Here is a 288,358-nt window from a genome sequence, read left to right as displayed (position 1 = left end):
ACCACACTGTTCCCATGAGGGCTCCACCCCCCCTTAGCCTCTGGAGCGACGTCCCTCAGTGGAGCTGGAGCTGGCTTCTAAAAGTTCCGATTTTGTGCTCTCTGCTCTACTGCTTGCCAGGAGCCGGCCCCTCCCTCCGAGGTCTATCTTCCCAAATGTCACCTCAGATTCAATTCTCCACATGTTCTACCTTCCAGAAAGTTGTCGATTTCTGTTCCTAGAATTTCTGCTCTTCTTCTCTTCAATATTCTGTTGACTTTGTAGGTGTTCAGAATGGTTTGATAACTAGCTAGCTGAACTCCTGGGACCCAACAATATTTAGGTCTCCTACTCATCCACCATCTTGCTCCTCCTCCCTCAGGATACCTTATTTTGATTCCTTCATCTTTGGGATAAAATTTATTAAAGTGGTGTCTGGGTAGCTCAATGAGTTGGGCATCTGACTCTTGATCTTGGCTCAGGTCTTTATCTCAGGATCATGAGTTTAAGCCCTGTGTTGTGCTCCACACTGGACATGGAGCCTATAAAAAAATTTTTTTTTTAATGGGAAAAGGCAAGTGAAGTCTCTGAAACTACCTCCACTCAGCAAAGATAGTAAATCAAAAATGATATCGTATTTCAGGAAGGAATAGAAGAAATTAATCCTACCCTTAAAAACCTAAGTGATACAGGGATTATTGGTCCCCATCATACATGTATTTAATTCTCCAATCTGGCTCCTACTGAAACTAAATCATGAAAGATGTCAATTCAAACTCAACAACATGCTGGCCAAATTGCACCTGAAGTGTCAGATGTGGTATCTTTATTGGAGCACACTAACACTGCCTCTGGTACATGGTATGTGACCATTCAGCTATCAAATGCATTCTTTGTCATCTCTATCAGAAAGTTCACATCGACTTATGCCAGACAACATAATGCATTTACTGTCTTACCAGTGGTCTAAGTTAACTATTTCATTCTCTGTCAAAATATAGCCCAGAGGTAATTGAATTTCTGGACATTCTGCAAAATATTACCTTGGTCCCTTGTAGGGACATCATCATGTTGACTGGATCAGATGAGCAAGAAGTAGCAAGTATGTTAGAGGCCTTGTTAAGACACACATTCCAAACAGTGGGAAATAAGCCCAGCAGAGATTCAAGGCCTCACCACATCAGCAAGAATTTGGGGTCAATGGCCTCAGGCATGAGAGGATATCCCCTCCAAAGTGAAAAGCAAATTAGTATCTTTTACACTTCCCACCAGAAACATGGAACCGTAACACCTAGCTAGAAGGGATTTCCAGGTCCTGGAAGTACCATACTCTACACTTAGAAATATGGTTTGGGCATTTTACCAAATAACAAGGAAGTCTCCCAATTTGAGTAAGCCCCAGAGTAGCAAAGGGCTCTAAAGCAAGTCCAGGCTGGAAGCAGCTCTGTCACTCTGCCATCTGACCCAGGAGACTTTATGGTATTAGAGGTATCTGTGGTAGGAAAAGATGTCATATGGATTTTATGTCAAGTCCCAACATAAAAGTCACAGTACCGGGGTACCTGGGTGGCTCAGTCAGCTAAGTGCCTGCCTTCAGCTCAAGTCATGATCCCAGGGTCCTGCAATCAGCATATCAGGTTCCCTGCTTAGCCTGCTTCCCTGCTTCTGCTTCTCCCTCTGCTCTTCCCTACCCCACTCACTTGTACTCTCTCAAATAAATAAAGTCTTTTAAAAAAAGGAGAGAGAACCACAATGCAGATCTCTTGGATTCTGGAGTATGATCATGCCATTTGCTGCAGGTATTGTAAACCATTTGAGGGACACCTAGCTGGTTCAGTTGGTAGAGCTTGCAACTCTTTATCTTGGGGTCACGAATTCAAGCCCATGTTGGGAGTAGAGCTTACTTTAAAAAAAAAATCAAAATAAATAAATCATTTGAAAAACAGGTTCTGGAATGCTATTAGCTTCCATGGAAAAGACAGAAAGCTTGACTGTTGGACACCAAGTGACTATGTATCCGGAAATCCCTACCATGAACTGCGTTCTGTCAGACCCACACTGTTATGAGGTCAAGTGTGTTTGGCAGCATTCCATTCTGAAATGGACGTGATGCATTTGGGATTGAGCACAAGAAAAGGCAAAGGGCAAAAGTAAGCTGCACAAGCAACTGCTCCAGGTTCCATGTCCCTTACCACCATGGCACCATCGTCTGTCCCACAGCTCACCCAGGACTACACAGGGGGACCTTTGTGAACAGCTCACAAAGAAGGAAAAAGACCGGACTTGGTTCATGAATGATTCAGCTCAGTATGTGAGTACAAGTCAGAAATGGACTGCAGCTATACTAAATACCCACTTGGGGATGGCTCTGAAGATCAGGGGTGAAGGAAAGTCTTCCCCCTGAGCAGAGCTTCCCTTGGATCTCTTCATTCACTTTGTGTGAAGGGAAAGTGGCCCAAGGAAAGACTGTATAGACTCATGGACATGGACGTGTGGTTTGACTGTTTGGTCAAGAGCTTAAAATGAGAAGGATTGGAACGCTGAGGATAGGGAGGTCTGGGGAAGAAGCTTGTGGATGGACATATGGGAGGAGGCAAGAAGTGTGGAGATCTTTGTATTGCTTATTCATATCCACCAGAGAATACTAATCAAGGGAGAGGCCCTAAGAAAATCAAGTCACTAGAATAACCCACACACAAATCTTAGAGTCTCAGAGCCTTTTTCCCAGAGGAACCTACCTATGGCAAATGCACAGTCTTTGGTTCTTTATCTGATTATATTCAGTACCAAACTGGGTCTTTCCTCCCAAAATCATAATCTTGATATCAGAAGAGTGTCCATATTTTTCATATGTATATAATAAGGTACAATTTGTACAAAGACAGGGAAAATATTATGTGCTCATAATTGCTTTCATATACAGAAAATATTCCTGGAAGGACATACCAGGAACAATGAATGATTGGTGCCTTAGGGAAACAGAACAGTGTGATAGATTAAGAAGGAGAACTTCTTACTGTACGCTCTTACTTTTCCTGAAACCATGCACTATGAACTTCTAAATAAATTAGAAAAAGTAAGTTTGACCCAAAAAGAAAATTCCAAAAGAGTGAGTCACTTTTTCAGACAAAATTTCTTTGCCCTCTTTCCTCATCATAATTCCGTATTCACAGAAGTTGCCACAAAAGCCCTAATCCATCCATCTTCAGGAACTTCAAAATTAGTTTCAGGCAAACTCCACTTACACAAGCTCTTCGCTCTCCCTAGCTACTTCCCCTTTCCATATCTATTCTCTGTCATCTTCTAGTAAAGCCTTCTTTTTTCTCATGCAATCTCACTGATCTCCCCATGCTCTTCGGGTTCTTCATTTATTTGTTGTTCCACTCCGAACATTATCCGCATGAACTTAGGCTAGTAATAACATAAGCTTCTTCCTCCCAAGAGGTGAGGGGAGAGATCAGAAACAACTAAAATCTAATATATTTTATTTTCTCGCTATGACATCCCTTCTTAGCATCACTATCAGTTTTAATGTCTTGGTTTAATAGAGTATCTCCAGTGCCTGAGACAGGACGTGGCACATGATTGAGGCTCATAATTTATTGAGTTAAATGAAAGGACAGAATTTGTAAATGAACAATATTCTCTGTTCAGAGGTCAGCTCATTTTTTCTATGCAACCTTAAAATAAATGTTGCCATTCCCAGATTTTTGGAAGTCTGTGGCCCCAGTGTCTGTCCTTGGAAGTCCCCTAAAGGTGATCTGGAGAGACCCGACTCCTGGCTGGAGACACATGTTGTTAGATGCTCCCCACTGTGGGGATATTTTTGTTGGTTCTGTTTTTGTTTTACCAGATCATCAGTTTATGTGAAAAGTATATAACTGAGGAACAGCTACATGGAGGAGATAGATACACAGGGCAAGTATGGGGAGCAGGGCAAGGGCCAAGGGGTAGGGCAGTGGAGACCGTTCACGCCCTCTCCGGGCGCCCCATTCCTGCAGCACCTCCATGCATCCACCAAACCGGAAGCTCTCCGAACCCCATCCTTTGAGGGTCTTATGGAAACTTCCTCACATGGGCGGGATTGATTAAAGCATTGGCCATTAGTGATTGAACTCAATCTCTAGCCTCTCTGGGCAGGGTGGGTTCCCCTGGCAATCGACACCCAGCTAGGGGGGCTTTCCAAAAGTCAGGTCATTAACATAAACTCAGGTGTGGTTAAAAAGGAACTTGTTGTGAATAACCAAAGACACCTTTATTACCCATATTATCACGTTCTTTTCACTCAGGAAATGTCAAGGGTTTCAGGAGCTCTTAGGAGCCAGGAATAAGACAGACAAAGACCAACACCATGGTGATATTTAATGATACTGCCGGGGCGGCTCGCTGTGCCTCGTGATTTCTCCGAATTCTCTAATCTCTCCGTCTCCTGTTATTGTTGCTGTTAAAAGCGTTTTGGCTTGGTGTCCGCGCACTCCACGCCTCTCTCAAATCAGCTTGAAGGCTGGGGCTGCTAAATTGGAAAATGTCCTTGTCTCTCAGGACACTACTTCTATAACTGCTTGATTTGTAGGTCTCCAAGCCGAAGAGTGAAAATTTTTAAATTTCCTCACAGTTCTCAAAGGAGGCCAGAGAGTGAAAGATTGAAAACACCAACACCTACCACACAGATTGGGTATTCTTTCCTCCATGCTAACAAAGTGAAGATGCTAACTAAAATTGGATCATCTGCTTTCTCTGTTCTGTCCTCTCACTCCTGCCCAGGAAGCAAAGGTCTAAATACTGAAAAATCACTAATTACGTTCTGAATCCCTCGTATAGCTGCAGCAATTATGTATTAGTGAAGAGCTTCAAGCTGAAGCCCGCTTTCTGTTTAGCAGAAAACACCCCCTCCTGCTTATTCAGAAACTACTATATCATTTATTTATCACACACCCGCCATATGCTAGACACTATGTTATTTTCTTTCACATAAGTGACTTCCTTTAATGTATCTCTTTGTGTGTGTGTGTGTGTGTGTGTGTGCATTTATTCATTCATCACACAACTGGTAGCAGGAGAAAAAAAATTCTAACAAGGATTTATCCTTCTTGACTTGCTGGGGTCCTCAGCCATGAGGACAAAGCAAATGAAGGGTTAGTGTAATCAGCTTTGATTTTCTACAGATGGAGCATTGTTATTTAAATATAATTTCTTTCTTTATGTTGTAGTTCCTGGTTTTAAAAGACGGTTTCGTGGTTGAGCTAAAACTAGATACACAACATCAGTCATTTAAACTCTCACTTGTTAATTATATGAGAAAACATTGCACCCTGTGTATGGATTTGAAATCGCTGGCCATACTCCAACTTTGTGAAAGATGCGGTATAAACAGAAGTATGTCTCACCACCAAGTTAACTCCAAATGCAACCAAGTGATTTTGCTATGTCAGTACTCGAAGTGATATATAATTCTACATGCAAATTTACTGAGACTTAAATAGAAATAAAAGAGGGTGGCTCACCAACAGCCCTACAATCTAATTTTAGGACATTTTACTCCCTTATAAAAGAAACCCCATACCCATTTGCTGTCAACGCCATCCTTCCCCCATCCCCCACTCTCATCACTTCCCAGCTCTAGGCAACCCTTAACTTTCTGTCTCTATTGATTTTCTTATTCTGGACATTTCATATAATTTTAAAATTTTTAATTTTTTTAAAGATTTTATTTATTTATTTGACAGAGAGAGAGAGAGAACACAAGCAAGGAGAGAAGCAGACACAGGGAGAGGGAGAAGTAGGCTCTCCACTAAGCAAGAAACCCGATGTGGGGCTCGATCACAGGACCCTGGGTTCATGACCTGAGCCAAAGGCAGACACTTAACCAACTGAGCCACCCAGGTGCCCCTGGACATTTCATATAAATGGAATCAAGGCTCATCCGTGTTGTAGCATGAATCAGTACTTCATTTATAAAGAAAGCTTTTTTAATATCTAAAAATCAAATAAATTCTTTGTGAGGTAATGAAAAAGGTATATGGAAGATAAACACATAATTCAGTTATGTACCAAGTATCTTATTTTGATCGTGTCAAGGTCAGGATTTTTAATTTGCACATTTTGATAGACAGCTGTGTAGGTTCAGAAAATGATAATTAAAGAGAAAGACTAAAATAAGACATGTTTTATTGTTAAATTTGGTGATATATTTCTCCATTTCTGAAAATTCATAGATATTATGGAAAGATGCTGGTTTAATGCATTCACGAAGAAAAAAATCTGAAGGGCTGAAGAAAATGGGTGCTTGAAAACTGACACAGAGATTGCTTTTCTTTAATCAAATACCAAACAGAGGTCTGAAAACTCATTTTAGCGTAAGAATATTCAGTTGCCTCATAAATAAAGCAAGGTCATGGGTTTTCCATTGTGTAAAGGGAACATGAAAAATATCATGCCTTTTGCCAGCTGCCCTTAGGGCACCAGGCAGCAATAATACCTTTCAGCAATTCACCCCTAATTCTTCTCAATTTTTCACAGATCCCTTCACGGTTCTTTGCTCTAACCTTCCTTTGACTTTCAGTCACCTTCTTTCCTTGTTCTTGGTCTGCTTTCCTATCATCAGACGCGTCTTACAAGGAGAAAGAGAACACAAGTCACTGGGCACAAAAATGCCCAAGTGACCTTTCCTTCTGCAGAAGCCTAAAGTGACAGCCGCATTGTTGTGGGCTTGCCCGGGCTCTATACGAGGCCAACTAAGCCTTGATTAAGGCTTCAACATATCAGGGATGCCAATCACTAAGAAAAAATTAAGTAAGCCTATGTTTCATATTTTCAAAAACTCCTCCGATAGCTATGGTGGTATAAATTTTAAAATAACTGGACTGACTGACGCTTACTGTATAAGTTAATGTTGCTTGTATTTTATATCACACAATGGTGAGGTGTTGCAAACAGATCTCAGCCACTTTAGTATGCACGACACTTATGTTCTTTTGGAAAGATGACAGTAGCCACCTAAGAAGTTTGCCTGGAATAAAGATTAGCACTCCCCCACAACCTTGGCGTCTGGCTATGAAGAAAGGAGCCTGCAGACGACATTCTGCCAACACACACACATTCACCATCTAACCATTGCCTAAGCAGGCAAGCACAAAAGCCATTCATACCTCCTATTCTGAGCTCAAAAGAAATTCCTGCTTGCTTGCTTTTCTTTTCTTCCCTTCCTTCCTTTCTTCCTTCTTTCCTTCCTCTCTCTCTCGTTTCTTTTGTCCAGATGCTCTAGCCACTCTAGGCAGACTCTCCAGGACAGAACGCAAGAATCCTTTGAGCCTAAGATTACACACTGAAGAGATCCATGCTATAGAAATCTGTCGATTTTATACCTTATACATGCAAGCATGGGGAGTGTCTCTAAAACACCTCACAAATCAATACATCAAAATTACTCATTTCTAACTTTCTTCATGCTATTTTACAAGTCCCTAATTTTACCAATAAAATGGCCATGGTTAATCTTTAGTCTGCTAAGAAGTAGAGTAACTACCAGTTGGTCACAGCACGGGTAATCACAGAAACACCATCTGTGTAGGCTAGCTGTCTCTGGCAATCTCTGGTTAGAATGCTAGCTGTACTTGGTTGTAGCTTAATCTTAGTAACAAACACATAATAACAATCCGTCTATGCTAAATTGTTTTTGTTTTTTTTTTAAGATTTTACTTATTGATCTGAGATAGAGAGCAAAAGACAGCAAGTGAGCACAGGGTGGGGAGAGGCAGAGGGAGAAGGAGAAGCAGACTCCTCACTGAGCAGCACCCTGAGATCATGACCTGAGCCGAAGGTAGACACTTAACCAACTGAGCCACCCAGTGCCCCCTGGTTCTAGAATTTTTTATGGTTTCAGGTCTCACATGTAGGTCTTTAATCCATTTTGAATTTAGTTTTGTGTATGGTGTAAGAAACTGGTCCTGTTTCATTTTTTGCATTTTACAGTCCAGTTTTCCCAACACTATTTAGCGAAGAGACAATCTTTTTCACATTGCATATTCTTTATTGAAGATTAGTTGACCATATAATTATGGGTTCATTTCTGGGTTTTCTATTCTGTTCCATTGATCTATGTGTCTGTTTTTGTGCCAGTACCATACTGTTTTGATTACTACAGCTTTTGTCAGGTAATTTGAAGTCTGGAGTTGTGATGCCTCCAGCTTTGCTTCCCTTTTTCAAGATTGCTTTGGCTATTCAGGGTTTGGTTTTGTTTTAAGGAAGCTCTAGGCCCAATGTGGGGCTTGAACTCATGACCTTAAGATCAAGAGTCACATGCTCTACCAACTGAGCTAGCCAGGTGCCCTGCTCTTTGGGGTCTTCTGTGGTTCCATATAAATTTTAAGATTGTTTGTTCTAGTTCCGTGAAAAATGTTGTTGGTATTTTGATAGGGATTGCATTAAATGTGTAGCTTGCTTTGGGTAGCAAAGACATTTTTATCAATATTTGTTCTTCCAATCCATGAGCATGGGATGTGCTTCCATAAGACTAACTTTAATGGGGACACATACAAAATGAGTTCAATTGTTATTGAGTCCCTACTATATGCTAAAAGTGCTAGGAAGTGTCAATGACTAAAACAGGAAATTCTCTGCTTTCATGGAGCTTACATGGATTTGTGTCAAACTGTTAATGCCTCTTTCTCTTATTCTTGGATCACTTTGCTTATCACCAATTCATTAAAAAAAAAAAACTGTTGGAAACCTAGAACACTTTTCTTAAATCATGTTAAATTTCATAAGTGATATGCAAACAAAACTTGTGTTATGAAAATCTGGTTTCAAGCTAATTTTTTAAAGTGTGGATCCTCTCCTGTCCTATTCACAATCCTGAACTACCATGAGGACTAACTCATGCACTCATTTTTTAAAGACAATTTTTTACTGAGTGTTTATTATGTTCTGGTGATATAGCAGTGAACTGAACAAAAGTCTTGCCTCGGGAACTTACTATTCTAGGGCAGAGAAACAAACAATAAACGAACAAGAATGTGCTGAGTTGTAACAGGTGCTAAGCATGGAGGAAAAATAAAGCAGAATGTGAAGAATAGGGTGGGCCAGGGGTAGAACGAACTAAGTCCTCATCCTTAGGGAAGGTCTCTCTGCTATGTTGAATTTATGCAAAAACCTAAAGGAAGGGAGGCAATGAGTCATACAGATATAAGGGGGAAGAGCATTTTTTAAAATTTTTTTCAATTTAATTTACTTACTTGAGAGAGATAGCAAGAGAGAGCGAGCACAAGCAGCAGGAAGAGGGAGAAGCAAGCTCCCAACTGAGCAGGGAGCCTGACGTGGGGCTCCATCCCAGGACCCTGAGATCGTGACCTGAACTGAAGCCAGATGCTTACCTGACTGAGCCACCCAGGTGCCCCCAGAGGAAAGAACATTACTGGCAGGGGGAACAAGTGCAAAGACCTCCTGGCAGGACCGTTCCTGGCAAGTTGAAAGCACAGCAGGGAAGTCAGGGTAGTGGGAACAGAGTGAACAGAGAATAGATAAGATCAGAGTGTTAAGAGGGGTAGAGGAGACAGTCTGTGGTAGTGTGGAGGCCGTCTTAAGGACTTTTACTCTGAGTGAGATGAGAGGTTACCGGAGTATTTTAAGCATGTGAGTGTTGTGATCTGACATATATATTAATAGAACCAAATAAGCCACAAAGGGCAAGGTGGAAACAGAGAAAACCATTAGGAAGTTTTTGGAGTGACCCAGGCAAGTGATGACAGCGGCTTGAACCAGGGTAGCAGTGGAGACAGTGTGAAGTGGAAGAACTGTAAGTGTGTCTTGAAGACTCAATTTGGATACATTTTGGATAACGTATGTGAGTTATGAGAGAAAAGTGGGACAAGGGGGACCCAATTGTCTAAAAGATGAATCCCTTCCAAAAAAGAGATAATGTATCTTTAAAACTATACTGCAATTTTACATGTCATGTGTGTGAACTATAGCAACACAGCAACTTTGTATTTGACATTCTAAAGGCTTCTCATACTTATCTCCTTTTTCTTCATGTATCTGTCAGGTAACCCAAAAATCTCTGCTACTGCATTATGTAAACATACATATACATATATAAAACACCTCTGCCTATCCATTGGTAAAACACCAAAACAGTGGGTTGGCTTCCTCAGGTTTATATGACACATTATTTTATACTCTGATTCCAAACATTGCTTTTTCTTTTCATTCCCATGCGCAGCCACATCAACATTATCCTCCAAAATTCTGTTATACGTGGTATGAAAGTTCACATGAATGATGGGTATTACATTCAATTTACAAGAACTTTCAGGCAGAAAAAATATCTCCTCCAGTCCCTTTAAAATGAGGTGACTGTGGTGTAAAAGTTTTCAAAAAATGATTATTCAGGGAAAAACATTATTTAAATCTAATGTATTTTTGGTCTATTATTATTGGGCTTTTAATATCAAGTCACGTAATTTTGTAGGCATTTGCAAGTTAAATTTTCACAAGGTTGAGCTCTTCTCTGGCATGTTTTACACATCTTTAAAGCTCACCAACCTTTTTCACGTTCCAGCTCTGTTGTACATTAGTGGCACAATCTTGGACATTTCCTCATTGTATAATGAAGACAATAATAGTGCCTACTTCATTAGATTATTGGGGATTAAATGATGTGCAGAATAATGGATGGCACATTGTAAACACTCAAAAAATAATATCTTCAGCCACCACCGCTGCCATTCTCATCATCAGGCTACCACAGTCTGTTGGTTGGTAAATCTTAAAATCTTAACTTGTTTCCACTCAATGCAAAAACAACCATTCGTTGCAGTCAATCCGTTAAAAATATCATGAAACCTAGTACAGACAAAACACCAGTTGTCCGTTAGATTTTTTCCCCCACTGCCTTTTAGCTGATTGTTTTTGGCATTCCAGAGGAACAGACAATGGAAAGAAACTTTGCTTTCCATCTAGCCAGTGTTTTTTCCCTTTCGGAAAATTGCTGCCAACAGGTATAGTCACTTAAACAGCAAAAGATGGCTCTTCTCTTTCAGGGCAATCCCTTCTTGTTCCGGACATTAGCAGCCTGCTGGTTAGGGAGCAGCAGAAACAGGTCAGTGCAAGTGCTTAGCGTTGGCTTTCTCTCTTGCTCCCATCATTACCCTGTAGAAAGTTGTTGGAACAAAGCAAATTCATTCATTGCAAATAAAATAAAATAAAATCTTCAAGCTTGAGTTTCTGCCCATTTTTACCTTAAAAGAATGATTTCTAACAAAATTCACTTTCTCTACCAAGATAAAGCACATTTGTTTTGCCCTTTGCCCTGTATGATCTATGGATTTCCTACACAAAATCTAAGCGATATCTTCCATCTCTCCTTTAAGTTTTAAGAAAGCCACTCATCTTATAAATAATGTTCCATGGTGGGGAGAGGGAAAGGGGACCAATGTGAATGATGATTATTTTAATCCCAAACATGAGGTTCCTCTTTCTCTGCATCCTCGCAGAAACAACATGTGTTGTTTCCTGTGTTGTCAGTTTTAGCCACTCTGACAGGTTTGAGGTGATATCCAGTTGTAGTTTTAATCTATATTTTCCTGGTGATTGGTGATGTTGAGCATCTTTTCATGTGTCTGTGGGCCATCTGTATGTCTTCTTAGAAAAAAAGATGTCTATGCATGTCTTCTCATTTTTTTAACTGGATTACTTGCCATACCTTAATGTTGAGTTTTGTAAGTTCTTTACATATTTTAGATACTAACCCTTTATCAGACATGTCATTTTCGAGTATCTCCTCCCGTTCCAAAGGTTGACTTTAGTTTTGTTGTTTCCTTCCTTCACTGTGCAGAAGCCTTTTATCTTGATTTCTTATTTTTTAAAGAAAGATATGTTCAATGTAGGTATGTAATCAACAAGAATTCTGAGAAAAATCACTCCACTTGAGGACTTTTAAGTAGAAAATTCAATCTTGCAAATTATTATTCTTCTGCTTGCTCAGGAGAAGTGGTGATTTATTAAAGACAAAAGTAAATGGGGCGCCTGGGTGGCTCAGTGGGTTAAGCCTCTGCCTTTGGCCCAGGTCATGATCTCAGGGTCCTGGGATCGAGCCCCGCGTCGGGGGGTCTCTGCTCAGTGGGGAGCCTGCTTCCTCCTCTCTCTGCCTGCCTCTCTGCCTACTTGTCATCTCTCTCTCTCAAATAAATAAAATTTAAATTAAAAAAAAAGACAAAAGTAAAGCGATCAATTAGCACCCATGTTAAGCATTTGGTAGAATCAGAGATGATACCCTTTTCTGGCCTTGATTCTTTTAAATAAATCATAGGAAAAAGTTTTAAAATGCCAAAAGACTTAGAGACCAATAAAAATAATTTGAAACACCTGTTTATTCTCTAACCAAAACAGAATTAAACAACAACAAAAAAAAACAGGTATTGTCACACCAGTTTTAGCCTTCTGTTTATGGGAGTTCTTCCTTTCTTCATATGTTTAATCAGATGTAGCCCTCCCCACACTCAACAAAAAGGCAAACACAATGGTTCTCACCTACACTGGTTTCCCCCTACTTCAAGGGGAGAAAGCATCTGGACCTCAGGGTGCCTGGCTAGCTCATTTGGTGGAGCATGTGGCTCATCTCAGGGTTGGAAATATGAGAACCATGTTGGATGTAAAGATTGTTTAAAAATAAAATCTTAAAAAAAAAAAAAGCTTCTGATGCAGAAGGGAGGGGCAACAATGACATCTGATTGTATTTCCTTTTTTTTTTTTTTAAAGATTTTATTTATTTATTTGACACAGAGAGAGAGCTCACAAGTAGACAAAGAGGCAGGCAGAGAGAGAGGGGGAAGCAGGCTCCCTGCTGAGCAGAGAGCCCAATGCGGGGCTCGATCCCAGGACCCCGGGATCATGACCTGAGCTGAAGGCAGAGGCTTAACCCACTGAGCCACCCAGGCTCCCCCGATTATATTTCTATTACCTTAGTTAATAAGGATTCAGTGGATGGGTCCCTCTCTATTCTTTCGTACTGATATTAGCATTTTTATTACTTCAAATATTAGTACAATATTAATAAATTTCAGTTTATACTAATATTAGTACAAATATTAGTGATTTCCCATAGGAACTTTGAAAACATCACACGTTCCATTTGTGGTGATAATGCAAATTTTTTTTCCAAGAAGAGTCCACACAGATCTTGATGAGACTTGCTTAAGAAAACTAGTTAACAGTCAGTTTTTTATTTCTATTTTTTTTCCCAAAAGAGGAGGGGAAATGAATGTATAATGAGTATCAATAAGCTCAGGGCTATAAGAAGGAATTTTACCAGAGGTCTTCTAGAATAGAACTCCAATATATAAATAAAATCTTTACACTAAAAGAACACGTAAACTGACTTTATGTAAATAGGTTTACTTTCTAAGTGCTGCTGGGGTCATTCCTATTTAAGAGTGTCTGTGGAACACTTTTTTTGAAATTAAAGAATCTCTTCGTGATATGAATCTTCTTAACTGAACAACTTGGGTGCATATTGAACTTTCTTAGTAGAGAATTCATCAATGGGTAGGTGAATTGTGGTTCACTATAGAATGGTCTGTTATGTTGATTATAACACCATTCAGCAATGGAATGGACCAAACTACTGATTGAGAAATGGCCTGCCGTTGCAGCTATTCCCCCAAAGACCATTATGACAACTTGATCACCAAGAAACCCCACAAACACCCATGGATCCCAATTTTTGTCCCAGGAAATGGCTGGACACAGAACACCCTCCCTCTAACACTGAACACTCCCTCCTCTTTTGAAATGTCACGTTCCCCCTTGCAGGGTACCAAGGACTACCAAATACCTGAAAACCAATTAGAAAGTCTCCCCACTTCCCCAAATCCCACCTTAATAGAATACTTCCCTGTCAGGGACTATCTCAGTATTTCCCCTTTTTCCTCCATAAAACTTAGCTTCCTTTCTAATACATCTGAGTCCTTGCTGAAGCAAAAGTGATGACAGATGGGCTCCCTTGCCAAGATTCAATGAATAAACAGTCTTTGTTAATTTTGTCTCAGATTTAGTTTTATCTTTGACATGATATACACAACATCATGGATGAATCTCAAAAACATGAAGTTGCTTGAAAGAATCCAGACACTGTATGTTTCCATTTATATAAAATTCTGGAGAAGGCAAAACTAAGCTATGATGATAGAAATCAGCTTAGTGGTTGCCACTGGGAATGGAATTGACTGGAAAAGACCCAAAGGATCTTTCTGGAATGATGGAAATGTTCTATATCTTGATTGGGGTGGTATTTACACTGATATATATGTTTTTCAAAGCTCATTGATTTATACACTTAAGCCTTGTTCACTTTGTTGTATGTGAATTATACCTCAATTTTGAAAAGTGAGAATATCTGATTTGGAAGAGTCAGAGATTATAACATTCAGTGTCCACCCATGATTGATTTAGAAAAACCAAAGCTCAGATCACCCATGTGGCTCAGTCAGTTAAGCACCTAACTCTTGATTTCAGTTTAAATCATGATCTCAGGGTCCTGGGACTGAGCCACACACTGGGCCCTGCACTCAGCAGGGAGCCTGCTTCAGGATTCTCTTTCCCTCTACCTCTCCCCCCCATCTCTGTCTCTAAAATAGATGAATAAATCTTTAAAAAAAGAAAAAGCAAAGCTCATTTTGTGCCTTACAAGGAAATCCACCATCTTTCTAATGAATTCCAACCTCTATACCCCAAAGCTGGCAATAGAGAAGGAATCTCCAGAATAAAAATCACAATCACTACTGTTTCTTGAAATCTTACCATGTTCTTCACATACATTACCTCATTTAATTCCCACAATAGCCTTCTGAGGTAGTATTGCTTTTATCCTCAGATAAAAAAAGAGAAAACATGGGCCCAGAGAGATTTACTAAACTTCCTAGTTTATTAGTAAATTGGAACTAGTAAGTGGAGAAGTCCAGTATGAAACCCAGTCAGTTTGATCCCAAAGTCTATGATTTTACTCATTGTGCTATATTGGCAAAGAGGCCTTGGCTTTCACCTCAAAACTCACTTTCTCTTGGGAATTCTTATTAATCTGCTGTTACAAGACACCAAAAAGTAATAAGCCATTTTAAGAAGTTTATTTCTGTCTCTCACAACAGTCCCAGTGATGGTCCACATTGGTAATCAAATCTGTCTAAATGTCCTACAGGGACCCAGGCTGATAGCCGCCCTACAGGCTCAATGTGTGGTTTCCAAGGTCACTCCAATCTTCTTCTTCCCAGGCAACTGGCAAGAGAAAAGAACAGTTACCCAAAGTTAGGAATTTTCTCATAAGCAAGTGAAAAGTCACAAAGATCACTTCTGTGCACCGCTCAGGGATACTTTAGCTACAGGGCATACCTAGCTGCAAGGGAAGCCAGGAAATGAAGTCCCTAACTACGCAACTGTGGTCTAGTGTAAGTTTTTGATTATGGAAGAAGCAGAGAATGGATTTTGTTGGACAGTTAGTAGTGTCTTCCATATTACTCTGGACATATATACATCATTCTTAATTTTCCTAGATGTACCTAAGACAAAGCTGGAAAATGAGAAAATATTACACTTTTGGGAATAGTAAGAGGAAGAATTAATGCACAATATACTGCAAAATAATGTGTCCTAAAAGGTACAATTTGCTTGCTAATGTCTTTTCCCATCTCCTAGTCTATTTCCTGAGGCAAGAACTGCCTCATTCTAGGCTCGTTATAGAAGTTAGAGGAGAAAAGAACTACAGTCAAAATTAGCTCAAGTAAAAAGACATCTTTTGGGGCACCTGGGTGGCTCAGCGGGTTAAAGCCTCTGCCTTCGGCTCAGGTCATGATCCCAGGGTCCTGGGATCGAGCCCGGCATCGGGCTCTCTGCTTGGCAGGGAGACTGCTTCCCCCTCTCTCTCTGCCTGCCTCTCTGCCTACTTGTGATCTCTGTCTGTCAAATAAATAAATAAAATCTTTAAAAAAAAAAAAAAGACATCTTCTGAAAAGGATGCACAGGCAATCTAAAAGATATCCCAACAGGGTACTTGGCTGGCTTAGTCAGTTAGGCATCCAACTCTTGATTTCTGTTCAGTTCCTGATCTCAGGATCCTGGGATCCAGCCCCACATTGGGGGAGGGGGGAGGTCTGTGCTCAGCAGGAAGTCTGCTAGAGATTTTCTCTCTCCCTTTGCCCTTCCACACCCCTGCTCTCTTGCTCCTCTCTAAAAGAAAGAAATAAATCTCAAAAAAGTAAATAAATAAAATAACTTCACAAAAGAAATAAAGTAGAATTGATTAAACTACTTAGGAAAGAACTAGAAAAAGAAAGTTCTGGATATTATTCATTCATTCAACAAATATTTTTGAGTATTTATTATGAGCTACAGAGCACTGTTTTAAGTGATGTAAACACAACAGCAAAAAATCTCCCCGAACAAACCTTCTTAATCATAGAGTCTGCACTGTAGTAGTGGAGACAGATAATAAACAAAATAAGTAAGTGAAATACATAGCATATTACATAGTCTTAAAATGTTATGGAGGAAAAAGAAAGAAAATGGAAGTAGAGGAGCATCTGGCTGGTTTGATCAGTAGAGCATGTGTCCCTTGATCTCAGGGTTATGAGTTGGGGCCCCATATTGGTTGTAGAGATTACTTTAAAAGAAAATCTTTAGGGGTGTCTGGGTGGCTCAGTCATTTAGGCCTCTGACTTGAGCTCAGATCACAATCCAGCGTCCTGGGATTGGGCCCCTGCATCACACTGGGCTTCTGACTTCACACTCAGTGGAGTCTGCTTATCCCTCTCCTCTGCCCCACCCTCTGCTTGTGCCCTCCCTGTCTCTGTCTCTCCTAAATAAACAAATAAAATCTTTAAAATAAAATAAAATAAAATGTTAAGAAAGAAAATGGGAGTAGAAAATACTCGAGTGATACTTTGCAATAAAGATTGGTCAGTTACTACACAAACCAGCCTTTCTCTTCTTCCCGGGCACATGGCTAAATTACATTTCTCAACCTCAGTGTGTAGTTCACTGTGGTCAAGTGACTGAGTCCCACTCCATGGAGCATAAGTAGACATGATACTCACCATCTTTGCATTTCTTATCCAGGACACCTCCCTCCCTGAAAAACCCTCTGTAAAATCCAACAAGAACAAGACCCCAAAGGGGACATATATTCCTTGTTATACATTCTAAGTTCTGGTTTATTGAGTTAAGGTCAATTGGATAAATGTCACCAGGTAAAATTGATTCCTTCAGAGAAAACTCTCACTCTATTCATTGGGGGGGGGGGGGGTGTATTCTACATCTGCAAAACATTAACCAAATCTGGATTCAACATATTAACCACAACATGACAAAAGAATTATATGTAGAGTAACAAGCAAGGCAGCTATTTTGATCATGGTGAACTACTCTCAATTGCCTTTCATCACTAGTTCCTTCTATTGTCCTTAAGAATTGGGGGGAAAGTGGGCCCCTTGGTGGCTCAGTCGGTTAAGCGGCTGCCTTCGGCTCAGGTCATGATCCCAGGGTCCTGGGTTCAAGCCCCGCATCGGGCTCCCTGCTCTGTGGGGGACCTGCTTCTCCCTCTGTTTGCTCTGCCTGCCATTCCCCCTGCTTGTGTGCTCTCTCTCTCTCTCTCTCTCTCCCTGTCAAATAAATAAATAAAATCTATTTTTATAAAAAAGAATTAAGGGGAAAATACATACTCCCACTTGTGGTAAAAATTCTTGATGGGGACCATTATCACTTCTCCTGAATCTTCCATTGAAAGAAACCTGAGGGCTCGAAACAGCAGAACTCCTGAAAACACAATAATCTAAAATCTACAAGGAAATTTCATGCCCGTGTACCAGTGAACGTGGCTCCTGAACTCCATGCAGCTAGCCAGGAGAACAGGGCAAATTCTTTGGGAAATCAAGGAGATTCTCGGCCTAAATGGACTCATTTTGGATTTCTAAAGGGCTCTGGGGACAGGCTGAAGTGTCACCGGCTGCTGCCTCTGGTGGTATTGCAGGCAGGACTTAGGAAAAGGAAAAGAAGAAAGGGAAAAGGGCACATGTGGGAGAGAAAGTGTGTCAGGAGAGAGACGGAGAGGGACAATAGAGAGAGCAAAGGAGATAGGCATTTTTGAAGGATGGGAAGTGAAAGATTGCCTCTGACATTCCCTTCAGATTCTAAGTGAAGGCCACCACTGGTTACCCAGTTGAGACTGGGACGGTATCTTTTTCAGCTTTCTCTATATTCTGCACCGCCCCACCCCCAAACCCCCACCCAACTCCACTGCAGGCAGATACAGACACACACACACAGGCTGTTTTACTATATTCTAATGTGTACTTCCCATCACCAATTCACTTCGGTGTCTTGTGCTCTCTTTTCTCTAATTTTTTTTCCAAGTTTTAAAATGCTTTCAAAATTATTTTTTTAATTTTTTTTAAAGATTTTATTTATTTATTTGACAGATCACAAGTAGGCAGAGAGGCAGGCAGAGAGAGAAGGGAGGAAACAGGCTCCCCACTGAGCAGAGAGTCCGATGCGTGGCTTGATCCCAGGACCCTGGGATCATGACCTGAGCCAAAGGCAGAGGCTTTAACCCACTGAGCCACCGAGGTGCCCCTCAAAATTATTTTTTTAAAGACTCAGAAAAGTGAGAACACTGTAAATCATACTACCAAGGACTTGGAGTGTTTTGATTTGCCAGTGGGAATCCCATAGTATGTACACATCCGTCAGGGTGTCCGATGATGAGTCTTAGTCTGCTTTCATTACTTAATAAGACTTTGCTTGTACTGGCACTTTCTATAATCCTAATATTAGTGCTGTGGACTAACAGGTCTGCCCAAATTCATACATTGATGCTCTAATGTCCAATGTGATGGTATTTGGAGATGAGGTCTTTGGGAGGTAATTAGATCATGAGAGTGGAGCCCTCATGAATGGGACTAGTCCCCTTATAAGAGGAGACGTGAGAGATAATCTCTCTCTCACTCTGCCATGTGAGAATACAGCAAGAAGGCAGCCATCTGCACCGGGAACTGAATCAGTGGGTCCCTTGATCTTGGACTACCCAGCCTCCAGAACTGTGAGAAATTAATGTTTGTTGTTTAAGCCACTTAGTCCATGGCATTTTGTTAGAGCAACCTAAACTAAGATAATTAGAGTAAGAGACACTCAGGGAGCAGCAAGACTGTGTCCACTCAATATGAAATTGGGGGAAATAGCTCCATTGTGACTTGTGGACGGCTTATTTCCTGGCCCCCACGGTATTGCCAGTATAAGTTAATTTCATATAATGGTTTTAACTCAGCATTATTGAAATTGACTTGATCTCTTAGGAAACAAATTATAAAGAAGAAAATTTCCCTGAAATGCTATTTTTTAAAACAGGTTAAGCTAAATGGACAGGTTGATAGTTATACAATATTATGAATGTATTTAATATCATTGGACTTTAAAATGGTGAAAGTGGAAAATTTTATGTATTATATTTTACTACAATAAAAAAAGGCTAAGCTTATACTAATAATAGACAAATCAAAGAAAACAATGGAAAGAAAAAGCCATTGATCAATTAAAGGTTATATGAGCCAGATTTCTTTGGTTCCTAAGCACAAGAAAGGCAACTCAAATTTGTTTATGCAAAAAAAAAAAAAAAGAAAAAAGAAAGAAAGAAAAGAAATGAAAGAAAGAAAAGAAAAGAAAAAAGAAAGAAAGAAAAAATGTATTGGCTCATGTAACTGAAAAGTCATGGGATAATTTTGTTTTATTCTAGTCATTGCTAGATTGAAATATTCATTGTCATCATGACTCCTGTCTATATCTATTGGTGCTTTCCTCTGTGGTAGTTTCATTCTCATGCAGGTTCTCCCCAGATGATGGTAAAAGTGACTACCCACAGCTCCAGGCTTATATCCCAGCACCTTAGCAACCACAGCAGAAAGAGAATGATCTCTCCCAAAAGTTCCAACAAAAATTCTGGGGCTAATTTCATGGTCTGGCTTGGATCGGGGCCATTCCCTGAGCCAATTACCTTGTCTAGGGGGGATGAAATGCTCTAATTACGTAAGCCTGGCATGTGTTCTCACCTTGAGAGCAAGGAGAGAAAATAAGCCCCACCTAAGCCAGCTGAACTGAGCATGGGGGAGAGGTGACTCCCTGAGAAAATTATGTACTATTGCCAAATGGGAGGAGAGACGTTGGGCAGGCAAAGAAGATAGATGTTCAAGAAGGGTACCGAATTGACACTGGGACATGTTCGCCCAAAAAATGAAAATCTGGGCTCCTGGGTGGCTCAGTGGGTTAAGCCTGTGCCTTCAGCTCAGGTCATGGTCCTGGGCTGGAGCTCCCTGCTTCTCCCTCTCCGTTCACCTCCTTCCCCTCACTTGTGCTCTTTCTACCTCTCTCTCAGAGACATGAATAAAATCTTCTTAAAAAAAGAAAGAAAAAAATCAATGGAGTCATTTACAGACTAAAGGCGGAGACAAAATTTTCTGACTGTATTTGATAATATCCCATTGGTATGGGTGTTGCTTCCTTGACGGTTTGCTGGGTTTTGACCCTGCAATTCTCTATAAGCTACTACTCTCTCTCTCTCCCTTCCTTTTTGGCCAAGATTCTTGAAAGACTTGGAGACGCTCCTGTAGAATTGTGGTCTGAAGTGATAAATAAACGACATCGCCACTCCCCTTCTCCTTTCCCCGCCCCGCGAAATTAACATAGTGGACTGCCAAGCGCTACCAAAATGAGAACATTCTGTGAGTTATAGATTGAATCTGCGTCTTTGGCCTCATACTACCTCACCTTCTCAGACTGTTTCCATGGGAGAAGGAGCTGACATTTGCAGGCTAGAATTTCATAAATATACCTCTGTGTCTTTTCTTAATGTTCATTATCACAATAGAGGAGTGCTCCCAAATCAAACAGATCAACATGAAACTCTCAGCTGATAGTGCACAATGACTAGCACCCTCCAAGCTCATGTGACTTTGTCCCTGCATTATCACTGGAGGCACACATATGCTTTGTCATGTCTGACCTTGAGCAGCAAGCACACGGATGGCCAAGAAGATAGCTGCATGATGGTAATCATAGTCACTCACCTCATAACCATGTAGTTAACGGAACTATAACCTGAATCCTCCCCTACCATCTCAAATTCTTTTGTTTCTCTTCTTCACAAAACTTTCTGGAAATATAACCACATGATTAAATACTGAGCAGAAATACCACTTTGTCAAGATAACAAATCACCTGTGCCCCCATGTTCAACTGACGATCTTGTCATCATTATTCCATTAGCCCAAACAATAGTCAGGAAACGGAAGGCTGATTTCTGAAACCACGTTTAAAATCCATAAATGTGGGGCACCTGGATAGCTCAGTTGATTAAGCCTTACGCTTGGGTCCTGGTCCCAGGGATGGAGCCCCGCCTTGGGGTAGGGAGGGGTGCAGGGATAGGGGGTGGTCTGCACTGGGTGTAGGGGGTCTGGTGCTCCCTCTACCTCTGCTCCTCCTCCCTGCTTACATTCTCTCTCTCTCTCTCTCTCTCTCTCTCTCTCTCTTTCAAATGAAGATATAAATAAAAATAAATAAAGTCCATAAATGCTACGTGGGATACATTTGTGAGGCAGAACAGACAGGGATTGTCTTTTCTAGCTCTTTACTAACCCAAGGAAAAATTCACCTAGCCTCACCTTGGAAACCAGAAAAGAGCAGAAAATCTCAACATTACATTAAAATTTCAGTAAATTTGGAGACCAGAAATTTCCACAGAGGGGCAGTCATTATGCAGGCACTGGAATAGGAAGAAAAAGTCCCAGATGAACTCACAGTCCTTGGAAAGAATTTTAAAAGGGAGAATCAGGTTGAAAGCGGGGTGGGGGGTGGGTGTGCGGAACACAAAGAAGTTAACAGGAGAAAAGCAGGCATATTTGTCATTCAATCTAGGAGAGATAAAGAAAACCAAACAAATAGATATTGTGCCTACTGGGGAAGAAGTAATTGAAACATGGTGAAAGGGAGTTCATAAAAACAAGAGGATTCTGCCTGGTCTAGTATGAAACCAAAGCGCTGTCACTTAGATGGGAGGCAGGGAAGCAGACTGGGGAATCACTCCCTCAGTCAAACCAAACTGAATAGAATACATTAAGGCGGTTCAATGTTTTTCTATCTCAAGCTTAGAAATTTCTCTGTATCTCCTGTAATATTGTAGGAGCTTAAAGCAGATCTGAACTACTGAAGAGGAACTCATGATGAGAATTTATGCTTCAGAGAAATCACCCTATCTTCATTATCTTGCAGCCTTACACCTAGAAAAGTGGCAAGCACATAGTAGGTATTCAATAAATGCTGAGTGGTCGAATGTTGTAGCAGATACAGCTAGAGCCTTGATCTTGTCCTCTTGGTGCCCCCACCGAGGTCATCAGCAGTCTTAATTGTGAAATCCCTTCTTGCTCAAGGCCTCTGTTGTGTTGGTCACTGTCTAGGGACAGTGATGCTTTGGGCATTGTCTTTTGGGCATGCCTAAGCTGCTCACTTGGGCCCATACTACTCGTGGCAGCCCCCACAGCCATTTCTGACTAGAACCAATGTTGTGGCTGGACTGGTCCTTTCCTGGTTCTTATTATGAGCACAGAAAGAGAGCACGGGAGCATGGACCTGGGTTCTGCCTTTGTTAGGATCAAGGGTAGGGTACCTAGGGTTTCTCAGGTTCGCTCTTTATTGGCAAATGTAAAACACAAGAGTGGGAATTAGGGTGCAAGAAGGGAGAAGTGGGGATCACTCAAGCAGTCAATGATCCATGTCACCTAGGGCCTTCTAAAAGGGGAACTTGATGGGTGGGGGGTGGCCTGGTTCCTTATCTGGTTGTGTTACTAGTAAGCTGTGTCCTACAGCTGGCAATAGGTTTGATCAGGATGGGTGTCTTGGAAATAGATACCTTGGCAATGAAAGCTTAATGTCAGGCACTTACACTACAGCTTCCTAGCATTTCTTGCCTGCAGGAGCTGTCAGCCTTGGCACAGAGCAGACTACAAGTACCATAGGAATGATCCTCAACTAAAGATAGGCAGGAGTTGGTGAATTTAAAATCTTCCTTGTTCTTGGGTGAGACAAGTCTGAGGTATGGTCTACAGCATCTCCCAGTGGGTCCCTAAAGGACAGACCATTGCCGCTGCTGTAACCAGCTCATTAAGGAACATTGATTGACTTTCCTCTCTTCTGTCTTATTTCTCCAACCCTTTACTATGGTTTCTGGGATATCCTCTGAAGAAACTACTTACACTCAAATCATCGTCTTAAAGTTGCCTTTTGGATGGTTCAAAAACTAAAAACAAATCGCTAATAACCTATTAAGTCAAGTGACTCTCTCTTATTATTCCCTTGAACTTGTGATTCCTTTCACAGAGTCTATGAACTCTGGACTATAAAATTATTAGTCAGGGAGAAACATGGCTTTGAATCCCAGGAGACAAATTTTGTTATTCATCGGAGTGAATAAAGTCTGAATAATAATCAGATTCTGTTGATTATAAAGCCGAGGCAAGATATCCATTTATCAAAATTTTTTTTGAGAAATCTGAACACCAAACTGTGTTGAACCAGTCATTTATAACTCATATCCAAGAGGCTTGTATTAATTCTAGTATTAATTCCCCACGTAGACCCAACTTTTTCTTGTCCAAATTACCCTCTAAGCAGCTCCATTTTTCTTATTTGTGGAATGGAGATAATCACGCTCACCAGCTCCTTCACAAGGACGCTGTGAGGATTCATGAGTTAATGCTGGGAAGCAGAGTTCTGTCTTTAGATGAATGTTGCTATATAAATGCAAATTATTGCATTACAGCTAGGCTTACATGTGCTAATGCAATAACTTTTAGATCCTAGATTCTTTCAGAACATGGAAAAACAATTCTAATCTGAACACAGCTGCCTCAATTTTTTTGTCCATGAGAAAAAGCAATCCATCCACAGGGTAGCCGGGAATGATCGAGGTGCTCCCGGTACTTTTTCCCAGGCCCTCCCCCTGTCTGCTAATTGCTCCGTGGTGGTGTGTCGGGGCTCCTCTCAGCTACTGTGCGAGTGATCATCCCTCCCTCACCTGCTGCGTGATCAGGTGTTCCCATCACTCCTGGAGCCTTTTGAGGCTGATTTAAATGAGCTGTCTGCTTCTATTCTATACCTTACTTCTTTCTCCTAATTCACCTCTTTGAAGCCTAACTCAGTGGATTCTGGGCAGTGGTCAAAGAGGAGTGGAATAAAGTCTTTAATATTCCTTTGATCAAATTATCCCCTGCATCACACTTGGGCAATTTTCCATGATCTGCAGGATGACGTCCACACTCCTCCTCTTGGCTCTCTGCCTTGTCCATTCTTAATTCGACCATAAGGTTCTTTCATCCTCTCTGTCACTATCATCCTACACAGAGGGAAAACCCTTCTCTTATCTACCTTACAGCTTTGAACATGTGGATTTAGTCCTTTTTTTTTTTTGGCCCTTACTACCTGTGTGACCTTGTGTAAATTCTTTTTTAGCTTAGTTTTTTTTTATCAACATAGATGCATGTGGCACAAAATTCGAAAGGTACAAAGAGTGTAAAAGCAAGTCCAATGATCTGCTGTCTGTATGCTGAAGGACCAGGAAGGCTGGTGGTACAGTTCAGTCCAACACTGAAGGCCTGGGAACTGGGAGGGCTGATGGCCCTGGAGTCCAAAGGTACAAGAATCAGGAGCTCCAGTGTCCAAGGACAAGAGAAAATGGACATTCCATATCTAGAAGAGAGATCCTGTCCTTTTGTTCTATTCTGGCCCCCAGCAGGTTGGATCAGGCCCACTCACATTGGTGAGGGGGCATCTTCTTTACTCAGTCTACCAACTCAAATGCCAAGCTCTTTTGGAAGCACCCTCACAGACACCTGAAAAGATAATGTTCTATTAGCTCTCTGGGCATTTCTTAGTCAAGCTGACACATAAAATTAGCCATCCAAACATCTTTTCTTTTTTAAGGTTTTATGTATTTATTTGAGAGAGAGAGAGAGAGAGAAAGCAGAGCGAGAGAGAGAAAGCAGAGCGAGAGAGAGAGAGCATGAGTACGAGCAAGGGGAGAGGCAGAGGGAGAAGCAGAATCCCCACTGATCAGGGAGCCTGACATGGGACTCAATCCCAGGATCCTGGGATCATGACCTGAGCAGAAGGTGGATGCTCAACTGACTGAGCCACCCAGGTGCCCCTATTACAACATCTTGTACAAATGAAAGGTACTATATATTGTGACCTCGCTGTATCTTCTATGGGTGTGTGTTTCATCCCTACTCTGTCATACATGTCTTTCTCTAACTCCCCCTGACTTTCCAGCTGCATTTCAAGTGTACCTTACTTACTCTCTGCTCCAGCCACTTTGGATTTTTAATATTCAATTTTTATCATTACCTAATAAAATAAGGCTTTATAGTAGTGTGTGTGTGTGTGTGTGTGTGTGTGTGTGTGTGTGTGTGTTTAAGTAGAGGGAGTGGACAAATTGGGTGAAGGTGATCAAATGGTACAAAACTCCAGTTAAGACAAGTAAGTCCTAGAGAGATAATGCACAGCATGGTGACTGTAGTTAACAATACATGTGATAGTCACTGAGAGAGTAAATCTTTAAAGTTCTCATCACACATACAGAAATTCTAGCTATGTGTGAAAATGGATGTTAACTAAATATATAATCATTTCACAGTATATACATATATAAAATCATTATGTTGTACCCCTAAAACAAATACAATGCTGTATATCAGCTATATCCAAAAAAATTACATGTTTTCTTTCTTTTCTACAATTTATTTACTTGTTCGAGAGAAAGAGAGCATAAGCAAGGGGGATGGGCAGGGGGAGAGGGGGATGTAGGCTCCCCACTGAGCAGGGAGCCCGATGCAGGACTCCATCCTAGGACCCTAGGATCATGACCTGACCTGAAGGCAGACGCTTAACTGACTGAGCCAGCCAGGCGTCTGCACTACATGCTTTCAAAACATAAAACAGTTCCCAAGTCACCCAAGTCATAGTCTTACCCCATTTTCAGCTCTTTTAAGTGTTTTGTTGGTATTATGCTCTGTTCTTGATTTATTAATTTCAGATATTATCTGTGAACTCATAATGGAAAATAAGGATTTAGCATTCATAAACCATCATTCCTAACACTTCTCTGATAATACCACCAATGTTATTTATTTGAGAGAGAGAGCACAACCAGAGGCAGCAGCAGAGAGAGAGGGAGCTGCAGAGGGAGATGAAGAGGGAGAAGCAGGCTCCTGCTGAGCAGGGAGCCCAATGTGGGACTCGATCCCAGGATCCTGGGATCATGACCTGAGCTGAAGGCAGCTTAACTGACTGAGTCACCCTGGCTCTTTTTTTTTTCTTCTTCCTTTTTTTTAATCCTGGGACTTGGGAGTTCTTTTTTTTTTTTTTTTTAAACGCAAACACTATACCCAACGTGGAGTTTGAATACATGACCCCAAGATCAAGAGTCTCACATCTATGGACTGAGACAACTAGCCAGGGACCCCTCAGGAGTTCTCTTTACCCCTCTTCCATGTTGTATCTACTATTTCCTTGATCCAGTGTCTACCTCTTTCTCAGCATCCTTCATTTCGATGTAATATACCTTTCAGAACCTTCCTGAGAAAGAACACTTGTGAGGTAAATGTTTCTGTCTGAGAATATGTTTATTCTCCCATCACCATTTTTCGATAGTTTATCTACGCAGAGAATCTAAGTTAAAAATATTTTCCCTGGGGCCCCTGGGTGGCTCAGTAGGTTAAGCAGCTGCCTTTGACTCAGGTCATGATTCCAGAGTCCTGGGATCAAGCCCCGCATTGGGCTCCCTGTTCAACAGGAAGCCTGCTTCTCCCTCTCCCACTCCCCCTGCTTGTGTTCCCTCTCTCGCTCTCTCTCTCTCTGTCAAATAAATACATAAATCTTTAAAAAAAAAAGTTTTCCCCTTAAGGTTTTGAAGACGTTTCTTCTCTGCTTTCTTGCTTCCGGTATTACTGTTAATAACTATAACATGTTTCTAATTCTTGACCCTCTGCAAATATGAGGGTTTTTCTTTATTCCAGTGAGGATTCTTGGAAGACAGTATTAGCCGAAGCAGTTTGAATCTCTCCAAATCCTCACATAAAAACAGAGTAATTATAGCGCAAAACAAAAACAAGAAACTAAGTAATGAGATATCTCCCAAGCCCCAAAGTAACAAGCAGGTGAAGACAAAAGACAGCAGTCATAGAATCTGCAGTGTTATCTGCATTTAAACAGGAGAAATGCAAAGGGAAGCAAAACAGAAGAACCCTGAGGCTAACAGGTATTCACTGGAAAGCCCAATGGGTCAAATTTAGACCAGCATCTGAACATGGGAAAGGTTTTGTCCCCTCCAGGAGCAGGTAAGATCCAGAGGTCTCCCCTTGTAAAATAAGCTAGACAAAACAAATATTAAATCTGTAAGTCAAGAAATCTTGTCTTAAAAAAAAAACAAACCTTAAAACTACATGTTGAAAGCATATACCACAGACATATTTATGTCAACCTGAAAATCACCAACCCAGGACACTTCTAATAAAATTACTGACCTTGAAAGAAAAAAATTATTTGGGCATCAAGGCACAAACAGCAAATGACATAAAGGAAAGAAAATTATACTGTCATCCTACTCTTGTCAGCAGCAGTTGAGGCCAAAAGAAAATGGAGTGATAGTTTAAGATACTCAAGAGAAGAAAATGTGAGCCAAGGATTTTATATCCAGCAAAAACAACTTTCAAATATAAAGGGGCAGAGGCAGACGATTATTAACACACACAAACTCAGACTTCTTGCCTGTTATTCCCATGGGCCCTTTCGGGGACCTACTAAAGAAGAACTTTGAACAACCAGGGTGACTAGAAAGACAGAGACAGAAGAAATGACCGAGAACACGCATGTGTACCAACTCTATATCTACTCTTCAGGTAGGTGTTTCTTCATGCATTGTCCTGGGAATTTAAAGGACAGTTTCAATCTTGAAACTTAGTTCAGGGAAATGTTCTTGTATTCTTCATTTGGAAATAACCTCCTCTAAAAACAAAAGGGAGGGGAGGGGGATTGGGCATCTGACGGGATCAGTCTGTAGAGTGTGTGACTCTAGTTATCAGGGTTGTGGGTGTGAGCCCCACATTGCATGTAGGGATTACTTAAAAATAAAATCTTAAAAAAAAAAAAAAGAGAAAGAAAGGAAGGAAAAAGAAAATCCTCTCCCCTACATTTTTAGTTTTCTCTGAAACGCCTATATATCAGATTTACTGTCTGTCTCTTTGCCTTTTTGTTATACATTTTGAGTTCCTGACTTTATCTTCCAGCTGTTATACTAAAAGTTTTCATTTTTAAAAATTTTTAAAAGATTTTGTTTTTAAGTAATCTCTACACCCAGTGTGAGGCTCAAACTCACAACCCCAAGATCAAGAGCCACATACTCTACTGACAAAGCCAGCCAGGAACCCATGAAAATCTCTCATTTTTTAATTTCCAAATGCATTTTCTTCTATTTTTTTTTAACAGAAATTGGGTATTGTTTCATGGATGGAATATCTTCTCTAATTTCTGTGAGGATATTATAGTTACAACGTTTTTCTTCTGCTTTTTATAATATCTGTTTCCCCTGAGTCGCTTTCCTAATCTCTGTATTTCATGATACTGGCTTTCTTCCTATATATGGAGACCCATAATTGTCCGCTCATATTAAATTGACATTTTTTTTTTTAAGATTTTATTTGAGAGAGAGAGATAGAAAGAGACAGATAGTGAGAGAGAAAAGGAGTGGAGAGGAGAGGGAGAAGCAGGGAGTCCGATGCGGGGCTCAATCCCAGGTCCCTGGGATCATGACCCAAGCTGAAGGCCGATGCTCAGGGCTGACTAAGGCTTGAGAGCATAGACTGGTTTGACCAATGTAGGGCATTTAGGCAAGGACCCTGGTGATTTAAGAGACCTAAAAATATCTCTTCTTGTAACTTCTTTCCTCTGGAATCATTCTGTTTACCTGGAAAAGTATCTTGCAGGGGGTTTTTTGTTTGTTTGTTTGTTTTGTTAGTTTTTTGCCTGTTTTTGGTTTTGTTTTTGTTTTTTACCTGGAAGGCATAACCTTGATTGCAACCATCCTGGGAGATGAACAGGGAAGGGTGATTGGTTGGAGGTGGTGGGTGCTCTGACTTTCAATTGTGCACATTATTATTATTATTATTATTATTATTATTATAGATTTTATTTATTTATTTGACAGAGCACAGCAGAGGGAGAAGCAGGCAGAGGGGGAGGGAGAAGCAGGCTCCCACTGATCAGGCGGCTCGATCCTGGGACCTGGAGATGGTGACCTGAGCAGACACTAAGGCAGACACTTAACTGCTTAACTACTGAGCCAGCCAGGCGCCCTCAATGTGCAAATTCTTATACTGCTTTCTGTCAGTCACACACCTGACTCTCCTCCATGCTGCCCAGTGTCCTCAAGCATGGAACTTCTCTAATTCAGTTTCTCCAGATTATAAACCTCTGCTGCCATAGAGAGACTAGAGAAAAGCTTCTTCCTACAGAGAAAGGAGGAATACAGAGACTTAGCTATGAAATATGGGGGGGAGGGGACCTGGACTCTGTCTTATATACAGACTTTCAGTTAATCATTTAGCCCCATCACTTACTCTTACCTTCCACTGTTCCTAGAGCTTCCAGGAACTGACCCTTACTGTAATTTTGGGGAAATGGTCTCTCTCTTTTTTGTCATCCTTTTTTTTTTCTTTTGTTTTAAGATTTTATTTTTTTGACACAGAGAGAGAGACACAGCGAGAAAAGGAACACAAGTGGGGTGGGGGGGCGGCGGGGGGGGAGGGACACGCCTCCCGCTGAGCAGGGAACCCAGACTCAGGACTTGAGTGGGGTCTTGATCCCAGGACCCTGGAATCATGACCTGAGCTGAAGGCAGCCGCTTTATGACTGAGCCACCCAGGCTTCCCCTTTTTTGTCATCCTTATGCAAACATGTAAGATTTCAGCTTTCTCTGTTCTGTCAAAGTTATCAGTCAGTCCTCCCTGTGCTTACTATCCTCCAAAAATTCATTGACGTACTAGTCCATTGTTGTCTCTGTTTCTCTTTACCTTTGTGAAATCTTATATTTCAAATTTATTTTCTGTCATTTTATTGGGGCGTTGGGAGGAAGCAGCTATAAACAAACCTATTCAGTGTATGCTTAAAAGGAAGTCCTCCTTTCTATTCCTTTAATAAAAGTATTGTGCTACTTTCAATGGCGGAGTTTTCACACATGCTGTTCCTCTCTATAAAAGGCTCTTTGTCCTTCCTTCACTCCAGAATATCCATTCACCTGATGTAGGAGGTTGAATTGTGTCCCCAGGCAAAAGATAGATCCAAACCCGTACCTGTGAATGTGACCTTATTTGGCAATAAGACCTTTGTGGGTGTAATTAAGTTAAGGATCTCCAGGTGACATCTTCCTGGATTTAGGATGGGCCCTAAATTCAAGAACTAATGTTTTTATGAGAAAGCAGAGGGAGGTTTGTGACACATACACACAGAGAAACCCAAAGAGGTCCCTGTGAAGACGGGCAGAGATTTGAGTGATGCAGCCACAAGCCGTAGAACTCCAGGAGCCACAAGAAGCTGGAAGAGGCAAGTAAGTCATCTGCCTCTGAGACTTCACAGGGAGCACACTCCTGCCAACACCTTGATTTTGGACTTCTGGGCTCCAGAACCGTAAAAGAATAAATTTCTATTGTTGTAAGTCACCACTTTTGTGGTTATTTGTTGTGGAAATAACCAGCTCTAGGAAATAAGTACTCCTGGATAATTTCAACTCACTCTGCAGGTCTCTGCATAAACATCACACTAGTGTACATCCACCAAATCACGTCCCTCTGCTGTACAACCTCACTGCAGTCCTTTGTAGTATTATGACAATTTCCATTGTATAATCATTTGTGTATTTTGTTTTGTATCCGCCTCTCATAAGGGGCAGGACTACATTAGTCTTGTTCACTCTTGTTTGTTTTTTTTTAAGATTTTATTTATTTGAGAGAGAGAGAGAGAGAGAGCAAGAGAGCACAAGCAGGAGGAGTGGCTGGCAGAGGGAGAAGCAGGCTCCCCGCTGAGCAAGGAGTCCAAAGCAGGACTCGGTTCCAGGACCCTGGGATCATGACCTGAGCCAAAGGCAGACTCTTCTTTTTTTTTTAAGATTTATTTATTTATTTATTTGACAGAGAAAGAGAGATCACAAGTAGGCAGAGAGGCAGGCAGAGAGGTGGGGCAGGGGTGGGGGGGAAGCAGGCTCCCGACTGAGCAGAGAGCCCGATGCGGGGCTCGATCCCAGGACCCTGAGATCATGACCTGAGCTGAAGGCAGAGGCTTAACCCACTGAGCCACCCAGGCACCCCGAAGGCAGCCTCTTAACTCCCGTCCCGACACTCATGTATCTTCCTGACACAGTGCATTGCATATAATAGATGCTTCATTCATTTGTTAATTCACTCACTATTCTGCAATATATTCCTTCATTTTTTTTTCAGTTCTACCCATTTTGATAGGAAATGCAAAGCATTTCCTTATTCCAACTACGTTACTGACGACCTAGACCTGAAATATTATAATCACTTTCTCATGTGTACATAATTTATCTCCCCAACTCCACTATGAGGTCTTGGCATTCCAATCACTCATTCATTTACTTATCCACGTACATTGAGTAAAAACCACCTACACGTAAGCTAACAAGTGACACATAGCCTCTACATCTAAAAATCAAACACTGGGAGCACCTGGGTGGTTCAGTCAGTTAAGTAGCTAACTCTTTAATTTTGGCTCAGGTCATGATCTCAGGGTTTGTGAGACCAAGCCCTGTTTTGGGCTCTGCTTTGGGCTCCATGTTGGGCTTGGAGCCTGCTTAAGATTCTCTCTCTCCCTCCCTCTCTGCCTCTCTCTTCTTTCCCTCTCTAAGGAAAAAACAAACAATGAATTAGAGAAACAGAACAAACTGTAATATGTAGTATGATAAATGCCAAAGAAGAGGTAAAATGTACAGGGAAAATTTTAGCTGGAGAGGCCAGGAAATTATTTGTAATAGAGATGACATTTAGGCTCCCTATCACCCCAGCAACCATAACATCTATCATGGTGGGAGCAAATAGACATTTGCTGGTGGTGGTCATAATAAATCCTTCAAAAGTTAATCATTTATCAGACAATATAGTTAAGTTGTCTTCTCCTCTGTGTAATCATCGAGAATTTAAAAAGTCAGAAGCAGATGCAACATACTTTTCCCACCATATCTCTGGTTGGGAAAAAAGAAAAATCAGTGACTCTGTGGGCTTCCGTTTTATAGTCTTTTAAAAGATTTACTTATTTGAGAGAGTGAGAGCAGGGGGAGGGGCAGAGAGAGAGAGAGAGAATCTCAAGCAGACTCTGAGCTGAGCACAGAGCCCAACCTGGGCTCAATCCCATGACCAGAGCTGAAACCTAGGGTCGGATGCTTGACCAACTGCACCACCCAGGCATCCCTGTGTTTATAACTTTGGATCACAGTTTAACCAAGTATTCCTGAGGCTGGAGCAAGATGTCCTCTAGCAGCTTTATTCTATACCTCTTTTAATCTGTATAGACCCTTAGTTTTACACCCAGCACAACTATATGATGTAAATATGTGTGTGTGTTTATATTACGTAACTATATATTTGTGTGCTTCCCCCACTAATATGAAAGACCAAAGAAAAAGACTATGACTTATTCATCACTACATGCCTCTTCCCTAACAAAATGCCTGGCATACAATAGGAGAGCAGTATATGTTTGCTAAATAAATGAATGTCACTTGATGAACCTTGCTCTGTACCTGAAAGTTCTCATTCTGGATAATTTCTAAGAGTTGAACTTTTAAATACTATAATTGTATGTGCAGACATCTAAGGTGCCTGTAAATCAGGGCTTAAACCAGACGGCTGCTCTTTCGGAATTCCTGGACCTAATTTCAATGTGTGTATGGGGGTGGAGGGCTTTCCATGCACAACACCTAGCAAGTCTTGAACACCAACAAAGTGTCCAAGACTATTCTGACACTGTCCACCTGGAGATAACATCAGATTCCACAGGTTAAGGGCTCACTCATACTAGAAGCCCCCCTGTCCTCCATCATATACCAGTCACCAGCTCCAGGCTGTTACCTGTGCTTCTGACCAACAGCCTACCAATTGGAGGTTCCAACGACCTCTTAAGTTTGATTAATTTGCTAAAGCAGCTTACAGAACTCAGGGCAGCATGCTTACCAGTTTTCTAAAGGATATGAATCAACAGCCAGGTCAAGAGATACACAGGGCAAAATCCTGAACAAAGAAGCTTCTGTCTTTATGGAGCTTGGGTGTGGCTTGGTGGCATGTAGAAGCGTTCTGGTCTTGAAACTCCCTGAAGAGAACCAAAAAGTTGTCCTCTTGGATTTTTTGGAGGCTTCATTACAAAGTCGTATTGACTAAGTTATTGGTCTTTGGTTGATTCAACCTCCAGCCCCTCTCTCCTTCCCAGAGTTTGGGGGTATAGAGAGGACTAAAAGTTCCAGCCCATTAATCACATGGTTGGTCCTCCTGGCCTCCAGCCTCTAGCCTTGGATGGGGTCCAAAAGTCACCTTTATTAATAACAAGACATCCATTTCAGCTTTATGGCTCTGAAACATTTTCAAGAACTGTGGATAAAGACTAAATATATCTGAGAAATCTATTTTGGTCATCTGAATGATTGAAAATGAGTATTTTTTTTTAGAATTTATTTATTTATTTGACAGAGATCACAAGTAGGTGGAGAGGCAGGCAGAGAGGGAGAGTGGAGGAAGTGGGCTCCCTGTTGAGCAGAGAGCCCGATGTGGTACTCGATCCCAGGACCCTGAGATCATGACCTGAGCCGAAGGCAGAGGCTTAACCCGCTGAGCTGCCCAGGTGCCCCGAAAATAAGTATTTTTATAAATCATTATATCATGGGTGCTCATTAATGCTCATTTTGATATCCACTGTTCTATTTGCTTTGTGTCCCTGTAAATAGGCATGCTGTAGAAGTCCATCCTACAGTGAGGCAAAGGACAAGAATAGCTACATCCTTCCTTTATACTATTATCACTAATATTAGAATGTGTACACATTAATCCTGATGACAGCTAAACAATGGGAGACACAAGCATGTGCCCAGACGAAACCTGCTACTATTGAGGTGTCACGAAGCACACTCATACAGACACAAGAGAAAGAATTCTCATCTCTCCAATTTAACAAATAGTGTAAAAGATCTACCTGTTTGGCTATGTTGTTGTCCAACTGCTGTGGTTTGCTCTCCTCTCCAGAAGTCCAACTACCCAGGTAATCAGAAAAATCTCTTGGAAGAACTGACAGATGTACCTCTACAACTCTTCAGTGACATGGACATTATGAGAATTGCACCTACATTCCCCTCAGACTCCTTGAGAACCTTGAACTCTCTGGGTCTGCAGAAGTGGCCTCAGTGTCCCTGGCTAGAGGATAGCAGCCTGCCCCTTGCCTACAAACTACATAAGACCTCAAATGAAGCAGATGCCCTGTGCTCCTCAAGACCAAATAGGCCCTTGACCTCAAGTGTGGCAAACTCTTCCTCTCCTGGCCACTAAACTGGTAACAAGGAACAACTCTCACTGCAACCTGACTGGAGAGGTGCTGGCCTTGCCACAAAGAGTATTTACTCAAGGAGCTTCAAGGCCTGGCTAACATGTCTGGTAATTGTTGTTGAGGATGTTGGACATGAGTGTGGGACAGTATACTAACCTGAATAAAGAAGAGTTTAATATGAGGCACTATTATATCACTCAGGATTTAATACCCAGGTAATGGAACCAATTTTAATGTGCTGTTGAGATGGCTTTTAGAAGTTTATGGGGGGAAAATAGCCCACATTAAAAGAAGTGGAGATGCCAGAAATGCCTTTGGCAGAGTGTTAGGGATGGTATTTAAAGGCTCAGAGATAAGAGCATGTCAGAGTGAATCAATTATTTAAGACTCAAGTACCCACTCTATTCCTTGTAAGGGCCCAAAGAACACTCCTTTCACTTATGCAGTAAGAAAACTTCTAATGAGAGGGACATAGCACTCTTGAGACATTCAGTTGTGAAGTCCTTCATTACCAAGGGCTGATGGTTCCAGATGCTGTTATGGAACCATTTTCCTTAATGACAACGGGGATGGTGAGATTCCGGAATAGTAGAGGCCAGGAGGCAGATCTTAACAACCAGAAACAAAGCGAACTTCGTTACTATAATGTTTGGCAAGGTTGGAATAGTTCATGGATGGTAAGCTCATTGGAGGAAGCTGCACGTGAAAAGGACTGCACAACAGCCCTTCCCGTGCAAAAGTGTTCTTGAAGACAGTGGTGAGGAGAAATCCTCTTAAGGGGCTGAGTTTCAAGTAGTAGTATGTCTGGTCCTCTACTAGTACGGAAAGAAATGATCCAGAGTGAGGGTATTATGGACTGTTGGGCAGATATCGTTGGGAGAATGGGGCAGTAGGGGCATGCCACCCCAGCATGGAGGGATAGTTTAATACGTACATTGTTTAGAATTGTCACTATACAGTGACAATAAAAAGTAAACTGAATTTTAGGCATTTTTATTATTGCTTGAAAATCTCTGCTGATAACACACACCTGTCTTAACTACACAGAAGAGGACCCATTTTGCCTCTGTCTCCCTAGTTCACCACTGCTCATAGTGGTGGTGATTTAGCTGATTGGTTAGAGATCTGGAAGGAGTAAAACATGACAACTTGGGCCCAAAGTATGAGGATTTCTGTACCTTCCGTATGCTCACCAGAGTGGATCCATTGCAGAAGTTGTGTTAAATAAACAACAGAGGACTTGCCCAAAATGTCAGTCTTCTGTCACTAGCCACTTGGTGCCTGCACAAAGATGGCCAAGATGAAAGCTACACAGGGCCTATCCGCATGGACACCCCTTCACCATGGCTGATTTGTTAGCTATTGCAGCTGCTAAATGTGTCTGGTCTATCACTAGCAGGGACTGACACGGAGCCTGCAGTATGGTACTTTCCTTGAAGGAGGCCAATCAGTGTCATGGTGGGAAGTTAATTACATCAGATCCCTTCCACCCAGGAAGGGGAAGTGACTGCTCTTGATTGGGATTGACACATTTTCTGAGTTTGATTTCCTTGTTGCCCACACAACAAAGCCTCACTTTGCATACAAAGGGAACCAATTAAGAGCAAAGGAGTCACAGCAAGAGCCAGTGGCCCTAAGATCCATTGGTCCAACCACAGATGGCATCAGGTAGGCACAGTTTGCCTGATAGAGAGTTAGAATAATCTTAAAAATGCTCTTAAAGATACAGCTCTGGCACAAGCTTAGGGATGACTCCCTACAAGTGCCTTTCAGAATATTATAACTTCAACCACAAGCCTTTCTTTTATTATTATTATTATTTATCTATTTTTAGAGAAGGAGAGAGAGCAGCGAGTGAAGGGGTGGTGGCAGGTGTGGGGGCTGTGCAGAGGGAGAGGGACAGAGAGACTCTTAAGCAGACTCCACACTCAGCACAGAACCCAACATGGGGCTTGATTACATAACCCTGAGACTATGACCTGAGTCAAAATCAAGAGTCAGACGCTTAACTGACTGAGCCAGCCAGGCACCCCAACCGACAGCCTTTATGTGGTGCTGTGCGCCTCCCCTCACAAAATCAGAACACAGGCCCAGACACTGCGGAGTGGAAATGGAAGTCGCATTGCTGGAGACAGACCCACTTGGAGAATTTATTCTTCTTATTTTTACAGGTATAGGTTCTGTGAGTCCACATATCCTGGTTGCCAGAGAAGAAATGTTTCTGCCATGGGACACCATATAAGACTTCTAATAAACTTGCAGCTATAATGCCACGTGGTCTTCCGGTGTTCTTGCCATTAGAGTAAAAGCCAAAGAAGAATTACCACACTGACAGGGGTAGGTGACCCCGTCCATCGTGAGAAGATAGGGCTGATGCTACAGAATGGGGCAGGATGGATGCCCTCTGAGTCCCACTCAGAGGACCCAATGGGGCAAGGTGTGCTGTCCCCATGCCCAGTTTTAACTCAAAATGGGCAACTGCAGCAGAAATGGCATAGGGGCCTAGGAACCAGGGGCTTACCTAGCAAAGATCAGGGTCTGGGCCACATCAGTAGGTAAGCCGTCTGTGGCCAGAAGAAATGTTTTCTAAGGAGGAGCTAAATGAGAATGGGTAGAGGAGGGAGATGATGAATATCAGTTATGACCTCCAGACTTTCAGTATCAGTGGGGTTTTAGCTGACTTCTCCAACGGTCTTTTGTTAAGTTTCACCCAAGAAACGTGGCCAACCATCATCTTGAAGGAGCCAAGACAGGATGGAATGAACTTAAAGTAAGACTCAAGTAGATCTGAGTGTTAGAATGAGGGGATGGTAGGGGACACTGTTGGTATTTTACTGGATCCCCTATAATTCCTTAATTCTTTCTGTGTGCCCTCTCTCATTTTCTGTGCTTTTTTGTTTTTAATGGTTTGGATATGCAACTTTCTTCATACAACTGATTGAGAGTTACTGGAGCCTCTGCCCATACCTGCTAAGAGCCCAAAACACCTGGGAGCTTACACCGCCTGGAGAGGTCTTAACCAGTAACTGACCAGTGGGAGAATATGAAAGTCAAGCTTGCTTGCTTTAAGTTTCCACAGACTCTGAGATATAATTTATACTCTAAAGCTCCCCACAACATCATGTTAAGGCTGGTACTATTCCCTGTGGTAGGCAGAATTCTCAGATGGCTGCCATTGACCCAAACCCTTGTATAATCCCCTCCCCTTGAGGGTAGGCAGGACCTATGGGATATCACTCCCGTGGTCATATTGTATTACATGGCAAAGGGGAAATGATTTTGCAATTGTAATTAATGTCCTAAGTCAGTAGACTTTGAATTAATAAAAAAGGAGATTGAGGTGCCCGGCTGGATCAGTCGGAAGAGCAGGTGACTCTTGGTCTTGGGGTGTAGAGATTACTTAAAAATAAAATATTTTAGGGCACCTGGGTGGCTCAGTGGGTTAAGCCTCTGCCCTCGGCTCAGGTCATGATCTCAGGGTCCTGGGATGGAGCCCCAGGCTTTCTCCTCAGCGGGGAGCCTTCTTCCCCCTCTCTTTCTGCCTGCCTCTCTGCCTACTTGTGATGTCTCTCTCTGTCAAATTAAAAAAAAAAAAATCTTAAAAAAAAATTTTAAAAAATGAAAATAAAAATTGGGCACCTAAGTAGCTCATTGGGTTAAGCATTTGACTTCGGCTCTGGTTATGATCCCAGGGTCTTGGGATGGAGCTCCCCATTCAGCAGGGAGTCTGCTTGTCCTTCTCCCCCAACTCATTTTCTCTCTCAAATAAATGAGTAAAAATCTTTAAAAATAAATGTAAATAAATAAATGAGATTATCTCATTTATGCCAGGATTTAAACAGGTGAGCCTTTCAAAGAAAGTTCAGGCCTTTCCTGAGAAAGGGAGTCTAGTATGGAGGTGACTGCAGTGGTCCAGGCAGGAGTTGATGGCAGGGAGGCTGGGGATGGGGTGAGCGTAAGTGGTCGGATTATAGATAAATTTAGCGGCAGAATGATGGGCTTGCTGATGGCTTTGATAGGAATTCTCTCAAAAGCACCTTCTTAGATCTCCAGACAACTCTAATTCAACTAACAACTGATTGAAAAAAAATTTTTTTGTTCTGCCGTCATTGATAGAACCTTCTTTTATCTGATGCAGTAAGTCAGCTTCGTATGACTCTGCCATTTGGTCCTACTCTCCACAAAGTATAAGCACCTGAGAGTTAGGCTTTTGGATTGCAGTGCAAATGCCTGACATAAGCTTTAGACTGCAGAGGCATCTACTTCCCAGACCGCTTTCTCAAATAACCACATTGCCGGCTACCAGACTGAAGAGCTAGGCAGACCTGCCTCTGAAGTCTTCTTTGTTTGAGAGATCTTGGGCTGACTCAGCTACTCATTTGACTACTTGTTTCCCCTTTTCCACTCCTTAATTCTCATTCTTATGTGTAAAATTCACCAGTTAAGAGCAAAACCAGGCCCTCAACCCCAGTAGAAGCAGAACTGCAGGCCCACGTGCACTCTCTCCCTGAGACCTCTCGGTGTGTTCCCAGGCCTGCCATGGTCCCTGCAGGGCCCGTGGGAAATAAACCTTGTTTTTCTTTCCAAAGTTCCCTGATAGTTGATGCTGAGGTGTTTCTTTTAATCAGAGCAAGAACCACAAAGTCTATTCTGGCCACAACATTGGCCTTCACTGTGGGGTCTCACCTCGGGCCTAGGTGAGGGCCCCCAGGCATTCCTAGCCAATAGCATCACTACCAACAGGCTGAGCTTGGCACAAACACCCTGTCTCTGAAATGGTCCCAGAGAACCCTGCTCCCTCTTCCAATCTGCCAAATATCAGCCACTGCTTACTCACATCCTACGCTTGGCAGGATCAGCCCTCCCTATTTTTCAAACCCATGAAAAGCTAGCTTCTTATGAAAATAAGAAGCTCCCCTCAATAGTTAAGTAGTGGGGGCATGGACATAATGGCTATTCCAAAGGTGAAGAGAGTCCTGGAAGTCTGTGTAAGCACAAAGCCACAGCCTGCCTACAATTTTCACCTCCAGGAAGTAAACAAATACACTCCCATGCTCATGGCTTCCAAAGATAGCCAGTGTGTCTGGTTTGCTACTAAGGTTCTCTACCCCTAAGCAGCTTTCTCACTGGAAGTAAAGCTTGGCCCTGAAACCCAACTTGGTAAACCATAACCCAGATTTCCTTCGCTGAGTTTATTCCACTGTCTTTGTTCCAGAACTCTTGCTCGTCCTTGAGTCTTCCCTGACTTACAATTCTGGAAACCCATCCACACAGCCCTATGCCCATTGCTGTCAGAATCGAACTCTCCCCTTGGAGAGTAATGCTGACTTAGAGTCACCTGGCATTTGCCACATCCCCATGAATTTGCTGGTTTGACTGCATACCTTTCCCTCAGGCTGAGCTACCGCCCTCGGGGTTTCTCCACAGCTCTGCCGCTTTCGGATCCTAGCTCCCTGATCCTGCTTGTTAGAACGTCCCAGCATGCCATGCGGCTGGGACTGTGAATTATGACATATGACAGAAAGAATGTTAGAACTTGAAGGAATCTTACAGATCATCTTGTGCAGTGCCTCTCAAACTTTTCTCTAAACCACACATCTCAGGAAAAAACACAAATAATAGCAGTGAATACCTTCTCTCTACAGACAAAAAAACAAACCTAGAAGCTAAGTGCCTCACCAAAGGTCTTACAACCAGTTATGATTAAGAACTAATTACCTGAAAGGTAGTATTCAGCATTTATATATCATTAAGTGTTGTGCTCCTTTGGATCTTTTTTCTGCTACTTGGGTTTATTACCAACCTACAAGAATTTTCAGGATTAGTGTGTGCACAGTTCAAATTAACTAAATTGATCTAAATCAGGGATCCTGCGGAAATCCTGAAAACATTAATACTTAAGGTGGAATTCTTTTTTAAAAAAATTTCCCAACTTCATGGCGATAGAACTGACATATTGCTTTATGTAAGTTAAGGTGTACAATGTGATGACTTGATACATGTATATAGTAAGAGATATTTACTACAATAAGAACAACACAATTTAGCTCATGTAATTGCCATTTTGTTGTTGCTGCTGTTGTCCTTATGGTGAGATAAGAGAGACTTCTTTACTTCTGACGTCCACAAAAACATAATAGTTTGCCAACTCTGCTTGAACAGAAATGGAAATCCTGATAGCCTGATAGGGAGGGTCACCATTTTTCAAATGGATTCAGATGAATAAAGTTAATGTGTAGGGCACAAAGGAGATAATAAAATGTGTATGGAAATTAAGGTATTTTGGAAATTTAATTCTAAAGCAGAGTTATGAGCTGTATTTTTCTTAACTGATCAGTTCAAAGAACAAAATCACATTGTACTGCATTTTCCTCAGTTTCTTATCTAAAGAAAACAAGCCTCTATTTTAATAAAATCTGAGCAATATGAAAATGATAAGGGATGATTGAGAGAGAAAAAGATTGAGGACAATAAAAAAAGATGAGATTGCAAGTTTGAATCCTTTGAAAAAAGTCAACAGGGGATCTTGGTTAAATGAAAGAGTCTTAAAGAGAGATGCTGGGGCGCTATATTAAGCCTGTCAGAGCTGCCATAACAGAATATCATAGCCTGAGTGGCTTAAACAATAGAATTTTATTTTTTGATAGTTCTGGAGATTGGAAGTCCAAGGTCAAGGTGCTGGCAAGATTGGTTTCTGGTGAGGCCTTTCTTCCTGGCTTGTAGACAAGACACCTTCTCTCTGTGTCCTCACAAGGCCTCTCCTTTGTGCTTTCACACAGAGAGAGAGGGAGATCTCTGGTGTCTCTTCCCCTTCTAAAGAGGATACCAGTCCTATGAAATTAGGGCCCCACCCTTATGACCTCATTTAACCTTTACCACTTCCTTAGAGGCTCTACCTCCAATGAAGCCACATTAGAAGTTAGGGCTTCGTCTGAATCGGGGAAGGACACGATTCAGTCCGTAACTGGTAATTCCTCAAGTTTTTCTCAGTAATATGCACTAACTCGCTCCTTTTCTTGAAAGTTACCTCATGTGTTCACAGAAGAGACCCAAGGAAGAATTAGTGTCTGCCAAGGTAGCGGCTTTGCCACGGTGATACAGTGTTTATTGTGTGAGTAATGGGCTTATCAGTCTCCAGAGAGCATGCCATACCTGAATTCACCTCCTAGCTGATGTAAATGGAATGCAGAGGATTTGGCCACTCTTCATCTTCTGGTGACAACTCATTCTGCACTGATCAAATCAATTATTAACAACTCCTTGCCATCCTCATAATTTTGTTCAGGCCTTTGCTGTCACGGAATAGCTTGGTTTTTTCTTTTCTGGAAATACTGCTGCAAGTTTTCTATATATGGCTACATTGACAGCATATATATTAAAATTGGTTCAACACATTGTTGATATCTGATATGGTAAAAAAGGAAAATATTACAAAGGCCATTGATACATGCTGGACTAAATTTCTCCTGTGAACACTGAAGTTAATGGTGACAATAATATCGATTGATTTTGTTAAGCTCTTTAGGTAAAATGCTTTCCTTTATTTTTTTTTCCTGCTTATTTTAGTTGTAAAAGCAATACATGACGTTGTTTTAAAAAAGAAAACTTAGGAGCATAGAGTAAAAAATTAAAATCTCATCTACCAGGGACACCTGGATGGCTCAGCCAGTTGGGTGTCTGACTCTTGATTTTGGCTCAGGGTTGTGGGATTGAGCCCCCAAATTGAACTGGGCATGGAGCCTGCTTGGGATTCTCTCATTCCCTCTCTCTCTTACCTTTCTCCCTCTCCCCACCCCCTAGCTCATGCTGTCCCTCACAAAAAAAATTTTTAAATAAAATCTACCTACCTTTACTCTTACCCATCTCACTCCCCACACTAGAATAATCACATAAGCCTGATGTGTTTTTTTCTAGATCTTTTACTAAATACACAAACGCACGCAAGTGTGCGCACACAGACACGCATGCATGCAGAAATACACTCTTCCTCTCTGTGTATGTTACTTCTAGAATAAGAATTGGATGATATTTTATGTATTTGTGCATTTCACTCCTTAAATATATCATGAACAAGAGAGATGAAATGAAAATTGCAGAATGCTTATAATTGTTGAATCTGGATAATGAATACATGGAGTTACATTATTCTCTTTATTTCTGGGCTAAAAAAAAATATGACGAGCTTCCATCAATGTGAGTACAAAAAAAAAAAAAAAAACCAGGACCAACCAACAAAAAAAAACTCATAAAAGAAAAATCAGATTTACAGAGGCAAAGGGTAGAGGGTAGAAGAATAGGATGAAGTTATTGAAAAGGTACAAACTTTCAGATAGAAGATAAATTAGTACTGGGGATGTCATGTACAATATGATGACTACAGTTAACACTGTCATATGGTATATTTGAAAGCTAGGAGAGTAAATTTGAAGATTTCTCATCACAAGGGGGGAAAAACCATTTTCTTTCTTTTTTTTTTGTATCTATATGAGATGACAGATATTTACTAAACTTATTTGGTAATCATTTCACAGTAAGTCAAGTCATTATACAGTACACCTTAAACTTACACAGTGTTATATGTCAATTATAGCTAAAACTTGAAAAAAATAAAGTTCCACTGAATAACATTATTTACAGAAGGAGACTTCTAACGGGGTAATTGGTTTTTCCATATGTTATGTCAAATGATGCCTAATCTCTCTCCTTTCTGCCACCAACTCCCTACCGTAAACTAGGAGATACTTTATCAGTAGGGTCAGTTCTAATCTTTGGAAGGCACTGGAGGAGTGCTAATCCCCAAATACTGGACTTGATACCATCACATCTACACTTTCACACTTCTTACACTTTACCTGAATTACCGTGACAACCATTCTTCTATCTTGTTCCACGTTCCTTAATTCTAATCTTGGTCACCTATCTTTTTAGGATTGGAGACCTAAATTCTTCTCAGTTGTTGATTCCAGGAGTTGATCTCTCTGGCTATCTTTTTTTTTTTTTTAAGTAGGCTCTATGCCCAACATGGGGCTCAAACTCACCAAGATGAAGAGTTGCATGCTCTACCAACTGAGCCAGGCAGGCCGCCCTCTCGCTAACTGAATCTTTGATTTCCATTGCCTCAAGAACTCACTTTTATTTATTCCATAAGACTCTTCAAGCACTCCCTACCTTATTTCGGACCACCTTGAGATCAGTCTTGTTGCTTTTCCAGATCTCTCAAAAACTTTGTTCTGCCTGTTGGTCTGGATTTCCTCCTCACCTCGCAGGACATGTTGTATCTCATGTTGCAGGGCCCATTCCACCTTGTAGGGTCTAGTTCAAAGTCTTCATAATCTCCCATCTAGCTGTGGTCTGGACCTATAATAAAAGTCTTCAAACGCAAAAAAGACCATTCTCTATATACCTCAAAAAAGTTCATACATTTCTAGAAATGTAAAGGAAGTGTAAAAGAAGAGGCATTCTAAAAGAGAAGCCAGTAAAGATCAAATTATAATAGTTCAGGTGAAACTGGGAAAGACTCTCTCTATGAATAGAGATGATGGTGGGAATGGTCTCATGAGACTGGTTAAATATAGTTTTTCGGAATAAATGAAATTGCATAGAGATTAAGGGATCATATTGTCAATAAATAATAAATTCTACAAACTAGAAATCTCTGACCAAAATAATACTAAGAATAGAAGCTATCAATAAAATGAAAACTTTTTAAAAAAATCAATTGCCTGGAAATGTTAAATGACACCTCTAAATAACTCTTAGGTAAAGAAGAAATTAAAACAAATTGTATGGGATGCCTGAGTGGCGCAGTGGGTTAAGCCTCCACCTTCGGCTCAGGTCATGATCCCAGGGTCCTGGGATCAAGCCCCACATCGGGCTCTCTGCTCGGCAGGGAGCCTGCTTCCCCCCCTCTCTCTGTCTGTTGCTCTGCCTACTTGTGGTCTCTCTCTGTCAAATGAATAAATAAAATATTTTTTTAAATAAATAAATAAATAAATAAAAATAAAACAAATTGTACAATAAAACTGAAAAAACTCTGAAATTACAGACTAGAATATAGAAACTATGTCACACTATTTATAAAAACTTTTAGAATATAGTTAAAAATCCTGTTCAGGGAGGAGTGCCTGTATAGCTCAGTCGTTAAGAGTCTGCCTTCAGCTCAGGTCATGATCCCAGGGTCCTGGGATGGAGCTGCATGTTGGGATCCCTGCTCTGTGGGAACCCTGCTTCTCCCTCTTCCAGTCCCTCTGCTTGTGTTCCCTCTCTAGCTGTCTCTCTCTCTGTCAAATAAATAAAATCTTTAGGAAAAAAATCCTATTCAGGGAAAATTCCATGCTGTTTAATATTTATATTAATAAGCAAAAAATTGATCAATTATGCATTTACCTCAAGAAAAAAAGGAAGGGGGGAACCTGGCTGCCTCAGTCAGTAGAGCATATGACTCTTGATCTCAAGGTCATGAGTTCAGGTCCCACATTAGGCATAGAGATTACTTAAAAAATAAAAGAAACAAAGGCTTAAAAAAAAAAAAGAAACAACAAAAAAAAGTAAAACAAGGGAATGTTCTAAGTATTACACTAAAATTGGAAACCATGAAGGAAAATATTAACATGTTTAACTGCAAAACTTATTTTTAAACTTCTAGAGCAAAATAGACTATAAATAATAATAAAATACAAATGACAAACTGGGAAAGATACACACAACATATGGCAGAAATGTTATTAATTCATCAAGGATTAGGATACCTTTCAAATCAATAAAAATCACCAAACACTTCAGTAGAACAATGAATGTGGATTTAACAAAATTTGCAGAAGCAGAAGCTAAGATGGTATTACACAGATGAAAAGATAATAAATTCACTGAAAATCAGAGAAATACAAATCAAAGAAAAAGAAGCTATTTTGAATCTATGAAGCTAAGAAAAATCTAAAGGAACAATTTAGCCCAGAGCTGGCATGGGAATTGGAAATTGGCACTCTTGTCTACTATTGATAGAAATGTAAACTGGTACAAATTTTATTTTGAAAGATTGATTTTGACAATATGTTTTTGAAATTTAAAATTTCCATATTAACTTGATGGCCTAAGCAAATGTGTTTATCTCTCTCCCTTGCCAAAATCTCATTGAAGTGATAGAAAAATACATCAAAGAAAGTTCTTGGGGTGCTTGGCTGGTTCAGTCAGTGGAGTGTGTGACTCCTGATCTCAGAGTTGTGAGTTCGAGCCTCACATTGGGTATAGAGATTACTTAAAAATAAAATCTCAAAAAAAAAAAAAAAAAGGACATTCTTTGCCTGATGTGGTCATTGTAAACTAAGAAACCTGAAACCCAAAATAAAGGTCTAATACCCAGTTGTGCATGACTTTCACCAGTGCTTTCTAGAAAGAACTCCCAAGTTCAGAGTGAGGTGGCACATGTCCTGTAGAAGGCAAAATTGTCCTGGATTGAGAACCACAAGTTCAGATGTAGGGATGAGCATGGCCCTATCCATATCATCTTAACAATGATCTTTATGGTATGGAATTACAGAGTTTGACCTCTGATATATTATTTGAATATATGGTATATATTCACATATGGGTGCCCATGTCATAGCAGTCATTATTACTATCACTAAAAATATTCTGAGGAGATAAAAGGATGAGACACACCATTTTGTACCCATTCAATAAAGACAGGGATTAAATGAAATCTGAATTATCTGAATATGTTATTCTGAGTTTAAGGGTAAAAATCCAAATTCCAGATGAGAGAAACTGGACCTGGTCAAACTGAATTACATTTTATTTATTTATTTCTGTATTAATTCATTCATTCATTTTAAGATTTATTTATTTACTAGAGAGAGAGTGAGCATGACCGGGAGGGGCAGAGGGAGAAGCTGATTCTGTGTGTGAGGAGCCAGATGAGGGGCTGGAGCTCACAACAAGATGGGGACAGGAGACAAAACCAAGAGTTGGTCGCTCAACCAAGCACCCCAAACTGAATTGCACTTTAGGAGAGGATCAGAAATAGCTCCTGAGAAAATATGACTGTGGCATTTTGTGAGTGACTTGTTTTCGAAGAATTTCAATGAGAGATCACCTTTGAGTTTTACCTTTAACTTAAAGAGTTTGTACCACAGCTGAGCTAGGTGATGCTTTCCTGAGGAGCCAACCAGAGGATACACCACTAAGTGCATGTGTTACCTTCTCTTAGACTCATATTTATTTCTCTAGTCTCTTCCTTCATAGATATAAGGTCTGATACATTCATTTCTTTTTTAAAAATATTTTATTGATTTATTTGACAGAGAGAGAGAAAGCACAAGCAGGGGGAGCGGCAGGCAGAGGGAGAGGAAAAAGCAGGTTCCCACTGAACAGGGAGCCGGATGTGAACCCAGGACCCAGGACCTTGGGATCATGACCTGAGCTGAAGGCAGGCGCTTAACGACTGAGCCACCCATGTGCCCCAGGTCTAATATATTTCCAGTGACCTACAGGTTAGATGAGGAATTAGAGAATCAGTCAAGAAAACAAAAAGTTTACTGAATGCCAAGTAAATGCTTAGTACTCCGGATAAGAAAACTCACTCAGCTGGCAGCACCCATGCTGCCATGTTTGTTTCCAAAAAAACAACCCTGTGGAAAAAGAAATCCTGTGCTAAAACTTTAATAAATCTCTTGTATTACTTTATCATGGTTTGGTAGGTAAAAGAATAACGTGCTTCAGAGTAAGAAATTTAACTAGAAATTTAACTTCTTCTGTCTATTTTTCAAATTAATCCAGTTCACACATCATAAAATTCACCCTTTTAAACTGTCAGTGGTCTCTAGTATATTCACTGTGTTGTGCAACTAGCCCCAGTAGGTAATTCCAGAATATTTGTCATCGCCCCCAAAAGAAACCCATATCTGGTACCAATCACTCACCATCCCCCATATCCCCTGGCAACCACTAATCTATTTTCTGTCTCTATGCATTTGCCTATTCTGGACATTTCATAGAAATAGGATTATACAATATGTGACCTTTTGTATATGGCTTCTTTCGTTTAGTGTAATGTTTTCCAGGCTCATCTGTGTTGTAGCAGGAATCAGAACTTCACTTCTTTTGATGCCTGAGGAATATTCGATTGTTTGGATATACTGCATTTTGTTTAGTATTTATTAGTTAATGGATATTTGGTTTTCTACTTTGGGGCTATTGTGAATAATGCTGCCATGAACATTTGTGTACACATTTTTGTGTAAATATAGTTTTCCCTTCTTTTGTGTATATACCTAGCAGTGAAATTGCTGGACCAAATGGTAACTCTATATTTAACTTTTTGAGGAATTGCCAGACCATTTTCCATAGCACCTGTACCATGTTACATTCCCACCAGCAGTGGATGAAGATTGAGTCCTCTACATCCTTACCATCACTTGTTATTTCCTTTTTTTTTTTTTTTGACAAATATAAATTTAAACCTGTTGGATATGAATTTAAGATGAAATCTCAAAATGTGTGCATGCAAATATTCTTCAGACATATACCATGTTGTTTATAATGAACCCAAGCTAGTTCAAAGAGATAAAACAAACTGATCTTCAAACTGACCTTGGGATTTCAGGTCTGAGTTTGAACCCCATAAATTCTGTGGCTTCGGGTAAGTTGTTAATCTTCTGAACCTCAATTTTACTTCCCTATTATGATAATTCCTATTTCCAGTATGGGAGCCAGGATTTGGGGTCCTGAATCTTAAACAGTTTTGAGGACCCAAGTTTAAGGACAAGAATAAAAAATTATGAACACAGGGGCGCCTGGGTGGCTCAGTGGGTTAAAGCCTCTGCCCTCGGCTCAGGTCATGATCTCAGGATCCTGGGATCAAGCCCCACATTGGGCTCTCTGCTCAGCAGGGAGCTTGCTTCCTCCTCTCTCTCTGCCTGCCTCTCTGCCTACTTGTGATCTCTCTCTCTCTATCAAATAAATAAATAAATCTTAAAAAAATTATGAACACAAAATTGGGTATGAGTAAGAAAAGATATCATAACAAAGTGCAGATTTAAGTGGTTCACAAACATCAGAACATCACGAAATCCAGAAAAATAATGTATTTTATTAACTGCCTGACACACCTCTAATATACTTTCTTTCCACATTTTGTCTTCATTTTCTCTGAATACCTCTTTCTGTGATATAAGGTTGTAGTACCATTTTCAGAGGTGAGACTAGGGAAAAAATTTAGTCTTCCACCTTGGTTGGATGATTTTTTAATTTTACAACTGATAGTTGGGATATTAAAGACATATGCATTCCTACATATATACTTGCTGTTTGAAACTCTATTACAGGTTTTTGTCCTGCAAACAGGAATTCTTATAAATATCGGCTGAGTACAATAGGATCCATTTAAGTAGTGATGCAACTCCTCAACATAGATGCTAGACACAGAAGTGGCAGTGAAATACAAAATTATATGACATAAACTCAAATGTATCCCTAATTCAAGATCCCCACAGTCACATTCCTAACTTGCCCACAACCCTTTTAACGATAGCCCAAAGGAGAACAGAAGTAGAAAAGAGGAAATGAAGTTGAATCTGCAGTCTTAAAAACTGCTATTAAAAGATCTTCTGGGGGCACCTGGGTGGTGCAGTTGGTTAAGCATCTGACTCTTGATTTCAGCTTAGGTCATGACCGCTCAAGTGTGGAATCTGCTTGAGACTCTCTCCCTCTGCCCCTGACCCCACTTGTGCTCTCTCTCAAATAAATAAATAAATCTTTTTAAAAAAAAAAAAAGAATTTTTGTAAATTTTAACCAAAGCATACAGCCATGAAAACCGCACTTCAGCAGCTCCTTTCCAGATCTTGGGAGGGGTCATGCAAATGAGGACCATGAAACTTACATTTCTTTCTCTTCCTGGTAAACCTGCCCCTGCATGTTTCATAGAACAGCTGAGGGTGAATGAAACAACATACTAGCTATTCACTTTTGTTTTGCACAGAACTTTACACAGTTCCAATCCCACCAGAATAGTCCATTTTTTATTGTCATAAAATCAGTGCATCTCAGTGGGTATATCTTTTCCTTTTGAAAAAACAAGAGGAATCATTCTTCTCCCCCAAGCCCCCGCATACTATATAAAGCTATACTAGAAACAGAATGCCCTTTATGAACATGATTACTTCTCTTTTTCTCTCTAATAGGCAACTTAGTATATGATATGAGCCAAAAAGTCATATGGAAATAATTTCTTTAATGGTCCTATTAATGTAACATATTAAAGGGTAATGACAACACCTAGAATATCTAGAATTCTGTATAAATATATCAAAGCACTATTGGTTTTTGTATTTTTTTTTTAAGATTTTATTTATTTTTTTGACAGAGATCACAAGCAGGCAGAGAGGCAGGCAGAGAGAGAGAGGAGGAAGCAGGCTCCCTGCTGAGCAGAGAGCCCAATGCAGGGCTCGATCCCAGGACCCTGAGATCATGACCTGAGCCGAAGGCAGAGGCTTAACCCACTGAGCCACCCAGGCGCCCCAGCACTGTTGTTTTTAAAAAGAGATCTCCCATGTGGGTTTTTTTTAAATCAAATTTTTTCAGGTAAGAGATTCTGCATTTCTAAAGAAAAGACAGATTAATTGACATTTTTCAACAGAACAAGAAAAATTGTTCAGACTAACTTTGATCTGGATTCTGTGTGTATTGGCACAGCCCGGAGGTGGGGTGGGAGTGGGGGAGTAGCCTGCACTGCTGTAATTAGAGAGTGGGAGGAATAGAATTTTTCAAGTTCAGAAGGCTGGTTTGTTCAGTCCTGATGTAGGGATTCCTCTGTACAGTAATGTGTGCACAGCTGCCCTCTGCTGGATGGAATGACAATTTGCCCAACTTCATTGAAACCGAATTCTTCTTCTCAAGTGTTCACTAAGCATTTAACAAATATGACTTTCTTAAGTACTGTGTTGAGCTTCAGGGATACAGACATGGGGAAAACACAGTGCCTTTCCTCAAAGGACTCAGAAAATTGGAGGAGACTCATAAGAAAATCAGTGATTGCAATATAGTGGTGTTACAATAGTGCAAGGCATAAATACTATTAGATTACAGAGAAAATACTATTTATAGTCTACTTTGGTTTATTAACTGGTATGACACCTGTTTGAGACCTCATCTGACAAAACTATACAGACATTCTGTAATTTTTACCTTAGGGTTGGAGTTGACAGATAAAAGCAGGCACACAGTTAAGAGATGACATACAAAATACTTATAGCATTGTTTCTTTTGCAGGAAAGCATCTCTCAGAACCAAAAGATTTAGAATTAAGTATGAAAATATTTACAAGGATGCTTGGGTGGCTCAGTCGGTTAAATGTCTGTCTTTAGCTCAGCTCATGATCCTAGGGTCCTGAGATGGAGTCCTGCAACCGGCTCCTTGGTCAATCAGCAGCTTTTCCCTTTGCTAGCTGCTTCCAGGCTTGTGTGCTCTCTCTCTGACAAATAAATAAATAAAACCATTAAAATATATATTTAAGAAAATTTTGGGATCTAGTTGAAATTGTATAACTTGATCTATTTACACTATAATTTTAAGCTTAAATCTTAAGCTTACACTGTTGGAACACTTAAAAGATCTCAAGTATCACCATATTCATGCTTAACCTTTTAGTATTATAAATCATTTAATACTTGGGGAAATTCATCAGTTGGACAACTAATGCATACAAATAAAGCATTGACTATATTAAATTTATAAGTGGAATTCAAAAAATAAATTCAATTATCTAAATTTATAAAAAGGACCAAATATTTAGAAAATGCCTTTTTAAAAGTTTTTCAGAGAGGGAGACGTGGGGGGAGGAGCAGAGGGAGAGGGAGAGAGAGAATCTTAAGCAGGCTCCATACCCAGCATGGAGCCCAACTCAGGGCTCAATCTCACGACCATGAGATCATGACCTGAGCTGAAATCAAGAGTCAGACCCTTAACTGACTGAGCCACACAGGTGCCCTGCAAATGCCTTTAAAGCAATTATTATACTTTAATACATTTATAAATCAAATAATAGGATTTGTAAGGTGGATTTAAAAGCTTTAGGAAGGACCAAGCTTTAAAATGTTTAACCTTAAGAAAAAGCACATTAATTTTACAAAAGCTAAGAACACTAGAATAACCTTTTCTGGGCATAAAAGCAATCCTCAAGGACTCCAAATACATATATTGAAACCAGTCGTTCATTTGATAAATATTTATGGAGCATTTACTATGTGTCAAACACAAGCACACAGTATGGGGTCTGAAGATACAGCAGTTAACAAAAGAAACAGGAAAGGGCTCAGTTTTATGGATAAAGCGTGGTGTTTGAGAGGATATGGGAATTTGTATTTAGTCCAAGTAAGCAGACAACAACCAATGGTTAGAAGGAAGAGAAAGTCCTTCTATAAATGAAATAGCTGAGTATTTCTATTTGGAACCCAGATCCTGCAGTATAAAAGGAGGAGGAAAAATTAATGTTTTAGATTCAAAGGAAGTGTATACATCTGAAAGAAAAACTAAGGGGCACCTGGCTGGCTCAGTTGGTAGAGCATTTGACTGTTGATTTCAGGGTTGTAAGTTTGAGTCCCACGCTGGGTGTAGAGATTACTTAAATATAAAATCCTTTAAAAAAGAAAGAAGAACTAATAGAAGAAACACATAATTTTAAAAAACATCTTTGTACTTGGAAAACTCAGAAAATGTAGATAAGCCCAGGGATGAAGGATGAGATTATAAATCAGTAGACTGTGATAAAAAGGAAGCAGGTAGAAACAGAAATTGAATTAGGTGCCAAGCGGAAGGAATGCCAGAGTTAGAAAAATCATCATTTTGTGATCATCACAGTAAAAATTGATTCAGACCGGAAAAAAAAAAATCAATGGATACCAAAATTACCAAGTGAAAGTTTGATGGGGAATAGGAAATGTATACAGTCTTAAGGTATGTACAGTCTCAAATGATACTAATTGTAAGGAAATAAGTAACTTTATAGTGGAGAGATCTGGTGGAAACCACCTTAAATGAATGATCAAAGTTAAAATCACCAGTCATAGGACAATTGGACATAACATTCTTCCTGATGTGATAGACTGAGAAGGACCAACATCAGGTATGTTGCATTCCTGCTAAAACTAAATAACCTGATTCTAATTACAGCAAACCCAAACTAGGACACACTGCAAAACAACTGGCCACTACACTCCTCAAAAATGTCAGTCGTGAAATACAAACCAAAGCTGAGAAAGCATTCTACATTTAAGGAAACTAAAGAGCCATGATAACTAAATGGAATGTGTGGTTTTAGATTGGCTCCTGTATTAGAAAAAAATTTAAGCATTACCGGAATGAATGATGAACTTTGAATATGGACTATATTGTCAGATAATAGTACTATAACAATGTTAAATGGGTTATGTAAGAAAATTTCCTTGCTTTGAGTTGATAGAAGCTAAAGAGTCATGACATATGTAACTACTCTTATGTGTTTAAGCAGTTATACTTGGAAAGGGTTTGCACCTCATTTTAAAAAAGAAATAAAAAAGCAGGGGTGCCTGGCTGGCTTAGTTGGTAGGGCATGGGACTCTGAATCTCGGGGTTGTGAGTTCAAGCCTCACACTGGGTGTATGTAGAGATTACTTAAAAAAATAAAATGAAATAAAATCTAAAAAAGGAATAAAATCTAATTACACATTGTTTATTAAAATGCAGGTAAACTAAGTGGCACAGAATAGTAAAAGGTTGAGCCAAGAAATAGGATGCAAATGCAAACAGAAAGAAGGAGTAGCAGGGGTGCCTGTCTTGCTCAATGGGTTAAAGCCTCTGCCTTTGGCTCAGGTCATGATCTCAGGGTCCTGGGATGGAGCCCCGCATCAGGCTCTCTGCTCAGCAGGGAGCCTGCTTCCCCCTCTCTCTCTCTGCCTGCCTCTCTGCCTACTTGTGATCTCTATTTCTGTCAAATAAATAAATAAAATCTATAAAAAAAAGAAAAGAAAAGAAAGAAGGAGTAGCAATAATAGTACCAGTTAAAGGAGAATTCGAAGGAGGGAAAAAAAAAACATTAAATCTGATAAAGAGGGTCAGGGGTTGGGTGAAATAGGTGAAGAGGATTAAGGAGTGCAGTTGTGATGAGCACCGGGTGCTGTATGGAGTGTTCAATCAATATACTGTATACCCGAAACTAATATAATACTGTATGCTAACTAACGAATTAAAATAAAAACTTTAAAAAATGGGGCACCTGGGTGGCTCAGTAGGTTTAGCATCTGCCTTTGGCTCAGGTCATCATCCCAGGGCTCCCTGCTCAATGGGGAGTCTGCTTCTCCCTCTGCCCCCCTGCTCATGCTCTCTCTCACTCACTCTCTCTCTCTCTCTCAAATAAATAAATAAAATCTGAAAAAAAAACTTTAAAAAATTATAGATTCATCCTACATTGATAAAAGGTCTAATATACACAAAAATATAATCTTCATAAAGCTTTATGTACTAAATAATATAGCTCTACATATATAAAGAAAAAGCCATAAATCTGAGGAGAATTTGATAGAAACACATTTCTCTGAGTGCACGTTTCTCTGATTTCTTGGAAAGATCAGAAGGCAAAACATTAAAAGTAGGGAAAAAATAAAGATTTGAATAGTCTGAATAATGTGAGTAGTAAGACAGATATAATGTGTGTATGTTAAGCTTTATGCATTACAGAAAACAGCAATGGGAATTTTATAAATATCAACACATTTCAGGCTACATAAAAACCCCAATAAAGAAAAATTGCACAGATCACATTTTCTGATCATATTGTAATTAAACTGGGAAATAAGAACAGAAAATACACCATCTAAATTCCTTGGAAATTAAAAAGACTTTTCCAAAATAACTCTTGACAGAAAAAGGAAACTAAAAATGTAAATACAAATTCTTTAGAAAATACCAATAATGAAAACACTAAATATAAAAACTCACCAGATGATGCCAAGGCAGACTCAAAGGCAGACTCATAGTCTTACAAATGATTTCTTAATATAAAAAAGATGAAAATAAAGTAACCAAACCAAAAAGTTAATAAAAAATGAAGTATATCTAAGAAAATAATAAAGAATAAAACAAAAATTAATTTTTTAGATAATGGACAATAAATGGTAGATTTTTTTTTGGAATTTCAAAAGGAAACAAAAATGAGAATAGAGGAAATAGATACTGACGTCATAGGTTTGGTGTAGTTATATAGTGCTGCTCACAAGATAATTCTTTTGCTCAGTTTTTTTTTTTAATATTTCATTTATTTATTTAACAACAGAAGAAAGAGCAAGAGAAAGCACAAGCAGGGGGAACAGTAGAGGGAGAGGAAGAAGCTAGTTCCCCACTGAGCAGGGAACCCTGGGATCATGACCTGAGTGGAAGAAAGACAATCAGCTGAGCCACCCAGGGACCACTCTTTTGCTCAGTTTTATCATGACATTTTACCTTTGACTTTTCTATACAAAGAGAAAACTAGTGGTTGCCAGAGGGGAGGGGAGAGGGTGATAGGTGAAATAGTTGAAGTTGATTAAGAGGTATAAAATTCTGCTTATAAAATAAATCACAATGATGAAAAGTACAGCATAGAAAATATAATCAATAATATTGTAATAGGGGTGCCTGGGTGGCAAAGCCAAAGGCAAAGCCTCTGCCTTTGGCTCAGGTCTTGATCCCAGGGTTCTGGGATCCAGCCCCTCATCGGGCTCTCTGCTCAGCTGGGAGCCTGCTTCTTCCTCTCTCTCTGCCTGCTTCTGTGCCTACTTGTGATCTCCGTCTGTCAAATAGATAAATAAAATCTTTAAAAAAATAATAATAATATTGTAATAACTTTGTATGGTAACAGATGATGACTACTTTTACCATGGCGAGCATTTCACAATACATATAATTGTCAAATCAGTATGTTGTACATCTGAAACTAATATGTGTCAACTATACATCTATTTTTATTTTAAGATTTTATTTATTTATTTGACAGAGATCACAAGTAGGCAGAGAGGCAGGCAGAGAGAGAGGGAGAAGCAGGCTCCCTGCTGAGCAGAGAGCCCGATGTGGGGCTCGATCCCAGGACCCTGGGATCATGACCTGAGCTGAAGGCAGAGGCTTTAACCCACTGAGCCACCCAGGCACCCCCATACATCAATTTTTTAAAAATCTATTTTTTCCTACTGATGACATATGTCCATTGTAAGAAATTTTAAAGTTACAGAAAAACACAAAGAAGACAATAAAAATCACCTATAAGCCTGCAACACACTAACTTTTTTGGAAATCACTTTTTGCTTTTCTGTACACTTTAACCATGCAAGTATGCATCCCTAAATATGCACTTAGTTTTGCCTATTTTTGAACAGTATATAAATGGCAACTCACAATATGTATTCTTTTCTGCCTGATCTCTTTCCCTCACCATTGTGTATTTCTTCCATGTCCTTGCATGTAAGTAGTCTGTTGTTTTCATTGTTGTTAAAAATGGCAGCAGATGAATATGCCACCATTTTTTTTACTTTGAGAAAAAAAAATTTATATACAGAGAAAATAGTCCAGAAGAATATTTGGTATAATTATGGGTTATGTTTATTTTCTTCCTTCTTTTTTTAAAAATTAACATAAAATGGGCGCCTGGGTGGCTCAGTGGGTTGGAGCTTCTGCCTTTGGCTTGGATTGTGATCCCAGGGTCCTGGAATGGAGCCCCGCATTGGGTTCTCTGCTCGGCAGGGAGCCTGCTTCCTCCTTTCTCTCTGTGCCTGCTTCTCTGCCTGCTTGTGATCTCCATCTGTCAAATAGATAAGTAAAATCTTTAAAAAAAATTAACATATAATGTTTTATTTGCCCTAGGAGTACAGGTCAGTGATTCATCAGTCTTACACAATTCACAGCACTCCCCATAGCACATACCTTCCCCAGTGTCCATCACCCAGCTACTCCATCCCTCCTCCCCCCTCCACCAACCCTCAGTTTGTTTTCTGAGATTAAGAGTCTCTTATGGTTTGTCTCCTTCTCTGGTTTCATCTTGTTTCATTTTTCCCTCCCAACTCCTATGATTCTCTGTCTTCTTTCTCAAATTCCTCACATCAGTGAGATCATATGATAATTGTTTTTCTCTGATTGACTTATTTCATTTAACACAGTACCCTCTATTTCCACCCACGTCATTGCAAATGGCAAGATTTTGGAGTTTTTTGATGGCTGCATAGTATTCCACTGTGTGTGCATGTGTGTGTGTGTGTGCTTGTGTGCGTGCGTGTGTGTGCATGTCACACCTTTTTTAACCATTCTTCTGTTGATGGACATCTAGGCTCTTTCCATAGTTTGACTATTGTAAACATTGCTGCTACAAACTTTCGGGTGCACATGCCCCTTCAGATCACATTTGTTTCTTTGGGGTAAATACCCAGTAGTGCAATTCCTGGTTCATAGGGTAGCTCTATTTTCAACTTTTTGAGGAACCTCCATACTGTTTTCCAGAGTGGCTGCCCCAGCTTGCATTCCCACCCACAGTGTAGGAGGGCTCCCCTTCTCTGCATCCTCACCAGCATCTGTCATTTCCTGACATTAATTTTAGCCATTCTGACTGTTGTGAAGTGGTATCTCTTTGTGGCTTTGATTTGTATTTCTCTGATGCCAAGTGACGTTGAACACTTTTTCATGTGTCTGTTGTATACCACCATTTTTGTTGATAGGTATTTGGGTTGTTTCCAGTATTTGGCTATTATGAATGATGTTGGTATGAAATTCTTATACATGTCCCTTGGGCACAAATCCCTAGGAGTATAATTGCTATGTACCCTAACTTTTTTTTCTTTAATTTTTATTTTTAAGTAGGCTCCATGCCCAGCACAGAGCCCAGTGCAGGGCTAGAACTCACAACCCTGAAATTAAGACCTGAGCTGAGCTCAAGAGTCCAACACTTAAACAGCTGAGCCACCCAGGGGCTCCTGGCACCCTAATACTTAAGTGTAAAAGGAAGGATGAAAGGGGCACCTGGTTGGCTCAGTTGGTAGAGCTTGCCACTCTTGATCTCAGGGTCTTGAGTTCAAGTATCTTGCTGTGTGTAGAGATTACTTTAAAAAAATAAAAAGAAAAGAAAAGGAAGGATAAGGGTCAATGGAGGAGAAAATGAGAAATAGATCAATTTTGAACTTTTGTTTAATATCAAAGTAAGTTTTTAAAAAATATATTGTATTTATTTTTCTCATTATTTATTTACTTGATAGAGTTCATAAGTTAGGGGCAAGTAGCAGAGCAGGGCGGGGGGTGGGGGGAAGGAGAGAGAATCTCCAGCAGACTTTGTCGGCCAGGGCAGGGAGGGGGGGACCCTCCATTTCATGACCCTGAGATCATGACCTGAGCCAAAACCAAGAGTCTGTTGCTTGAACTGAGCTACCCAGGTGCCCCTCAAAAGAAATGATTAAGAGTAACAATAATATTTTGTTAAATAATTTTTTAAATTACGTTTTATGGGGCACCTAGATGGCTCAGTCATTAAGTATCTGCCTCAGTGACCTGTCTGGCTCAGATCACGATCCCGGTGTCCTGGGATCAAGCCCTGCATCAGGCTCCCTGCTCAGCAGAGAGACTGCTTCTCCCTCTGCCTTTCCACTGCTTGTGTTCCCTTTCCTGCTGTCTCTCTCTGTCAAATAAATAAATAAAATCTTTTTTAAAAATACATTTTATAGGCACATAATCAAAGAGCAGTTCTCACCACTTTGGGTAGAGTCACATATCTGAGAGTCTGATAAAAATTACAGAACCTTTTCCCATTAAATTGAATTTAATCATTTTCATATTGCTTTAGTGTACTCACAGATTCCTAAAGCTCCCTTTTCATCCAGATTAAAACGAAGGAACAAAAACTTTGCTGTGTACCTATTTTTAAAAAATATCTGTCTCATGATATGCTACAATCAGGTTTTAAAGTACATTTAAAATTTGCCCTATAATAAACGACTATTGAAAAATGAGATGTTGTATCATTCGGGTTCCTTGCCCCAACATCTTTACCCATAAATACTGCAGGATGCTTCAGGTGTTCAACTGCGGAATTAAATCCAAGTTACTGTACTGGAGTACCTGGGTTCTATGGTCTTCAGAATCCTTGAAAAGGGCTGTAAGACCCACGTTACAAAAGAATTTTCTGGATGAAAGGAGTCCTAAAAATCTTGCTATTTTAGATCCCCCAAACTTGTGATAAGTTTAGCTAGCTTTGATAAGTTTAGTAAGCCTTAGCTAAGACAGTTGGCTATGACCTGTGGAACATAAAAAGTCTTTCCAAATTTTTTTAAATTATAAAGTCAACTAAAGATGTACCAGAACGGCCCCTTCATAAGAACTGAAGAGGACAGGAGGCTTCCTTAAGCAAGGCCCATTCTGTTCAATTTAGGGAAGAGAACCCAGGCTTCCATCTGAATCCAAAGAATGCCAGTAACACGCACATTCCACTCACGTAGTCACTCAACAAATGTTTGTTGAGAGCCTACTATGTGCAGATTGAGTACGCACTGAACACACATTTCACGGTAGGACACCGAACTGGTCTATGAAGTCCATCCCTACCCAGCAGCCCTCAGTCCCCAACTCTTCAGAACTGCCCAGAAAAGACCTCGTGCTCCGCCCACTGCGCAGACGCAGAAGCTACCTACTCCCTGCCCAGAAGCCTCTGCGCATGCGCACGTGCACACATGCCTGCGCACTTTGTTCCTGAAGTTTCCTAGGCAGGAGGTGTGAGCAGTTTTGTTTCACGGTGAAGATTTAGATTTTGAGGAACTGACTGGACGAACAAGGATGCCTAAGGTTTGTGGGGAATGTGGTGGCGAGGTGGTTTAGAAGCTGGCAAGGTTCTTGGTGAATTAGGGAAAGAATGTTAATGATCATGAAGCTCAGGGATTTTTCTTCTAAAAGATTTTTTTTTTTTTTAAATAATATCTACACTCAGCGTGGTGGTGGGTAGGAACTCTATAGCTTGGACGTGCCCAGGATTCCAGCCCCCTTGATTCTCGGTCTCCAGAAGACCGAAGGGAGCAGTGCGAACCCTGCGTGCCTCAGCGCGGAGCCAGACGCGTCAAGTGTTTGCTTAGTCTTGGTTCGGGGCCTTCGTTCAGGCGCCCCCGGGGGCGCTTTCGCCGGGGGCGGGGCGGGGCGGGGCCACTCTTGAAGGCGGGCTTCGTCGGGGGCGCCGCCCACTCCGGCCGCAACTTCGGACCCGCGCTCGATCCAGCCACTCACTGGCGTGTCAGCGGGGATAGCCGAACGCCGCCCGGTGACTGCTGCTCTCGCGGCGTCGCGAGGCGCTGAGCCGCCCGGGCCACCCGGGCTCTCCGCGCGCCGCGTCGCGGTGGAGCAGAGCCCGCGCTCGGACGATGCCCGCCGGCGCCGGCCGCCCGCTGTCTCGCTGCAGGAGCCGGTGGACGTCGGGGCGCTCGGGTAGGCGAGGGCGGCTCGGGAGGCGGGCGTGCAGGGTGAGCCCGAGGTGAGCATCCCCCGACGGCCGACCGGGCTGGCGGGCGGGCGGACCTACGCGCCGCGTGTCCGTGGCGCTTTGGCCGTTGTAAGGGCTGAGTGGAAGTTTTGCGAGGCTGCTTCGCCTTGATAGTTCTTGACTTCTTGGTTCACCTCTTTGAACAGATTGAAACTTTTCGGGTCCCACAGTGGTGTGGGTGCAGTAAGTCTCCTGACCGTCAGGTAGTTGAGTATGAGCCGCTACCTAAGCCCATTCCTACTCAGATCTCTTAAGGCAGTTTCCATCATTTCCACTGATGATTGAATTTATTTGGAATGCTCAGCTTAAGGTAGGTACAGGGCCGCTCTGGCGGCTGGGAAAACAACCGCTTAGTAACGTTACAGAAAGCGGAGAGGTCGAAGGTTATATGTAACTCCAGGGCTTTAAAAGAGAGTGCAGTTCCCCTCAAGTCTTAAAAATTGTGGGGTCCAGGTGCAATGTAAAGCACCCCAACACCGTAAGTGCATTGTTTGCCTTTTGGGGTGACAGCTGGATGTGGGACTATTTCGAAATAGAAAGTGGAAGTAACACAAAACTATAATTCGCTTATTTAAGTTTTTGAATTTGCTTTTTGACAATTATGTGTTAAGTGTGTAGAGGGAATAGAAATGGTACAAGCTTTAAGAAAAGGGTGATTGAATTCACATTTTAAAAGTAGTTAATTTAAAAAAAAAAAGGTAGTTAATTTTATTTATTAGATAGCCTAAAAAGGTTTTAGGCTTCATTCAAAATACGTCGCTCATTGGAAAGGAGGTTACATTTTAACATTAGAGGCCAAGGGGACTGAAGGAGTGAAATCATTATTTATAGATATTTTCAATGTTCTGTCATTGCTCATTTTCTTAAAAGCTTCTAATTTAAGCAGACACCAAAACTGTCCTTAATCTTATTGTCCAGATATTTCAAAATCTGAACCCAATAAAAAAGATGTTAAAATTTTGGAGACAATGCCTAAACGTCTTTGATAGCCATGCACATTTTCTTAAAATTTTATTGAAAAATTCGGGGTGGTCCCTGACTGGCTCAGTCAGATAAGCTTCCAACTATTGATCTCAGGATCATGCATTTGAGCCCCACGTTGGATGCAGAGATTACTTAAAACTTTAAAAAATTAAATCATATGACTAGGGAAAAATTGGAATTCTCTGTAGAGGTTAGTTGTTAACCAGCAGGTAAAATAGCATGATAACTTTTATTTACATTTTCTGAAATTTTAATTCTGGTAGCTAGTGATCAATTTAATTTTAGTATATATCTCAGTCATATTTTTATAGTTTAATACATTAAAAATGTTTTGTCATTTTGAAGTATATACATATGAAATCATTATGTTGTACACCTGAAACTAGTAAAATGTTAAATGTCACTTATCTTTGAATTTTGTAAATGTTTTATACAACCAGCAAAATATAATTATAGTATTTTTATTAATAAAATATGTCATTATGGTTCTTTACTCAATTGCAAGTAACTTGAGGATAACTTTTTCTCTCAGTACATCACCTACTAGGGCACTTTTATACAGTTATTTTCTATTATACTGAAGGATGATATACTGTACCTGGATTGCAGAATTTTTAAATTAGAGAAAAAAATCATTTTCACAATACCTGAAGATTAATTTTAGAAAATCAGCAATTATGTTTTTTGATAGATGTGTTACTTTGGTCTGCTTTTACTGTGTTCCTGTTTTTTCTCCCATTTATTTCTAAATATTTTTGCTTTCACGAAGGATTTAGGGGATTTGAAGGGCCTGCATGTTATGCTGTTAGATGTGATGGAATCTGATTAACTGCAAACAGTGAATGTGTTGCACAGTTGGGATTAGTTTTCCTTTAACTCTTACCTTTTTTAAAATTAATATTTGTTACTTGTTTTTATTATCGGAAAGGAACTTTTTTTTGTTTAACAAGTATTTTCAGAATACCAGTGTTTTATTCATTGATTTTTGTTGTTGTTTATAAGTGATATTCTTAGGCTGATTTGTTTTTACTTTGTAATACTTTCAGTTTTATGAAATTAGTCCACGTGTAGACTTAGATTGTCAGAAATTGACTTTTTAGGAATAGCTCTATTTTACAAGGTGAAGTTGCATAGTAAGCTGAGCAAACTTCAGAAAATTTTAAACTCATATGTAGAATAAATTTGATGTTTGCTTTAATGAGAGCTTTTGCCTGTTAAGATGGTCCCTGAAGTCTGGTAGCAACTCTATATCCTTGGAATGTATAATCCACATAATGCAAAAGCCTTTCTAATTACGCTCTTTGAAATTAATGATAGTTGCTTCTGAGAGTCTGTGTCTAATTACAACAGCTGAGACTTTGGCAAAGCTGCAGCTACTGCTATCACTAGTGTGGCGGTGGATATATGTGAACAATTAAATCCTTATCAGAACATAATTTTCATATTGGATGGTTCAGGTAGTGCTTATTAAACCCTAGATATATAAAAATATTAATTTTTCTGACTAGTTTTTTAATCTACTATAACTCAAATTGAGGATTTGGAGGACAATATTGTGACAGAGAAAAATCACTGTTGTATCTAGCTTGTCAGGATACCAATCCATTGCTGCTTTCATTAGTCCACAGTTACTACACCTTGTTGTGGCCTCTTTTTTGATAGGCCAGTGTTCTGTACTGTGTGACTTACAAGTAGAAGCTTTTAGAGAGACATTTCAAGTTCATGCAAGCATTTTAGTAACAGGTGGGTTGTCATTTTAATGACAGGTTGTGAAACCTGCACCCACAACTCAAGGGGGGAAATACTTTTTGCCAGTGAAGGGAAAAGTTTCTTTTTCACTTCTATAAGCATAAGCTTGTTAGCACTGGTATGTTTATAGGTAGATCAGCAAAACTGTGAAGGGTGTGTGTGTGTGAGAGAGAGAGAGAGAGAGAGAAAGGAGGGGAATGAGTAAATGGCATTTTTTATATTAAATCAGCAGGGACCACTGTAATCCTCTTGTCTAGAGGTTCTTAACTGAGGATACGTGGACTTCACTGGTTACTTGAAGCCTCTGAGTGTTTGCAAAAAATTTGTGGATTGTGTTAAGTTTTGCTGAGGTAAACACATCAGATTCAGAAAGATGTGAGCCCCCCATCCCCCAAAACACATATAGTAGTAATAAACTTGAGGTTGTTTTACAGAAACACATTACCAATTTTATAAAGTGAAATAGCTAGATATTAGCAGAACTAGGACTCAAACTTACGTTTTTGACTGCCTATCCTTTGCTGCTTTCATTAGTCCACAGTTACTATACCTTGTTGTAACCTCTTTTTTGATAGGCCAGTGTTATGTACTCTGTGGCTTACAAGTAAAAGCTTTTAGAGACATTTCAAGTTCATGTAAGCATTTTAATGACAGATCTTAACAGGAACTATGAGCAAAAAGTGAATTATCATACATAAAGATAGGAACAAATATTTCATAATATAAATAGATGAAAGCGTTGCCACAGTTCTGTGCCATTAATATAAAAGAACAAATCCAAAAGGGACAGAGGTTTTATAAAATCAGCAAATTCTTTATTAGAATTACATACTGTAATAGTGGTCAGGAAAATCTGTAAGCCCTTTGACCTTGGATTAATACTTTTTTAAAGTTTCTATTCAAATTCCGTGCAACACCAGTTTCAGGTAAATAACAGTATTAACAACTCCACACAACACCCGGTGCCCCCCACAGCAATCCCCATCACCCATTCCCCCCTCCACACCCAATTCCTCTACACACCAAAGAGTCTGTCTCTTGGTCCGCCACTCTCTCCTCTGACCCATTTGCTTGTCTGTTCTGTCTCCTAATTTCCACATGTGTATGGAACCACACAGCACTGTCCCTCTCCAGCTGACCCACCCTGCCCAGCACAACTCCCTCCAGGTTTATATATCTTTTATATTCTGTGGGGTATATTGCATATGATGACATCTTAAGGCAAGGAATAGGAAGCAACTTCAACAAATAGCAAAAGGACAAATTTTAAAGATAAGTTCCACAAATACATCTTCCTCTCTCAAAAACCTAACCTTTTATTTTTGCATGTCTTTCAAGCCCATTTCAATCAACTAAACTTAGTATTGTAGTTTTTCCAGATTTATTATGTGCCTGCTCATCTGAGGCATTTAGTACATACAAATACATGCACTTTATATATTTTTGTTCTCTCTTAAAGCTAAGGAGAGAATAGGGTTTCGCAGGTCAATAAAATAACTATTTGAAAAAAAGAGGATGAATGTTAGATGATTAACATTAAACTATAAGAATTTAACCCACTGAGCCACCCAGTTGCCCCAAACTATAAGAATTTTAAAATTATATCTCTTTATGTAATTAAACATACACGAATAATAGTGGCCAACACTTAGTAGCACTGTGTTCTGTAAGTTAGTGTTGTATGTATTGTACATATTAATTTAGTTCATCATACAGCAGGAGAGTATTGATTAACTGAATTAACTTGAATAGATATTTGTTAATTTTCCAAAGTTTAATATACGAAGAAACGGAAGCATGGAGAGATTAGGTAACTAACTGGTCTGGAGTTGCCCGGTTAAAAAAGGGGCGGAACAGGATTTGGAACTAGATGATTTAGCTTTACCAAACTGCCATTAAAAATATTTATCTCTGGGGCGCCTGGGTGGCTCAGTGGGTTAAGCCTCTGCCTTCGGCTCAGGTCATGATCCCAGGGTTCTGGGATGGAGCCCCGCATCAGGCTCCCTGCTCAGCAGGGAGCCTGCTTCCCCCTTCTCTTTCTGCCTGCCTCTCTGCCTACTTGTGATCTCTCTCTCTCTCCCCCTCTGTCAAATAAATAAAATCTTTAAAAAAAAAATTATCTCTGATCTATGGCATGAACGAGTCAAATAATTTTCTTTTAAAAACAGTTTATCTGAACCACTTATGCTTAATTTTTTTTTGGAAAGTTAATAACTGAAAATTTTCTGAGTCTGAAAAAAAAGCTAATGGCAAATTTTTCTGTTTTGTTCATCTTATATTTATGGACTACTGAAAAGTGGTACTAAAATTTTTAGTCTAACAGAAGACTAGCATAAGAAAAGCCAAGAAAAATGATCTAAGTTCATTTCTCTGCTTAGGGTGCTGTAATCAATGATGTTCTAGTTAGTTTGCTTCTAGAGACTCGATAATACTTGCCTACAAGTTTCTTTGAAGTCTCCAGTCTGTCTACTTGGTATAATCCCCACCCGGTTTATTTCAGTATCTTTTTTTAAGAGAGGGAGGCAGAATGAGAAAGAGGAGGGGCTTGGGGGGAGGTGTGCAGAGGGAGAGAGTATCCTAAGCAGGTTCTGTGCCCAGTGTGGAGCGTGAGGTGGAGCTCTTGAAGCAGGGCTCAATCTCAAGACCCTGAGATCATGACCTGAGCAGATTTCAAGAGTCAGATGCTTAACCCACTGAACCACCCAGGTGCCCATTAGACATTGCATTATTAAACTCCTAATATGGAATTTTTGAGAAGTCTGCTTGTCAGGTAGAATCTTAAAATGAATGTGATGTTAGAAATAGACAAATTATATTAAAGTCCATTCTTGATATTATTGTTGGTTGTTATCTTCTCAAATTTAACTTAAATATGAAAAAAGTAATTTTTAAAGGAAAACCCTGATTCTTTTATTAGAGGGATATACAATTAGATAAATTTATTTAGGATTATAACTGCATATTAGTGCTGGGTATGACTCCATTACATACATACATGATCCAATATTAAATAGTTATCTTAAAAAATTTATTTTACTTTAACTTTCTGGCCTCAGCCATGCCTTTTTTTAGGTTCAGCAGACCCGTAATAGGTGACTAATGATTGGTGGCTACATTTTCTATACAAGTTGTGTAGAAAGGAAATTGCTGTTGAATTCCATGGACCAACAAAGAGAGATAATTTAATATTTTAAAATGAAAAGAACACCTTGAATAGCAAGAATGATTCAGTGCACCATTCATTGAAGTTAAAGGGCAATCTGAGGAATACTGTTGGTTTTTAATTAGAAAACAATCCAGTGCAAGAGGAAAAGTTGATTCAGTGTTGGTTGGTCCTAGTTAGAAATTTATCGATGTTTCCTGTATTACCTGTATACATTAATAAGAATGAATATTGTGGGTTCTAAGATAAGACCAATTTTAGAGATTACTTTGTTGTTGGAGAAAATAACTGATAAATTTCCTACAAGGATTAAATAAGGAGTTCTTTATTATTATTCTTTCTCCTTCAAGAGTTTCATGTGTTTAATTCCCTTGAAAATTGTATGTCATTATCTTTAATCCTCTGATTATTCCTTTGTATTTCCCTAACGTCTTTTTAGAAGTCTCATAGTGGTAATAGATTAGGTACTAATCTTATGCCTTTGCTTTTACAACAATTCCCTAACTCCTTTTATATGTAATTTTCTTCTACACAGAGAATATGCTCAGTTTGGAGTTCAGTTGATTGATTGACCTACTCTTCATCTTTCACAGCCTGGTAGCACAATTAATATCCGTATTTTACACCCTTCTGGCAATACATCTCATTTCCAGGCAATTGTCTCTTTATATTTGCATAGGGAGGAAAGAAGTGGCTTTAGGCTGGCAAGGTGGTGACTTTCTTGATATTTCATTTGCTTTTCAGTGGTTTTCAGTACATTAACTTGGAGGAAGGCATTCTTTATATTTAATAATTGGGCTCAATAAGTAGTAACAACCTTTCATTGTGTTCATCTATAAATTATAGAACAGGTTGATACATAGGAGAAGGATAGGTAATCCAGGTTTTCTTCCATGTTGTATGATAGGATGCAAATGATCCTTTGCTAGTTTACTTTATGGTAGAGTGATTCTGTTTTGCTTAAACCAGTCAGAATTTGGGCACTTGAGAAGGTTGAAAGAAGAGCCAGGACTGGAGGATTGAGTTAGTAAGACTTAATAAGATTTTCTTACCTTTCTGTGTGGCTAGGATGACCTGGGCCTCTTTGTGGAACCTGATCTATTTTTACCAAAGCTCCTAGACTCCAAAGGGAAAGAAACCAGGGGAGTCCTAACCCTTGGGGGCCCCTTAACTTTAATTATTCCCCTGATGGAAAGCAGCTGGACTAGAAGTATTCTTTCCCATAGCCTAGACTCTTGGGATAGTCTTTTAAAGCATATAAATTACTTTTAACTTTACTCTCATTTGACCATGTGTAATTAAATAGATACAGGATCCTCCTTGGCCTGAAGGGAGAGTCTTCCCAAATTTTTAGAGAAATCCATCATATAGTATAGGACATTAAAACAAAACTCAAAAGTTCTTCGTTACAGCAAAATCATGGAAGGGTCTGAGTACTAGCTTTTGCTTCTAGTTTAGGAAACCCCTCCTTGTTAGGGGTTGGCTGAGGCAACAGACAAGTGAACATGGGTTGTGATAAAATAATTTAACCACGTAGTTTAAAAGATAGCTCATCTGTTCCCTATTCTGTTTGCTTTCAAAACAACAGACAAAATGTCAGCAACAAATGTACATGAAAAGGGCTTGAGAAATGAACTGGTAATTCTTAGATCTTTCTTTCCTGGAGTGCCCAGCCCCAAATTTTATGATGCCTGATTATCTGGATTGGTGGTTATCAAAGTATGGTCCCTGGACCATCAGCATCACCTGGGAATTTATTAGAAAAAAAATTCTTTGGCCTCAGTTCAGACACACTGAATTAGAAATTCTGGAGTTGGGACCCAGTAATCTGTGTTTTAATAAGCTCTCCAGGTGATTCTGATACATGTCAAACTTTGAGAACCATTAATCCTAGATCATCAAGAATGGGACCATATTTTTTTGCTTTGCTAGTCCATTGCTTCAGTGTACATACAATTACTACTTCTTGCTTATGTGGTATTATTGTTTATATGCACAACAGGAATAGGCAGTTACATTGTTAATTACATTGGGTTAATTATGTTGAATGGTACCCAAATTAAAATTACTGTAGTTCTTTTTACTTCCTTATCTTTCCTTTTTGGTGAGTACCTGGGACAGCATAGCTGCTTGATGAAAACTTATTAAATGAATCGGTTGCCTGCCTTCTTTCCGACCCTAAAAGAGGAAAACCACGTTCTTTTTTTTTCATTTCTCTTGAATTCTTCCTTTGCAGGAGCATTAAGACTGAAAATGGCTTCCAGTTAAGAATACTTCTTTCTCCTAACAGTGGCACTGTTTGAAAGAGATTGGTAATACTAAAAATGAAAAAGAAGAGAAAAAAAGAAACAGTTCTTATTTAGCTGATTGCATACTTTTCTCTTATCTACCAGTAGATCTCAAACCTAGCTTGCTTCAGAATTTATCAGATCACAGATTACTGGGCCTAATTCCTAGAGTTTCTTTTCCCTTTTTTTAAAGATTTTATTTATTTGAGAGAGAGAGAGAGAGAGCGCGCGAGAGAGAGAGCACGAGCAGGGGAGGGGCATAGGGGGAGGGTCAAGCAGACTCCACCCTGAGCCGGGAGCCCAATCCCAGGCTCCATCCCAGGACCTTGAGATCATGACCTGAGCTGAAGGCAGACACTTACCAAACTAAGCCACGCAGGTACCCCTAGAGTTTCTGATTCAGTAAGTGTAGATTGGGCCAGATTTGCATAGCCAACAAGTTCCCAAGTAATATGGATGCTGCTGTCTAGGGACCACAATTTGAGAAACACTGCCTTTGGTTCACTGAGACCAGAAATATAGGTAATTTCCTGAATGTGAATGTTAGTTCCTGGTGCTTGTGCAGACAGTGATCTATAATTGGAAAGTATAATATATAACTGAGTAACAAACTTACTGAATAATATTTTTTAGAGGTATCTGTTAAAATCTTTTTCAACACAAAACTTTTTTCAGACTTCTTTAAAAACTGATTCAAAACTCAGCCACCTAAATAATAGAATTTGAGAGGAATAGATTCTTTACCCAAAACTTGCTACATTGATCATTTCTCTGCTTCTCTGCTTCTTCTCATCTCAAGCTTTGTTGATTTTAACTAAGATTCTCCATGGTATTGCTGCCTCAGCAATCATTTTGTTTGGCCAGGCAGCTTTTGGTGGCCTTAAACTGACACTAGCCCCCTCATGCAAATGCATGCCATACAAAATAGCCCTCAGAGTCACAAGCATATGGAAGTTTCTGAAATGACTTCCCCAGCAGCCCTTCTGATCAGTAGCATCTCTTCTGTCTCCCATCGCTTTTCCCTTAAGCACACTTAATAAGCCCCCAGCAAACAAAGCTAAACAAAGAGTTTAGCAAAACTCTTTGTTTTTTTTGGTTTGAGTTGATGAATCCAGCTTGGGCCAGAAACCACAAAACACTCCACCCACAGACCCTAATAAAGGCATGTGCCCAAGTCTTGCCTTTCTGTTTGCACTCTGCCTTGATCTTCCTCTGTGGTCCCTTTAGGCATGTCTGGTGCTATCTCCAGGTCCTGTCCTCTTGTGGTCTGTTGAACCTTGGCTCACTATTCCAGCATCCCATGCTGCACTTAGTAAGTGTTAATTTGACAAATTCATAACAAGTTTACTTAATTTCCAGTATAATTTTATACCCAAACACATGTTGCTTGTTTATCCTCTGAAGCTGATCTCTTTCTGTATTTTCTGTACTTAAATACAAGTTCAGAAAGAATGGGAAAAATGACATTTCTTGTGGATTTTTTCTCACAACTCAACAGCTTTGTAGATTTGACTCCTTGTCACTTTGATTCTTACACATATACCCATTCTTAGCATCTCCTGAAACAGATTAAAATGAGGTGAAACTGAGACTTTCCCCCCAACTCTTTTATAAGTCTTTTTTTTTCCTGGCTAAATGCGTAGTTCTAAAGAAGAAAATCTGAAAAATACATCAGTGAATATAGAATTTTCATATTTAATAGAAACTTTACTTGCATATTTTCAACCATACCCATACAAACACGTACATCCCTCTGCAGATTAAATTCAGAATTACTGTACTCAATAGGTTCTTGTAGAGAAAGGTATAAAAGACAGGTTTTTTTCTTTTAATGGAATGTCTCACATGAATTTATGGAAAGGCTTACCAAATCCGTACCTTCTTTGTTAAAACTGTAGAGGAGAAGGGAGTTGAGGGAAATTGGAAGGGGAGGTGAACCATGAGAGACTATGGACTCTGAAAAACAACCTGAGGGTTTTGAAGGGGCGGGGGTGGGAGGTTGGGGGAACCAGGCGGTGGGTATTAGGGAGGGCACAGATTGCGTGGAGCACTGGGTGTGGTGAAAAAACAATGAATACTGTTACGCTGAAAATCAATAAAAATTTTAATATAAAAATACATTTAAAAAAAACTGTAGTTGGTGCTGCTCTATAATTTCAGTGTTCCCATAGCCAGTATTTCCCCCTATATTCAGGGGTTTGCCACTGTTTGTCATTTCAGAAAGTCTGGAACAGCTCTCTGCAAGTGTTTTGTGTTGTTATCCTTTCTTGAGCAACTTTTGTGATCGAATTAAGAGCATTGGTAACTTTTACTTCCTTATACATATTTTTTATACACTCTGGTTGTGTTAATTTGCAAGTTTGCTTCAGATTATTATTAATATACTGACTTTAGAAAAATATCTTTTAACTTACTATAATTACAGTAGACATGGAAATGCCACTAATCATCAATTTCCAAATGTACATATTATCCATGTAATTATTACTGAATATTTCATGCTATTATTGATATGTTTATCTGGATAAACCATCACTATTAATTTCTCAGAATTTTTAGTTTCTAAAGTGCCTGAGTAGCTCAGGGGATTAAGCATCTTCCTTTGGCTTAGGTCGATTCCAGGGTCCTAGGATCAAGCCCCAAGTCAGGCACTCTGCTCTGGACACCTGCTTCTCCCTCTTCCTCTGCCTACTGCTCCCCTTGTTTGTGTTCATGCTTTCTGTCAAATAAATAAATAAAATCTTTTTTTAAAAAAGAATTTTTAGTTTCCAAATTATTTGGCATTTTATTTTCATGTACCAGTCTCTTTTCTTTATTACTTTGATTATACTTACTCCTGATTGTTTCTTTATATTCTCTGCTTTTATTTCTTTGGGTCTCTTAGGTGATGACACTTCATTAAAGCACTTGACTAAAACATAGGCAGAACAGTAAAGGGTAACATGTTCTTTTGTTTTTACAGAGTTTAAAACGGGTAGTAGTAACATTTTCTTTTCAAAAGTAAATCTACTATGTCTATTTTAAATACCTTTTTCAGGGCACCTAGGTGGCTCAGTTGGTTAAGTGTCTGCCTTCGGCTCAGGTCATCATCTCAGAGTGGTGGAATCCAGCCCTGCATCGGGCTCCCTACTCAGTCGGGAGTCTGCTTCTCCCTCTGCCCTCCCACTTGTGCATTTGCGCTCTCTGTCTCTCTCTTTCTTAAGTAAATAAATAAAATATTTAAAAGATAATGTATTTTTTATTTTCTTGAATGCTTAACTTGGAGAAAAGAAAAACTCTAGAATTTGGAGTCAGTCCAAAGTTTTGTTGGATGTTTCGCTAATTAAAAAATACTTTTTCTTAAAGAATGTGTAGCATTTTAAATTATGTTTAAAGATTTTATTTATTTGAGAGAGAATGAGCGGTGGAGAAAAGAAGAGAGAGGAGAAGGAGAAAAAGTGCAACGGTGTGATAGAGAAGGCACTGAGACTTGTGGCAAACAGACTCCTTCCTCCCCTCAAATGAAACAGGAGTAAAAGGAAAGCAGAAATCAGGAGAAAAAAAATGAAGGGACCAATAAAGTGCTTATTCTGGAGGGAGCTTCTGACCATAATTCTCTTCATGTCTTCCTTTTTCTTTTTTTGTAGGTATTCCTTTGTCATTTTTCATGTATAGACTGAATCCTGATCATAACTGTATGATGGTAGATACCATTGAGGAGTGGTAAGTATCAAATAATGATTTTGCTACTGCTGTTACTTACAATACTGTATTGACTTTTTTCCAACCCACTATCGATAATTTACTTTAATTTACTTTGTAATTGACATAATTAATTGGGCAATAAAAAAGATATGTGAAAAATATGTATTTTTTTTCATACATTGGAGGAATACTTTTAAAGTATCTTTTGCAGTAAATATTTATTGGGTACTTATTTTATGAGGCTCTCTGATTGGTGCTGGAGATCAAAAGATGGGTAAATTATAGCCCAGTGGAGAATATTGACCCGTACAAAATTGACCTTAATTTAGCATCAGTATTCAATTTTTGAATAACTAAATTGGAAAGTTCTAAGCAATATGTAGATAATTGCTTAGAACATTTGTGTTATTTGAGGTTTGGAATTACCTTTGAACTAGTACTTAAACAATAAGAAACTTAGTTATTTTATAGCCAGATTTTTTTCATTGCTCTATTTTTAATCAAAAGTGGTATTGTGTGCATGTCATATTTGTGTTAATAAAACCATAAAACTACCAAAAAAATGGAATTGTTACATTTGGTCACCCACCTGTTAATCAGATGGGTTTTAAATTATATTTGCTTGATTCTAAAAAAAAACCATCTCAGAGGATGGAGATTAGATTAACTGTTGACATTTAAAAAATAAAAGTGCCATTATCATAGACAGAAGTACTCTAAGGAAATAAGTTTTCTAGTAAGGCTCTTTGACTTATGAAGCTGTCAAACTTTTATGACATCAACTTGCATACACGGTACTATTTCTTGCATAGGCCTCTATGTGGAACCACAGAAAGAATGTAAACAAATAGAACCTGAAAGTGGTGGAAAGAGGGATAGGTATAGGAGGAAGCAAAACATTTTACAGTTTACAATACAGCTTTAGGTCTCACTGAAACACAGATAAGAAGAGTAACATTAGGAGCACACATTTAGTGAGTGACAGAATCAGGACAAGAAACCCATGTCTGCTGATTCTTATATAGAGTGCTTTCTTTATTATATCATAAATACTTCAAAAACATTCTTTTTCAAGCTGATTTCATAAAGACAATTTGGAAGGAAAGTGAGAAGTTGGATTGTTAAGTCGCAGGAATTTTAACTGTAGCCAGGTGAGCCTCAGCTACTTGTAACTGGGCCTGAGAATTTAAGGTGTTTTTCTGTGAATGTTTTAACTAATTGCTGTGATCAGTTCCCAACTTTTTTGCATTTGGGGAAAAAATTGCTTGTTCAATCTTAGCAAAGTCTTCAAAACAAATCTGAGAGCTTTTCTTAATTTTTTTCTTTTTAAAAAAAATTTTTTTATAAACATATAATGTATTATTAGCCCCAGGGGTACAGGTCTGTGAATTGCCAGATTTACACACTTCACAGCACTCACCATATCACATACCCTCCCCAGTGTCCATAGCCCCACCACCCTCTCCCTACCCCCCTCCCCCGGTCACCCTCAGTTTGTTTTGTGACAGTAAGGGTCTCTTATGGTTTGTCTCCCTCCTGATCCCATCTTGTTTTATTTATTCTTTTGCTACCCCCCAAACCCACCACATTGCATCTCCACTTCCTCACATCAGGGAGATCATATGATAGTTGTCTTTCTCTGATTGACTTATTTCACTGAGCATAATACCCTCTAGTTCCATCCATGTCATCGCAAATGGCAAGATTTCATTTCTTTTGATGGCTGCATAGTATTCCTTTGTGTGTATGTGTGTGTATATATATATATATATATGGATAAAGAAGATGTTTTTATATATATATGTATATATATATAACATCTTCTTTTTTTATATATATATAAAACATCTTCTTTATTCATTCATCTGTTGTTGGACATCTAGGTTCTTCCCATAGTTTGGCTATTGTGGACATTGCTGCTATAAACATTCAGGTGCATGTGCCCCTTCAGATCACTACGTTTGTATCTATAGGGTAAATACCCAGTAGTGCAATTGCTAGGTCGTAAGGTAGCTCTATTTTCAACTTTTTGAGGAACCTCCATGCTGTTTTCCAGAGTGGTTGCCCCAGCTTGCATTCCCACCAACAGTGTAAGAGGATTCCCCTTTCTCTTCACTCTTGCCAGCATCTGTCATTTCCTGACTTGTTAATTTTAGCCATTCTGACTGGTGTGAGGTGGTTATCTCATTGTGGTTTTGATTTGTATTTCCCTGATGCCGAGTGATGTGGAGCACTTTTTCATGTGTCTTGGCTATCTGGATGTCTTCTTTGCAGAAATGTCTGTTCATGTCCTCTGCCCATTTCTTGATTGGATTATTTGTTCTTTGGGTGTTGAGTTTGCTAAGCTCTTTATAGATTTTGGATACTAGCCCTTGATCTGATATGTCATTTGCAAATATCTTCTCCCATTCTGTAAGTTGTCTTTTGGTTTTGTTAACTGTTTCCTTTGCTGTGCAAAAGCTTTTGATCTTGATGAAGTCCCAATAGGTCATTTTTGCCCTTGCTTCCCTTGCCTTTGGCGATGTTCCTAGGAAGATGTTGCTGCGGCTGAGATCTAAGAGATTGCTGCCTGTGTTCTCCTCAAGGATTTTGATGGATTCCTTTCTTACATTGAGGTCCTTCATCCCATTTTGAGTCTATTTTTGTGTGTGGTGTGAGGAAATGGTCTAGAGTTTTTCTTAATTTTTATTTGATAATTCTCGGGGTTTTTTTGTCAACATTTCATAATATATTTATTACATTCGCCCCCAGGTAGTAAGATTTTATTCTTCCCTAGTAGTCCAAATTGGTATAATTTTACTATAAATCTCTGGGAGTTTAGATAAATAGTGCATTCTAATGTATGACATTTTTCTTTTGATACAGCACATCTTTCTAGAGTAGTGTTTGATATGAGCACTGGTTTTCAGAAGCACACGTGTTCTACTTGTCTAAATCTTCTACACCTCAGTAAAACAAGTATCAACAGAGTAGAGATATTCTCTTGGGAATTATGTTGGCTTTTTTCTTTTCTTTCTTTTTTTTAATCTTCCTCATTATTTGCTGTAGTGAGTCCAGGTAGCTACTGGAATTACTGTGTAGTTACTATAAACCTTTGTGTCTGATTCATATTAATGGCCCCAAGGGAAGGTAGGACTCAACAGATGGCTCATCTTTTCCAAAAGGATTTGCTGATATTCACATGGTAGTCTTTCTAAAAGATTCTAAAATTTGGCTGTGGCAGAATAAACAAGATGACCAGAAAAGAAATGAATAAGTGGGGAGATAGCCCATGTTTAAGACAAGAAGACTAGTAAAACAATGTCCTGGATCAGTGGTAGATTCAGTGAATTTTCAATTAAAGCCTAAGCAAGATTTCTTATTAGACAAACATTTTAAAATATGTATGTAAAAGCAAAGATGCTTCAGAAGAACAAGATTTGTTTTTTCTTTTCTTTTGGTTTTGTCCAAACATATATCAGTTACTCTGTGGTATGGTGTTGGTGCAGGAATACAGAAAAACATCAACTAGTAAAACAAATTGGAGCCTAGAATTCATGCATATATTGAAAGTTGATTTATGTTAAAGATATCATAGATAAACAGGGAAAGATTTTTCAAGTAAATGCTAGCATAATTTGATACTGATATGGAAAAATTGAGCCCTTCTTACTTACCTCAGACCAAAATGAATTTCAGGTGATTTAAACACTTAAAAGTAAAAGGCAAAACTATACAACTTTTAGAAGAGAATAGAGGAGATTATCTAAACCTTGGGGAGAATCATTTCTTAAATTTGATCAAAACCAAAAATAAATCTAAAGGAAAAGTTCATAATTTCAACTACATTAAATATTTTTGTTCAAAAAAGTGAAAAAATAAGTTTAAAAAGTGAGGGAAAATTATTTGCAACAAGTTATGATTGGTGAAGAGCTAGTATCTGAAAAAAATTTTTGCAAATCTATAGAATAAATAACCTCACATAAAAGTGGATAAAAAACTTGAACAGGCATATCACAAGTTTGAGAAAACAAATGACCAATAAATATACTCAGTCTCATCAAAAATCAAACAAATGCAAACTAACCATAGTGAGATAGCACTGACAGATACCAGACTGGCAGATAGTAGTCTGCTAATAACAAATGAGGTGAGGATATGGTACAACTAGAACTCTTCACATGCTTCTGGTAATAGGATAAAAATCCAGTATAATAAGAGAATGAGAAATTAAACTACACAAAAACTAAAATTTTGCTATGGGAAACAAATGCCATAAATGAAATTAAGACAAAAATATTGCAACACTTATTATTTCAAAAACTAATTTCTCTATATACAGAGTCCTTACAAATCATTTTAAAACCTGTAAAAAGAAAAAAACAGAGAAAAAGATGGGAACAAGTGATAGGAAAAAAATAAAATGTCTCAACCTCGCTAGTAATGAAAGAAATGCAAATTAAAACTACAAGATTCTGTTTTTGTTGTTGACTAAAATTAGCTTGATAAAATACTAAAAAAATATTTGAAGAGAATATTCTCTTATTTCCCTTATATAAGTAAAAATTAATTAAAACAATAATAAAAGCCAAATAAAGATGAATTATTAAAAGACTGAGAAAGCACCACCTGAAGTCAGGATTATGAAGTCACAAAAGTCAGGGGAAGAGTATTATTTCAGGAACTGATTAGTCAACAGTATTGAAGGTAGAAAGGCCAAGTAAGTTATGAGCCAGAAGCGTACTTAAATGAGTGAGATACTGATGTGAAAAATCACTGGTGACTGAAGATCGCTATTGAGGTGGAGCCGGAAATTGAAGTAGATTGAGGAGGGAGTGGGAGTTGATCTAAATAAGGACAAATATGACCTAACAGATTCTCCTTTGTTTTTATTTTATTTTTATTTTTAAAGATTTTATTTATTTATTTATTTATTTATTTAAATTTTATTTATTTATTTGACAGACAGAGATCACAAGCAGGCAGAGAGGTAGGCAGGCAGAGAGAGAGGGGGAAGCAGGCTCCCCACTGAGCAGGGAGCCCGATGTGGGGCTCGATCCCAGGACACTAAGAACATGACCTGAGCTGAAGGCAGAGGCTTAACCCACTGAGCCATCCAGGCGCCCCTATTTATTTATTTATTTGAGAGAGAGAGAGAGAGAGCGCGTGCGCACAAGTGGGGTGAGGGGCAGAGGGAGAGGAAGAAGCAGACTCCCCACTGAGCAAGGAGCCCAGTGGGGGGCTTTATCCCCGGACCCTGGGATAATGACATAGCTGAAGATGGACACTTAACCGACTCAGCCACCCAGATCCCCCTTCTCCTTTGTTTTAAAAATGATCAGGTTTGAACTTGTTTAAATGCTTTTGGGCAGAGAAGCAAAGTGAGTCGGGATGAAATTCAGAATTCATTGGAGAGATAATAGGAGAAAGAGCCTTGAAACAGAAATCATGAGACCTAGTTTTTATTGTCCCAAATCTTTGATATTTAGTTGTATTACTTCATCTCTAGTGGCTTGGCAGACTTTTCTGTAAAGGGCTAGATAGTAAACATTTTAGTCTTTGTAGGCCATAGGGTCTCTTGTCACATTTACTCAGCTATGCTTTTTAATAGTAAAGCAGCTGTAGATGACAGATTGTGGCTGTGTCCCAGTAAAACTTAGTGTGGGACCCTTACATTTGAATTTCATGTAATTTTTAAGTGACATGAAACACTATTCTTGATTTTTTGTCGTATAGCTTATAGTTCCTATGAAAACTAAGAGTAGACTATAATTTGCCAATCCCTGATCTGTAAAATGAAAAATAGGGCAAAAATGTATTTCATCTCTGCACTGTGTAGTTTTAACTGAGGGATTCTTGGCTTAATTTCACTAAGTGTACATATAGTTTATCATATGTATGATCTGATTTAACCTTTTGTTTATCAGAAATAATTCTTAGTCTGAACCCTTTAGCACTCTACAGAAGAACTCAGAATTTACTTTTGTGACTAAAGTTCTGAGAATATTGCTTATTCATCATTTATTTATTCATCAGGAACTCTGTCCTAAGATTACTAGAAGAGGAATGAATGATCTTTGCTGATCATCATTACGTATCGTCATTACAGTAATTACTGTAATATTCTAAAATAGACTTTTTTCGAGTATATTTTGGGATGGAAAATGAATAGAAAATCAATATTTGGCACAAATAAAAGGTAATTGTAAAAACAAGTTAAAATAGAGCAGTATTATTTGCCAGAAAATTCTGAAACAAAGGCATTTTTTGTTGTTAAAGAGAGATCAACAAACTTTCAGAGATTTTAAAGTTAATAACAAGCTGACTCATATAAAAGTTTGAAGGAGAACTGAAAAAAACTTTCTCATTAATGCTTTGTGTATCTGGAGTTATTCTCAGTTACTTTATGTTAAGAAACCTTTTCATAAGTGATAGCAGTTGAAACTTATTAGAGAAACTCTAGGGCTCGAAGTTTTTCAGTTGAAATACCTAATTCTCTTATTAAGACATTGATAGTAATCAGATAAAAGATTTTGGGGTTTATTCAGTAATCTCTAATCTTACAAGCATTTCAAGTCCTCAGTGTTTGGTGATGGTCTTAGGAAACCCAGTACAAATATTACAGAGAGCACAAGCAGGGGAGCAACAGGCAGAGAGAGAGGAAAAAGCAGGCTCCCCACTGAGCAGGGAACCCGATGCAGGGCTAGATCCCAAGGTCCTGGGATCAAACCCTGAGCTGAAGGCAGACACTTAACTGACTGAGCCACCCAGGCTTCCCCAAATATTCTTTTAAAATAGACCTCTGTGTGAGGTATTGATACTATTATTAGTCTCAAAGAAGTTAGGCATTTTGCCTGTCATAATATTATTAGTTAATGGTAGAACCAAAATTAGAAACATGATTTTTGCCTTTCTTGCCATCTGCCCCTGTGAAATAAAAGGTATAAAGGCAAGCTAAAGAGGAAGGGAAAAAGATTTGGGAATTTCTGGGAGTGAAAGAATGTGAGTCTCAACTTGAAGGAGAAAACTTGGATGAAGTTTTAGACAGATGAAGAGTGAATTTTACTTAGACAATCATAACAGCCTACTGTTGAAAGGAAGCAGAAATAAGGGAAACAAAGCCATTCTTGCTTTATTCTTGATTTAAAAGGTAGTGCTTCTGATATTTAGCAATTTGCTATAAATTTTTGGTAGATACTTATCAAATTATAAATGTTTCTGTCGATTCCTCTTTACTAAACTTTTTTAAAAAATAAATTTTGAATTTGATTAGATGCTTTTCTGCATCTATTGAGATAATCACTTGATTTTTCTTTTTTAGAAGGTTTATGTAGTAAGTGAAATGTACATATTTCTATTGCTAAATCTCCCTTGTGTTTCTAGGATGTACTCTGCTTATTTATGATACATTAATATCATTTTTATTTTTATAATCCATTTGTAACTACTAACTTAATTTCTTCTTAATAGTATTAAGATGATGAATTCTTTTAATTCTTTCTTGAATCACTTTTAGTAAGTTTTTCTTAGAATTATTTTGTATAATACTTTTTTAAAAGATTTTTTATTCATTTAAAGAGAGAGAGTGAGCACAAGCAGGGGCGAGGACAGAGGGAGAGAGAATTTCAGGCAGACTTTGTGCTGAGCAATGGAGCTTAAATGAGGCCTGGATCTCACAACCCTGAGATTATGACCAGAGTTGAAATCAAGAGTCAGATGCTTAACTGACTAAGCCATCCAGGCGCCCCTTGTATAATCCTTAAATGTATTAGCTTAAATATGCTCATAATATACAAGATGTTTTAGTTGTTGGGAAACCTTTCTGCTTTGGGTTTGTTTGATCTTTTTTCATTCATTCATTCAAATATCTGTTAAGGACCTAATATGTGCTGTGCCCTGTGCATTAACTATTCCTGAAGTTTTTAAAATTGATTTTTCTCTTTCTTTTTTTTTATTGTGCTGTATTAGTCACCATACAGTACATCATTAGTTTTTGATGTTGTGTTCCATGATTCATTATTTGTGTATAACACCCTATGCTCATTTCAACACGTGCCCTCCTTAATACTCATCACCAGGCTAACCCATTCCCCCATTCTCCTCCCCTCTGAAATCCTCAGCTTGTTTCCTGGAGTCCATAGTCTCTCATGGTTTGTATCCCCTTCTGATTTCCCCCCACTCAGTTTTCCCTTTCTTCCCCTAATGTCCTCCATGCTATTCCTTGTGTTCCACATATGAGTGAAACCATATGATAATTGCCTTTCTCTGCTTGACTTATTTCACTTAGCATAATCCCCTCTAGTTCCATCCATGTTGATGCAAATAGTGGGTATTCATCCTTTCAGATGGCTGAGTAATATTCCATTTGTACCTATGAACCACATCTTCTTTATCTGTTCATCTGTTGAAGGGCATCTCTGCTCCTTCCACAGTTTAGCTATTGTGGACATTCCTGCTATGAACATTGGGGTGCATGTGTCCCTTCTTTTCACTATATCTGTATCCTTGGGGTATATAACCCAGTAGTGCAATTGCTGGGTCATGGGGGTAACTCTATTTTTAACTTTCTGAGGAACCTCCATACTGTTTCCCAAAGTGCTGTACCAACTTGCATTCCCGCCAACAGTGTAAGAGAGTTCCCCTTTCTCCACATGCTCTCCAACATTTGTTGTTTCCTTGCCTTGTTAATTTTTGCCATTCTAACTGGTGTAAGGTGGTATCTCAGTGTGGTTTTGATTTTGATTTCCCTGATGGCTAATGATTCTTCTCTTTCTACTGCTCACCTAGAATAACCCAGGATCTAATAGGACAGCCTCAGCATGAATACTCAGAATTCAGACTTCCTGATTTTATTTTTACATATATAAAAATAAGTGATATATGTAAATACATGGACAGTGGTTATAGGACTATTGTATATATTCTGCAGTATGTAATGGGAAAAATTTGCATGTGTATATAAAAATAGTATAAATATAATGGTTATGGAATTGTGATATATGAATGTAAAGATCTGTATGGATTTGTTACTACTTTAACATGGCTGATTTGTTTGGCTGAAGTTTAAAAGAGTATTATTCCTACTTGAAAAATTGCTGGGTGCAACTTATTTAATGAAAAACATTGAATACCATTGTGCCCTGAATATTCATCTTTCATCATAGTTTTTAACTTAGCTACTTTGAGGGGCATCTGTCTAGCTCACTCAGTAGAGTATGTGACTGTTGATCTCAGGGTTATGAGTTCAAGTCCCATGGTGGGAATAGAGCTTAATTAAAAAAAAAAAAAAAAAACTTTCTAACTTAGCTACTTTGTGGCTAAGTATTATCCTAAGCACTAAGGAACAAAATCAGTGAATTTCAGAGATCTACTTTATTAATAAATTCTATTAGAGGAATATTTTATAAGAAACCAGAGAGCTGAGATAGTATTTGTCTTTACTGAAAATAGAATTTAACTGTAGCTAAAGGCAATATTGAGTATTGTTGCAGTACTTGGCTCTTATTCAACTGATGATAGTATACCTTTGTGTGCAATAGGTATAGATCATGATTAACTGAAGAGGGTTTTTTTTTTTTTTTTGTAATTTAATTTATTAAATAAGCTATTCTTCCCTTCCAACACAGGGCTCAAACTCACAACCCAAAGATCAAGAGTCATGTGCTCTACCAACTGAGCCAGCCAGGCACCTTGGCTCAAGCTAGTGTATCTGAAGGGTATTCTTGTTAGGAGGCAACACTGCTAGTGTCTATTATTGACACCGGATGAGAAAAAGCCTGATTTCCTTCTCTTTCTAGAGGTCTCTGTCCTCTTTTTCCATTTCCTATTCTGATCCATGTTTGATTGGGAGGTTGTAAGATTGTCTTTCATAAATAGTGAAGTGGCGATTGAGGGCAAGATCTTCTGTGAACTTTCTGTAGAATCTTCTCCTTTGTGATCTGTCTATAGAATTTTGGCAGCTGTTAATGTACATTATGACCTACGTTTGAACCAAGCAGTTGATAGCTATCAGGAGGCCTGTGAACCATATTATGAAATGGTATGAAAGATCCATGTCTGCATATATTTCTCTGTGTGTAGGCTCCATAACTCTCCTTCAATACCTAGTATGAGTTCTACTTGAAAGGTTAAGAATTATTGTGTTGGGTGGGGGGGGGGGAGGGCTGGAGAGAGAAAGAAAGAGGGAAGAAAAGAAGTCTGTTAGTAGTATGATAATATATGAGGTCTTAATCCATTTAGAGTGATGCTGTGGAACAATAGCCAGTGGGGTGACGGGTGACTGCTTAGGCAATGTGGGATAGTCGTGCAGTAGTTAGTTTATAACTTTAGTAAGTTTCTTCCAGAGGCAGAGATTCTGATTTAGAGAATATCATTCTATTCACAGAAATGTGTCAGCAAAATACTTTAAAAAATAGACTGTTTGCCAAGAATTTTACCAAATGTGAACAAAAATTGTTTGGAAGTTATTAAGCTTTTTGGGAACACAGACTTTTGGTTTACCCAATTATAGTTACATAAATTACATAGAAAAGAACTATTAGAAACTATAAAATAAATATTCAAAAAATTACAGAAAAGCTGAAGTTGTTAGTTCATTTTTTATTTTAGGTAACCTGGCAAATTGAGATTGGAATCAGTTGTCAATGTGACCAATAATATATATTTAATTCCATGTAAGAATTTTTAAACCTTTTACTGCCATTGCCTCTTGTGTATTTATTGACCTTTTGTTTAATAATTTGGGTTCGATTTTAGGCCACCAACAAAATGGAAATGAAAGAGATTGCTAAACACAAGACACTATGGAAAATGAACTCAACAAGTGAACCTTTATTAGTCACTGGTGTAGAAGTCAATCCTCTGAAAAAATTCACTATTCCCAAGATCAGAAGGACAGCTGGGAAAGGTAATATATACTGTCTCTATGGGAAATAGGTTTATTTCATAACTATTACTACATTTCTCTGATTCTTAGTTTATGTTTGTCTTGTTTTGACTATATAAAATTTGGTTAAGTCATTCCTTTAATTCCTTAAACACACATGTATACACACAAAGGTTCATGGAACAGACATATCTCATAAGTACACTTAAAAATTCTGGATATCATGCATAAAACAAATATTAGAAGACTTTGAAAAGTTTAGAGAAGAAAATGGACCAGCTAAGAACCCTGGAAATCAAGAATGTCATTGCAGTAAGTTCTCTAGATTTTATTTTTTTGTTTCCTCCATGTCTTAGATTCGATGCCAACAGTCCAGGAATGCCAGCTGGAACAGACATAGAAAGCCCCAAGAAAAGTCTGTTCTCCCTTGCCAAGAACTGAGAAAGGCACATCCTAGAGAAACAGAAACCTGGTTGACAATAAATACCTTACTTCTACAAAAAACTAGGGGGGTGGAATATAACCTGCACACCTTTGTTAGCACAGGCTTAAGTGGAGGACTTAGACTTCCACTTATGCCTTTCCCCTTCATGGCAGTAACAAGTTCCCCTCCCTGCCATCCCCTGCCCTTGCAGTATCCATGGTTTTCTACCCCTCCTCTATGATAATAAGCCACCCCTTCTCACTTAGAGTAGAGCCAATAAAAACCAAGTAGGAGCCTGGACTTCTATCACACCTGCCAATTAGAAAGCACCCATCCCTCTCCCACTCTGTCAGTGGAGGCTGAGTCGGGAGTATTGACTTCTACGTAATAAAGCATCCCCCACAGTGTCATTGGAGACCCTGTGGAGAGCCAGGATGTCAGTCCCACCTGGTACTAAAGAATCGATTACCCAACCCCCTTCCCCTACTGGCAGATTTCCCTGCTGGCTCAGTTTCAGTAGAAGTTTGCTAAAACCCAAGATTAAATATGATCCAGAGTATCTTACTCTTGATATCCAAAATGACCAAGATATAATTTTTTGAAATCATTCATTTACCACCAACCAGGAAAATCTCAACTTAAATGAGACAAGATAATCCACAAATGCCAACAGGCAGATGAAACAGAAGTTGGAATTATCTGACAAGGCTTTTAAAGCAGCCATTATAATGTTTCAGTAAGCAATCATGAACACTCTTGAAACAAAAGAAGACTAGAAAATCTCAGCAAAGAAATGGAAAATGTAACAAAGAACCAAGTGAAATTTTGGAACTGAAAAATACAATAATTGAAATAACTCAGTGGATGGGTTCCAGAGATAAATTGAGAAGACATTGGGAAGAGTCAGTGCATTTGAAGATAATAACAATAGACATTACTCAGTCTGAACAACATAGAAAAAAATTGGCAGAGCTTCAGGGACATGTGGAACAATAATAAAAGATTAAACTTTTTTATCCTCAGTGTCCCCAAAGTAAAAGAGAAAGAGTGTGGAAAAGTATTTGAGGAAATATTGGCTAAAAATCTCCCACATTTGGAAAATGACATAAACCTATGTAGTCAGAGGGCCAAATAAGCTTTAATAAATATGATAAACCCGAAAAAGTCCATGCTACAGCACATCATAATCAAATTTCCAAAAACTAAAGACAGCAAAATCTTGAAAGCAACTAGAGCAACCATATATCTATAGGGGAAAACAACTTTTTTAAGATTTATTTTTTTTAGAGAGCATGCAGAGGAGGGGCAGAGGGAGAGGGAGAAAATCCTGAAGCAGACTTCTCTTTGAGTGCAGAACCTGACACAGGGGTCAATCCCAGGGCCCTGAGATCATGACCTGAGCCGAAAACCAAGAGTCAGCCATCCAACCAACTGAGCCACCCAGGATCCTTGGGGGAAAGAAAAATGTTTTTAAAGTAAGTTTTTCTTCCAGCAGGGGCTTGAGTTCACGACCCCAAGAGCAAGAGTCACACACTCTATTGACTGAACCAGCCAGGTACCCTTATAGGGGAAGAATTTTTTGAATGACAGAAGATTTCTCCTTAGAAATCATGGAGTCCAAAGGAAGTGACATATTTTCAAGTATAGAAAGAAAAGAACTGTCAACCCAGAGTTCTGTCCCTAGCAGAAATACACTTCAGGAACAAAAGTGAAGTAAACATTGTCAGATGAAGTAAACTAAAAATTTTACGTCAGCAGATCTACCCTGAAAGAATGGTTATACAAAGTTCCCTAAAGAGAAATGGTCAAAATAAAAAATCTGGGAACATTAGGAATGAAGAACAAACACTAGGGAGAGTCAAAATATAGGGAAATTTAATGGGGCCATCCTTCTCTTGAGTTTTCTTTGTCTTTTCTCTTCTTTTTCTTTTTTTTCTTTAAGATTATACTTATTTATTTGAGAGATAGCTCTCAAGCAGGAGGAGATGGAAAGAGAGAAGCAGGCTCCCTACCAAGCAGGGAGCCCAATGCAGCAGTCAATCCCAGGACCCCAAAATCATGACCTGAGCCAAAGCCTAACCAACTGAGACACCTAGGCACCCCCTCTTGAGTCTTCTAATTGTATCTGACAGCTGGAGAAAAATTATAACATTCTGTGATGTGATTCTCTAGGAATTTGGAGGAAATATAAAGTGAGATACTACCTTTGGAGGGACCTGGGTGAATGGGTACAGGCTCTCTCTATGTTATGTATTACAACTACATGTGAATCTACAGTTAACCTCAGAATTAAAAGTTTTTATGAATATAGATAAAAATGAATTTTTTAAATGTTCAAGCAACCCATAGGTGGTCAGGAAAATGAAATAGAGAATTGAACAATGAAGGGAAAAATAAACAGATAGATGGCAGGCTTAAGCCCCAATGTATCTGTTATATTAAGTGTCAATGGTCTAAATATACCAATTAAAAAACAGAAGTTGACACAATATATTAAAGACATGACTCAAATATATACTGTGGATAAATTCACTTCAGATATAGTAATACACATTTTTTGAAAATAAAGATAAGCAGAAAGATGGGCCATGCAAACAATCAAAATAAAGTGAGAGTAGCTTTGTTAATATTCAATAAAGTAGACTTCTGAGGAAAGAAAATTACTAGGAACAAAGATAGAGCATAATGATGGAAGGGTCAGTCTACCAAGAAGACATTGCAAACTTCAATGAGTATGCACCAAACAACAGAGCTTCAATATGCATGAAGCAAAATTGTTAAAACTGAAAGAAGAAATGTAGTTGGAGACTTTAGTGCACCTCTCTCAAAAATTGGTAGAACTAAAACCAGACAAAATCCCCAATAAAAAGAATTACCAATATTCCTGATGAACATGGATGAAAAAATTATCCACAAGATACTAGCTAATTGAATCCAACAGTACATTAAAAGGATTAGTCACCACGATTAAGTGGGATTTATTCCTGGGCTGTGGAGGTGGTTCAAAATCCACAAATCAATCAACATGATACACCAAATTAATAAAGAAAGTACAAGAACATGATCCTCTCAATAGATGCCAAAAGAGCATTTGACAAAATACAGTATCCTTTCTCTATATAAACTCTCAAGAAAGTTGGGATAGAAGGAACATACCTCAACATCATAAAGGCCATATATGACAGACCCACAGCTAATACCCTCAGTGGAAAAAAAGTCTGAGAGCTTTTCCTCTAGAGTCAGGAACACAACAGGGATATTGGTTCTCACCACTGTTGTTCAATATAATACTGGAAGTCCTAGCCTCATCAGTCATCAAGATAAAAAGTGTCTGCAGAGTGAAGGAACCAATCAATAAAACTAAAAGATAACCTTTGGAATGGGAGAAGATATTTGCAAACAACATATCTGATAAAGGGTTAGTATCCATAATCTATAGCGAACTTACCAAACTCAACACCCACCAAAAACCAAATAATCCAGTTAAGAAATGGGCAGAAAACATGAATAGACATTTTTCCAAAGAAGACATCCAGATGGCTAACAGACACATGAAAAGATGCTCAACATCACTCATCATATGGGAAATACAAATCAAAATCCCAGTGAGATACCACCTGTCAGAATGGCTAAAATGAACAACTCAGGAAACAACAGATGTTGGCAAGGATGTAGAGAAAGGGGAACATTCTTACACTGTGGGTGGAAATGTAAATTGGTATAGCCACTCTGGAAAAGTATGGAGGTTCCTCAAAAAGTTAAAAATAGAACTTCTCTATGACCCAGCACTTGCACTACTAGGTATTTATCCAAAGGATACAAAAATGCTGATTTGAAGGGGCACATGCATTCCAATGTTTATAGCAGCATTATCAACAATACCCAAATTATGGAAAGAGCCCAAATGTCCATTGACTGATGAATGGGTAAAGAAGATGTGATGTGTGTACACACACACACACACACACACACACACCCCAATGGAATATTACTCAGCAGTCAAAAAGAATGAAATCTTGTCATTTGTAACAATGTGAATGGAACTAGATGGAGTGTATTATGCTAAGCACAATAAATCAGAGAAAGTAAAATATTATATGATTTCATTTATATGTGAAGTTTAAGAAATAAGACAGATGAACATAGGGGAAGGGAAGGAAAAGTAAGATACAAACAGGGAGGTAGGCAAACCATAAGAGACTCTTAACTATAGAGAACAAACTAAGGGTTGAAGATGGGTGGGCTCGTGGGAGAATGGGCTAAATGGGTGATGGGCATTAAGGAGGGCACTTGTTGGGGTGAGCACTGGGTGTATTATAAGTAAGTGATGAATCACCAGATTCTACTCTTGAAACTAATACTACAGTATATGTTAAGTAACTTGAATTTCAATTAAAAAAAATAAAACTATTGAGACAGAAAACCAGCAGTTGGGGCACTTGGGTGGCTCAGTTGATTCAGCATCCAACTCTTGATCTCAGCTCAGGTCTTTATGTGAGGGTTGTGAAGTTCAGGCCCCATGAGTTTAACCCCCAAATCAAGGCAAAAAATCAGCAAAAATATGGAAGAACTTAGTACTGTCAAGCCACAGAATGTAATTGACATTTGTACATAACTTCACCCAACAACAGCAGAGTAGACATTCTTTTCAAGTGCTGATTTGACACCTATCTAGATAGACATATGTTGGGCCACAAAACACATCTCAACATATTTAAAAGAATTGGAGTCCTGCAGAATGTGTTCTTGGACCATATGCAAAGTAGAAATTAACAGAAAGTAATATGTAAGTCTCCAAACAAATGAAAAATAAATAACACATTTCCAAATAACTGATGAAATTTCAAGGGAAATAAAAATATACATCAATTAAAAATGAAAATGTAACATATCAAATTTGAGGGACACAGCTAAAGGATTGCTAACAAATTTATAGCACTAAATACATTAGAAAATAGGAAGATTTCATATTATCAAGTAATATTACTACTGGGTATTTACCCAAATAACACAAAAACACTAATTCAAAAGATCTATGCACCTCTATGTTTACTGCTGTATTATTCACAGTATCCAAATTATGGAAGAAGCCCAAGTGTCTACTGTTAGATGAATGGATAAGAAGATGTGGTATATATGCACATGCACACCCAATGGAATATTAATCAAACATAAAAGAGAATGAAATTTGCCATTTACAACAGCATGGATGGATCTAGAAAGTACAATGCTAAGCAAAATAAGTCAGAGAAGGACAAATACCATATGATTTAAGAAAATCATAATGTTGAATTTAAGAAAACAAAGATACAAACCAAAACCAGACTCTTACTATACAGAACGAGCTTATAATTAGCGGTGGGGGAGGGTGGGCAGGGGGATGGGTAAAATAGGTGAAGGGGATTAAAAGTACACTTATAAACACTAAGTAATGTATAGAATTGTTGGATCACTATATTGTACACCTGAAACTAATATAACACTATATGTAATCTATACTGGAATTAAATTTACAAAATAGGAAGGATTTCGTAACAGTGATCTCAGCTTCACCTTAAGAAAATAGAAGAAAAATAACAAACCCAAAACAAGCAGAAGAAGGAAAGTCAATGAAACAAAAAAGCTGGTTGATTGAAAAGATTAAAAAATTGACAAACCTTAGCAAGACTGACAGAAGACACAAATGCCACAAATTCCACTATCAGGAATAAAATGAAATAGCATTTCTGACCCATGGCATTTAGAGGTTAAAAAGGAAATATTATGAACAGATCTACTTACATAAACTTGACACCTTAGCTGAAATGGACCAGTTTGTCAAAAGTACAAAGTAATAAAACACACACAATACTAAGTAGATTATTCAAACACCCTTATTTATAACTATTGCAGAAATTGAATTCATAATTGAAAACACTGTTGTAAAGAAATCTCTAGGCCCAGATGGTTTTACTGGAGAATTCTAAAAATTTAGAAAGAGTTGATACAAATTCTACAGAACCTCTTCCAGAACATAGAAAATAATTTTATGAAGCCACTATTACCCTGGTATTAAAACCAGACAAATGTAATGCAAAAAAAAAAAACAATACATACCAATATCCATTATGAACATTGGCACAGAAATCTTATATAAAATACAAAAATTCAGCAGTACTGTATATAAAATGATTTTACACTACCTCCAAAGGAGTTTTATTTCATGGATGCAAGCCTGGTTTTATATTTGAAAGTGAATCTGTATTTAAGGGATAAAGAAGAATTACATGATCATATTAATTACTGCAAAAAAAGCACTCAACTAAATTCAGCATTCAACTAGATTCAACACTCAGAATAGAGACCCAGCAAACTAACAACAGGGGAATTTCCTTAACTGGAGGAAAGATACATGTAGCTAACATCATTAAATGATGAACAACTGAAGCTTTCTCTATAAGAGAAGACTGCAAGAACTTTCTCTTTTGCCATTCTTAAAAACATAGTGCTGGAAATTGTAGCCAGTGCAAAAAGGAATAAATTTAACTTAAAAACAGAGATTGGAAAAGGAGAAATAAAATTGTTTCTGTTTGAAGGTCACATAATGGTCTATATAGGTAATCCCAAAGAATCTACAAAAAAAGAAAAAAAATTCTCTAATAAGTTCAGCAAGCTTCCTGGGTGCGAGATCAAAATAGAAGAACTGTAGAACCAACCTGAGTGTCTATGGATGGATGGATGGATGGATGGATGGATGGATGAAGAAGGTGTGGTATGTGTATGTACACACACACACACAAATATTACTCAGCCGTAAAGAAAGAATAAAATATTGAACGTATATAATTGTTGAATCACTATGTTGTATATCTGAAGCTAATGTAATACTGTATTATCAACTGTTTCAATTAAAAAAAGAAAAATTAATTGAATACATATTAGCTAAGAATACATGAAAATCAAAATAAAATTAAACATAATGCCATTTATAAAAGCCCAAAACTTGAAATACATTTTTATAAATCTAACAAAACACATATAGTGTTTTTGTGCTTTAAAGTGCAAATACTAGAGCACCTAGGTAGCTCAGTTGGTTAAACATCAGACTCCCAAGGGACACCTGGGTGGTTCAGTTGGTTAAGTGACTGCCTTCAGCTCAGGTCATGATCCTCGGGTCCTGAGATGGAGCCCCGCATCTGGCTTCCTGCTCAGCAGGGAAATTGCTTCTCCTCCCTCTACCCCCCTCCCCTCCGCCACCCCACCCTGTGCGTAGAGCCTGCTTAAGATTCTCTCTCTCTCCCTCTCCCTCTGCTCCTCCCCCACTTGCTTGTACGGCACTCTGTCAGATACACAAATAAACAAACAAACTGCAAATGCTGATGAAAGAAATCAAGGAGAATTTGTTATTAGGGAGGTGTACTTATAGATTAGAAGACTCAATGTTATGGATTAGAAGACTCAACATAATGAAGATACTGGTTTTCCATGAATTTAGGTTTATTGCAGTTTTTCTCAAAATCCTGGCCAGTCTTTTTCTAAATAAACAAATTTATTTTCAAATTTACATGAGAAGGCAAAGAAACTAGAAATAGCTTAAACAATTTAGAAATAGAAAAAGAAAGTGTTTGTAATTACTCTGCTCAGTACTAAGGCTTACTATGTAGCTACAATAATCAAGATAGTGCAGCATTGGCAGAGGGATAGATCAATGGAACAGAACAGAGATTCCAGAAATAGACCCACATTAATATGCTCATTTGATTTTTCTTTCAATTAATTTTTACGAAGTTATATTCAATCAAGAAAAGTAGTCTTTTCATCAGATGTTGCTGGAGCAACTGGACAACATCCATAGGCAAGAAAAGGAACTTCTCCCTAACTCACACAAAAAATAATTCAGAATCAACCATGGGTGCGCCCTTGGCTGGCTCAGTTGGTAAAGCATGCAACTCTTGATCTTGGGGTTGTGAGTTCAAGCTCCATGTTAGGTATAAAGATCACCAAAAAAAATAAACTTTAAAAAAGAAAAAAAAAAGATAAATTGGCTTCATCACTATTAAAAAACTTACTTACTGAAAGACAGGTAAGTGAAAAGAGAACTTTAGAGTGGAAGAAAATGGGGCTTTTGGGTTTGGAGGGGTATAGTTTATACACAATGTTACATTATTTTCAGGTGTACAACATAGTGATTCAGCAATTGTATACATTATGCTGTGCTCACCACTAGGATAGCTCCCATCTGTTACCATACAACACTAATACAGTACCATTGACTATGTTCCCTACTCTGTACCTTTTCTCCCCCTGACTTATGCATTCCTTAACTAGAAGCCTGTATCTCCCATTTCCCTTTACCCATTTTGCCCATCCTCCCATCCCATTTCCCTCAGGCAACCATCAGTTTTACTATGTATAGGTCTGATTCTACTTTTTGTTTATTCATTTTTTTGTTTTTAATTTTCCACATATAGGTGGGATCATATGGTATTTGTCTTTCTCTCTCTGACTTACTTAGCATAATACCCTCTAGGTCCATCCATGTTGTTGCAAATGGCATGATCTCATCTTTTTAATGGCTGAGTAATATTCCATTTTGTGTGTGGATATGCATGTGCGTGTGTGTGTGTGTGTGTGTGTGTGTGTGTGTGTGTATCACATCTTCTTTACCCATTCATCTATTCTTGGACACCTGGGCTGCTTCCGTATCTTGGCTACTGTAAATAATGCTATAGCAAACATAGGGGTGCTTGTACCTTTTCACATTTGTGTTTTCATTTTCTTTGGGTGAAAACCCAGTAATGAAATTATTGAATCATATGGTATTTCTATTTTTAATTTTTTGAAGAACTTCATTTCCACCAATAGTGCACAAGGGTTCTTTTTTCTCTACATCATTGCCAACACTTGTAAATCACATATATGAAAAGAACTCATATCCAGAACATATAAAGTACTTTCAAAACTCATTACTAAGCTTAAAAAAGGTGGTAAAACAATCCAGTTAGTGAGGAAAAAGGCATAAACAGACATTTCACCAAAGAGGATGTACAGATGGCAAATGAGAACATAAAAAGATGTACAACATCATAGCCATTAAGGAAATGGAAACCACAATGAGATATCACTATCCAGTTGTTAAAACAGCTGAAATTAAAAGAATAACAATGCCAAATGTTAGCAAAGATATGGAGAAACAAAATAAGTCATATAACCAGTAGAAACCAGATACCTTAGCCACTCTTTGAAAAACAGTTCAATAGTTTTCTTTAAAAACTAAACATGGAACTACCGAATGACCTAGCAATTACACTTTGGGGCATTTATCCCAGAGAAATGAAAACATACATCCACACAAAAAAACTATACACAAATGTTCATAGCAGCTTTATTTGTAATAGCCAAAAATAGACAACCACCTAGGTTTATAACCAGTGAATGGTTAAACTATGATACATCCATACCATAGAGTACTTACTCAGCAATTAAAAAAAAACATCTATTGAAGTAACAACTTGGTTGGTTCTCAAAGGGATTATCCTGAATGAAAAAAGCCAATGTCCACAGGTCACAACTAAAACATTCTACTTATAACACATTCTTGAAATGACAAAATTATAGAGATGGAGAATAGTAGTTTTCAAGATTTAGAGGCAGAGAAAGGGAATACAGTTATCAGTATGTTTCTACTTCTAAAACACCTCAAGGAAGATCTTTGTGGGATGGAACACTAGTATATCTTGATTATGGTGGTTGCCATGAATCCACACAAAGGACAAAATTTCACAGAACTGTACACACACAGGTGCCTGTAAAACTGGTAAAATCTTAAGATATATGGATTTTACCAACATCATTTTTCTGGTTTTGATATTATAGTTATGTATGTCATTATGTAGATGTACAAAGATGTAGTTTTAAAGTCAAATAACCACTTCCCTTTTCTTTATCTTTAGTTTACTTGTCATCTTGTTGCACCAATACTAGAGAGTATAGTTTCATACATGATACTCTTAACCAGTGCCAGCTTGATCTATGTTGTGATCTACAATCATCATGGCGGTTTGGGGATACAAAACTGGTTCACAATGAGGAGTTGGAAAAAAACTTTACTTCTAAGAGGTAAGTTACTATGACCTAAAGAAGGTTGAGATTTTGGGTTTTTTATTTTTACTATGAAGTCATAAAGAATTAGTAATTTCTACCATTTGAGTAGAAATTTGGTAAGTATTACTAAGAAAATAGGTACAGAGATTATTTATTAATTTGTTGGTTTCTCGTAGCCTTGTGTAATAGTGAAGAGCTAAGTGTAAGATTTTGATTAGTAAGTTTTACAGGTTAATGTAGACAGATTTCAGACACTTGTAATTTTTTTAATCTTGATAGTTTTTCAGAAACTTACATCAGCACATTTATTAAGCACCTATTTTGTAGATTCCCTGTGCTTCCTGTGTAATATAAAATAGTTAAAGTATTCAGAAAATAACTTTTTTCCCTTGATTCAACTGTTCAGAGACTTAGCTGATGTTTTAATTTGGCAGGATTGTATCTGGCTATTTCCAGCTCTTCCACTAGAGCCACTTTTTCTTCTAAAAAAATTTTTTTATTTGAGTATAGTTAACAGAGTGTTAAATTAGTTTAATTTTAATTTTTTTTAAAGGTACTGCTTATACTTTTGGGGAAGGTATAAGCCATTATTTTGTTTTTATAAGAAAGAAGAAAAGCACATGCAGAGCTCCCATTGTAAACATTTTATATTTATTAATCTAGATCTATGTGAACACAGTTTTGCCTTTTTCATTTTCTGATTTTTTTCTCCTTCACTAATTGGCATTTAACTTAAAACCTAACTGTAGCTTCATCAAGGACCCACACTTAGAACTTGTTTTAGAATGTTTTTGGTTTCTTTTTTTTGTTTTAGAATAAATTCCTCTTGACTTAAACATACTTATCCTCTGATATCACTTTGAATTGGTAGGAATGACAGATGTAGTTGATAGCATTTCTGTCATCTAGAAAACAATAATTTTGAGCAAAAGTGGAATGGACTGGATATATCCTGCCACTTCCAGATTGAATTAAGAGTTTGATCAAAAATTAATTCCTGGTATTCTTTGATTTCAGTTATTTTAGGCATTTTAAAATTTTGTCCTTTTTCATAATGCTCCCCTGCCCAACACTTAATTTACAACCTGTTGATGTTAGAGAAATTAGAAAAATTACCCAGAAATACACGATATGCTAGAACATTGCAGATAAACAACCACCCAGCAAATATTGATTTCTTAGTTATTTGTCCAATTAGACAAACTCATTTTTTCCCATAGTACTTTATACTCGTTTAATAGGTCTTTCTACCATATACTGGTTTTGTCTGATTTACCTGCTTCATGAGTTTCTTCTTCCTTTTTTTTCAAGATTTTATTAATTTTTTAGAGAGTGGTGGGAGGGTCAAAGGGAGAGGAAGAGAATCTCAAGCAGACTTCCCGCCCCCCCCCCCCCCAAGCACAGAGCCTGGCGCCGGGCTCTCTCTCTCACCACCCTGAGATCATGACCTGAGCCGAAACCAAGAGTTGGACGCTCAACTGAGTAAGCCACCCAGGTGCCCCATGGCTTTTCTTTCTGTCATTCTCTTTAGAGGAGTTATTATATCTATGGGCTCAGCAAAACAAGTATCTCCAAAGGATACCAATTTCCACTTCTTATCTGCATTCCATCTACCACTTCTTAAGTCTGAAATCAGCAAAAGCGTTAAAAATCTAAACACCTGTGTATTCCATCAATTGTTAAACATTTGAGTACCTGCTGTGTCAGACACCATATTTGATAACCCTTGAAGAACAATGAATGTTTTTCTCTGTCTTAAAGAGTTCACATTCTAGTTTAAAAGACATACAAGTAAATATAAAATAAAATGTTGTAATAGAGATATAGGTGCACAGATGAGGGACTGATTATTCTTTTTTTTATATATATTTTATTTATTTATTTGAGAGAGAGAGAATGAGAGAGAGAGCATGAGAAGGGGGAGGGACAGAGGGAGAAGGAGACTCCCCGCTGAGCAGGGATCCCGATATTGGACTCTATCCTGGGACTCCAGGATCACGACCTGAGCCGAAGGAAATACTTACTTTTTTTTTTTTTTTAAGATTTTATTTACTTGAGAGAGAGAGAGTGCACATGTACAAGTAAGGGGAACAGCAGGCAGAGGAAGAAGGAGAAGCAGGCTTCCTGCTGAGCAAGGAGCCGGATGCAGGACTCTATTCCAGGATCATGACCTAAGCCAAAGGCAGACGCTTAACAACCGAGCCACCCAGGTTCCCCTGGGACTGATTATTCTTAAGAGTTTTGAGAGGTGCTTTGAAGAGTTAAGAAAATTGAGCTAGTCTTAATGGGTAAAAGAGAAACTGAATTATTCTTAAGTCCATTTCCTTATTTGTATCAGTTTGACCCTTTTTGTTTTAAGATTACTTTAAAAATTTTTCAAATTTACATGAAAGGATATCATTTTAAAGATTGTCAGTACCTGGCTTAATGTTGTGATTGAATTAGTACTTGATATCTCAGTTTGTTTCACTCCAGATGTAGTCTGAGCCATCTGTGGTTAATTTCATTTACTTTATCAATGATTGGTTTCAAGGGTGGGCAGAAATAAATCAGTTTGGGTCAATAACACACTCAAGATGGATTGGCCTGGGGGGGCTTTCTGGGAAAGAAGCCATTGTGAACCAAGGTAGTTTAAGTTACTGATAACACCCTTGTGAGGTAATAAAAAGACTAGTGTTAGGATGACCCTAAGGCTGAGGACAGCAGGACAGAGAGAGAGAAAAAACCTGGATCCTTGCTGATATCTGGAGCCATGAAATCTATCAAGCCTGATAAAGGCTGCCTGATTTCTGAATTTCTTATAATAAGAAGAAGTAGTCAACTTATATTTAGCCAAATTGAGCAAGTTTTAGTGCTTGAAGTCAACAGCATTCCAGCTGATAACGAATTTCATGCTGGGAAAGGGGTACTGGCAAATAAGAGATTCTACACTATGGATTTAACTTGAAGACTGGGCAGTAAGGGTGCCAACTTGAGAAGTTGGTGATAATCCTTTATACCTTGTGCACAAATATCTGCTTCATGAGACTTTGGTTTTGGGGGAAATTATGCAGAAATTCAGGATGTTAAGGTGTGTTGGCCATGTCCTGCTTGGACACAAAAGGCCTTTAAAATTCAGATTTGGTAATAAAGAGCCTTTCTTCTTATGATCTGGTATCATAGATCAGTTTCATAAGGTTAGCTTGAAGTAAAGAATTCATCTTTTCCAAAGTTAGTTTGAATTTGGGTTTAAAAAGATTTAACAGGAAATAAGTGCTGCAAAGCACAATTCTGTTGCCTTCAGCTTTCCCATACTTCCTTTTAAGTATTTTCTACCAGGTAAATGGGAAGTACTCAGGTTTATACAATAAAGATATATTTTAAATGCAATTGGGGGGAAGAAATGGATAGTTTCGAAGTAGTGCAGTAAAGGTCATTTCAAATTCAAAGCCTTGAAGGGTGCAAAGGTTTTAGAGGTTTGTTGCCAGGAGACTGAAAGTTCTAACTGCAACCATTGTCTAAACGTGATCTTGCTATGGTTACTAGTCTTTGGAATTTTGAGGGTAGAGAATCCTAGCTTCTTTTCAAAGAGATTACTGTTGCTAAGGGCCATTTAACACCATTAATGTGTCATTCTTCGCTTTTCTGAATTTAATTGTAGTTGTCCTATTATTTTCCCTTCACCAATGTATTTTTGGGTGTAGATAACTTAATCTTGTAGCTATATATTGCCAGAATGGATGATAACTATATAGATCTATATCCAGACCTGTTAGAAATGAAGGCATATTACTCCCAACATAGATCTGAAGTTAGATGCAGTGACTGGATGACACTTTGGGTGGTTCCATTTCTGCAAGGTGGATTGAAGGTGTTTTGTGTGGCCATGAATACTTTTTAAAGTATATATATTGGAAGAAGGACATGTATAAAAGGTAACCAAGTTAGTAGACTGCAGTATCTCTAACAATTCTAAATCATCTTATATAATTAAACTATTCTTTGTCTTGTTCTTTTTATTGGTTTACTGATGTGCAAACCTAGTCTGTATAGCTCATTAGAACCCAGCATGAGACTTGCCTGGACATCCTGAGATGAAGTCAGTGACTCTATTAAGGACTGCACGCAAGGAAGCTTATAGATCTAGCTACTGCTTGACAGCCTTTTTAAGACTTAAAGGAGCTAGACAAAGATAAAAACTGTGGACAGCAGTGTGGAGAATCAAGGCAGAGAAACTTACATTCTTAAAATTGTTGGGGAACTGAGTAAATTCAGAATCTGCCTTCTGTAGGTAGAATAGTGTACCCCCAAAGATGCCCACATCCTGATTCTTACAATCTGTGAATATGTTACTTTACATAACAAAAAGGATTCCACAGATCTGGTTGACATCACAAACCGGCAGGTGGTGATGATCTTGGGTTACCTCTGTGGGCCCAATATGAATGAGTGGGCTCATGATATGAGCTCTTAGAAATATAAAAGGACAACAGAAGAACGGGTCAGAGAGCAGACAGAAGAAAAATTTCAGAGGGATACAGCCTGCTTTTTCTGGCTTTAATGATGGAGGAGAGGTGTTATGATTCGGGGAATGCAGGTAACTTCCAGAACTTTGGAGCAGCCTACAGTTAACTGCTAGAAAGGAAATGGATGTTAGTCCTCCATCTGCAAATAATTAAATTTTGTGAACAAGACATCCTCCCCCAGACCCTGAGACAGGAATACAATCCAGATGACACCTTTATTTTAACCCAATGAGACTTATTGGACTTATGTCCTACTTAACTGAAAGATAATAAACTTGATTTGTTGGTACATCTGGGTGGCTCAGTTGGTTAAGTGGCCAACTTCTTAGTTTCGGCTCAGGTCATGATCTCAGAGTCATGTGATTAAGCCCCTTGTCAGGCTCCCCCGAGCCACAAGTGTGCTCCATGATTCTCCCTCTTTCTCTTCCCCTCTCCATGTTTGCCCTCTTTAAAATAAATAAATGGATCTTTTAAAAAAAAGAAACTTTTCTTCGATCCATTAAGTCTGTAAGAATTTGTTACAGCAGCAGTAGAAAAGTACTACACTGCCTTATCCAGACTTCTTGTGTGAATTAGAAAAATTTTTCCCTCTGGCTTTATTGAAATATGATACACATATATATTATGAAATGTTTACTATGATAATGTTAGTTAATTCATCTTTTATTTCACATAATTAGCCATTTCATTTTGTTGTTAAGGTGAGAACATTAAAGCTCTATTCTATTTATTTTAAGCTAACTTTTTTTTTTTTTTAAGATTTTATTGAGAGCACAAGCACAAGTAGGGGGAGCAGCAGGCAGAGGGAAAAGCAGGCTCCCCGCCAAGCAAGAAACCAGCTGTGGGACCTGACCCTGAGATCGTGACCTGAGCTGAAGGCAGAGAGAGGCTTAACCAAATGAGCCACCCAGGCGTCCCAAAGCTCTATTCTTAGAACAACTTTCAAGTAGATGATACAGTATTATTAACTGCAGTTAGCATGCTGTCCCATAGATCCTCTGAACTTACTCATCTTGTAATTGATATAAAGTTCGTACCCTTGACCAGCATCTCACCATTTCCCCCCATCTCTAGGCCTGGCAACCATCTTCTGCTGTTTTTATGAATTTGATGTTTTTAGATTCCGCATGTAAGTGAGATTATATGGTATTAGTCTCTCTCTGACTTAACGCAATGTCTTCAAGGTCCACTCATTTTGTCACAGACTGAAGGATTTCCTTCGTTTTTATTGGTGAATAATATTCCATGGTGTTTGTGTGTATGTGTATATTCTCTCTTTTTTTAAAGATTTTATTTATTTACTTGACAGGGAGAGAAAAAGTACAAGCAGAGGGAACAGCAGGCAGAGGGAAAAGCAGGCTCCCCACTGAGCAGGGAACCCGATGTGGGACTGAATCCCAGGACCCTAGGATCATGACCTGAGCCGAAGGCAGCTGCTTAATCGACTGAGCCACTCAGCATCCCTGTACCACATTTTCTTTATCAATTCATGTGTTCATGGATACTTAGGTTGTTTCCATGTCTTAGCTATTGCAAGTAATGCTGGCAATGAACATGGTTGGTGCAGATATCTCTTTGAGATAGCAGTTTCATCTACTTCAAATACATACCCAGAAGTGGAAGTACTTGATCATAGAGTAGTTCTATTTTTAGTATTTTCAGAAATTTCCGTACTGTTTTCCATAGTGGCATACCAATTTCTATTTCTTTTAACAGTACACCAGTGTTCCCTTTTCCCTACATCCTTACCAGCACTCTTTACCTTGTCTTTTTGAGAATAGCCAGTCTGGCGAGTATGAGATGATATCTATCTCATCATGGTTTTTGATCTGCATTTCCCTGATGATTAGTGATGTTGAGCACCTTGTTATGTACTTGGTGGCCATTTGTGCATTTTCTTTGGAAAATGTCAAAGTTCTCTGCCATTTTTAAATGAGATTGTTGGTGTTTTGCTTTTGAATTGTATGTACTTTATGTATTCTGGATATTAACCCCTTATTAGATACACAGTTTGTAAATATTTTTTCCCACTCCATAAGTCAGCTTTTCCTTTTGTTGATTCTCTTTTGCTGTGCAGAAGTATTTCAGTTTGATATAGTCCTACATGCTTATTTTAGCTTTTGTTGCCTGTGCTTTTATGGTCAGATCCAAAAAAATCATTGCCAAGACCAATGTACAGGAGCTTACTGCCTGTTTAGTTCCAGGAGATGATTGTTTCAGGTCTTACATTTAAGTCTTTTATCCATTTTGAGTTAATTTTTATGCCTGGTGTAAGAAAGTGGTATAGTTTCACTTTTTTGCATGTGACTGTCCAGTTTTCCCAGCATCATTTATTGAAGAGACTGTCCTTTTCCCACTGTATATTCTTGGCTTCTTTGTCATAAATTAACTGATTGCATATGCCTGGCTTTATTTCCGGGCTCTTTGTTCTGTTCCATTGATCTGTGTGTCTGTTTTTATGCTAGTACCATGCTGTTTTGATTTTTATAGATTTATTTTTTTTAGGATTTTATTTATTTATTTGTCAGAGAAAAAGAGACAGAGAGCACATAAGCGGGGGGGGGGAGGCAGGCAGAGGGAGAAGCAGGCTCCCCACTTCAGCAAGGAGCCGGATGAGGGACTCAATCTCAGGACCCTAGGATTGTGACCTGAGTTGAAGGCAGATGCTTAACTCACTGAGTCACTCAGGCGTCCTAGTTTTTATAGCTTTAAACTGTAATTTGAAATCAGGGAGCATTGTGCTTCCAGCTTTGTTCTCTCTCAAGATTGCTTTGGCTATTCGTGGTCTTTGTGGTTCCATACAGCTTTAGGATTATTTATTCCATTTCTATGGAAAATGCCAGTGGAACTTCAGTAGGGATTGCATTGAATTGTAGATTGCCTTGGGTTGTGGCCTTTTTAAAAATGTTAATTTTTCCAGCTCATGAGCACAGACATTCTTTATATCTGTGTCTTCTTCAGCAAATGTCAGTTTTCAGTGTACATGTCTTTCCCCTCCTTGGTTAAATTTATTCCTAGGTATTTTATTCTTTTCAGGGTAGTTGTAAATGGGATGGTTTTCTGAATTTCTCTTTCTGATAGTTCTCTTTAGTGTATAGACATGTAAAATTTTTCTGTATGTTGATTTTGTATGCTACAGCTTTTCTAAATTCATTTGTTCTAAGAGTTTTTTGGTGGAGTCTTTAGATTTTTCTGTACATAATATCGGGGTCATCTGCAAACAGAGATTGCATTTAATTCTCCCTTTTATCTCTTTTTCTTACCAATTTGTCTAGCTAGGATTTCAATACTATGTTGAATGTTTAGAGTAAGTTTGAATTCTTAGCAGTATAAATCCTATATCTCCATTTCCTTGTGCAAGTTACTGGAGGTTTACTCTATGCCTTTGGTGGAGTCATACTTCACTGATTCTTCATAATCTTTAAAGCTTTGCATAGGTGTCTGTAAATTTGAAGAAGTGGTCATGTCTTCCAGGATTTATATATTGAACTTCGGTAAGTATAGACCTTCACCTGCAAGTGGGGACATGGTAGAGTGTGCTCTGGTGCAGGGTGCCAAGTGTAGGACATGTAGTTGCTTCAGGTCTAGGGGGTGGATAACAAATCTTGGATCAGGCCTTGGCCTGTACATTATCAGCAGTTGTGTGGTCTTTGGTGAGTGCTCCTAGGCATTCACATATGCTGCAAGGGCTGTTGGGGTTCTCAGCATCTCCTCCTGGTCCATCAGCTACAGAGTAAGCAGTGGCAGTGGCCACAGTCTGTCATGTGAACACACTCATTTGCAGGTGCCTGTGTTGTGGCAGGGTCCAGTTGCTAACACATGTGTAGTGGTGAGTGCCAGGGTAGGCAGCAAGGGCCAGCTGAGAACATGTGCACTGGCAGCTGTGGGGATCCTGGCTGTTGTTCATTACTGTGTCGGCAGTATCTTGCCCTGGACACATAGCAGTGTGGAGGTTAATGATGGGGATTGGGCCAGAGGGTATTCAGGTGCATAGCTGGAGTGGCTAGGTACAGGTGAACCTAGTGATACAGGACAGTGACATATGATAGAGCTTGCTCTGGCCCACATACCGCTATAGAAGTCTTGGGTATGGAATTGGTCTAATGTGGCTGCAGGATCTTGCCATGGTGTGCACACAGCAGTTTAGGCTGGTGACAGATATTTAGCCAACAGCATATAAGTACACAGCTGGAGGAGCTAGCTCTGAGCACCTGCATGCTAGTGAGTGTCAGCTACAAGAATCTAAGTTGGTGTGTTGCACTCTTGGAGCCAGAGTCTTTAGCGGGCTTCTGGTGGAAGGCAGGTGGGAAGACATGAGGTGACTGGTGTCAACAAGTATAAACACCTGTGGGTTTGAGGCTAGTGATATTTGCAGGGGTATGATACAGCCACAGTGACTGTTGGTTTCTTCAGTAGTGAAAGCTACTGATGTTTGCTCAGCAGTCAGTGGGAAGGTGGTTGCTCCTGCTGTATAGCTCCTGTTGGTAGCCTCTGCTTTTTTTCATTGTTCCTAGCCATCTCTTTGTGTCTCAGCTTTGCCATTCCCTGTTTGGGGTAAAACCAAAGCAGATCCTTGATTCTCCATTCAGTGCCCAAAGGGCTGGGGAAACTGGTTACTTACCTCACTCTCACTTTCCTGGTGAGGAGAACCCTCTATCTAGGGAATTCCTCTTGACACTGAGCAGTGCCTGCTCAATATGTAGAATGGTACAGGCAAATTGAAGCTGTTCATCCTTCCCTTTTTGCGCAGTTATTCTCTAGCTTTCTATGCCACCATGTGCTGAAGTTTCTTAAGTAACCTCCAAAGCTCTCCCAAAGCTGTTTTTGTTTATAGATAGCTATCTAATGGTTGATCTTTGTTGCGGGGGCCGGAGGGTGGGGTCTGCTACTCTACCATCTTTGTGACGTCACTACCCTTGAATCAAAAATGTACTTCTTCTGGGGTGCCCTGGTGCCGTACTTGGTTAAACATCCATCTTGATTTCAGCTTGGGGTTGTGGGGTCAAGCCCCATGTTGGCCTCTGTTCTGGGCTTGGGATTCTCTCTCTCCCTCTCCCTCTGGCCCTCCCCATACCCATTTTCTCTCTCCCCGATTCCTAAAAAAAAAAAAGAAATTTACAGGGTGCCTGGGTGGTTCAGTTAGTTAAGCATCTGCCTTCAGCTCAGGGCATTATCCCAGGGTTCTGGGATCAAGATCAAAATCCAGCTCTCTTCTCAGCAAGGAGTCTGCTTCTCTCTCTCCGTCTGCCACTCTACCTGCTTGTGCTCTGTCTCTCTGTCAAATAAATAAAATCTTTTAAAAAGAAAAAAAAAGAAATTTACTTCTTCTGTGAACTTAGTTAAATCCCAATTTTTCTTACCTTGTTTATGCTTCTTTTCACACATTGTACTTCCTGCCAGGTAGAGATTGATAACTTACCAGCCGTCTCATGGATTTGAAAACAATTAAATTCTTTTTCCAGCTCTCCAAAGCCATTACTTCATTTTCTTTAACTATTTCCTAAAAGACACACTTAGCTGAATACTTGTATTCTCTCCTCCACACACCCAAGTACCTAAATAGAGTTCTTTTGTTTCCTGTTAAACTTTGAGATATGATACTGAAAGTGTTTCATTTACTCAACAAAAAATTATTTACAACCTATTATATACAAATCTCAGAAATCTATTCTATGTAATGTAATTATAATCTGGGCATTCCATCTGGGGCACTTTTACCTTATACTTTGTTGTAGTTGGTTTCAGTAGGTAGATAAACTTCATAGTAACACACAGTCAATTCTTTTTTTTTTTTTTTAAAGATTTTATTTATTTATCTGAGAGAGAACATGAGAGGGGAGAAGGTCAGAGGGAGAAGCAGACTCCCTACAGAGCTGGGAGCCCGATGCGGGACTCTATCCCAGGACTCCGGCATCATGACCTGAGCCGAAGGCAGTAGCTTAACCAACTGAGCCACCCAGGCGCCCCATACACACAGTCAATTCTAAGGTCATGGTCTTTCCAAAATATATCCAGAATTCTATCCACTCATTTGTTGTGCTGTGTTAACTTATACATAACTTCTCTGTCCATATGAATTTTCTTATCTAAGTTTTTTACGTTTATTAACATTTAATAAAATAGTGGTTAAAAAAATGACCAACCCACAACCAAGAGTATATCTACAGGTTAACACTTGAGTGCTGAGTTGATTTAGAACTTTCCACTCCAGAGCTTAAAGTATGTATAAGATACAGGGCCTGACAGATTGTGACACTTACTCCTTATTAGTATTAGTGCATAAAAACATGAGTAAATATTTCTGGAAAATTATTCTTAACTATTATTTGTTTTTTATATTTAAGATAATATAAATATCCTGTTAGCACAGAATTTGGTTGGCATTAATGTTTCTTGGTAATAATGCAGGCAGGCTGGGTCCTCGGACCCAGAGAGGGTTCCCATAGGACCATCCAGCATGGTCCTTAACTTCGCCCCGGAGAGAAAATAAATGCAAGCCAGAAAGTGAAAACAGAGTTTATTAAATAACATGAGTGGCAGGCAGAGTAGCAGACAGAATATCTGGGAGTTCAGGGCGCCTGGGTGGCTCAGTGGGTTAAGCCTCTGCCTTCGACTCGGGTCATGGTCTCAGAGTCCTGGGATCGAGTCCCATATTGGGCTCTCTGCTCAGCGGGAGCCTGCTTCCTCCTCTCTCTCTCTCTCTGCCTGCCTCTCGACTATTTGTGATCTCTCTGTCAGATAAATAAATAAACTCTTAAAAAAAAAAAAGAATATCTGGGAGTTCAGAGAAGAAAGGAGAATGAGTCTCATCACATGGGGTTAGGCAATTATATTGGAAAGAGGTTAAGGGTATGTTTTCTCTCAGGAATCCAGGGTAGGGTCCAGTCAGAGACAAGTAACAAGTGAATAATAGGTGTATTTTATAAATCATCGAAGGTAGGGGTTATTGATGCCAGCACTGGCCAAGGTCTTTTTGCAGCTAATAGCCTGGAATGTGTTTGAGGTCCAACTCTCAAATGTTACCTCATGTTTGGGGGCCTAGGACAAAACTCCAAGAATGATAACTTTCTTGTTTCCCACTTAGCATGGGAAAATAGCTTCTTTGGTTTATTCAGATGCAGAATATCAAACAAAAGTAAATGGGGCCTAGCAGAACAACAGCAGAGATGGAACATTCCTAAAAATGGAGTCTCTTTAGCTTCCTCTCTCACTAATAGGTCACTTTGTATGTATTAGGTCTTTATATTCTTATTTGTTTACATGTCACTACAAAAAATTCAAATTCATATTCAAATTCATATTCTATTCAAATTCATATTACCTGTGATATCTGAAATGGAAGTCTTGAGACTCAGAGCTTCAGTCATTTTAATAAGTTAACATAGATCCTAGTGTCATAACTCTGAAGAGCCAACCTTTTAATAAAACTTCTAAAGACACCAAAAAATAATCCAGTTTATGATTAGACATGTTTATGAATAGACATGAATAGACATGAATAGACATTTCTCCAAAGACAACAGGTGCCCAACAGATGAAAGGATATTCAGTATCACTCATCATCAGGGAAATGTAAGTCAAAACTACAATGAGATATCACCTCACACCGGTCAGAAGGGCTAAAATCATCAACAGAAGAAACAACAGGTATTGGTTGAGGATGTGAAAAGAGGGGAACCCTCTTGCACTGTTGGTGGGAATGCAAACTGATGTAGCCACTCTGGAAAGCAGTATGTAGGTTCCTCAGAAAGTTAAAAATAGAACTACCCTATGATCTAGCCATTGCACTATTAGGTATTTACCCAAAGAATACAAAAACACTAATTCAAAGGAATCTAAGTACCCCATTTATTGCAGCATTATTTACAACAGCCAAATAATTGAAGCAGCCCAGGTATCCACTGACAGATAAATAGAAGAGAAGATATGGTATATACACAGTGGAATATTATTCAGCCATAAAAAAGAATGAAATCTTATCATTTGCAATAACATGGATGGATCTAGGCTAAGTGAAATAAGCCAGTCAGAAAAAGATCCATCCTAGATGGATCTAGGCTAAGTAAACTAAGCCAGTCAGAGAAAGACAAATACCGTAGAATTTCACTCATATGTGAAATTTAAGAGACAAAACAAAAGTACAAAGGAGGAAAAAAGACAAAAAACAGACTCTGAACTATAGAGAACAAAGATGGTTACTATAGGGGACGTGGGGAGGGGTGGGTGAAATAGGCAAAGAGGAACAAGAGTACACTTACTTGACAAGCAAGTAATATATGGAATATATGTAATATATATGGTAATATATGGAATTTTGAATCATTATATTATATACCAGAAACTAATATAACACTGTATATTAACTACAGTGGAATTAAAAGTTTTTGAAAACTTCTAAAGAGTAATTTTTTATTGCTCGTTTTTGTCTAAATCATATTTAGTCCTAAATGTTTTTCAGATGTTATTCTGAAAACATAGATTGAAAACAAAATATTCAGTATTATTACTAATTTGAAACTCAAGGAATACTTTCTACTTTAATTTGTAAAGCTTTTTAGAATACTTTTCAAGTATTCCTTGAAACTCAAGAAATACTTTCTACTTTAATTTGTAAAGCTTTTTAGAGCTTTTTATAACTTTTATTAAGTTATATTTTTACATTTTAGTTAGTCCTTTAAGAGAATATAATGTTAAGCCAGTAAGATGTCTAGGTAACACAAAGAATTACTTAGCCCACAATGTCAGTGATATGTGCCACTGTTGAGAAACCCTGCTCTAGGGTTTACACAGTATACCTTCACATAATGTTATATTCATGTGTAGTGTAAGAACCTTACAACAGTGAACATTTCCTTCCTTCCTCCCATCCTTCGTGCTATTGTTGTTAGTACTCCCACATGGGAATTCCTTCTAGGCACACTCAGAAAATTAATGCTTTTCCAGAGTCTAGGAAAAATGAGTTGAGAAATTGGGAAAACAGAAAAAAGTACTCTAATTCTTCTGTGATATTTAAATGTGATATTTAAATGTGATCTTAGTGGTTCATAGAATCTACTATGTCAAGCTGCAAGCAGGAGCAGAAGATGATGATATGTGGAGTTGAAAGTTAAGTTTGACATTTCCAGGAACTGGGACAATGTGGTCATGATCTAATCAGTTATTCTTGCTCATAACTGTTGCCATGTGGTTTGTGGCCTTGTGTACTGTAAACAGGAAGTTATTCATGCGAATGAAAAAAATACTAATATGCTAATATGCTTAGTATACTCAATACAAACTCTGAGTGGTATTCCAGGAAATAAAAAATATTGGTAGCAATGTGGTATTCAAGAACAATTTTCCTTTTGTGGTATACACCTTACTTTACTCTAAGTTATGAGGTTCTCTGCTGCTGATAATGATTTGGAAGCACACCTCTGTCCTAGTGATTGGACCTCTTTACTGTATCACCTAGTGTGGCAATTGTTGCTGCTACTACACCTGAACAAGCCTTCTAGATTGCTTGTCTGTACTGTTAAGTGGTTCTTTAAAAAAAAAAAAAAGATTAATTTATTTGAAAGCAAGAAAGAACATGAGCTGGGGAAGGAGCAGATGGAAAGGGAGAGGCATACTCCTCACTGAGCAAGGAACCTGATCCAGGGGTTTGATCCCAGGACCCTGAGATGATGACCTGAGCCAAAGGCAGGCGCTCAACCAACTGAGCCACTCCAGCGCCCCCAGTTAAATGGTTCTTTTGGCGTATAGTCAAAATTTCAAGAGTGTATGTACTTCAGATTATAATCTTTTTTGAGGATGATTCTTAATTTTCTTACTTATGTGATAGGAGTGCTCTGTAATCAAATTCTAGTTTGTTTCTTCCAGCTGCAGTCTGGGTCCCTGAACAATGGAGAATGTCCCTAATAATTTATCATATTTGTGTCTATTTATTTAAGAAATGCACGTTCTTTCATCAATAGACAAGTAAGTGAGAACTTGAGCTCTGGAACTTAGCAAACAAAACTTCACATATATAATTCCAACTCTTGTCACCTTGCTATTTTGGCAAGTTATACTCTCTGAACTTCATATTCCTCATTTTAAAAATGAGTATAACAGAGATAAGGAGGATGAGGAAAAAAATGATTATAAAAACAACAATAAAATAATGATAGCAAACAATTCTTGGAAAATTCAGAAAAATTTTACAAAAATGCTTGGAAAGGGTAAGTCTTAGCATGCTGGGTATTTTAGTAGCATTTGAGAAATATTAGCCCTTATTATCACTGCCCTATACAGAAAGTAGTCCGTAATTCTGGACGAGTAGTTATCTACGTCTTGAATTCTTTCCTTAGATGATTTTCAGCCTAACTTGTTATAGAATGGTGATGTTTCTGAATGTTACCAGTAATTGTCTTGCTTTCTAACTGTAGCAAACTGAAATATTTATCTTCACCTTGAAAATTCTGTCAGTATTCTCATTTACACACAGTTTGTTTTGCTTTAGGTCAGAGATGCGTGAGAGTGGAAGACATGGCAGAGAACTTGAAGAACATTTCTGCTTTTTAGCACTTCCTCAGAATGATGTGGCTGAAATATATCAAAATGGAATAAGTACCAGAACATCTACATTGAAGATATTAGGAAATCCTCTTCTTGGAATTTATGTATTTAGACATGTTGATGTTGCTTTGAATTACGCTCATAGTAGAAGCATTGCTGTAGAAAGTATTATAATTTTTAAGGTAGGTAGCAGAAAACAATTACTAAATATTATACTCAGTTACTTTAAATTGACCTGAACATATTCTCCTTTCAGTATGAATTATTATATTTTTAAGTTGTATTATACAAAATAGTGTGTGTATATATATATATATATTACTTTCATCATCATCATCATTTGAAATTTCCCCCTATTTCTGACTTTAGTTGGTTATGTGGCATAAAACAAAACTCCAAGTAAGCAAACACAGCCTGTATCATCTTTGTCTTTCCAATTTACATCTTCCTCTGTCTTAAATAACCCTTCTTTCTCTTTTTTGTTCAGACCATAATTAATACCAGAGTGTTTTAAGTGTTTTTCTCCAAAACATTGACTATAGTAATTCTGGCTTACGCAAAAGTTACTAAACTCTTAATCTTTATTGTAGTTAATAGTATTATACAATGTTAATTTCTTTTTGTTTTAATTTTTTATTGAAGTATAATTGACATACATTATATGTCACATCAGTTTCAGGTTAAAACATAACAATGTTTAACAAAGTTAACAAAGATGTTAACTTTAGGGAAAACTGGATACAAGTATCTAGGATCTCTGAACTAGTTTCCCAACTTTTCTGAAAGTTTAAAATTACTCAAAATTGAGAAGAAATAAGTCTTACCAAATCTTAAGCATCAACTTAAGATACACTTTTATGTACACTTTATACACTTTATATACACTTTTATGGTTAATTGTAGCTTTGCCAGGACTACTGAAATTACATTACATAGGCAGGATCCTCAGGTTTGTAACATAGGATGGGTACATATAAAACCAGTGCTTCTGGGGCGCCTGGGTGGCTCAGTGGGTTAAGCCGCTGCCTTCGGCTCGGGTCATGGTCTCGGGGTCCTGGGATCGAGCCCCGCATCGGGCTCCTTGCTCGGCGGGGAGCCTGCTTCTCTCTCTCTCTGCCTCTGCCTGCCTCTCTGCCTGCTTGTGCTCTCTGTCTCTCTCTCTGTCAAATAAATAAATAAAATATTAAAAAAAAAATAAACCAGTGCTTCCTTTGGAATAATTCCTTATGTGTTTAGGCTTCAAATATTATCAAATTGTAAGGCACAATTTTTATATTATAAAGTAATACAGACTGATTTTAGAAAATGTGGTGCATTCCAAGAAGTTCCAAAAAGCCCATTAATAACAACAGTTCATTTTTTTATATATCTATAGTCTTGCTTATGTATGCAGATATGCATGTATAATGATAATTAAAATATATTCTTTGTGTACTATATAACTTTTTCATTGATTATAAGACAGATTTTTCATTGCATTAAATAATTATTCTTCTCTAATATTCTAATTCTAATATTCTAATTCTAATATTCTTCTCTAATAGCTTTGTTTTTAAGGTTTTCTTTTTTTTAGGTATAATCTTTACACCCAACATGGGGCTCAAACTTACAACACCAAGATCAAGAGTCACATGCTTTACCAGCTGAGCCAGCCAGACACCCCTCTAATAGCCTTTTGAATAACTAACTACATAGTACTCTACTATATAGCTCTCATAAATTTGCATAACAAATTTTTTAACTTGGGGATTAAATTATTTGTTTTTTTGTTTTGTACTTTTAATTATTACTTTGATCATCCTTATAGGTGTATTTTTACACACCTATTTGCTAAGAACTAATTGTTTAATTCCTACCAGGAAATCAGATTAGGAGCCAAAGCTATGTATGTATACTTTCACAGCTTTCGATATGTAATGTCCAGCTGTCCTGAGAAAGTTATGTTAATTAACATTTTTTAAAATGTTTTTTTATCTTTTTTAAAAAGATTTTATTTAGTTATTTGAGAGTCAGAGATAGAGAAAGAGATAGCGAGAGAGCACAAGCGGGGTGGAGATGGAGAAGCAGTCTTGCCCCAAGCAGAGAGCCCAATGCAGGTCTTGAAGTGGGGCTCGATGCAGGGTGCTGGGATCATGACTTGAGCAGACGCTTAAGGCATACGCTTAACCAACTGGGGCATCCAGGTGCCCCTTAATTGACATTTCTATCCACAGTGTGTAAGAATGTTATCTCATAACCCTCACTTTATATATTATACTTTTAAATCTTTGCCAGTCTTGTTATGTAATAGTTTGTAATCGTTGGTTCAATTTTTTCTTTCATAGTTACTGCTGAGTTTAAACATTCTGCATATATTTATTAACGATATTTAGTGAGGAGTGTTTGGCTGGCTCAGCAGGTGGAGTGTGCGATTCTTGATCTTAGGCTTTTGAGTTCCAAGCCTACATTGGACATGGAGCTTACTTTAAAATAAAAATTTTTTTTTAAATTAAAAAAAAACAATAGTTACTGATTTATATCCTTTTTACCGAATATACTTTCAATTATATTTTATCACTTAATTTTCCTTTTTTAAAAAATAAACTTTTTGTATTGGAATAAATTCAAGTTTACAGAGAAGTCACAAAAATAGTACAGAAAGTTCCTGTATACATTTCACTTACCGTCCCCCTAATATTAGCATTTCACATTGCTATAACACTTTCATCAAAATAAAGAAAATAGCATTGTATATGTCAGTTCTATTTCAGTAAGAAAATAAAAATAATAAAATGAAAAGGCTAACATTTGTTCAGTACCATTAACTAAACTACAGACTTCATTTGGATTTTGCCTGTTTTTCTACTATTTTTTTCTCTTCCAGGACCCAAATGCAGGATACCACATTACATTTAGTATTGTATTTTAGTATTTTAATTTTGAATGAATGTATTATATTGAAAAATCACAGTAATATATTGACTTTAAATAAAATGTGTACTTGTCCTATTGTACTTTCTTCCACCTTACCTTTATCAGTTAATTATGTTCATGGTTTTCTTTCAAGATTTTATTTACTTATTTATTTGAGAGAGAGGGTGCACAAACTGGGGGTGATAGGAACAGAAGGAGAAGAACAAGCAGACTCTGTGTTGAGCACAGAGCCAACATGAGGCTGGATTCCAAGACCCTGGGATCATGACCTGAGCCAAAGGGAGATGCTTAACCAACTGAGCCACCCAGGCTCCTCTTGTTTTGTTTTCCATACACAGCCACCTAAGTGTTCCTCAGTATATCCTACTCAGTGCAGTATCTTCACCCTGATCCAAATTAGTATGTTAATATTGTATGTATATGATACGTCTTAGTCTTATTTTATTTCATTTTTTAAATTTTTTTATCTTAATTACAGTATAGTTAACATACAGTGTTATTTTAGTTTCAGGTACAATACAGTGATTCATAAGGCCCATATATTACTCAGTGCTCATCAAGATAAGTGTACTCAGGGGTACCTGAATGGCTCAGTTGGTTAAGCATCTGATTCTTAATTTCAGCTTAGGTCTTGATCATGAGTTGGTCATGAGTTCCAGCCCTGCATTTGGGCACCACACCTCTCCCCCTCCGAGAAAAAGATGGGTACTCTTAATCCCCTTCACCTATTTTACCCACTCCCCCACAATCAGTAGGTTGTCTTTTAGTATACTCATTTGTTTTTGATGTACAAATCAATGTTTTGGAATATTTTATAGTTTTATGTTTTTGGTTTATGGGTTCTTGGCATATATGCTTAGAAAAGAATTCTCACTTTGAGGTTAGATAATGACATTTCTTTCAACAGTGTTTGCATTACTTAAATATTTAACTTGTTTGGCATTTATTTTGGTCTATATATTGAGAAGGGAATTTAATTTTTTCTGTTGTCTCATACCATTTATTGCTTTTGCTTCACTTATTTCAAATGGTAGTTTTAACATTACACTATATTTTTATAGATTCTTGTACTTACCTGGGCCTTTTTATTTTGTTCATTTTCTCCCTCTGCCTTTTTTGTGGCAGTACCATCCTTTTAAAAAGCACTTAGGGGGTCTGGAGTGGCTCAGTTGGCTGAGTGTCCATCTCTTGATTCTAGCTCAGTTAATGATCTTGGTATCCTGAGATATGGAGTCCTTCCTCAGGCTCTGTGCTGGACGTAGAGCCTGCTTGGGATTCTCTCGTCTCTCTCTCTGCCCCTTCCCTGATATCACTTTCTCTCTCTCCTTCTCTCTAAAGATTAAAAAACAAAAACATTTAATACCTTGGAAGTTCAGGTCACCTCCCCTCTTCCATCATTCTCTTATATCTGATCCAACATTTTTTTTCTAAAAAAAATTTTTTCGGGTGCCTGGGTTGCTCAGTTGGTTAAGCAACTGCCTTCGGCTCAGATCATGATCCTGGAGTCCTAGGATTGAATCCCACATCAGGCTCCCGGCTCCATGGGGATTCTGCTTCTCCCTCTGACCTCCTCTCTCATGCTCTCTCTCTCTCTCTCAAATAAAATCTTTTAAAAAAATTTTTTTTCAAAATTTTCTGGGCTATTCTTATTTGTTCAGTTGTCCAAATAAGTTTTTAGACTAAAATTCATTTCTACAAATAGATTTTCTAAAATTTTAGTTACAATTACTATAACCTTAGAGTTTAATTTAGAAAGGGAATTGACATGATTAATAATAAGTCATCCTATTCATCTGGGATATGGATTATCTCTCCATTTTGATTTGTGTCTTTAAAAAAGATTTAGACTTACATTATGTTCTAGCATGGGAGTTTAAAATGTTCTGGCGTATTTGTATTTTTATGGACCTTTTTGCTTTTTTTCTTTTTAGGTTCTCTTTGGAAAAGTGAAGAAAATTCAGCCTTCGGTGGATAAAAACAAAGTTTGTTTGGATCCTTCTCCTAACTTTGATTGCCATATGTCCAGAAGCATACCTTCTCTGAAAGATACCATTGAGTTACAAGCCTACAATTCAGCGGTATATTAACTTTTTGGGTGCTCGCTTTGGCAGCACATATACTAAAATATTAACTTTTTGGATCATTTGACTACTTGGAAGTGACATGCTTCACACTGTATGATACATGACTAAAAACAGCTTCTCAAAATATTAAATGAAAATCTCTTAATTTATTCAAATAATGAGACCTTAAATAAAATAAATAGCGCCTGGGTAGCTCAGTTGGTTAAGTGGCTGCCTTAGGCTCAGGTCATCATGACCGGGGTCAGGACCCCGGGGTCCTGGGATCAAGCCCTGCATCAGGCTCCCTGCTCAAGGGAGCCTGCTTCTCCCTCTCCCTTTGCCTGCTGACCCCCTGTTTGTGTTCTCTCTCTGTCAAATAAGTAAATAAAATCTTTTTTTTAAAAAGACCTTAAATAGTGAAAGCTGCTTTAATATTTGTGATCTAGGAATGTTAGTAGTTTCCAAATTTACATTTAACTAGTTAGTATTCAGAATACAGTGGATGGTTTCTTTTATTTAGTTGTTCTGTAGATTGATTCCTAACTTGGAAAACATGCCAACTTTTTTATAACAAGCTATTTTGAAATAATGTTGATATTCTCTACTTTGCAACAGGAGAAAGACTTAACGTGTTCATCATTACAAATGAAACACTAATTTTCTGTCATAAATTGCTAAGACAGTAGACCATTCATCTTCTTTAGAAGATTAAATTATATGTAATAGTCATTGAATACCAGCATATATATAATTAAATGAAGATAAATTTTCTAGAAGTGTATATATGCTCCCAAATATAAAATGTATTGAGCTATTATTTTTTTAAAAGATTTTATTTATTTATTTGACAGAGAGATCATAAGTAGGCAGAGAGGCAGACAGAGAGAGAGGAGGAAGCAGGCTCCCCACCAAGCAGAGAGCCCGATGTGGGGCTTGATCCCAGATCCGGAGATCATGACCTGAGCTGAAGGCAGAGGTTTAACTCACTGAGCCACCCAGGCACCCCGAGCTATTATTATTTTTGCAATTAACTTTTTCTTCCAACTAAAACACTATAGGTGTTCATAGCATATGCAAAACATTGAACTTTTAGTGGAAAAATACTTGGTTGTTTAAAACAGACTGTTTCTGCTGCTCCCCACATTGATATCCTACCAAGTAAAATATATGTGGTTGGGGGAAACATTTATACTTAAAAAAATCTAGAGGGGTACCTGGGTGGTTCAGTTGTTAAGCATCTGCCTTCAGCTCAGGTCATGGTCCCAGGGTCCTGGGATCGAGCCCTGTGTCGAGCTCTCTTCTCGGCGGGAAACCTGCTTCTCCCTCTCCCCCTGCTTCTTTTGTTCCCTCTCTCACTGTCTCTATGTCAAATAAATAAATAAATAAATAATCTTATAAAAAATAAATAAATTTCAAAAACTAAGGTTGAAGATGGGGAGAAAGGTTTGTATATGGAAGCCAGTGAATAAATAACATCATGGAGTTACATAGCTTTTTAAATGTGAGCTTATTTAATTCTGCTAACACTAATTAGCTCAAAAATGTTCTTTTATTTCCTTCTTTATCTTTCAGGTATACTTCTATGAATACAATGTTCTTTCAAAGCCAGTAGATAAACCTAGGCAGTGTCTTCCATATGCAATATTAACAGTAAAATTTATTGGCCAAAAATTAGATAATGGACACCTTATGACATCTTTGAGATTCCTCTCAACTGGATTTCCTAAGAGGACTGGTAAGATCCATATATTACTCTGCTTCAGTAGCATTTGTCCTGGTCTTGGAACTTCCAAGTATTATTTTCTAATACATTATGAATCTGTAAGAATAATAGTTGTGCTTTCACCTATTTTTTATTTTATGTATCTAGAATTATAATGCAAATATTTTTGTGACTCCTTTTGGTCAGTATTAATGTTTGTGTGATTCTTCTGTGCTGATAAGTATACCTGTAGTTTTTTCATTCTTATATATGTATTTACATGTTATTCCATTTGTTAATTACACAGTATTCCTCTGGGGATATTTGGATAGTCTCCAGTTTTCTTCTTATTACAAATATTGCTATTTTAAACCTTTATCTGTCTCAATGCATATGTGCAAGAGTTTTTGTATAGAATATTATATATCCACATCAGAAATGTGCAACTTAATCCAAAGAGGATATCAATTAGTTTTCAAAAGCAGTTGCATCAGGTTACATAATTACTCTATGTCCTTGCCAGCACATAAATTTTTTTTTAAACGTCTGTGCCAGTTTACTGAGTGTTGTCATTATCACCTCAAAAAGAAACTATGTGCCCTTGAAAAGCTATCATATCCCTTTCCTCTCAGGCCCTTGCCCCTAAGCAGTCACTAATCTAGTTCTGTCTCTATGTATAGCTGAGCCTTGAATATGGAAGTAAAGGTGTCAACCCTCTTGCAGTCAAAAAATCCATGTGTAACTTTCGACTCCCTGAAAACCTACCTGCTGATAGCCTTGTGTTGAGTGGAAGCCTTACCCAGAACATAGACCATAGACTAACATCTACTTTGTATCTTATATATTTGATATATTGTCTTCTTAAAATAATGCCTTTTTCTTAATCTTTATTGGCATCTCTAGGTTGCATGGGTCATCTGTGAGTTTTTTAAAATTGTGGCAAATCTCCAAATAATTTTTTAAGACATTAATTTAAAAAGAATCCATGTAGACCCATACATTTCAAACCTCTATTGTTCAAGGATCAACTGTATTTGCTTATTCTGGGCATTTCATATAAGGGAAATCATAAATATGTGCAGTGATGTAGCCTTTCATGACTCATGACTTCAACCTAACAGTATTTTCAAGGTTCTCTAATGTTGTAACATATTAATCATTCTTTTTCATGGAATAATATTACATTGAATAGATATACTATATTTATTCATCAGTTGAAGGATGTTTGTGTTGTTTTCACCTTCTGGCAATTATGAATAATTCTGGTATGATTCTTGAACAAATTTTGGTGTAGACATGTGTTCTCATTTCTCTTGGGTAGATAGCTAGGAGTGGAATTGCTGGGTCATATGACATAGCGTTAACCGTTTGAGGAAATGCCAAACTGTTTTCCAGAATGGCTGTGCCATTTACATTCACACCAGTAGTGTATGATTGTTGGGATTTTCCACTTCCTATATTACTGTCTGACTTTTTGTTTATAGCCAACCCAGTGGATATGAAGTAAAGGTTTTCAGGTTAAGTTTTATGTTTTTTTTAAAAAATTTACTCCCAAGTATTATGTTTTTGGATACTTTTTTAAGTAGAGTTTTCTCAACCGCATTTCTGTGTTCTTCATTTAAGTATATAGAAATATTGTTGATTTTTGTGTATTGGTCTTATATTCTGTTAACCTTACTAATCTCATTATTAGTTCTAGTTGCTTTTTAGTGATTTCCTTAGGATTTCTATATACAAGATCAGGTCACATACAAATAGAGTTAGTTTTACTTATTCCTTCCCAAATTGGATGCTTTTTCTTTCTTTTTCTTGTCTAATTGCCACGGCTAGGACCTCCAGTTGAATGTTTAATAGAATTGGTAAGAGTGGATAGACATCCTGTCTTGTTCCTGAACTTAGGGGCAAGCATTCATCCTTCACTAGTAAGTATGATGTTAGCTATGTGGTTTTTCAGTGTTCTTTGTCATGCTGAAGAAGTTCCCTTCTGTTCCTAGTTTGTTGAGTGTTTTTATCATGACAAGGTATTGGATTTTGTCAGATCCTTTTGCTGCATCTATCGGGATGATCGTGTGATTTTTAGTCCTCACTCTCTTTACTGTGCTGTATTACACTAACTGATTTTCAGATGTTAAGTAAACTGCATTGCTGAGATAAATCCCATTTAGTCATGGTATGTAATTTCTATTACATGTTAGTGGAATTGGTTTATTACTAATTGTTTTGGAAAAATTTTGTGTCTATATTTGTAAGTTACATTGATCTGTAGCTTTCTTGTGATGTCTTTAGTTTTGGTATCAGAACAATACTGGTCTTGTAGAATAAGTTTGAAAAGGTTTCCTCCTTTTCCCTTTTTTTAAGAAAGAGTTTGTGAACAATTAATATTAATATATTTTAAACATTTGGGAGACCTCACTGTTAAAGCCATTCAGAAACACCTGGGTGGCTCAGTCAGTTAAGTGTCTGACTTCAGCTCAGGTGATGATCTTGGGGAACTGGGATTGAGCCCCATGTCAGGCTGCCCACTTAGCAGGGAGCCTGCTTCACTCTCTTCCTCTGTCCATCCCACCGCTCATACTCTAACTCAAATAAAATCTTTTAAAAATTTTTTTAAAAAGTGATTTGGGTTTTTGTGTGTGTGTGTGAGTAGGTTTTTTTGTTTTGTTTTGTTTTTAACTAATTCAATTTCTTCACTTACTATAGCTCTGTTCAGGTTTTCTGTTTCTTCTTGAATCAGCTTTAGTGGTTTGTGTGTTTGTAAGAATTTGTCCATTTCATCTAACTTATCTAATTTAGTGATGTAATGTTGTTCATAGTACTTCTTTGCAGTCCATTTTCCTTTTGTAAAGCCAGTAGTAATATCTTCTCTCTCAGTTGTCATTCTATTTATTTCAGTCTTCCCTCTATTTTCTTGGTCAGACTGGCTGAAGGTTTGTCAGTTTTGTTGATCTTTTCAAGGAGACAACTTTTGATTTCATTATTTTTTTTTATTTTTCTGTTCTCTAGTTTATTAATTTTTTCTCTGATTTTATTTACCTCCTTTTTGTTTGAGGCTTAGTTTGCTCTTCTTTTTCTGGTGTCTTAAGGTGGAAGGCTGGGGTATCGATTTGAGATCTTGCTTCTTTACAGCTATAAATTTCCCTGAAAGTACTGTTTGAGCTGTATCCTGTAAGTTTTAGTATGTTTGTCTTCATTTTCATTCATCTCAAAGTATTTTCCAATTTCCCTTTTGATTTCTTATTTGGCACATTGTTTTTTTAGAAATGTGTTACTTAACTTCTATGTGTATGTGAATTTCCCAGTGGTTTTTTTTTTTTCTGTTACTGATTTCAAATTTTATTCCATTGTAGTTGGAGAATATAATTTGTACTATCTTTTTCCTTTTAAATTTATTGACCCTGTCATGTGGTCTGTCTTGAAGAATGTTCTGTGTGCTCTTGAGAAGAATGGAAATTTTGTTTTTGTTGGGTAGAATGTTTTATAAATGTCTACTAGGTCTAGTTGATGTATAGTTTGCTCAATTTTCTGTTTTCTTGATCTTCTCCCTAGTCATTTTCTCCGCATTATCCCTCACCCAGAAGGCTTAAAATGGAAACCATAAAGTAAGGATTTTCCTTACTTCTACTCCTACATATCCACAAACTTATAGCTAATTACTTTAATCAAAAAATGATGGATAATAAATGGACTTATTGTGGTGATCAATTTGCAGTGTATTCAGTGTCGAATCACTATGTCGCACACCTGGAACTAATATAATATTGTATGTCAGTTATACCTCATTTTTAAAAAAGCAATAAACATTGATGCCTTTTGGAGTAATAAATTTTGAGGAATACCTGTATTATGCCCAAAGTCAAGGCCACATGTGATGGCTATCAGCATATTCATTTCCCTCTAGAGTACTGCAGACCTGTGCTATGCAATACAGTAGCCATTAGTCACATATGGCTATTTAAACTTAAATTAATTAAAATTAAATTAAAATTTTAATTTCTCATTCACATCATCCCTCATCAAATCAGTAACTACATGTGGCTATTGGGTACTGTATTGGATAGCATAGATAAAGAACATTGCCATCATCACAACTGGTAGTTTGCTTTGTTAATTGTAATTTCATTTTCTTACAGTTTCTTACATTATTGAGGATGTTGCGTTTGTTCTCCATTTTTCATTTGTTATTTGGTGAGACTGCCAAAAATGGGAATAAACTTAAAGTTTATTAAGTTTAACCCTTATTAAGGTTAAGCAAATAATTTAACCTATTGATTAAGGTTCTACTGCTTATAAACTGTGATCCTGGGCAAATTACTCTTCACTTCCTCACCAGTAAACTGAGAATGTTGTGAAGATTAAATGTATTAGTGTGCATAAGGCACTCAGAAAAACCATACCCATCATCCATATTAAGTACTTTATTAGTAAACATTATGGATATATTAATATGCATTTACCATACATATATGAAATTCAGATCATTAAACAAGTTAGGTTTCTTTTCCCATGTTGCTTTGTATTAATTTATGTTAATATTTGTAATAGCCGCATAACATTGTTGCTAGGGCATTTGTTATAGCACATAAGTATAGTACTTTTATAATTATTGATATGACAAATTTATTTAACCAGTTTCATTTATTAAATTGTTCTATTTGAGTATAGTTGACATATGATGTTACATTAGCTTCAAGTGTACAACATAGTGATCCAACTTCTCTATAGTATACTATGCCCTTCACAACTGTAGCTACCATCTGTCACTATACAGCACTATTACAGTATCATTGACTGCGCTTCATTTGCTATGCCTTTTATTCCCATGACTTACTCATTTCATAACTGGAATCATTTGTCTCTTTATGCGAGTACCATACTATTTTAATTACTATATCATTGTAGTATATCTTGAAACCTTAACCAGTCTCATATTGATAGTTAGGTTTCTAGCTTTCAGCTGTCCTGGATTATTATTCTAAAAATTCTTGTACATATATTGAGTATTTATGCAAGTAAATTAGAATAATAAATGCATAAAAGTAAACTTACTGGGTATAGATGATTATACATTACATTTTGCTGAAAACTTTAGGTTTACTTTCTAGGAAATTAGTACCAGTTTATACTCCCATGAACAGTATAAGAGTGCTTTACATCTGCAAGAGTTTGATTATCCTTTCAAGTCTTTCCAATCTAAGCAGTTTTTTAATATGACTCTGGTTATTTTTTTTAAAGATTTTATTTATTTGACAGTGAGAGAGGTAGCACAAGCAAGGGGAGTGGGAGAGGGAGAAGCAGGCTCCTCAGTGAGCAAGGACCCTGTTGTGGGCTCGATCCCAGGATCCTGGGATCATGACCTGAGCCAAAGGCAGACACTTAACAACTGAGCCACCCAGGTGCCCCATAACTCTTGTTATTTATTTAGTGGCATTGGACATCTTTTTGTGTTCACAAATTTGTGTGATTTTCTTGTTCATATATTTGCCCACTTTTCTATTGCATTGCCTTTCTATTAATCTTTTGAAGATGTCTGTATACTCTTTATGTACTCTATGTGTAATTATGTACTAAGCTTGCTAATTCAGAAAATACTTTTCACCAGTTTGTCCAAGTTTTATTTATCATGAGTTTTGACCTGTTAAAGTATTTAATTTACATGTAATTGTCATCTTTTTTTAACTTCTGGTTTTCTGATATCCAGATATTTATCTTAAAAGTACTTAGTTTCGGCGTACCTGGGTGGCTCAGTGGGTTAGACCTCTGCCTTTGGCTCGGGTTGTGATCTTGGGGTCATGGGATCAAGCCCTGCATCAGGCTTTCTGCTGGTCACGGCGCTTCCTTTCCCCTCTCTCCCTGCCTGCCTCTCTGCCTACTTGTGATCTCTCTCTCTGTATTAAATAAAATAAAATCTTTTTTTAAAAAAAGTACTTAGTTTCTATCTCAGGATTATAAAATTATCTCTCCATCTTTTCTTCTAATACTTTTATGGGTTTTTTTTCAATGAATTGTATTTTATTTTAGTATAAGTTGTATAGGGATCCACCATTTTTTGTCTGTTCACTGCATCTCCTACTCTCAAGAACTATATCTCTATTACGGCCATATTTCCATTATAGCTTACTATAATTAAAAAATATAATTATACTTGGTTGTAAAATTTAGAAGTCTTCAACAAAGCTATCTTTCAGTATATTGTGATAAAGAATCTCATGGTACATCCCAATAATATAATAGTTTCATATATTCATAAATCTCACCATCAGTTTCTCATCATTAAAATCTGTTTTAATAAAGATATTTTTTGGTATTACCTATGAATGTTTTGTGAACATTTTGTTTGGTAACTATGCATTTTTATAGGTTCCTTTGTTGTTACATTTAGTTTTTTATGAAATTGTAGGAATAAATTCCAATAATTATAAAAGAAAATTTGTTTTCATTTTCCAGATTTTTATTTATATACATTATTTGCAGGAATACTAACTTCACTATAGAGCAAGAGTAGTGCTTTGCTTTTGCTCCTGAGAAGGATTTTATGGAATATTTTTGCTCTTTTCTCCTCTGTTTCTCCCTTCATTCCTTTCTTTCTGTTTCTGTTGTCTCCTGACAGAGAGAGGTGGTTAACAGTAGATAAAAGGGAGACACTTTTGCCTATTAATATGTAAATTCTGTTACTAAGTATCTGAATATAGGAAATTAATGTAAGAAATATCTAGTCTTTGAGCAACATGTTTTTATTCTTTTTTAACTTTTCTCTTTATTTGTATTTGTCAGAATTTCTATGGTAATACTTTTTTTAGTAAGGGTAGTCTAGGTCAGAGTTCTTTGTTGTATCATTTCTATTTTATTGGTTTATCACTCTTCTTCTCTCCTTGCTTTTTCTAATGAGACCAACTTTAATCATAATCATAGTGAACTTTCAGTTAAAACAAGTGACATAGCTTACCTATGTTAAAAGTTCAATATAGAAACCCTTTTCCTTCCTATTTTTTCTTATTTTTTCAAATTATTTCCACAGAAAGAACGTGCTCTCTGAATAACTGTACAGTGGCCAAAAGAATTGGAAAAGGAAAAGATGCTACTGTCATCTTTGAGCATTTCAGGAAACCTGTAGATCCATTTGTTCAGGAAAACTGTTCTTGCAGTGCCGTAAATTCAGAGATAAATCCTTCCAATGCAAATATTTCTAATTCCTATGGAAATGTACAAAATGGAAACATTTCTATACATGAAACATACAGTGGACAGAAGGAGCACAATTTAGCAGAATGTAGAGACACTTCTCAAGTACATATATATGATTCAGGTCTTTCATTTTTTCCCAGTGATACCAGAGAAGGTGTTAATGGGGACTTCATGTTAAATTTGACACAGCTTAAAAATGTTTTAAGTGGTCTTTCTGCTGCTTTTCCCCTTCATAACAATATGGGCTCAAGCACAGTTATTACTTCAAAACTCATTAAAGACCCAAGACTGATGAGAAGAGAAGAAAGCATAGGAAAACATAATAATATTACAGGTTTAAATAAGATTTTGCCACTTGAGAAGAGTTTAGATTTTAATTCAGAAGTACACCTATCATCTATGCAAAATAATTCTGCCTTCTCATCTGAAGTTGTGCCTGGTGATCGTTCTATTCTTACTAATTGTTTGGACGCCCCTTGCTTCAAAGTTTCTTTTGATGATTCACAGTCACAGGCTCACAACTTGGGCTCTAAGAACTATGATTATACAACTCCCAATAAAATTTCCATGGCAAGACAGTGTAAGGGCCAAGACAATTTTTCCTTCCCATTGTGTTTGCCAAATGTAGTTTCAGAAGTTGAGAACCAAAAACACAATAAGGAAAATGTCCAGAGATCCCAGCAGAGAGGCAACATCCCACTTTTAATTGAAGAAGAAGGTGAACCACATAACTCTCAAGAATCAGTGAATACTTGTACAGAAGGGTACAGTAGTCACATCTCTCAGGAATCATGGTCTTCTAATTTAGAAACTGTATATCAGACTGGTCAACAAATGTCTACAGTTTTTCCTCTCCAAAAGAAGGAAAGCGTACATGGGTACCTTCAAAATATTGGAAAAATGAGAGACTTCACTAGTCCAGAGGATAATTCTGAACATGGAGAAAAGCAAATTTTGTGGAAAGAAATTGATTTTACTAATGAAGCAAAAATCATTCCAGTAGATAATTACATTTCTTTGCACCAAGAATACAAAGAGAATGAGAGTCTTTGTTCTTTTGGAAAAAATTGTGATCAAATACCAATTACTCAAGAATTAGAAATACCAAAATCTTCTGCATTTACCACAAAGGATAAATATGACCTAGATCATCTAGCATTGGAATTAGAAAGTAATCTTACTCCAAGAGTGGAGAGCGTTTCACAAAAACATTCTCAACCCTCTTTGGAGTTTGAAGATAACATTCATACAAGTTTTGCAATTGCTCAAAAACTAATGGAACTAAAATTGGAAAAACCAAATCAAAACGGTGTTCACATTAGGCCTAATGCTTTTCAAGAAGCAAAAGACATTCCTCAGGACAAAGAACTGCCAACTGATAGAATTACTTCATCTCACGACATTAAAACAACTCATGACAATTCAGATTGCAGCATAGCTGGTGAACATACATGTGTCCATGAAAATGATCCAGTGTCACTGGAGAACATGCAAAAAGACTGCAGAGAAACTTTTCAAAATGCTGATAAAGGTCAAGGTCATACTCTGGGCTGTAATGCAGAGTTGTACAGTGATATACACCTGAATACTGATTTTAAAGAACAAGGAGACAATGATAAAGAAAATGAAAATGAGGCTAAAGAGGAAGACACTGCTTTGTCTACAGAAAACAACAGACTAGACATATATGAAGATGAGAAGCAGGGTTTTCGTACAGACAAAAATTATGCCAATATAGATGAAAGAAGGGAGAATGAAAATTACAATAATGTAGAAATTCTGAGTTCTGAAGAATTTTGTACATTTAATTTGACTTGGGGGAAAAGACATGTATCAACAGAAACTACATTTTTAGAAAGTGAAGATACTATCACTGCCATAAAACAGAAAGAGTCTCAAAATACAAGCAGAAGTGTAGAGCATTTGGCTTCCACAACACTTCCCAAAATTGCAGCATCTTCAGTGCATGTAGCCTCAAATGCTGCAGTACAGATAACTGGTGATATGGTACCTACATTAGGCACAAATCATGAAGATCACCAAAGATACCAGATTAAAGAAACTTGTTCTTCTGAGAGTCTAGATGTTGGTCTGTTAGTAAAACATAAGGTTTCTGATTGTGAAATGGATATGGATAACAATAAATTTCATGACTCATTTAATCAGTCAGTAAGTGACAGCCCCGTTCTTCAGAGTTGTGAATTGGAAAATAAGATTGAATTGGGATCCGAACTGTGTGATGATGTTTTTCTAATTCAACAAGATACTCCTAGCCATAGAAATGCTCTGTATGAAGAATTTGGGGCCTCATATGAGGCTCTAAAGTCTCGTATTGATTGGGAAGGTCTGTTGGGAAACAATAATGGGGAGAGGGAAGTTTTGAAAAGCTCCAGAGGAAGGGAGAATAATGATCAACATTACTCTGAGGAAAGTAATTCTTCCTATTCCTCTACACAAAAAGACAAAGAGCTCTTCAATCCAATTTTACTTCCAGATTTACAAGTGAAAATCACTAATATATTTATGCCAGGATTCACTCCCACTTTTGAATCCCCTGCGTTGGAAGATAATTTTTGCAAAAACATAACTAAAACCAAAGAACCAGAAATGGATGAGGAGGAGAAATTGCCAGGATTTGAAATCTATTCCCAGTGTTCTGGTGAAAATTCACATCATCCATGTGAAAATGAATCTGGTAATACAAGCCAAGAATCAGGACTAGTGAGTAAATCTGAAATCTCACTTTCTCTTGATGCAAATCATAATATACAAGGGAATCATGCTTCTGAAAAACAAAACAGTGGACCTTTGCTTACAGAACCCTCTAATGTCACAGCATTAAATAATGAAAGAAGTTGTTCCTTGACAAAGTCAAAAACTGTTTGTAATGATACTAGAAATAAAAAGGACACAGAATCAAGAATTAGTAAAAGAAAGCCAAATACACCTTTCAGGGATGAGAACACAGCACATAAGGATTTAAGACATCATGAAATTTATGGAAAGAAGAGGAAGCTAACCAATCAAGACTCATCTGAATGTTTTTCTTCATTATCCCAAGGGCGAATTAAAACATTTTCAAAGTCAGAAAAACACATTAGGAGTGTCCTAGATATTCTAAATAGTGAAGCATCTTTATGCAAAAGCAAACGTCTTTCCAGAAAACTTGACAGAGCCGTTCTACACTTGAAAAAAGCTCATAGGAGAGTTCACACATCTTTGCAACTTATAGCTAAAGTAGGAGAAAAAAGAAAGGGCCCATTACCAAAATCATATGCAGTAATATGCAATAATTTCTGGGAAAGTTGTGACCTTCAAGGTTATAGCTCTGTGTCTGAAAGAAGATATTATTCCACTAAACATTTTTTGTCAAAAAAAAAATATGACAAGCCAGGAGAGAAAAGAGCTTTGGGATTTGAAGTGGGTAAATCATTAACTCATGTATCAAAGCACAAGTCTTTCAAAACAAGTAGAGAGAGAATCACAGAGTGCGTTTCTAAGAAAAATGTAGCTAGCAGTGTCTCCAGAAGTCACACCACAATTCATGTGAGAGAATTTTGTGATCAGGAGTATCCTGAATCACAGTTAGCCCTGTGCTCTACACCCCAAAGTATAAGTTATTCAGCTTATAACAAGAGCAGTATGAAAAGTCTGAGATCATCAGAACTTCAGCCATTTTCTGGAAAAACTGGGTTTTTGTTTTCCCCATCCTGCCCAGATAAACTAACTAAAGAAGAAAATAAAACTGACACAGTATTTTTATCTAACATCAATAAATATGAAAAGCCTGAGAACCATTCAGGAAATAATAAAATTAAGGATCTTATGAAAGAAAGTAATTCTGAGACTAATAAAACAATAAATAAGAGTGATTCAGTATCTTTAAATTGCATAAAAGAAAATAATGTAAGTTTTAGCAGAGACAAAAATTATGATGCAACTTGTATAACGCACACAAAGGTAAAAACTGACATAGTTATTTCAGTTTTAGAATCAAATGTGAAGCACTTTTTAAATGTTGATATCTATAAACCAGATAACCTTATTTTATCTGGTTATAAAAGAAACTTGGAAGTAACCTTTCCTATCGAAGAATGGACAGCTCCCACTCAGAGCTCCAAACCAGGCATTATTACAGGAGACATGCTTATGGACCCATTAAATCCAACTCTGATAGCCCACAAAAAGTATAACAGTCTTCCTCAATTGTTAACAACCACTCCAGTGACAGCTAGTGAAGGAGAATCTTCAGAGTCTTATTTGGATAGGCAGAGAACTTTTTCTGTAGATTCTTTTGCAACATCCACTAATGTACCACACTGTCAGCCAGGATGTGGTGGAAAGGAGTGTCTAAAAACAGAACAGTGGTCTTCAAGTAATTGCTTCCATATAGATGAGAATGAATCAAATGTTCTTGAGAATTCTGAGTTGGGTCTCAAATTAGTAACTGAAGGAAGTAAAAGTTGTAGGAAAAATACAATGAAGAAACTATTTTCCAATGATAGTTCTTTGCTCTTAAAAGGTAATATGAAGTGTTCCTCTTCAAAAAAATGTATGGCAAAGAATGACATTCAGGACAGAAAAATGTGGAAAGTTAAACATGCAGAAAAAGCAAAAGATTCACTTCACATAAAAACCATGACTGAAGGATTCACTGCTACTAAGTACAAAAACCAAAAATATAAGATCTTAGAAGGTTCCTCTTACTTACGTGAGAAAAGAATTAAAAATAATGTGATTGATTCTCATCCAATCTTTGAAGATATTACTGAGGTAGTCTCTTTGAATAACACACTTTCTAATCATCTTAGCAAAAGAGAGAAAGAAGGGGGAGTTAAAGTTAGTAATAACTCTCAGTCAGACTCTGCATTGCATTCAGAAATAGCTTGTAATTCCAAACCACGCATTACAGGAATGAATCATAGGCCTGTTTTACATATGCCCTCTCAAACCTCTGAATCCTCTACTGAGAAGAAGCCTACATCAAACATGAATGGATTAAAAGAAAAACATTGCTCAGCTGATCATTCAGCTCTTATACCCAGGCTAGCTCAAATTTTGAGAAGGGCAGATGAAACATCATCTTTTCAGATTCTACAAGAAGAAACTCAGGCTTGTCAAAGTATTCTCCCATTATTTGTTGAAGCTTTTGAAAGAAAACAAGAATGTTCTCATGAACAAATCTTGATTTCAAGAGAACTGTTGGTAGAACAAAACCTGTGGAATAATTGCAAACACAAATTAAAACCATGTGCTGTTGACTCCTTGGTGGAACTCCAAATGATGCTGGAAACTATTCAATTCATTGAAAACAAAAAAAGGCTCTTAGGAGGTGAACCAACTTTCCGAAGCTTGCTTTGGTATGATGAAACATTGTACGGTGAGCTGCTTGGTAGACCACGTGGATTTCAACAACAATCCAATTTCTATCCTGCTTTTCAAGGAAGGTTAAAATATAATGCATTCTGTGAGTTGCAAAACTATCACGATCAGTTAATTGAATTGTTTGAAGAAACCAAAAGGGAAAACAATTCATACTATGCATTCTTAAAATACAAACGGCAGATTAATGAATGTGAAGCAATAATGAAGCGTTGTTCTGATTGCTTTGACTTTTCTCTTTCTGTTCCTTTTACCTGTGGAGTTAACTTTGGAGATAGTTTAGGAGACCTAGAAACCTTAAGAAAAAGTACTTTAAAGCTGATTGGTATGTATGGGGACTCTCCTAAAGTTGATTCCTATCCGGGAAAACAAGATCATTTGTGGATTATCATAGAAATGATCTCCTCAAAAGTTAATTTTATTAAGAACAATGAGGCAGTAAGTATTAAGATATCTCTTTATGGTCTGGAACATATCTTTTTTGATGCTGCAAAAAGTCTTGTTTGGAAAGAAAGGAGACAGTCTTTCAGCAAAAAATACTCAGGAAAGAAGGATAAAGAAATGCTACTCAAAATGAATCAGTATGCTTTTTCTAAGTTGAAAAATATATATGATACGTTGTCTAAAGACTTAAGCAGTGAACAAATTTCCAATATTGGGCTTGAGAATACTGAGATTGCTTCCAGAAAGTCAGATGACCTAATAAACAAAGCTACAGTTAACATAGAAGACTGTAGGTTTAACAGTACTTTGCTTTCACACCCAGATATCTGTTGTGTTAGTGAAATATTGGATCAGGCTGAATTTGCAGACTCTGAGAAGTTGGAGGAACTCACTTTGAGATGTACTGGACACCTAGAAATTTTAAAAAAATACTTTCAGATGCTGCAAGAAGAGAACATAGATCATATTTTTATCACAGAAGAAAATGTTTTGGACATGGTGAAAAACCACGACCATGGAGCCATAATTTTAAAACCTGCAGCCATTGAAACCTATATTGAAATTGTCATGCTTTCAGAAACTGTTCACTTTCTTAAAAACACAATGGCAAAGAAACTAGACAAACAGAGGTTTCGAGGTATGCTTTGGTTTGATTTGTCACTTCTTCCTGAGTTGATTTGCTGCCAAGAAAAAATGGCTTCTTTTTCATTTCTTAAAGATAACTCAACAGATTGCCTTTGGAATGTCATAGAGACTGCTATTTCTGAACTTAAAAAAGATCTGGATATTATTTACAAATATAGTGAAGGGATTAATTGTTCATATGCTCTTCATTTGCTCTCAAGAGAACTTACAGAACTTTCAGAAATAAAAAAACTTCTAAAGATGTCTAAGTATTCCTTTTCTACATATATTGACTTTGTGCCATATATAGCATCCATAAATTACGGAAGCACTATGACAGAGTTAGAATACAACTACAATCAGTTTTCTACCCTGCTCAAAAATATAATGGCTGGCCCTCAGAAAGATTTAGGGAAAATGGCTCATATTATGGCAGTCATGAAAACTATTGAACATATGAAGATAATATGTGCTAAAAATGCCGAATTAACCATTTCCTTTATTCTGTGCCAAATGCTACATAACAGAAAGAAGACTTTCCAACTGAAGAGAAAAGAAAAAATGAATATGTATGTAAAACCTAGGAAGAGTATCAATAAATCTAGTACTTTTATGAAAGTGCCCTCAATTTCAGAGTGCATAATGAAAAATGTTTCAAATTCTTCTAAGAAACGATCTATCACTGTAGACAAATGTGAAGACTCTCAGGAACAACAGAAAAACAGTACTGTTTCCAGCTGTAAAAAACAAAAGGTAACAAATGTTTTAAAACAAAACATATGTAAGTATTACTTTTGAGAACAAGTCTACTCTTGAAACAGGTAGTTTGCAGATTGGTAAAAATTGAGAATGCTTTGTATATTGCCTTGCAATGTGCATCTACTAAGTAAAGAATTGTATTAGGGATATCTGGCTGGCTAAGTCAGTGAAGCTTGCAACTCTTGATTTTGGGGTCATTAGTTTAAGCCCCACGATGGGTGTAGAGCTTACTTTAAAAAAAAAAAAAAAGAATTGGATGAAATAATTCCTATTAGCTACAAAATGATGATTCTGTATATGAGAAACACCTTGCAAATGTCTACTTTTAAACTAAAAATTATTTAGAAGATATTTCTTGGAGGAATATATATAACTTCTTAAGGGATAGTCCAATGTGAATGTAAGTTATTAATTTATTAAGTAGCTTCTATATAACAAGGCTGTACTTAATGTAGTAAATATTAAAAGCTGGCTAATGGAGCCTGTGTTCTTGACCATTATCCACATGGAAAAAAATAGGACAGATTTTTTAAATAGGTGATTAGGAAGGAGTTACAAGAAGTCCTACATAAACACATTTTATTTAACAAATTATAGAAAACATTTATTTTGTGCCTGGCACTATTCCAGCAATTGCACAAATAGTAACTTCTTTATCTTTCACAAAATCTTTATGATGTAGGTACTATTATTGTCTTATTTAAAGGTATAAGACAGAGTACAGAAAGGTTAAATAACTTTCCCAGGGTCACAGAGTTAGTAAATGGACAAGCCCAGATGTAAAAACAGGCAGTCTAGCTCCAGAGCACATACTAACCTAACAACCTACACTCAGAGGCTACTCTTAAAATTTTTTGAGAATTTCTCAGTTCAGAAGTAAAGAGAATCCTATATGCAAAAGAAAAAGTAGGAGTTTTGTCTTGGGTTACTGAAATTGTATTTGTTAATTAAACTAGTTCTGGAGGCCAGGAAACCAATCATTTATTTCACTGCATTTATAGGAAAATGTTTACTAAACAACAAGTTTGTAAGCATACTTCCAATAAGAGTACAAGTTGTGTATGCCACATCAACAGTAAAATGAGAATAATAATTAAGAAGGTGTTATAAATATTTAGAAGAAAAGTTTTTAAAAAGGTTTTTTTTTTAATTTCAATGAAGAGCACAGACCAAAGCTTTGTCTTAAATTGGGAAAAAGTGTTATCTAATGAAAGTTAAATTAAGAAGGGTATCTAAGTTATGGAAAATACTATGAGCAAAGGCACAATGTTTATTGACATTATTTGAGAAATGAGTTTAAGACAAAGTCTAGAAGAGAATTTAATTTAGTGGACAATACCAGTAAGCTAAGGATATTTCGGAAAGAATATTGTTTCAGATTATAAGATGTCTTAAATATAGGCCCAAGGAGTTTAACTTTATTCTGTATGTATTGAAGGTAATGTCCTGTAAGATACGTTTTTTCAATGATTTAAAGAGTAGAGATTCTGAGTACAGTTAGAAGTAACATGTCATCCTGGGCTTAGTTGAGGGTGCTATTTTACAGAATAAGAAATGAAAGTCCCTATTTGACAATTACTTAAAAATGGGACTTAATGACTGGTTTACTAAAAAGAGCATATACAAAAAGAGCAGTTATAAATGGACTCCAAGATTTGTTATAAGATATGGGGATAGAAATAAGTCTGCAAAATGTGTTTTTAGAAAAGTCTCTCTAAACATTTGTGACATATGGGAAGTCCAGCAGAGTCACTGGTTTTTGAAAGAGGGAAGATTAATGAATGTGGTTTTAGACCGAGCATTTTAGATGATGACACAACAAGCAATTGTATCTGATGTGAAAAATAATATTTATATTGTATTTAATGCCATTACCAATGTAGGTTTTCTTTGTAACTTTTAAACATAGGTTGACATGAAAGATGTAACAAAAATCAACAGAGAAGAGGCAACATTCAAGCATCCAAGGTAACAGCTACCATCAGCCCTATCTGAAGAAAAAACAAAATTAAGCACATATTAAGGAACGGTGCTAACACATTTATTTATATACCTCTATTGGATATACATGTAACTTAGAGGACAAGAGTAAGGTTAGGAGGGAGAATAAGGTTTCAGATTAGGCAGTACTTTAAGGCTTAAGGAATTTAAAGTTCATTCTGTAACTATTGAAGGTATACCCTGTGAAATGTCTTTTTCAGTAATTTAAAGGATAGGGAGATTCTGAGTAGAGGTAGAAGTAGTAGTAAGAGAAGAGTGGTGTTTTATAGAATAAAAAAGTAAAATTCTATTTGACAGACATTGTTTAAAGAATTCACGGGGATTACTAACTGGTTTGCTAAAAAGGAGATAATATGACAAGTGATTAGATTGAGTTTTTTAAACTTGTGGATACTACAGACCAGTCAGATTTCAAAATTGGTTAAAAAAATAGAAATTGCTAATTTATATTACTAAGGGGGAACTTAGTCATCAACATACATGTATTATACTACTGTCTCATTAAAGGATGTTTAACGCCATGATATAGGAGGAACATGATTTCAAAATAAAGGCTAGTTCTTTAAACTGCATTGTTTTTATGAAAAACTCCCTACATGATTTATATTTTTCCAATCTGACATGAAGTGGTGCCGCTGGACATATTGACCACCTCTTATTTCATTCAGCTCTCTCAGAGCTGTCAATTTGTGACAAGCTTCATTTTTTCTATTTTATGAGAGAATGGGTAATACAGAACAAAAAAGATGAGAATTCTAATTTCTGTCTTACTTGGTTTCCCTTCTTTATACATTTTATTTATATTTCTAGAATCCTTTTCCAGACTCTTTAAATAGTTGTATAGTGGCACAAAGTTGAATAGGCTTTTAAAGGGATAACATAAACCAGTTTTACAATCATCTTAGTTCTGGTAACTAAATATAGGTAGTATTTGATACTCAAAGAATCAGACTTTCCTGCTCACATAGGGGAATTAATCCAAATATAAGGTTAATAAGGGGTGATATTTTCATGGAAGAATACTCTCTAAGAGAATGGGTAGAAGAGTGACCATACAAGCAGCTGTCAATGTATAGGGTTGAGATATTACTGAAACATCATTAGAAATGTGACAAAGCAAAAATTGTACTTTCTGCAAAATTGTACAGAATTGGATGAAGATGTTGGTTGTCAATAAAATGCCTTTTAGAGGGGCACCTGGGTAGTTCAGTCAGTTAAGCGTCTGTATTTGGCTCAGGTCATGATCCCAGCATCCTGGGATCGAGTCCTACATCAGGGTCCCTGCTCAGTAGGGAAACTGCTTCTCCCTCTGTGTGCTCTCTCATCGCTCGCTCTCTCATTCTCCCTCTCAAATAAATAAATAAAATCTTTAATTAAAAAAAAAAGCTTAAAATGTCTTCTAGAGAGGCTGGATTAAGTAAAATATGGGGCATTTAGTTTGAAACTAAATATATACAAATTCCAGGCCAAAGATTAATTTCTTTCGCCTGGGGAGGAACGATTACTTTTTTCTTTTCAACATAGTCTTTTCCACTTGTAATTCAGAGAATTTGATGAGTCACCAAAAAATATAGTCATCCTGGAGACCTATACTAACAGTCTGGCTCTAGACATTTCCATAGTGGATGCTTCCTTCAGCCTAGTTGAGACTCTCTAAATTTAGGTAGGAATGTCAAGGATATTAAATTGACATGATATTTTGGAGGTCTGTGTTTCCTCTTCTTAACCTTGAGTGGAAAAACTATCTTAGTAGTTCCCAATAACAGAAGATGATCTTTTGGCAGGGGCAGGGCACAGATGGTAGTTTTGTCAGTTATATAGAGCCATTAAAAGTAAAGAAGATCATCAACAAGTCGGAAGTGTATGAATGCAAAACTACAGTAAAAAATTGGATGTAGTTTCCTACTTCTAAAAGCCTCTGTTAGGAAATATCCAGTGTACAAAATAATTACAATATTGACCACACTGTATATATTTCTAAATGTATTGGAAATGCATTTGAAATGTGGAGTGTGTAATATTTTGCAGGAAAAGTATCTCAATTCAAAGCAAGGAAGTAGGGGTGCCTGGGTGGCTCAGTTGTAAAGCGTCTGCCTTCACCTTGGGTCATGCAGGAAGCCTGCTTCTCCCTCTCCCCCTGCTTGTGTTCTCTCTCTCTCTCTTTCTCTCTGTTTTTCTCTGTCAAATAAATAAAGTCTTTAAAAAAAAAAAAAAAAACAAGGGAGGGGCGCCTGAGGAGCTCAGTGGGTTAAGCCTCTGCCTTTGGCTCAGGTCATGATCTCAGGGTCCTGGGATTGAGCCTCACATTGGGCTCTCTGCTCAGCAGGGAGCCTGCTTCCCCCTCTCTCTCTCTCTCTGCCTCTCTGCCTACTTGTGATCTCTCCCTGTGAAATAAATAAAATCTTAAAAAAAAAAAAAAAGCAAGGAATGAAACTGGGGGAATACGTTACACATAAACTGCTGATAGAGAAAATGTAAATCTTAAGAATTCTCCTGAAAAAAAACTTCAAATACATGTTTATATTAAGTTTGGGGGACTCTGTATATTTAAAGTTGTTTTTGTGTATATGTTATACTTAGGACCACGAGATCTCATCCTGAAAGTCCAAGCGAAATAGGAGAAACTTCATCTGACAATCTGAAAAGAAACCATGTATCTCCAAAAAAGATTGAGGTGGAAAGATCACTACCTGACTCACTCTTACCTTCAAAGAACTTAAAAGACACTTGCACATCAAAGCCAGAGGGCAGAATAGATTTAACTAATAGTTCATCTAATACTTCGAAAGACCTCACTGGACAACAGGGAAACTTAAGTAGCATGAAGAAAAGCAATGCGAATTTTAGTGCTACTGAAACAAAAACTGATAAGAAAGATTGTTCCTCTTTCACAGTTTGTGGACAAAGAAGTATAGATGGCGTATTTCCAAAAGACTACAAGATGCCTTCACAGAGATTTCTTAATCCTGCAGAGAAATCTTGTCCCTCAGACATAAAACCAGGAACTGAGCCTGATGGATCAGTGCTCTCAAAGCCTATTTTCCGTTTTGTTAGGGACATCCCTGCCAATTTAGAAACGAATGACACTGTCTTTGAACTTCAAGATAATGAAATATTAAATTCATCTATTAAAAATTCTGCATGCACCAATTCTTCAGAATCCAAATTTAACCAGGACAAATCTCCTATTCTGCAAGTAAATAAAACACAGCCTGAAAAAACTGAGTTAAAAGAAAAATACATGAAGGATACCTTGAGTCCCAGTTCTATACCTCTAGGAGCATCTGAGGACATAACCCTTAATGTAAATCAAACAGCAGAATACTCTTTTTCTGAACAACAAAATAATGAAAATCCAAAAGTCCTAACTCAAAATGCAGCAGCATATTGGAATGAACTTCCACAGTCTGCATGTGCTCCAATATGTAATTCTTCGGCCCATGCATTTGGAACTTCATATCCTTACTACGCTTGGTGTGTTTACCATTACAGCAGCGGTGGCGGCAGTTCCCTTACCCAGACATATCATGGGATAACATATGAAGTACAGCCACCACCTCCTGGGATGTTGACTGCAATTGCAAGTACAGTTCAAAATTCACATTCTAATCTTTTATACTCTCAATATTTTGGTTACTTTTCTGGAGAGCGACAAGCAAGTGACTTTGTGCCAGTGAATGGGTATTTTCAATCTCAAATGCCTGTTCCTTACAATTTTCAGCAGCCAATTTTTTCACAGTATGCTCCCCATCAACCATTCCCACAACCTGTATACCCTTACCCTCCTGATTCAGGTGTGCTTCCAGAAGTTCCATGGACTTATGGTAAGTTTTATAAGTGTCAGTGCTCACTTTATTGAGTTTTTACTTTTCTCTCTTTGTACATTTATGTAAATGAATTTTACAGCAGGTCATCTATAGTAGTCATTTTTTGTGCAGGCTCATAGAATTGTTCAAATCTGTGAATTATGTTGTCACATGGGAATCTGGTTGTCAGAGACTGAAACAAAAAGAATTTATAATATCACTAATACGTCCTTCAGCAAAAACCAACTTTGGGAACTAGTTAAGTAAATTATAGTTAATTCATACCGCGAAATACAATGCAACAATTACACGGTTTAAATTAGTTTGTGGGTTTTTTTTTTTTAAGATTTTGTTTATTTATTTGACAGAGACCACAAGTAGGCAGAGAGGCAGGCAGAGAGAGAGGAGGAAGCAGGCTCCCTGAGAGCCTGATGTGGGGCTCGATCCCAGGACCCTGGGATCATGACCTGAGCCCAAGGCAGAGGCTTAACCCACTGAGCCACCCAGGCACCCCAGTTTGTGGGTTTTTTAAAAGATTTTTTTAACTTATTTATTTGATAGGGAGAGAGCGGAAGCAGGGGGAACAGCAGGGAGAGGGAGAAGCAGGATCCCCGCTGAGCAGGGAGCCCAATGTAGGACCTGATCCCAGGACCCTGGGATCATGACCTGAGCCAAAGGCAGAGCCACCCAGGTGCCACTTAATGATAATTTTTAAAACTATGTCATATAAATTTACCTGTGTAAGTAAAGGAATGCCTAGAAATACTGAAATGAAATACAGCAACATTTTAACTTGTCTGCCTCCGGGTAATAAAATTGGGGTATTGTAGAGGGAGTTCTTAATATTTTCTAGATTTCCTACTATGAAAATAACATTATTTTGATAAATCGAGAAAAAGAGTAAAAAACCAAGGTGGAAAAAGAAACTTCAATTAGATAAAGCAAACTTTCTCTTGGCATTCTAATATACTATCTGAGCATAAGTGAGTAGAACAGCTTGGTAATTTGCCACTAGAAGTTGAAATTTTTTCTCTTAAATGCAACTTTATTTGTAAAATATGATTAGAACATAGATTTTTAAAATTAAATTGAAATGTATATTTACCAATATAAAGCAAAATTTAAAAACAACTATTAATCCGACAAAAACCACAGTTATCCATTAACACTCCAGTATTCTACCATCATAGGTAATATGTACTGTAAGTAAGTTTAACCATCTTTTAAGGTCTTAGAGAAATGCAAGGGAATTTCTTTCAAATAAAAAGTTGTTTCCTGGAACATGTGGTTGGCTCATTTAGAAGAGCATGTGACTCTTGATCTCAGGGTTGTAAGTTCAAGCCCCACATTGGGTGTTGAGATTAATAAAAGTAAATAAACTTTTAAAAATTATAAAATAAAAAGTTTTTTCCCAACTCTAGATTCTCATAAATTAGTAAATAGAAAAAAATTGAGTACATTTATTCATTCTTTGGTCTGAATTGGATAAGAAGCAGCTTGTTAGCATAGCTCTGTCTCTAATTAAAAAATCTGATCACAGGACCTCTATATTGGAGTTACCACTTGACACTTTATGACCTATAGGATAAGATTCAAATACTTTAGCTTGAAACGCAGGGTCCTTCACAGTTTATGTAGCCTCATCTCCCACCACTTCCACCTTTGTATTCAAGCCACATTGAACTTACTATTCTCTCATACAATTCTTCTCATACTTCCATAGAACTTTTTGTGTTAAAAAAAAGAACTTTTTGTGTGCCTTTCTCACATGATAAGTTATATGAGTATTATATGGTATTGTAATTATCTCTGCATTTTTCCCTTCCCATCCTGACTCACCAAATGAGTTTAAACAGGACTGGAAATTGTTCACCTAAAACAGAAGAAAAACAGCAAAGGAAAGGAGAAAGAAATAGGAGTGGAAGTGGGGAAGTGATTTTCCTTTGTGATTTTCCTTTGTTATTAATTTGGCACACTGCTGTTGCTGTAATAATAAACACACCAGATATAGTAGATGTGGCAAGCTTATGAATTAAACTAGAAATTTTCATTTCTGAAATAGGAAATCTTGAATGTAATTGTTTCATAAAGGTTCTCGGAGTTTGAGCTTTTTCATATTCTTAATAATTAAGCTGTTGGTGATGCTCAACAAGATATCTCTGGAATCAAATCTGGCTTTGATTCTCAAGAATTTCAATTGTTAACCTACTTGGTTATATTAGTCAAGTGAAAATAAAAGGAAAAGAAACAATTACTTACTGTATTATTCAAAAGTAGCTCTAAAAGTATTATGAGGCAATAAGCACTTCATTTAGTTTTTATGAGTACAAATAATCTATAGAAATCACCACTCATGCTTTCAGGAACTACATCCTTCTAAACATATGAAAATCCCTGTGGCCCATTTTTGATGTTTTGCTCTTTTTTTTTTAAAGATTTTATTTATTTATTTGACAGAGATCACAAGTAGGCAGAGCGGCAGGCAGAGAGAGAGAGAGAGAGAGAGAGGAGGAAGCAGGCTCCCTGTTAAGCAGAGAGCCCAATGTGGGGCTCGATCTCAGGACCCTGGGATCATGACCTGAGCCGAAGGCAGAGGCTTTAACCCACTGAGCCACCCAGGCACCCCTGATGTTTTGCTCTTGATGCTTGTGTTCAGTGCCATAAATGGAACTAAGAGAGGGGCTAGGTGAGCCCTGTGTGTGAGGCACATTATTACCTCCTTTACTCCATTTAACTCTCCCAGAATACCTGAGAGGCATGTAGAGATTATTGTTCTCTTACAGATAAGGCATGTACTCCTTGGAGATCCTTAAATAACTTTTAAGATCCCATGGCTATTGAAGAGCAGATGTGCAGTTTGAATTCTAATATTTTTAGTTCTAATTTAACTCAGGTCTTCCATTATACTATTATCTATTATGCTTAGTCAGCATCATTAACTTATCTCAAATCTTTGTGGTTTTTTTCTTTCAGTTCCATGGCAACAAGAACCTTTTCAGCCAGAACATTGAAAAAAGTCTTCTGTCTACTGAAATAAAGGGAATTTAACAAGTTTTTCCAAGTATTTTTTACTTACTTTTTATTTTTACATTTTTTAAATATATGTAAATGTGGTAGGAAATATAAACCATATAGCTCTTTATAAAATGTTTAAATGCAACAGTGTATCATATAATGCAATTGGAAATCAGTTTCTGACATCTGAAATACCAAAATTATTTCCATGCAATATTTTAGTGAATGGTAGTAGGCTATTTTCAATATCCATCAGAAATATTAACAATATTTTGAAATTCATATTTTGAAATGTTTCCATCACAAATGTTACAGTTATATAAAAATTCTTTTCAGATTATCCTAATGGAATAAGGAGAGTAAATGTATCATTTAACATGAGTAAACTTAAGCAATAGTAGTAAAATCTTTAAGATTTTTCTCTCTGATATTTTTTGATATATTGTTTATAGTAGCATTGTGCCATTTGACTTAAAGGATTTTTTTTTTACTTGGATTGGTCAATCAGACCAATAATTTTATAATTCTTGATATTTTACATAATTATTTGTCTAATGTGACAAATTCCTTTAATTTAAGTATTTTCTAATTTTTACTTGCAAAATACGTTTTAATAGGGAATTTGGTTGGTATATTTTCAGTGTTTGTCTTTGAGTAGAGATTTTTAAAATTTTTATGTTTGAAGTAGTTTAATATCATTGTATTGAAATTAAAGTACATTTAGCAGCTTTTCCTAGGACCCTCTTTCACAAGATTATTTCCTTTGTATTGTATTTCATAATTCAAACTTTTCTTAAAATTGATTTTGTAGCAAATAATAAGGAATAATTTCTTTAGCTTATGCCATTAGTTTAGTCATATTTTAGTAATTTAAATAATGCAGCCCAAATAGAAATTTTTTAATGCTGTGGTGATTTTTTTTTCCTTTTCCAACATTCCACAAAAGCAAAAAGTGTCTCAGAAATAATCATCATAGAACAACAGGAGTTACAGTGTGTAACTCTGGTCTTTAGCACCCTCTCTGCCCACCAACACCCAACCCTGTAAAATTACAGCTGGAAAGATCCCATACAACTGGAGGGACCTTTCTCAAGTACTAGCGGGCCAAAAGATGTGACAAGAAATTTGCTTTGGCTCAAACCAAATAGCAGAGCCTTAGTGTTTTCTCAAACTTTCTATGTTAGCAGACTTTTTATGTTACCTAACATAGGCCTCCAAAAAGAGTATAATTCAGCCAAGTTTATGTAGAAACTAATTTTTCAATTTAGAAAAACACTAAGAACCCCCAGGATGAGACTCTTCACTCACAACCAAATACAATGGAATTCAGAGTACTTAAGGTTCTTCTCTAACAGATCTTTAAAAGAGGAAAGTCAAGCAGAGAACTGCAAGAAAGAACTAAGGAATTTGAAGATTATAGAATTTAAGCAATTTTAAAATAACATGGACAAGGGAGGAAGGTGGAGTGGGGGCTTTGTCCTTACAGTTTTATTTGAAACTAGTCTGTAAAATCTGAACTCCTGAACAGATACTAAAACAGTAATACTATTACTCAAAAAAAGACTATCTCAGTCATTTGGTCAATTTATTATTAAAAATGCCTCTATTAGATAAACCAGAAGTTAAATGTTTAAAAAATGCTTTCTTTAAACAACATTCAGTTTCTGTTAATACTATCTTGTGATAATTTTATTTCATGAGTTTTGATTTCTTAAAAAAAAAAAAAAACCTTATCTAAATATTTAGTTACATTTTAAAATCTGCACTACGAAACAGCACATGAAAAACTGGGCATTTTCTTCCTGCCCCCCCAAATATGTGTTTTGGTTCCAAAAGTAAAAATAGAACAAATTAAAATTTGAGCAAACATTATTTTTTTAAAAACCTGGTTATTTGTAAATATTATTGTTTTGGAATTAAAGAGTTACCTGAATAAACTGAATTCCGTCGTTTCAGTGTTTTTTTTTTTTTTCCTTTTGTGTTTCTTGACTAATGAGCAAATATATGATTGATCCTTGGTTTACACATACCCACTACATGAAAAACAAACCACAAAGAACTAACTTAATTAGACAACTAAATAAACTTTTGGAGCCCTCCTTCCACTGCAGCTTGGTTTTGCCTTCACCTTCCTTCCTTCCTTCCTTTTCCCCCACTCTACAAACTTCCCTACTTCCTGGAGTTCCACAGGACAAGCCAGAGTCCCTACATTCATGCAGTTCTCATGTCATTCAAGAGGATAAGTAACATACATGTAAGTAATTCCTTTCACATCATGCAAGTAATATGGAAAACAAAATAAAGTACTAGAACAGAGAATGACAGGATGATACAGAAGCTGAGATGATCAGGGAGGTAATCAAATTAACTTCTATATTCTTATGTTTTAATTATATCACTCTGCCTTCCATTTATATATATATATATTTAAGAAGTACGTGAAACTTAAGTTCTGGATCTAGCCACATACAAGGCTATACCCCGCATTTTCACAATGAGGAGATTCCCAAAACCGTTTTTTAGTGAACTTAAATATATAAACTTTTGGAGATACATCTGTATGTGATATAAAAATATTTAAAATTGTTTTTTATTAACATATAATGTATTATTTGCTTCAGGGGTACAGGTCTGTGAATCATCAGTCTTACACAATTCACAGCACTCACCATAGCACATACCCTCCCCAATGTCCATAACCCAGCCACCCTATCCTTACCCCCCAGCCCCCAGCAACCCTCAGTCTGTTTCCTGAGATTGAATCTCTTACGGTTTGTCTCCCTCCCGGTCCCATCTTGTTTCATTTTTTTCTCTCCCTACTCCCTACAACCCCCCTGCCCTGCCTCTCAAATTCCTCCTATCAGAGAGATCATATGATAATTGTCTTTCTCTGATTGACTTATAAAATTGTTTTTTTAATGGGATGTCTTGGTGGCTCAGTTGGTTAAGCATCAGACTCTTGGTTTTGGCTCAGGTCATGATCTCTGGGTCATGAGACGGAGCCCCACATTGGGCCCTGCTCTCAGCGTAGGGTCTGGTTGGGATTCTCTCTCCCCCTCTCCCTCTGCCCTTCTCCCCACTGCCCACTGCTCGCATGCTCTCTGTAAATAATTTTTTTTTAAGATTTTATTTATTTGAGACAGCACAAGAAAGAGAGCATGAGCAGGGAGAGGGACAGAGGCAGAGGGACAAGCAGACTCCCCACTGAGCAGAGAGCCTGGCATATCCATCTCAGGACCCTGGGATCATGACCTGAGCCAAAGGTAGATGCTTAACCGACTGAACCACCCAGGAGCCTAAAAAAAAACAAAAAAAAAACAAAAAACAACAAAAAAATTTTTTTTAACTCGTTTTGTAGAATGATTGATTGTATCCTGTCATGCATCTTTGATATCAATATCTGTCATCAGTAGAGGTTTTTTGAATTCTATGACAAAATTTTTCAAGGCATATCATCCTTACTTATAAGTTGTTTGAGGTATATGCTTTTTTAAATCTCTGTATATATCCAAAATTTCTTTTCACTGAGGTCATTTCAGGCTAATTTCTTTCCCCAAAACATTTTTTTGTGTAATGATTTGAGGTTTTAATAGAGTAAGTTTCCATACTTTTTTTGATGGATATAATTTTATGAGGAAAAAATGTCCAGGCATATGTGGTATTTTAAAACTATTAAAGAGGGGCACCTGGGTGGCTCAGTGGGTTAAAGCCTCTGCCTTTGGCTCGGATCATGATCCCAGGGTTCTGGGATCGAGCCCCACATCGGGCTCTCTGCTCAGCGGGAAGCCTGCTTCCCCCTCTGTCTCTCTGCCTGCCTCTCTGCCTACTTGTGATCTCTGTCTGTCAAATAAACAAATAAAATCTTTAAAACTATTAAAGGGTTTTTTTACAGGCACAGTTTGATTTCAGTTTGTACAATTTTGATAGTACTTGAGTGCCATGATAAACTTCCAGTTGTCCATACAGTTTGAAAAATAGATTGTGGAGGAAGAAAATTAAATTATTTTTATAAGACATTTTTCAAATTCTGAGGAGTACGGTTGTAAGAGCAGTGACTATAGATTCCTAGTTAATGAAAAGAAACAGAGAAAGTAAGAGGTTGCTTAGTAATGCAATATAAAAGTAGATTAAAAGAACTCAGAGATTAAGACAGGAAAATTTTCTAAGACCAAAATCCTCATTTCTTGAGCAGTAAGCTCTGCTGCCTGCTGTATTAATACCTTCTTATTTCTGAATCTTGTAACCATTTAAGAATCCCTCTGGTGTTTACAGGAAACCTCCTTTGAAATATTCTGCGGAACCCTTAATCATAATACACTGCATTCTAATTTGTCACAGGAAACTGCATATATCCTGAGATTTATAACTACTTTCATTTTTAAAATCTATTTTCCTTTATTAGGTAAGAATAACTTAGATTTATGACTGACTCAATTTTTTTTAAATATGAAAATCTTTAAGAAAGCTAGTCCAGTCAATTGAGCTTATTTGGTTGAAGATTACACTTACATTCAGGCAGCAATTATTGAACATCTGACTTGTGCTAAAAGTATGCTATTCTCTACATGTGCATAAACTAATCTTTGTATCATCCCCATAAAGGGAAGCATTCTTTGCTTATTTTATAATGTATTCATTCAGAAGGCCATATAAGATTTTTATTCCTCAACTCATCTTTGTGAACATTAGTTAATAGTTTCCAGTATTGTTAGTTTGAAAAGAATATAAGATCTGTCTTAAGTTTCTCTTCTTTGACATGCCACTTGCTTTTTAAATTCCAGACATCAATTTATGTACCTAATAAATAATCTTTTAAAATTTGAATTATAGAATATGCAAAAAACACAATAATTTAATATTTTTGCATGTTTGATTAAAAGATAGTTGCTCTGTACATACCAGTAATTCCAGTCCTTTGGCTAGGATTATTTTAGTTATATTGAGAAGTAAATGTATTTTTCATGTTGGGAGTTCTACTAAATCAGGTAGTTAATGACTCCTAATCCACAGATTCCCAACCAAGTGTTTTGAAACCATGTCAATATTAATGAAGTATTAAACTACTGAACTGTAAACTTGAAAAATAGGGTGGTAAATTTTGTTATGTATATTTCACAATCAAAAAAAAAAAAAAAAAGAAGAAGAAGAAGAAGAATCCTACCAGGAATCCTTCAACTAGGGATATGTCCTATGGGATGTGCTGGTACTTCCTTTCACTCCTGTGTTATACCAAGTGTTTGGCCAAGGGATAATGCCAAATTACTATGCTACATTGAGGCCTTGCCTAGGATATAAAGTCTATTGTTTCTCTTCATCAACTTAAATTATTCCATGGGAGGTGGGGTATGATATGTATTCCTTTTACTTCTCCGTAATGCATACACCCACACACATAATGTCAGTGGAATGCTTTAGGTTGTGATCACATGTGTCTCCTCTAGCTGAAGACCTCTCAACTTTTCAACACGTATAACTCAAAGACTGTCCATGACTCAAGTTAGAGTTGCCTTACTCTTACAAGTATTCCTAGATTCCAGTGGGGTGAATTATATAGTCTTCTTATATAGTCTTCTTTTAAATAATGTGGGAGCATTTCTCACATTATTTAATCTCACTTTGTGAGATATCTTGCTTACTCTTAACAAAGATTGTAAGCTGCTTTCAAGCCAGAAATACCTCATTGACACTTCAATTCCAAATGTCCACTGCTGGGCTGAGCAATAGAAGATGCTTAATATACATTTGCTGTTTGTAACTTGAAGTATATTTTTACTGAGTGCAATAGATTTTCATTTTGTCTTTTTGAAAATAAACTATTATCATTCCCACTCTCAAATCTTTTTTGGATTTTTTTTTTTTTTACTCTGACGTCTAAAAGGGGCAGGATAAAATATTCACTAACAAATTGTTCTTACTTTGCCATTTGATGGGTGCTTACAAGACGTTATAGGAGAAACTTTTTTCATTATTGTAGGTTCCTAGATCAAGAACCCAAAAAGCAGGGAGAAAAAATTCATTTTTAGTCTGTCTCAATATTTTGCCCTGAAGAATTAGTGGAAGATAACAAAAGTAACACAGCTGGTTCAGCAGGCTGTATGTGCATTTTCAATAGATGACATATTTGAAACATTACTTTTATTTTATATAGTTTGATCTGTGAGAAAGTTAAGAATGTGGGTATAGGCCCAGGGAATTACCACAGAAGTAAATGGTCTTGAGATAATAAGAGAGGGAAGGAAGTTAAGAGAGCCTGCCTCTTCATAAAGAATATGGAGCAGAATAAGCTTCAGCATAGCATTTGAAGAGAAAAAGTGGGGACAGAATCAATTTTGAAGAAAGTGCCACCCATCTCCAGAACTTCTACATTCTGCAAAGCTGAAACTCCAAACCCATTAAACAACTCCCCTTTCCCTCTCTCCAGTCCGTGGCAACCACCATTCTACTTTGTCTCTGATTTTGACTCCTCTGGATATCTCATAAATAGATTCCTACAATAGTTGTCTTTTTTGATTGACTTATTTCACTTAGCATAATGGCCTCACAGTCCATTCATGTTGTAGCATGTGTCACAATTTCCTATTTAAGGCTGCATAGTATTCCACTGTATGTATATATCTCATTTGTTTATTCATTCATCCCATGAACATTTGTGTTGCTTCCACTTTTTGGCTATTATGAGTAATACTGCTATAGATATTGATCCACAAATAACTCTTCAAGACTGCTTTTCATTATTTTGGATGTATACCCACAAGTGTTACTGCTGAACCACATTGTGAAATTTATTATATATAAATTTATTATATTATAAATTTCTGAAATTTATTTTTTATAAACATATAATGTATTATTAGCCCCAGGGGTACAGATCTGTGAATCGCCAGGTTTACACACTTCACAGCACTCACCATAGCACATACCTTCCCCAAAGTCAACCCCACCACCCTCTCCTGACTCCCCTCCCCCCAGAAACCTTCAGTTTGTTTTGTGAGATTAAGAGTCTCTTATGGTTTGTCTCCCTCCCAATACCATCTTATTTCATTTATTCTTTTCCTACCCTCCAAACCCCCCACGTTGCATCCCCACTTCCTCATATCAGGGAGATCATATGATAGTTGTCTTTCTCTGATTGACTTATTTCGCTAAGCATAATACCCTCTAGTTCCATCCACGTCGTTGCAAATGGCAAGATTTCATTTCTTTTGATGGCTGCATAGTATTCCATTGTGTGTATATATATATATATATATACATCATCTTTATCCATTCATCTGTTGATGGACATCTAGGTTCTTTCCATAGTTTGGCTATTGTGGACATTGCTGCTATAAACATTCGGGTGCACGTGCCCCTTCGGATCACTATGTTTGTATCTTTAGGATAAATACCCAGTAGTGCAATTGCTGGGTCATAGGGTAACTCTATTTTCAACTTTTTGGGGAACCTCCATGCTCACATTGTGATTTTTAATTTTTCAAGGAACTACCATAATGTTTTCCATAGTGGCTCCACTATTTTACATTCCCACCAACAGTGCAAGAGGATTCCAATTTTTCCACATCTTCACCAACACTTGCTATTGCTGTATTTTTTTAAAGATTTTTTTCCTAAGACAGAGGATGAGCGTGGTGGGGGGGGGGCAGAGGGAGAGAACCCAAGCAGACTCCTTACTGATCCCAGAGCCCAATGGCGCACCATGCACGGCCCTGAGATCATGACCTGAGCCCAAATCAAGAGTCTGATGCTTAACCGACTGAGTCACCCAGGTGCCCCACTGTTTTTGTTTTTATTTATTTATTTATTTATTTTGTAGTAGTCATCCTAATGAACATGAGATGATATATCTTTGAATTTTAATTGTCATTTCTGCAACGCTGTTATTTGGCTTTTAACACCCAAGATTCAGGTTTTATAAATACATGTTTTCTCAGCCAGATTAATATTGGAAAAAATATGTCCCCCCACAAACTCGACATAATGTTTAACAACATGATGTATAGAAAAGCCTTGTGACATTCCAAATGCATATACCATTTAGACACATTTTTAGAAGTGATCTAGGTGTCAAAAATAGGATAAGTATCTCAATAGCACAGCCAATTCTCAGTGTGAAACTTTCTCAATGATTGCATGTTTATCTTAAAGGCTTTTTTCCACATTTATCTTTCATGTGTAGCCCTTGGTTTTCCTGGTGCATGTTACCATCCCAGATGAGAGCACACTGAAGAAAATTGCAGATAGACAAGAAGATAACTAATATACAAAGCTACTGTTTATAAAAACCATATTGTTTGGTGGTCAGAAATCTATGTTTTAAGCATTTTACATTCAAACATGATAGCCTGTTATTTGTACATGGATAATTTATCATGTTTTTGTTAATTTTAGGAAACTGGAAATTTGGGGTTAGCATGTGCATTATCATTTTTCCCATTTAAAAAATTGGAAAATGGGCTCCAACTGATGGAGAATGACCTCGTATTCAGATAAGGGATACTGGTTTTACCTCTACTTGATTCTGATGAAAAACAACAAAAGTTTTCTAAACAGTCACAAACTTACAGAAAAGTTGGAAAAACGTTTACTCTTGAACTGTTTAAGGGTCAGTTAGTGAGTTGATACCTCATCACTCCTGGATACTTCAGTGTGTGTTTCCTACAAAGAAGGAAATTCTCCTACATAATAGTATAATCATCAAAATCAGGAAATTAACACCAATACCTACTACCAGCTAATCCTTAGACCCCCCCCCATGTACTCTTCACCATTTGTCCCAGGAGTGGGCTTTATAGCAAAATGATCCAGGTTGGAACCACATGTTGTATTTCATGGCTAGGTCTCTTTAGAATGTCTCATCAGTCTTTCCTTGATTTTTATACCTCAACACATTTGAAACTTATAAATTAATTTGTACAATGTCCCTCAGTTTGAGTTTGGTATTTCCTTATTATTACCTCTTCATCTGGACCCCTGTTTTTCATAGTGAACAAACCTATATGAAGAGTTAATAAACTAAAATGTAGACCAAAAGGGTAGGAAATGATTTAAGACCCAAAATCACAAAAAGGAAAATAACATGGATTTGACAATAAAATGGATTTCTCAACAGACTAAGAAAAGTTACTTGACACAGAACTAGAGATCAACATATAGAACATACTCCTGGAAATAAAACAAAACAAGAATATTGAGCCTCCTGTTATTTGAATAGGCAAATCACAGAAGAGGATGCCCAAATGCCAACAAATGTACAATGAGCTGTTCAAACTAACTAGTAGAGGGGAAATGCAAAATAAGAATGAAATCCTACTTCACTACTCAGAATTTCAAAAGAAAAGTAAAAAAGGTAGGTAATGTCATTAGGCAAATAGATAAACTATTGTGATTTCATACAATGGAATACTACTATACATTAAAGTTAGAAGCTAAGGACACTTGGGTGGCTCAGTCAGTTAAGCATCTGCCTGTGGCTCAGGTCAGGATCCCAGGGTCCTGGGATCAAGTCCTGCATCGGGTTCCTTGCGCAGCAGGAAGCCTTCTTCTCCCTCCGGTTGCTGGTCCCCCTGCGTGTGCTTTCTTTCCCTGACAAATAAATAAAATCTTAAAAAAAAAATTTAGAAGCTAAATACTTAATACCATAATGGCCACCACTTAGTGAAGTTGGAAATAAATGCATAGCACAATACAAATATATTTATATGCACTTGAGACATAATACTGTATATTTTACTGGATAATTTAAGGATATATGTGAAATACATTAAAGGATACTCCTCAAGGGAGAGAAATGAGGTTCTGTATCCAGGATGAAAGAGGAAACCAAGGATTTTGCACAGACTTCTTGACAATACACCATAAAATAAGAGGATTAAGTATACCTGTGCATCTGAGAACCAAAAGAAAGTGAGGAGTTCATTTCCATTACAAACTATCAAAAGATATAAATTATATCCATGAACTTAAAAAATTACGTGACTATAGCAACTTTAACTTTTTTAAAGTGTTAAGATGACAATAAGCTAAATATAGTTGTAACCAAGACTGTAAATGTCATTAAGTTCACCTGTCAAAAGATGTATTAAGTAAAAACTTCATGTGTTGCACTGTTCTGTCATTAATTCCATGACACTAAATGAGTGTGTTGCAATTCACTTCAGTTTTGACACCATATGGTGTTAGCACAGATCCCTCAAGTGAAGTGCAGAGTCCTTCACAAGACTGTCTCCACTTGAGACCTTGTTTGGTTATTTGTACCCAATACAGGTTTTTGATTACTTGAGGCCCCTCCAGCCTCCAATTTCCAATTTTTCATAGCTTTCAGATCTTGACTCAGGGTTTACCTCAACATTTTTATTTTTTCTAAGATTTTATTAATTTATTTGACAGAGTATGAGAGAACACAAGCAAGGGGAGCAGCAGGCAGAGGGAGATGGAAAAGCAAGCTCTCCATGGAGCAGGGATCCCGATGTGGCACTCAGTCCCAGGACCCTGAGATCATGACCTGAGCCAAAGGAAGACACTTAACTGACTGAGCCACCCAAGCCCCCCTCAACACTAATTTTTAAATAATTTTATTATTTTTAAAACAAATAATAACCCATCCAATTCTCTCTCTCTTTTTTAAAGATTTTATTATTTATTTGAGAAAGAGAGACAGATAGCAAGAGAGAGCATGAGCAGAGAGGAGAGGACGTGGGGCTCCATCCCGGGATCCTGGGATCATGATGGGAGCCGAAGGCAGACACTTAACTGACTGAGCCAACCCTGCACCCTTAACCCATCCAATTCTTGACATTTATTTCCTGTTTTCTGTCAGCATCTGCGCTAATAAATGTACTAGCATGTTTCTTAATTACTCACTAGATTTTTGCTTCTTAGTTTCCTTGAAGGCTCTTGTGAGAAAACATGCATAAGTGAACTTTGCATAAGTGAACAGACTGTTCTTTGCCTACTCAACAGTCATCCCTAGTTAGAAATGTATTTCTTTGCAGTTAACCAAACCCCGATTTTGTTCAGATACTGCGTGGAGAGCCCTTGAAACAGCGGAAGATACAACCCTGCTCCAGACCTAGGGAATTATTCATAATTATGCCAGTCATAGTAACCTAGTTTGGGAGAAAAATGAAACAAAGACAAATGCAAATTTAAAATACATCGAGATACCATTTCTCACATATCATACTGGCACAATTTTAAAAGATTGACCATGTATTCTGTTGGAGAAGCTGTGGGGAAACGGGCACTCTCCTACACTCTTTGTGGGAGTGTTAAGTTGCACAGTGTCTACAGAGCAGAAGTTGTCAATATTTATGAAAACTACATATGCCTTACTCTCTGACCCAGTAACCCTACTTTCAAGAACTTATCTAGATGATAAATCCTCAATAGTACAAAATGTAAATATATTATTTGTAATTGCATAATCTTGGCAATTACCTAAATGCCCAAACATTTAGGCATAGTTTGAACAAACTATGTTACATACACCAATAGAGAACTATGCAGTTGTAAACAGAATAAGGACAATCTATATGAACCAACAAGGAATGTTTTCCATGAAATATTACATGGAAAAAAGCAGAGTACAAGAGAGTATAGGTAATATATTGCCTTTTGCATAAGAAAGGGAAATATACATGCATATTTTTGCATAAAAGAACACTGGAAAAAGCAGAAAACAATGCAGCTGGTTATTACATAGAGAACAGGGTAAAAGGGATACGGGAAAGAAGGACATTTTTCTGAATTCACCTTTTTGGATAAATGTTACTTTCAGAAGCTTATATAATGTTCTGCATATCAAAAAGAAAGTTAAATAAATAAGGATGGAAGTAACTTAAACTATACGTAAACAGAAACAAAATTAATTGTTAAATGAATACAATAACCACACTGAAATAAAGAGTAGGGAGAGACCAGACTAAAATAACTTGAACACAGCACTTTGGCTACAAACCCTCATTCTAAAAGGGATGTGACTGAATCTAAGATGTTACTGATATTAAGTTGGGACTCAATTTCAGAGATGTTACACTATGAAAAAAAATGGGGAGGGAGTGCGCCTGGGTATCTCAGTTCATTTGGCATTTGCCTTCAGCTCAGGTCATGATCACGGGGTCCTGGGATTGAGTCCTATGTCAGGCTCCCTTTCCCTCTCAGATAAATAAGTAAGTCTTTAAAAAAATCATAAAACACATTATCTTAGAATCAATGGAAATTAGAGTTAGATGAAGAATCCAGATAACTCAAAAGTATTAGAATAAGCACCAAATGTTCCTAAGCTGTCAGGGGAAGGGCTCTCCTGAAGCTTATGATAAATAATACATAAAGGTATATGTAGGGCCACCTCGGTGTCTCAGTCTGTTAAGCAGAAGACTCTTGGTGTCAGCTCAGGTCCTGATCTCAGAGTCAGGAGATAGAGCCTCCTGGCAGACTCCGCGTTCAGGGGGAGTCTGCTTCCCCCCCCCACCCCTCCTCCATGTGCACACACACCCTCTTCCTGAAATAAATAATTAAACATTTTTTTAAAAGGTATGGGCATATTAGGGGGAATGAGATTATTGTTTAATTGTTACAGAGTTTCTGCTCGGGGTGGTGAAAAAGTTCTGAAGATGATAGTGGGGAGAGTTGCTTAACATTGTGAATGTACTTAGTGCCATGGAACTGTACACTTAAAAGTGTTTATAATGAGGCCACCTGGATGGCTCAGTCATTGGAGCATGTGACTCTGGGTCTCAGGGTTGTGAGGTCAAGGCCCATGTTGGGTGGAGAGATTACTTTACATCTTTTTAAATTAAAATAAATAAATAAAAGGGGCACCTGGGTGGTGCAGTCAGCTTAATATCTGACTCTTGATTTCCACTCAGGTCATGATCTCAGGGTTGTGGGATTGAGCCCCAAGACTCTCTCCCCCTCCCCAATGTGCTCCCCCTCTCTCCTCTGTCTGTCTGTCTCTCTCTCTCTCTCAACTAAATAAATAAATTTTTAAAATAAAATAAAATAAAGTCTTAAAAATATAACATTTCTTTCTTAAAAATAAAATTAAACACTTTTGTATCCAAGTAACACACTGTGTTAAATATTTGAAACGGGTATCTCAGGCAGCCTATAAATCGGTACTGAGGAAGCGAAAAACCCGAGAAATAATGAGCACTCAATTCACATACATGATATAAATGTCAAAAAATATGAAAAATTGCTCAACCTCACTAACTGTTAAAAAAAAAAAAACGGTCTATTTTCCACCTATCATTTAGTCAAAGCAAACAATGAATAGTATCTGAATGTATCAGTCAGGTTTGTGTGTAGATGTAACAAAACCCCCAAATGAAGCTCAAACAAAGAGGGGCTTTTCCTCTCATAATAAGCCTGGAAGTAGGTGGTCCAGAGCTGCTCTTCTGGTTTTACATTGCCATAAGGAACCCAAGTTCTTTTATCTTTCTTCTTAGCTATCCTTAACATGTGGTCTTTAGCCTCTTGCTTTTTTCTAGTGGCTTCAAAACCGCTATTCCATCTCCTGCAATGAGTTCCAGGCAAGAGGATTTTAAGTTTACTCCCTTCAACAACCTTTCTGGTTCAGCCCCTTAGCTACTTCTATTTACATCTCTTTTGCCAGAATTACACCACCTGACCACTCTTATGTAGTTTTTTAAGCAGGGCATTTTTTTTTTTTTTTTTTTACTCCAAACAGAATTGTATAGTGAATATTAGGCAGATTACTAGCAATCTCTACTGAACCAGTGTTGCTTGGAATGAAAACTATGGTGTCAAAATCATAATGATAAGAACTATGATCTTTTTATTAATAGCTTATTTGTAGTGATTTATAGTTTTAAATTCAAATAAAGCATTTCCAATTTGACTTTCTTTCTCTTTCTCACTCTCTCTCTTCTTTCTTTCTCTTTCACCCTTTCTCTCCTTCTTTCTTTCTTAGCTCCATACCCAGTGTGGAGCCCAACACAGGGCTGGAACTCACAACCCTGGGATCAAGACTTAAGCTGAGAGCAAGAGTCTGGTGTTTAACGAACAGAACCACCCAGGTGCCCTGACTCTGTCGTTTTAATTTCATCATTACTAATGGAGATTCTGACACAGAATTCCCTTTGTCAAATTCAATAGTACTAACTTCACCTTCCAATTATCAGAAAGTTTTTAAACTAGAAGTAAAGGTATTTATTTATTTTTTTGAGAAGTATGGTGGTATAGAAGAATCTTTTTTAGAACACTACAATGTATAATTTTAAATGCAGCATATAACTTTCTGAATACATTACAAAATTTAAATGTTATTAAATGGCACAAAGCCATTTACATCAAGAAAAATTATCAACATTTATACATTTTAAAAGAACCTAGTCAGTTGTGTAAGAACAAAATCTAACATGTAATTTTAAGGCAAAGGATCTGCTGAAGTCAGTGGTTTTAAAATTCTTTGACCAGGGGTACCTGGGTGGCTCAGTGGGTTAAGCCTCTGCCTTCAGCTCAGGTCATGATCTCAGGGTCCTGGGATCAAGCCCCACATCAGGCTCTTTGCTCAGCAGAGCAGCTCTCTGCCTGCCTCTCTGCCTACTTGTGATCTCTCTCTCTGTCGAATAAATAAATAAAATCTTTAAAAAAAAAAATTCTTTGACCAAGGGCACCTGGGTGGCTCAGATAGTTAAGCGTTTTCCTTTGGCTCAGGTCATGATCCCAGGGTCCTAGGATCCAGCCCCAAAACCTGGGATTGAGCCTCACAACCTGGGATCAAGCCCTGGATCCTGGGATCCAGCCCCAAATCAGGCTCTCTGCTCAGCAGGCAGCCTGCTTCTTCCTCTCCCTCTACTGTTGCCCCTGTTTTGTCCTTTACTTGGTTTAGTACTATTTACAAGTCACTTGATATCAAGATGTCTTCCAACCTCATTTCCCACCATATGACCTACTTCTGTTGATAGAAGTAGCTTTCCAGACCATAATATTTCACACATGTGTTCTCTACCCAAACAAACAAACAAAAACAGTACCAAAAAGCGTCCTTGCAACTTTTCCTTTTTTTCAGTCAATTTCAAGATTTTGCCTGGGAAGAAGTTTCAAAAGTCAGTTCAAATCCCACCTTTGAAAACTTTCCGCAACTATTGCCCAAAGGCATAAGGCGTGCTGTCCTATTGGATAGGCATTTGTAAAATATTTCTCCATAACCTGAAAAGGTAGGCCTTACTGAGCCCTTTTAATAGATGAGGAATCTGAGCCTGGGGAAGATTTGGTGATTGCCCAAGGACACAGCTACAAAGTTGGCAAAGCCAAGATCAGATGGCTTGCCTACTGCCTTCTCACTGCGTTGAGCTGCAGTAGTGTGTGCCTTCTATAGAGTCAGTATGGCTGTTTAGCACCTGATCTACAAGGGACGCGGCAGTTAGCAGTTGCTCAATAAATATTTGATGAATGTGCAAATCATTAGAATTCAGTAAGCTCTGCAGAAAATGCAGCAAAGAACACTGGAGCTGGAGGGGACACAGATTTTTATCATACAGAAATACCATGAAAGAGGGGAGCCTGGGAGGGCTCAGTGGGCCAAGGGACTTCGGCTGGAGTCATGATCTCAGGGTTCTGGCATCCAGCCAGCTTCAGGCTTCCTACCGTCCCCCTCCCGAGGTGGGGTGGGGGGAGATGGTCTGCTTCTCCCTCTGCTACTACCTCCACTCTCAGGCTCTCTCTCTCTCCAATAAGTAAAACCTTAAAAGAAGAAGAAGAAGAAGAAGAAGAAGAAGAAGAAGAAGAAGAAGAAGAAGAAGAAGAAGAAGAAGAAAGAAAGGGACGCTTCGAGATGTTAGGGTCCACTGCTAGTTAGTGGCAGAGATAAGGCTAGAAAGAATTCATTTATACACCAAATAAATAATATTATTGAAGGCTTGCTACGGCAGAGCGCTAGACTCTGGGGAGACAATGTTGCCAATTCCTCTCCAGAGCGCTGAAATAATACTGCAGGAGACTAAGGTGGGTCTAAGTTCCCAGAGAAAAGGCTGTGAAGGAACGACCAGGAGATATTAGTCCGGACCCCAAGCAGGGAAGGAAGATAGAGAAGGGAGGAGGGGGAAAAACAGAGCCATCCTCCGCGCCCTCCCCCGGGGCCGTTTATCCGCCGAGACACATGGGGGCGCTGCACCCTTCCTCGCGGCCCGAGCCCTGGCGGCGCCTCCTGCTCGCCTGTTCCCGGCGGAAATGCCCGGGCGATGACGGAAACCCAGAGGGAGGGGAAAGAAAGAGCGAGAGAAGGGGCGAGAGAGCCGGGAGAGGCCGGCAGGCGGGAGGCGGCGGCGGCGAGTGGTTAGCGTCCGGCAGGTGCTGCGTCGAAGTCCCGCGCCGCACTCCCGCCAACCTCCCCGCTCCCTTCACCCACTCCCCGAGCGCGCAGCCGGGCGGGCGAGGGTCTCCTTGAGGCCGCGCGCCGGGAGCTGCCTGCTGGCCTTGGGCGGGGCGAGGGGCCCGCAGCCGCGCTCCCCCGCTCCCTCCTCTCCCGCTGGGAGCTGGCGGCCGCGGCGGCGGCGGGAGAGGGGAGCGGCGCCCGGGGCGGGGGTGGGAAGGGGCGGGGAGGGGGGAGGGAGGCGGCGGGCAAGGGGATCGGGCCGCCATGGACGACAAGGCGTTCACCAAGGAGCTGGACCAGTGGGTCGAGCAGCTGAACGAGTGTAAACAGCTTAACGAGAATCAAGTGCGGACGCTGTGCGAAAAGGTAAGAGAAAAGAGGAGAAATGCGGGAGCGCCAGCGGGGGGGGGGGGGCGGCCCCTCCCCTCCCCTCCCGGGCCTGTCTGCGCTGTGCCCGGCGTAGCCGATCCCGGGCCCCGCGGGGCTGTGTCTCTGTGCTGGGACGACCACCTGGGCGGCGGGACTGGCCATTCCAGGACCGGGCTTGAGCTGGCCGCCCCGGGCCCCTCTGCCTCCCCTGCGGACCCACCCTGCGGCCCCCTCCGGAAGCTCACTTCACTGGCCTAAGGGACCGGTGTAGATGGGAGGGGAGACGTGGCGCCGGGAATCCACGCCCTAGATTTTATTGGGGTCACCGACGCTCTCCTGGGGCTTACTGACCCTAACATTTCACACGAGGACTAGCGATCTCGGCGCTTTAGAATGCCGGCAAATTAATATAATGCAGTTTCTTATTTGAAAATGCACCGAAAGTTAACCTGGTGTTAGTGTTAATGAACTTGTTAATAGATGTTTTCTCAGGTGGATCGGGTCCTTCAAAAGCCACTAACTTGGAATGTGTCAAGCGTTTGTTTTTAGAGAGGTGGGTGTAATGGCACACTGGTTTTTAAATAGAGGTTGACTTTGGTTTAACAGACGGTAACTAGTCTTCGCGCTGACTCTTGGAAGCATATGCTGATTGTCAAAAACGAGACGGTATGTCATAAGTTTGACAACAGTGATTACTTGAAATGATAACCGGGGTACGTATTTTTGGTGCGGGGTGGCCCGTTTCAGAAAGTTTTTTCTATTTCTATTATATGGGAAGTGTTTTGGGGTTTTGGTGGTTGTGGTGTTCTTTTCTATACGAAAGAGTAATACAATACACAGGTGGTTAACTGCTTACAGACGTTCTCGATTGGGTGATCTTGGACTACTTTCTGAATTCTGTATCCATTGTTTTCTTAACCGCTGGAATTATTTCATTCTTCCTCTTTCAAGTCCAGAATTTTTCTCGTCCAGTTTTTATAATCTGGACTAAATAATTTTCACACATTTTTTGGTAGAAAGGTGCTATATGAAAGAGTAACAAAGTTATTTATTCTTAATGTTTGGTTTGTTTGTATTTTTAAGACTTTTTTGGTAGTTTGTGTTTGGAAGTCAGAATGCCTCAGAAATGCATTGGAGGAGGAAATAATAGGGCACTCTTAAGATTATGCGATTTAGGGGTGGAGGAATAATAGCTAATATTAAGATGGGATAGTGTTTTTAACAAGTGTAATGTTACCTAAGATCTTTATATATTAAACAACTCTTTGTTAATACAGGAAAATTTCTTAAATAGAACTGCCAAGCCAGTAGTGTTTTTTTTCTTTCTGAAACAAACGTTACTTGTAGTTTCAAGTTGATGGTTTTCTTGTTTGATAACCTGTAATTTCATGAGTCTTAAAATTTACATTTTAAATTGCTTTCTCAAGGTCTAGTGTCAACATTAAATTTTAAAGTACCTAGTTTTGAAATTAGTTGAACCTGTTAACCCGGCTATGAAAGTTAGATGTAGACTTGAAGTTTCGGACAAAGTTGGTGTTGAATCAGTTTTTCTCTTTGACTCTCTAATAATTTTAAGATACGTTCCTAGAAAAGAACATTGTACTGCTACTCAGTCATACTTAAGTCTTTTTTTGTTTGATTTTATGGTTTTTTTTTTAAGTTTTATTAATTTAATCTCTACACCTAACGTGGGGTTCAAACTCATAACCCTGCGATCAAGAGTGAGATGGCGGCTCTGACTGAGCCAGCCCCGCGCCCCTCAGTCACACTTAAATCTTGAGGAAGCTTTCTGTAGTTGTCAAGAGAGATTATTTGTACTTCAGCTCTTACATAAATTGGACTACCAATCACTAGGACCTTTTAGGTCTGTATTTAAGCTTATATGTTCCTCACTTAAAAAAAAATTGTACTTATCTACTAAACACGAAATTTTATTTTTATTTTTTTAAAGATTTATTTATTTGAGAGAGCACGGGATTGGGGTGGGGGAGACTCAGTGCAGAACCCCATGCAGGGCTCCATCCCACCACCCTGAGATCACGACTTAAGCCATACCAAGTCTGATGTTTAACCAAGTGACCACCCAGGCGCTCCTAAACATGAATTTTTAAGTGAAAATCCCCAGTCATTTATGTTGGCCTTCACCCCTTGTTGCCAGTGGAATGGAGAAGTGTAGTATTCCTTTCTCGCTACGCTTTTGAGCAGAGCTTAGTTTTACAAACTGTCTTCTAGCTGCTGTGGCATTTCTTGGTGGCATATATAGTCTATCTTCCTACTTTAGTCTTTGGTTCCATTTTATATCCCTATCCCTAACATTATTTTTCCTGACAAGTGTAATGTTTACTTATTGTAAACTCCGGTTGTCTGCTATCTGAATTCAAACCCTGGCTTCACCCAGTCTCTTTGCAGCTGATTTCTTTTTTGTAAGACAAGTATAATTATTTGCCTATTTTAGCCTAGGATGCTTGTGAATATTAAAATAATACCTGTGTAAAGTACCCCTAAGCAGTAAGCTACTTTAGGAAAAGCCAAAAAAAAATAGCCATTTTATCTTTTTTTGAATCTGTCATCTCATTTTCTTTTGGGAAAACATGCAAAATAAATAGGTGTGTTGACATGACTTCTCTGGACTTCAGAAGAGGTTTTATGTATAGTGGTTGTAGAACCCTGAAAAATACAGTTGCAGTATTTCATGTGGTCCCTGTTACCTGAAGCACAAAGTACTAGGATTAGTAGCAATTTTGTGAAGTAACTTTAAACTCTTTGCCTTCTCTCCTTAATGCTTCCTCTCTCTTTCCAGGTCAAGAATGGCAGGCATATAGAAAGAATGTAAAAGAAAAATAAAAGTTAAACCTAGTTACACAAATCCTCTTTTTGTTTAATTCTTTGTGACTGGATTCATTGGTTTTTTGTTTTTAATAACGTGATTTTTTGGAGTCTCTTGAAAATATTACTCTATAGAAGTTCCATTATGTGGTGGTGATTTTTCCCCTCAAAATTAAATTCCTGTTCTAAATCGGGTTGCTTAAAAACTGAGAGAGTCAGCTGAAATTGAGACCGAAGTGGCACTGATAAAAGCCCTATTTTAAGGTAGTCGCAAAAATAAGATCCATCCTAATGCCAAGTGGGGAAGAACTACAAAAAATATGGGTCTGGATGGTCTGTCCTTTGAGGTTAATTTCTGTGCAGAAAAAAATTATTAAAATAGTAAGACACATCTTCTGAGAGAACTAGCTCTTAAATTAAGGCAGTCCTGCTTTTGAAGCTAATTGCAAATTTGACTTATGTGTATGGAGAAACTGTTTCTGTGATTCATTTCTGGAACAGCAGTGTGTACAGTAATTTTAAAAGATAGTGTGCCTGGAGAGCCAGTCTGGCGCTGTTCAGGACATTGTGTGACTAGAACTATATTTAATTCTTGGTAGCATTGCAGGAAGAGAAACTTTTCAGGTTCTTTTACCTGATAAACTTTATTTTATACTGAAGAACCTGGGTAATGATACTGTGAGTAGATAGGAAATTTAGCCTGTTTGTGTGCACGCAGATCTTTAGTCTGATGATTATAAAGTACCTACTTAGAAAAATTCTGAGGCTTTGTAGGAATATAAATACATAAATAATATGTAAGACTAATGGATAGTTTTCTGGATTGTGGCTTCAGCCTTGAGATAGAAATATCATTAGGATATTAGTTACCTCATTAATGTGAAATAGCATGCTTAAATTCCTGAATGCCTGAAACCATCTTAATGAAGATTAGATTCTAGTAAAAATGATTTTGTGTATAGGAAAAATCTCTTGGATTACTGTTTTTTTTGATAGGTTGTAGCTAACAATTGGGATCTTAACAGGCAGAAAGCCTAACTGTACTTCACTTTAATTTCCCTTGGGCTTTGGTGGTCCATCTGACAGAGTCTAAAATGTAATGATTTAGAAAGTAGTTGCTTCCTTTCTTACTGTAACACAAAATGACCTGATTACAATGGAATATGAGGTTAAAACCCAATTCCGCTGACTGAACCAGTTGTTTTCCACACATATCTAAGTCAGCCTCTTAGCAGACAGGTAAAGAAACTGAAGCAAACTAGACCAGCATGAACTGTTAATGACAAGAGCAGACTTTTAAAAATCAGTTCATTTCTCAACTTTATATATGATGTGTGAAACAGTATCTGTAGGTAGATAAAAAGAAGAGTCTACATTATATACTGGTTTTTTTCCCCACATGGAGTAGTTTTTCGGTAGCATATGTCTTCTAATTTGAAGACCTGCGGAAATTTTTTCTTCACCATCTTTCCTTCAGAATAAATACTGTGAGAGTCCTACTGAATGAAATCCTTCTTTGGTAAAAGGAAACCAAATACCAGACTTTGACACTAAAATTAGTGCCAAAACAATCACTGTGTTTTAGACTATATACACTATATCTGTTTACGGAACTTAGTCTAAGAAATATGGCATTAAAGTCATAGACATATAAAATCATAGTCAGTGGATTATCTATTGTGTATGAGAATCTGAGTTTACTTTAGATTAAATAGGAAATTTGAGTTATTTTAAACTGATTTCCTTAAAATAATTCTTCATGTAAATGTAAGTTAAATGTAAACCTAATCTTGGTTCTTTAAAGTAACTTGCATAAAGAAATATTTTCTTTCGCAGTATTCCTTTACTAATGATTAAATCTTGTCTCTACTTTCTATAACATTACTTTTCAAATCTCAATTTCTTTAATAATCATATTAAGCTAGGGAATGGGGAAGCTCAAGCTTAGAGTTGGTTTACTGTCTCTTGTAGTCTGGGACAGTTAATTGTGCCTTGCAAACTGCCGTTTGATTGAAATAACTTTTGCACAAAAGAATTAAATGGTAATCTTGAGGTGCAAGCTGAGATAACTAACTTGTACTACGATAGCACTATGATACAGTACAATGGAAGTGTGCAAAATTCCATTGAAGATCTGCTAAATAATGTTTTATACAAGGACAGTCATTTATTTTGAGAATGGGATGGAAGGTGAGACTGTCTTGACCAATTCAGTCTTTTTTTTTTTTTAAGATTTTACTTCTTTATATTTAGAAATAAAGAGAGCAGCATGGGGACAGGGGGCAGAGGGAGAAAGAGAGTATCCTTGCTGGTTGTGGAGCCCCACGTGGGGCTTGATCTCACCATCCTAAGATCATGACTAGAGCAGAAACCAAGAGTTGGACGCTCAACCAGCTGAGCCACCCAGGCGCCCCTCACTCATGCAGTCTTCTCTGAAACTTTGTTTGAAGTGACTTTTTAGCATGTGATTTTTTTTTTTTAAGATTTTATTTATTTATTTTACAGAGATCACAAGTAGGCAGAGAGGCAAGCAAAGAGAGAGAGGAGGAAGCAGGCTCACTGCGGAGCAGAGAGCCCAATGTGGGGCTTGATCCCAGGACTCTGGGATCATGACCTGAGCCGAAGGCAGAGGCTTTAACCCACTGAGCCACCCAAGCGCCCCAGCATGTGATTTTTTTTAATGTGCCAAGATAGTGTGTAGGCTATCCTTTAATTTTGCTCTTTCCATTTCATAGAGAGGAAAGTAGTTTCAAAGTTTCTTCTACCTTTGATAGATTTCCCATGTGATATTTATTCCTGGATAAGGAGAATGGGCTCAGTGCGGTCTTGCCTTTGCTTTGGTAGCAAGAGAGGCACTTGTTCTGTGGGAAATGAGGGGAAAAAAGAAAAGAGTGGCCGAATAAATGCTGTCATTGTGTTTTTGCACCATAAATTCAGCGAATTTTAGTTGTACTCCTGTGTGCCAGATGCTGTTCAAAGTGCCAGAAATTCAGCTGTGAACAGAAGAGGAGACATTTGATAAACAGACTTAATAGAGTGCCAGACAGTGATTCTTGGTAGGAAGAAAAAGCAGAGGATAGGGGAGAGTGATGGGCTTGAGTTTAGGAGGCTCTTTTAATAGAGCGGTCAGGGAAAGTGTTGCAAATTACTCATGAAGGTGGTTTACTTTTGTGATCTGAAAGGGTATTGCAGGAATTAGAAGGAACAGTTCCCAAGACTGCTCTGAGTTGTGACACCAATTGCATGTTCAGTGGGTTCCAAAACTGCTCTCCCAAGTTCAGTAATTCACAGGAAGCCCACACAGAACTCACTGAAAGCTGTTATACTCGTGATTGTAGGGAAAGAATACAGATTAAAATCAGCCAAGGGGAGAGACATGTAGGGCAGAGTTCAGGAGGGTCTGATACCTTCAATCTTTAGTTCCTTCAGAGGCAGAACAGACACTGGGTCACCCAAAGCTCTCATCACAAATCACCTTGTTAGACTGTCCAGTGGTCAAAGCCCTCAGGCAAAGATACTCACATGAAGCAGGACTTTCTGGGGCCTGGCAGTCACCTCCCAGTAGGCAAGAGCAGATGCCAGACCACTCTCTGGGTAAGGTTCTTAACTGCACAAATTTTTACTCCATAACAAATTTTAGGTGACAAGACAGTTAATAAATAAGTGAAAAATAATGCCAAAACAAATGAAGAAAACACTGGGTAGATTTATCAGAATCATGGTGTGTAGGATATGAGAATATTTTCCTGCTAATTAAGTTGTGTATTCTTTGTTGTAATTTCATAACATTTTCTTTTTCTTGATTCTGTAAACTCTTTGAAAGAGCAGAAAGTTAGCCATTTAGTGTTTAAAATACTCTTTCCCTTTTAAAAAAAATTTCTACTGGATATTTTAGCATTTTTGTGTAGTCAAAATAGTGCATAAACATCACTTGGAAAGGAAATAAAAAGTTCACGTTCCTTAATTCCAACCCAGAGACTGATTCAGGCTTGGCAAGTTCAGAAATCTACATTTTTAAAGATATCACAAATCTTGTTATCTAGAAATTCCAGACTGGATTTTGAGAAATGCTACTATATGCTAAGATTCTGATTTACCTTTTTTCTTAAGTTTGGATCAGCTTCCAACATCAGATTTCTCCTTTGTGCTTTCAGTGTTGCAAGATGTCTCTAAGAGCTTCTTTACTGAGATTTTTGCCAGTATCACTTCTTCTGGGATATGTTCATTCTTTTCCCCACAACCACTTTCCTCGTATATGTCAATAAGTTTCCGTATTTATTTATGTCACTTAGTCTGTTTATTTCCTGGCTGCATATCTAGAGTCTCTCCAAGGGCAGCAGTATCCACATCCCACAGTCAGCCATTTCTTCTATATTTGTTATTTGAATTTCATTTCCACTTTTACCATTTTTCCATTTCTTTGCTGCAGTTTCATCATTGTTGACCAAATCCCTCTTTTGAGTATCCATTTTTGTAAAAACGTTACTTGAGTTTATTGCTAAAAGGTAAGGAGGCAACACAGCTATAACACTTTGCTGCCTGGGTATAAACTAATAACAAATGTGCTATGACCCAACCCTAAAAGATTTTGAAAGAAATTATTTCAGGGGTGCCTGAGTTGTTAAGAGTCTGCCTTCGGCTCAGGGCATGATCCCAGGGTCCCGGGATCGAGCCCCACATCAGGCTCCCTGCTTGGCGGGCAGCCTGCTTCTCCCTCTTCCACTCCCCCTGCTTCTGTTCCCTTTCTTGCTGTGTCTCTGACAAATAAATAAATAAAATCTTAAAAAAAAATTGATTGGCTATTGATCATGATGCTGCATCTTTTGTTTATGTAGTGATTTGTATGTCAGCAAAATTTTTAATTACAGTAAATATACTGTGGTGACTTAAATTTGAACCATGTTGTTGGGGGCCCAATTTAACTAAACCTTGGTGACTGAAATTCGTGCATATGGAAACTAAGACAAAATGAGAACGCCTATGTCGAAGAGAAATGATTGGGTAAGGTTCAAATCCACTAAATAATTTTGTTCTAACCCCATTGGGCTACAACAGTATTTCACACATTTTCATCACCCTGGGAAAGAAACTCTGCCTATTAGCAGTCACTCTCCATTCTCCCCTCCCTCATTCCTTGGCAACCACTAATCTGCTTTCTTTATAGATTTGGCTGTTCTAGACATTTTATATAAATGAAATCATGCAATATATAGTCTTTCTTGTCTGGCTCCTTTCACTTGGCATAAAATGTTCAAGATTTTTCTATGTTGTAACATATATCAGTACTCCATTCCTTTTTATGGCTAAATAAAATTCCATTATATGGATATAGCTCTGTGATTGTTTTTATAATTAAGTTACTGCCATCTGGACTTTTTTTTGAAGTTTAAAATTATTTTTTCAGATTTAAAAAGTAATATACTTTTAGGAGCCCCTAGGTGGCTCAGTGGGTTAAAGCCCCTGCCTTCGACTCAGGTCATGATCCCAGGGTCCTGGGATCGAGCCTGGCATGGGGCTCTCTGCTCAGCAGGGAGCCTGCTTCCTCCTCTCTCTCTCCCTGCCTCTCTGCCTACTTGTGATCTCTGTCTGTCAAATAAATAGATAAAATCTTTTAAAAAATTTTTTAAACAAGTAATATACAAAAATTTGAACATCTTATAAATGTAAGGGAAAGAACACAAATGCTCTTCAGTGTTGCACCCACCTTCCCCATCCACTGCTCTCCTACCACAGAGACAAACAGTTTTTTCACTCCTTGTTCTTGATGTGCAAAAAACATGTGTTGGGGAACGGGGTATTTTTGGTATATTCTTTTTATTAAAATGGGATCATTGATATAACATTCTAAAACTTTTCCCTGAGCAATAGATTTTTACTTATGTGCATACACATACCTCATTCTTTTTTTTCTTTCAACAGAGTATATGATTTATTCCTATGTATGTTTCCAGACTTGAAATTGCTTTGCACACAGACACTTGACTGTTGCTGAACTGAAAGGAAAGGTTTGCTTCCTTGCATTAAAAAAAAAAAAAAAGGCAGCTGTCCATTTATTATTTATGGAAGAACGTTGTAACTGTATGGCTAAAGTCAAAAACACAAGAAATAGCAAGTGTTGGCAAGGATGTAGAGAATAAGGAACCCTTGTGCACCATTGGTGAGAATGTAAATTGATGCAACCCATTTGGAAAACTGTGGTGAGTTTTGAGTTTCCTCAAAAATTAAGAGTAGAATCATCATGTGATCCAGTAATTCTACTACTGAGTATTTACCCAAAGAAAACAAACACAAATTAAACAAGATCTGTGCACCCTTTTATTTATTGTAGCATTATTAAAATGGAAGCAGCTGCAGTGGCCAGTGATAGATGAATGGATGAATAAGATGTACATATGTAATGGGATATTAGCCATAAAAAAGAAAGAAATCTTGTCATTTGCAATAACATGAATGGCCCTAGAAGGTATAATGCTGAGTGAAATAGAAAAAAATAAATACCATATGATTTCACTTATAAGTGGAATTTCAAAAACAAGACAAATGAACAAAGAAAAAATGAGACAAAAAACCAGACTCTTAAATACAAAGAACAAATTGGTGGTTACTCGAGGGCTGGGGAGGTGGGGGGGCAGGATGAAATAGATAAAGGGGATTACGAATACCTTAAACACAGATGTATAGAATTGTTGAGTCATTCTGTTGTACATGTGAAACTAATATAGTGCTGTGTTAACTGTACTTGAATTTTTAAAAAAGATCAAATGTCATTTATGGAAGCATCTTGTAACTATAGGAAGAAAGGTACCCTACTTATATTAACTTAGGTCTGTAGGATTTTTAACTTCATTTAATCTCACTTGTTTCACAGATTAGTCTGTTCTGTGGCTTTCTTCAGATGAATTTACCTGTAATATTTTTTTAAAAATACTTTACCTATAATATTTTAGAACCAATTATTTATGTATAAATAGAGGGGAAAGAAAATTTGCGTACTGACTGCCAAAACCAAATTCAGTTGCTTTTCATTATTATGGCTCTGGTGATGGGCACCAGCACAAAAATAGAACATCACCTGTTAAAAGAGATCTTAGTACATTTATATATTCTGCGTTCCTAAAACATGGGTAGAAGGGAATATAGTTCGTTTATCCTATTTTATGTGACTGTCATTCCCAAATTGTTGTTTTCTCAGTTCTCTTCCTAAGATAGCTTTGGTTCATAGCAGCAAGAAGGAATATGTCTTAAATGGATGAGGAAGGCAACAGATTTGAATGGATACATATACAACATTGCATGTAACAGTAACAGCCTCCTGTGAAGCATTTACCATCCCCACAGTCATTCACTGTACAGGTTTAAACTTGGTCTTATATCCTAGAGATAATTAAAGTTTAGGTGCTAAGTAACATTAAAAATCACTTGTGACCATTACATATAGGATCACAAGGTGTATAGAAAAGAGTTGACATAGCAGTCCTGAGACCACTATCTGTATAAAGGCCTCATTTCAAGGTCGCCCTTGGACAGTGTCTGGGGAACTTGAATTTGGGGAAGGTTCCCACCATCCCCTCTTAAGAATGACTCAGTGTGCCTAAACTGATACACAAACGGTATGATTTCTGCTGAGCACATGCTTTCCTCTGGTAAATACTAGGCAGAGAGTACCTATGTTACCAGCTCCCAATTAAATTCCTGAGCACTGAGTCTCTAATGAGTAGACATTTCCATGGTAGACAGCATTTCACACTCTGGTCAGAACTCATTGCTGAAGGCATTCAGTGTACTCTGAGGCGCCCCCCTCCCAACCCAGGGTAGAGGACTCTTGGAAGCTTGCCCTGATATACTCAGGACTTTGCTTCCCTATGCCTTTTCCCTTTGCTGATATTACTTTGTATCCTTATGTTGTAAAAATTAATAACCATAAGTATGATTCTGTATTGAGTTCTTTTGGTCTTTGCAAATCACCACCAAACCTGGGGATGTTTTAGGGGGCCCCTGACACACAAAGGGTTTTACATTAAGAATTTTAAATATTAGATGAACTGTATACTTCTGCCATCCTAACACATAATTTCCCTGAAGGCAAGCCAAAGTGATCTTAAAATAATATGATCACTTCATATTCTAGGAATATGAAGAAAGGGTGTGAGTTAAAAATCAAATGTTTCAAAACAACAGGGGATCTATACAGTAGAGATAAAAATTTGGGGGTGTGGGGTGGATATCGCAATGCCTGAGAAGTACTTTATTCACTACTATGTAGTTAGAAGCCCAGAGAGTATTACTGTGAAACATATACACGTTCTAGATCCTGTTTTAACCCATCCATGTGGTTTTGTAAAATCTGTGTTGGTTTAAGATAACCATATATCCTTAAAAGAAAAATTGAATTGGAGAATATTTGTATTTTGGTGCTTTTCATTTTTATATTTAAAGTAAATGATAAGGGTTGCATATGAAGCAGATTTTCTTTTTAGAGTTGGAACCATCAGCTGAGTGTTGATTTAAAAAATAATAATAGTAATAAATAGATGACATTAGCTCCAATTGAACCTTCGACTGATTTGTGCTCTTCAGTAGATTTTTTTTTCCTGACCAAACTGGGAAGCTATCTTATGTATTAAACTTGGTCAGCTTTGTGCAGTGGCAGTATCGTAGCCAATGAGGTTTATCCGAGGCGCGATTATTGCTAATTGAAAAGTTGTTTCATCTGTGATTTTAAACATTTTTGAGCTATTTGTCAGACTCTGTATTAGATAACTAATAATTTAAAATTTCCTTCAGTTGTAATGGGAATTCCACCTTGCAGTGACTCTACCCTCATTCTAGTCACAAGCCAGTGATGCATTAGGGCAGCAGGGAGCATGTCAGAGCTGGCTAGTGAAATGTAACAGGAGTGGCTGAGTGAGACTTCTGGGAAAGTTTTAGAAGATGGATAGACTAGGCTAGCATGTACTCTTTGGTCTTTTGTCCTTTCTGTCTTCTTGCTGAAATAGGGTACCAGAAACAGTGACTAGAGATGCACCCCCTTTTGTGATCATGAGTTGGCAATTCAGTTTACTGAGAGTCAAAAGAAGGTAGGTGGAAAGATGGAAGGAGTGCTGCCCTGATGGTCCTTGAGAAGATGCACCCAGGGATGCCTACCTCCACGCTTCTCAAAGCCTGCAGTTTGTTTGCTCTGCCTTCCCCACAGAAAAGGATAGTTTTAAAATACAATGTTAAGTAAAATAACGTATTTGCCACACAGCTAAATATCAACCCTTAAAGAATTTCAGTTTGGAAAAGAATAGCTATTTCCAGATTATATTGTGGAAGTAAAACTGCGTATTTTTTTAAGTTTTTTATTTGAGTAATCTCTATACCCACCATTGGGCTCAAACTCACAACCCCAAAGATAAGAGTCATATGCTCCTCCAACTGAGCCAGCCAGGCACCCCAGTACTTACTGCCTGTTTTAGAATTATAGACCATTAGATACCTTATCTACATGAAGAAAGTAAAAAGTATGTAAGTCTTAAGGTTACACAGTTAAATTTGAACCGGGGGAAGAGTCCCTATTTCCTGGAAGATTTCTATACATGTAATCTCATTCTAATGAAACCGTTGGCAAAGAGAAGTAAAAACATGGGCTACATTGTTCATAACTCTTGGAAAGGTCTACCAGGCTAATTTAAGCAGAAACGGAAGAATATTTGGTATACTAGAATCAGAAGGGAAGCTGGAGAACCCAGGTTGGAAATGGCACAGAAATTAAAGCACATGGAGTCAAAATTATACCTTAGAAAGGTTTTAGAATGCTGTAGAGAACAGCTCTTTTGGAATAGCCATTGTCCCTACTGCGTAGAGTCACTTCAAATTAAAAGTCTGGGCTAGGTGCTTCCAACTGACATAGATGAATCTGGAGATAAAGACTTCATGATTTCTACAACATGTATGCAAACCTTCGTTGTGATTTATTTTACATATTCTAACATCAGTACCTTGGATTACTGTAATAGGACACTAATAGTCACTGAAAACAAGTTGGTGTGAATAGGATACATGGCTTTGTAGCAGTGTGAACCTGCTTACCCTTTATATGATCTCTGTTATCTTACATGTAGGTCAACAGAACAGAGGCATTAACGTAGAAATTCTTAAGCTTTTTAGTCTCCTGACCCCTTTATACTCTTAAAATTTAAGGACTGAAAAGAGCTTTTCTTTATGTAGGATGTATTATTGATACTTACTATATTGGCAATTAAAATTTCAAAAGAATAATATTTCTTCAGTCTCAATATTACAAGTCTTGGAACTATTAAAACCATCAGTATTATAAATATCTCCTTACCTAGACTTAAAAATAACTTTCTGATGTTATAATACACAAAAATATAACTTTTTTAAAGGATTTATTTATTTGAGAGAGAGAAAACACAGAGGGAAAATGAGAGGGAGAAGCAGGCTCCCCACTGAGCAGAGAGCCCTATGTGGGGCTCCATCTTAGGACCCTGAGGTCATGATCTGAGCAGAAGGCAGACACTTAACTGACTGAGCCACCCAGCTGCCCAGAAAATAAAACTTTAAATTACATTTTAAGTCAGTTAGTATAAAAATAATTACAGGCCCTCTTCATTTAACAAATGAAACAAAGATGGCTAATTTAGAGCTTTATATTCCCAAATACTCACATAGTTTCTTAGGGTTTCTCAAAAATGTGTCTTCACTATTAACTTTGACTGCCAGTTAGTGATTTTTTTAGACATACTATATTCTACAGATATCTTTAGATAATAGATGTCAGTACGTTTCTGTTATCTTGTGTGCTCTAAATATTTTCCCAGGATTCTCCTTTGTCTCTTTGTATAGAGAAAATTTTTTTAAGATTTTATTTATTTATTTTGTCAGAGAGAGAGCACAAGCAGGCAGAGTGGCAGGCAGAGGCAGAGAGAGAACCAGGCTACCTGCTAAGCAAGGAGCCCGATGCTGGATTCCATCCCAGGGACTCTGGGATCATGATCTGAGCCGAAGGCAGCCGCTTAACCGACTGAGCCACCCAGACATCCCAGAATTTTTTTTTTTTCTTTAAAGATTTTATTATTTATTTGAGAGACAGCATGAGCAGGGAGGAGAGGGAGAAGCAGGATCCAGGGAGCCTGACTCGGGGCTAGATCTTAGGATCCCAGGATCATGACCTGAGCCGAACGCAGGCACTTAACCAACAGAGCCATCCAGGCGGTCCCAGAAATTTTTATTTTGTTTGGTTGAGCCTGTCTAAGCTAGCCTGTTGATGCTAGAGAGTTTAGCTATTCCTGTCTTTATCTCTGGTGCCCGGCCTACAACAGACACTTTACAAATGTTTGTTGCATGTACACATGAACATAACATTCAGGAATATTTTGATGTGTCAGGTGATTGCTTTGTATGTATGGTGTATATCAAAGTGAATGGTTTATCAGCCTGATGAATGCTGTCCCATCCAGGGTACTATATGTTAAATAATTTTTAACTTTGTTTTTTGGTAACGTTTCCTTTAATGGATTTTTACATATGATTAGCTTATTAAATTCTTAATGTTCTGACTTAAGGATTCTCTTTAAACACTTTCTTCAAAATTTTGGTTACTCACTCTTATTTAACTTGAAAAACAAATTACTTGTTGCTTGCTAAGTAAATGACAGTGATTTTCTCATTTTAAGCTTGTTGCCATTGACTTTTTTTCCAGCTGATAGTTCCATTGAAGGAGGTTATGTTGCTTTTGAAAGACTTCTGCTGATTATTTTCTCAATCTTCAGCTATTTCACTAGGATCCTGTTGACTTTGGAATTTGGTTTTTGTAAACTCCTTAAGGACTTTATTCTTTACCCCCGATGCATTAGTGGTTTCACTGGACTTGGCTGACTTTGCTATAAGTATTTTGCCCCTATGACTTAAACCAGCTATTTGGAGAACATAACCTACTTAAAAATTAGAGCACCTTCGGGACGCCTGAGTGGCTCAGTTGGTTAAGCGGCTGCCTTCGGCTCAGGTCATGGTCCCAGCGTCCTGGGATCGAGTCCCACATCGGGCTCCTTGCTCGGCGGGGAGCCTGCTTCTCCCTCTGCCTCTGCCTACCACTCTGCCTGTGCTCGCTCTCTCTCTCTCTCTAACAAATAAATAAATTAAAAAAAAAAAATTAGAGCACCTTCTTAGAGTGGAGCTCCTAGACAGTTTTCCTTATCTAACAGGTGATCATGTAGTAGTTTTATGACTTGGTTTTTCATTTATATATCAAATGCTCTTTATATCAGGTATCTGCGTTAGGTTTCATACATATAAAAGAAAACCTAAAGTAAGGGCTTAACCAAAGTAGCAGTTTTTATATTTTTCTTAATGTATAGGCAGATCCAGGAATAAGCACTCCAAGGGTGATATGGTAGCTCTACAAAGTTGCTAGGAAATCAGACACTTGGTGTGTTATTTTTCTGTGGTTGCTGCAACAAATTACTACAAACTGGCTGCCTTAAAATAGCAGAAGTCTATTTGTCTCACAGCTGTGGAGGCCAGAAGTCCAAGATCAAGGTGTCAGCAGAGCCACACACCCTCTGGAAACTTGGAGACAATCTGTCCCTTGCCTCTTAAGCTTCTTGTGGCTGCTGGCATTCCATGGCCACATCACTTCATTCTGTCTCTGTCTTCCTGTGGGTATGTGTGTGTATCTGTCTCTCTCAAAACTCCCTCTGCCTCATTTAGGGCCTGTCAGGATAATGTAGAATGAGCTGCTCCTGTCAAAATCCTTAATCACATCTTTTTCATGTAAGGTCATATTCACAGGTTTTGGTGATTAGGATGTGAATATATCTTTGTGGGTGTTTTTTCAGTCTGCCACATCTTCCAGCACTCTGTTCTGCTGTTGCTAGGGAGCAGTTCTTGTTCTTACGGTCTCATGTGGTTTCTGGAGTTGCAGCCGTCGTCACATAAACATTCCAGGAAACAGAATGGAGAGTGTTGAAGGGCATGTCCCCTCCTTAAGGAAACTTTCCGGTTGCTACATAACACTCCTTACGTCTCACTGACCAGAACTTAAATCTTGTAGCCATTTGTAGCTGCATGAGAGGCTGGTGCTAGGGGCTGACTATTTGTGTCCTCCCAAAATTTATATATGAAGCCTAATTACCACTGTGGTGGTATCTGGAGGTGGGGCCTTTGAGAGGTAGTTTGGTAAAGCTCCCATGAGTGGGATTGGTGCCCTTATCAGAAGAGACACTAAAGAGATGATGTCTCTCACACACTACTGTGTGAGGTGCAGAAGGCATGCTTCTGCAAAACAGGGTAAGGGTCCTCACCAGGAATCAAGTCAGCTGGCACTTTGATTTTGGACTTCACAACCTTCAGAACTGTGAGGGAGCAGTTTCTGTTTTTCTGTCGTTGAAAGCCACCTAGTCTATGATACTTGTTATAGCAGCCCGAACTAAGGCAGCTGGAAAGTGTAGTCTTTGAGCTGGGAGCATGACTGCCTTGACTACAATTAGATTAATTATGGAGAAGAAAGAGGAGAGTAGATATTGAGGTTAGGCAGTCTTTGCCTCAGATCACTTTACATTTTGTTCGCTACTATCAGTTGTTTTCCAAAGAAGATGTATAAATGTGCATCCTCACCAGAGGATTTCAGAATAGCCTTGCTAAAAAAAAAAAAAAAAAAATGGGTAACAATGGGTAAATGTCATTTTTGCCAATCTCCTGAATGGAAAGGAAGCATATTTTTGTAGTCCTTGTCCTTTATTCACCACCTAATGCATCAGGTTACTCCAGATGTGGTCTGGCCAACAGCAAGGAAAATGGATAATTACCTATTGTTTTTTCTGACTACTAATAATGATACGAACAACAAATAGAAAAAAGTTAAAGGACAGGAAATAATCAGTAACTGAAAAGAGGCACAGCAGGGCTATGATCACTGAGTGACACAGTGAGGTACTATATTCCTCACTACACCCTGCCATTCCAAGCCATGTGGGTGAGCCAGCAAAACCCAGAGGATTTTCTTTGATACTCCAGTATCTCTGAATGGAGACAGTTAAAGTGGGACCTTGAACTCGTTTCTCTTTTGTCTGAGAAGTGGTGGAAATGGCTATTGGAAAGGAATAGGGAATGATAGGGACACAATTGAATGCATCAAGGCTGCCCAAACTAAGACAACACGTTGATTGGGGAACATGTCCAAGGTCTCAGAGTATTCTCCTCTGGGAATGGAGTGAACCATAAAAATCCTCAGAAGTGAATATGCATTCTAGATCCCACACTCCCCCTTGTGAGCCCTCTCACCCCCTCAGCTACAAAAAGAATTGAAATTAACTATCTTGACTTTAAACCTGTGGTTCATTGGCAGAAAACAAACCAGTCTCACATGTGGTAGAGTGGGAGTTGATAAATGATGCACACAATGGAAACAGTCAACAAAACCAAAAGAACTGACAGAATGGGAAAAGGTATTTGCAAATGACGTATCAGATAAAGGGCTAGTATCCAAAATCTATAATGAACTTATCAAAATCAACACCCAAAAGAACAAATAATCCAATCAAGAACTGGGCAGCAGGTAAAAACAGACATTTCTGCAAAGAAGACATCCAAATGGCCAACAGACAAAAAAAGTATTCAACATCACTCAGTATCAGGGAAATACAAATCAAAACCACAGTGAGATACCACCTCACACCAGTCAGAATGGCTAAAATTAACAAGTCAGGAAAGGACAGATGTTGGTGAGGATGCCGAGAAAGGGGAACCCTCCTTCACTGTTGGTGGGAATGCAAGCTGGTGCAGCCACTCTGGAAAACAGCATGGAGCTTCCTCAAAAAGTTGAAAATAGAGCTGCCCTACAACCCAGCAATCACGCTACTGGGTATTTACCTAAAGATACAAATGTAGTGATCCAGAGAGGCACGTGCACCTGAATGTTTATAGCAGCAGTGTCCATAATAGCCAAACTATGGAAAGAACCTAGATGTCCATCAACGGATGAATGGACAAAGAATACAGTGGAATACTATGCAACCATCAAAAAAACGAAATTTTGCCATTTGCAACGACATGGACGGAACTAGAGGGTATTATGCTAAGCGAAATAAGTCAGTCAGAGAAAGACAGTTATCATACGATCTCTCTGATATGAGGAATTTGAGAGGCAGGGCAGGGGTCATGGGGGATAGGGAGGGAAAAAATGAAACAAGATGGGACGGGGGAGGAAGACAAACCGTAAGAGACTCTTAATCTCACGAAACAAACTGAGGATTGCTGAGGGGAAGATGGGAGGGATAGGGTGGCTGGGTGATGGACATTGGGGAGGGTATGTGCTATGGTGAGTGCTGTGAATTGTGTAAGTCTGATGATTCACAGACCTATACCCCTGAAGCAAATAATACATTATATGTTAATAATAAAAATAAATAAAAAATAAGTGCTACACAGTGTGTTGGAGTAAGTAGAAGGCTTAGACTGATAGCTCAGCAACAAAGTGAGAACAGCATGGCAAGCAAGTAACAGCAAGTGAGGAAGGAACATAGCTTGGGAAATAGACAACCCAAAATTAAAACAAGCCTTACCCTGAAGAACAGAAAGAAATTACCCAGATGTGCCCACATTATAAAACAACTCATTATGATGTGAATTAAATAAAGATTAAAAACAAAAGCATAGCACAAGCTGAATATTTAGGAAACAAGTTGAGGGCAAAACTGGTAGTAATAACAAGAAAAGCAGAATAGATATAACAACAACAAAAAAAATCTAACTGCCTCCAGAAAGTTAACACTTAGTCACAGGGAATGCAGGTGACAACAAAAAAGAGAGAGTGCCTGGTTGGCTCAGCCAGTTAAGCATCCGATTTTGGCTCAGATCATGAGCTCAGGATTGTAAGATTGAGCCCCACATAGGGCTTCATGCTGGGTGTGGAGCCTACTTAAGAGTCTATCTCCCCTCCTCCCTCTGCTCCACCTTCCTCCCTCTCTAAACATATTTTTTAATTTTTTTTTTAAATTTTAAGTTCTAGATTAACATACTCTGTTATATTAGTTTCAGGTGTACAGTATAGTGATTCAGTCCTCCAGACCCGACCTGGTACACATCACAAATGTGCTGCTTAATCCCCATCACCTTAAAATGTCCCCCACCTTAAGAAATTACGAGATTTGTAGATCAGAGGAGTTTGATCTTACTAAGTTTCAGGAAATCTTGATCTTAGACTTCTAGAACTATGAGAAATAAATCTCTGTTGTTCCTAAACTGCCCAATCTATGACATTTTTGTTATAGCAGACCAGACTATTTATGACGTTAGTAACTATAAGATTTATAAAGGGAAAAAACAAAAGTGTCATTCTATAGTATATATGAAAAATCCAAGAGACTCTATAAAGTTTTAAGTATTCCAAGTTATAAGAGTATTAAGTAAAAATCTGGCATAGGAGATATTTTTAAAATCCCAGCATAGTATCAAATAGAAATTACTTTGGATTACATTTGACAGCAGCAACAGCAAGTAGATATTAGACAGTTATGAAATTGAATAATAAGGGAAATCTAAATAACGTGCAATACCGTTTTCATCAGTGAAAAAAAACAGTATTCTAAAGATGACTACAAATATATGTAAATCCAATGCAATTTGAGTCAAAAATCTAAATAAGGGGAGCCTGGGTAGCTTAGTGGGTTAAGCCTCTGCCTTCGGCTCAGGTTGTGGTCTCAAGATCCTGAGATCGAGCCCCGCATTGGGCTGTCTGTTCATCCCCCTTTCACTCTGCCTGCTTGTGATCTTTCTGTCAAATTAATAAATAAAATTATTTTTTAAAAAATCTAAACAAAGTTTTAATAGGCCTTGACAAAGTAGTTTTAAAATTCATTTGGCAGGCTTAATGGAGGGATCAAAAATAGATAATTTTGAGTAAAAGAAATAAGGAAAGGAGCTTCAGTTCCCTGTTACCATGATTTCTGATCGTAATTAAATCAGACTTTTATTGATGCATGGGCAGTAGACCAGTGAGAAGGGAATTTGAGGCAAGGATTAAGATGCTGACACTTTATTCAGGGACTATGCAAGCCCTAATAGATAAGGGGAAGGGCAAAAAGAATCAGGCAAGAAAGCTGTGAAGCTGGGTGACACATAATGTGTTACCTTGGGAAGTGGGGCTTCTGCCAAAGCAGACAAATACCTCAGAGAAGTCCATGAAAGGAAAAAACAGGTTGGCAGTTTATTTCCCTGTTGCCTTCATTCTCTCTCTCCTTCGGGTCAAGGTGCACTCCACGAGATGACTCCCACCTATCTCCAGATTGTGCATCCCTCCTTCAGCCCCAGCTCAAGAAGCCAGATCCCCCACCCCACCATGTGGCATTCCATCCACGTCTGGAAGTAGAGGAGCAGCGGGGGCGTAGTTAGGGCTCTGAGTGAGGCCCAGGCAGCTCCACCACCACAGCGTAGACTCTAGCCAGGCAGGGTGCCATCAGCGGTGACCGCAGTGCAGTTCAGAGGACAGGCAGCATCTTCAGGAAAAGAATTATAAGGGAATCTAAGAGGGTGTACAGGGTTGTTTCAGTGCAGGTAAGAAATCAGGAAACAGAACGTGGCTCTTTCCAAAAGGATGGCACTATATAAATAATAATGCTGAGCCTGCTGACTAGCCATTAGGAAAAATCAAGTAAAAAATGAATCACAGAGTGCCTGCCAGCTCAGTCAGAAGAGTGTGGGACTCTTGGTCTTGGAGTTGCAGATTTTGAGCCCCACATTGGGTGTAGATTACTTAAAATCTTAAAAAGGAAACCCTACATTATGTCATATAACAAATTCCAGCTGAATTAAAGATGTGTTAAGTGTGAAAAACAAAACTGGGATAAAAATGCAAGAATGCCTTTTTTGACCTCTGTGTGGAGAACAAATTTTTTTAAGATTTTATTTCTTTGAGACAGAAACAGACTGTACACAAGGGCAGAGGGGAAGGACAGAGGGAGTGGGAGAAGCAGACTCTCCACTAAGCAGGGAGCGTGACGCAGGGCTCGATCCCAGAACCCTGAGATCATGCCCTGAGCCAGAAACAAACACTTAACCAACTGAGCCACCCAGGCACCCGAGGAGAAAAATTTCTAAAACAAGACCCAGCCAAGCAGCACAGACCATAAAGAGGGGAAATTGATACAACTATATAGGGAAAATATAAACAACCAAATAGAAAGCCTGATTTTGTGAGTTAGGCATTTCTCTCTCTCTCTCTCTCTCTCTCACACACACACACACAAAGCTGCTTTTTAAAAAAAAAGTATACTATTAGAGGTGCAAATTAAAAGATACTGTTTCACACCCATTGGCAAGAATGTTAGTCTGTTGACAGAGATACAGAGCAATAGGAACCTATGTATAGAAACTCGAAATTCATGTTTTTAAATGCTCCTAGATGATGACATCTGGCAGGGCAGAGAAATGTCCCTAAAATTCTACTCTCCTACCAGTTTCAGCTCTCCTCTACTGGGTCCTACTTTAAGTTTCATCCTTAGTGTTTGACTTTTGTTGCTGTATCATTTTCTACACCATCACCCTGTTTCAGGTTGTTTCTTATTCTTGGTCCCAGTTCCTACCACTTGTCTTTGTGGTTTTCTGTTCCTAATCAGCCATAGACCTGGAAGCTGTAAATCTCTTACTAGAATTTTACCAAAAAAAAAAAAAAAAAAATTTTTTTTTTTTTTTTGCACATAACAAAAGGGCCAGAAGAAGGCCTGAGACTCTTCTGGCAGATTGGTGGGGAGGTACATATACTTTTATCATCATCTGTTTTAGTACTTCAGAGGCCTTTTTAAATTTTCTCTGATTCTGGGCTCTTTCTGTTAGGCAGAGTTGCTGGGTAGATGAGGTGTAATGAACTTGAACTTAGTTCATATATTTAATTTGCCATTGTTTATATATAAATCCTGTCCTTCAGGGCCTTCTAATTTCACTAATACATAAAATAGTTGGAATAAGGAAGTTGAACGTTAGCCTATGAATTGGTATAAGGTGTTTGTTTGCCAAAATTTTGAGTAAGAGATTTGTTACTTTTATTAACCTTTTTAAAAATGCAAATAAGATTATTTATTGGTGTGGTGCATAAACAATGAATCTTGGAACACTGAAAAAATTAAGATTTTTTTTAAAAAGATTATTTCTTGCGGGAGGAGGGAAAGTTTGTTTTGTTTTTAAGTAGGCTGCATGCCCAACGTGGAACCCAGCACAGGGTTTGAACTCCTAATCCTGCAATCAGAACCTGAGCTGAGATCAAGAATTGGATGTTTAAAAAAAAAAAAAAAAAAGAATTGGATGTTTAACCGACTAAACTACCCAAGTGCCCCCCCCAAAACAGCTTTTTTGAGATCGAATTCCCCTTGATGTACTCCTACTGAATATAATGCATTTCATTTAGAGTGTACAGCTCATTGGCTTTTAGTATAATCAGATATAGACATCCATTGCCACAATATTTCCATTTCCCACATAAAGGAACCCCTGTACCTCTTAGCTTTTATCCCCCAATCCTCTCAGCTTTAGGCAGTCTTTCTGTCTCTGTATATTTGCCTCTTCTGAACAGTTCACATAAATGGAGTCATAATATATATGGCCATTTGTGACTGCCTTCTTGGCACTTAGCAATGTTTCCAGAGTTGTGGCAGGTATCAGTACTTTTTATTGCTGAATAATACTCCGTTGAACAAGTAACACCACATTTTATTTATCCCCTCATCACTTATTGGACATTTAGGTAGTTTCCACTTTTTAGCTATTATGAATAAAGCTGCCATGATCTTGTGTAAACTTAAGTTTTCATTTCTCTTAAGCCTATATCTAGGAACAGAATTGCTGGATCACATGGTAATTCTGTTGAAAGTCTTGAGGAACTGCTAGACTCTTTTCCACGGCAGCTGTACCACTTTGCATTTCCACCAACAGTGTGTGAGAGTTCCAGTTTCTCCACATCCTCAGAAACATTTGTTACCTTTTAAATTTAGCTATCCTAATAATCAATATCTCATTGTGGTTTTAGTTTTATGATTTTCTAAGGCTCATTTCAGATGTCTTTTTTCCCAGGATTTTCTTTTACTGTGCAAGAAATGTTGCTTTTAATGATTTCTTTTTTTTTTTTTTTTTAACAGGCTAAGGAAATTTTAACAAAAGAGTCAAATGTGCAAGAGGTGCGTTGTCCCGTTACCGTGTGTGGAGATGTGCATGGTCAATTCCATGATCTTATGGAACTCTTTAGAATTGGTGGAAAGTCACCAGATACAAACTATCTATTCATGGGCGACTATGTAGACAGAGGCTATTACTCAGTGGAGACTGTGACTCTTCTTGTGGCATTAAAGGTATGATGAATGAAATTCAATTTTTACTTTTTTTTTCAAGCTTTAAACTCCAAAAGGCGAGGATGCCAGTATTGCATATCATCTGTTATATTTTATGATCTATTCAGTTTATAGCCCCTTGAAATATAATAGTTGGTTTTACATCTTGGAAAAGAGAGAGAAATGAAAATTATACATTCAATGTGTCCTGCATACTTCTGGTAAATCATTCCCTTAGATAATCCACAGCTGAAGTCTTGGAACCATCTTTCACTTAGGTATCCCTCATATACAGTCAATTTAATTCTTGCTTTGAGAAGTCTGTTATTCCTGTGTCTCTTTTTCTCTATCACACAATTCTATCTGCAATCACTTCACAGCTTCAGTTACTGTAAAAGTATGGGAACTAATGTTGCTGATCCCTCCAAATCTGCCTTATGTATGCTTCAAGATTAAATCTCTGTTATTTAACACTTTCTTCATACTACTCTTCTGTCCCCAGACTCTTCAGAGATTCCATGTTACCAGTAGCTCAGACTGCTTGACTGGCCCTTTGTAGTGTAGCCTGAATTTGCCTGCCAGTATTTGGTAGCATAAACTCTCTATCTCTGATCAAAGAGTTTCAGTGCTCTTCCTGTCTTCGTTATTTCCTTATCTGATTTCCCCATAAGGTTACTCTGACTTCTTACCTCTTCTGCCAAGACTTACTTAAAGTCTACATCTTTCTTGAAGCCTTCAACCACTTTAGTGTTATTCCTTCTACTCTGAATTACTGAGAAACTTTATTTCCCACCCCTTACATATATCACATAGTGGCTTATTACCTTGTATTATTTGTCTCATATCTCCTTGGTGAGATGAATCCCTAAACAGAAGTCATGTATTACATTTATGTAGACCTGGTACCTAGCTTTAAACGTGAGCTTAATGTTGCGCACATAATGGATAATTAATACATATAAACTGAAGTATGCATTTGCAACTTTTAGGTTAATTTGGTTTACAGAATCTGCTATTTTTTATACTTCTTACCAGACACATTCCTGACCAAATAGTATGCTGTAAGGTATGTCTCTCTGTTTTGTTATGAAAAGGAGACTCTAAATATATTTGAAATCTTGCCCAGATTTGGCAAAGGCCTGTTTTTGTTAGCAAATACAGTCTTTCTGTGGGAAATAAGAAAAGGGGAGAGAGAAATTAGTATATAGGGGATTTGTCTTAGGTCCAAATCTTTGACCATCAGTATCCTTTCAGCAGTAAGACATAGTGTTCTGAAAAGACGTAGAAGACTGGTGAACCTTTGAGGATCAAGAGGATATTAAAGACCAAGAATCAGATACAGTTTTGTTACAATAACATAGATATCAGTTAGTAAGCATTCCAGTGAGGGTGGTATAAATAGTAATGAAGATGATGGACTATAAATATTTCAAAGGTCAGTCAATAATGAATGAGAAAATGTTTAACTCTGAATAAGAATTAACATTTAATGTAACAGCACACAAAAGAACCATTTAAAAAAAAATTGGTCAGAAGTTAGTGTGCTTAACAACAGTAAAAATATGCTTTGTACCATGAATTTCTTTTGCTTTTCCTGCAGGTGCGTTATCCAGAACGCATTACAATATTGAGAGGAAACCATGAAAGCCGACAAATTACCCAAGTATATGGCTTTTATGATGAATGCCTACGAAAGTATGGAAATGCCAATGTTTGGAAATACTTTACAGATCTATTTGATTATCTTCCACTTACAGCTTTAGTAGATGGACAGGTGGGTATGTGCTTATATGGTGGGTGGGGCAGAAATAAAAGTAAGAAAAGATTTTCTATTAGTAACTTAGGGTTTAGATTTACATGACATGATTTCTGCATCCCCTTGGCCTTCTCTGCCTCTTTTCCTTATAATTAAAATTTCAGAATAGAGAATTAGGGTAAGTTTTATGCACATTGTGACCAGCAGATTTCCCTGTTGTTCTCAGATGTATGTGTAAATATTTTTGCTAAGGAATTTGCCAATATGCTTTTCCTATTAATATCATAAATGCTTAAGACCCTGAAGTACAATACTAGTGTAAAGCAAAGCTGTTTTTTAAAACTAGCTCCATACATAAACACATTGTTTGCTGGTTACCATTAATAACTTTTTATTCCTATTTTCATGGTAATTGCAAGCAATAATAATGTGTATTACATAAGAAGTGCATGCTTTGTTTCCACCTGTAAGGAGTATTATAGAATACAGTAAAACATTCAAAAGTATAAGAAAATTGTGCAAGTTTCTATATATGAGTTTTTAAGAGATAATCACTGTGAACATGAACTGATTTAATTTTAAATATGAAGCATACAGTACCAATAAATAACATGTGGTACAAGTCTACAATTCCTAAACTGTATAAAAGCCTAGAATTGTCATGGGCATAATAGATCCACTCATAATTTGGTTATAGCCTTTTCTGTGTGGTCCTGACAGTTCACATTTTCCCAGCCATGATATTGGACACTGCAATAATTTCAAAGAACAATATTTTGCCTAGACTTGGCTAAAATGAAAGAAAACAATGTGGACTTTAAGAGTTCACAAACTAGGGACGCCTGGGTGGCTCAGTTGGTTAAACAGCTGCCTTCGGCTCGGGTCGTGATCCCGGAGTCCTGGGATCGAGTCCCGTGTCGGGCTCCTTGCTCAGCAGGGAGCCTGCTTCTCCCTCTGCTTGCCTGCCTCTCTGTCTGCCTGTGCTCACTCTCTCTGACAAATAAATAAAATCTTAAAAAAAAAAAAAAGAGTTCACAAATTATTTCTAAATGACAGTGGAAGTACAATGTAGACCAAAAGTTTTGGATGTAAACAGGGGTGAAATGCAAGGAAATACATAATCTCACATTCATTTTGTAAAAAAAAAAAAAAAAAAAAAAAGGAAATGTGAAATATTTAGCTCAGTGAATAGCTATGGTAAATAAACTTAATAGTATTAAGTTTATAATAAATAGTTTATTTATAAATAAATTTATAAATTATAAATGAAGTTTATAATAAATAAATAAACTGAAGTAAATAGCCATAATAAAATAAACTTAAAGGATTAAAGATAAAAGCAGACGTGAAGGGGCACCTGGGTGGCTCAGTTGTTTAAACATCCGTCTCTTGATTTCAGCTCAGGTCATGATCTCAGGGTCCTGGGATCAAGTCCCCAAGTCAGTCTCCCAGCTCAACAGGGAATCTGCTTCAGGATTCTGTCTCTCTACCCCTCCCCCCCCAAATAAATAAATCTTTAAAAAAGTACAAATGGAAACCAAAAAATCACTAGGAATGAGAAATAAGGCATTACTATCAATATGGATCTGCTTGCATATCACAGTAACAGGGCACAGCTTTATTGCAGTTGAAAAGATGAAATTTACTATAGCAAAATAGTTTTTGAAGAAATTAGGCCAATGTAAATAGACTACCAAACTTAGAAGAAATTGGAAAAGTAATCAGGTCTGGATAGTTTTCTGGGCAAATTCTACCAAACCTTTAGGGAACATACATAATTTATGTTCTAGAGCTTAGGAATGAGAGCTTCAAAAGTATCATCCCACTAAACCAGACATGGCAAGCACCAAAAAAAGAAACCTAAATAATTAAGTAGTAAAATAAGATAACATTAATTGAATAAGGAAACTTATACTGACTGTACTTAATCAGCAAAACATCAGAAACCTCATCAAAATCAGGAGAAAAATGCCCTCTAAAACTTTTGTATTATTATTCTCTCTGATCAGAACCCTAGAGGATTGGTCTGGGAATAGATATTTTATCCAAAACAAACAGAAAAATTATATTTTTCAGTTTTGTTTTAGAAATCCTAGCCAGTGCACTGAGCATTAAAAAGAATTAAAAGGTATAAACATTGAGAAGAAGTTAATAAATATTTTTGCTAACAACATGATTTATGTACTCAGAGAACTCTTAAGAAAGCTGAAAAACTGTTGGAGCCAGTAATAGGATTGGTAGTGTCCTTGCTGTTAGAGAAACAAAAAAATTCTATATGTTAGCAAAAAGTGTAATGCTGAGTCACAAGAATAGAGATCCTATTCACTAGAGAAGGGGGAAAACACTACACAAAATATTAGGATTATAAGGACAAAAGTATTTTAAAGTATTGGTAGCTTTCTCTAATAATGTGATTTTTGTTTCCTTTTTCATTGTATTTTATAAATTTTCCACAGTGAATATTTTTTTTTAAAGAATTTATTTATTTATTTGACAGAGAGAGAGAGATCACAAGCAGGCAGAGAGAGGTAGAAGCAGGCTCCCTGCTGAGCAGAGAGCCCGGTGCAGGGCTCAATCCCAGGACCCTGAGATCATAACCTGAGCCAAAGGCAGAGGCTTATTAACCCACTGAGCCACCCAGACGCCCCTCCACAGTGAATATTATTATTATTATTATTTTTTAAAGATTTTATTTATTTATTTGACAGAGATCACAAGTAGGCAGAGAGGCAGAAAGAGAGAGAGGAGGGAAGCAGGCTCCCTGCTGAGCAGAGAGCCCAATGCGGGGCTCGATCCCAGGACCCCGGGATCACGACCCGAGCTGAAGGCAGAGGCTTTAACCCACTGAGCCACACAGGTGCCCCCACAGTGAATATTATTAAACTTTATTTTGTAAAGCAAATCTATTAGGATTTACATTTTGTAACCATTAGTTATTTACTCTCCATTAACTTTCAGCATTTAATAAAGCCTTTTTTTTTTAATTCACAAACAGATATTCTGCCTCCACGGTGGCCTCTCTCCATCCATAGATACACTGGATCATATAAGAGCTTTGGATCGTTTACAAGAAGTTCCACATGAGGTAAACTTAGTTTTAATTTTAAAAAGAAAGAAATATAATCACATTGTGGTAAAGCTAAATTAGTTAAACTTGACTGTTAGTAATTTATAACATGTACTTAATTTTCTTGACCAGGGCCCAATGTGTGATCTGTTGTGGTCAGATCCGGATGATCGTGGTGGATGGGGTATCTCACCACGTGGTGCTGGCTACACATTTGGACAGGACATTTCTGAAACATTTAACCATGCCAATGGTCTCACACTGGTTTCTCGAGCTCACCAACTTGTAATGGAGGTATGTCTTTTTCCTACAGGATAATGATCTTTATTTCAAATAAGTATATATCTCTGTAATAAGGCTTTGTGAAACATTCCTCCCTGTAACCTAAATGAAAGGAGAAAAAATTGAGTTGGTTTTAGCAAATAGGGGAAAGTACTAGTTGGCCAGAGCAAAATTATAACTCACTTTGGAAATTAATTTAGATATAGAGAAAAGTTTCAAAAATATTATCAAAAAATCCCCTTATATTCTACACTGATTTCTCAAATATATTTTCATATTTTACTATTTTGTCTCTGTCTTCCAGCTTCCCCTCCTCCACACGTTTTTCTCCCTCTCCCCCTGCTGTGTTCCTTCTCTCACTGTCTGTCTGTCTGTCTCTCTCTGTCTGTCTCTCGTCAAATAAATAAATAAATAAATTTTTAAAAACTTTTATTTGTTTATTTGACAGAGAGACAGTGAAAGAAGAAACACAAGCAGGGGGAGTGAGAGAGGGAGAAGCAGACTTCCTGCAGAGCAGGGAGCCTGATGGCAGAGCTCAGTCCCAGGACCCTGGGATCATGACCTGAGCTGAAGTCAGACGCTTGAGGATTGAGCCACCCAGGCGCTCCTGAATTTTATTCTTTTAAATCAGGGAGTGACTTCAGGATGTTAGAGAAAACTTCAACCCAGTTGAGGCAGGAAGAGTGAGAACATGGTTATTAATAAGGAATATAAATTCATATGGTAAAGATAAACCTAATTATATCAGTAATCATAAGAAATGTGAATGGTTAAATTTTTTTACTTCCCTAAAATACTGATACTCTGAATTAGATAATCAAAATTCAGGTGCTACTTGGGATGAATCTAAAACATAGTGAAAAAATAAATAAAAATAAAACATAATGGCACTCCAGACTAGAAGTAGAGGGAATATGGTATATTGGTATATCAGTTAGATAATTATCCAAAATACAGCTAATAATGTGCATCAGAATAGCCTCAGATAAAAAATGCATATAGGGGCGCCTGGGTGGCTCAGTGGGTTAAAAGCCTCTGCCTTCGGCTCAGGTCATGATCCCAGGGTACTGGGATCGAGCCCCGCATCGGGCTCTCTGCTCAGCAGGGAACCTGCTTCCCCCTCTCTCTCTGCCTGCCTCTCTGCCTACTTGTGATCTCTGTCTGTCAAATAAGTAAATAAATAAATCTTTAAAAAAAAAAATGCATATAGAAATAAGAGGTCTTTACTGATGGAAACTGGCCCAGTTGTCTAGGGAAGAAACAATTCTGAGTTTGTGTTTACCTAGTAATAGATTCAAAATATATAAAGCAATAACTCATATAAGGAAAAGTAAGAAATCTTCCATCTTTGTGGAAGAAATTTCAATACGTACCTGAGCCAAGAGCTGAAGCATAGATGTCAGTAGAAGAGCACCGTTCCTGAGCTCCTGGCACAGTACCCTGGGCCCAGCAGTGCAGTATTCCGTGCAGGTGCAGTGTTAAGGATCGATACCATATAAGGGAGCAAAGACTACATTTCCACCAACAATATTTGGAATTTTTGAATTTACTTTTCTAAACTGACGCATGTCAAGATTATAATTTCATAGTGAAATGTTGTTTTATGTTTTGTTTTGTTTTGTTTTTTTAACACTGCAGGGGTACAATTGGTGTCATGATCGGAATGTGGTTACCATTTTCAGTGCACCCAATTACTGTTACCGTTGTGGGAACCAGGCTGCTATCATGGAATTAGATGACACTTTAAAATACTCCTTGTAAGTAACTGAAAATTTTTTAAGTTGTATGTAGTAGCTTTTAGAAAGAAAATTTTAAATCCAACGACTAAAATTAGAGGATTTCTGCTTCTGGAATAGTGGAATGAGGAACGTGGCAAACCCTTTCCCCAACAGAAACAGTTATTTACCTGGAAGGTTATTTTAAATAATTATTGTAGATTTTTTTTTTTAATTTTATTTATTTGACAGAGAGAAATCAGAGCTAGGCAGAGAGGCAGACAGAGAGGGGGAAGCAGGCTCCTGCTGAGCAGAGAGCCCGATGTGGGGCTCGATCCCAGGACCCTGAGATCATGACCTGAGCCGAAGGCAGAGGCTTAAACCACTGAGCCATCCAGGCGCCCCATATTGTAGATTTTTTAATAGTGTCTGAAATGCATACAGCCCATAGAGAAACACAGTCTAGAAAATGTACTAAATCTCAGTAATAGCCAGAATCTGTGGATCAGGCTCAATATAACCTGTTCCCTCCCTGTCTTTCCAGATCCTGGGTACAGAAACTCCTCCACAGTCATTCTACTCTGGGCCCTGCTCAGACTTTTTCCTGGGTTTAATCTTTAAACCTCTCTTAACTAAACAACAGAGTTATTTAGAGGTTCCCTCTGGGTGGGCGTAAGCCACTTTTACTGGTCAGAGTTTGTACTCTAGCCCCCTTGGTTATTGAAATTTTAGGGCTCACCCTAATCCAGTGAGCTCACTGGGAACATATGTGGCTAAGAAGTTGCTATCAGAGTAGAAAGAACACATATTTTGGCTTACAATTCAACCAAGTACACTAGTACCTTGGATTTTCCATGTTTGATTAGTCCTTAGAGGGTGCAGCCTTAAGGATGCACATACTGTCATTTTCCAGACCATCAGAGATGTATGTGGCTGGGATTTTAAGCCTGGCTTCCTAGGAGTTGCTCCTGGGTCAGAGTAACTTTATCAGTACTTGGTTAGAGATTGTGTTTAAACCCCTGGTATCATTGAGGGTTATATACCCTTTTGTTGATTAATCTATGTTTCAGTTTCCTACGGCTGCTCTAACAAAGTACCACAAAGTGGGTGCCTTAATGGAATTTATTCTCACATTTGTGGAGGCCAGAAGTTTGAAATCAAGGTTTTGGCAGGGTGATGTTTCTTGTAAAGGCTCTAGAGGAGAATCTTTTCTTGCCTCTCTCTAGCTTCTGGTGGCTCCTGCAATCATCACCCCAGTCTGTCTTCACGTGGCACTCTCCCCCCTGTGTGTCTCCCCTGTGTGTCTGTTTCTTCTTTAATAAAGATACCATCAGATTGACGGGGTGCCTGTGTGGCTCAGTTGGTTGAGCATCTGACTTGATTTTGACTAAGGTCATGATCTCGGTCATGAGATGGAGCCCCATGTTGGGCTCCATGTTGAGCATGGATCCTGCTTGAGATTCGCTCTCCTCTTCTCCCTCTGCCCCTCCCTGCTCATCCTCTCTGTCTCTCAGAAGAAAAAGAAAAGGATACCACCAGAGTAATTTAGGGCTCAACCTAATCCAGTAAGACCTCGCCTTAACTAATAACATCTGTAAAGACTTTATTTCCAAATAGTGTCACATTCTGAGGTTCTGTACCAGTATGAATTTTGGGGGTAAACTATTTGATCCAGCATAGTCTGTGTGTGGCTTAGGAATGTTTTCAAGAATGCCCCAGAGGCTCCTCTAATTGTTCCTGTGTGGGTATAGCTAATAGATGTGCAAAGTCATCTTGTCTCCGAGTGGTGACTGTGATCCCAGGAAAGCTTTTCTTTGCTCTTCTTTTGTCTGTTATATTTCTTAAAAATTCAGCTATACTACAAATATATCCATATTGTTTTTGTACCTATATGTAGCTGGTTTTTAAATCCGTTAAAAAGATGCAGTTATACTGTCATTTACAGTTACTGTTGTGTATGTGTGTTTAACTAATAACTTGAATCCAAAGGAAGAATATGAAGATAAAAATGAGAAGTTAATGTAACAAAATCTATACACACTTGCTCTTTCTCAGCTTCTTTAAGGGCATGAGATTGTATGAAAAAGTAACTATAACAATGCATTTTGGGGATTTTAACATCAGTAGCAAAAAAATTAAGAAATGGAAAGCAACTTACTATGTAGAAGTAAATTTCTCTAAATTGACTGGAATTTATAAACCTGCAGTAGAATTAAGTTGTGTATTGTAAGTTCTCAAGCAACCAATAATAAAATAATTTAGAAAATAACTGAACTTACTAAAGGAATTTAAATGGCACACTAGAAAATACGCTTTTAATAAAAAAAGCAGTTGAAGTGGGAACTAAGAAACAAGACAAAAAAAGAAAAAAATGGCAGGTATAAATCCAGTCATGTCAATATTAAATGTGAGTGGTTTAAGTAATACAATCAAAAAGGGAAAAATATTAGATTGGTTTTTTTAAGATCCAGCTTTATGATATCTACAGAAAACATAATTTAGATTAAAAACAAATGGGTTGAAAGTAAATTAGGTGAAAAATATACCATGCTAACAGCAACCACATGACTTGAACTAGTTCTACTAATAATTAGACAAAACAGATTTCAAAATAAAAGTTGTAAATTAGACATAAAGACATTTCACAATGATGAAAGAGTCAAAGCATTAGGAGTATATACCAGTTACAAACAGCACACTTAACTATGGAGCAAAAATGAACAGAATTGAAGGGAGAAATAGACAATTTGACAAGAGTTGGACTTTATTATGCCACTTCCAATAACAGAACTAGGCAGAAGATCACCAGTGACATAGAAGACTTGAGAAGTACTGTAACTTAACATTTCTGGGACAGTCCACCCAACAGTAGCAGAATACAGTTTTGTCAAATGCACAAATGCACATGGAACATTCTCTAAGATTGACTATATGCTGGGCTATAAACCAAGCCTCAGTAAACTTAAGACTATCGAGGGGTGTCTGGGTGACTCAGTTAAGTATCCAGCTCTTGATTTTAGCTCAAGTCATAATCTCAGGGTCATGAGATCAAGCCCCATGATAGGCTCCACACTGGGCATGGAGCCTGCTTAAGATTCTCTCTTTCCCTCTGTTCCCCCTTAAAAAACAAATAATATTGAAGTCCTACAAAATATGTTCTCCAAACACAATGGAATGAAAATAGAATCAGAAGTAGAAGGGAAACTGGAAAATGTATAAGTATGTGGAAATTAACATACTCCTAAATGACCTGAATCAAAGAGTAAATCATAAGGGAAATTGAAAACACAAAGTGCCAAAACGTAGGGGAGACAATGAAAGCAGTGTTTGAAGGGAAGTATATAACTGTAAGTGCCTGTATTAAAAATCAGATTTTAGAAAGATCAAGTCAGTAACCTAACTACATTTTAAAGACCCTAGGAACAGAAGAGCAACCTAAACCCAGTGCAAACGAAATAAAGAGGGAATAAATGGAAAAAATACCAAAACCAGAAGGTTCTTTTCAACTAGACTAGCCAAACAAAAATCAGTGAAGATTCACATTACCAAAATCACTGCAGACCTTACTGAAATAAAAAGAATTACAAAGGAATACAATGTATAACTGTGTGGCAACCAACTAGGTGACTTGGATAAAATGGACAAATTCCTAGAAAGACAAACTGCCAAAATTGAGTCAGAAAATCTGAATAGACCTGTAACAGGTAAAAAAGTTGAATTAGTATTTTAAAACTTCCTACAAAGAAAAGCCCCCAAGCCTGGTTGACTTCACTGATGAAATGACTAAAAGTTTAAAAAGGAATTAACACGAGTGTTTCACAGAGACTAAGAATAGAATAGGAGGGATCATTCCCCAGTGTATTCTTTGAGGTCTGTATTTACCTAATACCAAAATCAAAGATAATTTAAGGAAATTACAAACCAATACTCTTTATGCTTATAGTTGCAAAAATCTGCAACAGAGTATTAGAAACTGAATCCAGTAATATGCAAACAGAATTATACACAGTGACCAACTGTGATTTATCCCAAGAAGGCAGAGTTGGTTCAAAATATGAAAAATCAAAGCAATAAACTGTTGGACAGAAAAACACATGATCATCTCAGTTAAGCCAGGAAAAACACTTGTCAAAATCCAGCACACTTTCCTAATAAAAATACTCATCCTGATAAAGGTCATCTACAGAAACGTCACAGCCAACACCATTTTTTTAAAGGTTTTATTTATTAGATTATAAGCAGGAGGGGCAGAGAAAAAGGAACAAGAAGATTCCATGCCAAGTGGGGAGCCCGACACAGGCTCCCCTGGGATCATGACCTGAGCCTAAGGCAGACACTTTACCAACCAAGCCACCCATGCGTCCCTAACATCATTCTTAATCATGAAAGACTAAATGCTTTCCTCTAAAATCTAGAACTAAGAAAAAATGTCCATTCTCACAGCTTTCATTCAACTGATAATTACACTGCAAATCTTTTCTCCCAGGCACTGAATCAGACATTTTGTCTGCTTTAGTTTTCATCGTAGCTCTGTGAGATAGTTTTACGGAAGAACGCACCTGCAGTGACTTGCCCAGGGTTATTCCAGTCCTAAACATAGTAAAAGTGGGAAATCAGTACCACTCTTTTTACTACAGGGTCTTATTCTTCTTGGATTTGCTTTTAAATTCAAATCCTTTAACTACTTGCTTGCTTCTTTGCCATTTATAGCCTTCAGTTTGACCCAGCACCTCGTCGTGGAGAGCCTCATGTTACCCGGCGCACCCCGGACTACTTCCTGTAAATTCCTCCTGGGAAAAACCTGCCTTTGTATGTGGAAGTATACCTGGCTTTTTAAAATACATATATTTAAAAACAAAACAAAAAAAGCAACAGTAATGTATGTGTTTCTGTAACAAATTGGGATCTGTCTTGGCATTAAACCATATCATGGACCAAAATGTGCCATACTAATGATGAGCATTTAGCACAATTTGAGACTGAAATTTAGTACAACACTATGTTCTAGATCGGTCAGTCTTAACAGTTTGCCTGCTGTATTTGTAGTAACCATTTTCCTCTGGACTGTTCAAGCAAAAAAGGTAACTAACTCCTTCATCTCCTTTTGCACTTACTTGGAAATTCTAGTTATAGTGTTTAACCGGCATGGATCAGTAGAGTTGGAGTTTTATTTTTAAGAAAAATTCACAAGCTAACTTCCACTTAATCCATTACCCTTTATTTTATTGAAAATGTATAGTTAAATTAACTGAAGAAAAGATTCTTGGGAGTATGTTGTCATAACATTTAAAATTTCCCTTCATTTAAATTACTGTTTTCTGTTGATCTGCATATTTCTGTGTACTTGTCATGACAGTGCTTGCATCCTATTTGGTGTACTGAGCAAATAAACTTTCCGTTTTAAACAAAAATTGGTTTACTGTGGTATGCTTTAAATGAAAAGTTCTGCTATTTTGACACTTGATATAAAGCCTCTTAAAAAATAAATCTCTTGACCTGTGATAAATAGTTGTGTCGAGATAATTTATTTGCAGTGTTTTTTGTGTTGGGCTTATATTCAGAAGAAAACCTAAAATAGTAGGCTGGAAAAGTTTAGACCATAAAAACCATTTTTGTTTCTAAACATTTTAGAAATAAAATACAAACTAGAATTAGAAATAAATACAAACTAGGTAGTTTGTATTAATGTATTCAAGTATGTAGTATATGCTAAAACTATAGAATGTTCTGTAGCTAGGAAGAATCTTTTAAAAGCCAAAATATATTTTGTCTTTATCCATTGCTCTAGAAGTAAGAATTAATCTCCAAAAGAGAGTTTAGTAGAAATAGTAAGTAATAAATAGCTCCATTACTAACATATAATATAAATTCCGAGGGGGGTGGGATATAGAGTCAGTGTTAAGGGTGTCAGAGGGTGGAAGACACGAGAGAGAATTAGATTTTTAAAGTCTTTATAGAAGAAAACAAGATGATAGAATAAATATCTCAATGACAATGGACAGAGTTCTCTAGTTAAAAGACATGGGGGCTCCTGGTTGGCTCAGTGAGTTAAAGCCTCTGCCTTCGGCTCAGGTCATGATCCCAGGGTCCTGGGATCGAGTCCTGCATCGGGCTCTCTGCTCAGCAGAGACTGCTTCCTCCTCTCTCTCTCTCTCTGCCTGCCTCTCTGCCTCCCTGTGATCCCTGTCTGTCAAATACATAAATAAAATCTTAAAAAAAAAAGACATAGGGTCATTTTTGATTTTTTTAAATCCAACTGTATCCTGATTACAAGGCACATACCAAAAGCAAAAATTCAGGCATGTTGAAAATAAAAAGATGGAATAGATCAGGAAGATACTAATCAAAGGAAACCTGGAATAGCTATATTAGTATTAAAATAGACATTGAGACAAAATTTAAGAACAGAACATGAATACAAACAGTTAACTCATAATTCTAAACTTGTATGTACATACCAAAATAGCCTATGTTAAAATAAAAAATCCAGAAAAATCAGGTTGACAAGTTTTGATTATAATGGCAGAATTCAACTCATTTATTATTAAGTCAAAGATGTAGAGTATTTAATAAAACATTTTAATAAGACTTACAAAAGGGCGCCTGGGTGGCTCAGTCAGTTAAGTGTCCAACTCTCGATTTTGGCTCAGGTCATGATCTGAGTCATGAGATTGAGCCCCATGTTGGACTCCATGCTCTCTCCCTCTTCCTCTGGCCCTCCCCATTCTCGTGCACTCTCAAAAAAAGGAAGGGAGGGAGGAAGAAAGGAAAGAAGATATAATAGACATAGGCAGATCTCTGTGCCCTAACAGAGCACACATTCTTGTCAAGTTTATTTGAGACATTTTATAAAAATTTGTAATTACTAGGCCCTAAGGCAAGTCTCAAAAATGTTCAGAAAATTAATAGGACACATCTGACTACAATGCAATTTAGAAAATAGCAAAAATAAGAGGACATGATATTCTGTAGAAAATCCAGAAGACCAAAAAATTACTAGAACTGATGCCTGAATTCAGTAAAGTGGCAGGAAAAATATTGTTAAATGTCTGTATTACCCAAAGCAGTCTACACATTTAAAGCAATCCCTAACAAAATACCACCAGCATTTTTCACAGTGCTAATTCTAAATTAGCAATTCTAAAGTTTGTATGGAACCATGAGAGACGCTAAATAGCCAAAGGAATGTTGACAAGCAAAGCTGGTGGCATCTCAATTCCAGACTATATTACAAAGCTGTAGTGATCAAGACAGTATGGTACTGGCACAAACACACATAGATCAATGAAACAGAATAGAAAACCCAGAAATGGTCATACAATGCTATGGTCAACTAATCTTTGACAAAGCAGGAAAGAATATCCAATGGGAAAAGAGTCATTCAGGAAATGGTGTTGGGAAAACCGGACATCAACGTGCAAAAGAATGAAACTGAACCACCTTCTTAAACCATATACAAAAATAAATTCAAAATGGATGAAAGACCTAAATGTGAGACAGGAAACTATCAAAGTCCTAGAGAACACAGGCAACAACCTCTTTGACATCAGCTGTAGCAACTTACCAGGTACATCTCCGGAGGCAAGGGAAACTAAAGTGAAAATGAATTATTGGGACTTCATCAAATTAAAAGGTGCTATACAGAGAAGGAAACAACAAAACTACAAGGCAACCCTTGGAAGGGACAAAGATACTTGGAAATGATACATCTGATAAAGGGTTAGTATCCAAAATTTATAAAGAACTTACACAACTCAACACCCCCTCAAAAAAGTAATCCTGTTAAGAAATGGGCAGAAGATATGAATAGACATTTTTCCAAAGAAGATACACACATGGCCAACAGACTCGTGAAAAGATGCTCAAAATCAGGGAAATAATGAATCAAAACTACAATAAGGTATCACCTCACACCAGTCAGAATGGCTAAAAATAAGAACACAGGAAACAACAGATTTTGGCAAGGATGTGCAGAAAGGGAAACCTTACACTGTTGGTGAGAATGCAAACTGGTACAGCCACTGTGGAAAATAACATGGAATTTCCTCAAAAAGTTAGAACTAGGACTACCTTATGACCCAGCAATTATCTACTAGGTATTTACCCAAAGGATAAAAAGTGACTCAGAGGGATACATGCACCCTGAAGTTTATAGCAACCTTATCAACAATAGCCAAATTATGGAAAGACCCCACATGTCCATTGACTGATGAATGGATAAAGAAGAGGTGGGGGGCACCTGGGTGGCTCAGTGGGTTAAGCCTCTGCTCTCAGCTCAGGTCATGATTTCAGGGTTCTGGGATCAAGTCCCACATCGGGCTCTCTGCTCAGCAGGGAGCCTGCTTACCCCCTCTCTCCGCCTGCCTCTCTGCCTACTTGTGATCTCTGTCTGTCAAATAAATAAAATCTTAAAAAAAAAAAAGAGGTGGTATATGGGGTACTTGTGTGGCAAAGTTGGAAAGCATCCATAAAAAAGCCATAAAAGAGAATGAAATCTTGCCATTTGCAGTGACATGGATGAAGTATATGCTAAGTGAAATAAATCTGAGAAAGACAACTACCACATGATTTCACTCAGTAATTAAAGAGAAAACAGATGAACATGGGGAAAAAAGATGTAAACCATAAACATACTCTAACTATAGAGAACAAATAGAACTACTGGGGAGGTGAGCGGTGGGATAGGGTAAACGGGTGATGAGTATTCAGGAGAGCACTCGTGGTGTTGAGCACTGGGTGCTATATGTAGGTGATGAATCACTACATTCTACTGAAACTAATATTACACTATATGCTAACTAGAATTTAAATAAAAACTTGAAACTATTAAAAGCAAAAATTTTCAGAAGTACCTATTCTTTTTGGAATTTAAAGAATTAAGTTCAAAGATAAAGGAACTTTTAACTTCCATAAAACAAAATTTAGAAAAACTGGTTATGAAAAAATAAATTTTAAATGTGTGGACAAAACCTCTACAATAGCCAAAATAATTTGGAAAAACAAGAACGGGTACATTCACTTTCCAATGTCAGAACTTGTTATAAAATTATAATTTTCAAGACAGTATTGTATAGGTATACCCAGATACACAGATCAATGAACAAAATTAAGAATCCAGAAATAAATCCTTACATTTATAGTTAATTATCTTTTGAGAAAGTAGTAAGGCAATTCATTGAGGGATTCTTCAACAAATGGTGTTAGGACAATTCTATATACACATGCTACAGAAGGACAAATTTAAATGCATACCTCATACTGTAAACAAAAATTCACTAAAAACAGATCAGACCTAAACATAAGAGCTGTAACAAACTTTAGAAAACACAAAACCCTGGGGCACCTGGCTGGCTCAGTCAGAAGAGCATGGGACTCTTGATCCTGAGGTCAAGAGTTTGAGCACCATTTTGGGTGTAGAAATTACTTAAAAATTAAATCTTAAAAAAAGAAAAAAAAACATAGAACCTCGTTGAGACCCTGGGTTAGGGAACGATTTTTTAGGTGTGATATCAAAAGAAAGGTTCATAAAAATTTTTAATTGATAAACTAGACTAGGAAATAAACATTTACACTTAAACAGAACTGAAAGAAAAGACAATAGACTGAAAGAAAATATTTTCAAGACACGTATCTGATAAAGGACTTGTATCTAGAATTTAAAAGAACTTTTAAACTCATTAATAATAAGACAACCCAATCAGAACATGGGCAGAAAATATGAATAGACATTTCACCAAAGAAGACATACAAATGGCTAATAAGTACATAAATGAAAGCTCAGCATTAAGGAAGTGTTAACTAAAAGCACAACTGAGGTACTTCACACCCATTAGAAAAGCTACAATAAATAAGACCTTTATTAATAACAAATGCCAAGGAAGCCTGGGAAGATGACAGAGTAGGAGGAGCCTAAGCTTATCTTGTCCCACAGATGCACCTAGATAACAGACACATCAGTGCCACTAACCCAAAAAACAATCCAAAGACTGGCAGAACAGACTCTCCATAGTTAATCATAGAGAGGAGACCACATGGGAAAGGAAAGTAGTAGGAAAGAGTCTCAGATGGGAATCTAACCAGTGGGGAGGGAAAAACTAACCAGTGAGATCAATCACAAATGGAGGGGACATCATAAGCATGAAGAAAGGAGAGGAAGGTCCACATCACACTGCCAGACACAGGGGACCTGCACTGGGAAGATGACTCCCCGTAACACTTGGCTTTGAAAACCAGAGAGGACTAACTTTGTTAGTTCTTACAATCAGTGGGGCTTAACACTGGGAACTTTAAAAATCAGCAAGTTTGGCTCTGGGAAAGCCGGAGGGAATAGAAAACAGAGTGTCTGCCCTTAAAGAGACAGTATAACAAACAATCTTACTGAGATATAGCATAGAAGCAGGTGTTGGAAAAAATACCTGGAGTAAATGGGAAGGTGATTTAATCTCAGAATGTGTATTAGAGGGGGAAAGATCTTTAGGGGACTTCTCCCAGAACAAAAGAGCTGATGTACCATCTCCCTCCCTACATCGAGCCTAGACATGCACCCACCTGTAGGAACCAACATGAACACACGACCTAACTTGCTAACAACGTGCACCCTGTCCCAAAGTTCTCCTTCCGCTGCCCTACTCAAACTAGTCCCTCCAAAGTAGCTGACATGTCTCTTTCTGCAAACAGCCCCCATAGTAGCCAACACAATTCCAAAGTGAGTCTTGTCTTGGAGAGAGGAGAAGATAACCACACACACCAGCTCCAGTGCAGCCCCAGTAGTGGACTGTGGACAGACATCTGGTCTGACTACAGGCCCTACATCAGTGACAGCCTCTCAGGGGACAATGCAGGGAGTACACCCTCCAGGTAGGTGCATTCCAGCAAACAGACTGAGGGCAGGCATCTGATCTGTCTGCTGACACCACCCAACTTCATACCCAAGGTGGTCCCATACAGGCCCCTTAACAATACAGGAAACAAACTCTGCCCACAACAGGCAAAGATGGCTATTGCAGCCAGCTGGACTGAAGGCGAATGTGGCTCAACCACCACAACAGGGTGGGTGCAACACACATAAGAGATTCCCATGAAGCACTAGTTTCTAGTAAGTGGGACACTGCACTGCAGGGCACTACAGGACCTCTTCTTCATAAGGCCACTACTTTGAAAAGCAGGAGACATGGCTGACTCTCCTAACACAGAGAAATAGACACAGAGTTAGATAAAATGAAGAGACAAAGTATAAGACCCAAATGAAACAAACAAACAAACAAACAGGACAAAAGTCACAGCAAAAGAGGTAAATGAAATGGAGATATATGCCTGATAGAGAATTCAAAGTAATGGTCATAAAGATACTTACTGGACTTAAGAAAAGAATGGAGAATCTCAGTGAGACTCTCAACAAAGAGATAGAAACATAAAAAAGAACCAGTCACAGATGAAGAACTTAAAAAATAAAAAAACACTAGATGTAATAAATAGTAGATTAGAAGAAGTGGAAGAATGGATGAGTAATCTGGAAGGTTGGATACTGGAAAACAACAGAGAAAAACTGGGGAAATTAAAAAGGATAATAAGAAGTGAGAATAGGTTAAGGGAACTCAGTGATCTCCTCATTCACATTATTGAGATCCCAGAAGAAGATAGAAAAAAGGGGGTAGAAAGCTTATTTGAAGAAACAATAGCTGAAAATTTCCCTAATGTAAGGAAGGAAACAGATATCCAGATCTCGGAGGCACAGAGAGCCCCCAACAAAATCAATCCCAAGAAGGTCCTCACCAAGACACATAATAATTAAAATGCCAAATACTAGTGATGAAGAGAGAATTTTAAAGCAACAAGAGGAAACAGTTACTTATAATGGAAACTCCATAAGGCTATCAGCTGATTTTAATGCAGAAACTTTGCAAACCAGAAAAAAGTGGCATAATATACTTAGAGTGCTTAAAGGAAAAACCCTGCAAACATGGCCGCCTGGGTGGCTCAGTCTGTTAAGCATCTGCCTTCGGCTCAGGTCATGATCCCAGAGTCCTGGGATCAACTCCCACAATGGGTTCCTTGCTCGGTGAGGAGCATGCTTCTCCTTCTGCCTTCTGCTCCCCTTGCTTTGCTCTCTCTCCCTGACAAATAAAGTCCTTAAAAAAAAAAAAACCAAAAATCTGCAAACAGAAATGCTCTATTCATCAAGGCTATCACTCAGAATAGAAAGGAAGATAAAATTTCCATACAAAAGATAAAGTAGTTCATTACCACTAAACCAGATTCACAAGAAACATTAAAAGGTATTCTTTGAGTTGAAGAAAAGGCCTTAATCAAGAGTAAGAAAATTATGAAAGAAAAACATTTCACAAGTAAATACAAACATAATAAAAATAGACGAATCACTTATAAAACCAGTACAGAAGTTAAAGCACAAATGCAGTAAAATCAATTATATCTATAAAAATCAGTCAAGGGAGTCAGGAAATAAAAGTGTAACATCACATACATAAAACTTCAGGAAAGAGTAAAAATTTAAAGTGGATTCAGGGTGAGAAGATGGCTGAGCCCGATGGTGGGTATTAAGGAGGACATGTATTGCATGGAGCACTGGGTTTTATACATAAACAATGAGTCTTGGATCACTACATCAAAAATTAATGATGTACTGTAGGGTGACTAACATAATAATAAAACAGATTCAAACTTAAGAAACTATCAACTTTATATAGACTGCTATATACATAGGATGTTACATATAAGTAACCACAAATCAAAAATCTGTAATAGATACACAAAAAGAAAGAAAAATGAATACAAGTATATCACTAAAGAAAGCTGTCAAACCACAAGAGAAGAGAGCAAAGAGCAGTAATAACAAGGAAGTTTAGGGGTGCCTGGGTGGCTCAGTTGTTAAGCATCTGCCTTCAGCTCAGGTCATGATCCCAGGGTCCTGGAATCAAGACCCACATGGGGTGCCCTGCTCAGAGGGAAGTCAGCTTCCACCTCTCCCATTCCCTTCCCCTTCTCTCACTGTGTCTCTATCAAATAAATAAATAAAATCTTTTGAAAAAAATAAGAAGGAAGTTTATAGTAATATGGGCCTATCTCAAGAAGCGAAAACAAAAACATCTTAAGTAAACAACCTAACCTTAAAACCTAAAGCAGCTAGAAAAAGAAAAAAGCCAGGGTGCGTGGGTGGCTCAGTGGGTTAAAGGCTCTGCCTTCAGCTCAGGTCATGGTCCCAGGGTCTTGGGATCGCGCCCCGCATCGGGCTCTCTGCTCATCGGGGAGCCTGCTTCCTCCCCTCTCTCTCTCTGCCTGCCTCTCTGCCTACTTGTGATCTCAGTCAAATAAATAAATAAAATCTTAAAAAAGAAAAAGCCCAAAGCCAGCAGAAGGAAAAAAAAATAATAAAGATTAGGTCAGGGGCGCCTGGGTGGCTCAGTGGGTTAAGCCTCTGCCCTCGGCTCACGTCATGATCTCAGGGTCCTGGGATGGAGCCCCACATCGGGCTCTCTGCTCAGCAGGGAGCCTGCTTCCCCCTCTCTCTCTGCCTCTCTGCCTACTTGTGGTCTCTATCTGTCAAATAAATAAATAAAATCTTTAAAAAAATGATTATGTCAGAAATAAATGAAATAGAGATTAAAAACACAATAGAACAGATCAATGAAACAGAGAGCTAGTTCTTTGAAAAGATTAAGAAAGTTAATAAACCTTTAGTGAGACTCATTAAAAAATATGAAAGAACTCAAAATCAGAAATGAAAAAGGAGAAATAACAACTGATACCACAAAAAGTTATAAGAAAATTTATGAAAAATTAATGTGCCAAAAAATTGGACAATCTAGTGGAAAGGAATAAGTTCCTAGAAACATAAAACCTTCCAAAACTGAATCGGGAAGAAATAGAAAATTTGAACAGACTGATTATTAGCAGTGAAATTGATTCAGTAATCAAAAAAACTCCCAACAAACAAAAGGCCATGACCAGATGGCTTCGCAGGTGAATTCTACCAGCATTTAAAGAAGACTTAATACCTCTTCTCAAACTATTCCAAAAAATACTAGAGAAAGGAAAGCTTCAAAATTCGGAGGCCAGCATTACCCAGACACCAAAACCAGATAAAGACCCAACCAAAAAAAAAAAAGAGAGAGAGAGAGAGAGAATGAACTACAGGCCAATATCTCTCCTGAACATAGATACAAAAATCCTCAACAAAATGTTAGGAAACTGAATTATACAATAAACATTCATAACAAACATCAAGAAAATCATTCACCACAATCAAGTGGGATTGATTGACTGATTGATTGATTACAGAGATGCAAGGGTGGCTCAGTATTCACAAATCAATCAATACATTATATCAACAAGAGAAAGGATAAAAACCATAGGAACATTTCAATAAATGCAGAAAAAAACAAAGTACAACATCCATTTACAATAAAAACTCCCGACAAAATAGTTTTTAAAGGAAATATACCTCTACATAATAAAGGCCATATATGAAAAATCCCACAGCTAACATCATGCTCAATGGGGAAAAACAGATTTTCCTCTAAGATCAGAAATAAGACAAGGATGTCCACTCTTACCACTTTTATTCAGTGTAGTACTACTGGAAGTCCTAGTCACAGTAATCAGACAAATAAAAGGCATCCAAATTGGTAAGGAAGTAAAACTTTCACTGTATGAAGATGAAGATGACAAGATATTATATATAGAAAACCCTAGGGACTTCACCAAAAAACTACTAGAACTGAAAAATGAATTCAGTGGACAGAAGTCCACAGCAGCGGCACCTGGGTGGCTCAGTTGGTTAAGCATCTGACTTTTGATCTTAACCTCAGGTCTTGTGCTGAAGGTTGTGAGTTCAAGCCCCATGTTAGGGCATGCTGGGCCTGGAGCCTACTTAAAAACAAAAGAAAAAGAAAAAAGAAATCTACAGCCTTCCTATACACTAATAATGAAGTAACAGAAAGAGAAATTAAGAAAACAATCCCATTTACAATTGCATCAAAAAGAATAAAACGCACTGACCTCTACCTCCAAAAATAATAATATATTATATATTAAGTGAATTTAAATTTAAAAATTTAAAAAATACTTAATGAACTTAGCCAAGGAGGTGAAAGGCCTGTATTCCAAAAATTGTAAAACACTGATCAAAGAAATTAAAGATGACACAAATGGAAAATTATCTATACTCATGGGTTGGAAGAACCAATACTGTTAAAATGTCCCTACTACACAAAGCAATCTATAAATTCAACATAATCCCTATCAAACTACCATCAGCATTTTTCACAGATCTCAAACAAATTACCGTAAAATTTGTATGGAACCACAAAAGACCCCAAATAGGCAAAGCAATCTTGAAAAAGCAACACAAAACTACAAGTATCATAATCCTAGATTTCGAAGATATACTAATCAAAACAGGATGGTACTGACACAAAAACAGACACACAGATCAATAGAATAGAATACAGAGCCAAGAAATAAACCCATGCTTCTATAATCAATTAACCTGTGACAGAAAAAGCAAGAATATACAATAGGAAAAAGGCCGTCTCTTCAACAAATGGTACTGGGAAAATTGGACAGCTACATACAAAAGTATGAAACTGAACCATTTCCTTACAGCATACACAAAAATAAGTTCAAAAAGAATTAAAGACCTAAATGTGAGACCTGAAACCATAAAATTCTTACAAGAAAACATAGGCAGTAATAACTTTGACATCAGCCATAAAAACAATTTTCTAGATAGGTCTCCTGTGGCAAGGGAAACAAAACCAAAAATAAACTATTGGGACTACACCAAAATAAAAATCTATTGCACAGTGAAGGAAACCATCAACAAGGCAAAAAGACAACCCACTGAATGGCAGAGGATATTTGCAAATGATGTACCAGATAAGGAGTTAATATCTAAAATATATAAAGAACTTATACAACTCATTACCAAAAAAAGCAAATTAAAAATGAGCAGAGAATATGAATGGATTTTTTTCCAAGGAAAATACACAGATGGCCAAAAGACACATGAAAAGATGTTCAATCATCACTTACTATCACGGAAATGCAAATCAAAACTACAATGAATTAACAATCTTTTTTTTTTTTTAAGATTTTATTTATTTATTTGACAGAGAGAGAGGTCACAAGTAGGCAGAGAAGAAGACAGAGAGGGGGGGAAGCAGGCTCCCTGCTGAGCAGAAAGCCCGATACGGGGCTCAATCCCAGGACCCTGAGATCATGACCTGAGCTGAAAGCAGAGGCTTAACCCACTGAGCCATCCAGGCACCTCAATGAGTTATTAGTCTTAAACCTTAAACCTATAAGAATGGCTAAATTAAAAACACAATAAATAACAAGTGTTGGCAAGGATGTGAAGAGAAAGGAACTGATGGGAATGCAAGCTAGTACAGCCATTAGGAAAAAAGTGTGGCAATTCCTCAAAAAATTAAAAACAGAATTTGATCTAATTTGATCTAATAATTCCACTACTGGGTATTTACCCAAAGAAAATGGAAACACTAATTTGAAAAGACATGTGCACCCCCCTGTTTACTGCAGCATTATTTATAATAGCCAAGACATGGAAGCAACCCAAGTACCCACTGGTAGATGAATGAATAAAGAAGATGTAGTAATACAAAATGGAATACTACTTGGCCATCAAAAAGCATGAAATCCTGCCATTTGCAACAATACGGATGGATCGGAGGGTATAATGCTAACTGAAATAAGTGGGTCAGAGAAAGACAAATACCGTATGATTTGACTCATCTGTGGATTTTAACAAATGAACAAACAAACAAACAAGGACTTCTTAAATAAACAGAGAACAGACTAGTGGTTGCCAGAAGGGAGGTGGGTAAGGGGATGTGTGAAATAGGTGAAGAGGATTAAGAGTGCACTTAACTTGATGAGCACTAAGTAATATATGGAACTTACAAATCACTCCATTATACACCTGAAACTAAAATAACCCTGTTTGTTAATTATACTTGAAGAAAAAAATAATAAATGTTGGTGAGAATGTAGAGAAATAGGAGCCCTCTTATGACATTGGTATAAAAAAATGTAAGATGATGTAGCCCCTTTGTGAAACTTGGTAGCTTCTTAAGTGTAAAATTACCTTATGACCCAACAATTCCACCCCTACATATCTACCCAAGAGAAACTAAAATACGTGTTCACACAAAGGTAAGTATGCCAATTTTTTTTTTTTTTTTGACAGAGAGAGTGAGAGAGCACAAGCAGGGTGGACAGTGGGGAGAGAGAGGTAGAAGTGGACTCCCTGCCAAGCTGGGAGCCCAATGTGGGGCTCGATCCCAGGACCCTGGGATCATGACCTAAGTCAAAGGCAGACGCCTAACCATCTTAGCCACCCAGGCACCCCAAGTATGCCAATATTTACAGCAACATTAATTCTAATGGAATTAGAGGAATGGAATTAATTAATGGAATTAATCAAAAACTGGAGACAATCTGAATGTCCATCAACTGCTGAATGGATAGGCAGAAATGTTAGATTCATTCAATGGTAACATACCACCAGTTGGAAACGTATTACAATATGGATGAACTTCACAACATGCTGGTGACATGACAAACTACATATTATGATTCCACTTATATGAAATGTCCAGAAAAGATAAATTCTGGGACAGAAGTAGATGAGTAGTTGCCTTGGGCTGGCCAGTGGGAATGGGAAGTAACTAAATAGGCAAGAGGGATCTTACTGGAACAATGAAAATGTTCTAAAACTGATCTATGGTTATGGTTGTTTCATTGGGTAAATTTACTAAAAAATCTTTTTTTTAATTTTTAACTTTATTTTTACTTTTTCTTAATTTAAATTCAATTAACTAACATATAGTGTGTGTTTCAGAGATAGAGTTCAGTGATTCATCAGTCCTCCATAATATGCAGAGCCCATTCTATCACATGCCCTCCTATGTCCATCACCCAGTTACCCCATCCCCACCCTCCTCCAGCAACCGTCAGTTGATTTCCTATGATTAAGAGTCTCTGGGTGCCTGGGTGGCTCAGTCAGTTAAGCATCTGCTTTCAGTTGAGGTCATGATCTCAGGGTCCTGGGATCAAACCCCACCTCAGGCTCTCTGCTCAGTGGGGAGTCTGCTTCTCCCTCTCCTCTCTATAGTCTCCCTCTCAATCTGTCTCAAATAAATAAAATCCTGGGGCACCTGAGTGGCTCAGTGGGTTGAGCCTCTGCCTTCGGCTCAGGTCATGATCTCAGGGTCCTGGGATCGAGCCCCACATTGGGCTCTCTGCCCAGCAGGGAGCCTGCTTCCTCCTTTTTCTCTTTTCCTCTTCTTCCTTTCCTCTCTCTCTCTGCCTGCCTCTCTGCCTATTTGTGATCTCTGTCTGTCAAATAAATAAAAAAAATCTTTTTTAAAAGTCTCTTATGGTTTTTCTCCCTCTGATTTTGTCTTATTTTTACCTTCCTTCCCCTATGGTCCTGTTTTGTTTCTTAAGTTACACATACGAGTGAGATCATATAACTTTATTTCTCTGACTATTTCGCTTAGCATAATGCCCTCTAGTTCCATCCACATCATTGCAAATGGCAAGATTTTTTTTTTTGATGTCTGAGTAATAGTCCATTTTATGTATACACCATATCTTCTTTATCCATTCATCTGTGGATGGACATCTGGGCTCTTTCCATAGTTTGGCTATTGTGGACATTGCTGCTATAAACACTGGGTGCAGGTGCCCCTTTGGATCACTACATTTGTATCTTTAGGGTAAATACATAGTAGTGTGATTGCTGGGTCATAAGGTAGCTCTATTTTCAACTTTTTTTTTTAAAGATTTTTTTATTTATTTCAAAGACAGTGAGAGAGAGGGGGGAGGGGGGAGGAAGGACATGAGCAGGGGCAGGAGGAGAGGGAGAAACAGGCTCCCCTGCTGATCCTGAGAAGCAGAATACTCTGGGATCATGAGCTGAAGGCAGGTACTTAACTGACTAAACTACCCAGATGCCCCTACTTTCAACTTTTGAGAAACTTCCATACTATTTTCCAGAGTGACTGCATTCCTTAAAAATCTTTTGGTTTGGGGTGCCTGGGTGGCTCAGTGGGTTAAACCTCTGCCTTCGGCTCAGGTCATAATCTCAGGGTCCTGGGATCGAGCCCCACATCAGGCTCTCTGCTCAACGGGGAACCTGCTTCCCTCTCTATCTCTCTTTCTGCCTGCCTGCCTCTCTGCCTACTTGTGATCTGTCTCTGTCAAATAAATAAATAAAATCTTAAAAAAATCTTTTGTTTTTTTTAAGATTTTATTTTAAGTAATTTCTTACCTAACATGGGCTCAAACCCAGAACCCCCAAGATCAAGAGTCACATACTCTACTGAATGACCCAGCCAAAAATCTTTTATTATTCCCTCGAAATGGGAAGATTTTATACATAAACTCTACCTTAGTAAAACTGTTTGCAGAACAAAATAAACTTTGTGCAATGCAACCAAACTAGTCTTTATAGGGAAATTTATAACTAAATACTTGTATTGTAATAAAGGAAAAGCTGGAAATTATGAGCCAAGTGTTTACTACTCCATAAAAGATTAAAAAAAAATTAGAGCAAATATCAAAAGAAATAGAAGTTTCCAAAGAAAAGAACAAAAGTTGGCCCTTGAAGACCAATAAAATATAAAGCAGAGGAAGGAACAAATAAAAGCATGAATTTGTAAAATGAAAGATACAGAGGGGGAAAAAAAGATACAGAAGGAGAAAAAAGTAAGAAGGTCTATGAATAATACTTGCCAATAAATTGAAAACAGAAGCAATGAGCAAATTACTAGCGTATCTTGACCTCATCAAACGGATTAAAAAACAAATGCAGTCTAAATACTTATCTTGGGGAGCCTGGGTGGCTCATTGGGTTAAGCCTCTGCCTTTGGCTCAGGTCATGATCTCAGGGTCCTGGGATCGAGCCCCTCATCGGGCTCTCTGCTCGGCGGGGAGCCTGCTTCCCCCTCTCTCTCTGCCTGCCTCTCTGCCTACTTGTGATCTCTCTCTCTCAAATAAATGAATAAAATCTTTTAAAAAAATAAATAAATACTTATCTCACCATTAAGGTAGTTGAATCACTCATTTAAATCTTAAAAAGAATACACTAAGTACCATTGTTCATAGCAGCATTATTCACAATAGCCAAAAGGTGGAAACAACAAAATATCCATCAACAGACAAAGGGATAGACAAAATGTAGTGTATACAGCCAGTGCAATATTATTCAGCCATAAAAAGGAAACTGATTCATTTTATAACATGGATGAACTTTAAAAACATGCTAGGTGCGATGGTAAAATGGTAAAATTTGTTATATTTTAAAATAAGACAATTTAGCATCAGCTTGTTGTACTTACACATGGAGGGGGGGAAACCCCTAGTGGGATTCTCACCAGGATCTACTGAGGCTCTATGACTTTGGGGAGAAGACTTTTTTTTCCACATTGTGTGTGTCAGCCTATGAAGATGACATATACCTCCTCTGAGTCCTTAATTTCTCTCAACAATGTACTAATGTTTGGTGAATTCTTGCCATATATTTGATTTTTTTTTTTTTTAGATTTTATTTATTGACTTGAGAGAGAGAGTGAGAGGGCAAGAACAGGGGTTCCAGGCAGAGGGACAAGCAGACTCTGCTGAGCCCAACACAAGGCTCAATCCCAGGACCCTGAGATCATGACCTGAGCAGAAGGGCAGACACTTAACTGACTGAGCCACTCAGGTACCCTTGCCATGTATTTGATTTTAAAATGTTGTTGTCAACGACCGCTTTCTTTCCATTTTACTTTCCAATTGTTTACTGATAATAGAAATAAGTGCTTTTTTTAAAAACAATATTGTGCCTGTATCTAGGAGCTATACCAGTGGCACCTAATTCTTATCCTTACTTACCAAAAATTATGTTGGGGGCATCTGGGTGGCTCGGTTGGTTAAGCGTCAATCTCCTGATTTTGGCTCAGGTCGTGATCTCAGGGACGTGAGAGTAAGCCCCACATGAGACTGCGTGCTCCGTGGGGCATCTGCTTGCGATTCTCCCTCTGCCTCTGCCACGCCCCTTCACCTGCTCGCTCTCTCCCATCTTACCCCTCTCTAAAAATTTACTTTGGATTTTTTGTTGTTGTTACAAAATCATGTTTTCTGTGAATACAAAGGTTTTTTTTTTTTTTTTTCCTTCCTGAACTTTATGACTCTTTTAAATTTTTTTAAATAAACTCTACCCCCAACATGGGGCTCAAACTCACAACCCCAAAATCAAGAGTCACATCCTTCTTCGGGCTGAGCCAGAGGCGCCCCTGTGATTTTTCTTATGTGTTTCATATTGCATTAGATATGACAGCCAGGATTTCATGTTAGCTGGAGGTTTGGGGAGGGGCTTGCTTTTTATCCATTACAGCTGTTTCTTTTAGACAGCATCTAGTTGGGCATGATTTTTAATCCAATCAAACACTGTCTTTAACTGAGGTATTTAGGCCATTTAAACTTAATGAGATTATTGGTATGGTCAGGTTTAAATCTGTCATCTTACTTTTTTTTTTTTTTTAAGATTTTATTTATTTATTTGACAGAGAGAGACACAGAGAGAGAGGGAACACAAGCAGGGGGAGTGGGAGAGGGAGCAGCGGGATTTCTGCCGAGCAGGGAGCCCAAACAGGGCTCCATCCCAGGACCCCCAATCATGACCTGAGCTGAGGACAGGCGCTTAATGACTGAGCCATCCAGGGGCCTCTTTCTATTTGTTTTCTGTTTGTCCCATACATTCCTTTTCTTTCATAATTTTTTTGGATTAAATATATTTTATTCCCTGTATCTCCTTAGTGCCTTATTAGCGATACTTCTCGGTTTTGTTACTTTAGGGTTGGTTGCTTTAAGACTGATCGGGCGGTATACCTGTTTAAGTCTCCCTTCAAGTGATATTACACCACTTTATGTATAGAATAAGAACCTTTTACTAGAATACTTCCATTTATCCCCTCACACTTTGTGCTATTATTGTCATACATCTTCCTTTTACAAGCATTAAAAATCCCATCTAACACTACTTTTGTTTAAACAGTAGATAATCACTTAAAGGGATTTATACAACAAGGAAACCCTTTTCTGTACTCACTCATGTAAATGGATACTATTTCCAATGCGCTTTATTCCTCCGTGTAAATTCGCACTTCATGCGGTATAATTTTTCTTCTGCCTTAAAAACTTACTTGAAAATTTCTTTAAAAAAAATTTTTTTTAAAATTTGTTTAGGAAAGAGCACAAGTGGGGTGAGGGACAGAGGGAGAAGCAAACACCTCGCTGAGCAGGGAGCCCAATGCCGGCTGGATCCCAGCACCCTGGGATCATGACCTGAACCAAAGGCAGAGGCTTAGCCGACTGAGCCACCCAGGGCCCCTGAATATTTCTTACCACGGGGCAAGTCTGCGAGTGACGAATTCCTTCAGCGTGTGTGTGTCTTCCATGTTCCATTTTGAAACTCAGTTTCAGTAGGCACAGAATTCTATGACGACTCATGCTCGGAGCCCGCTTTCCTCAACTCCACTAACAGTGGGCTGGCTGCTATCACCTTGAGCTTGGGGTAGGGGGTGCAGTGCTAAGTTTTTCTGGGCGCCTGCCCCCCCCCCAGCTTTCCGTCGCCCCCGCACACCTGTATCAGCGAGAGCGTCCTTCTCCAGGCTCTTCCCCGGGGTGTCCCGTTGCCTGCAGTTGGTGGGGTTCTGGGGTTGGCAGGAGCGGGAGAGACGCCCTATCGTCCTAACCAGCCTCCGTCTCCGGCAGGCCCTCTGCGCTTTGGCTTCGGAAGTGAGGCTCTCTTAGCCTTCCTGCTCCTCCCACCTGTGGCCGCCAAACTCTGCCTTTGTCTGCGGGGGGTGGAGGGTGGTGGTTTTCGGCGCCTCCCCCAGCACCGGCAAACACCTGTCTGAGAGCGGCCGCTGCCCCTCCCCCAGGAACAGAACTAGTTCGCTTCTACTCGTCCCCCAGGAACAATTAATCTCCCCGCGTGTCTCGAGAGCGGCGGGTCGCTTTTGCCTGTACTGCTTCTCCAGAAACAGTAAATCTTTGCCAGTGTCCTGTGGTCGGTCACGTGCTGACCGGCCTGCGGTGGCTTAAGACTTAGGGGGTGAAGGATCCCCGCGAGCTGGCGGAGCTTGAGGCTGGCTTCTCCGCAGCCACCAGTCACGCCAGCTGCAGCCGGGACGGCTTCCCCTGGCCTGCGCAGCTCTTGCTCCCTCCCGTGAATACCTGGGGAAGGCTGGTGGGGGAGAGCTCTCCGCTGCGCGCAAACTCCCTCTGGGTCTGCGGCCCCGGGTCGGGACCCTGCAGTCACCCACACCCTCACACCGAGAAGGTCCTTAAGGTGGAATGCTCTGCTGTCACCGTCTTGAATTCATTTTTCCAGCAAGTTTTCCCACATTTCCATCTGGCGCTAAAACCCACAGATTAAACAGCCAGTCCCATCCAAAGCGATGCAGAAGCCCACACCTGGTCTTTAAACACATTTAAAATCTTAGCTGGGTTTTTCCTAGCTGTTCGTAGAACACCCACAGGGCTGCCATGTTCTGCCAAAGAGAGAAGGGGCGTCGGTGCGTCCCGCCTCTCCTCCTAGTGGATTACCCCTCTTTGGAATTCGGTTCCGGGAATTCTTTGCAGCCTCAGAGATCTGAAGCTCAAAAATGTGATTTTTTTGTATCATCCAGCTGTTTCTTGTTAGAGGGAGGGAAGCATTCTTTGCAGCTTTCTTTACCCTGAGTAGAAGTCCAAAACTGCTGGATGGTTTAGAACTTGGTATTTTTAGGATCTCAGTTTCAGCTGATTAAAACTAGTTCCCAAACGGCCACCGCTTACCCCGCATTTAAAGGAGAATGTCACATTTAAAAAATTCTTTTCCTTTAGAAAAAGTTTCCCCCCTCTTAAGAAAAAGACGGCTTTACGTTTTTTATTTTCTCCCGTGAAAAAATACCCCTTAGTATCATAGGCATATTAATGGGGCAACCTAAAGTGAGATTTACGTTGTTTCAATAACAGGTAACTATTTTATTAAACTTAAATGAGTTATCTGCCACATCGGGCCATTACAGTGAAGTTTACAAAGTGAAGTATGGGACACCTGGGTGGCTCAGTTGGCTGAGCGTCTGACTTGGTTTCTGCTCCGGGCATGATCTCGGGGTCGGGCGACAGAGACCCCCGTCGGGCTCGGCACTCAGCGGGCAGTCGGCTGGAAATTCTCTCCCTCTGCCCCTCCGCCGCACTCTCCCTCTCTCTCTCTCTCAAATAAATCAATCTTCGAGACACCTGGGTGGCTCGCTGGGATCCTTCTCCCCCAAGTCTTAATCCACCGCAGGATTAGAAAATGATAAATCTTAAAAAAAAAAGAAAAACTAGTGAAGCATGAATAGAGATGAAGAATAATACAATTAGGGAGAATTCTCTAAATAAAGATGTGGCTGGTGTGCTAGAGAGAAACAGGTTATAGTGCACACTCTGTCATTCTGACTGCCTGCTATGTTTCAATACTCAGAATATTCTGTATGTAAGATGTAGGTCTTTTAAGTTTTTCAATTTTATTCCTCCACTGAAGTATATTATTAAAAACAATAATAAGCAGGCCAAGTAGAAATAGCATTCAAGTTAGTTTTCCCTGGGGCTATTTTTTTTTTTTTAATCTAAAGCTATTTTAAGCCACAGCTTTCTCTTATATCAGTTGACAAACTTACAACTCTGTCCTTTTTAAAAATCATAAGCCTGTTGCTATCATGGGAAACTATACGAAATTAGGAGGAAGAGTATAAGGTAACCCAATGTATCTTTCATTTACCTTTAATACTTATTCAGCTATATCCCCACCTACTGTCCTCTCCCCATTATTTTAAAGCAAAATTTTACCAGAATTCCTATCTATTATAGCATGTATCTTTAGAGATATTCTTTTTCTTTCTCACCTAACCACAATGCCATCATCACACCTAAAAATAATTCCTTAATTATGTTTCTAATTTTTCCAACTCATTGCAAGAGGACTGGTAAAAAAGAATAGTATTATTAACTAAGAATCTAAAGATTTAAGGCACCTGTAATTCCTTTCCCTACATCCAGAAGATTAGCTTTTGTAACCAAGGAAACAATTAACATCTATCATTAGCCCTTTAGCTATCCCCCCAACAGTGTTTTTGCTTTGTTTAAAGAAAATGTATCGCTATGCAAAGAAATGGCCTTAATGATTTTTGTGTTAGAAACTATGGGGACAGGAGGCAACTATTCCACAAATTTTAAGGACCATCTGTTAATTACTAAAATTTTGTCTTTTTAAACAAGAACAAAGTTTTTTTTAAAGATGTATTTATTTTAGGGGCACCTGGGTGGCTCAGATGGTTAAGCATCTGCCTTCGGCTCAGGACATGATCCCAGAATCCTGGGATCAAGCCCCACGCGGGAGCCTGCTTCTCCCTCTGCCCCTGCTTGTGCTTTCTCTGTCAAATAAATAAAACCTTTCAAAAAAAAAAAAAAAAGGATTTATTTATTTTAGTTGGGGAGGGGCAGAGGGAGAGAGAATCTCAAGCGGACTCCCTGCTGAGCATGGAGCCCAATACAGGGCTCAATCTCACAGCCCTGAGATCATAACCCAAGCTGAAATCAAGATTCTGACACTTAATTGACTGAGCCACCCAGGCACCCCATATTTTTTTTAATGATAATCATTTTCTGTAGTCTGTATCCTTGGACGTGGATGTGGACAGACAACTGAAGATAGAACCTATGAAAGTCTGCGATCAGAACAGGTGAATATGGGAGCGTCTGTTCATTTTCTTTTGTATTTCTATCTACATTTGAGTCTATTTCAAAAAATACTGGACACTTACTGACTCTTCAAAAGGAGCCCTAATTAAGACAAATTGCCAGCCACAGAAACCAAAGAATCTACCCACAACAGTAAAAGTCATTCATCCTGAAGATATCTTTATACTGTTGGGGGAAATGTCCTTAATGTTTCTTGTACTAGTTTCTCTTGCCACATAACAAATATCCCCTGATCGGAGCCAGCTACCACAATACCTAAGTAGCAAAACTTCTTAGTAACTTTCACAATAATCAGTCTTTCCAAGGGGTCTAAAAATTTGGGGTCCTTTTTTTGCTTTTTTAATCAATTGTACAGAAGTATGAAGTCCAGCAGGACACACAGAAAACTGTAATTTTAGTCACACTTACTTCTGGATATTGAGATTATGGGTGATTTTAATTTTGTTTTTATAATTTTGTGAAGTTTTGAAATCCTTTTATGATTAATTTAAAATATGAATCTTTTTTATTTTTTTCAATGTGGGATATTCCAGAGACAAAAAAAAAAAAAAAAGAGGTTGAGACAGCTTATTATTTTCAAACATGTATTAAGCATCTACTATATACTAGGTACTACTGGAGGAAAAAAAAATACAATCCTTGCTTTTAAGGAATTATGTATTTGGGGGAACAAAAACACAGCAATAATACAGTGTGATAAATTCTACACAAGAGGTAAAAGGAGCATTAAAGAGAGGCCAATACACACAGGAGTCAACTTAATTGACTCAACACATATGGGAAAAGAAAAAGGGAGTGACCATGACAAAGATCTTTTTATACCACACTTGTGAGTTGAACTTGGTATTCCTCAAGTACATGAATGTAACACTGCAGGAAGATGAAATAACAACATACACACACACACACACACACACACAATCCTACTTAATAGACTTTAGAGAGTCTGAATTGTGAGATGGTCAGAGTGGCAAGGTGGACTGTAGAGGCAGAAAACAGACTCGTATGACTTTGTTTTTCAACATAGTGATAAATGATGTCAGCTAGGAAAAATACAGATCATTGAGTATCTTACTGTAGACATTTTTATCTAGTCTTCATTTGGTACACTGTAAGATGGCACATTCCAAAAACTATTATATGCAGAGAGTAATCCTTTTCTAATCCTTTATGTCCACATGTTCCCAAGGACATCAACATTAAAGTGTTTCCCTCCTTGAGCTCAATCAAGGGATGGCATAATTTTAATGTGAATCCTTTATTGTCCTGTAATGCCATGGCATCGCTGAAGTAGTTCTCCTTTCTTCATTAGTTGTCTGCTCTTTCTCTTCCACATTGAGTACAGTATCCACAGTTATTCCTATGTCCTGCAGGGACCAGCCTCCCCCCACTTCCAGAGGGCATCTGGGAAAGGAAGTAGACAGGCTGTATTGGGATGTGTGGTACCCAATTTTCATCATCCAGTCAAATAAGACCTAAAGGATAAAAAGTTTAGCTGTCAAATACTGTGCACAGTTGTGTCCCTCTAGAACATCATGGTATTTTATAATTCTTTCACTGTGAAATCATGCCCCTCGGAGGAATGAAACAGAACCATCTACAGTTTAAAGGAAAATAGTACGCCTAGAATTGTGAGATGCAAATAACCTTTAATACCTTTCCGAAGTTTCAGAGAAGGCCTAGGGACTAAAAGCACCTACAGATAGCAGGGGCATTTAACAATTAGCAAAGCCCCAACCCTAGGAAATGGGAAGGCTATTCAATTAAAAATTACGAATAAAGGTTAGCACCTGCAAAAAAAAATTATTTCAATAAAAATCAAAGCCACTAGTCAAAATCATTCAGGAGCTTTGTCACCAGAGACATGTCCAGGCCCCAGGACTGCCTTATGATAGCCCAATTTCCAATGGGCTATTCCTATAAATTGAGAACATTTCTTGTTATGAAGATTTCCATAGTAACTGTCAAAACTTCCATTTCCTATTGCCTAAAAATGCCTGCCAAAGGACTGTTTGCTTTCTTCTTAGGAAGAAAGTGGATACTAGAATGTCCTTGGGGGAAGCTGGAGTATCAATTACAGATAATCTCTGACTTTTCCTGCTAACTACCATCCAAGAACCTACTGATATTCCATTTTTCTAGGTTATAAAGCTTCATAATCTTGCAGTATTTGGGTACACCTTCATTCAACCAATCCCCATATAAACACCTATATCTTTGATCATTTGTCTTATTTTTTTTTAAGATGTTTATTTATTTATTTGTCAGAGAGAGAGCACGAACAGGGAGAGCAGAAGGCAAAGGGAGACGCAGGCTCCTAGTTGAGCAAGGAATCCCCTGTGGGACTCGATCCCAGGACCCTGGGATCATGACCTGAGCTGAAGGCAGATGCTTAACAGACTTAGCCACCCAGGTGTCCCGATTTGTCTTATTTCCATAGACTAAATTCTCATCAATGAAATTAATGAACCAAAAGATATATTTTAAAGATTATGAGGGGTGCCTAGGTGATTCAGTCAGTTAAATGTCTGCCTTCGGCTCAGGCCGTGATGCTGGGGTGCTGGGATCGAGCCCCTCATCGGGCTCCTTGCTCGGCAGGGAGCCTGCTTCTCCTTCTCCTTCTGCTTCTTCCCATGCTTGTGCTCTCTCACTAATCTCTCTCTGAGTCAAATAAGTGAATAAAATCTTTTTAAAAAGAAAAAAAAAGATAATATGAATAAATTATCCCATAGGAACAGTGGCCCAATTTGTATTCACAAGAAAAACTAATGAGAATCACTGTTTTTTCCACACACTGCCCAAAATTCTGTACTCTCTTTTTCCTTTTTTTAAGATTTTGTTTATTTGTCAGAGAAAGAGCAAAAGCACAGACAGCTGGGGGCAGAACAGGCAGAGGCAGAAGGAGAAGCAGTTTCCCTGCTGAGCAAAGAGCCAAATGTGGGACTTGATCCCAGGACCCTGGGATCATGACCTGAGCCCAAGGCAGATGCTTAACGGACTGAGCCACGCAGGCGTCTCAGTACTCTTCTTTTTATCTTTGACAATCTGATAGGTACAAAATTCTGTTCCATTTTAATTTGCACTTCTTTGATTCTAAGTGAGGCCTAACATTTTTATGTCACTTTTTTTTTCTTTAGGAAATCCTTCATTTTTTTTTAAAGATTTTATTTATTTATTTGACAGAATGAGAGAGATTACAAGTAGGCTGAGTGACAGGCAGAGAAAGAGGGGAAGCAGACTCCCTGCTGAGCAGAGAGCCCAATGTGGGACTTGATCCCAGGACCCTGGGATCGTGACCTGAGCCAAAGGCAGAGGCTTAACCCACTGAGCCACCCAGGCGCCCTCCTTCATGTTTGTTTTTTTTTTTAATGTCATTCTATTGAGTTTACCTCTTCCTTGATTAGTATACTCCCTATAAAGAAATGACTATATGTAGATATAAAATATTTTTTGCAAAGTTTTAACTTTCTGAATTTTTTCTTTTTCTTTTTGTAGTAAGATTTTATTTATTTCCTTGAGAGAGAGAGATCACAAGCTGTGGGGAGGGGCAGAGAGAAAGGGAGAAGCAGACTCCCCACTGAGCAGGGAGTCCCCATGTTGGGCTCGATCCCAGGACCCTGAGATCATGACCTGAGCCAAAGGCAGATGCTTAACTGACTGAGCCACCCAGGTACCCCTGAACTTTTTCTTTGTAGAATTTTACATTTCTATGTAATCAAATCCATCAGCATTTTCCATTATAGTTCACAGCATGCTCGTCATAGAAGGCTAAATGCAACAATCATGACAGAAAACCATCTAGATATATTTCTAATACAATGCATAGTTAAGTGCAGTTAAAAATAGAAATACACCAAAATATTAGCAATTAGCCTTGGCATCAGACTGCAGATCAAGTCTTTTTTCTCTCTACTTTTCTGTTTTCCAAATTATTGCTAATGGACACAGCACTGTTTTTAAGAGAAAAAAAAACTCTATTAGAACAAAAGGAAATGACCCCTAAAGAATGATCTGAAAATTACATATAAGCAATAGGGCTTAAGTTAATAACCCATCAAGGATAATGGGAACAAAGTTAAGACTGGCTGCTTGCTAGGGATTTGAGAGCATCGTTATCTACCCAGCTGTGAAAATGTAATTAATAAAAAAAAAAACCAAAACCAATTAGGGGTGCCTGGGTGGCTCAGTGGGTTAAAGCCTCTGCCTTCGGCTCAGGCCATGATCCCAGGGTGCTGGGATGGAGCCCTGCATCGGGCTCCCTGCTCAGCAGACAGTCTGCTTCTCCCCTCCCTCTGTCTCTGTCTCCCAGCTTGTGGTCTCACTCCCCCTCTGTCAAATAAATAAACAAGATCTTAAAAAAAAAAAAAACTGGGAAAAAAAATGCAGAAATCACAGTTCAAAAAGATCCAAAATACCTAATTATCCAAATTTCTGCAACACTGAGTACAAATGCCCTTGACCATCCCTGAAGGGAAACCCAATCAAGAGAGTGGTACTGCCTCCCCCACTGCACGGGAGTAGACTTGCCAAATTCAACAAAAGTATTTCTCAAAATTCAAATGGCCTCACCTGTGAACTGCAAGACTTAAAAAATCTTCTTCTCAGGACAATCCCACTTGGACATCGGAGGGCAACAGTAACTACCTGAGGAATAAAAATGTTCAAGTAAGAATCCAATCTGTTTCTCTTTGCGGTTCCAAAATGGCTACTCCTATGAAACGTCCCTAATTCTAAACAGCTTGTGGGGGGTTTTGTGGGCATTTAGCTCTGAGAGTAGTAGGCCAACAAAAAGGTCCAGATAAAAATCACTCTAAATATAAAAATGCCTTCTGAAATGGAAGAACATCTTCCTATTGACTGACATCAATGATGGAACCTTCCAGAGAGGACACCAGAAACTAGATGCTTCTGTCTAGATAATGTCAAGGTTGCACAAGGGCTTCAAAATTCATCTACCAAACCAAGAAGGTCCAGTGGCACCTCAGAATCTAGAGGAGAAAAACACCGGACTGGAAGGAAACAAAGATTCCCAAGTGACTCTATCATCATAGGCTGTGCCCAGAGGAGTAGGTCCTAGTTGCGGGGATAGAGCTTCTGCTCCATCTGCTTTACGGATTGGGTTTCCACATCATTTCTTCCTGATTAAACAGTTAAATAGCTAAAAAGAGCCTGGAGACTGTTAGTTAATATTAAAAGTCATTTAAAAAACAGATGAGGAAGTCATTTTTTCTCATGTTTATTAAATGATAACTGTCAGGAAATCCTTTTTTATATTTTTTTATTTTTAAAAAAATTTTTTTGTTTTTGATTTTTGATTTTGTTTATTTATTTGACAGAAATCACAAGTAGGCGGAGAGAGGCAGGCAGAGAGAAAGGGGGAAGCAGGCTCCCTGCTGAGCAGAGAGCCCGATGCGGGGCTCGATCCCAGGATCCTGAGATCAGGACCTGAGCTGAAAGCAGAGGCTTAACCCACTGAACCACCCAGGTGCCCAGGAAACCCTTTTTAAGGATTTTATTTTGCAAGAGAGCAAGAGAGAAGGAGCACAAGCTGGGGGAGGGGCAGAGGGAGAAGCAGACTGCCCGCTGAGCAGGCAGCTGACCTAGCACTGGATCCCAGGACCCTGAGATCACGATCAGAACCCAGGGCACCCAGGTGCCCATCCTCTCATTTTTAAATTTTTACCATATTATTTAGAACTCTATGGATGGGGACGCCTGGGTGGCTCAGTTGGTTAAGCGGCTGCCTTCGGCTCGGGTCATGATCCCAGCGTCCTGGAATCAAATCCCACATTGGGCTCCTTGCTCGGTGGGGAGCCTGCTTCTCCTTCTGCCTCTGCCTCTGCCTGCCTGTGCTTTCTCTCTCTCCGACAAATAAATAAAATCTCTCTAAAAAAAAAAAGAGAGAGGAAAAAATAATAAAGAACACTATGGATGGTTATAATACTAAATAAATAACACTAAAAGAATCAAAATGTACTGCTTAAGTAAGAACTGGATTATGTTTCAGATCCCTTTCTCTATCAGAAACCCATGCAGTCTTTAGTTCTCTTGATTAGTCTGCTCTGAAATGCAAGCAAGCTTTGGCCAGAACAGGAATTTTCTTATGGCTCATTATCATAGAGTCACAGCTACCCCATATACATATATATATATATATATAGTGAAAGCTCCACCAACCTGTTCTGTAGGAATGATGTCATGTGTTTTAAAAACAGTAAATTCATAAAAGGTGTTCCCTGTCAAACCTGAGCTATATTTAATTACTTCTGTATGATAAATGGTTGTCATAGATACCAACCCAGCGCTTGATGTGAAGTGAGAAGGTAGAGTGTGCAGGTCAGGACCGACACAGCACAGACTTGAATTTGTTGGGTATAACAGAAAGGAATTAGAAGTTGTTTTTATTTTTTTGTGTTTCTCCTGGAGGTTTGGTGTCTGGATTGCACCCTTCATTGTCTCTACTATGACTTTTGGATTTTCCTCAGACATCCGGAATCCTCAACTGAAATGTTGTCAATGTGTTGATAAAAATGAGACCCTCCCGGTGGCTTTCCTGGTGGCCTCAAAACCAGTTTTTAAGGAGTCTAACCACTGCTGGGCCCTAAGACCATCAGGACTTTCCTTTGTGGCTTTAAAGGACTTCGTGGCTTTAAAGACCCGTGCTCCCAGGACATTAGAGACCCATCTGGACCTCAGCCTGGGGACCGCAGGAAGGCAGCAGACATGGCTGCAGCACAGTTGGGCAGAGGACAGCTCAACACGGAGCGAAGGGTCAGTCGAACCCCGCCCCCCAAAACTGCAAACTGTCCTTCAACTCAAACATCTACACAGTAGCTGCATTCTTCAGTTCCTCTATCTTAGGGGGAAAACTACAATTTGAAGTTATCTGCCTATACTGATTCTGTTTGAATAAGTAACTCCCGGGGCGCCTGGGTGCCTCAGGTGGTGATCTCAGGATTCCGAGATCGAGCCCCAGGATGGGCTCCCAGCTCAGCAGGGAGTCCGCTTCTCCCTCTCCTTCTGCCTGCAGCTCTGCCTGCTTGTGCGCTCTCTCTCTGTCAAATGACTAAATAAAATCTTAAAAAAAAAAAAAAAAAAACTCCTTTGCTGAGCTCAAGTTTGGAAAAGCCAGTGTATCCTTTCTCTGCCCCATGAAGTGGGAGGGCTCTTAACGCCCCACCCTCAGCGGACAGCGGACAGACGGTGGGCTCCAAAACGGGACGAGAGCTGAGGCATTTGAGATCACACCAGATTCAAAACTGACCTAGTTACAGTGCAATCCCATACACACGGGTGCCCGCTCCTCTTTCTAAACCCAAACCGAGATAAGAGGTACTCACTTGACGTTAAAGAAAACAGAAAATATATTTAATTTCCAAAGGAAAAAAAATAAGCTTACTTCTTCAGCTGTTTCAGGAGGTTCTTCAGGTAGATCAAGAACCTAAAGGTAAATTGGGATTTGTAAGAGGAATGTAAACATTTTGAAGGAAAAAAAAAAAACCAATCCCAGCAAGAAGAGTTCCTTTTAATACAGAGTTCAGGCATATCTAAGATTAATGAAGTCTTTTAATAGATATTTATAAAAAATATGTAATACGAAAGAGCTCAATTAATAAACATTTTTGGGGAAGCAACTCTGTGCTGAACAGATGATAGTAGCAGGTGAGCTGACAGCTACCCATCCATGCACATGTAAGAATCTTACTTTTATGATATTCCAAGATACTATATAAAATAGATTATTTAAAGAAACAGAGGATAAATATTAACTTCAACAGACCCCCCAAATTATTTATGTGCATATGTGCATATATATCACATCTTAAGTGCATATTTTTCTTGACTGGCACTTCTAGGGGATTGGATAACCACCATTCACTTTGGTTGTCTTCATGATTTACTCTGCTTTCCCTATTTCTATTTATCCATTACAAAACCAGGTGTTCAGACCATTTTCTCTCATTAAACAGTTGCCAACAATTTCCCCTTAGGTATGCTTTTTGTTTTTTAATAGCGCAGACTCAGGTTTTATAGCACTTTATCTAACCAGCATTAATTGCATTTTATCGAATAAACCATTTGTTTTCCTCTGGTATCAAAAGCACAGGTGATAGTCAACCAAAATTTAACATCAACTTGAGACAACTCATGTTATGAACAAAAAGCAAAGAATCCTGGATTTTAAATTAGTCCATACAGTTCACTGGATCTTTTTGAAATGCTAGAAATAGTTCAGTGACCTGACTGCCATCTTCAAGCCCCGTTAAAGGACCAAGAAACCTCACACAGAGAAGCAACACATTAGAAACTATTTTCAGGGAAAATACGGCCTCCCGGCTTTCCCTAAGAGTTAGTGCAAAGAGACCTATTTCCAACCTTTGCCACCTCCAAAAGAGTTAACTGGGGACGAAAGATATGAAAGAACAGAAGGAATAAATCTGAGCACAGTTCCAAAGTGAATGGTTGCTAACCCCTTTCCTAGCAGGGCCGCTGAGAAAAATGACACTTGCTAAATATGGCTTACCCGTGTCTTAGCTACCTGTAGGAATGTTTCAGTTAAAAAACATTATATTTTGCATTTCTACATAATCGAATTCCTTCCTCAGAAATAACTGAGTATTTTCAAAACCTATTAGCATCTTTTTCACAGCTTCTTTCTATGTGGCGTTCAGAACATTAATACCAAACGGGACAAGTGCTTCTCAATGAAGCTGATCCCTTTGTAGGGTAGTGGGAAGACACCATCTGGATCAAAAGCCAGTCCTAATCTTCACTCACTGTGCCACCTGGCCCAGACAGCAGTATTCCTATCGCACAGTGATACGATTACATGAGTAGGCATTTAGTAATGAACCTCCTTCCGCGTGGGCTGCTCAGCAGATGGTGAGATTTTGGTTAACAGCTTAGGCAAGTTTCGTCTCTTGGCTGCTTCTCTGTTTGATGTTTTAAAAGCCGTCTGGCTCTCATTTTCCAGCACCAAATCTTCGTCACCCTAGTCAAAAAAACAACAGACTATTTCTAAATGTTCTCTATTACCAACTTTATTCTATTCACAGTGGTTATTTCTTTTACCCCAATGGCATTTCAGTAAAAAACAGATTTAGTTCGGGTGCCTGGTTGGCTCAGTCAGTAGAGCAAGCAACTCCATCTCAGTGTCATGAGTTCAAGCCTCACATGGGGCATGGAGCCCACTTAAAAAAAAAAAAAAAGGGAATTTAGTCATTATGTGGCCCAGAAACTTAAAGTATTATCTCCTTAGACAAGAAAACATGGAGCTTAACATCTTGTAGAAGCTCGTGTGCCTGGGTGGCTCAGTGGGCTAGGCATCTATCTGTCTTCGGAAGGGGTCATGATCCCAAGGTCCTGGAATTGAGCCCCGTGACGGGCTCCCCACTCAGCGGGAAGCCTGTTTCTCCCTCTCCCTCTGCCTGCCTCTGCCCCCGCTTGTGCACTCTCTCTCTGTCAAATAAATAAAATCTTTAAAAAAAAAAAAAAAAGGAAAAGAAACTACCCTTATCCAGTTCTGGGGCTCCCTCTGATAGATATAAGGCTGGAGGGATCTTTCCATTTTAACTGATCCCCAAGTTTTTCAGTAGGATGGAAGAAAGAAGAAAACCTGAATGATAACCTTTTCTCCTCTCATTAAAGAAAGCAAGACCGTGCAAGGGATTGTGGAAATAGAGCATGTATGTAAAAAGGTTGTGGAAATAGAGCATGTATGTAAAAGGCTGTGGAAATAGAGCATGTATGTAAAAACATGTCTGCGTATGTGACCATGAAATACTTTCATAGCTGAACGTGGCCCTAGTATCCTGTTATATATAAACATGCTTAAGTTCTCAAATTCAAACTCTCATTTTTCTTCTGAATTAATCACTTTAGAAGGCAAAGGATTTTTTATTCCAGAAACCATAAAGATTACTTTTTATTAATATTATCCATTAAAACTTTCTTCTGTGCAAAATAATTGCCAGATTCTCAGACACATGCTTATCTGTAACAAGTTCTTCTGAACTTCCAGTAGCAAATGATGAAATTCAGACTCAATGGCAAGGGAAAAAAAGAGCCAAAGGTTAATTTGGCTTTACGGAAACAGAGTCAAACATAATGAGCAAAATGTGAGCTTATAGTACCAGGGAGATCTTAGTTAAGGAAAGATCTGAATTTCCTCCTATAAAATATGGTGATTAGTCAACACTTCTCTCAAAGACTATCTTATGTTAAAGCTTATCAAGCACCTAAGTTATACGCTCTTTTGGCACCAAAAGCATTTAGCCCTTCGACACACAGATATGCTCTATGTATAATCATGATCGGTAAAGACTCCCAAAAAACAGACCATATTACTAGTTTAACCTCATTTGAAAATAAAAAATTCAATATCTGTGATATACATTGTACGTACTTATACATTGCACACAATATACATCTATTGCATATACGTAATAGCAGAATTCAAAATATGGAGCGAGGATATTTTCTAACCCCAAGCTTATGGCCATTGCTCAACTTCCAGGTTTCACCCGTCATCTGATAAAAGCGTTCTTCCAGTTTTTTCAGCTTCATTTCCTGGTGAGGTTTTAGAACATTCTCTATGTATCTGCTGGCCTGCTCAAAAAAATAAAAGAGGCATTGTTATTATACCATTCCTAAGATTTTATGTTGTCTATAAAGTAATAAATAGGAGAAGAAATTGTGTTCTCATACTAACTCAATTTTGCCCAAGCAGCAGCAGCCTCCACTTCAACAACACTCTCTACAAATCTGCATTTATACGTAATGCTGATAAAAAAAACAAATGTTCTATATTTATGCTTATTTGGGAGTCTGCCTCCATCCCTTTGGTGTGTTTTCATTTCTTTTTCTTTTTTTTTTCCAGTAAGGTTTTATTTTTATTTTTTTTTAAAGATTTTATTTATCTATTTGACAGAGAGAGATCACAAGTAGGCAGAGGGAGAGAGAGAGCGAAGCAGGCTCCCCACTGAGCAGAGAGCCCAATGTGGGGCTCTATCCCAGGACCCCGAGATCATGACCTGAGCGGAAAGCAGAGGCCCAACACACTGAGCCACCCAGGCGCCCCGGGTTTTATTTTTTTAAGTAATCTCTACACCCAACGTGGGGCTCAAACTCATGACCCTGAGATCAAGAGCTGCACGCTCCACCGACTGAGCCTGCCAGGCGCCCCTGTCCTGCGTTTTCAGTGCGATGAAAACTTACTAGGAGCTATGGATGTAAAGATGCCTAGGACGGGATCCTTGACTTCTAGGAGCTTTGAGTCAGAGCCGTTTGTTGAAAGCATGCCCAACACATGAAGTTGCTTGGAAGAGCATTCACTGAATAGCTTAATCACAGTAAAGTTGAACATATCTTTGGACTTAAAATGAAAAATGGAGACTATAAGAAAGAGAGAAACAGGAATTTTGAAAACCACACTGGAATTTTTAGGTTAACGGTGCAATATTTCAAAATTCTAGGGATTTTTAATCTGTTCTTTGCCAAATCAAACTATCAATCAAGTATCAGAAGAGAAAAATCACCATTTTACAATGCCAAGCCTCAAAAATTTTACTTATCAGCAGGTACATATCTGCACAAGTTCGGCACTTCACCATCCACATACATAGACTATACAGAGACACTAATTTTCTTTTGTCCAAAGAGAGAACTTTAATGGGTTAAAGACTTCTGCCAAACAAAAGAATCCTAAGTTTACACACCTTTAGGAATTACAGACACCGGTTAACAGATAGTTGGCATCTAGATGTCCTTATAATTTACTAATTATCAAGCAAGGCTTTACAATTAACAGTTACTTCCACTAGAAATAACATGATACAGTTCAAATATTTACAAGAGAATTTCTTACAAAAGATCTTGCAAGGACACTTTTATTGTTCTAAATTCAGATTAGGGTAGTTACAAATGTAGTAATCTCCCATCTCCCAACAAATACATAGGCTTTTAGTCTTGTGACTTGTTTTCAGCCTTCACTTGGTTACTTAAAAAGGAGTAATTTGTTCACCAGAAGAACAAGTTGTTTAGAAGTTGAAACATGTTGAAAACAAGTTGGTAGCTTTCAAAATATTAGTGCCCTTGTACCAAGCCTTTGTAAAAGGGCTTATGTTAAAACAAACAAATTAAATAAATAAATAGTTTATGTTTTCAATATTTAGATGAAAGTCCACATGAGTCCCTGCTTTCACAAAGGTTAATGATCCATCTGGCAACTGCCTCGGTCTGACAGTTCAAGGTCAAGAAATAGTGTTAGATGATCATCCACAGTAAATGGAATTCCTAGCTATCAAACACAACCTTGAATAGTTTACAGTAATGCTCTGAGCAGTGCTCAGAGGGAAAGTTATACCTGTAAACATCTAATTAAAGAATGATCTTAAATCAAGAAGTTAACTTTATACCTTAAAAAACTGTAAAAAGAACAAACTAAACAGAGAATAGAACAGAAAAACAACCAGAACCAAAATTGGTTCTTCAAGAAGATCAACAAAACTGACAAACCTTTAACCTGATGAAGAAAAAGAGAAGACAAATAATTAAAATCAGAAATGTGAGGATATTACTACCAGCATTACAGAAATAAGAAGGATTAGAAAAACAATATTAGAACAATTGTAGACCATCACACCAGAAAACCAAAATAAAATAGACAAATTCCTAGAAACACAAATTGCCTAAACTGATTCAAGAAGAAATAGAAGGGGCGACTGGGTGGCTCAGTGGGTTAAGCCTCTGCCTTCAGCTCGGGTCATGATCCTGGGGTCCTGGGATCGAGCCCTATGTTGGGCTCTCTGCTCAGCAGGGAGCCTGCTTCCCCCCCCGCCCTCTGCCTGCCTCTCTGCCTACTTGTGATCTCTCTCTCTCTCTCTGTCAAATAAATAAATAAATAAATAAATAAAGAAGGGTAATAGGAAATCTCAACAGAAAATATTGAATCAGTAATTAAAAACCTCCCCAAAAAGAAGAGGAGGACTAGATGGATTCACAAGTGGATCCTTATCAAACCTTTAAAGAGTTATTAACACTGATCCTATTGATATTCCAAAAAATAAAAGAGGTGAGAACAATTCCTAATTAATTCCATGAGGTCAACATCATCCTCACACCAAAGACAGGGAAGGACACTACGAGAAAAGTACAGACCAGTATCTCTTATAAATATAGGTGCAACAAATTCTAGCAAACTGAATCCAATAGCATACTAAACAGATTATATGCTAGCTAAGTATTATTTATCCCAAGAAAATAGTTCGGTGGTTCCTCAAAAAGTTAAAAATAGAATTACCATATAACCCAAAAGAACTGAAAACAGGTACTCAAAGACTCGTGCCCAAATATTCATAGTGGCACTATTCCTAATAGCTAAATGGTGGAAACCTAAATGTCAATCAGCAAATGAATGGATAAACAAATTTGATATATCCATATAATGAAATATTATTCACCCACAAAAAGGACTGAGGTATTGATACATGTGTATGGATGAACCCCAGAAAACATTATGCTAAGTGAAAGCGGCCGAACACAGAGGTTACACGTTATAGGATTCCATTCATATGAAATGTCCAGAATAGATAAATTCATACAAACAGATAGCACGGGTGCCTGGGTGGCTCAGTTGGTTGGGTGGCCGACTCTTGATTTCAGCTTGGGTCAGTCTTGGGGTCCTGGGACTGATCCCTGCATTGGGCTCCGCACTCAGTGGCACTCAGTGGCACTCAGTGGCACTCAATGGGGAGTCTGCTTTTTGTCTCTCTCTGGCCCTCCCCCCTGCTCCCTCTCTCTGTCAAATAAATAAAGAAAATGTTTTGGAACTAGACAGAGGTAGCAGTTGCACAACACTGTGACTGTCCTAAATGCCACTGAACTGTACATTTTAAATTGGGTTTTTTAATTTGGTAATTTTAGGTCATGTGAATTTGACCTCAATAATTTAAAAAATCTAAGCACAGAGAAAGCAATAGACCTCAATTTTAAATGCCCCAGATATTCTGTATTCTCTCTATATATACTCTCTAAAAATTATGCTTTTACCTTTTCACCCTGTGCCTCTTGTTGTTTTTTTCTGACAAGTTTTTGTTTTTTCTCATTCTCCTCTTCTTCTTCTAGACAGCAAAACATAAAAGTGCTTTTTAATTCCCAAATATGATAAACTGAATGCTCTTTTCTCTGAAAATAGTCTGTAGATAACATTTCAAGAGAGACAAACCTTCAAAAAACAGACTGTAATTTTTGAAATAATGAAAAATGAGATATATGCAGATAGTTCAAACAAAGAAATCCACAAGTAAAATCTATAAGAAAAGGTCTGTTCTGAAACAAAAGTTCTTTCACATGTATTGATATTTTATGTATAGTTTGGGTGAGGAGGCTTCAAGAATGATTATGGGAGCATCTGGGTGGCCCAGTTAAGCATCTGCTTTTGGCTCTGGTCATGATCTCAGGGGTCCTGGGATCGAGCCCTGCGTCAGGCTCCCCGCTCAGTGGGAAGTCTGCTCTGCTTCTCCCTCTCTCTTTCTGCCCCTCTACCCCTCGGGCTCTCTCACTCTGTCAAATAAATAAATGAAATCCTAAAAAAAAGTGATTACGCTGGGGAGAGCCTGGGTGGCTCAGTTGGTTAAGCATGTGAGTTGGATTTAAGTGTAGGCCCTTAATAGGGCTTCAGCAGCTCCAAGACATGGCATAGAAGCTCATTACTGAACCTGAGCGTGGAATGCTGCACTGCAGACTTGAGTACCATTTGGTCAACCTTGGACATGACCATAAAAGCAAAATGCCAGGATGCCTGGCTGTCTCAGATCTCAGGGTTGTGAGTTTGAGCCCCATGTTGGATGTAGAGATTGCTTAAAAATAAAAACATAAAATCATAAAATCATTAAAAAAAATAAATGCAGGGGTGCCTGGGTGGCTCAGTGGGTTAAAACCTCTGCCTTAGGCTTGGGTGATGATCTCAGGGTTCTGGGATCCAGCCCTGCATTGGCTCTTTGCTCAGCAGGGAGCCTGCTTCCCCCTCTCTCTGCCTGCCTGCCTGCCTGTCTGCCTACTTGTGATCTCTCTCTCTGTCAAATAAATAAATAAAATATTAAAAAAAAAATAAATGCAACATGCCTAGACCCCGAAGCTGGGCTGTGTTTGGCAATTCCGATGATTGAACCAATATTAGGTTATTAGCCACTGAACGGCAATAGAAAGGATTTTTGCTGTTGTATGACCTTTTTCATTCTGGGTATACTAAATTAGTTATTTTAAGTGGAGCCCAACATGGGCTTGACTTCACAAGGCTGAGATCAAGACCTAAGCTGATATCAAGAACGGTAGCTTAACCTACTGACTGACCCAGACGCCTGCACCAAGTTTCATTTAAATTAATTTAACTGTATTCCCTTGAGGAATTATCCATCTTTTTGGAAAATATATCCATTAACCTGCCTGGCTCTTTAAATAGGAACACTCCTTTCTGTCAACTACTTTCTCTCCTGGCAATAAGTGTTTCCTCAGATTTATGAAGGAAAGATTAGGGCAGCAGCAAAGCACACAGGAAAATCAGAAGGCCCAGTCTGGCCACTAACTTGCTATGTGATGAATCAGACTTAGTGATCTTAAGACTCCCTCCCGACTCTGAAACAAAGAGTATAGCTTCTAAATAAATCAATAACAGGTGATTAAGGAGCTTTAATTTTTTTTTTTTTTAAGTGGACTCCATGCACAATGTGGGGCTTGAACTCACGACCCTAAGATCAAGAGTTACATGCTCTACTGACTGAGCCAACCAGGAGTCCCAAAGGGCTGTAATCCTTAAAGCCACTGAGCTTTTGATACATTTCATCATACAAATCTTTACAAAATATGGAGGATTAAAATTTTGGGAAGACAAAGTATATAGACAAGCTGATTTTTTACTCATTTGAAGAAAATCTGACAATTAAGCACTTTATAAGTCTTTTTTTTTTTTTGAAGAAAATCTGACAATTAAGCACTTTATAAGTCTTTTTTTTTTTTTTTTTAGATTGTATTTATTTGACAGACAGAGATCACAAATAGGCAGAGAGACAGGCAGAGAGAGAGGGGAAAGCAGGCTCCCTCTTGAGCAGAGAGCCCGATGTGGGGCTCAATCCCAGGACCCCAAGATCAAGACCCAAGCCGAAGTTAGAGGCTTTAACCCATTGAGCCACCCAGGTGCCCTAGCACTTTATATAGTCTTAATTACTTCTTTTTTAAAAAATTTATTTATTTGAGAGAGACAGAGACAGCAAGAAAGAGAGAGGACAAGCGGGGGACGGGGAGAAAGAGAAGCAGACTCCCCACTGAGCAGGGAGGCTGACGTGGGGCTCAATCTCAGGACCCCAGGATCATGAACTGAGCCAAAGACATACGCTTAACCAAATGAGCCACTTTTGACATTGTTAAAAGCTTTTAACAGTTAAAAGTAAAACTTCTTACTTATCAAAAATAAGAAGAAGCCCGGTTTCCTAAAGTTAAGAGTAAGTGGTATGTAAAGGAAAACTGACAAAGTGAAATGAAAGATAAATTAGGTTGAAAAGCCTTTACGAAGTAATGGTAGATACAATTACTACTTGTTTAATAGTTTATAAACTGAAAGCACCAAAGAACAATTAAACTGCATGATTTGGGGTGTCCGGCTGGCTCAATTGGTTAAAAGTCTGCCTTCTGGCTCAGGTCATGACTGCAGCCAGGGTCCTGGATTTGAGCCTTGAGTCCAAGTATCCCACTCCTTCAGCCGCTGCCCGCTGACTCATGCTCTCTCTCTCAAATACATAAAAAAAATCTTTAAAAAAATAAACTGCACAATTTTAAATTAGAGAATTTGCAATGTATCAACATAGAAATGGTATCATTTCAAGTGCATGTATAAGGATAATGTACAATTTCAAATAAAATGTTGGATATGGGGGTGCCTGGGTGGATGTATTTGGTGGAGTGTCAGACTCTTGGTTTTAGTTCAGGTAGTGATCTCGGGGTCATGGGATCCAGCCCTATGTAGAGCTCCACGCTCAGGGAGGAGTCTGCTTGAGATTCTCCCTCCCTCTGCCCCTCCCCCACTCATGGGCAGGCACGAGTGGTCTCTCGGTCTGTCTCTCTCTCTCTCCCACGCGCTAAAAATAAAGAAAGAAATCTTTTTTTAAAAATGGAGGATTTATAGTCCATTAAAAATCAAGACAAAGGGGTGCCTGGGTGGCTCAGTGGGTTAAGCCTCTGCCTTCGGCTCAGGTCATGATCTCAGGGTCCTGGGATCGAGCCCCACATCGGGCTCTCTGCTCAGCAGGGAGCCTGCTTCCCTCTCTCTCTCTCTGCCTGCCTCTCTGCCTACTTGTGATACCTGTCAAATAAATAAATAGAATCTTAAAAAAAATCAAGACAAAAGTTGTAATGATGACTCTACCTTGAAATGGCACATCACCAATTAACAGTAAGTAGTTCTTACTATGCAAAGTTCTAGAATCAATAAAGGAAAGGAACTTGAGTAGAAAATTATAAAAGGGTAGCACAAATAATAAACTTACCTTTCAGATACACTTGGGACGATTTAAATGAATTAAGCCATGAGGTAGTCACAGAAATAATTAAAGTAAGAAGAGCAAGCAGTAAGAAAATCCGACCACACAGCAAAATTAGGTCTTTAACGCCTTATAAAGATAAAAAAAAAAAAAAGTACAATTAAAATTCAAAACACTTTTCTTGATACTAAAAGGCATTAAGATAATCTAGAGTGGTATAGTAAAAGTTAATTTATGCAACTGTCTTATGATTTTTTTCATACACTCTCCTTTGTGACCTAAAATCATCATGGTTGTCATTGCCAGAACGAGTTTTCAGAAAACAATTTTAGAATAGCTTCTGTCTCAGGAATATACGTATAATTCAAGTGACTGGCTACATTATAAACAGTATGACTATCAATAATGAATAAATTCTGGTTTCCCTCTATCCGGAGAAGGAAATGAAATTATCCCACCAGGAATTAAACTGTGACAGTATCATCTTGTCAAATTCTCATTCTATTTAAAAACAGTCATTCTGAAACATGAAATTCATATTTCTCATAGTTAAATTATACAACTGTGTACTTCTCTATTTCTGAATATTTATTCCATCATTTGCAAATAAAATTACTATATACATACATGTTCACCTAGAAATAAGTAAAAATTCAGTGTTTCATCTTATTTTAAGAATAAAGATGAAAATTAGATGAGCAAAAATGTAACAAATACCTATATTTTGTGTAACATTAATAGTGAGAGAACAAATACAAAGTTGGGTTAAAAATGCTTTCTAACCTCCAAGAGTTTTTAGTTTGGTAGTTCTCAAAAGTTACCAGGCACAATCAGGGCAGGTAATCAGTCCAATTAAAGATTAAAGAAGGAATTATATATACATACTTAAATATTTCTTTCTTTCCTGAAGTATAGTTGACTACACTTATAATAAATATTTTATTTATTTTAATTAATTTTTTAAAAATTTTTATTTAAGTAATATCTATACTCAAAGTGGGGCTCAAACTCACAACCTGGAGATCGAGAGCCACACATTCTTCAGACTGCATAAATATTTCATTTTTATCTCAAAACTGATATATATGTAATCCTCTTAAAAAATAGCAACTTAAAGTTGTTTAAAGAAATTCTTGTTTTGGGACACCTGGGTAGCTCAGTTGGTTTGGCTCAGGTCATGATCCCAGGGTCCTGGGGTCTGGAGATTGAGTCCTGCATCAGGCTCCCTCCTCAGTAGGGATTCTGCTTCTCCCTCTCCCCACCCTCCACCCTGCTGGTGCGCTCTCGTGCTTGCTTTCCCTCTCTCAAATAAATAAATGAAATATTTTTTAAAAAAGAAAGAAATACTGTTTTGTTTTGCCTCACAGTCCTCCAACTTTTGCCAGCATCAGCTGTTGACCCAAGTGTTGTTCAAAACAACACCTAACTAAATCTAGGGTATAATAAAAGTAATTTAATACCTACAGCATTGGTATTTAGAGAAACCACTCAGGTATGGGATTTATGTTCCATTATGCTGCTTTTTGTTCTAACAAGCAAGCAATTGGCAAATGTCATATGGGAATATAAGAACTAGATATGTGCGCACATCTTTGAAGTAGAAAAAATTTATTAAATTGATTTTTTTGGTACTTATTCTCAAGAGCCCACGTACAAGGCACTTCAAAGAATAATAAATGTGAGGAAGCAGCAATAATATATTTAGCTGTAAGTACAAGTAAAAATGGCAATGAAGGCTTTTTACATACTAGAAAAAGATAGGAATCATTTTTTCAGTGTCTGTACAAAAATACAACCCAGGTGAATGAACAAGTCTGGGATTTCTAATTTTCCAGCTAGGAATTCAATTAGCAGCTCCGGCTGAGTATTAGTGTCTGTAAGTACTGCTCCACATGTAACCACCCCTGCAGCCATTGCACTGGGACATATGGTTTGTAAAATAGACTTAACTACTATTACTGGCTATTTGGAAGATGAGTATCAAGAAAATAAAGTAGGGGCACCTGGCTGGCTCAGTCAGTAGAGCATGTGACTCTGGTTTGAGCACGACACTGGGTGTAGAAATTACCTAAATTCAAAGAAAGCCAAGTAAACCACCATCAGTTCACAACTGACAGAGGTTTCTAGCAGAAAGGAGTTAAAACTCAAAAACTGTATTTTCCCGATAGAGCTGATTATGTGAGGAGACTTCCCGCTGCAACCCTCTGCAACCACCTTCTCATTGACTAGTGACTCACACGTTAAGTGCATGGGGCGCCTGGGTAGCTCAGTGCTTAAGCATCTGCCTTTGGCTCAGGTCATGATCCCACCATCCTGGGATCACGCCCGAGCCCTCCTCAGCAGGAAACGTGCTTCTCCCTCTCTCTCTGCCCCTGCTTGTGTTTCCTCTCTCACTGTCTCTCTGTCAAATAAATAAATAAAATTAAAAAAAGAAAAACCATGAAGTACGAAGTAGGAGAGAGTCTAAATTAACAGAGGTGGATACTGTAAAGGCAAGGGAGCAGGTAAATTCAAGAATAGGAAAGTGTGAATTTAACATCTCCTTATGTAATTTGGATAAAGGTCTTTTGTTAGATTCCAACACAGCCTGAGTGAGTAGGAGGTTTCTAGAGGGACCCTGCAGATTTTTTTAAAAGAAGCATTTTATTTTAAGTTCTTATTTCCAGCAACATTTCTAGGTACCTGACTTCTTGGGGCTGGGGAGAGGGAGAAGAAATATACAAAGCTAGGTTTTAACATGGTCTCTAACTTAAAAACTGAACACAGGGAGGGAGACATGCATGTAAACCCATAACTAACATATCCCAAAATGGACTGATTCTCAGGTCCATTTTCCTCTTAGTCTTCCCTTTATCACTGGCACTATCAACTACCAAGGGTTGTCCAACTTCACATATAGGAGTCATTCTCGAATCCCTCCTTTCCATGAATCCATCCACAAATCCTGTTGATTCCACTTTGTAAATATTCCAAATCTGTGCACATTTCATCTGTTACCATCCTACTCCAGGCCATCATCACTATTTGCCTACTTCAAGAGCCTCACTTGCTTCACTGCTTCCACTACAGTCTCCTTCCAAAACATCCTCCACAGAATCCAGTGACTGACTATCCAGTTATGCCTACGCCTAGCGTGGGGCTTGAACGCACAACCCTAAGTCTGAGTCGCATGCTCCGCTGACTGAGCTAGCCAGACGCTCCTCCAGGAACTCAAAGCCTCAGGGACGCGCTCAACCTCCGTTAAGTCTGTTTTCTCAAGTGTAAAATGAGGACTGTAACAGTAACCACCCCCATAGTTATAATACAGATTGGATAACAGAGTTAGGCTTTTAACAGGTGCTCAGTGAATGTTATTATCTCGAGCCACTCTCCCCCTAAGTCTCCTTAATCCATTAACAGTGATGTTCACCCTTTCCTCTAACACGTCACAACTCCCTTCGTCTAGAATGTTTTTGGCTCTCTGTATCATTTCCTTAAATTCCACGGAAGGCCTACATCACACCACCCTATTTCCTTGTGAGCGTTCAAAACAATCTGCAAATAGTGTCTACGTATGTTCCTGTGCCTTCTGCCAGCCTCTACCCTTGCACGCAAAACTGGAAGGCCACCTTCTCCGCCAAAAGCAGTCAGCCACCCCAACGTCACCGGGAGTCTCACTCTCCGGAGACTCGGCGCCGGAAGAGAGAGGCGGGCGCGATGCAGCCTGGGAATTGTAGTCCAAGCCGCCCATGGAGGAGGCGGCCCCGAGACAGGAATCCGACGCAACATTCATGGGAAAGTTATGCGGTTGTGAGCGCTAGAAGGAAAAAGCCAACACTTACCTAGATCGGGGATCCCACGCCGGAGCTCCAGACACAAGAGCGGGAGAGCAGAGAGGAGGAAAACCCCAATGACCCCACGGGAAGCCATGCTGGCAGAAGCTCCGCGTCCGGGGGGAGCCCCGCCCCTTCCGGTTGCGCCTTCCATCGGGCGATGGTGTGGATCGCTTTCTAAGGGACGTTATTTCGGGGACAGCTAGGTCCTGAAGCCGGGTCGTTGGTTCGACTGATATCGCCCCTGTTTTCGAACTCATAATCTGTAGTTTTATATCACAAAAAATGCAGGTCACCTCCCCACGTCACATGTTGTCCAGAGAGGTGGTCTGTCTGGCAGCCCGCCCAGCCAAATCCTGTGAAAGCAAAGCTTGGGCGCTGGCTGCAGCTCCCTGGCGACAAGGCCCGCAGCGCTCGTCCCTTCGGCTGTTGGACTCCGGAAGCTGTGAAAAAGAACTCTCGAAAGTAAAATGTACTGGAAGAGAAAGTGTAGGGGCAGTTGACTCTGTGAGAAGGCAGCCTCTTGCCTCGTGATCTGCCTTGTGTCCGCAGTGGGTGATGTGGGCTTTTGGGTCGGAGCTACTAAGCACTACTCTTCTGAAGGATCTTCCTTACCTCCCTAACGGTTCCTGGCCCCTTCAGCAGCCTCTTGTTCCTATGGGCTGATGCTTGAAAAGTGGGGCCTGGACCAAATTCCAGGTCCTGGAGACCCTGGAGTCCTGCTACTCCTTGCCCTGTGCCTCAGTTTTGCCAGAGCAGGTGTAACTGTTGGAGACTTAACTTGGCCTCGCAGTTCTGTGACCTCACTGCCATCCCATGACTCACCTCTGTGGCGTTTCTAAGCAGCTGCAACTCAGTTAACCTCTGATGGTCTCCACAGTTTACAAAGTTTAATGCTTTGAAATTTCATTTTCTGACCCATCCATCGGTCCTCCCACCTCACCTTTCCGTATATTCCAACACATTTATTGAGCCCCACAGTTTTGCCCGGTGCTGTAGAACTACGGGAGACTCAAATACATGTAAGTTACTGAATCTGTCCTCAAAAAACTCAGTTTACTAGCCCAGTAAACAGATAAATACAATACAGCACCTGAGTGCTGTAATAGGGATACACACAGGGCGCTGGCAAACCCTACCCCAAGGGCTTGGGGGAACGCCTTCAAATTGTGTTGTAAATGTCAGGAATTGAGGGGGGCAGTGAAGACCAAAGGAAGAGTGAGATTTCAAGTTTAGGAAACTGAATGCAGAGGAACTACCAGTTTAAATATGTAATGGTTTAAATAGTTTAAATATTAAATATTTAATGGTTTAAAAGAGTGCAGTTTAAAGTGGAGGTGTGTAGTTGGGTTGGAGCTAGGCCCACAGGGAACTTTGTTTTATATATAGGCTAAGAACTTTGTCCTGAAAGTGAAAATGCAAAATAGGAGGGCACAATCTCAAAATCAGTCCAGACGAAAGAATATAAATTATAACATGATATACCGATTAAATAATTAAATGTATTGATTCATTCAGGGATTCTCATTGGTTGTCTACATGAAGACACCATCTTCATTTTGATACAATTTCCTACTTAAGGTATTTTTTTTAATTCCCTCGCTTCCTATATTCCTAATTTCACCTATTGATGGCGCCAGTGAATTTCTGTCGGGACAATAAAAATGGAGGCTTGTAAGTACTCCAGATTTACTTGAGTTTATACACATTTCCCAAACTTTGTCCATTGTGAAGTCTCTTCACTGTGATTGTCTATGGCTAACTCCTCATAAAAAGACCGCCAAAATAACCTGCCAGAATAAAACCAAATTTCTCACTTAATGCATTAAGAGAGAATACTATTTTGACAAAAATCTTATTAGTTTCTTTTTTTTTAATATTTTATTTATTTGAGGGGCGCCTGGGTGGCTCAGTGGGTTGGGCCTCTGCCTTCGGCTCGGGTGTGATCCCAGGGTCCTGGAATCGAGCCCCGCATCAGACTCTCTGCTCAGCGGGGAGCCTGCTTCCTGCTCTCTCCCCGCCTGCCTCTCTGCCTACTTGTGATCTGTCTCTGTCAAATAAATAAATAAATAAATAAATAAATAAATAAATAAAGATAGATAGATTAGGCAGAGAGACAGGGGGAAGCGGGCTCCCTGCTGAGCAGAGAACGTGATGCGGGACTTGATCACAGGACCTTAGATCATGACCTGAGCTGAAGGCAGAGGCTTAACCCACTGAGCTACCCAGGTGCCCTTATTAGTTTCTCAGAGAGATAGTCGAGGGTGGTTTTTATAGGGTTTTGGAGTTTAGATTAGGGTAGTTTAAGGTGGCCTTCTCAATTCCGTTGTGGGTACCTCACTGGGAATGGACATAGTGCATGGTATAAAAGTTAAGGACTGGTGGGCTGAGCAAAATGAAGGACTTGAGAACAGATTAGCTTCCTTTTTTGGTAAGGAAGGAGATTTTCCAGTTGAGTCATCAATTCAACTTCTCAGTACCTGAGAGGGAAACATTTTACCCAGATGAACAATCTATTGTTCAAATACACGATTTTCAGGAAAATATAAAGCTAACAATTAAGTTATGTACTAACTGACAGCCTACTTGTGGGCGAGAATTTCCTGAGACAAATAATAGAGTCATTATGGTGATTGATGTAGTTCTAAGTGATGATAATTAAACTATGGGTTAGATGTCTCAATTCCTACAATATAATCTTATGAACATACTTGGGTATAGTAAAAGAGAAAGAGTTTTAAAATCTAGATAGTTCATATGAAACCATCAATGTTCTTTTTTTTTTAAAGATTTTATTTATTTGTGAGAGAGAGAACAGGGCAGGGGCAGGGGCAGAGGGAGAGGGAGAAGCAGACTCCCCGCTGAGCAGGGAGCCCAATGTGGAGTTTGATCCTGGACTCCAGGACAGTGACCTGAACCAAAGGCAGATGCTTAATCGACCGAGCCCACCCAGGTGCCCCTAAACCATTAATATTCTTAAAACACAAATTTTACATTTTTCTTAACAAGTGATGCAACCTGTTCATGTATAAAAATGTAGACTTGTCAACATTTAAAAATTATATATAATCATATTTGGTAAGGAGACAGTTTAGTATAATGTAGCCTGAATTATGTACATTGAGTGTATCCAAATTGCTTTTGTGACTTAATATTGGAATTTTTGCATTTTAAAAAATCAACTAGTTGGGGCACCTGGATGGCTCAGCCGGTTGAACATGCAACTCTTGATCTTGGCATTGAGTTTGAGCCCCATGTGGGGTATAGAGATTAGTTATTTTTTAAAAATTATTTAAAAAATCAACTAGTTAATTTTTTCAATTTTTTTTTTAAGATTTTATTTATTTATTTGACAGACAGAGATCACAGGTAGGCAGAGAGGCAGGCAGAGAGAGAGGGGGAAGCAGGCTCTCCGCTGAGCAGAGAGCCCCATGCGGGGCTCGATCCCAGGACCCTGGGATCATGACCTGAGCCAAAGGCAGAGGCTTAACCCACTGAGCCACCCAGGCGCCCCAATTTTTTCAATTTTTTAATGAAGAAATTTTTCAGACAAGGAGTGCCTGGCTGGTTCAGTCAGAAGTGCAGTGACTCTTGACCTTGGGGAGGGTGTAGAGATTACTTAATAAAAATTTAAAAGAAAAAAAAGAAATTTTTCATACAGAAAAGTTGAAAAATTTATTGAGTATCCATATACTCACCATATTTTATTATATGTATTTTATCACATGCTATCAACCTGTCTTTTTTTTTTTTAATCTGTCTTTTTTGATGCATTTCAGAGTTGCAGACATTAAGAGATCCTGGTGGCTCAATCAGTTAAGTGGCTGACCACTGATCTCAGCTTAGGTTGATCTCAGGGTTGTGAGCTCAAGCCCCACACTGGGCTTCATGCTGGGTGTAGAACCTACTTAAACATTAAAACATAAACAATGGGCACCTGGGTGGCTCAGTCAGTTAAGCTTCTATCTTTGGCTCAGGTCATGATCTTGAGGTCCTGGGATCAAGCCGTGGGTAGGGCTCCCTACTCAGGGCAGGTGTGCTTCTCCCACTCCTCTTGCCCCTTTCCCATCCCATGCTCTCTTTCTCTCTAAAATAATAAAATCTAAAAAAAAAAAAAAAAGTCTCAGACATCAGTACACCTCCCCCCAAATACTCCAGTGTGCATATCATTATATCATATGAATATGTATACTTCATGTGGTACGCATATTTTGGCATGCCTATCTTTAACTACAAAGAAACCTAAATATCTAAACTGTATAATTCCTTGAGTTCCAATATAAACATTGGTAAAAGATAAACTGAGGCATATTGAAAATTTTAAGTGTTTGAGCAAAAATCTATTTGAATTGGGGAGCATCCAATCCAGCAGACACAAAGGAGCTCTGAGTCGTTAGACAAAATGAAAGACTTTTATAGCCAGAGGGGGAGGGTACAAGGAAGTTAATTCTAGGCAAAAAAAAGAAAAAAAAAAAAGGTTGGTTATTGCAAGGTTACTTTCCTTTAGGGGATGACAGTGGTCTATCTGGCAGGTTACCTAAGTGCTGAAAACAGGCAATTCCATTTCTGGGAAAGCCAAACTCAGTTTGGTGATGTGGGGCTTAGCACAGTGATTCCATATGGGTGCTGCCTGTTGTCTTCTTTATAATAGCATACACCAATGCAACCCATATCTCTATCCAGACAAAACTTTGCCCAGAAAATAACCATTGTTTTGATATTTCTTTCTATATTTTGATTAAATTTGCCTGTTCTAGGACTTTAATAAATGGAATTATACAAAATGTAGCCTTTGGATTAGTCTTTGTTCACACAGTGTAACTGTTTTTAAGTTTTTATTTTAAGATAATTATAAGTTCACATTATAGGAAGTAATACAGAGAGATCACGTATATCTTTTACCCAGTTTCCCCCAATGATAAATTCATGCATAACCATGGCACAATATCATAAACAGGAAATCAATATTGACACAACCCACCAATCTTATTCAGATCTCACCAGTTTTACAAACAATTTTGTGTGTGTGTGTGTGTGTGTGTATTTAGTTCTATGCAATATTATCACTTGTGTTCATTCATGTGACCATCACCAGTCAAGATACAGAACAGTTCCATCACAAGAATCTCTTGTCCTACGATTCTATATTCACAATCACCTCATTTTTTTTTTATCCTTCACCACCACCAAACAGGCAATCATTAAAAGATCTCTATCTCTTTAGTTTTGTCATTTCAAGAGTACTATGTAAGTGGAATCATACAGCATGTAACCTTTAGAGATTGACTTTTTCATTCATTATAACCTTGAGATACAAAGAAGTCGTTGTGTGTATAGATATTCCTTTTTATTGCTGGATTCTATTCCTTTTTTTTCTTTTCTCTCCCTTTTAAAAAAAGATTTTATTTATTTGTTTGAGAGAGAGAGCAGGGGGAGGAGCAGAGGGAGAGGGAGAGGTAGACTCTGTGCTGAGAGGGGAGCCCAACAGGGGGCTTGATACCATGACCCTGAGATCATGACTGGAGTCAAAACCAAAAGTCAGATGCTTAACCAACTGAGCTACCCAGGTGCCCCTCCTTTATTTTTCTTTTTAAGTAAACTTTATGCCAAATGTGGGGCTCTACCTCATGACCCTGAGATCAAGGGTCACAAAGAGAGGGAGGGAGGATGTAACTAGAATGGCTATATGGAACTATTGGTATGGCAGGACTTCATTTCTTCAGCTGAGAGGTATGGCTGTTCACTGCATTATTCTTTATATTTTGTTTATCTTAAATATTGCAAATACATTTTGAAAGTAAACAGTTACAGAAATAATAACATATTTAGAATCAGAATAAATGTATCAGTGTAATTTCCAAAGCTTTTGATAATCTCCCCCATCAAAATACACTGGCAACAAAATTAAGTAGCGGCCCAAAGGGTGAAAGAGCCATTGAGTACATGTGTGATTTCCCCCTAGATGGGCCTTCTGAGATAGTGTCCAGCTTCCCAACAAAGCTGACTTGCTGTTCTTTTCAGAAAAATTCCTTCTGCTTATTGTAACTCTCTTTTTGTTAATCTCACATTCAGTTACAGCTACTTAGTGTTTATCATTTCCTCAATATTAAACACTGATATTGCATAACTGAGTACTATTTATTTTATTCCTTTCCTCATATTATTTTTATCCTCATAAATCACTGCAATTAACTTTACATATGCATCATGAGAAATACATTTCATTGAGCAACCTGTTTGTGCAAGTTTCTTAGTATACAACTATTTCCTGTACAGACTTCACAGGTTGTTTATAGAAGTATGATTACCACCTTCCTTCTAGTATAATAGCTCTTTATCTGTAACCTCAACAAACACACAGTTGTGATATAAGTTAGTCACTGGTGAGTCATGAATGCATCTCATACAAATTACACCATAGAAGGAATCCAGAGGGAAAAAGAGGCTGCATTTTTTTTTAAAAAGGGTATAAAGCTAAATGAAACAAGCTATTCAGAGAAAGACAGATGCCATATGATTTCCGTCATATGTTGAATTTAAGAAACAAAACAAATGAACAAAGGAGAAAAGGAGGCAAAAAAAGAAAAACACAAAAAATCCAGGCTCTTAACTATAGAAAAAGAGGGCGGGTAGGTGGGGGAATGGGTGAAATAGGTGATGGGGATTACGGTTATGATGAGCATTGAGTGATGTATAGAATTGCTAAATCACTATACATATATACATATATGTATACCTGAAATATATATGTATAATTAAAATTTTTAAAAACCATTTAATTATACACACAGTGGGTAAATTTTATGTATGTAAATTCTCAATGGTTTTTAAAAATCGATAAATGAAGAAGAGCTAAAAATGATACTCGACATTTTCTCCTACACAAAATATCATTTACAAAAATCTTGGATCAGGGCACCTGGGTGGCTCATTTGGTTGGACATTTGTCTTTGGCTCTGGTTATGATCCCTAGGTCCTGGGATCGAGCTCCACATCAGGCTCCCTGGTCAGTGGGGCACCTGCTTCTCCCTCTCCCTCTGCCTGCTGCTCCCCCTGCTTGTGCTCTCTCTCTCAAATAAATAAAGTCTTTATTAAAAAATCTTGAATCTTTTATCTTTGCCGTAGAACACTATCTATAACGGTTTCTTTCCTGTAATGGTTAAGAGAATAGACTTAGAGTTAGGACTCTAGGATTCGAATTCCAGCTCTGCCATTCACAGCTGTGTAATCTTGTATGAGTTATTTATCCTCTTTTTTTTTTGTTTGTTTGTTTTTATCTATCCTCTTTGAACCTCATTCTTTTCATTTATAAAATGGAGATGATAATGGTATATATTTCTTGGGTTGAGGAGGGGATAACATAAAGTTCTTAGTACTGCACCTAATAAAGCTCTTAAGCACAGTGCTTAGTTCAATATATATTATTAATTATTTTGACAAATATTTCAGTCTGTGGAAATCACCTGAGTTTGTCTAGTGTCCAAAGAAAAATTCAAGAAGAAATAATTGTTTTAAAGATTTTTATTTATTTGTCAGGGAAAGGGAACGAGGGTAGCTTGAGCACAAGCAGGGGGAGCAGCAGGCAGAGAGAGAAGCAGGCTCCGGGCTGAGCAAGGAGCCCGACAGGGGAACTCCATCCCAGGACTCTGGGATCACAACCTGAGCCCAAGGCAGACACTTAACCGATTAAGACACCTAGGGACCCTCAGTGATGAAATTATTAAGAGATGAAATAGCTGCTTGGGGCTCTGCTCTTTCACACAAATCATGCCAATTTATAATGACATCACAAGACTGTCACACTTGAATAACTTTGTTGATTTTCATTCTCAGCATTTATTTATTTAAGTAATCTCTATACGAAATGTGGGACTCGAACTCGAGAACCAGAGATCAAGAGTCGCGCACTCTTCTGACTGAGCCAGTGAGTTGCCCACATTTCTAGCATTTAATATCATCCTGAAACTACCTCTTACTAACTACATTGACTAAATTTTTAGTGTAGTTGGTAACTCTTTTGCTTGAAGAAAACTTAGAAACAGTCTGAAGGCTTCAAGTGCTTGGGATGTGGTTACCTGTTCCCCTTCCCATGTAAATCAGAAGCAAAGGTAAAAATGCTTATTTGAGAATAAAGTATTTTAGTCCCAAACAATACCTTATAAATCTTTAGCTTCAACATATTGGATGGGTTTATGTAATTAGGTGGTAAAAAGTTCTTTCCTCCTTTAAAACTAGCAGGGATGCATAGATCTTTACCTCCGTTTATCTTCTTTATGTTGTTTTATGGCATCATTTTCCTCCCGTATTTCCTGGTTCAAAACGTCACTGGTTTGTTTGTTTGTTTTTTAAGGTTTTATTTATTTGACAGAGATCACAAGTAGGCAGAGAGAGAGGGGGAAGCAGGCTCCCTGCTGAGCAGAGAGCCCGATGCGGGGCTCGATTCCAGGACGCTGGGATCATGACCCGAGCCAAAGGCAGAGGCTTTAACCCACTGAGCCAACCAGGCACCCCCAAAACGTCACTATTGTACCCTCCCTCCAATCTGTCTTCGGTTCCTTATGCCTGTGCAATCTGTTCCTAAATATTTGTTCTCTATACTGCTGCCTTTGCCTCCTACACAGTCAATTTCACCATTTCCAGTTCATTTCATATATTTCCATGGTAAGACACCCCTGAGGAATCTTTGGCAACTCCTTATCGCCTTCCAAGCAAGGCCTTCCAGGACTCCACCCATCTCCCATCCCGCCTTTCGAAGTGCCTACAGTCCAGCCAATCAGCGCTCCTCTACTTACCTATCTACTGCCTCATTATCCTACCGACTCACCTCCGCGGGAGGTTATTCTCTTTATTTGACAAGCCTACCTCCTTTTTGTCAGCTTTCCCATTTTACAGATGAAGAAACTGACACTTCGAGAGGTGGAGTGACCGTGACAGTGCCTGTGGTGGGAAATGCATCCAAGTTTCTTAGACCCAGACTCTTTACTCCTAAATACTTCAGTGTGTGTCTCTTTAGAACAAGGATATTCTCTTACATAACCACAGTACAAAGATCACATTCAGCAAATTTTGCTTTGATGTAGTACCATGATATATAGGCCACATTTCAAATTTCACCAACTATCCTTTATAGTGAAATTTCCCCATTCCTGAATCTCATCCAGGATCAAGCCTTGTCTTTATTTCTCATAATTCTTCAAAGCTCTTTAATCTAGAATAGTTCCTTTGCCTTGCTTTAATTTTAAGACATTGATAGCTATTATTGATAGCTAGATATTTTACTTTGTTTACTGATTTATTTACTTGTTTGAAAGAGGGCCGGGAGGGGCAAAGGAAGAGAATCTTCAAGCAGACTCCTCTGCTAAGCACAGAGCCAGTGGCAGGGCTAAGTCCCAGGACCCATGGGATTATGACCTGAGTGGACACCAAGAGTTGGGACACCCAACCGACTGAGCCACCCAGGTGCCCCAAGGCATTGATAAAGAGTATGGGCTAGTTGTTTGTAAAATTCTCCTCAGTGTGTGTTTTTCTGAGTGTTACCTCGTGATTAGATTCAGATTATGGATTTCCAGCACAAATACTACATAGTGAAGTTAAGTTGTGTACTTCTTACTGCATCTCATCGCAGCACCCACAATAATGGTCTCATTACTGGCAATATCCAACTTTGAACACTTGGGTGTGGTGGTGTCTGGCACCCTGTAAAGTTACTTTTCTCCCGTTGTCATCAATAGCAAGCTGCGGGGACATATTCTAAGATTGTGTAAATAAGCTTCTCCCCATCAAGTGGTTTTCACACTTACTGATGTTTAATGACACAACAATTATCATTAGGCTAGTTGCAAAATGTTGATTTTCCTAACTCTGTTGCTTCTTCTTCCCCTATATTACTTTCTAAGCAGGAAAAAAAAAAAGCTTAAAAAAAGCAGTGGATACTGTTTTAAGTGGAGTGTAGTTCGTTCCCATTGCCCTTCAGTGTGTTGGGTCCAGCTTCTCTGACATGGACCTTCATTCCTCGGGCTAGAGAGAGGGCCCTCAGCCTGTGGGTGATGGCCTGGGTCACAGCCCTGCAGAAGGTGGCTTAGCGCCACACAAATTGTGCAATTGGTAATTCCAGATACTCTAAAACGACACCCCAGTCTCTCTTGCCTGGGAGTAAAATGCTTTTGTAACTCCGTCTCTAACCTACCTTTATGCTTAACTTGTGGATCACCAAAATATTTATTCCAATGTTTCCCAAACCAAATATGCTTTACAGTCACGTGAAAGTTAGAGAATTGTTTAAAGCATAGATGGCTGGGGTCCGGCCCCCGGAGAATCCGATTTAGTCTGTCTGGATTAAAGCCCAGGAATCGGCAAATGGGCCCTCCAGGTAGCCTGCGGAACAAACTTTGAGAAACACCACCCTCCAAAATAATGAAGGGCAAACCTCCCTTCCTCGAGAAATTGACGCCACTGGCAACTCCCAAGGTGCCCGCTCAGGAAAAGGCGGGTGAAACAAAAGAGGGCGTTCTTCCTTCCTCGCCCCACGGGCCTTCGGAAACCTACATCCGGTTGATACCACTCTGGTGCGGGGTCCCGGGTGCTGGGGTGATGGCGGAGAGCCCCCGCTAACCGGGTCGGTTTGGGCCGGGCCGGCAGGCTGGCGCGCAGCGGGGCGGGGTAGGGGCGGGGTAGGGGCGGGTTCCCCTGGGCGCCCGCGGGGCAGCGGCCAGGGAGCCCCACCCCTTCCCCGCACCCCCTCCCCCCGCGCCCAGGCCGGGTGCTTAGTCACCGTGAAGCTGCGCTAGCCCGGGGCCCCGGCCCCCCCGCCCCGCTTTCTCCCGGACCGCCCGCACCGCCCGCGCCGCCTCCGCCGCCTCCGCCCCCGCCCCCCGCTTCGCGCGCACTTCCGCGTGCATGGCCCTGCTGCGCCGGGCCCTGAGCGGGAACGCCGGACCGAGCTGGCGGCGAGTGGCGCGCGCCTTCCCCCGCTTCCCGCTGCTTCAGCCGCGGCCCACCCGCGCCGTCTCCCGCGCCATGGCTTGCAGGCAGGAGCCGCAGCCGCAGCGCCCTCCGCCCGCCGCCGGCGTCGTGGCCTCTTACGACTACCTGGTGATCGGGGGCGGCTCGGGCGGGTTGGCCAGCGCCCGCAGGGCGGCGGAGCTGGGCGCTAGGGCCGCGGTGGTGGAGAGCCACAAGCTGGGCGGAACATGCGTGAGTACGAGGTCCCCGGCGGCGCGTCGTCCCGCAGCCGGGCTTTCTCCGCGCTCTGCAGGGGCAGCCTGTCCTCTTTCCTAGCGCCTAGGTCCGTCCGTCCGGGGATGGGTCCCCAGCGCCGTGCTCTCCGCTTTCCCATCCGCATCTGAGGTCAGGGTTCCAGCAGGTTTAGAGGGAACAAGTGAGAAGGGCTTCCCCGTGGCTCCCAAACCCAAGCCGTCGTCTGTGCCAGCCCAGGGACAGTGTTAACCGCAGGTGATGAAACCTAGCAGAACTTCACTGCATCCTCCCTCCGCAAGGTGGAAGAGTATGGCAACCCATCCTTGCTCTCATCCCCAGACCTGTGAAACAACTGCCCGTGGCAAAATCGCAGCTGGCGTGGGGGGTCGGGGAGTCGGGGAGCGGGACTGGCTACTGATCTTTGAGGAATACGGATCCTGATCCTCTCCTCTCACTTCCAGGGGCAGAATGATTTATAGCAGGGGTTCTCGCCCTTGACCGCACATTCCAATCACCTGAGGAGCTGGGAAAATTCTGCTGTGGGTTCCACTCCCGCGGCTTCTGATTTCACTCCTCCCAGGAGCAGCCTGGGCTTTGAGAGTTTTTAGAAGCTCCACGGGTGATTGATTGCAGCCAAGGTTGACAACCACTGACTATAGATTACCTTGATGTAGGATTTACTCTTAATTGAATTCTCAGACCTTTTCTTTTTGTTGGTTTTGTCTTTTTTGGGGGGGAGGGGGTAGAGTTTAGAACCGCCTCCGAAAAAAAGAGGGTCGTAAAATCTTATGATTGAGAAGCTTTATCATTAAAAAATTGTTTCCATGTTACTGGTGTGGACTTTTCTGTCACAAGACTTGGGTGAAGTAGTTGCTATTAATATTAAAATTTTGTATCCAAGAGTAACCTGGGATTGGGAAGTGTTCTCCACAGTGTTCTGGAGACTGATGTTTAAATTATGCCAGATTGGGAACTCCTTAAGGGCAGGGATGGGTTCATGTATTTTGCACCTCTTATCACCTTAACAAAATATCTTGCTCAATAACCTTATGCGTAATGAATCAAACTCAAAATTGACGGCTTGTGAAAGGGCTGACTCCATTGTCCACTACTCATTTTTTTTAAAGATTTTATTTATTTATTTGACAGACAGAGACGCCAAGTAGGCAGAGAGGCAGAGGTGGTGGGGGAAGCAGGCTCCCTGCTGAGCAGAGAGCCTGATGTGGAGCTCAATCCCAGGACCCTGAGATCATGACCTGAGCCGAAGGCAGAGGCTTAACCCACTGAGCCACCCAGGCGCCCCCAGTACTCATTTTTTAAGTTCAAAATGAAAGTGGGAATGGCAGAAAGGAAAAATCCCTGGTAATGATCAGCTTGCTCCTTGTCATCTTAGCGTAGACTCCATTAGTCTGTCTCAGCGGAAAGCAGATTTCAGGGGTGCCACTAGGAGACCCCTGGACAGCTGGTGAGAACACTTGATGATTTCTCATCTTTGTACCTCCTTTCTTTTTTTAGATTTTGTTTTAAGTCATCTCTACACCCAGCATGGGGCTCAAATTCTCAACCCAGAGATCAAGAGTCGCACACTTTACTGACTGAGCCAGCCAGGCACCCCTGTACCTCTTTACTTTTCTCAGTTTTCCTTCTTCCGTGTTATGTCACACGGTTGTGACATCCATCATCCTTGCCTGGTTCCACTGATACTACTCAAGAAGGGGCTGGCCTCATTTTTAGGTTCTTCTTAGGAATACGAATACACACATATGAATACACTAAGAGGTAAATTACATCTGAGACCCAGCGAAGAATAGGTCTGGTCAGCCATTTACAGCTTCCTTATAAAATGCCTGGCCTTGCCTGTATCATTCTGCTACAGCAACTTTTTTTTTCTATAAACATTAGGAAATCCCCTACTTCACACTTGCATCACATTCCATTTGGGTTCTTCTCAAACTGGCTTTTGGCTTTGAATTACAAGGAAGAGTGTGGGTATCTGTTAATATCAGAGAATATATAACAGTCGATAAGATGGGAGTTTGAATTTAAGAATTCCAGATATCTAGGCTAGCCATAGTTGCAGCAATAAATTTCTGATATCCAAGTAATAAATTTCTGATTTCCAAGCAGGTGCAGGGAAAAGGGAGGCCCTCTGAAGCACATCATTTCATTTGTTCATGTCTTCATTTTGTATATTCTGAATGCTAGGTACTTGGATTGAGGTAGGCAGAGAGAAAAGGGTAGATACAAACATTTATAAGGCCAAAGTCCCTTCCCACAGGGAATTTGCAATACAGTGGGGAAGGAAAATGTAGACTTTAAGTCCAAAGTGAGGTGGTCTGTGTTAATTGCTGCCAATAGTGAAAAATTACAGTAGCTAAAAAGAGAGTTGGAATCATCACTTCTGCCTGGGCACTGTGGGACGGATGGTTTCTTGAAGGAGAGAGTATCTTTCTGAACCTGAACAGAATTAGTACCATTTTTTGATAGACAGGGTCAGAGGCAAAGGCAGAGGAGCAGGTTATGTTGTGTAATTGAATTTAGAACAGAGGGTGTCTCTAATAGAAGTAAGATACGGGAAGCTGATGGGTAGGTTGTGGTTAAAAAAAAAAAAGAAGTTTCTGGGGGCTCTTGTCTGGCTCAGTCCGTAGAGCATGTGACTCTTAGTCTTGGGGTAGTGAGATCAAGCCCACATTGGGTGTAGAGCTTACTTAAAAAGAATGAACTGTGTGAAAGGTTTTTGCATAGGGAAGTGACTGCTTAAAAGTGGTTTTATGGTAGTGGTACTAGTGAAAGAAGTCCCTCGGGACAGTCAAATAACATTGATTTGTTAAGGGGTGCCTGGTGGCTCAGTGGGTTAAAGACTCTGCCTTCGGCTCAGGTCATGATCCCGGGGTCCTGGGATCAAGACCCCTATGGAGCTTTCTGTTCACCGAGGACCTGCTTCCCTTCCTCTCTCTCTGCCTGCCTCTCTCCCTACTTGTGATCTCTGCCTGTCAAATAAATAAAGTCTTAAAAAAACAAAAAACAAAAAAAACAAAACATTGATTCGTTAAGCATTTTTTTTCCTAAATATTTTGATTCTGGAGTGTGGTGAATTTTTAAAGTTGCTGTGGTTGAATTCACACTGAGGATTCAAATTAAAGTCTTCCTGTAGTTAGTGGAATTGTGGCTTTTTAAGATTTTTATTTATTTATTAGTGAGAAAGAGTGATCTCGAGTTGTGGAGGGGAGAAGCAGACTCTCCTCTGAGCAGGGAGCTTGATGTGGGTGGGGCTTGATCCTAGGACCGGTAAGATCATGACCTGAGCCGGAGGCAGCCACTCAACTGACTGAGCCACCAAGGTGCCCCAATGGGATTGTGTTTTGTTTTTAATTGTTCTATTTTTGTCTGCTTATTTATTAATTCATATTGCCACCTATACAGGTACTTTTTTGGATGCTGGGGTCATGGCAGCAAACAAAGCAGATAAAAATCTCTGTCTTTGTGGAGCTTACATTGTAGGTGTTATCTGCAGTTTCTTAAATTTTCTGTGCAATATTTTTGTAATGATTTTTTTATTTATTTTATTTATTTTATTTATTTATTTTATTTATTTATTTTATTTATTTATTTGAGAGAGTGAGAGAGAGAGAGCAAGGGCTAGAGAGAGAGCGCACACAGAGGGAGAGAAAGAGAGAAGCAGACTCCCCGATGAGCAGGGAGCCTGATGGGGAGCTCGATCCCAGGACCCCGGGATCATGACCTGAGCCAAAGGCACACACTTAACTGGTGCCCCAATACTTTTAGCTTTATGAAACACTACATGGACCTGGTTATTTTCATTTCATTTAGGGTTGGACTCACACAGATCCTTGTAGAAATTTGGGAAGCATTGTTCCGGGTCAGCACCCTTACTTTACTGAGGAGCAGAGTGAATGTCAGCTAAAATGTGGTTGAAAACAAACCAAGCATACTATGACCTATGGAACTGGTGTCCCAGCCACTGGAAACTAGAATTTTGATGTATTCGTGCGAAGTAAACTGCGACTTGATGAACCTGTTTAAGCCTTATTCTTTACTATGAGAAGGAAACTTCTTACTCCTCTTTCTTAGGAACCAGACATTTACTCCAAAAACACTTAGTTAAGGGTCTGTCTACCACACTGGCCTTCACCCTGTGATTCACCCTGTGAATCACCCTTCATCCTGATTTAGTAGGTATGGTGTAAAGTCAGAGCAGATGTATTTTTAAAGAGCTCCATTCTGATTTTGGTATAACATGAGCCAGACACAGTGGCAGCATCTTTATAGGAAGAAGGGACAGTATGAAGCATTAGGATAAATCTGGTGAATTATGCATAACTGCAGGTCAGATGACAGTGAATGTGGTCCTAGAGTCATTAATTTCTTGGTTTCATAATTTTATGCTTCTGAGGCAGCTAGTGGAGAATGCCTTCCAAGGTTGTCTACACAATGTGACTCTTTGGCTTGATTTTCTGACTCTTCCTCAATCTGCCTTTTCTAGGAGGCTTTTTTCTTTTTTTTTTAACCTTCTGTGATCTGATTGAGTAGGCCCCTCCCAAGAAGGCATGCATTTCCTTCTTTCCTTCCTTCCTTCATTTGACAGAGAGAGAGAGCACAAGCAGTGGGAGCGGGAGAGGGAGAAGCAGGCTCCCCACTGAGCAGGGAGCCCGAGGTGGGGTTCAATCCCAGGACCCTGGGATCATGCCCTGAGCTGAAGGCAGACATTTAACCATCTGAGCCACCCAGGCACCCCAAAACGTGCATTTTCAAGATGAATGATGCATGTTTGTGTACAAGAGCTTTTGTTTAAAAAAATTTTTTTTTTTTTTTTTTTAAATTTTTGACAGAGAGCACAAGTAGGCAGAGCAGCAGGCAGAGGGAGAGGGAGAAGCAGGTTCTCTGCTGAACAGGGAGCCTGATATGGGGCTCGATCCCAGGACCGTGGGATCGTGGCCTGGGTGAAGGCAGCTGCTTAACCAACTGAGCCACCTAGGTGCACCATCACCTTTTTTTTTTTTTTCTTTCTTTCAATTTTTTTTTGGGGGATAGAAATTTTTAAGCTGTTAAGTTCAAGTATGAGATGACTTTGCCCCATATTGTGTTCTGTAGGGGAGGAAAAACTTTTCCTCTACCCTCTTAGGTTTAGTAACTGGAGCCTGCAAATTAGGCCAATAGTAGACAGATTTATAGGAATTTATTTCACATGCAGATGGACTGTCACAGAGAAGTAGAGGGGAAAAAAAGAGCACTTAGGCCCGGGAGCTTACCAATATAACAAAGGGTAATAAATTGTGGAGAAGTGGCTGGCAAAGGAAAGGAGGTTTGGGCTTCTAGTAGCAGTAAATTGTAGAAAGGTAAATATATGAGGGAAACTAATGGAAGATAAAGGTTACTTTTTTTTTTTTTTTTAAAGATTTTATTTATTCATTTGAGAGAGAGCTCTGTCCCAGGACCCTGAGATCATGACCTGAGCTGAAGGCAGACACTCAACCAACTGAGCCACTCAGGCACCCCAATAAAGGTTACTTTAATAAGGTGTTTTTTTTTTTTTCCCTGTAGATTCTGCTCAGTGCTGTTTCCCTCTTTCGTGACTAGGGTTGTTCTCCTCCTCCTGGTATAGGAGAGGGGTAAGGGATACCTTCACAAAGGGAAATTTATGCCCTGTTATTAGGCAGAAAGGAGAAGGGCAGAGAGGTCCTCCTTTGCTCTTAATTATCTTTAGCTCAAAATAATCCATATGCTAAAGTAGCATAGTTTGGGGTGGCATATTCTGATCTCCTTTAGTTCAAAGTGAAAGAAGCAATTAGGGGCCAGAACTGCTATTAAACTTCTTCTTTTCTTTTCTTTTTTTTTTTTTGCTATTAAACTTCTAATGGATAAACCAGGTCGAGAGGCCTGGGTAGCTCTCATAACATGATTCCACCCTCAAACTGGTATTTATTTTTCTTCATGAAGCAAGAAGTTGTGATCTGATGGAGTAGGATGTAGAGTAGGTTGGTTGCTAAAAGTGGGGAGCTGAAAGAAAAGAATTGAAAGAATTCAGTTAAGATTGTAGTCTCTTGTTGCCTGTTGTGTTAAGTCATTTCTGAGGGCAGAAAAATAAATGAAGTAATCTTCGAATTCAGTTTTTGGCATCTCCAAAAAGTTAAGTGTAATACTTCCCTTATGATCAACTGTAGAGCAGGGAGAAATGCAAAGATTGCCCAGAGCCATGGTGAATGAGAGCCTTCTGGAAGCTTTGTCTCTGTGGTTCAGTTCTCTGCCTACACAGACCCGGGAAGAGTCAGCTTGAGGAAGAGTTCTTTCTGATTTACTGCTCCTTTTGCCCCAGGGCCTGTGGGAGCACATGTTCCAGTGCTCTTGCTGAGTGTAGTAATCCTGTGGTGAAGAGTAAATGGGTTCTTATGGTATAGGCGAGCAGTTCTCACCAATGAGCGTTGGTACTAAGGTTCGATTACCAGGCCAAAAGCCTCCCCTCCTCTCCCCTGTCTTCCCCTCCCCTCCTTTTCCCTGCCCTCCCCTCCCCTCCGTTCCCCTCCCCTCCCATCCTCTCTTCTTTTCTTTTTTAATTGAGGAATAATTGACGTGTAACATTGTATTAGTTTAGGTATACAGCATAATGATTCCATATTTGTATATCCGGTGGAATGATCACCACCAGCTGAGTTAAGCTTGTCCCCATACATAGTTAACGAATCTTTTTTCCTTGTGATAATTTATTTTTATCTTGAGATTTTTTATTTTAATTTTAATTTTAATTATTAAGATATTTTTATTTTAAGATTTTATTTATTTGGGAGAGAGGGAGAGAGCCGGCTCGAGCAGGGAGAAGGAGCAGAGGCAGAGGGATCATGACCTGAGCTCAAGGCAGATGCTTAACCGGCTGAGCCACCCAGGGGCCCTTGTGATAAGAACTTTAAAGATCGACTCTCTTAGCAACTTCCAAATATGCAATATAGTATTATTAACTATTAACCATGCTGTACATTACAGCCCCATGACTTACTGATTTACAGCTGGAAGTTTCTACCTAATAAAAAGCCTTCTTGATTACTAATGTCATTGTGAATGGTGCTGCACAGTGCCAATTGGAGAGGGTAGCAGGAAAGACAGGGTATTTATTTATTTATAGATTTTATTTATTTGACAGAGAGACACAGCAAGAGAGTGAACACAAGCAGAGGGAGAGGGAGAGAGAGAAGCAGGCTTCCCACCGAGCAGGGAGCCTAACATGGTGCTCTATCCCAGGACTCTGGGATCATGACCTGAGCCGAAGGCAGACACTGAGCCACCTAGGCACCCCTAGTTGGGGGTTTTAAAAGATGCCTGAAAAACAAGCTTCTAAGTAGACTGCTGTTTGTATTTATCTAGGCTGAAAACAATGACTTAACAACATGTAAATCAACTGACCTTGGAAGTGATAACATGTACTTTGATATTATGATGCCGATATCTCCACAAAAGGCTGAACATACTTTTTTTTTTTTTTTTTTTTTGACAGAGAGAAATCAGAGCTAGGCAAAGAGGCAGACAGAGAGAGGGGGAAGCAGGCTTCTGCTGAGCAGAGAGCCCGATGCGGGGCTCGATCCCAGGACCCCGAGATCATGACCTGAGCCGAAGGCAGAGGCTTAAACCACTGAGCCACCCAGGCGCCCCTGAACATACTTTTTAAAAAATTTTTAAGCATGCAGTACAGTATTGTTGACTTTAGGTACAATGTGATACAGCAGGATACCTAGAGCTTACTCATCCTGCTTAACTGAAATTTTGTGCCAGTTGATTAGTAACTTCCCATTCCTCTCCCACCCCTGCCCAGACCCTGGCAACCACCACTCCATTCTTTGGTTCTATGAATTTGACTATTTTAGATACCACATGTAAGTGGAATCCTGCAATATTTGAATTATTTCCTTCATTTTAGTATAATGTTCCAAGGTTGAATATTCATTTTTAAATGGACATTTAAAAAGGAGATCATACCTTCAGTATTTTTTTAAAGATTTTATTTATTTATTTGAGAGAGTGACAGAGAGAGAGTGAGAGCGAGAATGTGCACACAGGCAGGGGATTGGATAGCGGGTAGAGGCTAGAGCAGGCTCCCCGCTCAGTAGGCACCCTTACCCTGGACTCGATCCCAGGATCCTGGGGTCATGACCTGAGCTGAAGGTGGACGTTTAACCGACTGAGCCACCCACGTACCCCAACACACCTTCAGTATTGGCAGGTAGCCCTTAAAAACAGAAAGTTACCCTAATTTGTTTTGTGGGTTTAGAGTTTCGTAAGGTGTGGCACACCTGTATTTGTAAGTGCCAGATCAACGAGTGATCAGAAAGGGTGGGGTTTGTTGAAGTAGGCAAATCCTAATGTTGAAATTGGTCTTTTGATTTACCCTGTTGATTAATTTTTTTTGCGCTAGGATTCGTGTAACATTGCTTTGTCATCTGCCTCAGAAATCTGCGGGGCTAGAAAAGAAAGGGTGCCTCTGAACCTCTCAGGGGCCCTATTTCTTTGTAAACGGTACTTTGAACAAGTCATAACAGAGAATGTTTCTTGTAGAGTCAGACTGAAGGCATTTTGTGGAAAGATTAATGATCTTATCATTAATAATCACTTATTCACTGGGTGTTACAACATTAGATATGAAATGAGGATACACAGGATACTAGGTCCTTTTCTTTTGGTGGGGGAGCAGGAGATATGGGGCCAGGACGCCTGGGTGGCTCAGTCATTAGGAGTCTGCCTTCGGCTCAGGTCATGGTCCCAGGGTCCTGGCATCCAGTCCTGTGTTAGGCCCGCTGCTCAGCATCAAGCCTGTCTCTCCTCCTCCCACTCCCCCTGCTTATGTTCCCTCTCTTGCTGTCTCTCTCTCTGTCAAATAATTAAATAAAATCTTAAAAAAAAAAAAATGAGATGTGGGAACATGCATCACTGTAGTGCGCACATCAGGAGGTAGAGAACTGGTGGTCCAGAAGTTTTGTCTCATGTAGCTACTTCTGGGTCCCCCTGGATGCCTCAGAGTAACAGCTCTTTTAAATTTGACAGTTGAGGGGCACCTGGGTGGCTCAGTAGGTTTAGCATCCAACTCTTGATTTCGGCTCAAGTCATGATCTCAGGGTCATGGATCAAGCCCTCTGTTGGGCTTTGTGCTCACTGGGGAGGCTGCTTGAGATTCTCTTTCTCTCTCTCCCTCTACCCCTCTCCCAGCTCATGCTCTCCCATTTGCACACTCTATCTAAAATAAATAAATAGGGGTGCGTGGGTGGCTCAGTCATTAAGCGTCTGCCTTCAGCTCAGGTCATGCTTCCTCTCCTACTCTCTCCCACTCCTGCTCCCCTGCTTGTGTTCCCTGTCTTGCTGTCTGTCTCTCTGTCAAATAAATAAATAAATAAAATCTTTAAAATTAAAAAAAAATTTTTTTTCTTAAAGAAACAAAAGATAATAAAATAAATAAATAAATCTTAAAAAATAAAGTTGACCTGGGATTGAGAGGTCCACGTTAATCTCATGTTCTGCTTAGCTAAGTATTGAGCCAAAACCATTTTATTTTAAAGATTTTATGTATTTATTTGAGAGAGAGAGAACAAAGAGAGTGAGAGGGAGAAGCTGACTCCTCTTTGAGCGGAGAACCCAATGCCGGGCTCCATCCCAGGACCCTGAGATCACTACCTGAGCAGAAGGGAGATGCTTAACCGACTGAGCCACCAGATGCCCTGAGCTAAAATGATTTTAACTCCAACCTTTGTTACTATCTCTTGTATCACTTCATTTTCTTGCTTTAGATTCTGCTTTATACAGAATACCTCTTCTTTCTCCCTGAAGCTAGATGCCTCCCAGTACTAATCTTTAATTGAAATCTGAAATTTGAAGGTAAAGACATGGATATTGGTTGTTTAATATGTGTCAAGGTATGATACTGTGATTTATGATAAAACAATATACCTTTGGTCTTGGTTCCCATTCCTGGCATAGAGCTCCTAAAACCCCTTGGAATTTTCTAAGTGGTAAGAGTAACAAAGGTATCTTGATATTTATAACAAATGAATATTTCACACCTAAGTTTATGTTAATGAGGTGACTTTTGGAAAGATCCTAAGGATGAGACCTGGTTGGCTGGAGAACTAACTTTGTGATTTGAGGGTTGGGATTTCATTTCTACCTCCCCCCCCCACCCCCCCGTGTCTCCCCCCTCCTCCGCCTCTGGGGAGGAGAGAAGGAAGAGGACCTGGAGGTTGAATCACTTACCAGTGGCCAATGACTTAAATCAATCATGCTGTTAAGTGCAGGTGGCGTTCTTGACAGGTGCAATTGTCAATGGACCAAATCCTCATTTTACATGAGCAATGTGAAGTTTCTACCTATCTAGTCAGAACCAAAGGTGAGAGGGCCCTAGAAACATGGTGAAGCCCCTGAATTTTACCACATGTATCATCAGACTTTCCCATGTTCTGTCCCTGTTGGGAGAGGCCCCCTGTCTTCACTGTGAGCCAATGCTGGCAGGCCAACTGAACAGGATTCTGAACACTGGGTCAGGACAGGGAGTTCTTAGAGATGGACTGTCAGATTGCAAGGAAGGCAAAGCTACCGGAGTGTCTCTGGTATTGGGTGTACTCAGGAATATGAGAAACTTGTTTCTAAGGCTTATCATTGGTTAATGCCCCTCTGAGGGCTTTGCAGAGAAATCTGCCAGGTGGAAAGTGTTATATGTTTCAGGTCTTATCAGCTTTGTGCACCCCTGGGAAGTCAGAGCCCTGAGAGCCCATCAACCTGGTGTCCCAGCCTGGGAGGCAAGCTTTCTGCCATCAGTCAATTTGTTCTTGAAAGGGAGCCAGCCACCAGGGGACTTGATCTCCTTTTTTTCAATAAGCTTCTGTGAGCTCGGAGATCCAGAGGACTGCAGATATAATTCAGGGGAGTCAGTGTCATCATTAGATCTATCATAAATTAGAAAAGAGGTGCTTTATTTGCATTATCTGTCATCTTCTCAAAACCTCTGTGTTAGCATTCCCATTTTACGGAATAGGAAACTGAGCTCAGAGATTTAGAAACTTACCCACCAACAGCCAGTAGGTGGGAGGGAAGGTTGGGATGCAAACTCATGTCTGTCTGACTCTATGCTTGTGTTCTTTCTGACCATCTGCTGTGCTTGTCAGCTGGAGAGGAAGAAGGGTTGAGCATGACTGTACAGAGCTTTCTACCTTTGGCTTTCCCAGCTCTGTTAACTAATGTGTCTTTTCTTCCCTTTCAAGTCAGAGAGGCATCTGGTCATGAGTTATGTTGTGCTGAAGTGTAACTGGGCTTCTAAAACCAGTGGAAAGCCCTGGAGGCCTATTACTGGAGTTGCCAAAATAGGCGAGTTATATTTCTTTTTTCTTTTCTTTCTTTCTTTCTTTCTTTTTTAAAAGATTTATTTATTTATTTGAGAGAGAGAGAGAGCAAGTAGAGGGAGAGGGAGAGAAGCAGACTTTCCACTGAGCAGAGAGCCCCAGATCATGACCTAAGCCAAAGTCAAGTCAGCGGCTTAATCAACTGAGCCACCCAAGTGCTCCAGGGCGAGGTATTTCAAGGTCATGGACTTCTTTTCAGTTATAGCCCATTCCCAGACCCAAAGGATACTGTGCCAGAATATAGACTCTTTGGCCCAAAAAGGTCACAGTTTTCCACCTTCCTCTTCGTCTTGATTTCTAGCCTAAGGCTTCAGAATTTTCGGGAATGGAGTGATTCTGCTGCCGCCGACCCTTGAGTCAGCATCTTGGATTACGCTGTGACTGGTTGGAACTGGAGGATCCAAGAGAACAGGGACTAACTATAACTGTTTAGGGTTTTGTTTTGTGTAATGCCTGACACAAGTGAGTGAATGCTTAATCAATACTTGTGAATGAATGAATGAATGAATGGTTGCAAGTTAAAACATTTTAGAAGGCGAAAATTCTGAAACTTCTAAAAAGCAAACCAAAGTTAGTCATAACACTTGGCACAAGAGAAAGATTGTCTTGGCCCTTGGAAGAAGCATGTCCCAAACTTTTTTAGAAATTGCCTTAAATAGCTTTCAGATAGCCTCAAATGTGCAAGAGCAATATACTGATGATGACCGAGAATGGTTCAGAACATTTAGTCCCTCATGACCATTTACACTGCTTTTGAAGTTCCTGGGAAGCCAGAGAAAGTTGACTATAGGACAAATGGAGTATATTTATTTAGTGTATTGAAATCATTTCTACTTTTGGAGAAATTGGTTTTGGAGTCTGTCTCATTGAAGCCTCTTGGTGAACTTAAGCTGTGGAGTGCAGGGTATAGAGCTGTGCATAGAAGGGATCGGAAAGCCTGCCCACCAGATGAGCCAGGAAAGGCAGGTCTGATGATAAAATCATTGCCGGGGGCTGGGTTTCAGCTGCCTTCCTCTCTTCTACCACATAGGAAACATCTGTCTTCCTCCTTCTTTAGAATTGGCTCATCCCATCTATTTCCATAACTCAAATACTTGGGAGTTGAGAAATAGCGAAATAGCACATCCTCTGCTTAGACCTATGCAGGGCGGTGTAGGAAGAAAGCTATAAATTATTCTGATTGCTAATATAAAGTACTTTCTGAATAGCCTGCTTGTAATGCTAGTGTAGGTGTGATCCCTTTATTTTATGAGGCTTGAATTCTGCACCCTTCTCTCAGTGCTCTGAGTTCCCACTTCTCTTGCCTTCTGAATCCTTATTGTAGCAAACTCTCATAAAAGATCCAAGTCCAGAGTATATGACCTGTCTCTTTCTAGAAGAACCTTCAACTGACTGATAGCTGGCAACTGTAGAGAAACATAACTCACTCCTTTGTAATTCCTGAGGGCAGAATAATGGGAAATAACAGGATTAAAATGAAATGGCAGGAGGTATGCTGCAGGTAGAGGACTAACTTGTGACTGTTCATAAGACCTTCTTTTTCAAATATTCGAGATCCTAATGAGATTTGGGCAGGTTTCCTTTACTCTAGCATTTCATATAAAATCCCTTGGCAAGTGTGTATATATGTAGTTCAGATTTCACCAAAGGATACCCAGAAAATACTCGGTAAGAAGTAGGCTTGTATTCTTTGGGCTTATTGGGAGCCAGCCTAGTCCTTACGGTCATGATCAGCAGAGCCGCAAGCTTCCAGTATAAGTTATGTCCAGAAGCCATCAGTATTTAAATATTCAGTCTTTACTCCATGCCACTAGGCATGAGTGAACATACTGATATTTTTAAGGATATATAGTGGAGACCTCGTTTAAATCTCATAACTTCAGGGGTTCCTGGACTCCTGATTTCAGCTCACGTCATGATCTCAGGACTGTGAGATCAAGCCCTGCATCAGGCTCTGCTCTGGATATGGAGCCTGCTTAAGATTCTCTCTCTCTCCCTCTGATCTCCACATACCAACCCCCCACCCCCACTCATGCTCACTCGCTCTCTCTCTAAAAAAGTTTTTTAAGATTTTTTTTTTTAATGACAGAAAGGTAACACAAGCAGGGGGAGCAGCAGGCAGAGGGAGAAGCAGGCCTCTGCTGAGCAGGGAACCCCATATGGGGCTTGATTCCAGGATGCCGGGACCATGACCCGAGCCGAAGGCAGAGGCTTAATGACTGAGCCACTCAGGCTCCCCTAAAAAATTTTTTTAAAAAGATCTCATAACTTCATTGTAATGGCCAAGATGTTACCAACACCTCCCAGTCAGTATTTATAAGATTAAAGGGTATCAGGAATACGCATTACATGACCGGTTTCCAGAGCTGAGGGGGTCTCTAATTTGCCCTTTGAAAGAGTGAGGTCAATCTAGTTTTCTTCTGCAACCAGCTCCTCCGCTAAGATACACCAGTGTTTAACCCATTCAGCCAAGAACGAATTTCTTCACCCGAGGGACAATTTTAATCAGTCTTAGTCTTTTAATTTTTTTATTAAGTTCATTTGACATACATGTCAACACTTGTGTAAGTTTAAGGTGTACAGCATGTTACCTTGATACATACATTTAATATGATTGTCCACGTAAGGACATTTATCACATCACATAATTATAGTACAGTATTATAGTCTATAGTCTAATTAGTCTTACCCTTAACCCAGCTTTTTTTTCCATGTTCCATTTTTTAGCATGTGCTCAAAAGGAAACAAACAGTTGGAAACAAAAATCTGTACTTAAATATATATCACAGCTTGTTTATGGGGACTGTTGGGAAGAATTTCTCTCTCAGGGTGCCTGGGTGGCTCAGCTGGTAAGCAGCTGCCTTCAGCTCAGGTCATGATCCCAGGCTCGGGGGATCGAGCGCGGCATCAGGCTCCCTGCTCAGCACGAAGCCCGCTTCTCCTTCTCCCGCTCTCCCTGCTTGTGTTCCCTCTCTCCCTATATCTCTCTGTCAAATAAATAAAATCTTAAAAAAAATTTCTCTCTAGTCTGAGGGGTATAACTAGTTGTTTTCTTAAACAACTGGTTAGTTTTTGTTTTTAAAGATTTTATTTATTTATTTGACAGACATCGAGAGAGGAAGCACAAGCAGGGGGAGTGGGAAAGGGAGAAGCAGGCTTCTGGCCGAGCGGGAAGCCTGATGCGGGGCTCGATGTGGGGCTCGATCCCGCGATCCAGAAACCCCGGGACCATGACCTGAGCCAAAGGCAAATGCTCAACCAGCTGAGCCACCCAGGTGCCCCAATAACTGGTTAGTTTTTATGTGACATCTTACAATTGTTTGTGTTTTGGTGGCTAGAAGGCTAAGAATCAAATTTGTAGTCTGTCTCTAGCAAGTATGGAAGCATAGATATATAAGCATGTATGTATATATACATATATATACCCACACATATATATGTATGTGTGTGTGTGTGTATGTATGTATACACACACACACATTTGTAACAGTAAGGATGAACCTTACTGCTTGATTCTTCATTGTCCTTTGGTCCTGAAAGGTAACATATTTCTGCTAGAGACTTTTTCAAAGGGGCATTCTGAGGGTTTTACCCAGCATCTACCACAGTAAATTTCCCAGAAATCCTCTAGACCAGCTGCTCAGATGTTTCAGTTGCCCTTATTTAGCTGGTGGGTCTTTCCTTCTGCTGCTTTCTTTTCTGCTTCAGACTTCTGTGTTCTGTGCAAGTTCAGGCTTGGGCCACCTTCCGACCTTTTCCACCCCTGCACTGCGTAGCCCCATGGACGTGGAATTATTTTCTCTCTTTTTCTCAGTGACCGTTTATCTTGAGAAAATGCTGAGGAACAAAGGTCCCTGCCTCATTGTATAAGAAAAGGAACACTCATAAAAAAAAAAAAAAAAAAAAGGAAAAGGAACACTCATGTCTTTAACAACTCTGTAATAGAAAAAAGGAACTAACTGTGGAATGCGACTTAGAAACTTAAGGAATTCTCCTGGGTTGATGCTTGGGGTTCATTTCTTGCAGGTTTGTGTGATGATTTGAGTTTAATATTCTTAAAATTTGTCCTTTTTTCTCCTAGGTGAATGTTGGATGTGTGCCCAAAAAGGTAGAATTTCTATTTCTTCTTCCTTCCACACTTCTTTTACATGTTTGATAAAGCAATGTGTTGATTTATTAGCTTAGAGTGCGTGAGTGAGATAATATTAGGTCCAGTAATTAGGACTGGTCCATCTGCACAGGATTGCTTTTTCTCAATCTAAACGATTGAATGGAATCTGCTTAAGTATTCTCATTTAATCCTGTAGCCTCATGGATTCTCTTAACAACTGTGGTGGTTTTCTTTCCTGGTATCTGTGGTGTAGGGCACGCTGAATGAACTTGTCCTTCACCTGTGAAAAAAGAGGAAGAAATGGCAGCTCTTATTTCCAAAGCTGCCTCTTGCTTGTGCTGGCAAATAATTTTACTCCACATTTGAATGTGCTTTGACATGTTCTAATCCTAAATTTACAACCTTTTGTTACTGAGATTACATTCTAAACTGGCACTTTTTTGGTAACAGGTAAACAAATATTTCTAATCTCTTCAGTGACACATACCTGAGTATAATGCCAGAAGGGTTTTTATAATCTGTTTCCCAGTATGGGTAGGTAGGTTTGGATTTTTGTGTGTTGTTGTTGTTTTTTTTAATCATAGGAAAGTTTCTTTTTTACTGTGGGACACTTTTCCTCAATTATTTTCTTTCCTTTTGGTCTTAGATTTTGTACCCTGTTCTTTTTTTTTTTTTTTTTTAAGATTTTATTTATTTGACAGACAGAGATCACAAGTAGGCAGAGAGGCAGGCGTGGGGGGTGGGGGGAGCAGGCTCACCGCCAAGCAGAGAGCCCGATGTGGGGCTCGATCCCAGGACCCTGGGATCATGGCCCGAGCCGAAGGCAGAGGCTTTAACTCACTGAGCCACCCAGGTGCCCCTTTGTACCCTGTTCTAATTGGAGTCATGCAATTATGATACATAAATTACGTAAATCAGTTATAAAGTAGTTTAAACCAGTTATGGTAGTAAATCCAGTGATTGGTGCTACCTCATTATTTAAATACCATCTGGGTATAGTAGCCTGAATTGGTAATATTTTATTCCCGTATATTATGTTTTGTTTATTCCTTCTATTCTGATCACATGTGCAGGACATTTACTTTATATTTTCATAGGGCTCTACTGACTTCAAAGTGCTTTTTGCATTCTTGAAGATCAGTTGGTTAATTGCCTCTTGTTTTCTAGAACAGGCTAAAGCCTGGAATAACTGCCCTCCAGAAGGATAGAGTGGGACAGCAGTAGAGAAGGAGTCAGATGGATGGGGCTGCTACTACCCTAATTAGGATGAGCCTATCATATAGAGCTTCTCCAGAGGGTGTCGGGTGCTATAGCAGCATATATAATACCAATTGGAAGTAAATAAATATGGTACCTCATGATGGGATGACATATAGTGGTGTTTCTTAAAATAACCCATCTTATTTTGCAGTACTGAGAAACCTGTCGTATGTACTATTTAAGATAAACAATCTAGCAGATAAAATGGTTAATTCTATATTATATGAATTTCACCTCAATTTAAAAAAATGAGCAGAATCCGGCAGGGTCACCAATTACTCATCTTTAGGCATAAATGGAGAACAGTACAAAGAAGAAATCTAACGCTTATCAAAAATGGAGTCTCAGGCTTGTCTGATAAAGAAAAATGATAGTTTGTCTGTCATCCAGAGTTCTGGATGCCAGCTGGAATTCAGCTATCTTGATGATCAGTTTTCATAAAAGGCCTTTACAAATTTTAGGCTGCATTCCAGAGAGATGCAACAAACCTTTGAATTCCAGATGCCTAATTACACAAGTCCTTAACAAGGACATGTTCATAGGTACCGAGTTTATAGGAGGGATTCGTTCTCTTAAAGTTTTCAGTCCTTAGTTTGATCTCATAGCTTCTTCTAAATCACTTCACTATAAAGCTACAGATGCATTTCCATTCCCTAGAATTAGTCATAGAAGATGGGGCTTCAACAAATCTGAAACTTAAACAGAGGATGTAAGCAATAATAAATTTTACCAGCAGGACTGGGAGGCTTATAATATCCTGCTTCTATGGAGTAGGGAATGTAATAGAAATAATTTCCTGCAACATTTCAGGAGCTGCCTTACAACATGTGTCTGGTCATATTGCTGAACTTTTAGAATGTTTAGTTTTATTTTTAATTTAAAGTTCATTATTTTTTTATCTGCTATTATGTAGTTACCTTTCACGCATGATTTCTTGCTTTCCTCAGGACTCAAGTACTACTGTTGTGGCTACTTTTTTTTTTCTTGACAGGTAATGTGGAACACGGCTGTCCACTCTGAATTCATGCACGATCACGTTGATTATGGCTTTCAAAGCTGTGAGAGTAAATTCAATTGGCGGTAAGCGTTAATGCTCAGAGCGTTCTGTTTACAAGTATATTTATCTTTCATAATTAAATGAGCTGTAAACTTTTTTGGGGAGGGTGTTACTGTGGTAAAATGTATATAACAAACCTTTGCAGGTGACGGATATATCCATGGCCTTGATTGTGTTGCTGGTTTTAAGGTGTGTACTTCACTCTAAACTCATCAAGTTACGTACACTAAATATGTACAGTTTTTTGCATGTCAGTCTTACCTCAATAAAATGGCTTTCAAAGACATGAAAAGTCCATTTTAGCTATTTTTAAGTTGTCAAAGCAGGATCATTAAGTATATTCATAGTGTTGTGCAACCATTACCACCATCCATTTCGAGAACCTTTCCGTCATCAAGAACAGAAACAAGGTGCTCATTAGACAATAACTCATCTCCCCTCCCCCCAGCCCCTGGTATCACCATCCTACTTTCTGTCTCTATGAATTTGCCTATTTTAGGTACTTCATACGACATTCGTCCTTTTAAGCCTGGCTTATTTCACTTAGCATAATGTTTTCAAAGTTCATCCATGTCGTGGTATTCCTTTTTAAGGCTGAAAAATATTCCCTTGTGTTCATACCACATTTTGTTTATCCATTCAGCCTTCAGTGGACTTTTGGTTGTTTCCACCTTTAGTCTGCGGTGAATAATGCTGCTGTGAACACTGATCTACAAGTCCCTGCTTTGGGGTCTATACCTAGGAGTGAAATTGCTGGGTCAAATAGCAATTTTATTTATTATCATCTTCAGAATTTTTTATTTGTTTCTTCGCCTTGCCCCTCAAATGGCTATTTTATGTTTAACTTTTATTTATTTATTTACTTATTTTTAAGATTTTATTTATTTATTTGACGACAGAGATCACAAGTAGGCAGAGAGGCAGGCAGAGAGAGAGCAGGAAGCAGGCTCCCTGCTGAGCAGAGAGCCCGATGTGGGGCTCGATTCCAAGGCCCTGAGATCATGACCTGAGCCGAAGGCAGAGACTTTAACCCACTGAGCCACCCAGGCGCCCCTATGTTTAACTTTTAAAAGAATTGCCATAAACTTTTAGGAGCCATCAAAATTTTCAAAATATTCAGAAATCCATCCACTTATTCAACAAATGTTTATCGAGTGGCCCCTAAGTACTAGGGACTTGCCAAAGCAGCTCTCCCTGTCTTGTCTGCAGAACGAAATTTACATACTGTGGATGCCTCGTGAACATCTTCCCTGGAGTAAGGGTTCTCTACATATGGCAGAGCAGATGGGCACGGGTGCAGGGCAGCTGCCTTCAGAGATACTCCCTCCTGGGGATCTTGTTGACTGCTCTGTGTGTGTGTGATTCTCTGCTGAAAGGGGTGTTCAGGGACAGATGCCCCAGTCCCTAAGAGAAAGAAGAGAACCCTGTTTCTCAGTACTGACTCAAGTTTCATTACAGCGTTATAAAGGAGAAGCGTGATGCCTATGTGAGCCGCCTGAATACCATCTATCAAAATAATCTCACCAAGGTGCGTGTGCTGGGTTTGGGGTTTGGAGAGGGGGCCGTTCTCTGCTGGAGTGTGCTACCGGTCTGGCCAGACAAAAAACATAGCCTTTGCATGTATCTCTTGTTGTTTCTTTAATTTCTTTTGCAGTTAATGGTTTTGAGGTTGACCTGCCAGAGCGGATCTCTGCTCAGGAGGCCTCTTTTTTCTACAGAGTGGGCAGCACCTGCTGTGATGGGTAGACCAGGTCTCTCATGATGGCCACCCCTTGAGTAGGTCTGGTCCTCCAGTTAGTTCTAGAAACCCAAAACAGAGACTGATTTACACAATAATACACCAGCTTATTCAGATCAGAAGTACAGCCCGGCTGGAAGGCTGCCATTGCTCATTTGCTCCCAGCAGCCTCGTCCTTGGTGGCTAGATATAGTCAAGAGAACAAATTATAGTTCAGAAGGTTGTTTTTGTGAATGAAGTCTGATCAAGTACACCGGGCAAAGGCCCTTTTACCTTCAGCAAGTATATATTATCTTTGCCTGGCTTTCTCTGGCTTTTTCTGCCTTGGTGCTTAAATGTTGTACTTCCCCTTGGGGCTGCTGGAGACATTGACAAACGGTGCACAATTCACCTGCTGCCCTTTTTCTTTTCTTTTTTTCTCTAAGAGAGAGAAAGAGAGAAAGAGTCCAGGGAGGGGCAGAGGGAGAAACAGATTCCCCACCAAGCAGGAAGCCTGTCATGCATCTCAGTCCCAGGACTCTGGGATCATGACCTGAGCCGAAGGCAGGCATGTAACGACAGAGCCACCCAGGCTCTTGACAGTGTATAGCCCACCACCCTTCATTTGCCTTCGTGGTTTCACTTTGCAGGTTCTAAGATTTCTGCATAGCTTAGATTGTATTTAGATCAGCAGATTGTCGGTGATATTTGGGCCCCCATAATCTCATTGGCAACATGTCTATAAGCCAGCTTTTAGGGTTCAGTTACTTCTATAAATGGCTAACCTCATGTATTTTTATAATGATTCTTATTCATTGGGTTTATTTTTTCGGAGGGTGATATTTTCTTTTCTTTTTTTTTTAAAAGAATTTATTTATTTGACAGAGAGTGAAAGAAGGAGAGAGAGCACAAGCAGGGGGAGCAGCGGAAGGAGAGGGGGAAGCAGGCTCCCCGCTCAGCAGGGAGCCGGATGCGGGACTCGATCCCAGGACCCCGAGATCATGACCTGAGCCGAAGGCAGAGGCTTAACCCACTGAGCTACTCAGGTGCCCCCAGAGGGTGATATTTTCTGACCTTAATCCCAATTTAAGTATTTGAGGGCCTTTGGTACCCTCTACATGGATGACAAGAGATTTTAAGACCATTAGACATGAGCATGGAGGTACCACTTGTTATACTAAGACACCCACATCAGTTTTTTTAAAAAATGGAGTGAGCTTAAATACTTGTGCAGAAGAGCTGGGAAAGTCACTCAGGGAACAGCGTGTTTTTTTTTGTTTTTTTTTTTTAAATATTCACAAATCTTGGTGTGTAGTCAAACTTACTGTACGTGACCTTATGGGAAAGGAATTACTTATAGTCGATCCAGAGCTTGTGAATAGGAAAGGATACTTTCTGTCAAGTATCTTAGGAAATGAAAATAAAAATTCTATCTGTTCCTCCCCCTCATGATTGTTATTGGCAGTTGACCCAGACCCCTCTAGCACGCTATGGGAAACCATTCTCTCCTGAGGAAGGTTTTTCTTGTGGCTTCTGGCGCTGACCTTGATTCAGCTTGGTTAAGCAGGGCACCTGGAGGGCTATTTGGGAAGGAGGAAATAACTTAATTCAGAACAGAGCATGTTCCGAAATGTCGAAATATGGTCTTTTGTGATCAAGCTCCCACGATTCCATTGTCCTGGTAAATTGCCCACATTTGCTTGCCGATACACATATCACAGCTTAGGAAGCTTGTCCTCATTCCCCGAAAGGGAGGCCCCGGCACAGAGGGTGCCAGAGTCTGACTTCGTAACATCTCTAGCACAGAACTTCATTGTTGTGGGATTTTGTGGTATACTTCCATTTTGTTTGAGAAAACAGAAGTGTTGCGTTTGCCTCCCTTGGCCAGAGTGTTCCTCTTTTGCCTCTGCTTTCTTCACCTTTATCCTTTTGTCTTTCTGAGCCTTCTGCCCCTCAGTGTGATTTCATTGCCAGTGAGGAGGACTTTCTCCCCAACTCCTGCGGACAGAGATGGAGGGTTTCTTCTTGGGGAGGTGACTGGCACGTATTTTTTTTTTGGTCTCTGGATTTTGGCCCAAGATAGCATCTTTATAGCTTCCTGCGGCCCACTTCCAGCATCACACAGCAACCCCCTTATCTAAGTGTCAGTGAACAGACGTTCCACAGAGACGTTCCATAGAGAGGGAAAGAGCAGATATGTCGCCGCAGGTGTTCTTGTATCTTGAGCACAGGCTAATGTCACGGTCCCTTCTCCAGTCCCATATAGAAATCATCCATGGCCATGCAGCATTCACGAGTGATCCCGAGCCCACAGTAGAGGTCAATGGGAACAAGTACACTGCTCCTCACATCCTGATTGCCACAGGTGGCGCGCCCTCACGTCCTCAGGAGAGCCAGATCCCCGGTGAGTCTTCCCAAGGCAAATACTTGTTAATAGTCAGGCGGAGGATACTGTTGTCTTCAGCGTTCCGAGCGATGCTAGGGGATCTGCCTGTTCCAGTTCTTTCTCTTGGACAAGGCCACACGGAGGAGAAGGCCTCTGCAGAACCTAAACGTAATTGGCTTAACTTGTGCCTGGTGATGGGGCAAAGATATTTCTTCCAGCTCCAAGCTCACACAGCCTACAGGTAACACAGCAAGAAAAATCAGTGAAGAATTTCATCCTTTCAGTGTGACAGAGATGGTCACCCACCTGGGTTTGTCACCTGGGTGGTTATTTACAAGACATGTTCTTTGTTTGTTTGTTTGTTTTGAAGATTTTTATTTATTTGAGAGAGAGAGAGAGAATGAGAGGAGAGAGGTCAGCGGGAGAAGTAGACTCCCTGCTGAGCAGGGAGCCGGATGTGGGACTCGATCCCAGGACTCAAGGATCATGACCTGAACTGAAGGCAGTTGCTTACCCAACTGATCTACCCTGGTGCCCCTACAAGTTATGTTCTATACTTACGTTTTGTTTAAGGAAGTGAAATCTTGTACAGATGTAACTTAATGACCTACTTGGTATGCATAGTTTTCTCTTTTACATAGAAAATTATAAAATTAAAGCAGTAAGGAATTTCAGATAGTCCTATTTTCTCTTGCATTTTGTGAACACAGGGATAAACTATGAACATACTGCCTTATTCTCTCGTAAGAAACATGGTTCATGTCTTTCTCCCCAAGCTAAACTATAAGGTCTTTTTGGGCGGTGATCATAGCTTATACATATTTTGTATTCTCCCTGGATTGGCCTCATAAGATCCGTGACCAACCCGAATTAGATGGGAAATTTTGAGTGTATATGCATTTATGTGTTTTGTTCTCTCTGGGGAGAGGATCCAAAACTTTCACCAGCTTTAAAAGGAGGTTCATGACCCCCAAAAGTTCAGGAGCAACTACTGTAAAAGACGGTAAGGTACTATTCTCAAGTACCTTAAAATTTAATTGAAAGTTTGGACATAAGCATCCTAATATGAAGCAGTCTTCAAGACTGCCTGTTAAGTGAAAAAATGCAAGGTATGAAACAGAGTGTATAGTATGCTACAATTTGTGTCTTTTTCAAAAGGCAGGAAGACTGTCCACATGCACTGGAATATCTCTGGAAAAATACTCAAAGGCCTGTCATGCTGACTCCCTTAAAGGAGAGGACTAGAGATTGGGGTGGGAAAGACTGCTTTTCACTAGATGCTCTGTTGTGCTTTTCGAATTTTTAAAATGTATACATTTACTAATTTAAAACATATAATAAAAGCACATACAAAGAATTAAATAGAATGTCAGTGTTCCAGGGTTATTTCTAGGCTTAAGGTGCTCACAGGTGGGACAGATTACTATAGGATGGCATCAACCAAAAAGACTTTCCAGGAAAAAGGAGGCTAACAGATTGAGCGGTTAAGTGCTGAGGAGGAGGAAGACCGAAAGAACCAGTGGGAAATAAAGATGTCTTCGAAAGATATTGAGCCAATTTGACTAATTTTTCCAGTACTGAAGTTCTGGGGGCCCATTTATTAAGCTGAGACTAGAAAAGGGTCAGGGCCAGATTGCGGAGACTTACAAAGTCAAATGAAGGAATCTCTAGAATTCACGACAACTGGGTCAAATAACTGTTAGCTTATAAATAGAGTTGTGACAGGATGTAAGCGATAATTTTAGACAACTGATCTGACAGGGAATCACAGAGGAGGGATATGAGTGCAAAGAGATGTTGCAGTAAAATGTGTGGGGGTGATGATATGGTGCTGAACCCCAGTGTTAGCATCTGATCTGTAAAGGAGAAGGTCGTTTCTGCAGATGCTTACTGAGCCGCTGCTGCGGGCCAGGCCTCAGAGAGGAGGACAGGCATAACGGACTCAGAAGGAAGAATCAGCTGCTGGATTTCATTGATTCCAGGACACATTAAAAAAAAAAAGTATATTCATCACATCTGAGATCAGGATGTGTCCTTTATTTTGTATTAAAGATGTATTTATTTTAGAGGGAGAAAGAGATCACAAGTGGGAGGGGAAGGGAGAGGGAGAGAGAGAATCTCAAGCAGACTCTGCATTGAGAGTGGGGCCCGATGTGGGACTTGATCTCATGACCCTGAGACCATGACCTGGGCCACAACCAAGAGTCGGATGCTTAACTGATTGCACTCCCTGTTGCCCCGGATGTGTCCTTTAATCATGGCACCTCGAATTTGGCAAAGTGTAATATTTTTATTAATTGATGAAATACTGTGGGTGGCGTTGAGAGAAGGAATCCTAGATTGACAACTCAGGGTTTCATTTGGGTTATTGGCGGAAAGTGTTTGATTTAACTGGAGTGGTAAACTTGGGAGAGGGATACAGCTGGGACCTAAAGTTTAAGATTCAATTCTTTTTTTTTTTTTTTTTAAGATTTTATTTATTTATTTGACAGACAGCACAAGTAGGCCCAGAGGCAAGTAGAGAGAGAGGAGGAAGCAGGCTCCCTGCTGAGCAGAGAGCCCGATGCGGGTCTCGATCCCAGGACCCTGAGATCATGACCTGAGCTGAAGGCAGAGGCTTTAACCCAATGAGCCACCCAGGCGCCCCTAAGATTCAATTCTAAACATGCTGAGTTTGAAGCAAAGGGAATTATGTAGTGGGACAGTTAGGAATCTGGGACTGGGACTTGGGGAAAAGGTCAAAACTGGAATATTTGAAAGTCCTCCACCGTCAGGGGAGAGTTGAAACCTTTGAAAGGTTGAAACCTTTGAAGAAAAACGCAGAAGAGAGCGAGGCCTGAGCCGAGAGGTTCACACCTACATTTGGGGGTAGGAGAATGAAACAGAGCCGGCAGTCTTTTCATGAGAGCCAAGACGATCTTAATTCCTCAGAAAAATGTAACAGGCAGTCATTACTGCTCTTAATTCTAGAGAGAAAATGAAAATGTGTACTCAGGGAAGACTGGGTTGGCAGCTTCCCAAGTGGAAACTTTGACAAAACTTGTCAAAACAGTATGTGATGGCCGAGAAAGCATCTGGGTCCTATACAAAATTTTGATGCCCTTTTATAAGAGAAAGCTTGGTCTGTGTGATCTGTATTGCGTTTTCCTCCCTAGGGGCCAGCCTAGGAATAACGAGTGATGGATTTTTCCAACTGGAAGAATTGCCTGGGTAAGCTGTTTGTTCTTCCTCAGTCTTTCTAGCTAAGGCTTCTTCTCCCTCCCCCGCCCAGCTATTAAATGCAGGCTTCCCTTGAATTTTCTTCATCTGCTTCTCTTTTTATGACCTTGGGTATCTTTTTTTTTTTTTTTTTAACATTTTATTTATTTATTTGACAGAGATCACAAGTAGGCAGAGAGGCAGGCAGAGAGAGGGGGGGAAGCAGGCTTCCTGCTGAGCAGAGAGCCCAATGCGGGGCTCCATCCCAGGACCCTGAGATCATGACCTGAGCCAAAGGCAAAGGCTTAACCCATTGAGCCACTCAGGCGCCCCGACCTTGGGTATCTTATCCACTAATATCCCCAGTGAACAACTCAGATCTTTTTCTTTCTTTCTTTAAGGTTTATTTATTTATTCGAGAGAGAGTGGAGAGGGGCAGAGGGAGAGGGAGAGAAGCAGGCTCCCCGCTAAGTGCAGAGCCCAGCGTAGGGCTCAGTCTCAAAACCCTGAGATCACGACCTGAGCCGAAATCAACAGCCAGTCGCTTAACTAGCTGAGCCACCCAGGCGCCCCCTGACTCAGATCTTTCATTACAGTTTTTAGGACGAGAATTAAACACACAGTGGTTTTGAAGAGTAAATAGTAAAGTCCTAAAACCATCTTCCTTCCTCACCTGAATACAGCATCCTCTGCCGATGTGTCGCAAGTAACTGATTCTGGTTTCCAGAGCCGCTGGTGCCCAGGGAATCTCCATAAATGAAAGCTCTGTCGCTTGCACAAAAGAGAGGTTTTCTGGATTTGTCCTCCGTGTGGGTTTGTCCAGACAACCTTCGTAAATGTCTGTCAAGGATTTAGATGCGTAGGAAAAAAACCTACTGAGGAAGACCGTTTCTCTAATTTGAAGAAGCTGCCAGTTTCAGGCTTTCTATGTTGGAGGGACAGTTTTGGCTCAGGATGGGCCTTTATCTCCCTCTAGGTAGCACTGAATCTGGAAATCAGTATTGCTCAACTCTGCTCCTCCCTCACGAGGCTGCCAAGCCCGTTCGAAGTCTTAATCCTGTGTTTCTGTAAAGGCCTTCACGGAGGGTGACTAATAACCCATTGTCCGAAGCTTTACCTTAATTCACCTGGAGCCGCAGACGGTGAAGAAGGGGCAAGAGGGCTTCTCTGAGTCTCTTAGCTGCAGTGGAAACCTCCCATGAAGATACTCGGAGCATGCACTCTTCTGACTTTGAGGGAGGCACAGTCCATTTTATATTTGCTGTCTGCAGGGCACACAACTGTGTCAGAGAACCGCTCCTCTTCCCTCATGATCTGCCCAGTCCTGTTCGGTTTTAGGGTTGAATGAGGACACGTGGGAGAATGTTTCCAGAAACGTGGTCATGACTTGTCATGTCTGGATGATACAAGTCAATCTAGACTCACCCTCGTAGAAGCTACCTTACAGATACCTGTCCGTGAAGTCTTTTAAAATAAAGGATTTAAAAAATCAAATCACTTATTTTAATATGTTTAAAATGCTAGCAGGATAAGTTTAATAAGTGAATTTATGTGTGTTAGGAACAAAAGACTCTGGGAACATAGGAAATGAATGAACAATTTTTTTTCTTTTTCTTTTTTTAAGATTTTATTTATTTTAGAGAGAGAGTACATGAGCGTGCATGTGCTGGGAGGGACAGGGAGGAGGGAGAGGGAGAGAGAATCTGAAGCAGATGCCTCACTGAACGGGGCTCGATCTCATGACCTCGAGAAAGGAGCAGAGGTCAAACATAATAGGAAAGAGGGAGGTTGAGATGGAAGAGCTATTTCATGGTTTCCAGGCTATGGGGACATTTCTCTTTTCAAACCCTGGGGTGTAAGGTAAGCTGACGTGCAGCTCTTTGGGTTCACGCTTCGTCCTCTGTTTAGACCAGACCCCTCTGATGGCACAGACTCACCCCACAGATACCTTACCTTTGGAAGGTAGTAAAGAAAGCTTTCCTCAGGCACCTGGGTGGCTCAGTGGGTAAGCCTCTGCCTTCGGCTCAGGTCATGATCTCAGGGTCCTGGGATTGAGCCCCACATTGGGCTCTCTGCTCAGCGGGGGAGCCTGCTTCCTCCTTTCTCTCTCTCTGCCTGCCTCTCTGCCGACTTGTGATCTCTGTCTGTCAAATAAATAAATAAAATCTTAAACAACAACAACAACAAACTTTCCTCTGCTCTTCCCAGATTGCTTGGTTCTTATCCAAGCACTATAAGTTCTTTGAAGCCTCAGAGAACCCAGCCCTGACTGGGGCAGCTCCAGCTCAGGGGTATTGACGCTCCAGGCTGCAGCGTGCTAGGAATCCTCATTGCCCTAGGGCCGGGATTGGCTTCTCCAGCCCTGATTCAGACCTTCGTCAGCATTTATCTAGTGCTGAAGATGCCTTCTTAGACTGAAATTTAGGCAGGGGAGTCTACTTTCATTCAGATCTACCCTTAAGTTACATAGCTTGCTTTAAATAGCCTGAAACCTACTGCAAAGATTGGTAGAATTGAAGAGTGATCAAGGAGAAGTTCTGAGGGGCGCCCGGGTGGCTCAGTGGGTTGTGCGTCTGCCATCGACCCAGGTCATGATCCCAGGCTCCTGGGATGGAGCCCCACACTGGGCTCCCTGCTCAGTGGGAAGCCTGCTTCTCCCTCTCCCATTCTCCCTGCTTGTGTTCCGTCTCTCGTTGACTCACTCTCTGTCAAAATAAATAAATAGAAATCTTAACAAAAACAAACAAACAAAAAGAGCAGTTATGAGGAGGGAAGAATCATGGTGAGTTAGTTGCCAGTTTTAGTTTTAGGTATGAAGGTCACTCATAAGGAGTCATCTTGGGGAGCACCTGGGAGGCTCAGTCGGTTTAGTGCCTGCCTTTGGCTCAGCTAGGTCATCATCTCCAGGTCCTGGGATGGCGCCCCCACATCGAGCTTCCTGCTCAGCAGGGAGCCTGCTTCTCTCTCTCTCTCTCCCTCTCAGCACCCTCGCACCGCTTGTTCCCTCTCTTTCAAATAAATATAATCTTTTTTAAAAAGTCATCTCTAGTTTCGAATGTTTTTTTTTCCTCTCTCAAGAAATGAGGCAAAATAATTTTTTCAGAAAAAGATTTTATTTATTTATTTGACAGAGAGAGATCCCAAGTAGGCAGAGAGGCAGGCAGAGAGAGAGAGGGAAGCAGGCTCCCTGCTGAGCAGAGAGCCCGATGCGGGACTCGATCCCAGGACCCTGAGATCATGACCTGAGCCAAAGGCAGCGGCTTAACCCACTGAGCCACCCAGGCACCCCAAGAACTTTTTTTTTTAAAGATTTATTTATTTGAGGGGCGCCTGGGTGGCTCAGTGGGTAAGCCTCTGCCTTCAGCTCAGGTCATGATCCCAGCGTCCTGGGATCGAGTCCCACATCGGGTTCCTTGCTCAGCAGGGAGCCTGCTTCTCCCTCTGCCTCTGCCTGCCACTCTGTCTGCCTATGTTCGCTCTCTAGCTCTCTCTCTCTCTCTGACAAATAAATAAAATCTTAAAAAAAAAAAAAGATTTATGTATTTGAGAGAGTGAGTGTGGGGAGAGGGGCCAAAGGGGAGGGAGAGAAAATCTTTTAAGCAGACTCCAAGCTGAGCGTAAAGCCTGACACTGGGCTCGATCTCACAACCGTGGGGTCACAACTGGAGCCCAAAGCAAGACTCGTTGCTCAACCAACAGCACCACCCAGGCGCCCTGAGGCTGAAGAACTTTTGATAACTAAAAATATACTTCCCTTCTACAAAGGGATATTTTCTACATAAAACTGCAATGTAGTATCCAGGATTGAATCTTGGAGCCGCAAAAGGAAATGAATGGAAAAACTGGTGACGTCTGAATAAAGTCTGGAGTTTAGTCAGTAGCCATGTACCAACGTCCGTTTCTTAGTTTTGACAAGAGTACTGTGATCCTGCAAGATGTTAATTTGCAGAAGAACAGGGCAGAGTGTATACAGGACACCTCTGTAGTATCTCTTCAACTTTTTCGTAAATCTAAAATTATTCCAAAATCAGTTTATTTAAAAATACTAACCCTCTCTCTCATTTTAGTCGCAGTGTCATTGTTGGCGCGGGCTACATTGCTGTAGAAATAGCTGGGATTCTTTCCGCTCTGGGTTCAAAGACCTCACTAATGATACGGCATGATAAGGTAAATTCTTTGCTTTTTTTCCTTTTCCCTTTCCTTTGCTTGATCTTTTAAAAAAAAATCTACCCTGAGAATATTAAAGACTAGGGTGTAAAGCATGTGAAAGTCAGTTGGTTTATTCTGCATGTAACTGCAGAGAAGCTATTTGAATTGGGCTGCACGTTCTTATCAGCTTCCAGCTGATAATGATTTTGATTGGATCAGACTGGCTGGTATCTTCATCCTGAAGCCTCCGGTGTCTTTATAAATATATAGTATTTATAAATATATAGTCTTTATAAAGTGTTACTTTATATTTTTGTTTTTTTAAAGATTGTATTTATTTATTTGATAGCACAAGCAGGGGGAGCAGCAGGCAGAGGGAAAGGGAGAAACAGGCTCCCCACCAAGCAGGGAGCCCGATTCGGGGCTTGATCTCAGGACCCCAGGATTATGACCTTAGCCAAGGTCATGAGGCTTAACGGAATGAGCCAATCAGGTGCCCCTGTTTTTGTTTTTGTTTTTCGGAGGTTTTGTGTGTGTTTTTTTGTTTTGTTTTGTTTTTTTGGTTAATCATGATAGTACCACTGGGTTTTGGTACACTCTTGAGCTTTCAGGGATATAGTTCCAGGCGATAACAAGAGTGTTGGCCTAAGAATCTGGTTGACCTTAGCGTGTGATGTGGGCAAGTCATTTAATGCTTTAGGAACATTTATGAGATCCCTAACCATTCAAATGCTATTATTCTAATTCTTGATTATTTGAGCAAATAGAGGGAGACAAGGGAAATTAATAACCCCAGTCAACATGTACTTGAAGGAACTTTCTCTTTGGCCTTGAGGCTTATCATATAATTCACCCGCAGGAGATTTATATCCTGAAGAATGTCTCCTCTAGGTAAACGTTATGTTATTTTGCATCGCAGGAATATATCCAGAAAACTAGAAGGAAGGAGAGAGGCAGAGGGATTGACAGCCTTAATTTAATGTATAAATAAGAAAATAAGCTGCAGCAGTGTATCAGCAGAGTGGATAATCCCTGCATTTGCAAAAATCAGCTCATTCACATGTGTACTTGGGTTTCCTGCCCTTGCCAACCCCCAACCCCCAAACATCAGGCTGATTCTCCTCTTCTCTGTCCTGGTTGTAAGTCCGTTCTAGAACTATCCTGTGAATAACTCGTGACCTCCCATCTTCACCCCACCTGGGGTTTGTTGCAGGTGGATTATCACAAAGAACTCTCCAAGGCCGTGGTCTTGACTTTTTTGCATAGATAAGGAGATTTTGCTAGTGAGATCTTCCCTTAAATCATACAAGAGTGGAAGCTACCTTGGAAATACAGAAAGGGGAAGGAGAATTTCTGTTCCCAAGACATAATTGTGGAGAAAAGCAGCAAGCTTGAGAGGAGAGGGACATGGCAAAGAGAATAGAAGCCTGAAGGTTGCCTGTCTGTTTAACTCTAAAACGGGAGTGCGTGAAATCAGACATAATACAGACATTGGTGGTGATGTAGGAAAACAGATTGAAACTCCACTTACAGTATGGCCATGAAGGAAAGAGGAGATAGGAGGGAGGATGCTGATATTTGGGTACCAAGTTTGTAATGTTACCTTCATTTAAGTTTTATTCCTTTCCCACCACCCATCTCTCTGGTGCCTCTGTTTGTATACAGGTACTTAGAAATTTTGATTCAATTATCAGTTCAAACTGCACTGAAGAACTGGAGAATTCTGGCATAGAGGTCCTGAAGTACTCACAGGTATGGCTGAGCCCCAGGCGTGTTTACAACTCTTCTTCCTCTGTGTGTCAAGAATCCTACTTTCTGCTTTCGGTTTCACCCGAGTGTTTAATAAACGCAAACTCTGTGTCTCCCCCAGTCAACGTATCCCTTTCTAGAGTACTACCAATTCTTTTCTTTATCCTAAGAAGCTGTATTTCTCAATATGTTAGTGAAGTCAAGGTATAAAAGATTAGAAATCTGGTAGTTAAATCTAGTTAAAACTATAACTCTTTTTTTTTTTTTGGTGCTCAAATGCTTTTCGAACATGCTTATTTTTAAGGATTGTATTTCTTTTTTGGGGAATAATATTATGGACTGTTTTTAAAGTGCACCCCTTTGAGTTCTGCAAATGGACAGACTTACAGAGTACTCTGCTTCTTAGGGAATCACTGAATTTCAGTTTTCGTGCAGCATTAGGCTTGCAAAAACAATTTTGTCTCTAGAGCTGCACCCTCTCAGTGATGGCCCCATCAAGTAAAATAATAAATGTGAGGTTGCTTTGTGAGTGTAGAGGTATTTTTTTTTTAAACTTTATTTTTTAGATTTTTTTATTTATTTGACAGACAGAGATCACAAGTAGGCAGAGAGGCAGGCAGAGAGAGAGAGGAGGAAGCAGGCTCCCTGCTGAGCAGAGAGCCCAATGCGGGGCTCGATCCCAGGACCCTGAGGTCATGACCTGAGCCGAAGGCAGAGGCTTTAACCCACTGAGCCACCCAGGCGCCCCTGTGAGTGTAGAGGTATTAACCTGGTGTGGGGACAGAACGCCTTGGGATCTTCACCAAACTGTGTGCACCTAGCTCTTCTGATCCAATTCTCACCCCCTCCCTGTGCTGATTAGGAACATCCAGGAGAAATACCAACTATGAGGTGTGAGTGAGGTTCTTAGCGATGCCGCTGTGGCCCGTTTCCTCCCCACCCTCTAGTTGCCAACACTGTGCTTATTAGATTTGTGACTTAAGATTTTATCATGTTTTTTAAGAAGCACAGTTTAAAAACCTTGTTTTTAAGCTGAAGCATTAGGGTGTTGACAGAAATAGACACTTCTGGCCGTCGGCTGGATAATTTGGGCCAAGCTAGGAAACAGTCTTGGCTCCTAGGAGTTGTGTTTTTGGCATCCTTTGAGCAAAAGTGAATGTGTCAGCATCAAGGACCCACATGTAGGACCTGGTGGAGAATTTTTAAATGTTAAGAGTTCTAATTTCCTCTTTGTTTTCCATCTTCTCTCCCTCTCTCCAAATTAACACGTTTTATTTGCCAATAGGTCAAGGAAGTAAAGAAGACTTCCTCAGGCTTGGAACTGTGCGTGGTTACCTCAGTTCCTGGTAGGAAACCCACCTTGACCACGATTCCGGATGTTGACTGTCTGCTGTGGGCCATTGGGCGGGACCCAAACTCTAGTGGCCTGAATTTAAACAAAGTGGTAAGTTGACTTAGTCTAACCAAAACACTTGAATATTTAGCACTCCTGTGTTCCCCACCCCCTGGACCCCAAACTTTTGGTGGGTTAGATTTTTTTCCTCTTTATTCCGTGCATTGTTTGTCATTAAATCTCATTGCTTCTTGAAATTAAAAAAAATATTATTTTACCTTTTTAATGTGATCACCCTAGATCAGGTCTTTGCCCTGACTAGCCTCTTCCTTACAGATTTCCTTTTTACAATGATACTGGCTCTTTAAAGCCCTGAAATTATTCCTTATCATCTGTAACCTAATCTCAATTGTTGGGTGTGTCAGTCAATCTTGGACATTTTGGGCACTTGGGGATGGAAGTAGATGTGAAGCCGACTTACCAGTGTTGTAAATAACATTCTGAGTTGTTCTTTTAAATTTTGAAGGCAAGCCTCCTGTAGGAGCTTGGGGTCTAGGTCTCAAGAGTTTAACCCAGTTTTGAGTCTTAGTTCTGTTACTTACCAGTTGTGTGGCCTTCAGCAAGCAGCTTTATTAACTCTTTAAGTTTCAATTGCTTCCTGTAAGTATAGGGATAAAAATAGTACTTGTCTCACTGGGTTATAGAGAAGACTAGATGATGAGGAAATGCATGCAAAGTAATTAATTTATTTCTTTATTTGGGAGAGAGAAAGTGAGAGAGAGCACGAACGGGGTAAGGGAAGGGGTAGAGGGAGAGGGAGAAGCAGACTCCATACTGAGCAGGGAGCCCAACCCAGGACCTGATCCCAGGACCCTGAGATCATGACCTGAGCCAAATGGAGACGCTTCATTGACTGAGCCATCCAGGCGCCCCACAAAATGGTTAGTTTAGATGCTGGCTTATTGTATGAACTCAGTCCATGTTAACCAGCTGCTCTTTTTGATGATGGTAAGGATTTTCCTGATAGGCTATAGTAATCTGCAAGTAGTAACAGGATTATTTTATGTTTGTGGTTTATATATTTGATGGGACCTCTTGAGCAGTGTGTAACGTTTTAATATATGTTTTAATAGTAATATCCTTTATCATTATTTTTTCATTTCATAAAAGGTGTTCTTCAGCATTTTAAAAAGTAAAATATCCAGGGAGATGTTTTCTTGTTTTTAATCTGTTTGTTGAAATATAGCTAAACTAGTTGTCTATTTTCATATCATCCATGTTTTCACCTTTCAAGAGATATTTTGTCATTGTACCCGGTGCCCCCATTCAGTGGGAAAAGTTTGAAAGTTTGGAAGCTCTGTCTTTGATGGACTCCACAGCAGTAGGAAGTAGTGCAACTGAGAGTTGAGTGTTTCCTTTTCATGTTTTACCTGGCAGCTGAATTGTATTGCAAAGGCGAGTCCTGTTAAACATCTCAAAATTGGATAAAATACTTACCTTTTAAATTAAGCAAAAGATATGAACTTCTCAGCCTGTTGGTGGTTTTTTTTTTTTTTTTTTTTAGATAAGATATTTTATTTATTTATTACAGAGAGAGAGAGAGGGAGAGATCATAAGTAGGCAGAATGGCAGGCAGAGAGGGGAAAGCAGGTTCTTCACTGAGCAGGGAGCCCGATGCGGGATTCTATCCCGGGACACTGAAATCGTGACCTGAGCCGAAGGCAGACAGATGCTTAACTGACGGAGCCACCCAGGCATCCCTGAACTTCTCAACTTGTTAAGACAGTTGTCATCTTGGGTGCCTGGCTCATAGTCCCAGGGTCCCGGGATGGAGCCCGGAGTCGGGCTCCCTGGTCAGCGGGAAGTCTGCTTCTCCGTCTCCCTCTGGTGGCCTTCCCCCACCCCGGCTCATGCTTGCTCAAATAAATAAATAAAAATATTCTAAAAAAAAAATGTTTTTCATCTTGTGGTTGAGTGTTGTGGTTTTCAGATTCAGGCTGAGAAGGTGCTTGAACTGAAGATCGGGAGATTGGGTTTGCCTTTTTTGGTAGATAGGCCAAATAGTGACATGATAGCCTTTCACTTTTTTAGGGGATTCAAACTGATGACAAAGGTCATATCATAGTAGATGAGTTCCAGAATACCAGCGTCAAAGGCATCTATGCCGTTGGGGACGTGTGTGGAAAAGCTCTTCTTACTCCAGGTACTGTTTCTCTTTTCTTGGGTAAGGGAAGCTCTGCGGGTTGTAGAAAACTTGAGCAATTCACAGTCCGGTCAACTTTAGCAAAGTTGAAAGGATGAGTGTCTTAATGTGGGCAAAATAATAATGTACTGAAATCGTTTGGTACCTGATGTTTTCTGACTAATACTTAGTTTTCCTTAAAAGACTTTAAAAGTGCTTTAGTGAAGACTGAAATTGTTATAGAGATGACAGCTTCTTTCTTCTGAAGAGACTAAGTTAGAATCTGAGTTGCATGGGGTGACAGTGGAAGGAAGTGGCTTTGGGAAGAAGCAGTTTAGAATGGCATTCTTATGTGATTATGTAGTCTTTTTTTTTTTTTAAGGTTTTCATTTTTATTTGTATGTATGTATGTATTAGTTAATTTTTTAAAGTAGGTTCCATACCCAATGTGAGGCTTGAACTCATGATCCTGAGATTTGAGAGTCACATGCTTTACCCACTGAGCCAGCCAGGGGCCCTGATTATTTATTATAACGACTAAGATCGACCCAACTCCCTTTATCCCATACCTCAACCTACTTTCTGAGTTAACTGGCGCCATTCTTTGCCCCACCTGTATTAGCAACATCACTCCATGTGCTTTCGCTCTGTGCCCCTGTGGTATCTCACCAGCCTTTCTAAAATGGCCCTGGGTTTTTTGTCAGACTGGAAGGTTACTGCATTCACACGCCCAAAGCCTTATAGCTCCTTCAGGAAGTTCTTTTAACCAAAGCACAATAACAAGCAAAGTTTTAAAAACTTGACAATAATCTAATTGTTGAAAATCATATCAAAGAAAATTTCTTATATATCCTACTGATACCTTATTTTGTGAAAAAAATTCAACGTGAAATCAACATAATTAATAACGGATGCTTTTGCTAATGTAGGCATTTTTTCCCCTAAATATGAGATTCAAAACAGGCTAAGGAGAATAAACCTAAAAAAAAAAAGAAGTAAAAATTATTTAAAAAATAAACTTAAAAACGTCTTATGTGGGGGGTAGCTCAGTTGGTTAAGTGTCCAGGAAAAAAAAAAGCATCCAACTCTTGATTTCAGCTCAAGTCATGATCTCAGGGTCGTGAATTCAAGCCCCACGTTGGGCTCCAACTTAAAAAAAAAAACTTACTCTGTCAAGTCAGTAGCAGCATGACTAAGTGTGTCATTGGCAATTGTCTGAGACCGTGGTCATCAGAACCAAATGAACCCAGAAGTCCCTTTGGATCGCAAGGGAGAGTGTGGGGTCATTCATCACCCAGGTTCGTGGTCTTTTTCTTTTTTTTTAAGATTTTTTTATTTATTCATTTGACAAACAGAGATCACAAGTAGGCAGAGAGGCAGGCAGAGAGAAGAAGGGAAGCAGGCTCCCTGCTGAGCAGAGAGCCCAATGCAGGGCTCGATCCCAGGACCCTGGGATCATGACCCGAGCCAAAGGCAGAGGCCTTAACCCACTGAGCCACCCAGGCGCCCCAGGATCATGGTCTGTATCCTTGCCAAGCAGAGCCCTAATCCATCAGGACTAGCCAGGGAGGAGGAGCCATGATGTACGTGATAGATAGGGGGAGGCTGGGGAGGCCTTCTCAGGAATTAAAGGAAAAAACAAAACAACCTTACTGTGAAATGAATAAAGTTATAACTTATAACTGCAGTTGCTCAAAACTAATATAGTTTGCTTCATTAGTATTGTATCATAAAGCCAATATCCTAATTAAGTAGGTAACTGTCTGCCAGACGATTGGGAACTAGTAAATATGTCCCACCTTTTTTTTTTTCTCCTCTAGTAGAATGTACAGAATTCACATAAGCTGATAGTTTTGAATTGTTAACCAAGGCATTGGTATGTCTTCATTATGGTGATCTAGATATTATAATGAGCTTCGGTGTGACTCTTTGTCAGTAGTAGTACGTTAAACCTGATGAGGAAATGATTAGTAGAACAATTCTGCGGTTTTAGTATTTTTTTAAATTTTTTTATTTTTTAATTCTGCAATTTTAAAGTGAGCAATATACTGAAATGCTGATTTATAAATATCTTTATAGTTGCCATAGCTGCTGGCCGAAAACTTGCCCATAGACTTTTTGAATGCAAAGAAGATTCCAAATTAGACTATGACAACATCCCCACAGTCGTCTTCAGCCACCCCCCGATTGGGACAGTGGGACTCACGGAAGGTAGGTATTTAAAAACACAGGTGATTTGTAATTTCCGTCTTCCCTGGAACTTCAGGGGGAGGTCGCTGACTAAACCTATCTTCGCTCCCTAAATCCCACTCCTTTCTGGCTGGCCTCTTGTCATAATTCCAGTTTCCTCCTTAACTGCTAACACTTGAAGAGTAGAATTCCTTTTCTCCACACCACCCTTTTTGTCTCTTTGACTTTTTTTAGCTTTCTTATTTGAACTAATTTCACATTTAAAGAAGAGTTGCAAAAATATAGTAGTCCTCTTATCTGCGGTTTCACTTTCCGTGGTTAGTTCCCTGTGGCCAACCGTGGTCTGGAAGGACACGATCCTCCCGACTTATCATCAGAAGGTCAGGAGTAGCCTAATGCTGGGTCACAGCACCTACGTCACTCACCTCACTTCATCTCACCACACAGGTATTTGTCACCTCACATCATCACAAGAAGGGTGAGTGCAGTATGATAAGGCATTTTGAGAGAGACCACATTCATGTAACTTTTATTACAGTGTATTATAGTTGTTTTTAATATCAGTTATTGTTGTTAATCCACTGTACCTAACTTACAAATTAAGGTTTATAGGTATGTATGTATAGGTAAAAATAGTATACAGAGGCTTTGGTCTTATCCACGGTTTCAGGCATCCACTGGGGACCCGGAATGTTTTCCCTGTGGATAGTAGGAGACTAGTGTACTACAAAGGACTATGTATACCCATAACATTTTTGCTTTACCATCGTTTTTCTCTACACACAAACACACACACGCTTCAATATCTATTTCCTGGGAACGAGTCTATTCCTTTACATAAGCAAGCTACAGTTTTCAAAAGACAACATTTGAATCGATACAATATTAGGTGCAGGGATAGGGAAAGTAGGTAAAGGAGATAAAGAGGTATAGACCTCGAGTTATAAAATAAACAAGTCATGGGAATGAAAAACACAGCACAGGGAATATAGCTATTAATATTAAAATAACTTTGTATGCTGACAGGTGGTGACTATACTTAATCATGGTGAGCATTTTGTCATGTTTATAATTATTGAATCGGTATGTTGTTAACCTGAAACTAACATAGTATTATGTCACTATGCTTCAGTTTACAAAAAAGGTTATAAAAAAGAAATAAATTCATACAGTATTATCCAGACTTTAGATCTTACTCACATATTGCTAATTCTCTTAAATAATGCCATTTTTTCTTTCTTTTTTTTTTTTTAGGTTTTTTTTTTTTTTAAAGTAATCTCTATACCCAACATGAGGCTCAAACTCACAACCTCCAAATCAAGAGTCATATATGCTCCACCAACTGAGCCAGCCAGCTGCCCCTCAAATAATGTCATTTTTAACACTTCTTCCCCGAATGTCAGGATTCAATCCAGGATATGATGCATTGTATTTCGTTTTCTTACCCCTTTGGTCTCCTTTAATCGAGAGACAAAAATTCCTTAGCCTTTCCTTTGTCTCTCATGACATTGGCATTTACATTACAGAATGTCCCTCATTGTAGTTTTCTTTGATATTTTCTCATGATTTTACTCAGATTATATATTTCTGTTCATCTCTCTCCTCGACAGCTCAGTGGAATTGTTTAGGTTTTTGACAGATGCTTTTTTTCCCCCTGTGCATTATAGATGAGGCCATTTATAAATATGGAAAAGAAAACGTGAAGACCTACTCAACCACCTTTACCCCAATGTATCATGCGGTTACCAAAAGGAAAACAAAATGTGTGATGAAAATGGTTTGTGCCACCGCAGAGGAAAAGGTATGGGAAAAATGTAGTAAGCTGAAGAATGTCTTCAGACTTGGCAGGGATGGGGGTGTTTGGCAGGATGGGGAGTGGGGAGACCAAGTAAAGAGTTAAGCCTTCTCTGTTTCAACTGGTGCAGTCCTACTTTTACCTGCCTACATACACTGGGGTTCTTTGTAATATTTCATTCAGAAAGAAGGTTCCAGGGGCACCTGGGTGGCTCATTCGGTTAAGCATCTGCCTTTGGCTCAGGTCATGATCCTGGGGTCCTGAGATCGAGGCCCACCTCGGGCTCTCTGCTCAGCGGGGAGCCTGCTTCTCCCTCCCCTTCTGCCTCTCCCCCTGCTTGTGCTCTCTCTGTCTCTCTCAAATGAACAAATAAAAACTTTTAAAAATAAAAAAGAAAGAAGGTTCCATATATTTATGCTTTTAAAACATAGGAAGGAAAGTTTGAAAACCACAGAAAAGCTCACTGTCATTGACCTATAGGTTAGAATAGATAGACCCCTCAGAAATACTGATAAGTATAAGAACTTATCGGAGGATAAATTTAGATTTAACATAACCAATCAGGGAAGGAGAGAGCGCTTATTCAGTAAAATTTTCTGGGATACCACTTATCTAGTTTTGGTTTAATATTTTGAGGAACTGTCTGACTGTTTTCCAGAGTGGCTGCATGCTTTTCACATGCTCTCAGCCCTGTGTGAGGGTTCTAGTGCCCCCAGCCCCTCACCAACACTTGTTACTGTCTTTTATTGGAATCATCCCAGTAGATACAAAGTGGTATCTCATTGTGATTTAGATTTTGAACAGGTTTGAATTTGAACAAGTTTTTAAAAAAAATAATTTTTATAATAGGTTTGTTTGGGTATTAGGTCAACCTTTGAGGCTTTTAAAATTAATAAATTTATTTATTTATCTGACAGAGAGAGACAGCAAGAGAGGGAACACAAGCAGGGGGACTGGGTGAGGGAGAAGCAGGCTTCCTGCTGAGCAGGGAGCCTGACCCTGGCTAGATCCCAGGACCCTGGGATCATGACCTGAGCCACCCAGGCACCCCCCCATGGGGCTTTTCTACAAATTGAATTAAATGTTACAGTGGGACATGGCAGAATGCTCTGGGAACGTGGCTCTGTGAAGGGACAGAGGCTTAGTTGAAGATTCAGGTGTCGTTTCCGGTTTCTTTTGTCAAAAAGAGCATAGTCTGTATGTGATTCGGTAACCCTGTAAACCAAAAGCCAGAAGATATAGTCCCTGGATTATAGAAATCAGCGTCACTGATTGACAGAGGCAGGGAATCAGAACAAAGAAGGTTAGTAAGGTGGGCAGCAAAACAAAAGTTGCTGTTTTCTGGCCCTGAATGTTCCTGAATAGTCTAAGATGTCCAGATATTGGATCAGTGAGGTCTCTACTTATCTCTTATCAGTTATTTCTTCATGCCTTTTATCATTCGTTCATTTGATAAACATTACCTGACAGGCTACCAAAGACTAAGAACTTGTACGTGAAGAGGAATCCTATAAAGTTCGTGCCATCCCCAAAAGCTCTTTGTAAATTCAGTTTAGATCACAATATCTAAAAAAAAATCTGGTTGTGTTATATATGTATGGTTTGGGACTTTTTTGTTGTAAATTGAGATATACTTTAATTGTAAAAAAACAGAACATAAAATTTATTATCCTAATCATGGTAAGTATAGAATTCAGTAGTATGTTTTTTCTTTCTTTTTTAAAAGATTTATTTATTTGACAGAGAGAGAGAGAGAAAACAGCCAGGCAACAGTATGCAGAGGGAAAGAGAGAAGCGGGCTCGCCCTAAGCAGGGAGCCCAATGGAGGGCTCAATCCTGGGGTCCTGGGATCATGACCTGAGCTGAAGGCAGATGCTTAATAACTGAGCCACCCAGGTGCCCCTCATTAGTATATTCTTGATTGATTGATTAATTGATTGATTTACTTTTAAAGATTTTATTTATTTACTTTGACAGACAGATTACAAGTAGGCAGAGAGGCAGGCAGAGAGAGAGAGGAGGAAGCAGGCTCCTACTGAGAAGAGAGCCCAAGGTAGGGCTCGATCCCAGAACCCTGGGATCATGACCTGAGCCGAAGGCAGAGGCTTAACCCACTGAGCCACCCAGGCACCCCTATTCTTGATTTATTTTTAACCAAAGTACTTTTATAACTAAATTTTATGCTTTCTCACTTTGCTAAGAATATTTGCTGGAGGGGAACATTAACAATTAACACAGTTTTAAAATGATTGAGAAACAACTGGAAAATGCTATGTGAAACAGGGATCTGTTAATGGTCCTTTGTGTGGTCATGCAGTGTGTATGGACTAAGGGCCTTGTGAGGGCCATCTTGTGCTTGGTCCTATGGAGAGAGTGGGAAGCAAATGTAGGCAGTTCCCCTCTGTGTAGAGACTAAACTGCAGGGAAGATGGGCTGTAATTTTCTAGTCCCCAAAGAAATAGAACATTGTAGTGAGAGAGTCATGAAAGAGAGAGAGTGGTGCTGGAGAGCACAGGATAGACAACTGGACTCGTTTGGGAAGGCGAACGGAGCTATCAGAGGAATGAATGGGCTTAACTCAAAAGGGAAGGAAAAATTGTCCAGACAGAGGGAACAGCTTGTGCAAAGGAGAGAGCACAGTGGATGCTCCGGATAGAAGGAAAGCTGGAGGGGTCTGAGCGGGAAGGGCTGCATAGTACCCTGTGTCCTGCCACGTCCAGATAAGAGACTCAGGTGTCTTAGAGGTTTTAAAATATCACGTATCTCACATGACAAATAAAAAATGTATTAATCTACCTAATAAAAATTTTGCTTACAGCGTTTTTCTTTTTTTTTGCTCCAGGTGGTTGGGATCCATATGCAAGGAATCGGGTGTGATGAAATGCTGCAAGGTTTTGCTGTTGCGGTTAAAATGGGGGCAACAAAAGCTGACTTTGACAACACGGTTGCTATTCACCCAACCTCTTCAGAAGAACTGGTCACACTTCGTTGAAAACCCGAACACTCATGTGGCTGGCAGTTGGACCAGTAGACCTGAAAAGAACCAAATTACCACGTTTACTTATGTTCCCCTTTTACATATTTCCTTATTGTAACCAGGAAATTCTGATAGTGGAGATTTTCAGCACAATAATAGGACTTATTTATGTAAATTAGAAATTTGTTTTGTCATCCAGGGTTAATTTTCATTTGATTCCACCTCATAGTAATCAATATTTTAAAGTTGTTTTGTTTTTTATTTACAGCTCTGTGCTAGCTGTTTTTGTTTTGTTTTGTTCTGTTTTGTTTTTGTTTGGGCCTCCTCCCAGCTATAAAACTATATGAAGTACTGTGAATTAAGGTACTTGAATGAATACAACTTGCTAATTTTTAATAGATGAGGACACCAGCTCTGAGTATTACAAAGCTGCTTCAAAGATGTGACCTTTCTCTAAAAACATATAACCTGAGAGACCCACCTTCCCTATTTTATTTCTTTCATTTTAAATGATAAAAAAAAAAATCATGTTCCTTTTATGAGGTGAAGCACATCAAACTTGGGAAAGATTTACACGAGCAAGGGACATTTTGGAAGTGATTTCTTCTTTCAGAAGGAGAGGAATTCAAAGTCTCTTCCTCTGCTAAGAGTTCATAGTTCAATGAGAGATTTCAGGTTTTTTCTGTGTTCTTGTCATTTTTTTTCCCCTGAAAACGATTTCCAAAAAACTGAAAATAAAATCATAGACTTTTCTTCTAACAAAATTTGTTATTAGGAATTTATACCTAAGAGATCATTTTCTAAGACTGTTTCACATTGGGGATTACATGCTAACAGTGAGCTACCTTAAGTAGGTTTAAGGCCTTGCGGGGGGGTGGGGGGCGGAGATTTTTATAGATTAAGAGCAGAGGTATAAAAGAAACATTTAGCAAAGTTAATGGTCAAGTTGGAAGAACAATCTAGAAATCACTTAGGTTTTCAGCATTTTATTTCCATTAGCTTTTACCAACTAGGTAAACTAGTTCAAGTTTTCCATGGTTTTCATTAGTAACATAGTGCTACTGACTTCTTTCTTGAAGCTTTTACCGAATGTCTTTCTGGTTAGCCATGTCCAGGTTGCTGACTTACTGAGTAGGTCCAAAGTCATCAGAAGAAAAATACTATGTTAGTAACTAGGTTATGTACTTGTTGCAGCAAGAAATTGGGGTCTAAAAACCCAAACATGGACTGATACAACTACTCCCCATCTCTTTGTCAACCGCCTAAAAGGTAGTGGACCACGGTTCTCTGCCAACCCGGTTTGTGTCTTACTCTGCATAGGGCCCAGACTTTGGGTGTGACTTTGTAAGGAACAGGGGAGGTGCTACTAGTTAGAGCCACTCTAACATCACGTATTTTTTTTCTTAGGTGTCCATTGCCCTGCTTTTTTTCTGTGTCCACGGTAAACCAACATGCAAGTAACCTTTTCCAAGTTGCAGTCTTCATTCTCATCAGTTCCCAAACGGGTCTAGCCTGTGAGGCGATCTGGCAGCACAGTCTCTACTACACAAAGCACTGAGCAACGTAAAGATATACAAAGCAGCACGTTGTATATTATCTGGCACATTGTAGGTCTGCTCATTAGAGTGGATGTTGCAAGAAAGACATAGTTTACAGTTGACCCTTGAACAACGTGGGTTTTGATTGTGTGGGTCCACTGAGAGGTGGATATTTTATGGTATTTTCTTTCTGATTTTCCTCTTTTTTTTTTTTTTAAGAATTTTATTTATCTCTTTGAGAGAGAGAGCACAAACAGTGGGGAGTGGGAGAGAGAAGCAGACTTCCTGCTGAGCAGGGAGCCCGATATGGAGCTCGATCCCAGGACCACAGCCTGAGCTGAAGGCAGATGCTTAACCAGCTAAACTACCCAGACACACACCACCCCCCCACCTTCTGATTTTCTTAATACCATTTTCTTTTCTCTAGCTTATTGGTTTTTTTTGTTTTTCAGTGAGCACTATGCCCATGTGGGGCTTGAATTCATGACCCCAAGATCAAGAGTCACAGGGGCTGCTCTACTGACTGAGCCAGTCAGGTGCCCCTCTAGCTTATTTTATTGTAATAATGCAGAATATATAATATATATTTTATAATATAAAATAATGTGTTAACCAACTGTGTTATTGGTAAGGCTTCTGGCCAACCACAGACAATTAGTTGTTAAGTTTTTGGGGAGTCAGAAGTTATACCAGTGTTTTACAGTGTGGGGGATTTGGTGCTCCTAAACCCCACATTGTTGAGGATCAGCTGTACTTGGTTTCAACTAATCATGTAGTCTAGAATAAGAGATAAAATTCTACACAAATAACTAATTCAAAGCATTGTGTTCATGACAAGGTGACCATATGATTTATTGCCTAGAATGGGACAGTTGGGAATGGAACAATGGGCCCTAATCTATACTACTGCAGGAAAATGGGACAGTGCCAAAAAGCATTGTTGGAAGAGTGGAAATATGCAAGTTAAGAAACATAAAGTGCCATTTCGTTAGGAAAACTGAAGGGCATGAGAAAGAAAGAGATGTATAGGGTGTGGAGTTTGGGATTGTGGAGGAGGTCGGAACATGTGGAAGGTGCAGTAAGGCAGAATTGGGCAAAGAACATACGAGAAATGAAAGAGTTCGGTTTGGAGCATTGGAGATGATGTTGGTTTTGTGTAGAATGTTCTTCCCCCTTTGTTTACGTGATGGTCCGATTATATGTTGCTGCATTATAACCTTCCTGAAAGCTTAGTGCCTTAAAATAGAACTTTTTTTTTTTTTTTTTTTTTTTAACCACAGTTTTGTGGGTCAGGAATTGGGGCAAGACTCAGCTTACGAGGATGACTCTTCTGTTGCTGTTGACAAAGATCATTTGTTGGTATTCAAATTGTAGATGGGCTGGTCTAGAGATTCTTAAACTGTCGTTCATATGTCTGGCAGTTAGACAAGGATGACTGACTGGAAGGCTGGCCTTAGCTGGGACTGTGAACCTGAGTGCCCACGTGTAGATTTTCCAACATAGCAGTTGAAGAGTTGAGGGACTTACACGGAATCTCAGGGCTTTCAGAAATTGTTCCAAGATTCCCAGACAGATGCTCCAAGCCTTATGATCTAACCTTGGAAGTTCTAGAACATCGCCTCTGCCACATGCTGTTGGTCAAGCAGATCACTAAGGCCAGCCCAGAGTTTTGAGGGAGTGAATTGGACTTTACCTCTCAGTGGGAGGAGTGGTAAAGAGTTTGTGTCCATCTTTAATTGACGCCTGTCAACCTGCTCAGTTTACATGGCTTGCCTTAACCTGTCTTTGTGAAGACCTGTTTAGTATTTTTATGTATTATATGTTCCCATAACAACCTGTCTCATTGTAAGTCTGTGGTCACATAGCAGGTCTGCAGTCCATGTTCACCTGGTCATTTTACATTTAACATCAATCAGTTTTATATTCTCAGTGTTGAGTTTCACAGTACTACTGTCCCTGGTATATCATGTAGCAACT

General features: G+C 39.0%; 4 protein-coding genes across 5 annotated transcripts; 3 read left to right on the top strand and 1 right to left on the bottom strand.

The window, feature by feature from the left end:
- Nucleotides 1–82,763: 82,763 nt before the first annotated feature.
- TEX15 (testis expressed 15, meiosis and synapsis associated) lies at nucleotides 82,764–138,325 on the top strand (the record flags this gene model as incomplete). The annotated part of the gene is made up of 9 exons (XM_080830444.1): nucleotides 82,764–82,908; nucleotides 93,244–93,409; nucleotides 108,383–108,620; nucleotides 113,283–113,429; nucleotides 114,987–115,149; nucleotides 122,132–129,501; nucleotides 131,417–131,475; nucleotides 134,089–135,332; nucleotides 138,288–138,325. The coding sequence occupies exons 1-9, from the start codon at nucleotides 82,770–82,772 to the stop codon at nucleotides 138,323–138,325; spliced, it is 9,564 nt and encodes a 3,187-aa protein (XP_080686570.1). The 5' UTR covers nucleotides 82,764–82,769.
- A 16,222-nt stretch (nucleotides 138,326–154,547) lies between these two features.
- PPP2CB (protein phosphatase 2 catalytic subunit beta) lies at nucleotides 154,548–190,501 on the top strand. The gene is made up of 7 exons (XM_080796233.1): nucleotides 154,548–155,034; nucleotides 177,990–178,199; nucleotides 179,779–179,952; nucleotides 182,930–183,019; nucleotides 183,134–183,295; nucleotides 184,922–185,040; nucleotides 189,709–190,501. Exons 1-7 carry the CDS (start codon nucleotides 154,933–154,935, stop codon nucleotides 189,779–189,781), a joined length of 930 nt encoding a protein of 309 aa, XP_080652359.1. The 5' UTR covers nucleotides 154,548–154,932; the 3' UTR covers nucleotides 189,782–190,501.
- Nucleotides 190,502–211,292: 20,791 nt separating this feature from the next.
- Nucleotides 211,293–232,950, bottom strand: UBXN8 (UBX domain protein 8). Its single transcript, XM_080796232.1, has 8 exons — nucleotides 232,166–232,950; nucleotides 228,351–228,473; nucleotides 224,863–224,933; nucleotides 221,299–221,421; nucleotides 219,668–219,805; nucleotides 218,213–218,254; nucleotides 215,383–215,457; nucleotides 211,293–212,288 (listed from the first exon to the last, which is right to left on the bottom strand). Exons 1-8 carry the CDS (start codon nucleotides 232,308–232,310, stop codon nucleotides 212,058–212,060), a joined length of 948 nt encoding a protein of 315 aa, XP_080652358.1. The 5' UTR covers nucleotides 232,311–232,950; the 3' UTR covers nucleotides 211,293–212,057.
- Nucleotides 232,951–242,920: 9,970 nt separating this feature from the next.
- Nucleotides 242,921–285,607, top strand: GSR (glutathione-disulfide reductase). Of its 2 annotated transcripts, XM_080797730.1 has the most exons (14): nucleotides 243,334–243,349; nucleotides 246,776–246,849; nucleotides 258,821–258,847; nucleotides 261,102–261,190; nucleotides 262,626–262,695; nucleotides 265,141–265,288; nucleotides 268,426–268,480; nucleotides 272,536–272,635; nucleotides 274,283–274,369; nucleotides 275,652–275,810; nucleotides 277,791–277,902; nucleotides 279,961–280,092; nucleotides 281,739–281,872; nucleotides 284,709–285,607. In XM_080797730.1, the coding sequence occupies exons 1-14, from the start codon at nucleotides 243,346–243,348 to the stop codon at nucleotides 284,856–284,858; spliced, it is 1,341 nt and encodes a 446-aa protein (XP_080653856.1). In that variant the 5' UTR covers nucleotides 243,334–243,345; the 3' UTR covers nucleotides 284,859–285,607. The 2 variants fall into 2 exon arrangements, with proteins under 2 accessions (XP_080653855.1, XP_080653856.1); XM_080797729.1 differs by lacking the exon at nucleotides 246,776–246,849 and having other exon boundaries at nucleotides 242,921–243,349.
- Nucleotides 285,608–288,358: the final 2,751 nt, after the last annotated feature.

The sequence above is a fragment of the Martes martes genome (genome assembly GCF_963455335.1).
Source record: "Martes martes genome assembly, chromosome: 2".
NCBI classification, from domain to species: Eukaryota; Metazoa; Chordata; class Mammalia; order Carnivora; family Mustelidae; genus Martes; species Martes martes.
Note: the sequence above shows the minus strand (reverse complement) of the source record. Positions and strands in the feature narration are given on the sequence as shown.

Bases quoted from the DNA above. Each gene is read 5' to 3' on its own strand.
- GSR (XM_080797729.1), top strand. From the start codon at position 243,053: ATGGCCCTGCTGCGCCGGGCCCTGAGCGGGAACGCCGGACCGAGCTGG. The intron at 243,350-258,820 runs GTGAGTACGAGG...TTTTTCTCCTAG, and splicing joins ACAAGCTGGGCGGAACATGC to GTGAATGTTGGATGTGTGCC. The intron at 274,370-275,651 runs GTATGGCTGAGC...ATTTGCCAATAG, and splicing joins AGGTCCTGAAGTACTCACAG to GTCAAGGAAGTAAAGAAGAC.
- PPP2CB (XM_080796233.1), top strand. From the start codon at position 154,933: ATGGACGACAAGGCGTTCACCAAGGAGCTGGACCAGTGGGTCGAGCAG. The intron at 155,035-177,989 runs GTAAGAGAAAAG...TTTTTTTAACAG, and splicing joins TGCGGACGCTGTGCGAAAAG to GCTAAGGAAATTTTAACAAA. The intron at 183,296-184,921 runs GTATGTCTTTTT...TTAACACTGCAG, and splicing joins CTCACCAACTTGTAATGGAG to GGGTACAATTGGTGTCATGA.
- UBXN8 (XM_080796232.1), bottom strand. From the start codon at position 232,310: ATGGAAGGCGCAACCGGAAGGGGCGGGGCTCCCCCCGGACGCGGAGCT. The intron at 224,934-228,350 runs GTAAGTTTATTA...TTTGCTGTCTAG, and splicing joins GTCCCAAGTGTATCTGAAAG to AAGAAGAAGAGGAGAATGAG. The intron at 221,422-224,862 runs GTAAAAGCATAA...TTTTTTGAGCAG, and splicing joins AAGAGGCACAGGGTGAAAAG to GCCAGCAGATACATAGAGAA.